General features: G+C 43.4%; 1 protein-coding gene across 2 annotated transcripts; it reads right to left on the reverse strand.

The window, feature by feature from the left end:
- Positions 1-2,115: 2,115 nt before the first annotated feature.
- On the reverse strand, positions 2,116-230,686 carry ACAN (aggrecan). Of its 2 annotated transcripts, XM_085644462.1 has the most exons (18): positions 230,351-230,686; positions 119,471-119,547; positions 115,861-116,244; positions 114,110-114,284; positions 110,964-111,091; positions 107,537-107,830; positions 96,034-96,438; positions 94,310-94,484; positions 88,220-88,347; positions 86,926-87,219; positions 70,400-70,582; positions 65,756-68,089; positions 51,760-51,873; positions 48,528-48,686; positions 45,880-45,962; positions 42,066-42,210; positions 10,517-10,699; positions 2,116-7,225 (listed from the first exon to the last, which is right to left on the reverse strand). In XM_085644462.1, the coding sequence occupies exons 2-18, from the start codon at positions 119,538-119,540 to the stop codon at positions 7,137-7,139; spliced, it is 5,343 nt and encodes a 1,780-aa protein (XP_085500588.1). In that variant the 5' UTR covers positions 119,541-119,547; positions 230,351-230,686; the 3' UTR covers positions 2,116-7,136. The 2 variants fall into 2 exon arrangements, with proteins under 2 accessions (XP_085500588.1, XP_085500589.1); XM_085644463.1 differs by lacking the exon at positions 51,760-51,873 and having other exon boundaries at positions 230,351-230,685.
- Between the last annotated feature and the right edge of the window lie 57,672 nt (positions 230,687-288,358).

Below are 288,358 nucleotides of genomic sequence, written 5' to 3' on the forward strand. Positions count from 1 at the left end.
TACCTTTTAATATATTGGGCTGACTCCCCCTCCTCCATGTTGTATAACTCCCCGCTGAATAAAGGTGAAAGGTTAGGTGATGTCCCTCATCGGGATTCCCTTGTGATCCAATTACGTCCTCCGATTCTGGAGGTTCATATCGATTGACGTTCTCCACTGGGGTTCGTCATTACCTACCATAGGTCCTGAAGAAGTGTTGCTCGAGTTTGGAGCCTCTATGACACGAAACATGTTGACCTGATACACTCCACTTGCCACCTAGGTACCTTAAACCCTGTTGTTGGCATCACTGTTTTTACTTAGACCCAGTTCTAGCACTGAATAAAGAATTTCTATAGACCTGGAGCCTATTTTAAAATCACTCACTCACGTTATTACACACATAGCACTGACTGCCCATAAACACCCTTCACATACGGCGGCTACAGATCAAAAGAACTCCGCCAAAGTAGCCACCAGGCCAGTTGGACATTGCAGCGCCGGTTCGACGAGGAGCGCCCTATGATGAAGCATGACACCCCTAAAAAGGTGCATTTTTAAATACACTGAGAAAGATATTTACATACAATTCATGCAATTCAGTGCAGCAAGGCAAGTTGCTAAGCTGCGTCGTATAAATGGGAGACAGCTGAAAATCACCATAACAAGTAAGGGATAATTTCCTGCACAAAAACAATCCTTACAGGAATTTTCCTCTTTTCAGAATGCTGAATGCAGCACACATAGAAAGTGAAAGTAACGAGGAAAATAAATATATTTCTTCTCGTTATACCTGGTTCAGGGAGGCTTAGCATTTTAACGCATTTCTAAATTTACAAGTCTTTGTAAATCTGTAAATGCACCAAAATTCATGGGTGGATGCATGGGAACACTAATGCTCCACCAATGGAGCACCTCTCTAATGCAAAGTCATGCATGGCAGTGAGCATTACAATTTTTGGGAAAAATCCCACGTGAAACCACGCAAATCAGATTTGTGTGGCTTTGTAACTCAGAAATAACATTTTGTGTGGTGGCTGTGCCAAAAAAATGGCGCATCAACCACACAAACATATGGGAAATGTACCCCTCAGTGTTACCCTGACTGAGATATTTTCTATTGCCAGCCTCAAGCAAGCTATCTGCACATTTCTGTTTTGGCACATTCAGTTTGCACAACAACATATTCTTGTTTGATTATCTGCAGGATCTTTTTCATTCCTTTCTACTTTTGTCAAAGTTTTTTTGTCTTTCTCTTACTTGTTTTTTCCTTTATGTGTGTTTTTCACTCACTTCCAATGGATCAAGGCCTGTTGAGAAAAAATAAGTGCTGGTCCCCAAAAAACAAGTAATGGTAGCCCGACCTGCATCTACCAGCTCAAATTAAGTACTGCTTGACACCTCTCTTGAAGGCTCATGCACTGTGCTTACACCTACAGAAGTGCATGAATGTAAACAGAGCTTAGAGTCTTGGAGAAAGAAGAACCAATGAGAGGGGCCAAAGACGCAGGATCTGGTCAAGAATATAGGTCAGCTGGTGATGACTTTGTCATATTTTATCTCTGAGGCAGGAAGACATGTATGTTCCTATATAAAAACAGTGGGGCTTCTTTATGAGCTCCTTGTGAGACTTTTGCACCGCCGTTCTGTCATTTTTCATGACACAACCGTAGCGCAAACAATGCGCCATGTTGCGCCATATTTACAAGGTGACACATCTGTACAGATGTGCCGCCTTGTAAAGCCCTGCGCCTCATTATACCCGCAGCAGGTATAATGTATGCAGAGTGGGTGTTCCCCCGCTTCAAAGCCTCCTAGAAGTGGCACATTGAAATCAATAAGATTCCTGACGTATCTGTCTTTCCATGCGACATAGAGTGCTGTACAATAAATATGGAGCATCTATCATGTTACAAGGAAGGCGCAGTGAAAACTGTTGCATTGCTGTTTTGTCGCAGCAATGCAACAGTTTTCATAAATAAGTCCCTCAGTATTTGGGGATGAACCTCTTTGCCCTTCTAAAAAACGACAAATTACACCAGATATTCTGGTCACCGAGAACAGAAATTCTTGTATACACATTTGCAGGCATGTTAACAGACACACAACATGCAATGAAAAATCAAAACAAATACAACTGGTTCACGTTTTATTTTACACATTTCACAATGGTTTTGTTGTCAGAAACAATTGTTTTCTCTGTCATATTTCTATTCAGAAGATTGATAAAATGTTTTGCTTGCTTTTTACAAAAAAAATACACATTTGTACCAGCTGTGGGTGTAGGAAAACGTTGTACATCACATCACACACAGAGGATTCTTCACACATCCGGGAGGCTATTGCAATCTCATTTAAATAAAAAGAAAACAAATTTAGTACGCCATGTTTTTAAAATTAATAATACTCTCTTAAAATATAAATAGGTGCTCGGAAACATCATGCACTGCACGGTCCCGAAGAGCGGCTCTGAGGGGAAGCTCACTCTTCCGCTTCGATAAAAGGTGACAACTTGAAACTCCAGAGAGATGACGCTGCAAACGTAGGACAAATAGAAATTGCCCTGATGTCGTCCACATCTCCCATACGCTTCAACCCTGTCCCAATAGGTCAGCAGGAATTTTCATCAGCCTCTAGGTCCCCTCACATTGTGGCAATAGGTAATCTCACATTGTGCCAATAGGTCCTCTCACATTGTGCCAGTAGTTCTTCCCACATTGTGGCAACATCAAAATTGTTTTATGCTACTCCCGGCATTAGTCCCCAAAACAATAAATCTACCTTACCCAAACGGTTACTGTCAGACATAATCTCATGAACAGAGATAAAGACGCATCAGGAAGTTATCATCCTTTGCTGAGATTCAATGTCAAGCACAAATGCGACGTCTGTTGGGTACCACCATCTCTGCAGCTCGAGACGCATAACACTTTAATTAGGATATTGGCCATGCTAAACTCACGCATATGAGTTTTATTTAGTGAACGTGGTACAAGAAATAAACAAACGCACATGACACTGCTGTGGTACCCTGCACCAATATTGTGACAACTTTTCTGTGTCAATAGGGTGACAGGATCTTGCTAGCCTCAGTTTATATTACATTTTTATTACTCATGAATGTTGGTGCTTTACTTTTAAAGTTAAAATCATTTTGGCTTACTAAAAAATGTGACCCTTCCTCCTCACTTATTTATTCTTCTGTACATTTTTATAATGTCATTGAATCTTGTCAAAGACAAATGGTATCTTATTTCGTTATTGGGTTTTTTCTAATCCATTTCCGTGTGTAGGTTTGGTGGGACGAAGAATCAATGCTCTTGCAGCCCCGATAGTCCATGAAGCCATGCCCTGTTACATGCCCTGTTAGCCCACTTTGCTTTCCTGTTGTCACCAGGCCACGAGCAGACCGCCATGGAAAGCCGTGACTGGGGCTATGGCTTCTCCAAGGCAAAGGTGCATTGAAGTATGGTATTGTTTACTGACATCCCATTCACTTGCTGACAGGTGAGTCTGAAGGTGGTATCATCATGACAACTATTAACAGTAAAAGGAAAAAGGAAAAGGAACTGAACATAGAGAGTGGGTGAGGAGTTTGATAGAAATATTTGCCACATTGCTTCAATCAATCACAACCATGTTTATGGTTTCCAGCTCAATCTTTAGAATTTTGCTATATTTTATGATGTTAAGCACCAACCTGTAGGCTATGAAGTCTCTTTCTTATACGTGAACTAACAGTAATTTGGGATATTTTGACCACATGTGTAATTGGGAGTGAGCTGGGGTGATAAGATCAAGATACCACCAGTAATAATTGTCTATATGAATGACTCAAAAGGCTGACCTTACCTATACTGCATAACTGTGAAATATGTGGTAGGATGAGAAGACCAACCAACATTTTGGACTTGGTCTGTGTGATACACAAATGTTACTTAAAATCTTTAACTACACTTTGACTACTGGGGACTAGAGAGGGAGTGTTCGCCTTGATGGGTGAGCCGGCATCCATCTGGATATAATTCATTGAGATCAATTAGGGTGCTCTACTTACACTTTGCACTCCTCTTTGATTTTGATGCAAACTTTATGTGGCAGGGAGACTACATTAAATATGGTATAAATGAGAATGTAATGGGTTGGGCATTCTAGGGCTGTGCCCAATTTTCATTTTATAAGTGGGTAGTCCATAGACGTGTCAGTTATGGTTGGAGAGAATTATGTAGCTTGTTCCCTTAATTTTCTCGATGCTTGGTTCCAGATCATCTCTAACACTTATTCCAAGTTTTGAGTTGGATATGTAAAACTGTTGTTTGCCATACACATTGAACATCAGAACATAAGTGCACCTCCTATTCTCTGAAATATATATATATTTTATTATTTAGTAAATTTTCTGGTTCAAGAATAAAACATGTTCTTTTAAGTTATTAATACGTTCTTAAAATCTAAATAGATACACAGAAACGCCATGCACTGCAAGGACCTGGAAGAGCGGATCTGAGAGGGAAGTTTCACTCCTTCTCTTTGATGAAAGGTGACAACTTGAAAGCCCAGAGAGATGATGTAAAGGCTGGATATGTAGGACACATAGAAAGTGCCCTAATCTAATTTCCGGTGCTTATATAGTTCTTATATGCAAAATGTCCAGAGAACCAGTACTGGCTCACCCACTGGTTCTAGTGTCATTAGTATATAAATATACCATTTATATTGATAATAATGTCACTCATTACAGGACTACCTTAGCGAAATTCAATTAACGTTGTGTGAAATGTAGAAACACAATTTTATCACCTGATTACATAAAGGCAGGTATAGGCTGAATTATTTCATTACACTCTGGTCCCTTTCAACAGGCAGTTTTGAAATATTGTGTATAAAACATACAGGGGGATGTACCTGAATCCCCACACTACGGTGGTCACAAAGCGTAAGGAGTGTTCACCTGTTCATCTAGTTTGTGTGTGCTATGGCTGAATCTCACCTGACACTGCACAATGCTGCCACATAAAATGAGGGCAGGGCTAAGGCCTATATGCTTGACAAATAGGAAATGGCCTGAACAGCGCGGACAGAGCCCCAGCGTGCCATTCCCACTCAAGCGCAGCCACGCTTGCCATAACCACACATATGACTTAATGGCACATATGCGTGGTTAAGGCATATGCACAGTTTAGATGTGAGATGAGCAGGAACAAGAAGGATTAGGAGAGGATGAGATGAGGTAAGTGGGGCTGGGGCTGGGTTTTGGAGGGTTGAGGGGAGTTTTTAAGGGTTTGGGGTGTTTTTTAGGGCTCAGGGTTAGGGGGTTGGGGTTGTTTTGTGGACTGGGGTGGGTTTGCTTTTAGGGCTGGGGGTTAAGATTGCTTTTAGGGCACAGGGGGTCAGGTAGTTTTTAGGGCTCAGGGGGGTTAGGATAGTTTTTAGGACTCAGGGTGGGGTTAGGTTAGTTTTTAAGGCTCAGGGTGAGGTCTGGGTACTTTTTAGGGCTGGAGGGTTGGAGTAGTTGTTAGGGTTTAGGACGATTCAGGGTAGTTTATAGTTCTCAGGCGGGGTCGAAGACGTTTTTTGGGCTGGGGTTTGTGTTCATTTTTAGGGCTCAGGGTGGGGTCGGGGTACTTTTTAGGACTTAGCGGGAATCGGGGTAATTGTTAGGGCTTGGGAGAGCTGGGTAGTTTATAGGGCTTGGGGGGGTCGGAGATGTTTTTAGGACTATGGAGGGGGTCAGGTTAGTTTTTAGCACTCAGGGTGGGGTCCTTGTACTGTTTAGGGATTGGGGGGGGGGGGGTTGGGGTAGTTGTTAGGGCTTAGGGCAGGTGGCATAAGGTGGGATTTTGTACCCACATCCCTATACCAATCATGTATTTACCACAAAAATGCATGGTAAAGACATGCGTGGTAAAGGCATACGTGGTAATGGATTGCGTGGTTCAGACGCATTCGTAGTTCAGGCTCTGTGGTAGAGGCATATCTGGTTTAGCCATGCGTGCTTCTGTCATAAAACCTTGACAAATGTATACAAGCCTTTTCAACTGAGGCTTGGTTTACAAAACCCACAACTTTCAAATTAAAGCACCAAAATAAACGATAGAAAAATTACCCAGGAAGGTATTACAGCTCACCAAAATCTACCTACATACGGGTTATGTGGGCTTCTACGGAAGTGTTAAGGAGATAATTGCAGTTACATCTTGTGACTGGTATCATTTTAAACCAGTATTTTATTGCCAGTAGATTTTCGCCTCGTTTTGCTTCTGGTTATTTGTTCTCCAGTGTACAAAACCCCAGTTGCAGCCAAAACATGCCGTAAAAACATTTAAGACTGGTCAAAAGGAATTTGGAGTACAATAAGGAAAATCAATTTTTTGGAGAACTCAACTCTATGATTTAATGATGCAGAATGGTTCAACTCCGAGCATCTTAGTATTATGTTGAATTCACTTTACAGATTAAGTGACGAACCTTACAGAATATTCCGTGACTAGCACCCCCTTACACTTCACATTTTAAATAGAACGGAACTATTGTTACCCACAGCTGCAGCTTCTTGGCATAGTCTCACTACTGGATGCTGGTGATGCCCTTCTACTGCCTTTGTAGACTAAACCTGTGACCACAACTTTTCTAACAGTTTGATGGAATCAAAGAAGTAGAAAAGCAGAAGTGAGGACAGGGCCTGCTCTTTTTCCCACCACCGTCTCCTCCTCTTCTGAGATACATTCACAGCCACATTTCGCAACTCATAGTCTAGTGTCCTTGACGTGCAATGTGCCATTTACTTGTGTTAAGTTGTTAGCATTCTTTTGTTGACTGTTTGGCCAGTTCTGAGATTAAATAAAAGCCATCACATTGTTCTTGTCTAATATGAAAGACAAATTAATCTTCATTTTGTTCCCGTAGTTTTCTTCTTTCTTTCCAGGTTCATATCCCCTCCCCTCTTGGTAAAGGTTGCACATGAGGTTGCACAAAGGCATATTTTCCACGGCAGTAAAAAATGCTGAAACCTAATTTGCTTTGGTGCATTCTTGTGTTCTTATATATATACAAATTGGGTTTTCTTTAACATAAACTCCTTAAATGCCAAAAACAAAACAAAAACAAATTGACTTTGTTAATATAAATGTTCTTTACAATATAAATTTATGTTTACTCTAATGGCCATGTTTCTGTGAAGCTGGGACTATGTTTCTCGACCGACTCCTGGAACTTCTCTTGTGTAGTCTGCGCCTGTATGTGGAAGCTGTGGACATGAGAAGAATGGAGAAAGACATTATCATTTTCATATACCATAATGGGGTCAGTGGTTGAAGACATTATTGGCTTTTGCATGATGAGATGCTTCTACCCTTCTGTAGACAATGATCTCTGAAGTTGTTATAACTCTCCAGCAAATAAAGAATTTTTGTAAAAAGAGATCCCTAGCATTTCATAAACTATGATAGAACCATGGATCACTTATAAAATAACTCAATGTCCCTCCAAATATTTACAAACTCATTTTGAACCTACAGCAACCATGTGGGTCGTCCAATATATTTTACTAATCTAACAGAAGGACGCGATATAATTCCTGGATTTATGGTTCTCATATGTTCTCTGGTTTTGTGAACAGCTTCCTGTGTTCTAAGTCTAAGGATCCAACCAGACAGGATGATGCAATAATGAGAAGCACAAGTAACCAGAAATTATTCTTTTTACACATTCATTTTTTGTTAAAGAACACATTTTTGCAAATTGCATTCAAATTGTTGTTAATGACCCTCCATAATTACAAAATTAATATAAAGCATGACCTTTACATCAAGCAGTATTGACTCACTTTTGCATTAATCTTTTGTAGCCACCGGTCGTAACTTAATAAACATTACCACTTGCCTCCACACAATTAAAAAGAGCATTGATCAGAGAATTCTTAAGCTTAACGATGGCAAGATTAAAATTATGAGCTGCAGTCTGCACCATATACTCCATTTATACAATCACATGATTGCACTCCCTTCTCCCTCACATCATATGTCAAGAACTGGTTCCATCTAGAAAGCGGCCTCAGCAAATCCACCCAAATGAGTGAAGTGGCCAACACCATTGCTTATATGAATTTAATTCTACACATACCTCTCTGTGGCTCAATGATCGAATCAAAATGACAATATGGCTACTCTGTCCACCCTAATAAACAACTGGGCCATGCCGAAAGGTCCAAAATACAGCATTTAAGCTAAACATTGGGCTTAGAAAATGAACATTCCAGCTGAAAATGCTCTGACTAAACCACATATGCCTGACAGACACTCGCCCAGCCTACCTCTGTGAAGACATCTCCAGGTATTCTCTGTTTTTAGCAGGATGGCCTTTCACCTCCTCCTTCTCAAACATATGCCAAATCCATCAGAAGAGGCAATGGGAACTTCTTCACTTAGTCTTCCAAACTATGGAAAGTCTCCCTCCTTCAATGAGTTGCTCCAGCATACTTTTTCACAACACATGAAAAGCCTACCATTCCCCCAACTTCTTCCCTTTTTCAGTATAGGACTACTTCCAACATCGGCTCGCACTTGTGATAATTTGCCTAGAACTATATTTACATTGCTCCCTAAAGCCAAATCATATTGCAAGCAAAATACTCATTAAACCACTCCCTGAATTGTGCATCAAATGGCCTTAAAAACAGTCACCATGGTTACTTAGAACGTACACGAGATTGCTTTCAGAGTACACTTCTGTTTATACCCAAAACATATATCTAAAATGTCCCAACAATGTGCACCACATACAACAAATTGCCCACAATTTGGTTTGTCGTGAAAATCTCTAACTGATTGACCTCCAATCAGAATGCCTATTTGACAGTATCTGCAATATCTACAGGTTGCCTTGTAATAAAACCTCAGATCAGATGGTCCAAAAACATTTTTCTAATTGCTCTGAAAATCTGCGTCTGGTTGTGCACAAAACATCCACCTGCGTGTCCGTGAACTAAATAGAAAAAATTTACATTGGATTGACCCATATAGTGAAAGAATGACCTGACTGTCAACTTCTTCATATGGTCTGTTAATTATCGTAAACTGTAGTGGCTTGCCATACAGGTGACTGGAGGGTGGAGAGTGGACTGAAGCAAATAGGTAAGAACGACAGGTGAAACTGAATGAGAGAGAGCCTATACCTTTTTTGCACTTAGTTGGTAGAGGGATCTTCATTCTCCAGTTACATCTTGTTTGAGGACATCAAGGTTTAGGATAATTTCCAGACAATAGAATGAAGCTGACAAGTTGGTCATTATTTCACTGTTCCTATACCAGTTAGCTGAGTCTTTTAGGATACAGCATGGATCAGAGAAAGGTACCATAGGTCCTGAATAAGGCCTAGTGATGTAGTCACACCTTGGCTAGGATAGAAATATGTTTACTTGGGTATGAGAGGCGAAGGAGGTACCATAATCAATAATCTGTACGCCTCTCTATATAAATGCTCTGTACCCCACTCTATGTTTTCAATCTTGTATAAAACAGGTTAACAACCAGCACTCAATACAAGTTCCAAGTTTGTCCCTTTCTTAACATAATTTTCATCTTTTAAGACACTTCTCCCATCCAAAACATTGCTCTGGATTAAGAGCAATGAACCTGCGTAGCAGCAGCTGCTGCGGGCGAAGAATCACCCTTATGATGACCCATTCCACTTAGGGTTGGTGAGGGCTTTAAGAATACTTCCTAAAGACCAGTCCATTTATTTTTATTGAATTCATGATTTGTAAAGCACTCAGCTACCCAACAGGGTTTCCCGGCGCTGACAGTGGTGCAAGCAGGAGAGAGATTCAGTTGGCTTTAGACTTGGTTAAAAAGAAAAGTCTTGAGCTTTTTGCCGAAGGCAACAAGGGATTGACAGTTCCTGTGTTCAAGCGGGAGCGAATTCCACAATTTAGGTCCCAGGAAGGAAAATGAACGGCCACCCATATGGGCCAGCCCCACTCTAGGAACTGAAAAGAGGGAAAGATTAGCAGATCGTAAATTGCGAGAACATTGAGTATAAATGCAGGGGCAAGTCCATCTACTGTTAAAGCCAGGAAGAGGGACATAAACAACTCAATGAAGTAAAGAATTAGGTTTCTTTACTAGGGCCTGTCAGGCTATTTTAGATGCATTTATTTGTGAACAGGGAAGTCGTGCTGACATTGGCTCTATAACGCCTATCCATCCCCCTTGTGTTCAGATGCAATTTTACCTGGACATCTCTTAGCCAAAACATCACCGACCTCTTGCTTAGAAAAATATCTCCAAGCGAGATATATCCAGTTAAGTAATCTATGCCACAACCTTAAGCAGTTCAGACTGTCGGGTTTGTATTTAAAGGTCCTGGAGGTCACATGGCACCATCCATTTTCCAACAGCACTCTTTTATAATCTTTTATCTAGTATTTATTCCGGTTTAATTTCAATTGTGATTAGAATTTGTAAATACATATTAGTAAAAATGCATGTTTGAGCTACAGAAATAGAGTTAGACAGAAAAGAATGAAATGGTTACATACGATTTATGCAGGCTATCCTGGGCTCCTCCCAGTCTCCGCTTGCTTGACACCGGATTGTTGGGAGGTGGCGCTGTAAGTAACCTTGGTGACACTCGTACCGCACCAGCGAGTTTATTTCATAACGATCCTTCTTCTTCCCATACATCCTGGCGTTGTCTACACTGGGTGGGTCACCACAGGCAACTGGCAGCCATGCGAGTAAAGAAGAATTGGATAAAACACGTTAACATATGTAATGAAAAGCAATGTGGAGGCTTTACAAGAAGTACATTTGATTCATGGTGAGCAGCTCTGAGTCTGGAAATGAGTGTCCAGCGTTTCACTTAGGAGGCAGCTTCCCACTTTCAATACTGGTGCTACCCACATCCACCACTGACGACGCGCACTTCTACAACGGGCATCGCCCACTGCCTACCTGTACATCACCAGAAGCTGCTAGGGCTTTCATGAGTAGGGGAACATGTGAGAGCCTGAGTTTAAAGCTGTCTCTGATATGAGGGCTACACATTAACTAACATTCACGGTTTGACAGCCAGGAACAACAATTGTGAGTGACACCATAGTGTGGGCAGAACATAATGTTTTACATAAATATTAAGGTACTGCTAAAGTTATTCATACGCAAATTCACATATAGCTATTTTTTGTTGTTTTTTGTTTTATATAGCGCGAACTAGACCGAAAGATATTGGGTATCAGAGCGCTTTACATAGCACCAGTTTCGTTACATGAGGACACATTCATTTTTGTTAGGCACGGGGAGATTAAGTCATTTGCCCAGAATCACAGGATGTTGAGCGTCGTTGCCAGCACTCGAACCCGGGTTCCCCAGCTTCAACGTCGATCGCTCTAACCGTAATACATCCTCTCCCTGAAAGGATGTAGTGCATTTCACGAAGATTAATTTAATGATGGCGAATCATGTACTTTATAATGCATACAGGCACTACTTTCAACCCTTCATAGAGACAGATTTATCAACAGTAGGTGCTGGTTGTTGTGTCGCGTGCCGGCACAGTGACAAGGCCAGCGTGGACACACGAGGGGTTGGCAGTGGAGATTGGCTTGTGCAATATTTACAAGGGAGCCAGTGGTTGGTGTGTACAGTTCTCGCCACCGTAGCCCTACTGGCGTATGGGCGTGTGCGACCACTTTATTAAACTAAGGTCACATGACCTTTACGTCGTACGCCTGTTGCTTCACAGGCGCAACATAACATTCCTCCCCAACAAACATCAAAACAACCATAGCAGGTAACTCTCCTGTTTGACTCCTAGTTTGTCAAATTAACTAACAAAAAGTTCGGCAAATACAAAATAAGAACAGTCTTATGTAAAGTAGTCCTTCAGGCGGCAGGAAGGCGCTGGGTTACCCCACAGTTGATGCTGAGACAGGCCCCGACTCTGGGTATCCCGGTCTCTGGCTTCAGGTGTAGCTTCACTGGGCCGGATCTCTGGATGATGGTAACTATTCTCCAACGCCTCACCCGCTGCACCTCCGCACTGAGTTGACGCGGGGCCAAGTGACTCCCGACCATCTTCTGTGACGGACATGTCTGCCACCCCGCTTGAGCTAATAACATCCTCCGCCGACGTGATGTTGGGACTAATCTCAAGCTGTGTTGGTGAGGACCCTGACTCCTCTGACTGGTATTTCTTGAAATGTGACACATTTCGGGTTACAGTCTCTCTCCCTCGAGTGGCAATGATTCGGGTTCCTTTGACAATGACCACTGACCTTTTCGTATGGCAACCGAAATTTGCCACTGGTAACGCAATTCTTGAGTAATCATCCCCTCTTTTAAGATGAGGCGCTTTGGCCCTTTGCCGGTGACTGACTTAGGCGTGTGCCTTGCGGCGTCTGGCGTCGATTTGGTTATCATAGGGTGTCTCCGGCTGCCACTTGGGGTGGTGAGGGATCGAGTCTGTGACTACTCGTCCCATGAGAAGATGTGCTGGGGCTATGCCCGTGGTGGTGTGGGGTGTTTGGCGGTAGCTTCTTAGAAAAGTGAAGATGGCTAGCTCTATGGACTGTCCCTTTTCGTGAGCAATCCGGATCACCTTATTTAGGGTCCGCATGAATCTCTCCACTTCGCTGTTCGCTTGTGGCCACGTAGGTGTGATTCTTCGATGATGGATGCCAAGAGAGCTCAGATAAGAGGCAAGTTCCTGACCCTGGAAAGGAGGTCCATTGTCTGTCCTCAGCTCCTGTTTGAGCCCGTGAGTAGCCATGATCTTTTCGAGTTTTGGAATCACCTCTGTGGCACTAGGCACTGGTATGATTTTGACCTTCGGGTATTTGGAGTGATCATCGATAGCCACAAACGTGTGGCGGCCGTCAGGAAGGCTATCAAAGTCTAAACTAACACAGGAGGACCACGGAGCTTTCGGCCTTGGTTCCACAACAATCCGAGCGGGTCGGGGTGTCTCCCCCGTCACCTGGCAGGCAGCACATAACCGGACAGTGGCCTCGACGAGTTCGTCCATCAGCGGGAACAAACACCTTGGTTCGGAGTCGTGACTTGGTCTTGAACATGACTTGATGCCCGATGTGTGCTAGCTGAAAAACCTGCATGGTTAGCGATGTCGGAATCACCAGCCGGTGTCCTCTTAGTAGGCATCCCGTGGCATCTTCAGTGAGCTTGTCTCTAACATGGTATAGGCTGTCCATGATGCACTGCGCGTTGGTCGTTAGGATCCTCCATTCTTCCTTAGCCTTGTGCTAGTTGCCACTTTGTAGGGCCGCCTTGGCCCGTTGTAGACAATCGTCTTTGCTCGTAGCTTCTCTGAGACTCTCTATGGAGAGGGGAAGGGGGCAGGAGCGAGCGGTGATGCACCTGACATACTCTTCAGTATCGGCCGCGTCTTCCATCTCTTGGACCGTAGCTGCTCAGGGATGTTGAGACAGTTAGTCGGCCGGATTCCGAGATCCGGGCTGATATTCCACTTTGCAATTATAAGTCTGGAGTTGCAACATCCACTTCTCGATCCGAGGCGGTGGCTTGGTTGATGTCCCCGAGAATAGGGCTACGAGAGGCTTATGGTCGGTCGCTACCACGAAGGGCTTACCATAGACGTACAGGTGAAAATGGCGGCACCCCCAGTGGATGGCAATGGCTTCTTTCTCGATTTGGGAGTATCGCTGCTCCGTTTCAGTGAGAGACCGGCTGGCAAATGCCACAGGGGCCCAATCCTCATCCTGGTTTCGTCTTTGCAACAGCACGGCCCCAAGTCCCATGGGACCAGCATCCACCGCGACCAGTGTCAGCTTTCTTGGATCGAAGAAGGCAAGCGTGGTTGCCTCTGAAAGGGCTTCTTTGATTTCCATAAGGGCTTTGGCTTGGTCCGGGCCCCACTTCCAGGGGGGTGGAGTCTTTGGTGAGCTCCCTCAATGGTAGAGTCAAGTTGATAAGATCTCAAATGAACCTCCCGCAATAGTTCACCATACCGAGAAAGCTGCGGACTTCGGTAACATTAGTGGGGGCGACGGCATCTTTTATATCTCTGACCTTCTCAGGGTCCGGATTAATTCCTTCTGTGGAGAACGTGTAGCCGAAGAACTGTAACTTCCTTTTCAAGAATTCACATTTCTCCCGATGAAGGGTGAGTCCTGCCTCTCGCAGTCGACGAAGCACTTGAGTGAGGCGAGTGTTGTGTTCCGGGATGGTCTTTGCATGTATCATGATGTCGTCACTAACGTTGATAACGCCAGGGATGTCCGTGATTAGTTCCTGTATGATGTTCTGAAAGACTTCAGCCGCACTGGTTACCCCGAAGCTCAATCGGGTATACCTCCGGAGCCCCACGTGAGTTGAGAATGTTGTGATATTGCGGGACGCCTCATCTAGCACCCGCTGATGGTAGCCGAACCTCAGATCTAGCTTGGAAAACCAGCAGGCTCCGGCCATCTCCACAATGAGGTCGTCTATTGTGGGGGTAATGAGGCGCTCTCTCTTAATGGCGGCATTGGGCAGCCTCTTGTCCACACAGATCCTCACCGTGCCAGGCAGTTTGGGCTTTCGGGTGACCACAATCGGGGAGACCCACGGGGTGGGACCGGTCACTTTCTTGATTATGCCAGCGGCCTCCAACTTCTTCAGCTCTTCCTCTACCAGTGGGTGCAGGTGAAAAGCTATTCGCCGATGCCGGAAAGCCACTGGTTGGACGGTGGGGTCAATGTGGAGATGTACCTCTTTACCCTTAAACCTTCCAATTCCTTGGAAGACTTCCGAGAGATCGGTTAGAAGATGCTGGATGGACTCCTGGTGTACCCTGAAGGCAAACGTCACCACGCCTAGGTCTTCGGCAGCTCGGCACCCCAATAGCATGCCTTGGCCGTCTTTGGTGACACAGACATTGGTGGTAATGGAGTGGGCACCATGTGATGTGGACGTTCTGAATCGGCCTCGTATCTTCAGGGGTGTGTCTTGACCATATGCGAATACTGTGATTGCCGAGGAGTAGAGCACTGGCATTGGATTCATAGGTTCCGTGGAGGGCAGATGCCATGATGTTGATGGTAGCATCGGTGTCATCTACTGCCATAACGTCTTGGGAGCCCACGCGAATGCTGCACTGGGGCAGACGTCGCGCTTTCCGTGTTGTGGTGCCGATCATGTGTACTTTATGTACAACCCGCTCTTCCGCCTCATTGTCACCATGTCACTTGGCCCTCTCTCTCCTTCTGGCAGGGCATTAACCACTTGGCGGGCTTGCGATATCTCTTGGACCTGCAGACTTTCTCAAAGTGGTTGAACCGTCTGCAACCTGAGCATCTCTTGCCTTTGGCGGGGCACTCAGACGCCTGATGGGGTGATCCTCCGCAATATCCACAGGACTTAGTTTGTCCTGAGGTCGATGTTCTGGGTCCCTTCTTGACCCACCTCGTCGTGGGTTTGGTCGTCACGGCGTTCACTGGTTCGGCCTTAACGGGCACCTGGAGGGCTGCCTCCATGTGTGCGGCCCGTGCTTTTGACAATTCCTTGGTCCACCCCAGGATCAATATGTCAGCGAGGGACTTTCCGGACTCTTCGAGTATCCGTTCAGGGAGCTTGGCTTACTTGTCCCCTAATCTCCTCCGTTTCGTCGGGGAACCTGCACGTGGACGCCAGATTTTTGAGTCTGGCGTGATAGGTGTCCAGCGATTCTTCGGGTAGTTGACGCGCTTGCCTGAATATGAACCTTTCGTAGTCTTGATTGGCCATTGGTTCAAAATGTCCATTGAGGGCATTTATCAGCGTGTGGTGACTCTTGGGCGTGGCCTCTACCAGTGTCTTGGCGATGTTATGGATGTCCTTACCCCCCACATGCAGTAGCATAGCTCTTTTCTGGTCCTCGTGGACCTTAGTGGCCTCGAAGAAAATGAGTAGACGGTCCACCCAGTCCTTCCACTTGGGTGCCAGTGCTGAGGGTGACCCCTCCACTATGAAAGGCTCTATGGGGGTATTGTGGACATGGTCAGCGTCTTGACCGGTGTTTCTGCTGTCTTCTATGGCTCCCACGCAGGCTCGCTGTCCCTCCTCTTGCAGCTGCACTTGGGTGTGTGCTTGTGCCAGTGCTTTGTAGCCTCTCCACTTGCCAGGACCCACAGCTCTCCGGTTCACCAGCTGCATAAAAACCCTTCACTTCTCTAAGGGGCAGGGGCTTGCTTTCTCCATGGTGATCTCCACCACTCACACCAATGGCTCCTCTCCAGCAGGCCTGTGATGTAGGCCTCCCTCTTCTCCCCGTCCGTGTGCTGCAGGGGAGCTTCAGACCTGGCAGGGTGCACCTCAGCCCTCTATTTAGCCTGGGCCGGGGGGGGGTGTAGATGGTAAAACCCTTTTAGAGCCCCTACAGCAAGCTGAGTCCACAGCAAGGAGTCGTGCACCCACACGGGGCATGGACCACATGGCCGGCTGGCCAAGGCCACACGTGCAGCAGGCAATGCAGTGGGGGGGGGGGCCAGCCTCATGCCTTCTCACCTCTGTGGTCCCACGATGGTAGTTCTGTGCCGCCACTCCCGTCGCGCCTGGTTCCAGGCGCTCAGATTGGCTGTCTGATTCCAGGGGCGCAACGCGCCACACACCGGGGCATGAGCGCTGCAAGCCGATGGCAGCGCTCACGGCCACCACTCCGATGGTCTGATTACGGCGAGGGCACACCCGCCCTCATCGCCAGTTGTTCTGTCGCGTGCCGGCACAATGACAAGGCCAGCGCGGACACACGAGGGATGGGCAGTGGAGATTGGCTTGTGCAAAAATTACAAGGGAGCCAGTGGTTGGTGTGTACTGGTCTCGCTGCCGTAGCCCTACTGGCGTACGTGCGTGCGCAACCAATTTATTAAACTAAGGTAACATGACCTTTACATCGTACGCCTGTTGCATCACAGGCGCAACATAACAGGTGAGAGGACCCAAAAGTTATGCAAACCAGGGTGAAAGATTGATAAAGTATTTACTTTACAGCACAAACCGTTTTTTAACAGGGAGCATTATTTTTATTTTTTATGATTTTTCGCAAATTGCATATGAGCTGCACTGTATTGCACCCCTACAATGCAGGAAGCGTTTCAAAGTATGTCTCAGCAGAGTATTTTGCACTGAAAGGATATGCTTGCAGTGCAAAACCAATGCCTGCTATCCACAGCCAGTTTGTTGGGACATGCCATGGGTGATATGAAGGGCTTAGGGGTATTTTTCAAGTAGGAGACGACAACAATTACTATTTGGGTGACATGTACAGAACGCATGTGGGTGAGCAGGTGGGCAGACAGACATAAACCCGCTCAAATGCTCATGGCCTGCTCATGGCCTGCTCACTTCATTAGCCAATGGCAGGCGAGTTGGTTGCGGGATGGCAGTGCCATGTATGTAGTTGCAGTTTCTGGCAGTTGCAGTCAGCTGAACCCCTGTTCTCAATGTGACAGTCCTCTCAATTCAGTGTGAATTAATGAATTGTGTCCATACCTACCCTTCACATTCAAGATAAGATATTTCAACAAATCCCTCCCATGTAGGCATGGAGTAATCCTCATTACACCGTGAACACCACGGAGCACTACATCACAATGCAATAACCATTCATAGGCCAGCTTCCTCTATTACTTTATGCCTGTCTTTGACTAGGTACAGAGTTCCCCTGCTTTTTGGCTACGTTTGCGCTACAGAAATACCACAAACATACATACATGCATACATATATATACATACATTTCTCTTGCTGTTCTATCCTCATTTTCTGTCCCCGTTAACTCATGTGTTGTTACTTACTTGTAATCCTCATTACCCCAATTAAGTCCTCCTCGTCCCAGTCATTACATACATTAGTGAGGCGGTCCCGCCTCCCAAAAGGCACCTAACATGCTAGTCTGCTTTTTATTTGTTTTATATAAGACCCTCCCATCCGCCTCCATGCCTGCTAGTAACAAGACCAGACACAACAACAGGGAGGGGGAGGGAGGGGATATGACTGGGACGAGGACGATCTTAATCGGTGTAATGAAGATTACCGGTAAGTAAGAAAACATCACCCCCTCATAGGACTTCACACAAGAAAGAAGCTTGACACCAAAAACTCATGAAACAACATCATGTTTTTTTAAATCAAGATTAAGACACAGTTGCCTTCATAACACCAACCACAAAATTATCCATTGAAGCATGCAACACATCTAGCTGATAATGCTTGATAAAAGTGTGATGCGACTGCCAGGTTGCCGCCTGACAAATTTACGGGATAGAAACACCCACAGCCTCAGCCCAGGAGAGGACTTAGTGGAACGGCCTTGAACCTGAGCTGGAGGAGCCAACTCCGAAGAATTATATGGCTGACAAATAGCCATGAGCACCCACCTAATAAAAGTGGAAATAGACACCTTCTTCACCTTAGCCATCCCACCAGAGGACACAAACAGAGCAGGTGAAAGGCAAAACCCCTGAGTGCGCTGCAGATAAATCTGAAGAGCCCTAAAAACATCCAACACAGAAGGAACCTGATCATCCTCCACCCCAGGGAAAATCAGGAAAAATAATATTCCACTGATTCTGTTTCTCTCAATCTCACTCTGACTGGGCCAAACCTGGTTACTGTATCCGACCTATGGTCACTCACACTCACTCAGTCTTACTCGGTCCGACTTATTCTCACTCATCTGACTCACTCAATCTCACTTACTCACACTCAGTCTCATTTACTTGCACTCGGTCTAACTGATTCACTCAGTACCACTCATTCTGATTCACTCAGTATCACTCAGTATCACTCTGACTCACACGTAGTCACTCAATCTCAATCATTCCATCATTCTCCTTTATTTTGACTCCTCACAATGCAACTTAAAAAACCTTTGGCACTTAGTAAATTCCCTGACAAGACCATCTAATGCACTGATAAACTCCAACATACCTAAAGCTACATGGGTCTTGTACCTGTTTACAGAATTTACCAGAGAAGTGACACTGACTTAAATACTGACTTTGGCCCAGCTGTCTCCTAAGGTTCCAATCCTACAACAGTGATCGGAAGCAGCACACAAGCAGAGGATATTGGTCATAGTTATAGTATATTTGAACAACCAAAATGTTTTTCACAAGCAAGGTGGGGTGCTGCCCCAGGATCATATGGAATTCCACCCACATTATTTAAAGAAAACCCTCCTTTTTGGGGTGGGAATGTTTTATCACTGTTTAATTGTACGTTTGTCACCTAGACAGGGACCCCCTACTAATATAATTTTAGGTCTGGGACAAGGGGGAAACAAAGTCAAAATGCAACAATTATGTCTCACTTGACCTGTATTTCTTCCTCTATGCCTGGAGGGTGCTTATGGTTCTGACCCAGAAATCTCTACACAAAATACATACTCATTTATCACAATTTTTTTAATCATTTATAATTTTCTTAATTACTTCATATTACCAGTAAATACATCTATCACATATCGACAATGGTTTCACATTATTTATCAAATTGTTTTCATGAGCAACTTTAATAGGACATATTGAAATAAACTCCTGTACAAATAAAAATGTTTAAACCCCCATCCTAAAATCCACTCACTCTTGCATTGATCAAAAACACCACCTATCCATCCATAGCAAGACCCAGCCACTCCACACATACACAAAACAGAGTCCAGTGGGGAAATATGTTAGATTTCAACAGTTGTAATGTTGTGAGCTGGAATCACTTCTCAAAACGGCTGAACACATTTCGGTGTGGAAAATAATTGTATCCAAACACCTTCTTCAGGACCCCACAAAAAATTAGACTACTTCAAGGGGTGGCCAAAGGGGGATAATACTACCATCCAGATCTGTAAGCACAGATATCAGTGTATAATTACACTTTCCTTGTTCCACATCTGCTCTATGACTCCGATGGAGCACTTCTAATTGTCAGAAATGTTTCAAAAGAATCCATGAATTTTCTTCCCCCTTTATAAATTGAACAGTCCCAACAACTTTTATGTCTCCTTGTAATTGCTTCAATTACTTTCGCATCTACAGATGAGGCATCTGAAAAATCATCCTTCTGGGATGACAAGTAAGAAAGTGGCTTCTAGTATACCTGTAAGGATTGAATGCCTCGTTAATGTAATCCTGGATTTCTAACAGGGTCAATACCAAATGGCTGGCGCGGGTCAATAATAAATCCGATCTTTAAAGGAGGTGATAGATTCAAGCTTAATAGCTCTTTTGGACGAGGAGGCTAAGTACCTTGTGTAGGGGACCAGTCGCTGCCATATGAGACCTTCAAAAGCACACTAGATGCAGGAGGCAATCTCTAATTGAGGACAAGTTAGCACTTACAAAACGAGCCCATGGGTGGATGCTAGTCAATGGCTATAAGCAGCTTAAACTGGCTTTATACTTCTGCCAAACATAGGTAGCACACATTAAGCAAATATTTCTTATTCTGTACCATGATGTTTTTTCCTCTTTGGCGTTTCAACCAGCATGGAAAGCAAAAAGAACTTTATTGAGAACAGCACTTATCTCAAGAGGGATAAGAGCCCGCAGACAGGGATTCATTTCTTGCCTAAACCCAGATGATCCCTTCTTGATCTACAGATTCATCTGATTCATTGCTGGTTTTCAACAGATAGTGGCAGCAAGGTCTGGAGCAGAGTGTCTTGAATCAAGAGTCATGTTAAACTATCTTGGCACCTTTACTCGAGGCAACACTGACAGTTTATTATCTTAGTGCTCTTGTTTTATTTTCTGAGGGACACGGCCTCATAAGCAGCTTTGAAACCATCAAGGTGACTATTTACAAAGAAGTGGCAGTGAGGCACTAGCTGTCATGGCTTAACGCCTCATTCTGCCACTTCAGAAATGCAAGGCTGCACAATATTTACAAGGATATGGTGCAGCCTTGCATTTTCCCCTGCTCTGGAGCTATACTTAGTAGTGTGGCGCCATCGCAGGCACCTTTGCTCCATGGATATATGATTAAACAACTACTGCCTAAACAACAAATTCCTAAACCCCGAAGGCTAAACTACGAGTAATGCCAAACCACTACATTGTTAACAACGATTTCCTATACCACAAAAAATATTCAATTTGCTCATTACCCGATTACACCACTATTTTCTTTATAAAATGCACGTTTGAAACATGAAAAAAAAGAAATTAAATTATACATGAATTTTTAAATAAACAATTTTAAGTGATGGTTTAAACTAGGTCAGTCTGTGACTATAGGACGGATTCACAAAACGTATGGCAAAAGTATGGAATGAAGCTTGAAGAAAACTGACTTGCTGGCCTTGCACTTTATTAATGAAATTACCATTTATGTAAATATGGTATTTGTAACGTTTGCTCTTTGCTTAATGTGTATACTATATAGATGTTACTGGTCGAATTATAGCGCTAGAGATGAAGTCATTTAATAATGTTTATCATCCTTTTTGTAAGATGATTTGCAAAATTGAGGGAATCATTGTAAATGTTGTAATTAATCAATAAAGTCTGATTGTTTATTAGCGTTTGGGAACTTGGTTCGATATTAGCGATGTATTAAACCTCTTTAATACTTTCGCATTCATTTCACCAGCAGTAGGAGTTGCCAACTTTATCCGGCCTCTAAGAGGTAGGTGGGCGCCACGCTGCAAAGAGCTGAGAAGCTTTCCGGAGTGTGTGTGAGAATGTGGTCACGTGTTGGTTTCAAGTGGGCAGCAGGTCACACCCCTGCAGTGTTGGCAGACAGTGGTAATAAAAATGAGTGAGAAAACCTTCAACAAAAGCCTCATCTGCCAGGATCGGGACCCAGTCTGGAAAGGCTTGTCTTTGTTATTACAATAGTGCCATCTATTGGCCAGTCAGAATGTGGTGTTTTTTCATAGTCGTTGTTCGTGTAAGTCGTAGTTAAGGGTGTCATGGGCAACAGATTGGTCGTTGCTTGGGATTCGTTGTTCAGGTCAGTCGTTTTTCAAACTTTGTTATTATGGCTGTTTCCCTTGCACCATAGTGCAAGCATTTCTGCCTGAAGGGGAAGATTGTTTATGTACAGGAAGGTCCCCCTTCCTGCACATAAACAATCTTGAAATGCCATTTTGTTACATCTATGTGTGAAGCTTAATGCAGCACACATGGAAAAAAAAATCACGATTGTTTATCTGCAGGAAGGGTCACTTTCCTGAACATAAACAATCCAAGACATTTTTGCTTTTTCCATGTGTGTTGCACAAGGCAGCACACATGGAAAAAGCAAAAATGATGAGAAAAAAAAGCATTTCTAGGGCAGGACCGGAGGCGAGGATTATACTCTAATTTCTTTATTTCCAGAAACTCCAGCAGTATTTAACTTCAAGATAAAAAACGATCTTTTCCCATGAGAACCAGGGAAAGGTCAACAGTGAAGGTGAACCATTCCGCAGTCCCAAGCTCCCTGAAAGGCACTGGGCTTCTGGGATACTTCCTCTTTCTTTCCTGTTCTCTGGCAGTTAATTCATGCGTTCCTTGTTATTCTCTTTTATGGTTTATTGTTTGTTAATTGCCTCATTTGGTCTGATTTTTTATGCGACTTTTCGTCGCTGTAGACTGTTGTCTAATTGGGCTTATCTAGCGGTGTTGCAGTGTCGCAGGAGCGTCCTTCATCTCTCCTTTCGAGGCACTTGGTAAGTCTGAGGATTTGGTAGCGGCCGAAGACCACTAGAGGGTGTGCGAGAGCAGCACGAGCCGCGACTCGTTGCTCCGCGGGGGTCACGCATTTCCTGTCAGTTTCAGTAATTTGACAATGGTGCGCCCCCGTAGCCTCCTTTCTGAGCCAGAATGGAAAGGGGGGGCTCTTGGCCCCCCGCCTGCATGGCGGTGCGGCGACCTCCCCCGGACCTCTCGGTGGTGGGGGCGTGTCCACTGGGGCGCGCCCCACCACCGATTGGCTGTTTACATGACCCGGATGTCGCTAATCGACATCCGGGTCGGAGGGGAGGGGGGGCGGGCCACTGGGGTGGGATAAAGAGGTGGGGAGCGCCCAGGTGACCCCCTTGTTGCCTGGACGCTCCCACACACACCGGACGTGCCCCGGCGCTCAGGGCGCTTAATTTTCTCTCTTTTGTTTCCCCCCCTTGTAGGTGCGGCGATTCCGGTGAGGCTTTCTGATTTCCCGCGTGTGGAGGAAGGCAGCTGATCCGGCTCCTGCATTTGCATTCACCGGATTGCGGAGCGCGAACGTGGACGTCGCGGAGAGACGGCTTCTGGAGTCCATGGTTAGAAGCGGCGCCGGGTTTACACGAAGGTAGCAGGACGCGTGATGGCTTATTCCTGTAAGTACGCGTCGCGGTGCAGGACAGGCTGCCAGCGCCACCGGAGCGTTTACACTGAACAGGGGGTGTGTTCAGTACAGTAGGTGGCCTCGTGGTCGAGCGCGCGCGTGTGCGGCGCTTTGGACGGTAGAACGAGGGGCAATTAAGGGAACGAGGGAAGCGCGGGCATTTTATCTAAATAGTGAAGGCAGGCATTTTTGAAAGCAGGCATCAAAGCACAGGGGCGTGTTGTGAACACGGGTTGTGTGCACCTGGGGCTTGTTTTTGACTGTGGTGTTCAGGACAATTTTGAAAGCGTGAGTCACTGCCTGCTGAGTGTTTTAGCTTGTGATATTGCAGGTCCCCAGGAGGCAAAGGTTCTTTTCCCAGCAGTGCCTCACAACAGCCTGTGAATTTCCTTTGGTTAACCTTGTGCTACCAAAGTTGTGCTATAACCACGGTGGGGGGCACAGCTAAGGCCACGGGAGGGGTGGCTAAGGAAGGTCCAAGCTAGCTGTAGCCAATTGCCTGTGGGGTTGCTGTGGGAGGTAATTAAAGTTTAGGCTACATACCTTTGTTTGAACGTGGTGCAGTCCGTTTTCACCGGCTGGTTGTATTTAATACTAGCATGTATTAATGCATTTTCTATTTTAGGCACATTGACGCGGTATCCTATATCTCACGTAGCGAGCGGAGTGGCGGACGTCAGTGTGGTCGCGGGCGAAATTCCGCCTGGAAGTGCACCGGATCCTGAACGGTAAGAGGAGAGCGGGGGGCTCGCATTGCATTGCTTCTGGTAGCCGCCGGGTGGGTCTACGTTAGAGTTTACTCACCCCTGACAAACCGGATAAGCCGGGGCGTTGCGGTTACGGTTGCATGGTGCTTACAGCCCCCTGTATATCCTCCATCTGGTGAAGGTAATAAGCGTACTTACGCCTGTATTAGGGTATCAGTGCAGGGCGGTGCACCCAAGTCATGGCGGGGCCAATGGGTGGTGAAGGGGGGTCCAGGATGGAGGCTATGTTGCAGGCCATGATGCAGGAGATGAACAGCATCAATAGGAGATTGAGTAAGGTGGATGAATTGGAGGCCCGCATGAATGAAAGGTTTACTGACACCCCAGTTTCCTCTGGCAGGCCCGCGCGGCAGCGGAAGGCACCCTTGTCCAGAGGGGATTTTGTTAGCCCGCCCAAGACGTCCAAGGCTAAGAAGCGAAGGCGCAGTGCCCCAGCCCCAGTGGTACCGGTTTCGATCCCACCCGCGGTTTCGGTACCCCTTGTACCTGATCCGGTACCCCTTGTACCTGTCCCGGCACCCGTTACATCGGCTCCTGCCATGCCGCCGGCGCTACCTCCTGTGGGGCCTACTTCCCCGCCCGTGCTACCGCTCCCAGTGCCGGGTCTGCCGCCACCGGTCTCTCCTTTGCCTACTATGCCGGTGTCAGATCATGCAGCAGAAGCAGCACAGTTGGTAGAAAAGATTAAATCAGCAGCGGCAGCGGATAGAGCTGCGGTTCCCCCCTCTTCTTCACTTGCAGGTTCCAGCCCCGCCCTACCGAAGGCAGATGGTGGTCAACCGGCCGCGGCGCAGGAAAATGGTAAGGAGGTGGCACTGCCCCTCTTGGGCGATGGGTCATTGCCCTCTAGGAGTGAGAATTTGGCACAACACGTGTCCCAGGCAACGAAGGAATTGATTTGGGCGGGAAAATATGTTTACATTTTTTCATTGCTACTGGATCACAGGGAGATGGAACAGGCAAAGACACTAAAAGAGTGGATGCATCCAAGTGAGTGGAGGGCACAGTGTGCTAGATTTAGGGTAGAGGAATCTTTGCTCAATTGGGTTAGGGCTTTTGCAGTGTTCACGACCATAATGGCCGAACGGCCTCCTAATGTGCAGGCGCCATTGGCTTGCTACCAGAGTAGAATTGTGGGGTGGAGCGAGCAGTACCCGGGGGATGCCTGGAAGGAATATGATGTCAATTTCAGGAAAGCTAAGGAATTTGACGCATCATTGGCATGGGATAAGGTGGACTCTGTGTCATGGCATAGGCAGTTTTCAGGGAACTCTGCCCCACTTCAGTCCACCACTGCGGTCAGGGGGTACTCCACCAGACCTCAGCACCCCTTTCGGGCGGCTCAGGGGAGTGAGGTCCCGGGTAGGGGTAGGGGGGGGGGAGGGTTTGAGAGGAAAGGGGTGTGTTGGGACTTTAATAAGCGCACTTGCACGAGGGCCATGGGCACCTGTAAATTCAGGCATGCATGTTCGATCTGCGGTCATCCCTCCCACCCCGAGTCATCTTGCAGGTCCAAGCAGGGCAACCACAGTCAGAGGGGGAGGGGGAAGCCAGTGTAGTGCAGATATTCGGGATATCCCAACCCCTATAGACGTTTTGGCAATGATCCCTTGGTTGAACAGGTACCCGAATCACACAGCGGCCACTCTACTGCAGGAAGGTTTTTCTCAAGGTTTTAGGATCCCGGCGGGGGGCTACACAGGTAGCGCACATTGCAGGAACCAACTGTCGGTGCAACATAACCCCGCAGTGGTGGCTGCTAAAATTAGCAAGGAACTGTCCCTGGGTAGGATCGCTGGCCCTTTCCAGCAGGTGCCTGTCCCTGATTTTGTGTGTTCTCCACTAGGGGTAGTGCCCAAAAAAGAGAAAGGGGAGTTCAGATTGATCCACAACCTATCGGCACCTAGAGGTGCGTCACTGAATGATGCGATTGATGAGGGGATTTGTAGTGTAAAGTATGCTTCATTTGATCAGGCAGTGGACTTGTTGCGGGCACTGGGGCCAGGGGCGTTGATGGCAAAATCAGACATAGAATCTGCCTTCCGCCTCCTCCCAGTCCATCCTCTGGACCACCATCTCTTAGGTTTTACGTTCGATGGCAAGTTCTATATGGATAAATGTATGCCCATGGGCTGTTCCATCTCATGTGCTTACTTCGAGGCGTTTAGCTCATTTTTGGAATGGGTCATGAGAGAGGTCACGGGCCACCGGCAGGTGATGCATTATTTGGACGATTTCCTTTTCCTAGGCGCGGCGGGATCTCAGGAGTGTGCCTGGGCGTTGCAGGAATTTTGTGTGCTCATGCGGGCTTTTGGGGTCCCGCTAGCGCCGGGGAAGACGGTTGGCCCGTCCACCTGTTTGGAATTTCTTGGTATCGAAATTGATTCAGTGGAAGGATGCTTCAGGTTACCCATGGCTAAGGTATCTAGCTTTAGAGCAGCCCTACGACAGTGCTTACGCAAAGACAAGGTTACATTGCAACAGCTACAGGAGGTGGTGGGGCAATTGAATTTTGCGCTTCGGGTCATCCCAATGGCACGCCCTTTTTCACGCTCTATTGCCCAAGCTATGAAAGGGCTACGGGAGAAACATCACCGCACGAGGTTGTCATCTGAGGTTCGCCAGGATATGCTTATTTGGATGGCATTTCTGGAGGATTTTAATGGCAGAGTAGTGTGGCCGGGTCCTCCCTCCACATCGGCGGAATTGGGCTTATGGACGGACGCTGCTGGGGGTACCGGCTTTGGCGCCATTCTGGGTACCAGGTGGGTCGCCCAGCGGTGGCCAGCGGAATGGAGAACACAGGGACTGACTACAAATATTGGCTTTCTGGAGCTCTTTCCGATCTGGGTAGCATTGATGGTCTGGCCAGAACACTTACGCGACCAATCCGTGGTGTTCTGGTCGGATAACATGACGGTTGTGGAATGCATAAATCAGCAGGGGGCACGCTGTCCATTCATACTCCGTTTACTGAAGGAGATTGTCTTGCAATGCTTAAAATGGAATGTGGTTTTCAGAGCTAAGCATGTCCCTGGCGTCCTCAATAATGCAGCTGATGTCCTTTCTCGCTTTAAAATGCAGGTTTTCAGGGAACATCTTCCGGCGGCAGATCCCCAGCCGGCGCAATTCCCGGCAGTACTTTGGCAGATTGGTGCCCCAGATTACAGGACCTCGTGGTCGCTAGCTTAGCCCCCAGGACCAAGACAGCTTACGAAGGGGCGTTTTTGTCTTACCGGGCTTTTTTGGGGCAGGAATGGGAGGCTAGGTGGGCCCAGGAGGACAGCTTTGCAGCTTACCTAGAATCAATGCACAGGGAAGGGCGCACAGTAGCAACTGCGAACAGACATAGGGCAGCGGTCTCCTTCTTTGCGCAGGGTAAGGGTATGCGTGATCCCACTAACACCTTTCTGGTGCCCAAGGGCTTGAGGGGTTGGCGCCGTTTACAGGGTTATCGGAGCGATAGGAGAAGGCCCATTGGATTGGCACGGCTGACGGCCTTATTGGGGGCACTGCACAGTGTTTGTAGCTCCCAGTGGGAGGTTATCTTGTTCAAGGCGGAATTTTCCCTGGCCTTTTACGGGGCTTTGAGGGTTGGGGAATTAGTTGCTGGGTCAAAAGCAGACAGAGTGGGCGGTCTACGGTGGGCCGGGGTGGAGATCAGGGACGACGTTATGAGAATAACAATTCAGAGGTCGAAAACTGATCAGGACTCTCGGGGTCACACCATAGTGCTCCACCGGGCGCGGGCCAACCCATGCTGCCCGGTTTCTCACGTGGAGGCTTTCTGCAGGCAACGGGAGCACACAGCAGGGGACACGCTGCTGTGTCACGCCGATGGTACACCACTGACTAGGTACCAGTTTAGGCGAGTCTTGGAGTTAACGGTCAGTTTGGCAGGGTTCGATCCAAGGGAATTCGGCACCCATTCATTTAGGATTGGGGCAGCAACTGAGGCAATAGAGAGGGGTCTCTCAGTGGAGAATGTGAAGACATTGGGGAGATGGTCGTCGGAACGTTACAAAAGTTATGTACGAATTGACATGTTGTGACAGAATGGTGCTCACGCCGGTTATGTTTCTGGTTTTTTGCAGTTTCTCAAACCTGTCACGCAGGGGAGGAACTCGTCACCGGGCGCCAACGACCGACATCGGCACAACACGGAGGACACAAGAAATTGGTGACTTGGATTGTGGGCCACTCTTATGTTAGGCGGGCGGAACATGTTTTTCTTTCAGGAGACCGTAGGACGCGTGCACTCAAACAGGGGTTTGTTATATCATTTTTTGGGAGGGGGGGTTTATGCCTCAGCCAGTTTCGGGATTTTTTCCAGGGACTCTTAGCTCAGCAGCGCCCCCCCCCGTCAGTGGTGATACTTCACCTGGGGGAGAATGATTTGGCAAAATTGGGAAGGCGCGTGCTTATTGAGGAGATCATTTCCACTGCGGGTTGGGTGGCCAGGGCTTGCCCGGGTTCCACAGTAGTTTGGTCTCAACTTATCCCTCGATGGCAGTGGCGAGGGGGGGTCTCGGTCAGGGCGTTGAACCACTCGGTACAGAGGGTCAACACACAGTTGGACAAATTATTTCGGACCCCCCAGTTGCAGACAATTCCACATGGGTGTATCTGGGGCGAGCAATTCTACTTGAGGGACGGGGTGCACTTGACGGAGGCAGCGAACGTCTTGTGGTCTAATAACGTCTGGGCTTGGTTGGAGGGATTTGCAAATAAGCGCGCTCTTGGTTTAGGTCTAGGTAAAGGGGGAGGCCAGATCGTCGGTGAACAATGCTGGCCTGTGGCGGTAAGGTCATGACCGGTGAGCAACTATTTGAAGGTCTGAGGGGGCGGGCATCGTCCTACGGAGGTGCCCGCCCAGGGGGAGGGGCTATTTGCCCCTCCTAGAACTTCAGGGGCAAGGTAACTGGTGCTTCAAAGGGGCGCGGGTTGGGGAGTCACGCTTTCCTTAGGCTGGTAGCCACCCCGCGCGCGCATACTCATGACGTCACAGGATGGCGCAGAGTAAGGGCCCTCCTTTAGTGGGTAAATGAAGTTCACGGCGTGGACCGGGTAATTACCGGGCCCGGCTGCGCATGCGCACACCTTGTAGGGGAGGCGCAGCTAGTAGGACCTGACACCGGTTAGCGACCTTGCCATATGGCCAGAAATGTTAGTATACAAAAATGCAGAGGAGGATGTTAGACTCGGTTAGGAAACAATCTGTATTAGAGTCTCTGTTAAGGATAGTCACTTACACCTGTTGACAATGATGTATCTAATGTCCTGCTGAATTTTTGTATAACTGTTTATCATGCAAATTTAAAAATGTATTGTTTTTGTACTTAATAAATACGGCCGGGGGGTCTCGCGACCTCCCGCCTTCCAAAGATACCACGTCTATGTGCTGTGTCCGGGGGTGGTGCGGTTACAGGGGGAGGGTGGTAGCCAGTCACTGACCATGTGGAAAGGTGGGGCTCTTGGCCCCCCCGCCTGCATGGCGGTGCGGCGACCTCCCCCAGACCTCTCGGTGGTGGGGGCGTGTCCCCTGGGGCGCGCCCCACCACCGATTGGCTGTTTACATGACCCGGATGTCGCTAATCGACATCCGGGTCGGAGGGGAGGGTGGGCGGGCCACTGGGGTGGGATAAAGAGGTGGGGAGCGCCCAGGTGACCCCCTTGTTGCCTGGACGCTCCCACACACACCGGACGTGCCCCGGCGCTCAGGGCGCTTAATTTTCCCCACCCACCATCCCTGGAGTACGTGGTTGACGCATTGCTAGCCGACTAGCGGACACAGGGCGCAGAAAAATGTTAAGTAATGTCAGTTTCTGATGAGGTTTTCTTTTAGGACTTTTTCTCCCATTGTAGTGATCAATATTGTATTGTGAAGTTATGTTCTTGATTATGCTTTCTCGTAGGCCTTTTTCTCCCAAGGTAGTGAAGGATACTGTATTATGTGTAACTGGTGCAGTCGTGTTTAGGCCTTTTCTTTCCCTTGTAGCTTTATGGTGTTATACATGACGTGTGATTTTAGTCAGTGTAGTTGTTCTTTAGAATTTTCTCCCATAGGTCGTCGTATTTATTAGGTATGGGGCATGCGGTAAGGTCATGACCGGTGAGCAACTATTTGAAGGTCTGAGGGGGCGGGCATCATCCTACGGAGGTGCCCGCCCAGGGGGAGGGGCTATTTGCCCCTCCTAGAACTTCAGGGGCAAGGTAACTGGTGCTTCAAAGGGGCGCGGGTTGGGGAGTCACGCTTTCCTTAGGCTGGTAGCCACCCCGCGCGCGCATACTCATGACGTCACCGGATGGCGCAGAGTAAGGGCCCTCCTTTAGTGGGTAAATGAAGTTCACGGCTTGGACCGGGTAATTACCGGGCCCGGCTGCGCATGCGCACACCTTGTAGGGGAGGCGCAGCTAGTAGGACCTGACACCGGTTAGCGACCTTGCCATATGGCCAGAAATGTTAGTATACAAAAATGCAGAGGAGGATGTTAGACTCGGTTAGGAAACAATCTGTATTAGAGTCTCTGTTAAGGATAGTCACTTACACCTGTTGACAATGATGTATCTAATGTCCTGCTGAATTTTTGTATAACTGTTTATCATGCAAATTTAAAAATTTATTGTTTTTGTACTTACGGCCGGGGGGTCTCGCGACCTCCCGCCTTCCAAAGATACCACGTCTATGTGCTGTGTCCGGGGGTGGTGCGGTTACAGGGGGAGGGTGGTAGCCAGTCACTGACCATGCGCCCATATTAACGGGTCGGTATTGATTGAAGGCAGCCAACGCCCTCAGGAAGGGTCCATAGTTTTGGTATAATAGGAGCGTGAAGCTCCTTGCACGTGAGTGCTTGAATCAATTAGGCTGCCTGTGGGGCCTGGCCCAGGTGTACTGGATACCCTCTTAGGGTGAGTCTGCCTCAAGGGTACTTGAGAGCCCAACTTACTTCGCGCTTGAGCATCCAAAGTGCAGGCTTGCCCAGCTGCCAAATCATAAGAGCCTAGGGCTTGCTAAACTGTTGGGGGTAATAAGTACATTTTGTGAGGCCCACCTCGGTCATTTGAAGGCCCCCGCCCTTTTATTTCATGATGGACAGGGAGTATGTGGAGGAGGAGTCATTTCAAGTGCTCCCCCTAGATGATGAATTCTGTGAGGCAGTAGATGCCTCTATCCATTAGGCGGTCGCGGCGGCCATGGGCCCCTTCGAGTAGCGCCTTATGGAAATTGCATATGCCTACGCCGACAACCCCCCTCCAAGGGGCACGCTCCCTCCTTACATGTGCCCCCAAGCACAAATCAGAGTCAGCCATAGACCTTGGCGCCTTCGAACGCCTTAAAAAGGCCTTCCTCATGCACTCCTCCTTAGACCCCCCTAGGGCTTTTAAGCGAGGTTCCCCCCTTGTCCCCACAGGGCGGGGGGGAACGATGGCAATGACTCGCCCAGCCAGTCCTTGGATGAAGCGGGCCCCTCTTGACCCTGGCGTCGCCCGGCGTGTGGCGCAGACCCTCCCTCGGACATGTTGGTCCCGGAGGACCTCTTGCACCCCCGTTCCACCAAATGGACCGCTGGGGACGAGGTCACGTAATTCGTGGCCAGCCACCTAAGGAAACCCTTGGAAAAGGAGGTCAGAGCCTGTCTTAAGGCAGAGTGCCCGCATCCAGTCCTGGCAGCCAAGGTGGCGGTCATGCCTGAAATAGATTCAAGGATGGCCACTTTCCTACAAAAAGTACATTTGTGACCCTAAAAAGGGGATAGATAGGTCCTGAAGGGCGTGCCAAGATAAACTCCTGGACGCCTGTGGCCCACTTACTAAGATCCTGAATCTTGCCTATGAGGCTAAGGCCTACAACTCCCCCCTCTTTCTGGAGTCAGTGTCCGGCTGGGACCAGCGTGCCGTAGTATTTCTGGGCAACGCTAATTGCGCCCTCTCCATGGAGAGGCGTCGCTCCCTCCTGTTAAAGGTTGACCCCAAGCTTGGAGATCTTGCTTCCTCAGAGACTGGCACTGTGGCACAAGGAGGGCTCTTCGGGGAGCCGTTTGTCAAAGAGTTGAGTAAGTTTGTGGCCACGTTTACCACTCTGGACAAGGAGCAGGCCTCAATCAAGAAGGTTTTCCACCCAAAGGTTTTCGTTGGGGCTGGTCGTGGCAGAGGGCGCTCGGCTGGCCGCTTCTACACTCAAGCCCCTGGCAGAACCTTCAAGAAGGCGCAAGAGCAGCCCAAGCAGGGGTATTTCTTCCAATCCAGGAGGAACTTCAGAGGTCGAGGCTCCAGAGTCAACGCCAAAGGCCACATTCAGGCCCAAGCAGGTAAGGCTCTACCTCTCCCCCCCAATTGCGGGTAGGGGGTAGACTGGCACTTTTCGCTCACAACTGGAAATTTATCTCCTAAGATTCTTGGGTTCTCCAGACCATCCGGGGATTTCATATGGAATTCTACGGGCACCCGGTTCAGGAGGCTTGTCCTCGCCCTCTCGTCTTTCCTGAAACCCAAGCCACTCTGGTGGACAAAGAGGTCTCTGACCTACTACGCAATGCGGCGATAACCAGATCCTCCCTCCACCCTTGTGGTTTTTTAAGCAATATTTTCCTGGTGGACAAGACAGATGGGGGTCAACGCCCAGTCATAAACTTGGTCTACCGCTATTTCAAAATGGAGGGAATCCACTTGCTGCGTGACCTCCTGCTCCCAGACGATTGGATGGTGCATTTAGACCTGAAGGACGCGTACCTAGCGGTGCCGATTCCCCCCCACCGCCGGTTTCTTCAGTTCATGTGGAAGGGTCAGGTCTATGAGTTCGCTACTCTCCCTTTCAGACTTTCCACCGTGCCTTGGTGCTTCACCAAGGTGCTCAAGCCAGTGGTGGAGTACCTCTGCGCTCGGGGGTCCAGCCTTATCATCTACCTCGAGGACCTGCTCCTCCTAGCCCAGTCTCTGACGTTGCTGGCGGAGCAACTGCAGACAGCGGTGGCCTTGTTGCAAAGCCTTGGGTTCATCATCAACGGAAAGAAGTCCCTTCTTACACCAGCAAAGCAAACAACCTTTCTTGGTTTCATCGTAGATTCTGTCATCAAGACCTTTAGGTTACCTGCCAGAAAGATCTCTAAGATCCGACGAGAGCTCAGGATAACCCTCGCCAGGCCTACTACTTCTGTCTGACAGATTGTTAGATTAGTGGGGCTCCTGTCGTCCTCTATCCAGGCAACATTCCCGTGCCCACTACAGTACAGGGTTCTTCAATGCCTCAAAGCTTCCCACCTGCGAATGGGTCTTCAATACGCGGAGAAGGTTTCCCTCACAGAGGAGGTGAATATGGAAATGCGGTGGTGGTTAGACCACATGGAGGCTTGGAACAGGAGAGCCATTTTTGGCTCCACTCCAGATTTGGTTATAGAGTCGGATGCCAGCAAATCAGGCTGGGGGTCTTGCTGTGGGGACTCTCTTACAGAAGGAAAGTGGTCCACTGCCGAACAACTTCTCCAAATCAATTGCATGGAGCTGTTAGCAGGCTCCTTTGCCATCAAGTGCTGGACCAAGGACAGGGTCAGCTGCAATGTACTCCTCAAGATGGACAATATCTCAGCAGTCATGTATATCAACCACTTGGGTGGCACCAAGTCCAAGGCTCTCGCGGACATGGCCAAGGAATTTTGGACATTCTGCCTAGACCGCAATGTCTCGGTGTCAGTGGAGTACCTTCCCGGTGTGTCCAACGGGATCGCGGATTGGTGCTCCAGGGCATGGAAGGATATGAGCCTCTGGCAACTGGATCCGCAGGTCTTTCACAGACTGCATTTTCTGTGGGGCCTGTTCTCGGGGGACCTCTTTGTCTCTCGCCGGGACCATCAACTTCCCAAGTTCTTCAGCTGGAAACCGGACCCTTTGGTGGCAGCTACGGATGCCTTCCTCCAGGATTGGTCGAAGGAGGCAGGTTATGCCTTCCCAGCATTCGCCATGATTATGCGCCTGTCGGCACAAGCCATCAGGCACAAGTGAGAGTAGTGTTGATCACGCCCTTCTGGAGGTTGCAAGTATGATTTCCAGTTCTACTGGAACTTTCTTGGGTTTCTCCAATCCTTCTACCCCAAGATCAGAATATTCTCTGGGATCCCCAGGGAGGTCCCCATGCACTAATCCTCCAGAACCGGATGCCTCTCAAGGCCTGGCGGATTTCCGGCAACATTGGAGACTCCATGGCCTATTACGAGAGGCTCGAAGAATTTTGGCAGCGGCCTGGGCAGATGGCACCAACAAGCGCTACAGATCAGCCTGGTTTATGTGGGTGGGTTGGTGCCTTGGGAGAGATCAGGATCCCGTGGGGTGCGAAGTTGTCTATGTCTTAAATTTCGTCACCTCCCTGACCTCGGATGGCTTGGCTTAACGCACTATTAATTCTCACAGATCAGCAATTTCGGTGGGCCATGCCCTGGTTCAAGGGGAAGCCGTGGGTGAACATCTTTTTGTTTGGAAGCTCATGAGAAGTATCCGTCTGTCACTTCTGCCGCAACCCAGGTACTCTAAGCTATGGGACATCAACAAGGTGTTATCCCTCTTCAAGTCGTGGCAGGCGAATAAATACCTGTCAAGGAAGGAGCTGTCGGAAAAACTTGCCATGCTTTTGTACCTTGTTTCGTGCAGGGGAGAGTGTGATGTGAGGGCCTTAGACCTCTGGGGCCGGTGTTTTACGTACCCTGCTTTTGACAGACACCCCAAACTGTGCGTGGTACGCTGTCTGAAAGCTTACGAAAGTATGACAGATGAACATTGCGCCCATGGGGAGACCCAGTTATTGATTTCCCTTAGGATACCTTTCAAAGCGGTGTCTTCTCCCACCATAGCTAGATGGATCAGATGGGTCATGCAGGAGGCAGGCATTGACATTTCTCAATTTGGCACTCATTCTGTAAGAGGAGCGATTGCCTCTAAGGCGTTTTCACTGGGAGCCCTCCTTGAGGACATAATAAAGGCCCGGACTGGTCTTCAGATGCTACGTTTAAGAGATTCTATTTCAAACCAGTCGTGGACATGGCCTTCCTGGTGGTGGTCAAAATTTGAACGAGCATAATCCTTGTCTCCGGTCCCGCCATAAAATGAAATATTTCCTAGTACACATGATGGAAAGTTTCAATTCTATTAAGGACACGAAGGGGAGATTTATTCCCACCTGGAATTCCTGAGGTTATCAGTCATCTTCTTTTGCCCACCTAGTTTACGAGAAATATGGGTGACGGTGTTCCAGATCGACGTATAGGTTGAGTATGCTTTAAGTTGTCTTACAATGCTTAAATCAATGTAAAATTGCTAATGCAACACTGCGAGTAATTGTTATACCCTTTTTGGTGCTGTTTGAACTGTCTCGACTGTAGCTTAGGGGATTTCAGGAGTTGCAAGTTCAGGTCCATCTCTAGTTCTCCTCTGGCTTATTGAGGATCAGAACCGGCTAAAACGGAATAACGGAATTCGATGACGGACAGAAGGTCGCAGTCAAAAAAGAGGAACTATCCCAGAAGCCCAGTGCCTTTCAGGGAGCTTGGGACTGCCGATTTATTAACCTTCACTGTTGACCTTTCCCTGGTTCTCATAGGAATGATAGTTTTTTCTGTTAAAGTTGAATACTGCTGGAGTTTCTGGAAATAAAGAAATGAGAGCATAATCCTCGCCTCCGTGTCCTTAATAGAATTTAAACTTTCTGCCATGTGTACTAGAACATTTTTCATTCTCCTTGTTTCGCCCAGTTGAGACCAGGTTTTCACTGGTCTTAATTTTGGCACTGCCTCCTATTTACACTACCCTTGTAAATAGGGGGCAGTGTTAAAATCAGTGGGTGTTGCGGTGGATCACCCACTGCAACACCCACTGCCCACCCCTAAACGCTAAGCATGGGGTGAACAGGGGCCTTATTTACAAGGCAGCGTTAAGCCACGTTAAGTGGCTCAACTCTGCCTTGTAAATAAGGCAAAGCCCCTATTGCCACGGGAACGTCACAAAAGTGATGTTCCCATGGCGATAGGGGCTTATACATATGCCCGCAAGTTTATAGTCGCAATCTGAGGTGCCTGTGTATATTGGAAGGTCTTTCTATTTTAAGAATTGTTTTATTGTTATTTACTATCCTTCTTGCTATGTTTTTTATTAACTGATGCTGACTCAACACTCAATCTCACCCTGACTCACGCTGTCTCACTTAGACTCAGCCAGTCCAACTCAGTTACTCAGTCTCACTCATTCTCAATAGGTCTCACTCAGTCTCACTTAATTTCCCTCACTCAATCTCACTCTGACTCACCTCGTTTTACTCAGTCTCACTCATTTTCACTTACTCTTGCTCAATCAGTCTAATTTATTCTCACTCTGACTCACTATGTTTCACTCATTCTCTGATTTACTAAGACTCACTCACACTGGGATTCTTCCTATAACTTATTCTCACTTACTCTGATTGACTTCTTTACTAACTCTCTTACTTTCACTCACACACATATAAACACAGACATGCCTACACATACACACACTCTCTCACAGACACACACTCTCAAATTTAAAAGCTTTTTCTACTTTCCTGTTTAGATTCTTGCTGCTTATATCTGCTTCCAGCACTGCAGCATGAAACTGAAATTAGACTTGCTTAGCCACAGATTTGAGGTTTCAGTTGTTTCAGTTTCTTTTCTTTCACTCCACCCTTTCCCAACTCTGTGATGAGTTGGAAAAGGATGGGGTGACTGGTTGATTGGCATATAGTCACAGCCACAGCAGGGCTAACGCTTTTTGAGCCCAAGGCTACCTTTAGCTGTGACGCTTAAGCACATCACAGATTGGGGAGGCACTGAGGTGTGCCAGATCCCTGAAGCCAGGACTGGGATTTCACCAGCCCTGGATAATCTCTTTCATTACTGGTGCAGGCGCCTTTGTGTACCTGTGTCAGTCATCAGTGTCACTGAATGTCTCAGGATGTTGCTGGATGGAATTTTTGTATTATACCAAGAGTAAATAATAGGTTATGATTCACTGTTGGTATAATAAAAACAGTCCACAAAACAGGAAAGGTGCGGCACTGGAGCCTATAAGGGAGAGCCGCCACTACTTAACAGTACTATCAATGTCAGTGGAAAATAGAAGTGTGTTGGTCCTCTATGTTTACTTAGCCATTAAGTCTCAAGTTCCAATTTTTACATTAGGTGCAGTAAACGAGGAGAGTGAAGGATCACCACAGCACTGAAACCTCACTTAAAGGGTTTTACAACAGCATATTTCGATGCTGTTGTATGTGTTCCTGTAGCACTGTGCAGTGTTGGTGAGGAAATGGAGACTAAGTTGAAGGGCGATTAGCTGTTTGAATGCACTGGACCATCAGACTGCGTTTGAAAGAGGGAAAGTTATTCCCCTGCAGACACATGCAATGAGTGACTGTACCTGCCTGTAAGGGGATATCTGGGGTTTACACCCTTTCAAGGGGTACCCTGAGGCGCTGGGGGCACTGACTGTGTACCATCTCAATATGGTGCACCGTCATTGTGTCCCTGACAGATCTTTTGCCTGTGCGCTTGCTTCTGTAATACTACACAGGTGCAGAGGCAAAGCGTTTCCACATGTGCATGGGACTCTGCCCCTCTGCTACTTATGGCACACTCCCTTGACATCACACCAGTGCACAGGTGACACTTGCGTGATTGCTATTACAGAATGGGCTGCTCAAGGGATTGCGGCTTCTGCTGTTACATGAAAGCGCTCTGGAGGTGGGGAATGTTGGAACACATGTCTATTATGCCCCCAGGGCCTGTTATATGCCCCCAGGCTGCCAAGGAGAGTGCATCATATTCAGGAAAAAGTGACCAACATGTATTGCAGTTTTGTAAAGTTGTTTTTGCCGACCCTTCTCATCACAATATGTGCAAAGTGAATTTCGCTAGTGCTAAGGCATTGGACTATCATCACATAATGATGGCTGTGCGTATATCTTCTCTAGCCTTTTTTGGCTTTTTAAAGTAAACTGGAACAGGAGGTGAAAATGATAACGATTCTGAGACCTTAACAGAACATGGCTCTGCTAATGAATTCTAGAGAAAATAAAGCGCTTGTAATTACGTGTAAATGTCCCATAGTTCAATCTTCTGAGACATTTACTGATCCGGATATTAAAATTCTGAGGGCTGTTCTTTCCCAGCTAGGAAACTTAGCAACAATTTTTAAAAGGCGTTTCTTTGAGAAAACAGATTCTATTGAAATGTACAAAAGAGGAAAGAGTAGCTTTTGTTGTAAATAAGCTGTGTTCGAGCTCATGTGCCAGCAGGGGCAGGGCACAGTGGGGGTACGCACTGAATTTCAGAGTGTCAGGCTAACTCAAAATAGGTTCCTGGAACCCTCAGTGAATGGGAAAATGTTAACACATAACAGTAGATTAGGATATGCCAATGACAGCAGTTGGAAAGGAGGAATTTGTTTCCAGTGGGCAAGATTGCGGTGAAGTTCCCAACTGTTCGCCAGCTGGATGGTATCTGCCATGCCTTTGCTGGTCCATTGATGTCATGCTAATAACTCCACAGTGAATCCATTTGTAAGCCGGTCACATTCACAAGCATCCAACACTCTGCTAGGAAGTGGAAACAATGTTGTGCAAAATGCACATAAAACACAACCCACCACAATAGCATAACATAACGTAGCACAAGCTTAAAATGAGTAATACCTTGGGATTTGATTTTATTCTCATAGTAGCATGCTTTCACTAAAATCCAGTTACTTACAGCCGTAAGGTCTAAAGTCTGTTGCACAGAGTTCATGTCACTACCAGCACTTTTTTACGTCCTGACAGACCTGGTGTATTTTCTCGTGCAGAGACATGTGTCACCAGTCTCCTGACAAGTGCTCATTGTGTTTATGGCATGTTGCCCTCTAAGATAGAGTTAGGCCCAGTAAGGGTTTGAGGGACCAGTCAGAGTGTTACTCCTTTAAGCTTGTGAATTACTGTTCTCATACCAGGGCAATGCCATTACTATAGGTTAGTAGGAGTAGATTCTAGTAGTGGGAATCAGGCCCTTTATAGCTGGACCTTATTGAAGGGATTGCCTACTGTCTCTCATAAATTCATGTAGTATCAGCCCCTCATGTTCCCTGGGCATACGCCGTGCGTGTATCTGAGTGTATGGATGCATGCGAGCGTGATAGGCGGATGGTGGTGGTTACTGAGTGTGACTGAAGCCCCTAAATTTAGTGATTGTCAGAGACTGATGTACTCCATTTCCTTTTTGTTCTCAGAAACTTACAGTGCAGCTGGTCAAAGTGTGACCTGAGAGAGAGCAACCCTCGGAGGCAGACTTTGACCTGGTGGCTTGATCAGTTGGTGTGCACTTCATAGAAAATAATTGGTTATTGCCCAACCTCCGCACCCTGCATAGTGTGCTGAAGGCAGTAATTGTCTACCTGCAATACACGTGAGGCAAGGGGACAGTTCCCCAACAAATGGTTCCTGTGAAGTTGTATGTCAAAATATTGCATACTTCACTATCACCAGAAAACATACTATGTCCTAAATATAATTTCTAAAGGAGATTGTTCGTTGGGTATACAGTGTCTACTATTAACTCCAATAGGGCAATATCTTTATACAGAGTTTTTGACAGATATTTATGCCAGATGATATTCTAACTATGATATTTTGGTACCACATCTGCGATGAAGAAGTAGCTAGCTCATTGAAGAAATGAACTCTGCAAGAAACGATTCACCCTAAAGATCTGGGGTGCCAGAGACAGAATACATGGCTGACTGTCTTTAAAAGTTAGGAGAAAATTCCTAGGACTGCAGAGAAGACCTACACGGCTCAGCCCTGGTGAGAAAGAGGTAGACTGCCTTGTATGCCATACACCATCAGATGCTCAGACCGGCTCTGGAGATGACGGTTGAATAGCCAGTCTGACCCTTAGCTGAGCACACTAGTACTCCACTCTATGAAATACTGTAGGAAGGGCACTAATATGTGACCATGTGAGTACACTCTAGGAGGGGTTCCATCTCCATTGCGAGACCCTGCACTTTGTAAATGTGACGTTGATTTGAGACCCTGTGGAGGCACCCTGTGAGTTGGCCATGTTGTAAGCCCCAACAACCCACAGGTGTTCAGTTGATATGTGCCCCTGTGAGAGGGACACTGGGAGGTGGCCCATCACTGTTGTGAGCCTTTCCACACTACAGATCTGAGGGTCATGTGTGACAATGCAAGTGTCACCCGTGAAGGTGGCCTGTCAACACTGTGAGCACACTGTAGCCCAACCTGAGCTATACATGAGAGGCAGAAACCCAGATGTGATGTCCAAAAGCCACAAAAAAGACACTGTGTCGCCTTGCAGTCATGTGGCCATCACTGAGTCCACATGAATTCAGCTGCACTCTGCAACCACTATCAGCCATCACTTCCCCCTCAATAGGGGTGGGCAATAAATTCCACTCCACCTGCGAAGTTCGCAGAGTTTTGTCCACTCTGTGTTATACTCCAGCAAAACTCTGTAAAACCGCTGGGTGGTGGAGATTTGTCTTGTGTGTGGCTCGCCATTGTTCAGTTGCCGAGCACAAGTGAGAATTGGCACCACCTTGCAGTTTTCGGAGGCTAGGATGGCACCCGATGTGATGTTATCAACATGGGCGGTTGCGGACAGTTGCAACTGTTCATAGTGAGAAAGCTGCCGCTCGAGTAGAAAAACTACTTGACCAGCATCAAAGAAGCAATGCCCGATGGTGCGCCGTGTGGTGCCCTTCACGTTGCAGTACACAACAAGCTCTTGGCACTAAAAATCAGCGTAAAGTGGTGCTCCCACCCACTTGTGGAACATCCGCAAAATCTCATGGAGTTTTTATGTACATTTTTATGAGTTTGTATGTAGCAAGTTCTACCAACCCCTACTCCTCCTACAGCATGAAGGAGAGTGCTTATACTTGCAAAGGCTGACCCAACATCAATCAGCCTGAGTTGCTCACCATAAAACATCACACCACCAACTACAGCTCTCCTGCCTCTGCACTGACTGATGGGACTATCTCGCAGTGCTCTTGAACTCATCAACGAGCTTGAACGAGACCTTGAAAGACTAGGATATGTACACTTCAGTGCCGTGGATAAAAACATACTTTGACTTGGCTTGTTACTAGCTTAATTCTTGAATAAATGAAATAATGGTTTTCTATGGGAAACCTGCTGACCCTAAGACTTCTTGGAGTTAAGAACATGTTTGAGTAATATTAATAAACATTGCATTTCTTTTAATGAAAGGAATAACACTGCATGGGCAATGTATTTATTCCGTTTAATATCTGTACTGCCTAAAGTAGACTGTGTACCCCATACTAACTTCCAAATGCCAGCCTTGACTGTGTACTGCTGCCTGACAGTTACAGACTAAAGAGGAGAATGTTGGCATTTCATTTCAGCTGTGTCTAGTTTCTGCACTTTCTAGCAACTAGTATCTGCTGTCCGCATTTCCAGGGAGAGTGGCAATACTTCTTACAAGGATTGGTCATCAGCCTGTGAGTTTTACAGGCCCTGGGGAATTGGTGTCCAACAATGCTTGCAAATACAAAAAAACAGCATTGATGGGTAAAAACATACATGTGAGTCTCTGGAAGAATCTGCCTGCAGCTAAAATTCACAACCAGATGTCTAGGGTTGCACCATCAGATGTTTCCAGATAGTTTCAACATACAGAACATGTCAGTATGCAGTAGGCTTGGAGGCTGGTTAGCCATATGCCACTTTGACATAGTCAGCAAATCACTGGCCCTGGTCAACTGATATCTGGGGGTTTAACCAACATTATTTTTGTTTGATCAAAATATGACCAATGGACATTATAGGTTGTGAATACTGTTGCCCTGGCAGTGCACCCTAACATGCATTGGTCCTTACATGGTGCCAAATCATGTATCTTGAGGACTCCTTTTGAAAACTGTACAATATGGAAAGATGATGTGCCTATTAGAACAGCGGCCAACGCAGCCATGCAGCAGCTCTTTGGTTACATACTGGTGTCTTACCTGTTCCTTTCTTGCATGTGAATGGCAAGTGGTAGTTACATGGGACATCATTCCACTCTCCACGCTCGTGCCAGATCATCACAACGCAATCTTCTCCGTGAGCAAAGAAGTTATCTGGCTGGTTTGGCCTCCAGTTCTCATATTGCTTCAAGTAAGAATAAACATTGAAATAAGCATGGGAATAAACCTCAGCTGGACAAAAATTACTCAATGGTGATGTTTATCCACTGTCTCAGTTGCTAATACTTAATGCGTATGGTCAGCCCTGGATCAAATTCATGTTATCTGACCTCGATGCTTCAATCTATATTTTCTAAGCTGAAAAAATCTGAAAGATCTATTTGCAACATTTTACTCACCACGATTTTATGGAATGCTGCCTACGTGTATATGGTGAAGAAACCCTTCTAAAACAAACATTTGGCCTGCAACTGCCGAGAAAAACATGGCCTTGATTGACAGAAAAAAACACTTCTGCTTTGGAAGTTTGTTTCCACAAAAAAAACTCTGAAAAAGTTTGGTGAATGGCCGCCAAAACCGTTGGTGGCCGTCCACCAAACTTTCTGTACACTGAAAGGAACAACCATGATGGTAGTCCCTATCTATGTACAGAGATGACTGCTGGGCTGTCATCTCTACATTTTACAGATAGTACTCCATTACGGTGTTAAGGTAATATCCACTACCATCCTGAAGGACTGAATACTGTCCGTCAAACCTTAAATCTTGCCCATAGGTTCTTACGGGAATAATAGTTGATTTTGGACAAAATATTTTGTGTCTACAATATTTTGTGTCATCTTTTCCCAAAGTGAAATGCCATATTCACTATGAATTATGTGGGGTTTTACCTAGTACTGTACATGTGGGGTGCAAACATACCATGAGTAACATTTTATATGTTTATGACATTTCATATATAATTTATTTTTTATGTAAAATGTTTATATTGGGCAACCAAGACCAAGGTGCTGTATCTTAAATGCTTAAATGTAGATGCAAGTATACATTAACATAAGAGGGGGATCAGTAACAAAAGCTGACTTAGGAATGCATCAATGGATCATTAAGTTGAAGACATCCTTGAGAAATAATTGTGCAATTAGCAGGTCGGTGACCAACTCAATTGAGTCTGATGAGGGAAGACACCATTTGCATAAGGTTAGTATTGGGCAGAAATGGGTTTTAAACCATCTTCTAAACGCTCGGAGAGGTGTGAACTTTCCAAGGTCAATGGGAGACACTTCCATGTAGCAAATGCTGCCCTATAGAAACCTTATCTCCTAGCTAATGAAGATTTACACTTTCGAACTTCCAGCAGGGGAGAGTTCTTGCTACTCCGAGCTCTGGATAAACTGTTGTCAGTGGTTTAGTCATATCGGTGGTGATGCGTCATCAACCGCTAATTCCGCTCACTGCTCTGAAATGGTGCAACGGAGGCACTTGTAAGCTTCAGTGGAGGCCATACGTCATTTCTTCTAGCCTGGTCTTCCAACTACTCCTGGGGACCCTCACAACCCACCGCCAAGTACCATGCAGGTGACTATTTTTAGACCACTCGGGGAGGAGCCAAAGTTTGATATCGCCGTGCTTCTGTTATGTATTTCTCGTAATGGCACATGTGACAATATGCATGGAGTAAACGATGTTTTGCAGGGGACGTAGACAGTGAGCGCTGCTTATCATACAAAATGCACTAAATGCACCATTGCAACAGCAATGTGGTATTACGGAAAGGCCTTTGACACCCCTTCCATAGTATCGCATTGCCTTGACATTTTGGTCATTTCATTTATTGCGTTAGGAGTAATTCCGCTGAAATGCACCAGGTGCTTTCTGTGGTTTTTGAAATTCTTATCTGCCCCATTCCCCCCGCACTAGGTTAAAACGAAATATAAGAGATTGGAAGCTGGCTCCCTGGGCATGGAACATCACAATTAGCATGGGATTAATTACCCTCACTGGTATGTGTACATTTCCTTATCTATTAGTATGGTAGTAGAAAAGCGACACAATAATCAATATTTTAATTTCAGTTTCTTCTGAGGGTTTGTTTTTCATTTCAAAACACTGAGCAAATCTATATTTCACCATTGGCTGGTGAATTCTTATGATGGGTATGTGTGCACTCCAATAGAGGGAGCGGGTAGACCTTCCAGCTCGAGCTCTTTTTGAAAACTTACAGAGTCTTAATGTATTCTGTGAGTATGCGAGATAAGAGGATTCTGTTTGCCAAATAGATGCAACATTTGCTTTTAAGATTTGGATTTTAGGATCATATTCCTACACATATAAATAGAAGATTGGTTGAACAATATTTATGTTCCGTTTAAGTATGCAAGAGGTTCTTAAAACTTAAATACGTACTCATAGAAAAAATCCTCTCTTTTTATTTCAAGAAAATCTAAATGGTTTTGAATTAAGATTCGTCGTCTTCAAGTAGTTACTTGCTCCTAACAACATTGATTATGACAACAGGCAGAAGTGAGTACGAGTTTTTACACTCTAGCTGTTATTAGACTGTGGTTACTTCTCAAATGATTGAAGGTTTTCATTGGGACTGGGAGGGAGAGGCGGTAGTTTTGCAACATTTTGGAAATCCTGGCTATCAGTTAGCAACGGAATTTGTATAAGTCTCGGGGCATATTTATGCAGTGCAGCGCTACAAGCCATCTTGCTGCACTGAGCTGCGCCATTGGGAAAGTGCAGGGATGCGTCGTATTTGCAGCAATATGACACATCCCTGTGCTTTTCACTGCGCTTGTGCACAATTGGCTGCCTAGCACTAATGCAGGCACCCTTACACCATGGTGCAACGGTGCCTGGGGTGCAGAAAGGTGCCCATTGATGGCATTTTTCTCCTTCTATGTATGATGTAAAATGCAGCACACATAGAAAGAGCAAAAAACAAGAAGAAATAAAGGTATTTCTCCTTGTTGCGCCACTTTAACACCTCCCCTGGGGAGGAGTTAGGATCTGGCGCATTCCCAGGTTAACAAAACCGTGTAAATCTGGGAATGCGTCAGAATCCATGGGTGTTGCGTGGGAATACCCACAGCAACACCCATGAAATGCCCTTTTCACGCAGAGTAATGAGTGAAAGGGGGCTATATTTACAAGGCCATTAAAAGCCATGCCGGGTGGCTTTGCGTGACCTTGTAAATATGGTTCATCACTGTGCACCACCGGAGCATCAAAAAAAGTGACGCTCGGTGGTGCAGGGTCTTTGTGTATATGCCCCCTTGTGTCCTAAATTCCTCAAAGTTTTACATATTTCAGCCTCAACTACACCCAACTCTCTATATCGGGTTAGAGGAACAAATAGTAGGTCGAATTCGGGGTGGCAGCATTATCATATGTGTCCTGGAGTATATTAATAGAATTCATAAGAGTTCTGGGGAGGTGGACGGGGATGGTTGGGATGGGTTAGATTAGGTTGGTTTTTTTTGCTAACTTGATAGCCCTTAGCATCAGTGCTGCTGGAGGGCACATGAAACCTTACTAAGAAATGTTGTTAATATGCACTTTATTTGTCTACAAACTCCACTGGTCCTAGGAGGTAGACGTGAGGTACGTGTAAAGCTTTAATATCAAATAAACAAAGTTAACCCTAAACTAATAAATGTTTAGCCCAAAGTTTAGTCCTTCCCTTAAGTCCACAACTTCCTACTCCCCCTGTCACGTGTTTAGAAAGCTACTTTTCTTCTAAATGCAAAAAATTCTATTAGTAGATTGTCCACAGATTATTGACTTGAAAGGAGCTATGCATCGCACGAGCAAGAAATCTCTCTCTTCACTTCAGAAAATTTCTTACCAGAGGAAGCCCATCGGACCAGCGGAAATCATGCTGGATTGCCTTGTCGTTGAGCCCAATCCATTGATAATCTTGTGCATTGTCTATGAGGAGAGACAGGAAAAGATTATTCACAAAATACTGGTAGTGCCAGCTGTCCACTGATCCAGTATAAGGAACTATCAAAGGAACCCACCCATCTCAATGAAAAGTCAAACCAACCTTGGACATAGCACATCCTTCTAAAGACTCGACTGACATTTGATCAGAATTCACTATTGTTCACAAACTAAACCATCCACCGTGAAAGACTCTGCATTGTAGCTTGCTCAAATGAAGCAATATGCTGGATAGCCTGCTTTTTCTTTTGGTCAGGTACTATTTTGTAAGTTTCAGATTTTCCCCAAAAATAATGTTGAATACATGTGTCTAGAGTAGGTCTTTTTATAGAGATATGTTATCCACCAGTACCTGTACCAATGGTGTATTAATCTCTAAATATCCAGAATCCAGCTTTTGGGCCTGATTTAGAACTATTTTGCCAAGAGTAGGTGTGACATACTATTGGAGTACTCGCGGTTCACTCTTGAGTACCTGGAGTAGACAAGAGTACCCGTGGCCCACTCCTGAAAATCAGTATTAAGCCAGGAGTACTCCAAAGATAAGTCAAGTCTACTCGCAGAGTAGTCTTTGTGATCCAAGCTCAATATGTGAATGGGCTTGTGTTAATAACATACATTCATCACGCCTCTCTTCTTTCATTTATATATGCTGGGTTATTTAAAGGGGCTTTTCTAGAAAAGAGGGCATATAATCTGGGTATCACATTTTAATGTTAGACGTATGCATGATGATAATTGTTTCTTCCACTGGAAAAAGTACTGACAATTTGGAGTTGTGGTCATTGCGTTGGGTTTAATCGCTGAGAAAACGTCTCACCTCCCAGACTCACAATTACCAAATTGGAAATTGGGAGCACTGGTGGGATGAACGTTTTAGGTAATGCACTGCTGTATGAACCAAAACATAATCTGATGAGCTGCCTACTATTGTGTCCAAGGACAATGACCATCAAAAAGGAAATGAGATTTTAGTGTGATCCTGATACGATATGTAAAAACTGAAATGCAGTATTTTGCAGTGTGGCATCAAAAACATAGTCTGCACTTAAAATCTGAATATCTCCCACAATCGTATGTTCTTAAAATGTGATTTTATGTGACATGATTTTTCGAATTACACCTGTTCACTTATTGAGGCTCTTCTCAAATTACACAGATACCTAACGGTTATTTCAGATGCATCCAACAATCTGTTACAAATTGATATCGACCACAACAATTTTTTAAGGTATATTTCTAAATTGCTGCTATTTTAACTTCGGTAAAATTTACGAATCAAAACTCTTGACTTTGATTTTTATCCACATTGTTTTTGTAAGATTATTCGAGATTTTTTTTACTTATAATTGAATGCCCTCCATTTTGAAAAAATGCAAAACAAAATCGGAGGACAAGTCTTGTTCAGTGTTCAGGAAACCAACAGAAGTTAATCCAATAAAAGTAAATATTGTCATGTTTTATATTTATATTTATATCCGAGAAGGCATAGCAATGCATAGTGTTCATTGATAAAATGTATTCAAGTCAATAGCGAGGCTTGACACAGGGCAAGGAATGTGTGCCAATATTAAGTTAAAATTTGAAACTTGCAAGAGAGTTTCTTTGTATATGCCTTGAATTCACATTGTATCTCATCATTTGTGTCAGCCATTCAACACATTATAGAAACATCAGAGACTTCACTGATTTATCGACACGTGTTTAGTTTGCAGATTACATTTATTGTAAGATCAGAACATGTATGCATGCCCTACCAACAGTAAAATTGCTTTTAAAATTGTATTGTACACCGTTCTCACCTATTTGAAAGAATATATTAATTCTTTCTGGACTTCTGTTTATGCCACTGGACAGCAAGTGGCCACAGAATGTTTTGTCCATGTGGTGCTCTCAAAGCAGTAGAACATACTGTTCATGCTTATGGGCTAGAGAAAGAGTTTGTTACGAAACTACCAACTCTTGGTCTTGCCTTCATTCTCCTACCTGCTGGTGACCTCTAGTAGACTGGTTACCTAGTGTTAGTATGGACCTGTGTTGTGCTTATGTGTGTGTCGAGTAGAATGCAGAGTTTTACAATGAGAAGTCGGTTTTGGCCACTGTTGCTCTTCATATTTCTGACACAATTAGGAGAAGGTAATTTGTCTGAAAGAAGGGTGAGATGAGAAAGTGTAGAGAGAAGTCACTGTCTGTGCTTATTATTCTATGGGTTTGTCTCTCTTCGCCTTTAATCTGTGTCATCGAGGAAATAGATGTTGAGCCAGCAGGTGGAAACAGGGCTGGTCTTTCAATGTTATAAACATTTGAATGGATAGCCTTCTAGTTCAGTCTGCACCACCAGCACGGTTCATTACACATTATTCTAACATTAGTAATCTCAGAAATTTACAACAATGTTTAAAAAATACAAAATCTTTTCCCTATGAGTGGAAGACAGATCAATTCCTTCCCATGTATTCCAGAATTATTATGATAATAACATTTGTGCTGTCAATCCTTTCTTACATTTGTAACACAACCTCTTCAACACTTCATAAATGCTGGACTTACTGTTAACAAACTCCTGTTCTTCAGGGTTGTGGATGCTGGCCAAGTGGGACTGATGATTTCGACACAACGTTTCAGCATCCACCCACGTTTCTCTCTCTGGAAAGTGTTTGTAGCAGTTACCCTGGAATTTGGTCCACGCTTCCTCGCATATCTTCAGATCTGAAATGATTTGAAGGAGCATGAATCACACAAGACCATACACTAGTAACTGAATGGTTCCCAAAGTTAGACTGTCGGACTTGGATCCTAATACTCTTCTGTGGGAATTCAGAGACCTATTAAATGAAATATGATGGTTACCTTCATTGAAGTAGAAGCAACAGTAGCATTGAAGACTTCATAGATCCATGGGCATGGGGAAGTGTGGTAAAGAAAGGAAAAATGACAGTCATGTTCTTCCCACTTTTGACCACACATAGGAGAGGTGGAAAGTCAAGTCTCTTGCACATATAACTGTTCACCAAAAGATTTTTAAGCTTTCCTCTAACCTAAAACAATTTAAGGCGAGAAGATTGAAAAAATCATTTCTTTTGGTAGCTTTCATCTATATGATTTGGAAATTCCAGATATTTGCCTCTTACGTAATTACTTTTTAGTTCTCTGACTGATATCCATCCCAAAGGTAAATTGGTGATTGCTTTTTCTGTTAAGTCTATGATTGTATAGCTTTGACATGTGACTTCAAGTATATATTTCCTCTTACGTAATTGCTTTTTAGTTCTCTGACTGATATCCATCTCCAAGGTAAATTGGTGATTGCTTTTTATGTTAAATCTATATATATGTACAGCTTTGACATGTGACTTTAAGTATATATTTCTTTAGCAAAACCCATAGAAGTATTAATTAACCAGGAATGGATTTTAGAACTGAGTGATTTTTTGTAATGCCATGTTTAACAATCCAAGCTCCGATAGGCAATGGAAATTGGTTAGCAGAAGCCAAACATCTGAATTTATGTCTGAACATCAGTAAATACCTACTAGAAGCCAAACTTGGCACACAACCTCTTGTGCACCAGTTGCAGATTGGACTTTTAAATGGCAGCGAGTATTAGGAGAGGGATCTTCAATTTCCATAACTATTTGCTATGAGAAATTAAGCATTAGTGAGCGTTGGATAACCATATAAACAGGTATCTCTGATGATGTATCTACTAACTGTATCAGTTGTTGGTAATCTGATAATCAGGTATAAATACTGTTCACAGATTCGAGCTAGCACATTGTGTGCTTTAAACAGGGCTGAATGTATACTTACTTTCATAGGTGTGTATGCAGTCCGCTCTTATTGAATTTAAAATGACAAGAATTTTACTGCTTGAATTATCTGGTTTAGTATTGGTCTATATGCCCCTTATATTTTGATGCAGTTAACTTATATGGTCTCCTGTTACTTAATTGTTATGTGAAATATCTTTTTGTCGTGAATCTTGTGCAGTGTTTTATTGGATTTTGCAACTATCTCAACAAGGGAATCCCTTTACTTTTTAAACTGACTCAGTGAGACAACAGTATTCTGGAATGATGCTGCTCTGGCCATCTGCAGGATGGATGAACCCGACTTGCAAGACAGGCTTAAGCCACTCTAGAACATGGCATGAGATGGACGTTCACAATTCCTTTGCAAATTATTATTATTATAAAATTAAATTTACAAGGCGCACAGCTACCTGGAGGTTTCCCGGCGCCATCGGACACAATGCGAAACAAAGAGATAACATCTACTGGTTAAATAGCCATGTTTTTAGGCCCTTACGAAAGTTTTTATAACTGGTTGCAAACAGAAGAGAAGCATAGTGGAGTCTGTGATGGTGAATGTGGTCGGACGAACGCATGAGTACTGTTGTCTCAATAGTATTCAGGTATAATACCCCCATGAAGGATGGCATTTTCAGTGCTGGGTTAATGTCTGAAACCAGTTCTGGCGTTTTCTAGGAGCTTTATCTTCAGTGGTTAATGTTTCTCCATGATTTTCTACATGATGGAGGTTTGTCATGAGGAGTAGGTTTTATGGCCCTGAGGCTGCATGAATCCAGTGAGGAAAGTTTCTGCCTTTTTCGTGCAAAGAAAGGTGCCCAAAGACAGTGTAGCATTGCATATTGTTCTCCAGAGGGCGTGCAGATGGCTAGCAGCAGTTCATAACATGAGAACAAAATGTGTTCCAGCAAGGTAGCTGGTTAAGTCTGAGATGCCAGTTCTTTGGTTTCTGTTCCATTAGCATGATGGTGAATGTGCAGACGAAGCATATTTTAGGAAGACTTTATGACCCGTGTTCAGGTGGGGGCAGTTGTGTTAAATGTGATAATTATTTTAGGATGTCTTCTGCCACTCATTGCTTCTGCACTTGGAGAAAGGGTGGGAAATTGAATGAAGCATTTTAGTGGATTCTCATCATTTAGAATCTCATAGCCGATGCTATGGGACTTGTTTTTTGTATGTTTCAGGTATTTCAATGGTGACATACTTTTTTGGAGCCAGTATTCTGCCTCGTAAGATCTTTCACAGACTGAAACAGTGCTCTGGCTTGTGAGCTTAACTTTGACAATTTATGATGCCTGTAGAAACATTTCTGTCTTTATATTCCATGCCTACCATTGTCTTCTGCCTTTTTATCTCCCGATGTCAAGACAGAGGGTCATAATTTCATTCTTAAACCATCACAGCTCTTGAGTAGGATGAGATTTATTATAGTTCTAGGGACAAACCTATGCAGAGGAGATGATGCTGGTTGCAAGCTATCTGAAAAGTATTTTTATCAAGTATTGAACGAACGTTTTAAGTTTATTTATCAATTTTCTCAGCATCCACTAACAATCTGCGACTTCTTAGGCCATCAATACTTACTGAGGAGATTTAATCTTTATTAAGAAGCATGGATGTTCACCTCGAATCATTTTTGAACCTTTTATACACAGGACAAAAAGAATCGATGAAGAAAACTGAACGATAATATGTTTGGCGAAGAAGCCTTGTTTCTGAAAAAAAGCAAGCTGCAAATTAGCTCCTGCAAAGAAAAAAAATGCTGAAAAAGAAGAAAATCTTTAAGAATGCATGATTAATACATTGATGCACGAATGACACATGCTAACCATGCTATTCTACATCAACATGTTGTTGCCACCACACCAGCACCAGGTCATGGTTAGGGATTAGCCCACTGAACCTAGCATAGCCTTCCTCGGTTTGGATGCAGGTGTTAGTAAAGTTAGCTCAAGCCAGGTTGCTCGTACCGATCTCACAGAGGTCCCCTCCGTAGCTGGGAAGGCATAAGCATGTGAAAGAGTCGATGCCATCAACGCAGGTAGCTCCATTCAGACAGGGGCTTGAGAGGCACACATCAATGTCTGCAAGAAATCAAGGGTCTGCTGTTAGGACTCCTGGCAGCGAATGTAACAAAAAGGAGAACGTATGTGGTCACTTGTTCCAGGATAGTTTGAACTGATGCTGCTGTTGCTGGGAGTTTGCAATGCATAGTGCAGGCACATGTCTTTCATAGTGATGCCTTTCAAGATGGCGGCCCAAGAGACTGGAAGCTGTCATTTGGACCCCATTACTTAGGTATTCTTCAGAGGTCACTTGCCAAGGGTCAATAGGCATCCATTATACACCTCTGCATGTTCAGTTCAGAAAGAGAGGTTGATATCTATGGTGCATACTCTCAGCATATTTTTCCTATTTTATTTGTTTATTCCTTGTCCCTTTAAACATTACCTGGCGTTTCAAAACTATGGACTAGATCACACTCATTGCTTTCCAGGTATTTATATTAACTATTTTTGGTTATCATTACTAGATGAGAACATTGGCATCTTATAAGTGTAGTTTAATTAAAGGGGCCGGTAGAGGGGTGTAACTGTTTATGTATGCCCTAATGCCTGACAACTAAAACTCCTCCTCTGTCGCCCTCCAGTTCTATTGTAACTCGCTGCCCTTACTGGGGGGAATGGCCCCTAGGAGTTTACAGGTTTTGGACTCAGGACTGTCATTGCTTTAGATCTCATTGGTTAATTATGGTGCTATAACATAGGGTAATCAAAACTGAAAACGGAACTGCCAGGTAACAGATGAAAAAGCCACCATGTTACTAAGGGATTCATGTATTATTTTTTTCCAGTCTATGTGTCGAAAACTCATGCCACGTTTACCTGATGCAGAAGCTGGGCTAGTGGCAACTGCCAGAGCTCAATATTGCGATTGTGGCAGAACACCATTAAAATGTTTGAAGAAGCACATTTTTTTATTTGTGCTTGGTGCAATGCCTATTTATGTAATATTTTACTCATTTATGTTTTATTCCTAAAATCATCTCAAATTGGCTAGATTGTAATTCAGAGCATGATTTAGAGTTTTGTGGGCAGGATACTACATCAAAGGCGTGACATTATACCCGTCCGTTAAACCCTCAGTCCACCCGCCACATTTAGTGATGGGCAGACCTTAATGTTTCTGTCAAAAGAGCCCCCTCTGGCTAGATTGACTGAAAACTTCAGCCAACGACCTGGCAGAGTAAGGGCTGTTGGAGGAAGAACATTACTCTGTCCACCCTATTTAGGGTGGATGGCGTAACGTCTTTCTTTTCTGTTCATTACTGCAAGGAAAAACCTGGTGGTAAGGGACAGAAAAACACAATAATCACTCCAATGCCCTGGGGAAAATCTTACAGGGCACATGGTCATTAGTTTTTTGATTTTCAGAAAAAAACATACATGTTGCCAGTTCTTTTCCGAACAACAAAAACTTTGGAAAAAAGTTATGAACAGCCATCAAAACTGGCAGCGCCCGTCCAGCAAACGTTTTGTACATTGAAAGGAAGCACTGTGACAGCAGTTCTTTTCACTGTCCAGGAATGACCACTGACCCAGCGGTCTTCTCTAAATTTGATAGATGGTACTCTTCTAGGGTGGTGGAGGTAATGTCCTTTATCACCTTGATGGATGGAGTACTGTTTGCCTTTCCTTAAATCAGGCCCTATGTTTTTGACAAGCAATATAACAGTTTGGTTTGCTTTTTGACTAACAGTTTAGTAATTATGTGGCCTCCAGCTGTCAAATGCCTTAAGCCTTTGAATGACTTATTTGAGGTGATAGGCAAAAGTGCCACATTTCAGGCAACACAAATGACCTCACAATATTTAATAGATTGACTGCAAAGGTGAATAGATTTCCATTACGTGATGGGTGGCGTCACAAACTGTTGTTGCCTATTTCTGATGAATCAGACTATAGAGTCTATGTGTCACAAACATAAACCTCTCGTGTCCCTTCTGCGGCCCTGTACTCTGCCCAGAGTGGGCAGCTAGTATCTGACAGAGGACTCTATCCATAACAAAACCGCAGGAGTCATAGGTCATCTGTTCTATCAGTACTTAGATGCTTACTTCGTGTGCATCACTTAGACAGGGCTGTTGTGGACAATGGAGTGGTATATCAGACACCTCACAATACTAGTTTGGTCTCACGCCATTACATGAGGTCTAAAGGGCCATATTTGGTTGGTTTGCCTTCAGTGCTTTGGGAAGATAATAGAGTACCACATATTTTACTATTTATGGACTGCTGAGATATGGGCTACTGCTGCAGTGTTTTTTTAACGGAAATCGCTTCCAGACGGGTCATAGGACAGGTAGCTCCTATTTTAATATTGCAAAGGAAAATACATACTATAAAACTGCTTTTAGGATGCCATGTTTTCAGCAATGATTGACTTTGGCACATGCAAGCATCCTTTTTACACACATTCTAACCTGTGACTAATGTCTAACCATCCTTTAGGTGTTGAGAAGGGTGGCTGGAGGATGAGAAGCTTGCAGCCAGGTGATGTAAGCAGGGTTTTCCGCCTCTTGTCCCCGATACCCTTTCACTAAACCCTTTTTCCCAGCAACGTCTCATTCTACCTCAGACAGGAAATGTATTACTGATCTCTTCCGAAGCAGTGCCACTAAGTAGCAACCTGTGCTTGCAATGATCAGGTAAGACAAAGTCAGGAGTTTCAGGTTATTAACTTGTCTATTGGCATACTTTCCAGCTTCTTTAATAATTCATATTTAACATGTACTTTTCCGGTGCTATGCTGTCCAGGGTTCACATCCTAAGCCCTCAAGACGTTTAAAATGCATTGGAAGTACACACCTGCACGTTTTTTCAGTTAAATCAAAATGCGATTGTTTCTACTTTATTTTGCCCATGTTTCTATGCGTAATGAACCTTCCTCTCTCACACACATATGAAACATCCCCATCCCGGTATTATTGTCCATAACTCTGACTTTAATTAATGTCCTATGATGCAAGGGGCTCCTTCCTTGTCCTTAACCCACCATGAACCTGGCAATGGCTGATTCACGTGAATTGGGTGAGCTGACTGTGGTCATTGGGTGCACTGAGGCTGGTGCAGACCAATTCAGCTTTGAGCAGACACACAACGTCACCTCGTGCGTCAAGGTAGTGTATGCTATTCACTTTCTCGTTTTTTGTCTGCTTTTGGGGCTTGTACTGGCAAACCAACAAATGCTTTTTGTAGTGCATTAATTCATATTATCGTGCTACGCATATATTCACAAATGTTTTTTTACACCTGGCACTATGGTCTGATGTGTTTTCTTCATCAAGAAATCTGAGTGTGAACTCATAATGTTAATGATTTCAATTAGTTCCCCTACTGCAGTCCAGAGAAATGATCGCTAATCTTTTATTAAGGGAATATATGTTGGAGATGATGTTATGTGACCTAATTCCAACATGTACCTTTTACTTTTCAGCAGGCAGCAGCAACAGTAAACATCCACAATTCAAAATGGAAATCAAGCGAACAAGCAGAAGGGGGTTCTCCTTTTTCATTAGCAATAGCATCTATTAAGTTTAAGCTGGCTGTGGAAACCGAAATAAAGCATGTGGCGGAAGCAGGGTGAACAGCAAAGCATTGCGGCCTGTCTTTGGCAATGATGTCTGAGTGACAGCATTTGGCATTTCAAACAGCGTTGTACGTCAAGGGATGCACACATCTCGTGCACATGTCCTGAGTAAGCAAAGAAAAAGATCAAAACTACACAGAAACTGTGGCAAACGAGAACATTAATTAAACGCAGGTCCACGCTGGCGCGAGAGGAATCCCAGGCAACACATTGATGCCACTGTTCATTTGCTGGAGAAATGCACGTGGCTCTGAGTGGGCATTTAGTGAATGTGTGACCATGCGTGCATGTTAGCGTGTCCCAACTGTGCTTGTACAACATATTTTGCTACATGTACACATATGTATATGTACGGCTACGGGGATCGCGAGATCACAAGAAGAATGACTGCTCCTCAGTGTTCACCAGGTCAACATGTATTATTGTTCTTCTCATGCAACATCATCGGCCAGGTCCAGTGAAAAAGCGAAATCATCCCCGGTGTGTTAATTACTCATCATTCGCCCTTGTGTGATTTTACTCCATATACACACACGCAAAGAAAACTACAGTTAAAGATCAGTTATGGTTCAACGCTCTGAAATTCCCCAGTTATGGTGTGCAACAGACATTGCACTCCGAAATTCATACTGGCCCTGTTGGCTTTTGTACACAACCATTTTTTTTTTTACATGCCATTGACTTAGGAGTGTACTGAACATGACGGGGGGCCAGAATTATGGTATGCATTGTTTGCAGCACATCAGAATTGGTGAATTTCAGGGATTTTTCAGTTTTAGGTTTGCTGAATCAAAACTGACCGCAAACTGTGTTGTTTCATTCATTGTTTTCTTTTAATGAAATACCACATTCTCCTACCATGTAAAATTCTGTGCGTGCCCCTTGCCCAGGCTCTGTGAACAACTAGCATCAGCCTTGCACAGCAGAGACACCAAAATGTATTAGCAAATGAATACTTCTTTGACTCCTTCATGAAATCCACCACGTCCCCTTGGTGGACCTTCATGAAATTGAGAAAAACAAGAGTTGGCTAAACATGCAAAGCCTCTGCCAAATTCCTTGTAGATCTTTCAAATGGTGCCAAAGTTACTAGTAAATCATAAATGTTTATACCCACTCCTTTTACTCTCCCCTCTGCCCTCCAATTAGCTGTGTATGTAACCTGATATACCTGCACCGGGTGCAACTTGTTAACTGTATTCCAAATTTTGGCACAGATTCATCAAACAGCACAATAGTTATAAGCATATGTGCATTTAACTGCCCCCCCTATTTTAATGTTGCCCTCCTCTTGATCAATTTGCAAAAAACTAGATAAGCCAATAGAAAACCAATACTTCTAAGCCAAACTTTGTGCTGTGCCAATGTTATAAGCAAAAAACACTTTTTTGCCCCCCTTTTTATTGTTTCTCCTCCGATCAATCCAGTTAACCTTAAACATGTAAACATGCCAAGAGAAGGCTAAAGGGCTCTCATAAAGTTCATGTAGAAACATCTAATGATGCCAAAGCTAATATTAAAACAAACATTTTTTTACCATATTCTTTAAATAGGCCCTCTCCCCCACTGGATTATCAGAAAACTTGAAACAACCGGCACTGGGTGCTAACTTGCTAACAGCCTGCCACATTTGATGTAGATTTCTCAAACAGACCCACAGTATAAGCAATTTAATATTTTAGTGACCTCCCCCTTAACTCTACTTCCTTGATGGATTGACATAAAACATGACAAGCTAATAGAAAAATAATGGTTTCTAGCTTGTGCCAAATTTTTGCAGGTTCATCATACAGTGCCAAACTAATTAGCAAATGAACAGTCGTTTGCTCCCCTTTTCAACTGTGCCCCCTTTGATTTGTCAGCGAAAATTGTGAAAACAACAGGAGTATTCTCAACATGCTAAGAGTCTGTCAAATGTCAAGCATATTCAACAGTCAGTGCAGTTATAAGCAAATTAAGTTATACAAAAGTGTTAACTTTTTAAAATCCCCCCCACCCCGGCTCTATTTTCAAATGCTAATTTCTCAAGAACTACTTAGCCAACAAAAGCATACTTTCGGGGTAAAGTTCTATATTCAAACCAAGTTAGTTGTAAATCCTTTTAAAGCTTTAAGCTGTATGTGAAAGAAAAATATCATATGGGAGCTTTTGGTTAACCTTTTTAAAATATTTTTGGCCCTACGCAAAACTGTATGAAATTTAGCATGCCCGACTTTTGTTGACTAAACAAAGCGACTGCTAGATTCGGTGAAGATCCATCAATGGGGGCCAAATTTATATGAAGATCAATAAACGCCTTTCAATGGATAGTGTGCCTGAACCATAACTACATAGTAGTGACTGCCACTGTGTGTGTGTCTGTACACACACACTCTCTCTCTCTCTCTCTCTCTCTCTCTATATATATATATACATTACCTACTGGCGGTCGCCAGTAGGTAGTTATAGTTAGGACCCTGTTTCCATAGGAAAACCGCAACATTCTATTTTGAATAACATTGGCGCCGGTCGACGAATCCTCGCGAAATTTTCAAAATAGGTGGGGCGCTGCGCTCTGCTCCTACCCTGAAAGTCTCGGGGGGATTCGTCAAGCGGGGGCTGAGATAAAAGGAGGGTCCCAAAACGCGTTTTTCCCATGCACTTTTCCATAGGACCTTTAGACACAGCTACAGCCCGAACGGCTGAACAGAGTTCCTTGAAATTTGGCAGAGAGGTAGTCTACAGGTCAAGGAAGTGCCTTTTGTAGGTTTGGTGTAAATCTGTTCAGTAGATTCTGAGAAAATAGCCTTTAAATCAATATATATATCTGAGCCAGCTTACGGTGCGCTTACGGTGCGCTTACCGTACGCGTACGGTGACGTGCGCGAGCGCGATTCTGATTGGCTGTTCGATCTAAGTAAACATTCGAATCGGTCAAAACCAGGAAGCGGCGGCCGCCATTTTCTCTCTCGCACTCTGAGGGGGGCAGCATAAACAAAGTCAAAAAACATCTAAAGGGGTAGTATATTTAGTTCTTAACCACCCAGCATCGATATAGGTGTCCCCCAAAAACCCCCAAGGCCAAAAAAACAATTTTAATTTTTTTCGAAAAATCGCCGATTACGCTTACCGTACGCGTACGGTTAAAATTATTAAAAAAAAAAAAATTATCCACACTTTCCCCACCCCGTGTGCAAATGGTGCCCGAAGGGCACCATTTGTGCATTGCATATGTTTTTCAAGGAAACTAAAAATGAATACCTTTTACAACGAAGCACATAATATGTCCCCCATGTGCGCAGGGTGCGCGAAGCGCAACGTGCGTACATGGCCCATCCCGCGTAACGTAGGCACGCGGTGCGTGCAGCGCACCGCGTGACCACCGTGCGTGCACGGCACTAACTGCGTAAAATCGCCGATTACGCTTACCATACGCGTACGGTTAAAATTATTAAAAAAAAAAAATTAACCACACTTTCCCCAACCCGGTGTGCAAATGGTGCCCGAAGGGCACCATTTGTGCATGGCATATATTTTTCAAGGAAACTAAAAATGAATACCTTTCACAACGAAGCACATAATATGTCCCCCATGTGCGCACGGTGCGCGAAGCGCATCGTGCGTACATGGCCCATCCCGCGTAACGTGGGCACGCGGTGTGCGCAGCGCACCGCGTGACCACCGTGCGTGCACGGCACTAACTGCGTAAAGTGGGCGCGCGGTGCGCGAAGCGCACCGCGTGCTCACAGTGCGCGCACGGAACGAACTGCGTTAACTGGGCGCGCACGCCACGAATGGCGTAAAGTAACTTAGCATTTAAAAAACCGTACAAATTTACTGAAAAAACCCTAGGTTTCACACACGTTATAGTTAGGAATTAGCATTTAAAAAACCTTGCAAATTCACTGAAAAAACCATAGGTTTCACACAAGTTATAGTTAGCTGTACATTTCACTCGTAAAAAACCAATGAAATTCCCCCGTTATAGTTAGTGCAGGCAACTATAACTCACGCGACCGCAATCCTCTGCTGATGACATATGTGTCTTTATGAAAAAATAATATTTGTAATATATGTATAGCTAAAATTTAATGGAAGAAGACATGGGCAAATAAGTGTCTAAATACAGTATTAGCATCAGCAGAAGATTGCGGTCGCGTGAGTTATAGTTGCCTGCACTAACTATAACGGGGGAATTTCATTGGTTTTTTACGAGTGAAATGTACAGCTAACTATAACTTGTGTGAAACCTATGGTTTTTTCAGTGAATTTATATATATATATATTAATATCCAAACATCCAAAGTTGCTGATTATCCCGCCAATTACGACAGCGAGCTCTTGGCAGGATAGCAAACCCCTTCAGTATTCCCAATATTCACCTCTTCCCATACGCCGATTCCATGCAGAAAGAGACGAGCAGCAGCTCAATTCCTTAAGTGTGATTGTTTTATTCTTGACAGTGACCCGTGAGCAAAAAGCAGTCTGCTCCAAAACGCGTCGGGCATTTTCGCTGTCAAAAATAAAGCAATCACGCCTAAGGAAAAGGGGGTAAAAAAATATGTTTTTCCTTAGTTGAAGCTGCAGCCCAAAGCTCTGGACAGAATTACAACAAATTTGGCAGAAAGGAAGATTTGGTTACGCAGATCATGCTTTCAGGTATTTGTTGTGAATCTGTTTGGTAGTTGTTGAGATATTTAAGAAAACCAGTTAGTGATATCTGTGTCCGAGGGAAGTCCGTGAATAATAACAAGCTCATGCAGGGAAATGCAGAGGTCTGATTGGCTGCCAACACTTCAACCAGGAAGTGTTGGCAGCAATCTTGGGACTCGGCTTCTGCCTAGTCCCACATAAAAATATTAAAAAAATTAAAAGGGGGGCAGGGTAAGAATACCCTAATCCCATAAAGATGGCCCTGGGGTCCCACAAGGACCCTGACAAGCCAAATAATCATTTTAAAAAAACCCAAAATACTACGAAATCATAATATTTGAGGATTCGCTGAAAAAGTAAAAAAGAAAAAAAAAGCATGGGCTCTCTCCCTTGTTTTTAATTATCCCCGGGGTGTGCCAGGTCCCAGGGGCATCACTTAAAAATAGGAGGGGGGCACACGGTCCCCCCTCTTAGGACTTATCAATGCCCCAAGGACTGCCAGCTCCCTGAGACACTGCTTATAATGTATGCGGGTGGACCCACTGGGCCCCCCACACCTCAGGGACCATCACCTCCCTGGGGCAAAAGTAATAAAAAATGCGGGGGCCTGCACTGCCCTCCTGCAGCCCTGGGGTCCACTACCTCCCTGGGTACTGCTTATAATGTATTTGGGTGGACCCGCTGAGCCTGCCCCCACCCCAGGGACCCCCACCACCTTCCCAGGGCTGAAATGTCTAAAATGAATGCCGGGTGCCCGCACCACCCCCCACCACCTCCCAGGGGCTAAGTTCTAGAGAAGGCCATGCGGCCTCCCTCATGGAGACATTTACGGCCCTGGGGACCACTACCCCCCAGGGACAGCTCCCGTTGCCTTCTGTAGTGCCCACCCTTGGGAGGTAGCTGTTTGCTTTTGCTTGGTGGGAACTGACAGCTCCCACCAAGCAAAAGCAAACAGAACTTCGCTTTATGCAAGCTGGAACTGTCAAAAAGTTTTCATCTGTTTTTCTTCATGCAAATATATGTGCAGGTAAACAGGTGAAAACATTTCTCCTGCAAGCAGGAAGCTGCTATTTCAAGCAGCTCCCTGCTTGTGGGAGAAATGCCAGTGACCGTGGTGTCATTGAGGCTCTCCACATGGTCCCCAACAGTGCTCACTGGGTGCCCTGGGTGGGCTAAAGGGCATCCAAAAACACAAAAAAAGGCCAAATAAATGTAATTAACGAGCAGATAGAGGTAAAATAAAGGTACAAAATGAGCAGGAAGAGGCAGAATAAGGGTCAGCAATGGGCAGAAATAGGCAAAATAAAGGTCAGAAATGAGCCGAAAGAGACAATATAGAGTTCAGAAACCAGCAGCAAGAGGCAAAATAAAGGTCAGAACCGAACAGAAAGAGGAAAAATAAAAGTCAGGAGCGAGGAGAAAGAGGCAGAATAAAGGTCAGAAATAAGAAGAAAGAGGCAGAGTTACAGGCAGAAGTGTGCAGGAAGAGGCATATTCAAGGTCGGAAACGAGAAGAAACAGGTATAATAAAGGTCAGAAATGAGCAGAAAGAGGTAGAGTAAAGGTCAGAAGGGAGCAGGAACAGGCAAAATAAAGGTCAGAGCAGAAAGAGGCTAAATAAAGATCAGGAGCAAGAAGCCAGATGTCATAAACAAGCAGGAAGAGGCATAATGAAGGTCAGGAGAGAGTAAGAAGGGCCAAAATAACAGGCAAAATGAGCAGAAAAGGCAAACTAAAGGGGAGAATCAAAGAGAGAAGAGGCAGAGAAACAATCAAAAAATGAGCAAAGGACGCAGAAAAACTGAGGGCAACAGAGGGTAGCAGACTGCAGGCAAGGTGGACAGGAGGGCCATCACTGGGGGGAGCTGGCACAAGGACCTACTCCTGTGTGCCCCCTCCTTTTAACCATTCACCCACTGACAGACCCACTCATACACTCAAACACCCATTTACAGACCCACTCACACACCCACTTACAGACCCACTCAGAGACTCATGCACCCACAGACCGATACACTCAGACTCTCACAGATCCATTCAAGTTCTCATGCACCCACACACAGACACGCCGAGAGACACACACACCCACTTACACACTCATGCACGCACTCACAGACCCACTCAGAGATTCGCACCACTCACAGACCCACTCAGAAACTCATGCACCCACTCACAGATTCACTTGGACCCTCATGCACCGACTCACAGAGCAACTCAGAGACCAGCTCAGACATTTAGCCACCCACTCACAGACCTACTCAGACACTCATGTTTGCATTCACATACCCACTCAGAGACTCATGCACCCACTCACAAATCCACTGAGAGACTCATGCACCCACTAAGACACCCACTCAGATACTCACACACCAACTCACAGACTCACTCAAATACTCATGCACTGACTCACAGACTCATACAGCCACTACCAACAACAAAACCTCTCACACACCTAGTCACAGACTTATAAAGCAACTCACTCACCCTCTCCCTGACCTATACAGCTACTCATGCACACACACGGTCAAAGGTTACAGATTACAGTTAAGAAATAAAGCAAAAAGCCTTCAAAATTCACATAAAAACCCAAAGATTACAGAGACATTATAGTTAGGAAATAGAATAAAAAAACGTTGGAAATTCACAGAACAAAACAAAGGTTACAGGGAAATTATAGTTAGGAAAAAAATTTAAAAATACCTTAGAAATTCACTGAAAAAGCAAAGGTCACAGGGATGTTAGAGTTAGGCTCAAATTTCACTCATACAAAACTAGAGAAATTCAGCAGCTATAGTTACCTCAGCTAACTATACACACACATATGTATATATATATATATTTATATATATATATATATATATTTATACTTATCTATACATAGAAGTGTGTGTATATATATATCTCAAGGGCACGGAGGTGCTCGAAACACGTCGTAACGTCTTTGTTTGAAAAATAAAAACCTGTTTGCCACTTATTCTTGGAGTCCGGATCTCTCTCGTCGCCGGAAGGAAGTTGGGAGATCGAAAGCTGTTCATCTATTACCTACTGGCGGTCGCCAGTAGGTAGTTATAGTTAGGACCACGTTTCCATAGGAAATACGCAACATTCTATTTTGAATAACTTTGGCGCTGGTCGACGAATCCTCGCGAATGTTTCAAAATAGGTGGGGCGCTACGCTCCGCTCCTTCCCTGAAAGTCTCGGGGGGATTCGTCAAGCGGGGGCTGAGATAAAAGGGGGGTCCCAAAACGCGTTTTTCCCATGCATTTTTCCATAGGACCTTTAGACACAGCTACAGCCCGAACGGCTGAACAGAATTACTTGAAATTTGGCAGAGAGGTAGTCCTCAGGTCAAGGAAGTGCCTTTTGTAGATTTGGTGTAAATCTGTTCAGTAGATTCTGAGAAAATAGCCTTTAAATCAATATATATATCTGAGCCAGCGTACGGTGCGCTTACGGTGCGCTTACCGTACGCGTACGGTGGCGTGCGCGATTTTGATTGGCTGTTAGATCTTAGTAAACATTCGAATCGGTCGAAACCAGGAAGCGGCGGCCGCCATTTTCTCTCTCGCTCTCTGAGTTGGGCAGCAAAAACGATGCCAAAAAATGTCTAAAGAGGCAGTTTCTTGAGATCCTAACCACCCAGCATTGATATAGGGGTCCCCAAACAACCCCCAAGCCCAAATAAAAAAATATTTTTTTTTTCGGAAAATCGCCGATTACGCTTACCGTACGCGTACGGTAAAAAATTTATAAAAAAAAAAATTATCCACACCCTCCCCACCCCGTGTTCAAATGGTGCCCGAAGTGCACCATTTGTGCATGGCTTATTACTGGTAAGAAATAAACAAAGAATAAATTTCACAAAGATGCGCATAATATGTCCCCCATGTGCGCACGGTGCGCGAAGCGCATCGTGCGTACATGGCCCATCCCGCATAACGTGGGCACGCGGTGCGCGCAGCGCACCGCGTGACCACTGTGCGTGCACGGCACTAACTGCGTAAAGTGGGCGCGCGGTGCGCGAAGCGCACCGCGTGCTCACTGTGCACGCACGGTGCGCAAAGCGCACCGTGCGCGCACGGAACGAACTGCGTTAACTGGGCGCGCACGCCACGAATGGCGTAAAGTAACTTAGCATTTAAAAAACCGTACAAATTCACTGAAAAAACCATAGGTTTCACACACGTTATAGTTAGGAATTAGCATTTAAAAAACCTTGCAAATTCACTGAAAAAACCATAGGTTTCACACATGTTATAGGTAGCTGTACATTTCACTCGTAAAAAACCAATGAAATTCCCCCGTTATAGTTGGTGCAGGCAACTATAACTCACGCGACCGCAATCTTCTGCTGATGACATATGTGTCTTTATGAAAAAAAAATATTTGTAATATATGTATAGCTAAAATTTAATGGAAGAAGACATGGGCAAATAAGTGTCTAAATACAGTATTAGCATCAGCAGAGGATTGCGGTCGCGTGAGTTATAGTTGCCTGCACTAACTATAACGGGGGAATTTCATTGGTTTTTTACGAGTGAAATGTACAGCTAACTATAACATGTGTGAAACCTATGGTTTTTTCAGTGAATATATATATATATATATATATGCCATCTAGGAGGGGGGCAGTATTAAAACTGCCATTGATGATGCGGAAATGATAATAGCCCTGAGCTATGCACCTAAAAACAAAGTGGCAACCAAAATTATTCCCTGAATAATAATGCAATATCTATATAGTCTAGATACCACATCACTCGTAAAATGGCATTAATCGTCTCTACATGCGGATACATGAAGTAAAAGAATAATATGTCATTGTATATTATGTTCTGGAAAGATTAATGATGTGAATCGGTACCTGTGATTTTGTACACATTAGTGAAGTCATTGCCTGAAAAGCAATGATAACGTTTCACCAAGCACCCTGGAGTGTGGATGTATAATTCAAAGTTCAAATATTACCGCAAGGAATTAAAACAAAGATGGTGCCACAGTTTGGTCTGCACGCTAGGTACCTACACTTTAAAAGGTACTTTCATCAGTAACAATCGTCCGTGATCACGCAGAGCCAACATGACGCTAAGATACTGAAGCACTCATTCACCTTGAATCCAATAGGCTACAGAACAGTTTTACTGAAACAAACTGAACCCATGAAACACTATGTCTTTCCACTGAATTCATGGCATAAGTTTGTTCGCTTGATATTTTTCAGGTTTCATAACTTTGGGAAAGATGTTATTGTACACATGAAAAGCTAAACGCTTAGGGATTCATAGAATACTACTTGACGTAATATTTTATCATGCATGCGCTTGTTCCCTGTAATTTTGCCACTGACCGTCTTTCTCTTTGGAGATCTATTATAGTTCTTGATCTATTGTCAACTTCTCACACACTCAGGAATAATAGTTTTGAACATAACTGCAAAGCCAAAAGGTTCAAGTGAAAACACGATATTCACCAGCACTTTTCATTGCTATACTAACATCTAATTTTACCGTGCTTTAGTAATTTCTGCCAACCCCTAATTATAGTTGTTATGATCTGGCATTTCAGAAAAAATAACGCTGTAGATTTGGAACATACTGCAGTTCTCAAAGCGTGCAAAAGAGTTATCAAGGCACCACAGCAAATCACATTCACATTTCAGCACAGATAAAATAAATTAGATTTACCCTCTGCGTCAGTCATTTCTGGAGACACTTGAGGAGGAACGGCTGTTAATGTCGGTGGTGTGGTGTCCAGAACTGTAGTACTCTCTGCCCACTCTTCAGACAAAGGTAAGGCAGATGCTTCTATCTGAAGCTTAGCCTCTTCAGGGCCATCAGGATGCTGTGTTAGTTCAATTTCTGGAATGCTAGTGCTAATAACAATGTCCGGCACAGAGGTTTCCCCTGAAACATCCAGGATAGTGAAGTCGGAACTTCCAGAAACATCTCCACTCACTACTGTGCTCGCTTCAGTTGCCCCGGATGATTCTCCACTGATAAAAGGAATGCCTGATGACTCCCCACTAATTGCAGTCACTCCAGAAATGTCTCCACTGATTTCTCCAGATGCAGAAAGTCCAGCACTTGTTTCAAAAATGTAGGGGAATGTTAATCCGCCCATCTCCTGTGAAACTGTGGGTTTTGTTACTATCTCTGTTAACTCTGAAGAAATTAATGTAACTTCTAAGACCCCAGATGTTTCTCCACTGAGATCAGAGATGGCAGAGAGTTCGCCGCTGATGTCAACAAGTCCAGAAGGTTCTTCACTTATATCAGCAATGCCAGAGGATAGTCCACTAAAGTCTATTTTTCCTGATGATTCACCACTAATTTCTGAAACACCAGAAGTTTCCCCAGAACGTTCGCCTGAAAAAAATCCACTCAGTTCTATAACTCCAGATGGTCCTTCTCCTGCTTCTTGTTCAACAGGTGATTGTGTCTGCATTTCCACCAATGTGGAATCTATAATTGAGACAGTCGGAAAACCAGATGCCAGCCCACTGCCATCATATGCCCCAGATGGTAATCCACTGAAGTATTCAATTCCAGATGATTCCCCACTAAACGGGCCTTCTCCACTGGTAATCCCACTGGCCCCTATGTGCCCACTAGTGAATCCAGATATTTCGTCAAATCCAGAAATAAAACCACTGATATCGGTAAGACCAGAATATTGTCCACTGACACCAGAGATGTCTCCATCTCCAGAAATGATACCACTAAATTCCACAGACCCTTTCCCTTCCTCCTCTCTAATAGTAGGTGGTGTCAGTTCTACCAAACCACCATCAATAAAAGTAATGCCAGAAGATTCACCATTTTCATAATGGATACCGGAAATCATTCCACTTATGTCTGCATCCCCACTGAAAAGTTCTCCACTTATAGCGGATGATTCTCCACTAATATCCATGATGCCAGATTGTTCTCCACTTATTTCCAGTATACCTGATAGTTCCCCACTACTATCAATCATCCCAGAAAGATCTCCACTAACATCAATCACTCCTGACAGGTCTCCACTGATGTCACTTACTCCAGATGCTTCTCCACTAACGTCTTGGATGCCAGATGGTTCCCCACTGATATCAAATGGTGCAGATGAATCACCACTGATAAATATCCCAGATTGATCACCACTGATTTCAAACTGCCCAGAAACTTCACCACTGGTTTCAATTAATCCAGATTGTTCTCCACTGATCTCAAATCCTGAGGGTAACCCACTGATGTCCAAGTCACCAGATGGTAAGCCTGAGACAGCCCCAGCACCACTGACCTCAGTTATGCCTTGTCCTTCTGATTCTGTTCCAGGACCTTGTGTTACACCTTCTACCCAAGGAGTATCTATATGGATAATAGTTGGAAAACCTGAGGGGAGTCCACTAAGATCATCAACGCCAGATGGGAGTCCACTTACTAACTCGACACCCGATAGCTCTCCACTAATTTCTGATATTCCAGAAGGCATTCCGCTGACTTCAGGGGCACCACTGATTTCTAAGTCCCCTGAAGGTAGACCACTTAGGTCAGAAATCCCTGATATGTCTCCAGATATAATTTCCTCACCAGAGGGCAGCCCACTTACTTCAGGGATGCCAGATGAAATCCCACTAATGTCTATTTCTCCAGATGGCAGTCCACTTTCCACTTGCTCTCCAGAGGGTAGGCCACTGACATCAATGTCACCAGAAGGTAGGCCACTAACCTCAACCTCTCCAGAAGGTAAGCCACTGACTTCTGGTTCTCCAGATGGTAGGCCACTGACTTCCTCTCCGGAGATTCCAGATGGCATTCCACTTTGGCCAACCCCTGATGGTTCACCACTAATTTCTGCTCCAGAGATATCTCCACTGATGATAGGTTCCCCACTTGGAAGTCCAGATGCCTCTCCAGAAGGTTCTCCACTGACTGATGTTTCTCCAGATGGCTCCCCTGAAGGTACCCCGCTGGTCGACACAGATGACTCACCGCTGACAGGTTCAGGTATGGTGACAGGAGGAGCAGCCGAAGGAGTTGCTTTGAAGAAATAAAAGATTCACACATTACACAGGAGCGTATATTAATGCATACATTTGTTTAATCTATACCAAAGATATTTAAAGTTATTCACTAACTTACAGTTATGCATTACATATTGGTTGCCTGAAAAACTACTTAATAGTGGTTAGTGCACTTAAAGGTTGTGTCTTATGCCATCACGTTTTCAGAATGGGAGTTAATGGGGCTCCTTTAAATTATATATTTTGTATTTGAAGGGGTGACCTTCACTCGTGAGCTAGGGGGCAACCCCAAAACGCGTAGAGTATTGTCAAAACCTTGGTGAAATAAAGAGACCACTTTTGCAACAATTTGAGTCCATGGCATGCTGTTTCTGCAACGTTGGAACTAAGCATTGACTTGTTTATTGGGGGTTTCGCCGTCCCGCTGTGGAACGGCTCTGCTGTGGAATATATATATATATATTGCACACGAACACCCTCATACAACTCATGGTGAAGGATCGAGAACACTCTGGATCAGCGTATTCAATTGTTTTTAATACGGCAACGAACAACGCATTTTGACCAAATCGAGGTCTTGATCACATGACCTCAGGTCCAAATTTGTGCTTTTTTATCCATGTCATAGCCGACTGGACGACAGTTATCATAATGAAAAGACTCTCTGTTGGAAAACACACGTTGAAGGCAAATAAAATATAATCTAAATGCATCGTTTGGCTCCCAATTTCTGAAACATTTTGTCATTTAGTATTTACACCATTCTAAATGTGACATTGTAATCCACATTATATGAGAACCTTCTTCAAAACAAAAATAGAAAACATACTTTCCAGCATGAATCTTCACAGCTCTACATAGTCATTAACTATTTAAAATTAATAGAAACAGGTTGATATCTGTCAATGCCTATGATTTTACAAGTAGCCTATTACAAAAATACATTATAGACTAATAAGGCATTTTTAAATTACACCGTTAGGTATATATATATATATATATGTATATATATATATATATATATATATATGTGTCTTCACATGTTTTTCCCAGATACGAGGCTGCACTCCATTGCAGGTAGAAAACAATCCTTTATTTTCCAAAGGCAGACAGATTCTCATCCCTTCTTTCTGTCCCCCAGCCTGATGCGTTTCAGGGAATGCTTCCCCTTTCTTCAGAGGCCAAATTGAGCAGCTTAAGAAATACGTGACCGGCAGAGTCTCATTCGGGCTCACTGGAGAGCTGTTTGAATTGGTCCGTGAAAAAGGAACATGAGCACTTAAACCCATTGGAGGGTAAACCCACTGGAGGGTGATAAATGAATGAATTTACTGCAGGTCCCAGCATGCACCTCAAAAGGGGATAATTAACGTGCACACCGGAAGCAGCACACCGGAGGCAAACACTTGTTAAATTCTGTGCATGGGACAGTGCAGTGCACGCATTACAGTCTCAGTTTACCACCCTTCACAGAAGGGTGGTAAACCATTCGCAAAAGGGACCCTTTACCCTTTGTGAATGTATGAGAAAATATTTTTTAGAGGAGGTAGTGGTTCCACGGACCACTGACTACCCTTACAAAATGAAACAAAAATGTTTCATTTCTCTTTTTTTAAATGCATCCCGTGATAGCCATTTGCATAGAAACGTAAATATTCAGGCAAATGCTACGTTTTCTCAAAGCTCAATGTGTATCACACTAGGGTTATAGTGGCACTACCTTTAGCATCAAGACATTTTACGTCTATTTGAACTGATTCAATACAAAACAACAGGATGTGGTGCAGCTGTTCTTCCATACATTTGTATAACATTGTATTATAAGCATCTGAAGAAGAACAACATGTGAGATAGCCCAGGCTGACCAGAAACCATAGTTTTTCCCTGGTGCTCTTAGATTCACGCAACGCCCTGATGCCTTTGGGTTTTTGGCATTATGCAAAGATTTGATAAATTTTGCTTTTGATCTGCCTATAATTAGGAACAATTGATTAGGGATAGCTTAATAATTGTATACATATTTGATCAGAAAGAATTCTACTGGAGCAATGACTACTTACAGGGAAAGTCAAAGTGAGTTAGTTAACAAACACCACCACGTTGCTTGATGCACTTTGGAATGTTTCATATTGTAAGGTTTTAAGTTGTAATGTTTTCCACGTCACACTGACAGTTAATTTATTAACACAAATTCGTTTTATTTTGATGCAAGTAGTACTAAAGCCCAGAAACTCTCTAAATAAAAACAACCGTTGACCTCATTGGTACATTGACTGATACTTATGATGACTCTGTGGTAAGATTCAGGGTGCTCCAATGAACCTACCAGTCAGCATTGACACATCAGTGGGAAGGGTGGTGAAATCAGTGATCCAAAGATCTGTCTGATTCTCAACTTGAGTGGCAAGCTCCATATCCACAGTTGTCTCTTCCCCAGAAGGTATGTCAGTCACCACAAGCTCTTCGTCAATCCATGGGGTCACAACTTCCTCTTCCTCCGATGGTATGGCTATGAAACGAAACAAAGGATAGCATAATGGTAGAATGTTAGTTGTTAAGGTACACGTCTTAATATTATCTTAAACCCATTATATCGTATCAGTCAGATGCTAATTAGTACATCAGGTAGGGAGATGAATGAATGAATGAAAAGACATTTATAGAGCGCATGACTACCCAGGAGTGTCCCAGCGCTAAGAACCAACATGGGAGGGGGCGGAAGCTAAGGATATAGGTGAGCCTTGAGTTGTATACGAAAGTTCTGATGATTGGGAATCATGTGAAGGTGGGGTGGGAGGGAGTTCCAGAGTTTGGCGGCATTGTAGAAGAAAAGCCGTACCCCGCTTCTGGCCTTCTTTATTCTGGGGACCTCGGCTAGTCGCAATTCATCACACCGAAGTTTCCTGCTTGCTTTATAGTGGTGTATCAAGGCTGAGTTAATGGAGGGGCCTCTCCCTTGCATTGTTTTATGAGCAATACACAAGGCCTTGAATCTAATGCGTTCTTGCACTGGGAGCCAGTAGAGGGAGCGTATAGCCGGTTTTGCTGATTGTCTATTAGGTAGTCCTGTCAGAAGTCTGGCTGCGCTGTTTTGGACTAGCTGGAATTTAGAAATAACTGAAGAGGGAGAGCCCAGGTACAGTGTGTTCCCGTAGTCTAGCCTAGAAAGTATGAGGGATTGAATCAGAACCTTTTTTGCTAGAGGGGGGAGGAGTGGGAGGATTTTGCGGGCCATTTTCAGCAGGCCGAAGCAGGTCGCTGCTGTCATCCTGGCCTGTGTCCGGAAGTTCAGGTCTTGGTCCAGCCAAATGCCCAGGCTCTTGATCTCGGTCTTAGGGGCTGGGGGCAGACCCATGCCTGTTGGCCACATCAAGCTAGGGTCAAAGCTGAGGGGATTGACCAGCAACATTATCTCCGTTTTTCCCTTGAAATGCACTGGAAGCCAATCTCAGTACAAACATTGTCACCCACAATGGGTTATCACATGGCTAGGAGAAGGATGTAGGGGCAGGGTGTTCATGAAAAGCAGAGAACATTTCAGTAGAAAGCGCACATAACAGGCCATAATTGGGTCAAGCTTTGCACCTTATGCCACATTGTGTCAGGACCATTGTCACATCATATTGACGGGTAAAAATGAGAATCTGCGTGCATGGGCCCCCATCTCCACAGACGGATGTGAACCTACTCAAATCCAATATAACCAAAATGAAAGAATAAATCAAGAAGGTGCAATTCTTTGAAAGCATTACAAACATGTTCACTCTGTTCCTTAGTACATTGAGTGATAAGATATAAAAGTCCTAAGTACAGGAAATGCTATGAGGGCTAAAACATTACACAGTTTGTTTCTATACGTTATGAGATAAACGGTTACAATATTGCAGAAACATTCTGGTACTGAACGGGTACTGAGGCATTATGCTTTACACAATTTACTGCTGCATTCTTCCGAAGTGCTCCAAAATTGAGCAACATATGCATCTTGAGGAAATGTCTTGACTTGCATAATTACATTGACAGTAAAGGGTTGAATCGAAGCGCAAGTCAAAGAAATGTATATCTAGTGAACAAATACGCTGGTCATAAGGCAATGAGGCTTTATTATTTTGACCTTTAAATCAAGGGGTGGCTGCAATTTGAAGTAGCACATTAATGCAAAATATATTTCTACGTGGTGCACAATGCAATGGGAAACCAAATTGACAGGGAGAGATTTTTTGTTTTTTTCAGAGTATTATATAGCGCAAACTTGACCCAGAGCTTTTTTTCATGAGCACCAGTTGCATTACATAAGGACACAATCATTTTTGTTAGACGTGGGAAGATTAAGGGGCATATCATCAAGCACGGCGTTAACAACTGCCGCTAAAGAGGCGATAATGGGCTTGATAATATGCCGCAGAGAAATCCAATAGAAGCCCATGTTGACACCAGAACATGGGCTTCTATGGGAATTCTCAAGGGCATATTATCAAGCCCATTATCGCCGCTTTAGCGGCAGTTTTCTGTGGCTAAAGCGGCAATAATTTTAACGCCGTTTCTTGATAATATGCCCACAAGTGATTTGCCCAGAATCATAGGATGTTGAGTGTCATTGCCGAGACTCGAACCGAGTTTTCCAGATTTGAGGTCGACCGCCCTAGTTGTTAGGCCACATCCTCTCCCTAATATTACATATTATCTCCCCCATATTACAGTCAAAAATACATCTGGATTTTAATAATGCTGGTTTGATTTGATATGACCACATTATGGAAAACATATTAAACTATGCACCTTTGAAGATGAGAAGAAAATCTTAGTATGAAGTGCAGCAACACCATGGCACCAATGGTATTACAATTTAATGCACGGTGCACTACAATTATTCTGAAACACCTGCAAGCTATTTGTGGGCAGAATTATCATAATGCATCCCTTCTAGAAACATCCACCCCTTACAAACACCTGTTACAGTTCTCATTAGGTGGAACCTTTTCCTTTTTGAATCAATTAGAAGCTTTTAGGGAAAGCACATCAGAACTACTCTGAGTTACCACTGGTTAGACAATATCTTTGGGTGCATTATGCAAATGCATACTTATGTCAGTTTATTGTGAACATTACTCCTAAGGTGGTGCATGGTAACTTAGTCCAGCAGTATCGTAGTCCTGTTAGCATACCATATGTAGATCAGTGGTTCCCAAGCTTAATGTAACTAAAGCGTTGTGTGGTAGTGCTTTGCCATTTACAGACAGCATATTTTCCGTTGAAATGGGCACTAAATTTGTATAAACATACAGTTTTACTTAATAAAACTATATAAAACACAAATGAAAATGAGTGTAGATCAAGTGGGTTTCTGTGAATATTTATCATTTGTGCTTGTGTGTGTCTTGATGTGTTTTGATCCTATTAAAATCTCTGTTTCCAACACTCTTCAGAATTGAGAAACAAAGTGTTTTATTTTTGCTTTCCTAACTGTTGGATGTATACGGTTCATTTACATTTTGTTGTGTCTTGCTAAAAACATCATCTTACATTGTCACATAAATCACTTTAAAAACTCCTCTCACTTTGCAGTCGGAGAAAGAAAAGTAAGCACCAACCCCCATATTAAAATAATAAAATAGCCTGACATTTGACCTCTGTCTTTCAATCGAATGTGCGAATGTGACAACTTTAATACAGAATTTGAATGCATCTTTTTTTCTCTGGCTTTTGCGACCCCCCCAAAAAATCGGCTGGCTACCCACAGTCTGGGAAACACTGATATAGATGATTTACAGACTCATTTTTACTCACACACTGAATGTCTTACTCTCTCATTCACTCATTCTTGATTCTATTTCAGGACCGGAGGCGAGGATTATGCTATCCTTTCTTCACTTTATTGATAGCAGCCATTCAAAGTCAAAACAAACTACCATTCTCATGAACCATAGGGAATAAACATTACAATCATAGAGTGTCCACAGATAGGGTGTCCTCTTCAATGCACCAATCAGGAGTCCCCAGGGTATTGACAGTCCTCTGTTTGTGACTACCTTTCCTTTTTCTTCGCTGCTTGCAGCCAAGATAAGTCACCTTTTGCTTACTGTTTGCTTACTGATTGTGGTATAATCTTCTGTTTGCTTAGATGTGCGCTCATTACCTGGGTAAGCTGTTGTAGTGCGCCTGTTCAGTGCGCGAATTACTACGGTTTCCGTTTCCTTCACGGAGTGGTTGAGTAGAGTGCGCACGCCAATTCAACCGGCACGCTCTCCTCGTTGTTTTCGTTGTTTTACCTGTGGCTTTTCTGTGTTTGGTTTCGAGCGATCCGCCGCTACTTGGCGCTTCGCTTTAGCCGTGGGAGTCTCTAGCAACTCCCTAGCGGCTGTGGTTGGTGCGAGCTTGCGGTGGCTTCAAGACACCACTAGAGGGCACCTAACAAAATCCTCTGACGCGGCGGGCGTGCTTGGGATTCCGATCATTCCTGAAGCGTCGGAAACCCAGCGCTGCACCGCCGCTCGCGAGCCTTGTCTATTGTCTGCCTCACACTCCCCTGACAAGGGTCTGTACCTTGCCATTTGGCATTTCTTGAATGTTTAACGCCCCGTGAACGCCCGGTGGCTCGGGTCTGTACCTGCCATTAGGCAGCACTGCAGTGAGTATTTCTTCTTGGGGGTCAGTATATTTAGGCCAACAACGCTTTGTTCTATACAGAGTCAGTAACGCAGTTTTACTGCAAGGACCCTTTTTAGGCAGACTGCCCATAATAATACATTCTGCACCAGGGCTGTTTGGGTCCTAGGCTTCAAGCCTTTTCACTGCGAGCACTGCCCGCCCATATTTTGGCTGCTACCCAGCCACCCTTAGTAAGGATAGCCTCCTTTGCAAGTTTATTGGCCACTTGTTTCCCTTATACTAAGGAAACCTCGCACGACAACGCCGTCTATGAGGAGCAGTGGGAAGAGGATCCCCTGGGGGCTCTTCCCTAAGGAGACGATTTTTATGAGGCTGTTGATGAATCCATCCATAAAGCGGTGGAATTGGCCATGACTCCTTTGGAGGAGTGGTTATCACGTAAAATTGACCAAGCCTGTGAAAAACTGTCCAGGGCTGCGCAATCCTCAGCCTCAGGCTTTGCTCCCAATGACCCTGCCTCAGATGCTCATTCCCCTCTGCCTAAACAGGCTAGGGATGCGGGGGCGAGTTCCGACGCTTTTGCTCACCTTAAGCAGGCTTTCCTATCTAGTTGTGCTCCCCCTGCAATCCCCGCTTCTATACCTCCACCAATACCTTCTACCTCCTCGGGCGGGGATCCAGATGACCAAGGGGACGTGGATGCCTCTCCTGAGCAGTCCCGTCCGTGGCTCCCTTCCAAGCCTCCTGCGGCTGACACAAACTTGTGTGCTGACATGCTGGATCCAGATGATGTTTTACACCCGCGCTCCTTTGACTGGGCCCCCTCTGAGAAAGTCACCCAGTATGTGGCCAGCAGGATTCGCCGTCCGCTGGAACCTGCTACTCGGAATTGCATTAGGGCAGAGTGTCTCCGCCCTTCTTTAGAGGAGAAGGTAGCTGCTACTCCAGAAACTGACCCCAGAATGGCTACCTTCCTGCAAAATGTGTTAAGGACCCTAAAAAGGGTCTAGACAGGTCCTGGCGAGCCTGTCAAGATAAATTGTTGGATATCTTGGGGCCAATTTCCAAAATTTTGGATATGGCAGAGGAAGCCATGGTTTCGGGCTCGTTAATCTCTCCGGAGCATCTCTCCTCATGGGCCCAACGAGTGGTGGTGTTCCTTGGAAACGCCAACTGCGCACTTTCCACAGAAAGACGCAGGTCTCTTCTTATTAAAGTCGATCCCAAACGCGGGGACCTGGCGGACACTGAGGCAGGTCCTGTAGCTCAGGGTGGCCTTTTTGGCGAGCCCTTCATCAAGGAGCCAGGGAGGTTCATTGACACCTTCACCTCCCTAGATAGGGCTCAAATTTCCATCAGGAAAGTGTTTCGCCCTCTGGTTCTCAGGGGGGCCGGACGAGGTAGGGGCCGCTCATCCGGCCGTCCAATCCAGACCAGAGGACAAGGCTCCAACCAGGGACAATATCAAGATCAAGCCCACTTTGGAAACTTCTACCCCACCAGGGGCAGACGAGGCAAGAACAGAGGCGGCAGAGGAGGAGGCGGCTCCATTTCTTCCGGTGAGTGTTCTCCCTCCTTCCCTTCTAAAAGTGGGGGGCCGTCTGGTGCATTTTTTTCCCAATGTGGACTTCTATCACAGGGGACGCCTGGGTCCTACAGGCAGTAAGGGGTTTTCATATCGAGTTTCAAGGAACCCCAGTGCAGGTAGTGCCTCCCAGACCACTTTGTTTTTCAGAAGTAGACGCGAGTTCGATCGACCAGGAGGTCCATGCCCTTCTGTCCAAAGGTGCAATAGAAGAAACCATGTTGCATCCAAGAGGTTTTCTCAGCAACCTCTTTTTTGTAGACAAAGTGGAAGGAGATCAACGCCCGGTTATCAACTTGCGAGAGTTCAACGAGTGGCTGGTTTACCGCCACTTCAAGTTGGAGGGGATCCATCTCCTTCGAGACATCCTGCGTCCTGGAGACTGGTTGGCGCGCCTTGATCTCAAGGTCGCTTATTTAGCGGTGCCCGTCTTGCCTCCTCATCGCAGGTTCCCTCAGTTTCAGTGGCGCAGCAAAACCTACGAGTTCACCACCCTTCCTTTCGGTCTGTCCTCCGCTCCTTGGTGTTTTACCAAGGTCTTGAGGCAGGCAGTGGAGCGCCTGCAAGCGTCAGGCTTGAGACTCATTGTCTATTTAGACGACATTCTGCTGATGGCGCAGGATCCGAACACCCTGTCTCGACACCTGCAAACCGCTGTAGATCTTCTCCAGAATTTGGGGTTTGTGATAAACGAACACAAATCTACTCTGGTGCCCTCACAAAGGGTGGTTTTCCTCGGTTTTCTGATAGACTCGGTGGAGTTCACTCTCAGCCTTCCTGTGCGCAAACTGCCGAAGATTCGCCACAAACTTCGGAGAGCTTTAACGCTGGCTCGGATCTCCCTCCGACAATTGGCTTGGATTGTTGGGCTTCTGTCTGCCTCCGTTCAGGCCATCTTTCCCGGACCGCTCCATTACAGAGCTTTACAACGCCTCAAAGCGGAACATGTCCGCAAAGGTCGCCCATATTCATTCAAGGTGGACCTGACAACAGAAACCAAGGAGGAACTTCGATGGTGGCTCTCCCACATGGAAGCCTGGAATGGGCGGGCCATCTTCTGTTCCGTGCCCGATATCGTTATCGAGTCCGATGTGAGCAGATCCGGATGGGGCGCTCGGTGTGGCGACTTCACCACGGGGGTGTCTGGTCTCCTTCGGAACAGCAATTGCACATCAACTGTCGGGAGCTTTTGGCGGGTTCATTCGCCATCAAGTGTTGGACCAGAGAGTCGGTTCGTTCCTGCGTCCTTCTCAAAATGTACAATATCTCCGCAGTCCGGTATATAAAACATCTTGGGGGCACTCGCGAGCGAGCGCTTTCGGACCTGGCGGCAAACCTCTGGCAGTATTGCCTGGATCGTCAGATCTCAGTCACGGCAGAATATCTGCTCGGCCAGGACAACTAGGTGGCGGACTTTCACTCACGCCACTTTCACGATCTGAGTCTCTGGAAGCTACATCCAGGGGTGTTTGCAGATCTTCAGAGTCTTTGGGGTCCCTTCTCGATCAACCTCTTCACCTCCCGCCTGGATTACCAACTTCCCCGGTTTTACAGTTGGAGGCCGGACCCTCTAGAGGAACAGACGGACGCTTTCCTTCAGGACTGGAGGACCGAAGTGGGCTACGCCTTTCCCCCGTTTGCAATGATAACCCGGGTTTCGGCCCAGGTTCGCCGATAGAGAGCATCCACTGTTCTAATCTTGCCGATTTGGAGGTCTCAAGTCTGGTTTCGGGTTCTACTGGAACTTTCCTGGGATTTTCCGATCCCACTTCCCCAGTTTCCTGCTCTTCTTCTGAGTCCGGACGGACATCCTCACCCATTGATTGAACAGGGCTCCCTGACTCTAATGGTGTGGCGGATTACAGGGGACGATGGACGTCCCGGGCCTTTCGGGAGCGGCTGAGACTTTCCTCTCCAAGGCCTGGGCAGACAGCACTCTCAAGCGTTATCGCTCCACATGGAGACGGTGGTGTCGTTGGTGTCTGCGACGGAATTTCAATCCCATGACAGCGGATGTGACCGCCATCTTGAATTTTTTGGCCTCCCTAGCAGAGGATGGTCTCGCGTATAGGACCATCAACACCTTCAGGTCCGCCATTTCTGCTGGTCACGCTTTAGTTGATGGTACGCCTGTCGGGGAGCATCCCTTGGTTTGTCGACTCCTCAGGGGTATACGCCTGTCACTTCCCCCGGAACCTCGGTATTCCCAGTTATGGGATGTTAACAGAGTGTTGAACCTCTTTCAGTCTTGGCAACCGAATAGGTTCCTGTCCAGGAAAGAGCTTTCGGCTAAGATGGCAATGCTTCTGTGCCTGATTTCTTGCAGATGGGTCTCTGATGTCAGAGCTTTGGATGTGCCCGGTAGGATCTTTTCTCCCACTGGTGTCACGTTCACCATTCGTAGGTGCACCAAGTGTAGGATGACTACTGTCTCCTACCCTACTGTCTCCTACCCTGCTTTCCCTGACTCTCCCAAGCTCTGTGTAGTGGCCTGTCTCAAGGCCTACGAGGAGATGACAGAGGAGTTGAGACCCCCGGGGAACTCCAGTTGCTCATTGCGCTTAAGAAGCCTCATAAGGCGGTTTCTTCTCCCACGATTGAAGGTTGGGTTAGTTGGATTATGCAGTAAGCAGGTATAGATTTGCGAGCTTTTGGTGCTCATTCTACAAGAGGAGCTATGGTCTCCAAGGCCTTTACCCTGGGAGCTCGTCTGGAAGACATCCTCAATGCAGCGGATTGGTCTTCAGACTCAACCTTTAAGCGGTTTTATTTCAAACTGGTTATTGACATGGCTCATTTAGTTGTGAGCAAGCTTTAAACGAGCATAATCCTCGCCTCCGGTCCTGACATAGAATGAAAAATTTCCTAGCTAACATAACAGAAAGTTTCAATTCTATTAAGGACTCGGAGGCGAGGATTATCCCACCCAGGGTACAACTTGGTTGTCTTCCCTCCCTCGTATTGGGGTAAGTAAAATGTTTACATGACATTCTGGTATCCTGATCTTGTATATGCTTTGTTGCTTTTTTTCCTTATGGCTAAACCTTAGCCACTACTGTCGCTTACGCCTTCTTTTAATTTTCCAGGGGATTCGAGTAAACAAGACTCCTGATGTGAATTTGTTGGCTGACTGAGCGACGAAAGAGGAAGGGTAGTCACAAACAGAGGACTGTCAATACCCTGGGAACTCCTGATTGGTGCATTGAAGAGGACACTCTATCTGTGGACACTCTATGATTTTAATGTTTATTCCCTATGGTTCATGAGAATGGTAGTTTGTTTTGACTTTGAATGGCTGCTATCAATAAAGTGAAGAAAGGATAGCATAATCCTCACCTCCGAGTCCTTAATAGAATTGAAACTTTCCGTTACGTTAGCTAGGAAATTTTTCATTATGCTGAAGATAATTTCCTCCTTGCTATAAAATCCACCCTTTCTAGTGTTCAAGGGTTTATTTATTTTTGTCATACCCAACCAGACATGCATTTAGCCTCTACTCAAACAAGACATATTTTACCTTAACAGTGGAATACTAATTGAAATCTGGCTTTTGAATCTAATCAATAACAAGCTTCTCTGCTTTGCTCTGGTACACTGAAGATCTCACTAAGCTGACCTCTTTGCCACTAAATGCAAGTACTCACCCTGTCATTTGTGTCTTTAATGGGCAAAGGTAAGTTTCTCACTAGGAAATTCCCTATTTGTAAATTGGTCGGGACTTTTCATTTACTGCCTGAGGTTCACAGAAATCCGATTCTAGCAAATCAAATGTACAGTTATTTAACGGGAAAAATATCTGAATCGTTTCTCAAAAATCTTGTCATCTGTGTCAGATGTGAATAAATACTCATACCCACCCTTCCACCCACATTTGTATTGAACATTCAAGTTTGGTTGCTCAACATTTAAGTATTTAATCCTCCGACTGGAAAGATTGAAAGGCTCAGAGAAAGTAATTTAAATAACTATGGTGTTTTGTTTACAATTGTTCGTTACAGGTCAACATCTACTAAGTTGCCCTAATAACAATCAACACTTTGTGAAGTACTCTAAAACTAAGTTTTTAAGTTTACCTCTACGAGTTTCTTATCCACATTTTTTAATATCTTGAATATGCCCGAGAGTTTTTGTCAATTCCAGCAAACACAACTAACTTTGATGTTCCTGTGCTTCCTTCATTTCAAAGGCCACTTCAGATTCTTACCATGACCCGGAGATAATCATGCCAGCCTTCTCCATTATTGCTCACTCCACCAAGGGTAAATCAGTTCTCTGTGACCTGGATGTGACATTAGCTCTAACATTGGATTCTGACTATGCACGGAAGCTCAGCTTTATTTGTAAGGCCCTTATGGAGCAAGTGCATGAAGCAGGTAGATTCCCCTTGTCCCATGTGTTCATGTATCATGTCTCGTTTCACTAAATGTCATAATAATGCAGACATTTCCGATGAATGTATTTGCACACTTCACAAGGTTTAAGCAGTACCTCTGTCTTATTACTGAGATCTTGAATGTTAGCTTAGAATGACTAAATCAATGTGATTGAAAATGATGGCATGGGGTTGGCCTGTAGGGTGTTCCACACAAGGAAGGACTTGGATCTTGCTGCCATCTATCGTACCTAGTAATGGCAGTCTTGTGTATGGATCGTGGGCACTTCAAAATGACCATACGCATTGAGTGTGCGAGTCTGTGTCGTGCTGTATTTGAATGTAGGAAATTGTTCATAATATAGGGCCTAAAAGATCCAATACAGCCTTCCTTTCTTGTGTTTGTATTTCCCTATCTCTCTAATTCTCTCTCTGCTCCATTGAATGCAAGAAATGGTTAATGTGTCCAGGGCGCCCTTAATATGTATATACGTTAAGGGCAGCCAACAGTTCCGCTGGTGGCCATTTTTTTTGTTTGCCCTTGATGGGTGACGATCTTTTCCTGGTCCTAGGTATGGGTGGAGTTTGCCAGTGCTTGATCTTTTCTGGGCACTAACACACTCCTGAATGAGGCATCCCGGTGTTTTCTTCAGGGATGCCTCATTAATATGTGTGTGACATCACTGGTGGCATAACCCAGAAATTGGATGGGCCTGTGAGGGATTACATAGCTCCTTCCAGGTTCATTCAAGGATTGAGCGGGTGGGCGGGGCAATGGGAGGGGCTAAGACCAGCTATTACTTCCTCACGAGCTTGAGACACCTTTTGTTGGTGGGAGGGAAGGAAGAATAAGAGTTGGTGGGAAGAGCAGCCCGAATCTTTCCACCAATGTTGTGTTCAGCCTGTTCTGCTGGCTAGCCAATCAGAGCATTGGCATTCTGCCACCCAGCAACAGAAAACGTAGGGTGTGCAGATGTTCAAAACATAAGGTTGTGTTTCCATACAGCCCAGAGGAGATATCAGTAACCCAAAGAGTTGCTTGCAGCTGCTGTCCAAGTTTTCAAAACGCGCCATAACCAGTTTTTGCCTGTGGATAATCTGCACCCTTAAAAAATTATACATTGGGTACTCCCAAACTCAGGTGACCAGGAGGAACACAACATTTGGGGTTAAGCCTTGAAAGGGGTATGTTTCTGTACAAGGAAGACTGAAGGGAATTACCGTGTTTTAGGACAAAAAGTTAAACAATCTGACATATTTCATGTGATCTCACTGACAAACCACGGTGATAGAGATCCAGCACCCAGCAATAGAAACTTCAGGATGAGAAGCTGTAAAAAATATTTGATTGTGGTATGTGTCAGACCAGGGGTGATATCTGTGACCGAAGTTGAGGTAACCTAAACCAGTATTTCACTGGCAGCTTTCAAAATCATATACACCCAGTGTATTAATGGGAGAACCCTGAATCCATAGCAAAAAAAACATGCATGTCAGGTACCCGCATGCTCAGGAGACCCTGGAGAACCTTGGCAGTGACTTATTTAAGTGCGAGGGCGGACTGGTTTGGACTACCATGTTTTGGGGAAAATGTAAAAAATTTCACAAAAGTCATATTCAGTGTAATTGCACAACCAGCCAGTCAGGGTGAGTGAGGTGTGGCGCTCAGCTATAGAAACCATAGGATGCATAATTGTTAAAATATTTGGTTGTGACCTGTTTCCATACGGTCTAGTGATGATGTCTCTGACCAAAAGACAGGTATCCTAAGCTGGAATTTTGCTAGCAACTGCTTTCCCAAAGTCACGAATTCACTACATCTAGTTTATAGCCAGTGGGCACCTTTAACCAATAGAAAACCCACACATGCTGGTTACCCTACTCGAGAAACCCAGAGGAATGAAGAACAAAGTTGGGTGTCAAGTCTTGGCAAGGGATCTATGTGAGTGCAAGGGAGACTGGAGAGAACTACGATGTTTTGGGAAAAGAATTACTGAAAATCTGAGAAAGGTCCTGTTTTGAGTGCTCTACTGAATCAATAGATTCTGTAGGTCATATGGAATTAGTAAATATATTGTTTTTATACTTTCGTATAGTTATACAATTGATTGTGCAAATCAACACATATTTGGTATTGCCGAACTCCAGACTTTCAGGATGACATTTACTTGTTTAGTGTTCTGGAATCTGGTGCTCATAGAAGACTGGACGCATGCCGGTTCACTTTATCTACAGGCTTATCAGGGCTTTGTGATCAGTTGGTCTCCGTGACATTTCACGGTTGGCATCGACAGTACGTTTGTTTGGCTGTACTCAGGTGTACACTGTTTTCTACGAGATTTAAATATAACAGGTCTGGGATATACATTCTCACCAGGTGGTTACAGGACATGGTGTTCGCCAAATTTTATTCTGTGATGGACCTCTACATTACATTGTGAACACCTGCAGGTACGGTCATCTTTTGTTGGGGCCATAAGCCATAGACTACCTCAACGTTCGATCTTTACGCTGATTGCTTTTATCTGCAGGTACAGGTACTCGTTGTTGGAACGGTGGGCCACAGACTTATTTACTATTATTGGAGACTTTAACCTAATGCAATTTGTGTGATCCGACATATATTGTGAATGAACGCATGACTGTTTTTTCGAATTCGACATATGATTACATACACTCAGAATCTTCACTTACCACATTTACTACGGGTACGCTTTGCTATGCGGTGCCGTGTTTCTTTGCCTATACCTCCTAGCCTTGAAAAAGTCAGATGGATGAAACACGTGTCGGCTGCAAGTGTGTTTTTGTAGATGAATCTTTGAGAATGAAAGAATAAGAGAATAAAGAGAAAGGAATATTTTATGGACTCCCTGTGATTACTACGTTGGTTACTGCCTATACTACAATATGGACTTATTTGGTGTGCCTCGGCATATGCGCATGTCTTAAGATAAGAAAACATGCCTCTTTCAGAGAAACCCCCTTCCTTCATTTCATAATACTTAAACCACTGATGCAGTTTTTTGCGAATAGTCGCAATCTGCAAATCTGAACGCCTTTTTTCATTTAGGGTGCCGGTCCTATTTTTGTTCCCAATCCAATCCTTCTGATTTGTTGTGTCTCAGTCAGACTGAGTACATGCTCAGTGTACCTTTGTGGCATGCCAGTCGCCATCTACTACACCGCCCCCAAGAAGGGAGCCAGTGCTTTAATGAGAACTGTACACTGTTTGAATTTTTGAGACAGGAGATAGTATAAAGGGCACATTCTAAGTGTCTTAGCTTTTCCGGACCAGGAACTCTGCAGTTTGTATTATTCTTGAGATTATGTGAACATTTGATTCTCGAGACTGGCACTGTTAATGAATCCAGTATTTGTTTAGCAAGGGTCATTCCCAAACCTATCGTGCCCAGTGATTCCAGAACGATTTTAAGCTTAGTATCATCTCTAGAGTCAGTACCATGTAGTCACTGTTTGGAAAACGATGCACTGATTCAATTATATAGTTATCAGACATTATGTCGCTGGCATCCAACAATTCTATTCTTCCTTGCCCGAAGCCTGGCTCTATGAACATGTCTTCAGGAGCCAGAGTGCTTATAAGAGTTCTGATGATCCAACTGCAAACTGTTCAAGTCAGACAGTACTATTCTCTTGGACATTCTCCAAAATGATGAACTGTTGGCCCAAACTATTCTGCATGGCAGCTTTACTGCCTAGTCTATCATGACATCCGAGTTCTCTTGTGTAAGGGATCTCATCACAAGATTTAAGAAAATGAAAATACATGATGGCGAGCTAGATGAATTCACATAACTTAGACTCTCTCATAATTCCTCTTGGTCCTAATTTATTAAGCATCCTACTGGAAATGAGGAAAAGGAATGGAATGCGGGCCTGAGGCTGGCAGAGCAAGAGTCAGGGTAAAGACTGCATGTTAGAGATGCTGATAGATATTATACTGTTTTTGCATATCTTTTAATCTGGTTCTGACAATTGGGTAGAAGTATTTTCACAAAATATAAGACGCATGAGGTAATAATGCTAATAATACTCCTACTACTACTACTACTTCCACTACTAATAATAATAATATATAACGTTAAAAAATGTTTTTAATACCTAACTCAATGTATTTATTTGTATTAACTTTTCAGGAGGATGAAAGACTGAGGTAGCCATGAAAGTATTCAAGCATGTGAGCTGCAGGTCATACTATTCTCAGCAGCAGTTCTTTATCTCTGAGTTTTTTCACCTGCTGAGTATGGGTTGAGAGTATTGAAATTATAATGGCAATTATAGCAATTAATAAAGGTTGTGTACGCACGCAGTAACAATCATTCTGTGATAGCTAAGCGCGTGTTCGGCATAAGAAGTTGCCACTAAAAATTAAAGTATGCTGTTTAAACATTCTGAAAAAAAAACACCCACCTTTGTCTATAAACTAATGCCAAATTTAAACTAAATATTTTAACAAAGTACAAGATAACAGTATGAAAATACTGCAGGGGGTTTAAATAGTGTAGATGACTGTTGGTAAAGATTATACTGTTAATCACATGGTGACTGTGTTTTATTCTATTCTCTAATCTCATTTTATCTCTAAAAAATTAATCCCCTTCCAAGTTTGAAAAAAAAAACACTTTGGTACCAGCAATTACCCTTATACACTACCCACACATTAACCCAAATTACTCCTTACTACCCCTATACACTACCCACCATGAGCCCTAAAAAAATCATTATTTCCCCTGTACTCTACCCTCTCCTGAATGCTGTGAACTCTTTACAACTCCTATACAGTATCTCTTTAATCTTAAAACTCCTTACTACCCCTATACACTACCTAACACTGAACCGTAAAAACATCTTGCTACCCCTTACAACTAACTATCTCTAAACCCCAAAGCCCCCTACTTTCCCTTTGTTGAGTGACATAACACTACAATATATGCATATAGAAACACATGATAAATATATTTATATATATACACCTAACTTAAAATGATTTTAAAATGACTTACCTGCTTTGTATAGTGTCATAAATGTGCCCTCTGGGTGCTTACCTCCATGTTTAAGACTCATATGGTACGCACACGCGTGGTAATGACAAAGATGTAAAGGCTGCGTAAAATTTAATTAAGAGTAGTAAATCTATACTTCCCTGTATATGAGAACCTTGATTATCTGTTGGTTGTCCAAACTGTGTAATTGATATATGTGCAGGTCAGTATTCTTGACCTCAATATAGTGACATACTATCAAATAGAGCGTCATGGCTCAGTGGATCAATCCATTCAGGCAAAGAATCTCTGTTTGGTCCTGTGATCATATAAGTCAAATATCTGTAAGTTATTTCAACGTTTCATTTTTCAGTGAACATTGAAATGAGTATCTTTGAGTTGTGTTACAAAAAATAAATGTTATCTGCCAATACCAGCAAGAGACCTTTTTGGGGTGAACATTGCTGTTATGTTATGTTATCTTATCTTATGCAGATTTGTAGAGCACACTATCACCTGGGAAGGTATCCTGGTGCTTAGCAGGTGTGGGGCTAGGCACGCCTAGGACCTAGTGGGACTACTACAAAAGTTAGGATTTCCACCTTCTTGTGGAATTCAAGAAGTGAGGAAGAGGCTCTTATGTATAGATGCAGGTCATTTCATGCTTTAGATATGATGAAGGAGAAAATTTGACTGCCAGATCTGCTTTTCCGTATGTGTGGGATTTGGACAAGTAGGAGTCCAGACGAGCGGAGGTGTCTGGAAAGTTTGTAAAAGCAGATGCAATTGTTGAGGTAACCTAAGCCAGTGTTATGTAGTGCTTTGAAATTGTGTGCAAAGAGTTTGAATTATGCTCATGTATGAATGTGGAGCTCCTTAAACTGCTGTGTAGTCAATCGAATTTGAACACAGATGCTGTTGACATTTTATCCACTGGAAGGTGACACCAGCATGATAACACGGCAGATACGTTCCATTGAGTTTATAATTCATAGTCCAGGATAGGTTTTAGAAGTATCACTTTACCTAAGAAAGCATAACATAAAGCAACAAAATAATATATCATGTACATTTCCTCTTGGTAACACGTGTCTAAGCTCTTACTAAAAATGTATCATTCCTCTTGTTATTTTTATTTTCAGGGCCAGAGTCTGCAGGGCCGCAATGACTTTTAAGCAAACAACAGGCCTTATGTTTTCAAAAGATTTTTCCCATAGCCACACAATGGGAGAGAATCTTTGGAAAATCGGGTCGTACAGAAGGCCAGTACCTCTCAACAGTACCTCTAAAACAGTAGGCATCATGGCGGGACAGAGGATCCGGGTATCCAGTTTGATTGGCATGGACGTAGACGGTCCTGACTCCAGGTTTGTCTCCCCCACAGGCCGGGCGGGGAGTCACAATTGGGTAACGGATGCTGCCATCAGCCAGCCACCCGGCACGACATTTATCCATGCCCAGCTTCCAAGCAGCATACAACTGTCCAGTAGTGGCCAGAGTGGAGTTTTGGTTCTGACAGTATTCATGAGCTTCTTCAAAAGTGAAGTGACCTGGCTGGGTTGCAAAGAACACCTTCCCTGAAGACAAAAAATACAAGAGGCACAGGGAAAATCATGAGGAACAGCTGGGCATTGTTTTAAAGATAGGAATATGATACAGAAAACTTTTGACACTTTATTTAAATAAATGTTTTGGACAGGAAGGTCAAATAGGGCAGTTAACTCTTAGGACATATAAGTAAAGAGGGTACCTAAAACGTCCGGAAGCAAGGTAGGCAGAGCTTAAGAAACAGAAGGCAACAAGGTAGAATCATACATAAACATTAAGGGCAGCCAAGTACAGTGGGGTATCTCTTAATTGCGGTGTATATTTTGATCCATTAATTTGTATTGCTGATAATTTGTATCTATGTGTAATTTTGAACGAGCTGTGAGGAATGATGTACTGAATTAGAATTTTTCTTTTTGCTCATACCCATCAATTGCATGGTTTACACTTGAATACATTAAAGACATTTATATGGAAATTAATGGGTAACAGCGATTTTTTTACAGATGTGGATGGAAAAACAGTTAATAAGAATCGTGTGAATCCACCATTCGGTAGCTTGGAGGAATTGTGTACATCTAAGTAGAGAAACCGTTGGAAAACGTGGGAGACGAGGTACATAAATACCAACAATGGCTATACATTGAATTGAACTGCTGAGCAGGAAGAGGCTAGTCAATCCTTGAACAAGCACACGAAATGGGTCACATCAACAGACGGATAAATAGCATGGATTGGTGCAGAAACCTCTCACGACTCTTTAGAATCAGTACAGAGGCCACGTGACAGATGAGTAGCACATGAACAGCAGCTATCAGGTCTGAAGGGGTACAGGTACGGTCGGAAAACATGATAGATCGGCACGTGGGTAGAGTGCACAGAAAGCTTCGGAAAGGAAGCTAGAATGAAAACAAGGCGCTTTGGATAGCTGAGAGGAAATGGTACGGAAACAGACTGCTACATTTGTGCGATGTAGTTTATCTCGTCAGACTCTGCACATGACGTTAACGAAGAGTGTGGATGGCATACCTCCCAATCTATCAATGTAACAGTACACATCGAATGTCTCTGCTGGGTGAGCCACGCCGTAGTTGCGCACTCCGGGGAGGTCATTCTTATCTCCGAAGCAGTTTTTTCTTGGGGTCACAATTGGGTATCTGTGAAAGAGGGAACAGCAGTGAAACATATGGCTGCGACTTCTTTTATTTTATTATATTAACAGAAGTTTTTATATTTTTTGTAAATTTCACATTCAACACAACAGAAGGATGCTTCAAGGTGGGTGACAGCAACAATAAAGTCCAGTAATCATGACCCCCCCAAGAGAAACCCCGTGCTTCATACAACATGGTAAAAATAAAGAACTATTACTTTACAGAAGTAGAAAGTACTGCCAGAATAAACATCTGTTCAATAACACCAAAGACACAGACCGTCGCCAGCATAAAACCCCCTCCCACGATTCTGAAAAGCATGAGCAGCCTAGAGTAGGTATGGCATATGAGTATCTGGAACAGATCACATCTCATCTTCAGAATTTCAAAATATTCTCCTATCAAACCCCAAATGTCTTGTGGATGTGGCAAAAATGGCTTTAGAGTTGAGTATATGACAGTAATATCGTTACAGAATACAGTGTCTTTTAACCAATCGTATATCTTGGGCGGTCCTTTCCTCCACGTCATTAGGTATAAGGCATTGGTGCGAACATTGCACATTTGCGACATACCCAAGTAGCAGAACAGGAATGGCTTCAAAAACACTCAAGTAATCTTAAATATCACAATAATAACCTTTCCCCAAAAGTTCTGGCTATATGGACAATACGGTGCCTGATGAAGGAAATCCGGGTGTACATCTACCGAAATTAGGACTTACTGTCGGATCAAACTTTGTGTAAGTGAACTTAAAAGTAACGCATGTAGTGTAGTGATTTCAAATGTATAAACCTACGGAAATAGATCCTGTCAGGGCTTCACAGTACTGCCAGCATTCATCATCTATGGTCACTTCTAAATTGGCCTCCTGTAATCGATTTCCTGAAGGTTCAACACCCCTTAGGCATCAGTAAATATTTTATTCATTTATCACACTATTGACTGCATGATTATATCTAGATACCCATAGTGGCATATAAGAAGAAAATATCCTCTGACTGAGTTAGGGGAGCGAATTCCAGCGATTGAGCTGGAAAGGATAGGAAAGGGAACAGGCTGTATTTATAATCCTGAAGTATGCAAACATTCGAAGAGATGTGGAGTCCTGGTTTCCATGAAATTGATCTGCCTTTACAAACACTTAATCACTGTAGAGATGTAGTGGATGGGTGGGTTGATAAACAAGCATTTGCAATGTAATAGGTCTCGCATTTATAGGAGTTTGAGCTATTGGCATTGTAAATGACAATGCTTTTTATTTAAGTTTGGTTTTTTTAAAACATAAATAAAAGGCATTGCAAATACTTGTTCGAAGCGCTGCGAGATTTAAATGATATAGCGCTACATACCCCTGAATAGCGCCGAGAAGCGTGTGTTTTTGACTCCCTCTGGGGGGGCTACGAAAAAATTTCGGGGTGGCTGAAACTTTAAGCAATCGGTAGAGTGGAGCTGCCGGGGATCTTAGAAGGGGTGAAACAACAGCGAGGCCTCATTAATATGCAAATGGTCTTTTAAAGACCTGTGAAGTGCTCGGGTGCGGCTGTGTGTGTGCCCGGAAGCTGTCTCAGCCCGGGCTGCCACACACGACGGGGGGGGGCTGAAGCCCTGTGAGTCCAATGGGTGTTGCGCGCCTGAGTCGCCACTTCGCACATCCTGAAGGAAGCCCCCTGCGACAGCCCGTCCGAGGTGGTCTCCCAGCCGTCTCATTTATGCGGGAGCGTGGTCTCGCGGTCGTGGGGCGCTGGGGTCGTTCAGCAGCACACCCTTCATTTGTGCAAGAGCGGGGAGTTAGACTGGGGTAACTTGCAACAGTCTGGATGCGTCCTGCCTGCCCCTGCCTGCGCGCTGGGCTTCCAGGCAGGCCTCCGGGTTGCTATGGTGCTGCATACAATGCCATGAGAGAGCAGTGTTTCCCTCTCCCTGCACTAAGCAAACACGGCTACTCGTCCAGTCTGCCCGTGGCCCGCTCGTGTGATAAGCAGAGGCTCCTCGCGCATTGTGAATCATGATCAGCCGCCAGGGTTGTGTCGTAATGTGTGTACGCATGCACACCTGACGTTCACACCGTGTTCCTCCTAGCGGCCGAGGGAATTGTATACAGGAAACTGTAACGCAGTCTCTAGAGAGCCTGGAAATCACAGGCCCTCAATCATTTAAGACCTCTTCTGTCGCAAAGGGAAACATGATATTTTCAGCGATGGTTCTCAATCTGCACACTACTCAAATCAACGTTCACCGCTAAAAAAAACGGGGACAGGGCAAATAGCGTGTACACGCATGTTACATTGAAGCTGCCGTTCATTGGGATGAGGCGAGTTTAAATTCAATTTTAAATAAAAAGTTCGAATCGCTTAAACGCAATTTCTCATTCCACGTCCCCTCTGTTTGTGCCTCTCTGCGGTGTGGCAGGGTCGCAGGTCCGTGCAGCGCCGTGGCTTCACGCCTTCTCGTCTTTTGTGATGTCACAGCCATGCGTCATAAAACCATTCAGAGCTTCTGGACCGTAGCTCTAACAACAGCTCTTTCAGACCACCCTGCAGCCATCTGAGGGTGTCAAAGGAACATCTTTAGCGTAACAGTGCCAACCCCAGAGGTTCACCCAAGCTGTGAATAGAATTGTGGGCATGTATTTGTAGGGGGTCTGGTAACGGCCGCTTTGATGTCCTCAGTGGCCGCGCGGCTCACTGAGGACATCAAAGCGGCAGTGCCACCCCCAGAGGTTCACCCAAGCTGTGAATAGAATTGTGGGCATGTATTTGTAGGGGGTCTGGTAACGGCCGCTTTGATGTCCTCAGTGGCCGCATGGCTCACTGAGGACATCAAAGCTGCCGTGAAAGTGATCAGGCAGTGCTTTTCAGGTTGCCAAATGGTGCGCGCGTCCGGCGCACATGCACTGTATTTGGAGGCCTGAAAAGCACTCGTTTGAACTTCCAGATCCCCCTTTAACAAAAGCTCTCGCGAGAGCAGCGCTGAAGCGCTGTCTCAGGCGAGACCTAAAAAGGGCATGGCCCGCCATTTTAGATGTCTCTTGAAATGCCTGGTGAGAACACCTGTGTGAGTTGACGATCTTGTGAGCTTTTATGTCGACCCAGGGGCATATGCACAAGGGAAGTGGCGGAGTGAGGCGTTAAGCTAGGAATTCAACAGTTATATAGCTTTGTTAACCATAACCCCACCATGACTAGCGCCCCTGCCATGCACTTCTTATGACCTCACACATTACATCACTTATGACATATCCTATGACATCTTTTACGACATCACTGATGACATCACTGGTCACATCACCTAATTTTAATGTCACTAGATTGGCTATCTCTAAACGCCTGATCATTCCTAGGATCTGGTGTGCCAGGAAAGGTGGTTGTTCTATTTAGACCCTTGCTTCAAAACATTAGAATGCTCTTTCAGCTATTCTCTTCACTGTGCATTATTACAGCTCTTTAAAACGTTACTAAAAGCCCATCTTTTCTCACTTTAACTGATTAATTCATTCTCAACTGGGTTGGGTCTGAGCACCAGGGTATACCCTGAAGTGAGTAATAGTAGGTTGTATCACTGTATATTTATCCATTCATTCATACAGTTTCCATGGTTTGTTCAATATGAGAAGCCTGCTCCACCAGCACAGTATTATGATGTTATAACGCATTCTGCTGCAACGCATGCCTTTACCATGCAAGCGTTACAATGCGAATGCCATTACCACGTATAGCCCTTACCACAAATATGCCTTTATCACACATACCTTTTCAACAAATTTAGTTGTAAAAGCATGAAGGTTAAGGGCATATTCGTGGTAAAGGATTTCCCTAATCCATGCCAGAGTCCTTAAACCGGTCCCATGACCCCCCGTCCCCAACCCTTCTAACAAATGCCCTTTCCCTGAGCCCTATAAGCGGACCCCTGCATAACCCCCATCCCTTAAAACTACCCATTCCTACCATGAGCCCTAGAAGCGGAACCCTGAACGACCCCCATCCCTGATCCCAAGCCCTTCTAAAAAGGCCCCCTCCTTCCTGAGCCCTAACAGAGGAAAACTGTGCATCTCCCCTCTAAAAAAATACTTAATAAAATAATAAAAATATTAATAGAAATAAATAATAAAGCCAAATGAATATAAAATTCCCCTTACCCCTCCAAGACGTTACCTCTCCAGCTCTTCTGAGGCCCGGCACACATTGTAAAGAGGAAGCAGAAGGGTCTCTTAGTTTCCTCTAACAACACCGATAGCCTCCACCACCCTTACCACACACATTCCTTTACCACACATACCTTTAAAGGCTATGCATGGTAACAGTGCAGGCGTTGTAAAGCATGCATGGTTAAGGATATGTGTGGAAACAGCCCCCTTGTCATGGTTGTTTCCTCACCAGTACATCAGAATTTTTCTTATAGTTTTCAAAGCACTGTTGCTACCAGTCAATTTGCCTTGGCACCACCCCTCCCAGATTATCATGCTTTCCCACTCCAGTGGGATCCAGTGCCTGATCATATATTGTGTTGTAAATATGGAAACCTGAGCTGACCACACACCCTCTTCTCTCAGTCTATATTTTCACAGTATAGCCTCAAGGGTCTTTATTAATGTTTAGGTATTGTATATCTCATTCCAACCTAAGTGCATATCTACCGCTAGGCAGATGAATGGACTATTTGAGCTTTTTTCCTGACCTTCTGTAACCTCCAACTAGTTTAAGGAAAGCTCCAGAACCCAGTGTTCTTTGACTTCAATCCTCCAAAATGTTGAATTGCATCATTGAAATATTGATTTTCTGAGCCAGGATTATCCTGGTGAATAGGAAGTTCTGATATTTTTTAAAACATCCAAATTCCACAGAACAATGATGTGGACGATCTATAGGCATTAATGCAGCTCAGAAATCCAGATTCTGGAACAGTGAACGCAGACACTACTCTTTACCCAGTGAGCTAAAGCTCTTCGCAGTTCCCATACTAGGTGGGTCTTTGTGAACCCTGTAGTCAATCTTTTTGAAGGATTATCTATCGAGCCCCAACCTTACAGAAGTGTTTGGTTGCAAACTCACCTCTGTGCAGTTTGAGAAAGTGATCCAATGGGCACTACGAGGTTTCCAAAATCTAGGCTTAGTTATACAAATTTGTATTTTTACCTGCAGTATTAAAATAACATCAGATAGATACATTTGCCTCTCTTAGTTCTAAAGGAAAAGACGGCTCTGGTGTAGCTACAGGTCTAATAAAATGAAACAAGACTTGTTATCTCTGTCTTTTCCAAATAAAGGAAATCATATTTAAAAAGATGTGTTTCTCAATCGATACTGCAATTCAAAAATTGGTGACACAGACTGGATTGAGTCTGAGCTTTGAAAGGCAGCATTTTCAAAACTTCTAAGTAAAACATTAGCAAAGAGAAATCACTGGATCCGTCCAGAAAAAATCGGAAGTTTTGAGATATATAAATCAAAAAAGACTCCCTAGAGAACACAGAGTAAGATGAGAACGCATGGCATTGCCCTTTTTTAAATTGTTTTCTTCCTTTTCATTTCAGTTATGACCTGTTCCATTTCTATCGGTGTGGATGTAATTTTCATTCCATATCCTTTGTTGACGATCTCCATTGCCTCTGCAGCATCAACGTTTCTTAAAATATGTAAATAGTCAAATCCAAACTTCAACTGCAGAGAGTTACTGCTTTAGAAAGAAAAACTACAAATATTTCTGTACAACAAATCTGTTTTTAATTTCTCTGTCTCTATTGATCAATCAAGGCAAACTGGAGCTGACATTCAATTTTTTGTATTTAGTACAGCAATGCTTTTACCTTATCACTTAACAGAAATATGGTATTACTACAAAAAGTCCCAGATAATAATCCACAAACCAACTATGTATTCATTAGTATGTAAGAGTCTGAAAAGTAGTATACATCATGTTTACATGGATATGTTTCCTCCAGTTTTTTAAATCTACTTTCTCTTACCTCACAGTCTGGTCAGAAACCCAGCCCGCATCACATTGATCAAAGCCTTTCTCATAGGCTAACTGGAGTAATGCTGGACTTGCAATAATTGCATTGTTGTCTCTGCATGCTTGTTTAGCTTGGGCAAAGTTGAGAGAATACCTGCTGGCACCAGCACGATAGTGAAAGACAACACCTGTCCAAACAGATCATTAAAATAAAAGTCAATACTTGTGGAATCAGACATTGGTTTAGCATATAATTGAGTTCATGAGTCTTCCAAAACAAACATATTAAAAATGCATAAGAAATACACGACTGGAGTTCCCTTCTGAATCTTCTGCATGACACCCAACTATTCCCACATAGACCACACTACTCTAACTATGGACTATGAATGTGTTAGCCTCTTACCTGACCTCACAGAAAGTGCCTAGGGGACTCAACAGGGTCATACACTATACAGAGGATTTATACAACAGAAAAAGAAAGCTTTTTTCTGAATTCAATTTAACCACTTTTCATCTATTAAGCTTTTGGGAACAAAGTTGTAAATGCCAACAAATGTTGTAAAGCTTGATGAGCTCTTATCACTTTTTTGTGCAAATCATGTTGCAATAGAAATAAAATCTCTTTACAATTAGCTATTTTTGAAAAATTAGCTTGATTTGTCTTTTGTGGGACCCAATTTGCTTTAAAAAACACTCTACATTGCTGAAACCATTACAATATCAGCTCTCCATACATAATTTTATACAAACAAATTCTAAAACCACAGGAAATGCCAAAGATCAGAAACTAAGCCCAGCCTTGTTAATCTTCATATAGTAATGCAAAGTAACTACTAAGGTTTGATCTTTTTAAATTATTCTTTGCATGATCATCTCTAGCCCTTGATGGCCACATGATAATTTGTACTATGGCTTTGTAAAATAATCTTTCACGTTCTTCTGGCTGTGAATTCATTATAACTGAAAACCAAAGAACCTGATTTGAGATCCTTAGCTTTCCTTAAGAAATGTCATGTTTTTGTTTGAATTTGGACATCAGTATAAATGATAAAACTTTGCTTTGTAAGAAAGACTATCTTTGGTTGAAGTGGCTGAGGTCTGAGTGGGTCTGCCTCAGGATAGTAGGCTCCTTATTTTCTATAATAAATGAAAGTTAGTAGGGACCTACATGTTAGTAGGGACCAAGTAACTGGTATCCGTGTAGATGAACTAGAAGGTAAAATAGCTATCTTGAAAAGGTGCAGACTGTACCCTATAACGTTGCACCACCAGCTCATAGTTTTGTATTTAGCAAATGTGGCTGTTATTTTAAAGCTTTTTGCTTTCTCTTGGAAGTTAGCTTTTGATTGGGTCCATCAAGGCATCATAGTTGTCATTTTATATTTTATTAGACGCATGTATAGTACCTTTTTACATTTGGATGTCAATTACGTTTGTACACTATAAAGGCAAAACTATTACTTAGAGAACATGGGCACATACACCACTCTGGAGATCACTTTGGCGCCAAAGGCAAGCAATACATGTGAATTGTAAGGTGCATGAAAGATCATGAACCTTGGAGTCCTTTTTGAACTATATACACTTATTAGTTATGCAAATGTAGATTATGAAGTTATCAATAGCTGCCTTAATTAAGATTAGTGTACATATGTAAGAGATCACTGTAGTATGATTTTCCAAAGAAAACCAAAGTTAAGTGAGCTTGAAGTAGTGCGCCTCAATTTTGCTTACCAGTTGGAGAAAGAGGCTGCAAGTCCTCGGGAATGACTGTTGCTGGAATGATCACTTCATCTATGGTTGTGAGTTCTGGTCCTAAAGTAGCCTCCACTGTCATGCCAGAGATGCCATCGTCAGTTCTGTTCTCAGATGGTTCTTCTGTGAAGAGTGATTCTGTTATGGCACTTACATCTATTTCGGGGGTTGCAGTGAAAGGTTCCAGGGTATCATAGGGAGTAGGAGTTATATCCAGTGGTTCCAGGGTGGCAATGCTACCCCTTGCTTCTTCTTCTGTGACATTACTTGGGAAGATTATCTCCACATCAGGCTGTGTAACAGTCTGAACTGTGATAAATGAACCTGATTCCTCAGCATCTGTGAAGTTTTCTGGGATTAAAGTAACAGGCTCTTCAAGTTCACCTACGAAAAAAATGCAAAACTGTTTGTTTCAGATATGCTGAGCAAAAAAAGGTCTTAATAACAATATCTAAATAGATAATAGGTTTAGTAAACAGACATAATAGACCAAATAAATAGGCCCTGTACAGTATTTTATTAACCCTCTTCCACTGCATTATTGCCTAATCATTGTAAATGTATCTTAGTTGTGGTTTTTTGTAAAGTTATTATATTAATAATTTTAATGTTTTCCTTGTACTTACCTCATTTAGTGAGCCTGGTTTTGCTGACATCACAATTGTAGAACACCTTTACTCTCACTTTTCTGTTAAGGGCCCATTTAAACTGGCTGGTTAACAATACAGAGACAAGTGGAGTCCACAGTAGTGATTTACTGTCTGCCATATTACAAGTGCCATAGGATATAATGGACTTGCAATACGGTGGACGGGATATAAGTCACGTTTGTGATAGAGTAACACAGTCCCCCAAACTCTAAATGAGGCCCATAATCTTATTGGGCCCAGTGAAGGTTTCAGTAATTTAAACTAACCTCAACCCCTGGTAGCTATGGCACAGAGAAAACAGGCGTAACTTAATAAAAGTCTGACTCCATTTTATAAAATTAGAGAATATTTCATTAATAAAATGATGCCAAAACGACAAAAATCCACTGTAGATATAAATTGACTTTTTTTTTTAAACACAAAGGGGCATATGTAACAAGAAATTTTGCGTTCGCAAACAGGCCTATTCTCAGAATCGGCCCATTTGCAAACATGAAAAATGCTTTTTAATGTGTCAAACCCTATTTTGAGATTCGGTAACCTGTTACCGAATTGCAAAATGGGTTGGCTATTCGCTATTTGGAAGGGGTGTGTTTAGGATGTCCCTTCCAAATAGCGAATCCTAATGGTATCTATGAATGTTTTGTGACTGTGAATGTGGTCGCAAAACATTCTCACTTTACCACCTGCTTCAAGTAGGTGGTAACCCATTCGCAAATGGGAATGGCAGCGAAAACTTTTTTTCAGAGACGGTAGTGGTCTCACGGACCACTGCCTGCTCTTAGAAAATGAACAGAAAACTTTTAATTTTTCTTTTTTAAATGCAACCTGTTTACCTTTAAGGAAACAGGCAGCATTTAAAAAACAAAATGTTTGCTTTATTTAAAAAGCAATCCCAGACATGGTGGTCTTCTAACCCCAGCAGGCCACCATTCCTGTGATATTAGCGAATCCTAGGGGGTCGTTAATTGCGACCTACCTCATTAATATTCATGAGGTAAGTCATTTGCGACCCCCTAAGAATCGCAGAAAGTGCTCAACACACTTTCAAATATGCTGCTTTACGATTTCCTAATTGCGAATCACAAGGATTTGCAATTAGGTATTTGCAAAACGGTTCCTACAAACATCTGGCCCAAAGCACCAACTGAAGGCAACTTGTTGCACTAGACTTGCAAAAAGGTATGTTCTAAGGCCAACTGTGAAGGAGTGCCGGTCGAATTCAAGGATCAGGCTGGTCCCGGTCAAAGAATTACCTTCGGATTTAAAACATTTCTAGAGAAGAGGTAGTCATCAACGAGTCGTCGTTGGGGTCAGCTGGATCTGAGTCAGGGTTCGACAATGGTGGGATGCTGAGGAGCGGGCTAGACCAGCAAGTTGGATCCAACCAAAAAGTCAATGGCTTCAGCTCGAGGCAGTCTCGGTCTCCAACAGGTACTCCAGAGTAACAGTTGGAAAAAAATTCTAAATCTCAGTGTTTGCAGTTTTGGTAGAATGAGTGCACTCTAAAACCAGCCAATGGTTCCAGGACCTCAGGAACAATACTTGGAGATCTGACTCACTCCAACAAAAGCCATCCGCAGAGTCCATGGCAGATCCAGTTGAAAATGGTCAGCTGGACTCGTCAAGAAAGTGGGCTTCTTGCAGCTATTGTGTCCCTATAGTTTAACACAATGTCAGACAACTGAACCTTCCAGTACACTTCTTTGTCCTGTGTACAAGTGGGAGCCGGTCCAGCACTTGGGGCTCTCCTCACTGGTCACAACCATTGGTGCAGCCCTTCTTCTGTTTCCCACAAGTCCAGCAGTGCTCTGGGCCTTTGGGTTGCTCCTGGCTCCTCCTTGACAATAGGGAAAAAGTTGCCAGTGGGTATCCTACCCATGATTGCAGCACTCTTGTGTGCCCTACTGCAAGCAATCCCACAATGCTTTTATCTTCATAACACCAATATGGAATAAACTTTTGGCCCCTGTGCAGAGCCCCTGTGTCAACCCTACAGGTGTCGGCAGGGAAATGAGCAAACCCTCCCCTGCAGTCATTCAAAACTGGTTCTGGGAGCAGCTTATCTCTCACTGGAATTGATGCTCCGATTGCTAGTAGGACAATAGAGGGGCAGGTCCAGGTGTAAGCTACATCTGCCTGTGACAGGACAGGCTCCTTTGAAGGCAATTAAGTTCCTAGGCATAGTCCAGATGGTCATCCTGCCATGGGGCTAAAACACTTCCTCCTAACCGTACCCAAGGACTTTTTTCTCAGCTTTCGTGGCCAGTTCACAACTAATGAAAGCGATATTCAGCTCCTGGATGACAGTTGCAAGCTCAGGCAAATGGCTTCTAGAGGCTTTAGGCAGGCTAAAGGTGACTTTTTAAAAGTATACTTTGCAACATATTTATTACAAACCCGACTTTATCATGAATTGGGGTTGTAATAAATATTTTAAAAAGTCTAAGAATTAACTTTTTATCTGGTTCCTAATTTGTGATAATTTTATTAACTTTAATATAGTATCCCAATGCATCTCTATGGAATAGCTAACCCTGCTACAGTGAAAATAGCTTTTACGACATTTTCACTGGGAGGACGTTTATATTATGAAACGGCTACATGACCTTCTTTCAAATATCATGCACCATGCCTTACGGGCACTTGAGGCATACTTAGGGTGACATTAATATTTAAAAAGAGGGTTTAGATGTGTTAAAAGGATGCTATTTTGACAGGTCGAATTACTGGTAGAAGACCTGCAGTCATGTTTTGCATTATCAATTTAGTGGTGTCACACTATGTGACATTTAACTTATTGTCCCTGGGTACACTTGGTACTGTATGCTTGAGACTTATAGTTTAGTTAAATAGGCCAATTGGGAGTATAACCAAATTCAACATGTTTTAGGAGTCAGAGCACATGTGCTGGGGCCTGGTTAGCAGTGCCACAGTGCACAGAGTCAAAGTGTCAGCAGCATAAGTCCAGAGAAAATGAGGGTGACCATATAAGCAGTGCATGGATAAGATGTGTTCTACTCACGCCTTCTCCATGCACTGCTTATAACCTTTTATATCATATCCCTTATGCCATCAAAAATAATTGTATTTACAAGAACAGTTATAACATTGCAAATCAAATCTTTAGTGAGAACACAGTGCACGGTAGAGTGGCGAGTTATAGTTAATGTAGTGTGGCTACAGAGATGAATACATTGTGTATTGTGATGCACAAGTTATAATAATATGAAGGAGTAGCATAATTTAGAAATTAATGGTATAAGTATACATTTAGAAATTTACATTGTTGTGTAGATTAAGTTTGGTAGATAAAGAATTGAACACCATGAGGAGGACGCACATCTTGGCGAACCGCTACAGTTGAGGAGCACGACAAGGGAGAGGTGGTGGAGTATTGTAAAATCCCCTCGACCCGTGGATAACAAGTGACTGAGTCGGGAGCCGAGTGCATGTAAGGAACGCAGTACTAAGGTCATCGTAAACTTCTCCACGAGCCTAATTGGAGGTGTCTAGCAGATGCAACGGTGTGGGACATAGACAAATAACTTGTTTAAAGTGAGAGATAGATTGCAGTTTTAAATAGAAGCAGATCCAGATGACTGAGATATCGGGTATCTTTTAATGTGATGAAGTTTGATTGGACTTTATTCTTGCAAAAGGACATAGAAGTCAGGAACAACAACAGAGAAAAACTACGGTCTTGATAAAGATGGAATTACAATTCTAACCATCGAAACGCGTTGACGCATACTGATTAACATAATCCCAGGGGTAACTCGGTCCTGTACTTGCAAGATAAGGAGTGCACGCAGGTCGGGTGTTCAATAATTTTCCCAAATGATTTGTTCTTTTAATGACAGAGTACATTGTCTAAAAACTTCTTTTTCTCTTTAGTCCATGATGGTTTTTATTGTGATTGATGTCTTGTGTAAAACTGTGATTATTTTATAAATTGTTTTATATGAATTGTCTGAGATATGTGTATGAGATTTTAATCTGTTTTAGAGAAATGTTTTTTAGATTGTGATAACAACAATTAAATAAAACAAGTTTTTGTAATTTTTCAATTAAACAACTTAGTACATGATTTTGTTTTTTGGGGTGGGCTGGAAACAATATCAGTGTGGTTAGTCCAATAGGCCATAGATAGATTTCAATCTAGCAGAGGTTCAGGTAACTCTATTTATTGCACAAGGGATTATCTGTTTAACTTGTAGATAAAGAATAAATAAAGTTATATTAATTTAAAGGTGGTGTGTAAATTATAAGTTTAAGGCATAAATATAACTGAAGAATTTGTAATGTTTTAGTATTTTAAGTTTGCTCTGTATGGAAGTTTCATCGTTATTTTAAAGGTCTAACCTTCGGTTTCTCCATTGAAATTCAATAGTTTTTTATTCTTAAACAAAATTTGTTTCAAATTGTAGAGTTTACTGTCATCAAGATTAGTGTCATTAAGTGGAGTGTGTTACAGGAGAGTGCTGGAGAGTGTCATACAGTGCACTGTTGTGGAGTATAGTGTTGTGGAGTAGAGTGGAATGTGATATACTGGAGTGGCATACAATGGAATGATGTACAGTGGAGTGGCATAGAGTGGAGTGTTGTAGAGTGAAGTGTCGAAGAGTAGAGTGACGTAGAGTACAGTATACTGTTATATAGTATAGTGGCATGTTCTATAGTACAATGGTGTGGAGTGACCTAAGGTGGACAGGCGTAATGTAGAGTTGAGTAAATGGTTATTGTAGAAAGTTGGGTCTGTATATATTATACCAAAGTAAGGTATAGTGTGCACAGAGTCCAGGGAGTCCCCAGAGGTATAGCAGAGGCTAAATTAGGTAAGAACCAAGAACTCTCGTTGTGGTTGTGTGGGCGAGCAGTTAGGCTTATCTAAAGGGTTTGTTAAGCATTTATTGTATTCACTCAATCAAGACTGATGCACACACTCAGATACTGAATCCAGACCAATTAGGTAAATGTAAAAAAAGGTATACTTGTATTGTATTTCTAGAACCAAGCAGGACTCGGGACAGGTAGATAAAATATACTTGGAATGCAGGATTTCACAATGTAATGCAGGTATGATTGAAGTTTGCAATGATTACAGGTTGGTGATGATTCAGAAAGCAGTTTGCATTATACAATAATTGCTTTTAGAATACTTGTTAGTTACTTTTAGATTACTTTGAGTATCAATCAATCAGGGAATTTTTTAAGCGCGTTACTCACCTGTGAGTGTCTCAAGGCGCTGGGGGTGGGGGGAGCAGCTCCAGTCAGTCGTAGATCCTGGTCTTGAGGGTTTTCCTGAAGATGTGCAGGGGGGGTGCATCTGATCTTGATCGGGAGCTCGTTCCAGTTCTTGGCTGCAATGTAGGAGAAGGTTCTTACACCTGTTCTTGCTCTGCAGATGTGTGGGGGTTCAGCGAGGGCAAGGTAGGTTTCTCTTGGGTACGTGGAAGGAGATTCTATCGATGAGATATTGGGGACTGGTGTTGTTGAGGCATTTTTAGGTGTGGGTGAGTATCTTGAAGGTCACTCTTTTCTCAACGGGGAGCCAGTGGAGGCTACGCAGGTGTTGGGAGATGTGTTTGTGTCGAGGGATGCCGAGGACAAGTCTGGCTGCGGTGTTCTGTATGATCTGGAGTTTGCGGAGCAGAGACTTGTTGATTCCAGCGTAGAAGGCATTATTGTAGTCTAGTCTGCTGGTTATGAGTGCGTGGGTGACGGTCTTCCTTGATTCGGGGGGGATCCATTTGAAGGTCTTTCGGAGGATGTGGAGGGTGTTGAAGCAGGTGGAGGTGACCGCGTTGACCTGTCGGGTCATGGAGAGGGAGGAGTCGAGTAAGATGCCGAGGTTTCGGGTGTGGCCCGTGGGGGTGGAGGGACTGCTGAGGGCAGTGGGCCACCAGGTTTTGTCCCATGTAGAGGGTGAGGGTCCAAGGACAAGGATCTCCGTATTCCCCAAGTTGAGCTTCACACAGCTGCTGCTCATTCAGGATGCAACGTTCTTCATTCCTTCCTGAAAGTTGAGTCTGGTGGTGATGGGGTCCTTGGTTAGGGAGAGGATGAGCTGGGTGTCGTTGGCGTAGGATACTATACTGAGTCTGTGCTGTCTGACAATGGCAGCGAGGGGGGCCATGTAGATGTTGAAGAGCGTGGGGCTGAGTGACGATCCTTGGGGTACTCCACAGTTGATTTCCAGGAGTTCGGAGAAGAAGGGTCGCAGTCTGATTCTTTGGGTTCTGCCGGTGAGGAAGGAGCTGAGCCAGTTGAGGGCGGTTCCCTGTATGCCAGCTTCATGGATTCTGCGGTGAGAGATGGTGTCAAACGCTGGAGAGAGGTCAAGTAGGTTCAGGGCCGCGATGTGTCCTTGGTCGAGGAGGATGTGGTTGTCATCTGTGGCGGTGAGAAGGGTGGTCTTGGTGCAGTGGTCGCTGTGGAATAGGGATTGGGAGGGGTCGAGAATGGAGTTCTCTTCGATGAATTTTGTGAGTTGGGCATTGACGGTCTTCTCTGTGACTTTGACCGCGAAGGGGAGGAGGGAGATGGGTCTGTAGTTCTTGAGGTCCATGGGATCTGCTGATGGCTTCTTGAGTAGGGGTCTGACTACTGTGTGTTTTCAGTGGTCGGGAAAGACGCCGGTTTAGAAGGTGGTGTTGATGGTGCGTCGAAGTTCCGGATCAATGGCAGTGGTGGCAGGGGTCCGTGGGGGCTCCTGAGTGGATGCCTTTCATGGTTGATGCAATGTCTTCGGTGGTCACTGGGGTCCAGGAGGAGATAGTGGGCTGGCTGGTGTTGCTGGAGGAGGAGTGGTTTCAGTCAGAAGTCTGGTCATTGAAGTTGTCGTAGAGGCCCTTGATTTTCAGATGTAAGTAGGCACCGAGCTTGTTGCAGAGGTCCTGGGAGGGGGTGATCTCAGTGGTTTCTCTGGGGGGGTTTGGTGAATTCCTGGATGACGCTGAAGAGTTACTTGGAGATGCTGGAGTTGGCGAGGATCTTGTTCTGGATGAAGGTCCTTTTGGTGGATCTGATGCATTGGTGGTATTCCGTCATGGCGTTCTTGTAGGTGGTGCGAACTTCTAAGGTTTTGCTGTTTCTCAAGTTCATTTTGAGACGTCTGCAGGTGCATCTGGATTCTTGGAGGTCAGTGGGGAACCAGGTGGCCTTCCTGGTGCGCTGTCTGTCGGGGTTGCGTAGGGGTGCGAGCTCTTCTATGCTGTTGGTGATCTATCTGTGGAGTTCTTTGGCTGGAGGTTGGTGTCAGTCGAGGTAGTGGGGGCATCGCGGTTGAGGGTGGAGTTGAGCTGCTACTCATGACTTTGCTCCAGTTGCTTAGTGGAGGGCAGGGTGCGGGTTTGGGCGGGGTGGGTTCATTGCCGAGGAAGTGTACGCAGTGGTGGTCTGTTCATGGGGCTTGCGTGGTGTGGCTGAAGCGGATGTTGTTCCCACCTACGAAGATGGGGTCGAGGGTGTGCCCTGCCTTGTGGGCAGCAGTGGTGGTAAGCTGTTTCAGTCTGCTGTTGACAAGGTTGTCCAGGAGGGTGGCGGGGTTGTCGAGGTGGAAGTTCAGGTCTCTGATGAGAATGTAGTTCATAGAGGTGATGGAGTGGGGTGCGATGAGGTCAGCGATGGTAGTGGAGAATGAGGCATGAGGTCCAGGGAGTCTGTAGGCAGAGAGTGCCACAAAGTGTGGTTCTAGGACTGGTCTGGATCTGGAAGTGAAGGTGTTTGGTGGGGGAGAAGGAGTCGCTCATGGTGGAGGTGGAGAGTCAGAGGGAGCTCTTGTGTGCGATGATGAGTCCTCCTCCTGGGCAGGTGGGGCAGTCCTTCCTCTGGATCTTGTATCCATCAGGAATGGTGGTGGTGATGTCAGAATGCAGAGAAAAGCAGAATGCAGCCAAACTGCGCTGACAATGACATGGCTGTCTTTTACATTTGTAAACACAGGCATTAGCCAATCACCTACTGCCTTATCATTCACATGTACCGCGGTATAACACAAACTTACCATGGTATTCCCAGGCAAAATATATAACTATTTGAAAACGTATAACTTGAACACTACTTACACTATTCACACTATTCACACATACTGCCAAAGATTAACATTTACACCTAATAATGTATGTCCCTGCCACATTACATCTAAATTCATTGACACACTTTCACACACTTTCACGCTGTTTATTTCAATTACCACACCACATTCTATGCCACTCCACTCTATGCCACTCCATTCTACACTATAAGAATGTACGCCACCCCACTCTACCCCACTACTCTCTATGCCACTCCACTGTACACCACTACATTGTACGCTAGTCCACTGCATGCCACTTCATTTTACGACACTCCTGCGTATGCCACTCCACTGTATGCTCCACTGTATGCAACTCCTGTTCTCTAAATGCCACTCCACTCTAAGAAAATCCCCTGTACGCCATTACACTGTACATCACTCCATTCGTCGTCACTCCACTCCCCACTACCCTATTACACTCCATGCTATTCCACTGTACAACATTCCACTCTGCTCTGCGCTATTCCACTATATGCCACTCTACTCTACATCACTATACTGTATGCCTGTAACGCTCAATGGTATTCCACTCTACACTATACGCTACTCCACTTTATCTCACTCCACTAGACACCACTCCACTATATGCTATTGCACTGCATGCCACTCCACTCTACAACACTCCACTCTATGATATTCCACTCTAAAAAACTGCACTTCGTGCCACTACACTGTAAGCCACTCCACTCTATGCTACTCCCCTGTATGCCATTAGACTATACCTTACTCCACACTACACTGCTGCACTGCACATTAGTTCACTATACGCCAATCCACTGTACACTATTCCACTCTATGCCACTCCACTCTAAGCCGCTCCAGTGTGCACTACTACTGTATGGCGCACATGTGTACGTTACTTCACTCTATGCCACTCCAGTCAATGTTATTTCACTGTATGCCGCTACATTGTAACTCATTCCATTCTACCCCAGTCCACTCTTCACCACTCCACTGCAGGCTACTCCACTGTATGCCAATCCACTCTATGTTATTCCACTCTATGTCACTCCACTCTACCCCTCTCCAGTGTGCACTACTCCACTGTTTGGCACACCCTATGCCTCTCCACGCTATGCTATTTTACTTTATGCTACTACACTGTACCTCACTCCATTCTATGCCAGTTTAATCTACAATATTCCACTCAACACCACTCCACTCTATGCCACTCCACTCTACCCTATAAGAATGTACGCCACCCAACTCTACCCCAATAATCTCTATGCTACTCCACTGTACACCATTACACTCTACATCCCTTGATTTTATGACACTCCACTGTAAGTCACTCCACTGTATGCTCTTATGCTGTATGCCCTTCCACTGTCCGCAACTCCACTCCACTATATGCCACTCCACTCTAATAAAATCCACTGTACGCTATTACACTGTACAACACTCCATTCTGTGCCACTCAACTCCTTTCAACCCTATTACATTATTTGCTATTACATTCCACTCTATTCTGCATTTTTCCCCATCAGCTGCATGGTTATCATGGAAGCGAAAGGCTCCTTCAACCTCCCGTTGTAGCTTCTGCTCTGATTGACTGGCCGCAACATGAACAGAAATGCTGCTGCCCCCATTTCAGGACACGAAGATTCTTTCCCCGTGTCCTGAAAATTAGAAAAAAATAAGGTATTAGGGGGCAGGTTAGGGGTACCCTGATCCCCTGGAGCTTGTGGGGAGATCCCATATACCTTCCTCTGTGGTGCCAAATGTAAAATAAACTATATATTTTTGGGATTCTGTGATCCCGTTTGAACCAGTGCGGCCACCTGGACTCCCGCGAGAGTCCCACAAGAGTACTGGGGCCATGCTGCCTCTCACAAGAGTCTTGTAAGATCTTTTTTTTTTAAAGGGGGTAGGGCCAGAGTGTCTGTGCCACAAATAAGTGAAGGCCTTTGGCCGTGCGCAGCAGGGGTTTGGCTGCTGCATGCGAGGGGTTGGACACAGGACCTGGCCACCAATGAGAGTGTGCAGTGAGGGGTTGGCCCTGGGTATGGTAATAAAAGATAATTTTTTGTTTAAAAAAACCCTGGAAATTCACTGACAAAAACAAAGGTTAAAATGACTTTATAGTTAGGTATGGTAATAATATCACATGCATTAAAAAAAACTCCGAAAAGTGGTATTATAGTTAGGTGAAAATGTCAGTTTAAACTGAAAAATAACGCTGAAATTCAACAGTTATAGTTATTTCAAGTAACTATACCTCATGCCCTTGCCATGCACTGCTTATGACCTCACATATTAAAACACTTGTGACATGTTCCACAACATTATTGATAACATTATCGCAGACAACCGAACTGACATCATTGACAACAACACTGTCCATAGCGGGAAACAGTTATTCAAAAATAACTGTTGAATTTCTGTTGTTTTTTTAAATAGAGCATTATAAAATCTGGAACTTCAGTAGTATTTTTTTAAATAGAGCATTATATAATCTGGCATTTCAGTAGTATTTTTTTAAATAGAGCATTGTAAAATCTTCTGCTTTCATTTGCAGGAGAATCATCCATGTACCGAAACATGAATGAAAAATCTCCTCCAACATCTTCTCATTTACTAGACTAGAAGACCCTTCACTGATACATACAAGCCGTTGCGGCCAAACTGGCAGTACATATTGACAATCAAGTTAGTAATTACTGCCGTTATCAAAAGCTCGATTTTAGGACAGATAACTGTTGGGAGACAGGGAAGCAGAATTATAAAACTCTGTAAACAGAGCTGTACCCACCTTTGTAGCAGATGGCATCATAGCGGGATTCAGGGTCGGGATAGCCAGTCTGGTTGGGGTGAAGGTAAACGGTTCTCACACCAACTAAGTTTCCACCGCAGGTGGGACGTGGTTTGACAATTGGGTATCTTACACTGCGATCCGCCAGCCAGCCAGCACTGCACACATCCATACCACCCTTCCAGGCCAGATACAGCTGCCCGGTGGTGGCCATTTGAGCTCCCAGCTTCTGGCATTGTTCTTCTGCTTCTTTGAAGGTGAACTTGTTGGGAGATGTGGCATAAAACACTTCACCTACAAATCAATCATACAAATAACATGCTTAAGAAAAACAGACGTGTCTTCTTTCTGTTGGATATGTTTTGATCAGCAGTTTTTTGCTGTTACTTGTAGTGTAAACAGTCCTATGGCAGTGATCCTTCAGGTGAGAACAATAAAACAAAATCATTGAGATAAACTATAAGTGATTTTAATCACAATTGACATAAGGGCTCCATAAAAGATACATTTGATAATGTGTTCATTACGTGTATTATTTGTGACAATGACGCTCTTCCAAACTTTCTTTTTCCATAAAATGCATTACAATACTTAAATTCGCTATTAATGCCCTCATTAACATTTCATATGTGTCGCGGCTGTTCTTGCAAGATAAAATCTGCGCGCTGGGTTCCCAATGCACTGTTTGCTTGAACATTTTCTGTCTCTTCAGATTGCCTCTAAATATTCTGGCCTTTCTCTCCTGCACCAACAGTTTAACATCCTTATTTCATTAACTAAACATTTGCTACCTATGATGTAAGGTGAAGGCTTAGACGTCCCTCAATATATGTAATGGCAAATCCTTCATTTAGAAAACGCCTGCCACTTAGATTTAACCAATCTGACTGTTACATAGCATTTAAAAACAATATGTAATTGAGCACAATAGACGGAGCAGGTGAAGGAAGCATTTTCCTGGGAAAGGAGATTGGAAGATTCGCTGTCTCAATAAATAATTCTACCTAGAGTCTCAGAAGTCATATAAAACATATTGTTTCGTGGAAAAAGTCTGGGAACTTCTGGAAGAGGGCGCTACCAAGCATGGGAGGGATGCACAAGCAGTACATACAATCTGGTAGACTTGTGAAGGACAGATAGGGAAGGGATCGACTGGGTGTGCCTGGTAGGACCTGTCTACCTTTAACGTATGTAATTCTTGGTGGGCTTTATAAGCATAGAAGCTAATGTTTTATTATATATTTTTCTATAAAGTTTGGGTAGAACGATGTTAGCAATTCAATACATAGACACACGACATTAGAAACTAGATTTTGTTTGGCATTTTTATAGTGGGAATGGAAAATGCAGGCATTTTAGACTCTAGAATTCCTTTAACAGTTTAGAAACATAACAAATGTCACATAAGGATTGGCTAAGACGGGAACTTTTTTAAACTGTTCAATGGTAATACTTGAATCACCCTTACCAGTAGGCATTATTCTGGGTAGTATTTCATAATGGTGCTTTTTAGGTCTTCTGTTTATTTATGGACAGTGGCCAACCATGTAGAAATTAGCCTTTACAGCTCTCCAAGTGGACAGTCCATCAGAAACATCGAGACCAATTTCCTTCTGAATGAAAACACAAGCACTCCAAGCATGCTTGTGCCTTATTGATGCTCGTGGATGAAATGCATTTTGAGACCTGCTGGCAAAGTGTGTTTGAAGCCCAGATTTGGGCATATTCATGCCAGTCACGAGCTGTGTCCCGTCTGTTAATCTTCCTATTTATTCTGCTAATTAGAACGCATACAGTGCACAAAGTTCATCTTCCTTGTTCTTCAGGAAGGATTGCCTGGATTTGTCACTTCAGAGCCCTAACTAAAAGTGTTTGGCATCAATGTTAAGCAGAGCTTTAACTGTTAGGTGGAAAATGTATAGAGAGCTATAAATCAGTAGCTACCAATAATATGGTTGTTTTCGACTGAGGAGGTCAAAGAGGCATCAAAGATGGATCGTGTAACTTTTGGGTTGCCAATGATGTCAGTTAGAACCATGAGGTGAAAAAAACCTCCATCATTGATAGCTGGTCTTTCTACAAATATATTGTGAGCATAGCTCCACCTTGAATACACCCTATAAAATGATCTCGTAGACAAGCTTTGCAGGTAGAGAGTCAAGGGGGCAACATACGGTATATTTCTTTGTTATCTCTGCTTACTATGACAGACACCTCTGACACTGGAAAGTATGACACATGGTTGATGTCTTGGCACCTTTATTTTCCTTCTTCTTCCCTTCCCTTCTGAAGCACCAATAAAGTGATGCCCTGCCACTCCTAAACCTCCACCTGCCTTACCACTCCCTGCAACTCTTTCCATCCTTCCCTTCTTATTCCTTTCCAGAGAGCAGACAACATGCAGGTAGTGGCTCTGTGAGAGGTGCTGCAGAACACATAAGAGATCTATTATTTTTTGTAGATCTGCACTCACTCACTGAAAGCAAGAGAGATGATGGCTGGTGGAACCAATATATCACTCATCATTCTCTTGCCATTTCCTCACCTACTTTCGGTCTGTGGAGACCAAAGATTGGGGGTGAAGCATCTGTGAGATCAATTTCCATCATCTGCCATTCCGTCACCTTCTTCAAGTCTTTGCGGACCAAGGTGAGCTGATGGACCCGTAGCTGCCCTTCCACCATTTCCCACTGGAACCCAAATTACCTCAGAGTGAAAAAAAGTTTTTATTTTCATGACTGAGATATCACATGCGCAAATAACCTGATATTCACAAAGCAGCGTCTTATGGGTGCTTTGTACAGCATGTACATTATAGATGGTGATGGTAGTGTCACTCAAGCTGCAGTGATTTTTATATTGTATCTTCTCTTAAAAGACTGAGAAATTTGCTTTAAGCAAATCTTAGTGTTCTTATCTGGGATAAATTGTAAAATGTGGGGGTAGAACATTCTGGACTTCGGTGGTGGGTCAAATACGAATGTTTAAAGGAAAACAGTTCCACAATCAGCCATGTATGGAGAATGTTTTCTTTTATAGTAGTACAGGGATATTTTTCTTGAGCCCTATTATACAAATTCTTTAAACGTTTTTAATGATTTTACAGTCATGCTTGGACTTTTATGCACTTCTTTATTGCTTTCTTTTTTGTTTACTTCTATTTTACTTCTTTTCCAAATAGAAAAGTTAGGCAAATAAAATGATGTGGCACCGAAGTATGTCAAACTTTGCCTATTTGCCTTGTGCATATAATTATAAGTGAGGCAACCAAACATAGATTCTTATCGCGTTTTTGTGTGCGTTGTATGCAATTTTATATAAGGTTCCCTTGTAGTATAGAAAAGGAACTAAGTTGTCCGAGAAAAATATATTGTTTTCTTTCCTAAGAGTGGTATCCCAAAAGACGTTTTTTATATAAAGAAATCACCTTGCATTTGTTTTACATAACAATAAACATCATAGGTTTCGTCGGTTTCTCTAATTCCATATGTTCTGACACCAGGAAATTCATCTTTGTCACCATAGCAGCCTTCTCTGGGATGATGCATGGGATACCTGTAAGACATTTACAACAGTAGCTGAAGAGGAGTTTTCTACAGACCTGTCTAAAAATACTTTTTAGGGTGGTATGTTCAATAACTGCCAAGGCCTCTGTTATCTCAATATCTCAATTTAAGGTCTTTCAAGCACTAAGAGGCAAATCAACAACAACCGGCGATAATTATCGCTAAGTGCACTAGGCTAATTATCGCCAGCTAGCGTGGATTTTTATCGCTGAGATAGTGTGCTATTAGTAACGCTTATCTCAAAAGCGATAAAAATCCTCACGCTAACTGCCATACATGAGATTATCGCTGGAAACTCAGCGATAATCTCACGTTAGCTTGTTGATAGGGACTCACAAACTTAGCCATGATATCCACCTTCCATAGAATATCATGGCTAAGTCAGTCCTGAAGCAGGCGTAAGGAAAGTAGCGATAACAGGGGTTATCGCTACTTTTCCTGCCGCTATGCTTCATAGCGTGGGGCTTGATGATAGGAGAAATGTCGCTTAGCAACATTTCTCCAATCATGTCAGGTCCGGAACGCCCACTTTGCATATCATTAGAGATGCAAAGCTGGGCGTTAGGAATCACCACGCTAAAGCAGGGTTTCACGCGTTAGCGTGACCTTGCTAATTAGGCGATAAAATTATCGCCTCTTTTCGGCCGAAAACGGCCGCTAAAGCGGCGATAATTTATTATCGCCTCCTTGTAAATATGCCCCCAAATTCTTCATCCCGGCCAGTCATTGCATTTATCCATCCTTCCATATGATCCATGGATAACAATTAAATAATTCTATCCAATGCGCATTCTTCATCTACAGAGTTCTATGATCCTTAAAAATGCAACAGAATAGATCCAAGACCTCAACCAGGGTGAGAGAGGGACAGAGAGGTCCGAGATAGAAATTAGGTGAGTGTAAGTTCAATACTTTGCTTCTATAGATAGAGTGTTCTGCACCATACATTGATTTGTGGACTTGATTGGAAATTTACCAAATGTTATGGCACTTACCGGGAAACTGTTGAAAGGACTATGGGCTATTATTATGTGTTTAATATGTTAAAACACGTTTTGGAAGCACACACATAGACACGCTATTTGGACGAAGGTATTCATCCAAATCTGTTGCTTGATGTGTCGTCCTATGAAGGGCACATACATTGCTTGTGGGAAATGGTGGTATACAAGGTGCACCCCACTGACTCCACTGTACCAAAACACCAGAAAACAACAACTAAGAACAAGGCTCTAGCAGGATGAATCAATACAATTCAAATATGAATCAACTTATTATTTACCACCTCACTGGTGACAAAGTCACCCTTTGGAATTAGATCAATGCTATTCTAATACTCGATGTTCGATTTAGAATGGGGGCATTGCGGTGCTGCAGTAAAGGTAATCACCGGCAACAATAGTTATTTTCCCAACAGAATGTACTTATTTCAAATTTCATTTACATACTTAACAAAAAAGGAGGAAAAAGCGACAACTTATAGACAAATTATAAAGCATATCAACTGGTCTTAAAAAGGTTACTGATACTTTTAGAACACACACATGTGATGGAAAAGCAGTAGTATGACAGTAGACAGTGTATCCACAATGACAGACAATAAACCCGTGTTAATGGTGACCAAATAACAACCGTCTCCCAGTAGGAGCTCCTAATTGCAAGAGACCTGCAATAGACAGTGAACAACTTAATTGCATACAACTGTGATTATCACATTGGTCTATCACAACATTTGGATTCTGTGTTTCCTCTTCTTGTTAGGTGTTAGTCCTATGAGGGGCACATACATTTCTTGTGGAACTGGAGGTATACAAGGTGCGTCCCATTGACCCCACCGTACCAAAACAGTAGATCTGGATACTAATTGGGGCCCTGTGCTTCATTTTATTTTGATGTCAGCTAGTTGGACATTAACCCTGGAAAACCATGTGGGCTACCCTTTGAACCTTGGTTCAACACTACTGTCAAGTACAATGTGGAGGACCGCGTTGGTCTCCCCACACTTCACTGCATATTGGCTAACATGTGAGGGTTTGCTTCTTTGTTTGTTGTTCTCAGATTGGAAACAATACAATGGCTTGATTCACAATAAAAATGTACCATTCAATGACTGTCTGTGGTCATTGGGACTTTTCTCAAGGTGGAATTAATGCTATGTGTCCATCCATTTCTAAACGTTAGCAGTACACAACAATAACTTTCTCACTCGTCTGCCTATTGATGTACAAACTGTCTGTGTTGTCACTTTTTTTTTCGAGCTTTGAAAGTCCGTCACTCATAAAATCGCTTCTAATGAGTGAGGGTTTAAGGTATTGTGGAAGCATCACAGAAAGGCATAGGAGGAAGACCCCAAACAGTCTTATCTCATCCTCCATTAAATGCCAATGCAAAGTGTTTTCAATTCAGTGGCACTGAGGGTCGACCACTTCTTATTCTAGATTGTAGGACCTTCGATAAATGATACAAACCTTGCAGGACCGAGTGAATCACAGTCAAATGCACTTTTAGTTAATAACACTGCTTTGTTGACTTCACCAGGCCTTACATAAATTGAATGGTGTAGCAAGGGTGCCCTGAGACTTAAAGCAAGAAAGGAAACAAACTATCCCCACTTGGGAAATAAAAGACTGGGGTAACTGGGCTGAAGTGGGCCCTTCACATCCCTAGGGTCCGGTGCCACTTCACATGCTGCACCAATGATAGCTATACTGCTGGTGAAATAAAAACTAGCATCATTTGTCTGTGGATCATTGTCACGTTGGTTCTCTTGTGCACCGGCCATTTGGCAAATAAAAAAGCTTGGGCTGCATATACTGTAATAGGGCAGGATTTATGTTTCTTGAAGATGTATCTTTAATTTTAGCTGGGTTTTGCAGTCGTTCGTCCATTCACGTACTCACTCATTGACTCATCCATTTGTTCATTGATTCAACCAATTATTCATGCTGTAATTGAGCCAGCGGTCAATTCACGGATTCATTCATAATGCACGTGTATTTTACACTACCTGACGGTCTGGTCGGACAACCATCCGGCATCACACTGACTGTAGCCATCATCATAGGCGGCCTGCAGTTGCTCCGGGGTGGCGATGGCAGCACTGTTCTGAATGCATGCTTTCTGTGCCTTCATGAAGTCCAAGGTGTACCGGGTGGAGATTGCCCTGTAGTGGAAAACGATCCCTGAAAAGCACAACATCACAAAATGGTGAAATGTATTCAGACGTGTCTGATCTCTTATTTGGTCTGAGTCTGGGGCTTACTGAGTGTAAAAAATCCATAACAAGTTGGGAACAATACCTTTTGAAATTGATTATTTTCAATTTCTCCGTTTTGGCAAGATGTCGCCCATCATGCCCTTGATAAGGGAGGAACAATCTTTCATCCAACACTTCTGTGATAAAATGCTACACTGCATTGTCCAGTAGTTTTACCCAAAATATGAAGTAAATAGCACAGAAAATAAACCTTTCCTCTTTTTAGGAAATCACTCAGCCAGAGGCAGTGTTTTAGCAACAGGATGATTCAATACAAGTGATTCTTTTAGCTAAATTCAGTATAGCTGAAAGCTCTAACTACAAAAGAGGAGACCCAATTTTATATTGTGTGTGTACCAATATTTTCAATAAAAAGTCTGCTTATTGCAGTCCCGATACTTACTAGCAGCTATAATGATTTTGTTGTCTCTATAAAGCTCTATATATGCCTCTTGCACCTCACTTCATGCCGGTTAATTTAAAAGTAGGCCGCAGCTGCTTAATGCACATAGCACAGTGCATACTTAATGTGCCCACTGTGTTATACTGTGGACTATATATGCATTTTGTGTGGCAGGAACAGTCATCCAGGCATATACCCACCTCCTAGTGGTGAATCGTTCCATATTGGACCCCAAGCACACTGAGACAGCAGCAGTTCTCACTCATTATATAAAGGATCTACCACTGACTGTTGTGGATACGTGTTAGGGATAAGAGAGAGATCACAGATATATAAGAAAAGCAGCTGTTTCTGTGTGTCTACAAGAGTGTTTACCCATACTGTCTGACTGCAAATCTTGCACAAAAGGGAGCTTTCAGTATCCTGGAGCCCCTTCTGATCCCCTGGTGATCCCCTGGTGTTCCCCTTCCTAGTGTAACATGTGGCCACAAGAGGGCGGGTCCACAATTTACCACCACGCTACTGCTACGTAATACATTTTGTCTAGCCCCCTTTGCTCTACATAACACCCCTTAGAGTTCCTTTTCCCTACATGCATTTATCGACCCCCTGTTCTCTTGCATGGCATCTTGCAGAGTTCCCTTTCCTTCCACACTTCAGATTTCCCCTTTCAAGTAATCCCTCAGATGTCCTTTCCTTTATATGCCATTCTTCAGAACTCCTTTGCCCTTAAATGCCAAATGTCGGAGCTCCTGTCCCTTGTCTTCCTTGTCTTCTCCTTGTCATCCCTCAGTTTTTCTTCCACTTCCTTCCTCCTTCCACTTCCTTCTACTTCCAATCCACAAGGTTCCTTTCCCTCTAATTGTTGCACCTCTTCCCCCCCTTCTTTTTTTTTCCTCTCAATCTATATTCTCAGATTCCAAGGTCCCACACCCCATGAACAGTTACTACAACAAGCTTTTCTTCTGCAGTTCTCACATATAAGTAATTCATGCAAGGAGTAACCAATAAAGTGTCATACGGACCAAAAGAGCTCCTTTAGAGTTGAAACGTGGGTGAATGATAGATAGCAAGCAAAATGAAGTCTAAAAATGTTTACCTTTCACAATGACCTCTATGGTGTCCTGGGTGTCTTCAATGCCACGTATCACCTCACAGCGGTAGATTCCGGAATCACTGGTTCGCAGTCGTGTAATTTCCAAGGTGGCGTCCGTGGGGATGAGAGGATAGTTGGGCATGGAGATCAAACCTTTGTAGTCACTATTGATGCGAACCTGCCCGTCGATGGCCACCAAGAGGACAGTCTCCTTCCCATCGTGGAGTTTGCTCCATTTTATTCTTGGGGTGACTGGGGGAGTTGAGGGTGCAACAGTCACATCTTCCAAGGAGTCCATGAAATAGCAAGGAATAGTCAGGGAGTTTCCCAAGGTCGTGTTCAACGGAGACTGTTCAGGTATGCTCACACTCAGTCCATTAACATGGTCTGTCGATTTCAGTGCAGAAACGGAAAGAAACAAAGCACACAGCTGATTACAAAATAACTTGGAAACACTTTTTTCGTTAATGCTAAGACTTGCCTCAGTGTTTAACAGGCAAGAATAGATATCTGAGGACTTCCCACCTGGCCTAGCCTCATGGCGAACTCCACCCTCTCCATTACAAATCCTACATAGCACATAGCCGCATGACCTTTCTATGTGTAAGTTGTTGGTGCAAGGTCAGCTGCTTGTTTCCAACTTAACACTAAAGAGAGTGTGGGGCTGGATGAACGAGTGAATAAATATAGCTACTATAAAAATACAGGAATTGTGTGCTTTATTGCAGGTTATCAGTCAAGACCCATGCTGACCTGAGCACTCACTGAAATAGCAGTTCCTTCAATTGTTGCATAGTTTGTGAAGAAATTTACCACAAAATTGTTTTTACTTGGTATGTTTCATATCTGCTACTTGCATTTCACCTGATTTTTTGTTCTAAAACAATGTATACTTGGATCACCCTGTCCAGAGAGGTCTCTTCTGAATTTGCTCCAAAGTTACAGGTAGTTTCCTTTCAACATGAAGACATTAAATAGACTGGGGTGAAAGAAAACAAAAGGCACGATTGTGTTTAAGTAATGGAGTATATAATGGTGGCCACATTCTTTGCATGCAATTTTATTGTGATTACCAGTGAGGTGCGTCTTTGAAGATGGTTTCAACTATGGAAGTCAATTATGGTTCGCCGTTAATATCAACTGCTGCCTGTGGCACGCCCTTTGGTACCCCTGATATTGCCCAAGCTACTCCTAGTCTTAAGGGTCCTGACAGCAGCTGCAGAAACAGAAAGTAAACATGGCTTTTGAAGCCCTGTTTAGCTTTTGTGCATTCTGTTCATGTCTAGTCCTGCAGCTAGTAGGCGTTTGAGGGGCAAAGGGTGGAAATCGGGTCAATCTTTTGATGTCATGGCGACAAAGGATGCGTGATGTCACTTTCGCTAGCCCCTGGATTTTGCTGAGTCAAATCAAATTCAAATTCAAATAATCTTTATTCGGATATTAAAAAATAGCCATAAAAGATACATATAATACAATCGGGCCTTCATCTAATACAATATATTTCATACATTAATACAAAATTCATGATAAAACAGACATATTAAAAAACTATCCATCGATATCAATAAAAAAAATCTAGACCCTATAATGAGGGCAGCCTGGTTAGTCATCTCCCCTGGTCTTTCTTAATTTAACTGCCAAACGCAGAAAATGTACCATGCTAAATAGTGTAAAAGGATCAGAGGCGAGTTTGAGAAATAAAAGAGCCACTTTAGCCTGTCTTATATTGGCACGTTTTAGGATTGTTTTTAAAAACAGTGATCGTGGGTAGGCAAAAAAGGGACAAATTAGGACAAAATGAAGAGTGTCTTGCGGAGATCTAAGATCGCAGCCGCAGCACCCTTTTAAGCTCACATCATGTACAAAACCCGCTGGGACGGACAGGATATGGGGCAGCAAATCAAGCTAAATCTGGACATTAGGAATCTATCCTGTCTATTGTACATATTGGCAAGATAGAATTCCATGCCCGGTTTAACTTTAATGAGCTGGCATGACCTTACTGTGCTTTTAAGCCCTTCTCTTGCCTCTCTGGTCCTAACCAGATGCTGCCTACAATCTATCTTTATAACACCCTTGTCTCTGCTAACCAACGTGTGTGGTTCATAAAAAAAGTTTTCATGGCCCAGACTGGTCAGTACATCCCTTACATATTTAAGCCATGGTATTCGAGGCCACTTATCCCCTTTCATACAATCCTCTAAAATCAATCTGCTTAAGCTTGCCTCAGGGTTTGTCCAAATTTTTATCCAGCAGAAGATTGGGTTAAAGGCAGCCTTATCAGTGAGGTAATCTATACCTAACTCCTCATGTGCAATAAACGATGAAATGCATGTTGGCACTTGCAAAAGCCTTTTTAGGAATTTGTCTTCTTCACGTTGGATGTTCCCCACATCTGAGAAACCCCAGACCTCGCTCCCATATAGGATCTTTGGACAACATACCGAACTGTATAGTTGAGCGATTTCGTGCGGGGACCAGCGACCCAATCTTGTCGCATAATTCATAATAGACCCCGCGGCGCTGGGATGTTGGCTACATTTATGACTTACTAAGGGCTTAAAATTGAGACGTTGGTCAAAATCAATCCCCAGATAATTGAAAGTTTTTACTTTTTCGAGTATATGGGTTCCTATTGAGAAACTACAGTTCTTGGCTGGCTTTTTGCCCACTTCCATAATATATGATTTGGATAGGTTGGGCACTAGGTCTAAATCCGCAATGCACCTAACAAACCCATTAATAAGTGCCTGTAGGCTCCTTTCTGTACGGGCCAAGAGGACTGCATCATCTGCATATAGGAGGACTGGTATACTTCTCCTCCCTATGCAGGGGCAATCTGCCTCCAGAACTCCCAACGCCTTATCTAGCCCATTTATGTAAAGTGTAAACAGAAATGACGCTAGGATACAGCCTTGCCGCACCCCTCCCCGGCATTGAAAGTCGTCTGTGAGGTCACCGTCATCGGTGAATCTCACCTGTGCTGTGGTTTCGAGGTGAAGTGTCTGCAAGACTCGTATCAATCCTGGTTCAATGCCCATCTCTGCCAGCATTTCCCACAGCTTTCTTCTGTTAACACAGTCGAAAGCTGCTGAGAGATCCATAAACGCTAAGTACACAGTACCTTCCCTGGCCAGAGTGTATTTGGCCACTAGATGATAGAGATTAAGGCACTGGTCTGTGGTAGAGCGCCCATTTCGAAACCCATACTGGAGGTCGGTAATAATATTATGTTCTTCGGCCCAATCCGAGAGACGATTTAAAATGACTCTCCCCATGACTTTCGCCGTAACATCTATGAGGGATATTGGGCGATAGCATTGTGGGTCATTTCTATTTCCCTTTTTAAATATTGGGACGATGACAGCAGTAGACCATGCTGAGTCAACTTCCATGGGTTGAATACACAAGTAAACATTTACCAAATGACATTCTCTATGTCTTGGAAGGAGCCCTTTCTGTGGTGTATCACTACTAGACAATGAGAACAACCTCTCGAGTAAGTGAACGGGTTCGGTTCAAGTCTGTGCATTACTTGTTTCCCGAGTGATTGGCCCAATATAGTGAATTACATTCTGAACTGCAGGAACTAAGTAGACCTGAGGGTACGTACCTGAAACTTCCACGGATATTGTGGCAGTGATGACTCGCAGACACACAAACACTAGTAGTAAAGTGGTCATAGTTTACCTGAAAATGAAAACATAAAACAATCATTACCATTGTCATTTTGAGCACTGCTTGTATTGACCACTAGATCATGGGTGAACTTTCACTTTGAATAGGTAACATTGCTGAGATTATTTTCCATACCTGAAAACTAGGATAAGATTGGTGGTTTTTTAAAAGCGATTTTAAAACTTGCAGGAAAAGAATGCCGGTTTTAAATAAATGTGCAGAATTAATGTGCAAACTTCGATAAAAAATGATGTACTCGGAATGCATGCAACTGTAAGCTATTCTAGGTAATCGTACCAGGCCTCAAAATGACTAAAGCAGTGATGCTTGAATAGAAAACGCTGAATGCACATAAAAAGTTTGATTCTTGACCACTCCATGAACCTGTTTTCATAATATTTAATAAGAATGTTTTTACTTATACAAAGACCACTGTTACGCATAACTTATTGTTGACATTATCGAAGAGTTCATTCACTGAAATGCAGAGTTTAAAACATGAATTTGACTTTCTAACCCTATTCTTTTCATTAATACACGTTTAAACGTTTACATAGTTTCCTGGTAAGACAACTGTTATTAAAAAGTTAAAGATTTTGTACATATATGGGAAAGCAAGCATAAATGAGGCGGCCTTCTTGGGAATAGAATAGTTGATATCATTTTGGTTCAAACGTAACATTGCCGTCTGGGGACTATTGGATTTGGTTTAACCTCTTCAGTGCCCCGCCCTTTCCACGCCCTGTGCCGGGCGTTTCATTAGCGGGCGGGGTTCATGACGAGATGGTCTCGTCATGGGCACAGCGCAACTGCGGCCCATGACGAGACCATCTCGTCATGGGCACCGAAGGGGTTAAGAAGATGAAGAGTGATCCTGTTCCCAGGAGGGCATCTGACGAGGATTGGCTGACAGAGACGAGAAGAGCAACAGGCTGCAAAAGCTTCATGAAATCGAATGGATAAAACAGTGCCTGTTACTAGACGAGGTTATCCCACACACTTTTCCATTTTACCCAGACCCAGACTTTATGGCGCATTGCTTTGAGGCTCTACTGAGTTTCCTGAATATCTCTTCACTGGAAGTTCTTTGCTTTGATTATTTTGATCTTATGAGCTGATTTAAATGCTAAAGCCCTATGGTTTTCTCACTCTTTGTCGGACTGGAATTCTTTAATGATTCTCGTTAACTCCAATTTTCCCCTGATTCTTAGGCTTGGGATTCTTTCCTTTATATAATGCGCTTTAATGCATTTATTGATTGTTTGTTTGACCATTATTGATTTTATATTTCTGTCATATATTGACCATTGAGATTAATCTGAATTCAACTTGTGATTTGCAATAGAAATGATATAATAAAAGATTTGATTAATAAAATTTGTTAAACCTTTACCAACTCTCGTTATTGACTAAGAATTAGAATAGTTGTTGTGAATATTACTTGATGTATTGCGCAAATCCTCTTCTTCTCTAAAAAAATGGCAAAGATCTATTGCATTGAGAGTGAGTGGCAGGGTTTAGCCCTAATGCTGGTAAACTGTGTCTTTTAAACCCTGTTTTCTGCTTTAACACTTTGAAGTCATAACATTATCTGAAATCAGGTTTATTCGCTCTTACCTTTCTTTCATTTTCTCCTTTTTCCCAAGTCTTTAGTACTCATGTGCTACTTTTTGTTTAGCCAATCTATCCACCCTCTGTGCAAGTGTGGAAGTCTCTTACTTTCCTTAGTCATTGTAATTTAGCCTTACTTTGTCTTTTGTCCTTACTCTAAGGTAAGTAGATGATTCGGGACTGCACTATAACAAGACAAAGGGCAACACTACGTCAGCTATAGTTGCCTCCAGGGTGGGATTATACAAGGTTCTCTTACTGCATCATCAGGCTTAGAAAAATGGATTTACATTGCCTGTTTTGCCGCTCATTCTGGGAGTTCTGCTAGTGCCTCGAGACTATCGATAGTGCCTAGAAACCACTGAGTAAGCTATACATAGTTGGTGAATACTGGTAGTAATACTCATGAAAATTGCTTGAGGTATGCCAGTTGGCAGTCCCTGTCAGCTAGCTGGAGGACACACCAAGCCTGCCAATGCATGTAGGGGATTTGTCTGAGATGTGAAAGCCCATAGGGAATGTGAGCCAAGCCATCATCGACTTCTCTCCATACCATAGGGCGTTAAGGACTGTGAGTAGAGCTCAATAGCGCACCATGCAACGGGTCTTCTTTAAGTTCCCTTAGGTGGCATGCTCTAGCCTGCTCCATGCTAGCTTTATAGTCGAAAATTACTCACCAGAGGGAATTGAAGTGGCTTAGTTCCATAGGGCTATTCCTGTGCAATAAAACAAACCTGGTGTAAGGGCACACAAAACTAGTGTTTATCAGAGTTGTCCAGTAGCAACACATGGGCAGGTGGGCAGAGCCAGGTGTGGCCGCTGAACAACAAATATCAGTGTCCCTGTCCTCCAAAGCACTAGACACAGGTCCCACAGTGTGGAAATCCACATAAGCTTTTGGCACCAATCTGCAGAGTTAAGTTGTACACCAGGATATACCATAACAGTTGCATGGTAGCATTGCATTTGATAAAAACCCCATAGTACTCTATCTGAAACCGTGCTGCTCAGGTGAGCAGTGGTTAGATGTGGTTTTTAAACACACACTGTTGGATTCGCTGCCTACTTTGCAATAAATAATGCTTAGTTTAAAAGCTTATCCTCATTTTTTATTTGCTATCCTCAACAAAGCCTGCTAATTGATTTCCGATAGAGGGTTCGGTGATTTGATTAAATATATATTTTTACGGGGGCGTGGCCCCGACGCCGAGCAAGATGGCCGCCTGACGCGGGACCTCCGATGCACCGGAGCTTCTCTTCTTTGCCGGTTCTTCTCCGGAGAGGACTTTAACATCATGAACATCGGTTTTTGATGTGGGAATGCAGCGCGCTTCTGGTGAGCGCTTTTTGACACACTTTTAAGACCGGGCTGCCTCTTTTTTCACCGCGTCCGTTCTCTCCTCAGAGAGCGGCCGCCATTTTGTTTGTCTGAGGCGCGATGCTCGTCTTGCTGCTGGCTTGCCTCCATTTACTTCACACTGCCCTTTTTTAGGGTCCTGCACCTCCTGAATGCCGACTCATCCTCTTTTTTGGACACTGCCTTGCCATATGACTACCTTACTGCTTGTGCTGCTTCACGCTACTGGAATGAGGTAACCTCTGATGAGGACTTCCATACTATGTTTCTGCCTCTGATGGGAGCGTCCTTGGCCTGGTTGATTACTGACCCTGCACTCTTCATTTTTGCATAGTCCGGCATTGGCCTGTCTCTATCTGTTTATTCTGGACTGTCTCCCGGAACATTTCTTTATTCACTCCACAAGCTCTCCTATGGTTACTGCTTCATCTTATATGTGACTGCACACCTTCACTTTTTGGTCTTACCTTATAATCGCCCTCTTCCTTGCTGCTGGTCATTTCCGATTGGCTTCTATGGGCAAGTTACGTAACCCAAAATTTGTCTTTACTCCTTCGGGGAACTCTCCTGTGGTAACTTCTTCACCTCACTCAACGGCGGACTCTCCTCCCAAGGCAGCCCCAATGGCGGGAGTAGCTCTCCCTCGCTCCTCCTCAACACAGCCGCCTTTAAACAAATCCTCGCCTCCGTCAGCAACATCTTCTAAGCGTCTCAAACAAGATGCCTCTTCTTCAGAGAAGTCACCATCCCCTATTTCCATGGAGATGCTTTTTGAGGAGATTCGTGCCCTTCGGCCATTTGTGGAGGAGACCAACAGTAAGATGCAGTTTCTTGAGGAGAAATGGTCGTCCATGGACACCAGAGTTACATCTGTGGAGCAACAGATTTCGGATCTTCAATCTACTTCCCAGAGGGTCTCCTCCTTGGAAAAATCTGTTTTGGCGCTTCAACAGCATACGGAGGAATTGGAAAATAGAAACAGGAGGAATAACCTTCGTATTTATGGTTTACCGGAATCTTTAGAAGGGGATGATCCTGTGCTCTTTTTCTCCTCCTTTCTCCCGAAGCTTTTGGATATGCCGTCCACCACTTCCCTCAATATTCAGAGAGCACATAGACTTGGTCCTCGCTCGTCCACATCAACCAAGCCGAGGGGAGTCATTATCCTTTTTTTGAAGTTCACAGATCTTCTTTCTGTTCTCTCAGCGGCCAGGGCCAAGCGTCAGATCTCCTGGTTGGGTCAGAGAGTGTACCTCTCCCAAGATGTTTCAAATGCTACTGCCTCTCGTCGGAAGGAATTTTTGTCTCTACGAGCTCCTTTGAGGTCTCTTGGTGCTAGATATGGTCTATTCCACCCATGTACTTTCAAAGTTACGCACCAGAATCAGACTTGGACTTTCCAGGATCCTGCTGAACTCAAAAATTTCATTCATATCCGTTCTAATTCTGCTATGGAGACCTCTTCCTCTTCTTGTGGCTGATTGTTCAATTGTCTTTTACACTTTCAGATTACTTGAAAATGTCTAACTTTTGCTTCCCTTACAGGTAATCCATTTTTGTCCCTGTCTTTGTTTCTCTCCATTTATTAGTCTTTTCGTATTGAGTATAAATATACTTTCTTATTCCTTCGTATCTAATTTTCATCTCCCTCTATCCTTTGTTTAATAATTGTATCTTGTTACTGTCCTTCATCATTCCTTCTTGATTTCTTTGCTTCTTGCTTCCTCAGTTCTTTCCTCTATGTATCGCTCTTGGATTTTTACCCTTTGATTGTCATAGTGTCTTTTCTTATTCTCATATGTTACACATGTTTTATTCATTTATCTAGATGGACCGACTGCCTCTTCATCTGGCTCTTCGGTTATGTTCCTTGTTCCGGTGCGATCTGGTCTGGTCTCCCGTTTTGGGGGATCTGTCTCGTTGAGTGTCGCCATTTCCCCGTTGTCCTATTTCGTTCTCCCCTCAGGTATGTTTTCTTCAGTCATCCCTTTGGGATATGTGCTGTCTCTCCTTGTATTCGCTTTCCTTTCCCGCTTCCTTTCTCCTTTTCTCTCCCCTTTACTGGTTGATCAATTCCGATTCTTCTTTATTTCTTTTTATCCCTCTCCTTCCTTTTTCAACCTACCTTACCGATATTTCTCAAAGTTTTCTCTTTTTCGGCTTGTCTTTTGCGCATGCCCTCTCTTTTTCACTTTTTCTGTCCTATTTGATTCTATGTTATTTGTTAATTCAAAGTTGTTACTTGGAATGTAAAAGGTTTCATTAACCCTATTAAGCGGCAGAGAGTTCTGTCCCATTTGGCTTCCTATAACCCAGATATAGCTCTTTTGCAAGAAACCCACCTTAATGATGTTGAATCTCTGAAATTAAAAAGAAGTTGGGTGGGTACAGTTTTATTTTCACCCTCTGACAACAAAAAGAATGGAGTCGCTATCCTCTGTCACAAAAGACTTAAATGTACGGTTCTGTCCCAGGAGACGGACTCTGAAGGTCGTTGGATACTAGCCAGATTACTGCTGAACTCTATTCCTTTGACTGTTTTCAATGTCTATGGGCCTGTACAAGCAGATTGTTCTTTTTGGCCTTTAATTACAAAGAAATGTATTCAATATAAGGATGTATCATTTATTTTGGGTGGTGATTGCAACCAGATTGTTGACCCGTTCCTTGACCGTAAATCCACAGTCCGTTTCACACCGCACAAACCCCACAAACAATTTCTTAATACTATTTCACAATCACACCTGATTGACTCTTGGCGTCTTACACATCCTGACACATTGGACTATTCCTTTTTCTCTCCTCCTCACTCATCTTTTTCTCGCCTTGACTATATTTTCCTCTCTAATTCTTTATCTCAGAATGTTCTGTCTTCTTCCATTGAACCTATTGTTATCTCGGACCACGCTCCCATCGTAACAGATTTTGACTTACTCCCACCACATCCTAAACCCTCCCGATGGCGCTTTAATAGTGCACTTCTTACTGATCCCAACTTTTCTTCCTCTTTTCGCTCCTTTGTGGAAGAATTCTTTTCTCTTAATTCGGATCCTAGTATTTCTTCCCACTCTCTGTGGGATTCCTTTAAAGCCTCTGCGAGGGGGTTCATCATTGACTTTGTCTCCCGGAAGAAAAAACAGTTTACTCAAAAGCGGAAATCTTCCTTGGCCCATATAAAATTCCTGGAACATCAGTTCTACACATCTTCTGACAAATTTATGTCACCGGATCTCCTGCGAGCTAAATTGGAATTCAACAAATTAACTACTGATAATGCTTCTTCGGTTCTTCTCCGCAGTAGTGCAAGGTATTACGGAGGTCGCAATAAATCTGGTAAGCTCTTGGCCAATTATCTTAAATCCCGTAAGGAACGCACTCTTATAGACTCTATATATTCTTCTGTTGGCACTCTTCTCCACAAAGACAAAGAAATCCTTGAGCAGTTTCAACTGTTTTACCAGAACCTTTACACCCCAGAATGCCCTCCCACTCCTTCTCTTATTCAGAGCTATTTTGACAAGCTCCCTAAACCTTCTAATTCTCACCTTAATTTTCCGGATCTTGACCTCGATCTTTCACTACATGAACTCTCTGCAGCCTTGACATCCCTTACTAAAGGCAAAACCCCTGGCCCTGACGGCTTTCCTGTGGAATTTTATTTGCATTTTTCAGACATTTTACTGCCTAAACTTTTAACCCTCTTTCAATCATTTTGCTCATCCGGCAAGGCAGAAGGCACTTTTCAAGATGCCACCATTTGTCTGATTCCCAAAGAAGGTCGCGATCATCAATTTTGTAAAAATTACCGACCGATTTCGTTAGTCAATGTAGACTACAAAATCTTTGCCAAATTACTTGCAATGCGCCTAGACCCCCTTATGCCTCACCTCATTGGCAAAGAGCAATGTGGCTTCGTTAAAGGCAGGCTTACCTCGGACAACTCTCGCCTTTTTCTTAACGTCCTAAATAAGGCTCCCTCATTCTCAACCCCTCTTGCTGCTATCTCTGTTGACGCAGAGAAGGCCTTTGACAGGGTTGATTGGTCTTTTTTGTTTGCTTCATTGCGATGGCATGGCTTTGGTCCCAAATTTATATCCCTTATCTCTCTCCTATATTCTGCTCCCAAGGCTTCGGTACTTGTGAATGGACAACTTTCTCCATCTTTTAATCTTCAGAGGGGTGTTCGTCAAGGTTGTCCTCTTTCCCCACTCCTTTTTGTCTTATCTCTTGAGCCCTTTTTATCCTCCATTCGCAATAATACTTCCATTTCTGGTTTCCCATATGGTTCTAATCAATTGAAACTTTCTGCCTATGCGGACGATATCTTATTGTTTATTTCTGATCCTGAATCCTCCGTACCCCCCTTGCTGTCCGAGTTTAACTCTTTCTCTTTGGTTTCAGGTTATAAGATCAATTCGGACAAAACTGAAATTCTACCTCTCACCTCATCCTGTCTCCCCCATCTTTTCTCTGCTACTGGTTTCGCCTGGAGTAGCTCCAAGATTAAGTACCTTGGCATTTTGTTTTCCAACTCCATCTCATCCTCGGTTAAATTAAATATGTCGGCAGTTATTTCCAGGATTGATCAATCGCTCTCAGCCTGGAATCCCCTCTTTCTTTCCTGGTGGGGTCGATTGGATTCAATTAAAATGATGATTGCTCCTATTTTAATTTATACCTTTTCTATGTTACCGGTTCATATCCCTACATTTTACTTTAAAAAAATCGATTCTCTTCTTTCTCGATTTCTTTGGAAAAATAAGAAATCCAGAATTTCTCTTGCCACCCTCCGTAAGCCCAAATCGAATGGTGGAGTTAACTTTCCTGATTTCCGTCTTTATCATAGATCCTTTTCTTTACGTCAGGCTTCGAGATGGATCTCATCAACTCTTTCTCCTTTCTCGCCCCTTTGGCTGCTCATTGAACACTCTTTACTATTACCCTTATCCTTTGCTGAGGTGGTACGATTCTCTGCCAGGAATCCCTACTCTCTCTGTCCCCTATTCAAACCTACCTCCTCTCTTTTAAATCCTTTGGTTCTTCCCTCCGTGGTCACACGCTCGTCCTTTTTGAATTCTCCTATCTGGTATAACTCTCTTATTCTTCTAAAAAATAGACCCATTTTTTGGAGATCGTGGAGGGTAAAGGGCGTATTGTGGGTCAACCAACTTTTTGATGGCATATCCCCTTACTCTTTTCCCCAATTTCAACTTTTATTTCGATGCCCTCGTTCCTTTCTTCGGAAATTCACAACCCTCATGGCAATTATCCTAGATCGTTATTATTCTCTCCCCTCTACAGCATCACCGTCACCTCCCCCTCCCCTTCTAAGTATTCTTGCTACACTCCCTAAAGCATCTCTCATCTATAAATCTTTTATAGCTCCTAATCCTAATCGCGTCAAAACTAAAGTGGAGCTTTCTTGGGAAACAGATTTTTGTTGTACTTGGCCGATTGCTCTCTGGGATAAGCTGTGGTCCAGATCTTTAAAAATTTCTCGCTCTGCTTCTCTTACTCAATCCTTATTTTATCTGTATCACAGACTCTACCTCTCTCCCCTTTCTTTATCCCGTTTTTCCCCCTCCTCTGACTCTAAATGCTGGTCCTGTGGCTCTTCTGGTGCCGACCTTTTTCACATGTTTTTTCTGTGCCCAGTCGTTTCTACCTTCTGGGGGAAAGTGTGGTCATGCCTCTCCCGTATCTTCTCTCTCCCTTCCTCTTTCACAAACTCTTTTCTCTTTTTGGGTAGCCTCTCTGAACCTTTGAACCTACCCGCTCATCTACACGGTCTCTTTGATCTAGCGCTTGCTCTTGCCTTCCAACACATTTCTTCCAACTGGAAATCTCTAGCTTCTATTTCCCTACAAGGCTGGTGAAATTCTTTATGCCATTTTCACAGACTGGATGTCTCCTTTGCCTCCACTTGTAAACCTGTTCGTAACGTTGATCTTTTCTGGTTGCCTCTCACCACGTATCTGGACTGCTTGGCCCTAAAGAAACCCATACGTCTCAATGCAGAAAATTTTAGGCCCCCTTGAATGTCTTGAACTCTCTCCTTTTGTTATCCCGTATAGGTTTATTTAATACTATTGCTTGTTTATGATGGTAATTTTGCATCGCTGATTTATATAGTTTGAATATATGCCGTAAATATTAGATAATGAATGGTCTATATTATTTCTTTATATCTTCCCCTCTCCTTCCCCCTTTTTTTCCTCCCTTATCCTATCCCTTCTTTTGTCTCCCTCAATGTTAAAATTCTCTTAAAATGCTTTGTGGGTTTCTAACAGTGATATCAGCAGTATTAAGTTTTCTCATTGGATTCTGTATTATTGCAATGTTTGCTGATATCTTCCTTTTGTTGTCAATTCTTTAATAAAGCTTTCAAACATAAAAAATATATATTTTTACTTCTGCGATTTTCATGGCTTCAAGTCTCTCAATGAATAGTGTTAAAGGAACACTTTGTAACAGATGTATGGCCAGCCATCCCCTGCACCTGCTCTGCTGCTTACCTGCGGCAGATACCGATGCGATCTGACAGTCAGCCATAACAAGGAGGGTTTGTATGTTTTATTTGTATTCATTTTTTCAAAACAGTTGTAAAAAGACAAGAGACCGCTTCACAACATCTTAGCACAGCAACTGCAACTTGATAAAGCAAAGCAAGCACTGGCAAAGCCAATAGGCTTGGATTTCATGAGCTAAAATATGTACACAGCTTTTTTCACCTGCGTATTTGCACGTAGCTCACTAAAGCCAGACCTATTTACTTTGGTTGTAGTAATGGTGGTAAACATAATAGTAATCAGTGGTGGTAGCATAGATGGTGCTGGTGATAATCGGTTGTATGACGTTACACCGCATGCCATTACAACGCATGCCGTTACAACGCATACCTTTACCCCGACTTGCTGTCGGGGGTGCACTGGAAGTTGGAATAGTATAATTTACTATTCCAACTCCAGTGTGTGCAACAGTGGAGTTAACTGAAACACCTTCTACCCCCTGCAACAAGCCTTTTGTGTTGTAACGACATGCGTTGTAATGGCATGCGTTGTAATGCTTACGTTGTAAAGGCTGTTTCCCGTGATAATCATGGTGTGGTAACAGTGGCAATGGTAAGGGTGGTACTGTGGTGGTAGTGTTAATGATGATGGTAATAATGGTAGTGGTAACTGTGTTGGTAATGGTGGTAGTAATGATTATTGTAATAGCGGTACTGGTGGTTGTGGCAAGATGCCAAGGGCTGGAAGTTGTACTCACTACTCTCTGCTAAAATGCCTGAGGGAGAGTCAACCCTTTCCAGTAGCCACAGTGCCAGGACAGTCAGGTACGTCAAGGTAACCGGTGTCTTCTAGAATCCGTCTCAAATGGAGGAATAAGCTGCTAGACAGAATAAAAAACTTTCTAAGCACTCATGCCAGTCTTAATAGAAGGTGAAGATAGTTGCAAAGGAAGAGCAAAGAACCAAAGTTTCTCAAATTCTCGACACAGAATAAAGGCAGTGAAGGAATCTCGAATCCAGGAGTCCAATAAGAGATTAGCTGCAGAAAAAATGGAGCCAAAATTAAGAGCAAAAATAACAGCGAGGGGCAAAGAACCTGCTGAAAAATAAACTTTGAACGCATTGTAATGCATCTTCTTCTGGATCTTGCTTCCTAAGATATGATTCTAACAGGAAATTCATAACACTAACCAACTTAGATTTAGAAGTTTCAACACAGAACATAGAAGTAAAGGACATCTTAGGGGAAATATGAGACATGATCATTTCATATGCAGCCAGAAGAAGAAAGAGGCATTGGTCGAACTTCCTTGTTAGCATTGGCAAGTGGAAGATAATGGCAAGGTACCACTGCCATCTTCAGGAAGCTGTGTAGTTCGTGGCTGGGTCTTATGGCAGCTGCTGCAATTTGAGTGAGCCTGAGCAGGTCTAATAAACATGGATGCCTCCCCCACTAGTGGAATGTCACAGCGAGTTATCTAACAGCATGAAGACAGCAGTAGGTGCTGCCAATCTGAAGTGTGGGTGGCACCGTGGGAATAAAAAAAAAAATAGACTTACCTTTCACTGCCTGCCACTGTGATCTTCTGCCCCAGTGCTGCGCCTTGCTGCTCCTATGCTTCCGGCACTGCAATCTCCATGAGCACAGGCTCACAGACTCCCCAGGCAATCCCAGTGCTTCTATCATGATATTACACCCAGCATGAAAGAAGCGCTGGGATTGGGCGGAGTGGCATTTCATGCTTCAGCAGAGACTGGGAGCCTGTTTCCCTGAGCACTGCTGATATCTCCAGGGAACAGCCTGGAGATATCCAAGTGCGCATGTCTGTTTGGCCATCCTAAGAAGGCCAGCCAAACTAAGTTACACACTTTCAGTGCCTACTACTCCTCCTCCCCTTGATGCTGACAACGCCAAATTGTGTGAAATTGAATGAAGACCTGTGGCCGTGGTAAGTGTGGTGGTAGTGTTAATGATCCTGGTCATTGTGCTATGGTAATGGTGGCAATGATAAGGATCTAAAGAAAAGCAGGCTGTGTGAAAATGAAAGAAAAAACAGATGGCCGTCTAAACATCAGGTTCGACTCAAGAACTGGTACAAACATTTAAAAACCCTATTGTAGTAAAAATAAGATAAATAATTGAATGTTCAATGATTCAGTGCATTTATGAGATGGAAAATAGTTGCTTGTTCAATGCAATGCTAACCCAACACTGAAGGTGAAATAATACACAAAACAGTCAGTAGCAGGTCGTCAGAAGGCGATAATGCCTTTGGGTAGAGGCAAAACCCATTCTATGACTCTTTAAAAGAATTGACATGCAGCTTTGCACAGAACCGTGTTGTCAAGCCAAACCAAACAAGCATGAGTGAGTGCAATGGAAAGTCACATTTTGTCCTCCAAACCCTTCCCACTTCTATATAGTACATTACAATATCCTCAGCTTCATTGTGACAGAGTCCGACTGTCATTAGAAAGAAATTAGTTTTGAGAAAGTCTATGTCAAAATGAATAACGATGCATTCATGTATAAAAACGAATTTGCCCATTATGAACTCCAAGTCAACCCCGACTCAGAAATACGTAGTCAGACAGGTACTGAGAACAAGGCCTGAGGTCACTGACAAACGTGCAAACAGGAAATCCCATCTCAATTCCACAGATATGCACAGCGACACCACAATGGTCCAGGAAGATTGGCCCCAATAAAGCACACATGGCCGGAGGGACATGCACGTTCCCAATACACCATAATGTCAGATGTCACATGAAGTTAGCAACACATAGCCAATCAGCACACATCACACACAGTACTCACAGTGACACCGTGCTCTTCATGCCAGACATCTAGACATGTTACTCACTGGCCTCATTGTGTCTACACATGGTTTAGGCCCACCTGGCTTCATCATCGAATACATTAATTTATGGCTCCAAAGACAGCGGTTCACATTCCTTACCAAAAAGATTCACCAGGGGGGCGTTTCTGCACTAAGAAAATAATGCTAAATGCAGAATTACTCTTCTTGTGTAATTATGTGTAATGTCATGAAATTTGTAGATAATTCCGTCTGCATTTTTTTTACTTAGACTACTCAAGCTATTTGTTTTCTATGTGTTGATGCCTCTCTCTTGTATTGTCGTAAACCTTACTACAATGTAATTGTTAAGCGCTCTGATACCCTTTGGGTCATGTTTGTGCTGTATAAAACACTGAATAAATAAATAAATAAATAAGTACACCCTACACGATAATTATGCAAGTTACACCCACCCTTAGCTATTTGCTAGTTATTTTGAAATGAGCTCACATGTGGCTTTCCCATTACAGTGCCATTTAAACCCATCACTGTGCCAAAATAAAGTATCTGTGAAATCTATCTTTATTCAGCAGTTCTCTTCTACCTGTGCCTGTCAGATGATTACCCATTATTGGGATGATGTAAACTATTGAGGATTCTAGAAGCCATATATGTATTTTGTGCCACTTGGTTACTCGCAAATACAGCAAGATTTCAAAGCAGCTTTGGAATTGTCTATTATTGGCCAAAGTAATTTTACCAATTTCTCACCATTTCTTACGCAGGGGATGTGCAGAACAAATCAGACAACAATTTTCTACAGCAGTGGCATCCAGAGGCTCAAAGCAGGTCCATAACCAAATCTAGCCAGCCACTAGCCATTATAATCCATCTCCAAACCATATAATAGTCTACTACAAACGTACTACTGACTATCAAGATGGACTGAAAGCTAACCATTGGAAAGAAACTCATTTACAATATTAGCATATCCCTTTGACAAAGCAAGAATCCCAGAAAGGGAACCCAGATTCCTAAAGTGCTTTTGGGTAACGCAAATGTTGGGAATGAGGGGTCACTCTAGATAACTTAGCATATTGTGAAGTATAGTGTGAAGTCAGTATAATGACCATGACTTACAACAAGTTTAGCAAACAGAGCATCAGAAACTAATAAAGGAATTTAGTACGACAAAATAGTACTTCTGGTCAGGGATGTTAGGTGACTTTGTGCAATTTTTTTCATGAATTTAACAAAGACCAAATGACCTGACAGCGATTGAAATAAAGTATCCTGACATGGAACAGCTTGTTGTCAAGAAATCACATTAATAGTGTAACCAAAATGTTATGTACAAACATCTTCTATTTTCTCATTGCCCTCTATAACATTATAGCCCATGATCGCCAAGCTCGCTAGAGAATAGTTGAATTTGTTTGATACGAATCACCTCAAGGAATGGCTCGTTGAAATGGTTCACCCTTGCTGTGCCATTCAGCACAATTGATGTTAAAGTTTTTTGCACGTCTCATTTGCAGGACACAATACATTTGGGCATAAAAGGCAATTGTAGTCGTTAAAACATTGAAAAGCTTGAATTTAAAATAATGTTAAAAGATAGAAATAACAATAAAGATTAAGCATTCAATAAAAGATTTACGGACTCATAATGATTTCTAATCTGAATTGCTTTTCGAATAAAATTTAAAACTGAAAAACATATGTCTGCCGTGCTTAATCTTTGTAAGAATGCCATTGCTACCTGGAAATGGTTAATCTCTGTTTTACGAAGCAAAGGGATCTAAAAAGTGCTCCTTGGTCCTGAATATCAAGGGCAGAATAAAATACAATGGCGTGTGCTCTGATTTGTGACATTATTACAGTGACATGGTGGTAAAGGCCCGCTGCCACATGCATTGTGTAGGAAAGGCTACTTTAAAATGGATTAGGTTTAATCGAAAATATTTTAAAAGAAGATGATATTGTGCATTTTCAATCCAACCCAAATATGGTTCAATAAATGTAACAGTTGAAATTTGCAGGTAATGCTCAACTGTTTTCATGTTTGAGGCACCCCTTTAGCCTTTCATCCTATTGTTAAATCTCTGCATGGCGAGATTTAACAATAGACTTAGCATTAGACGGCATATTATATGGGGATGTGAACATCTCTTTTAGGCCCAATTTATATAAGACAGATTTTACATACATGAGCCAAGGTATCTTGATTGTGATATCCAGAGATGAGCAGTCTAACATGCATGCTCTCACAACACTTGCTTCCAGGTTTTGCCAACACTTAATCCATAATAGGAGTGGTGCAATTGTTATCTGGTCCCCTATGTCAGAAAGCCCAACACCTTGTGGCATATAAACATTTTTCGGGAACTACAAGAATCCTGTGTGTGAACGCATTTTCTATGCATTGGTGCATATCTGCTTTTTGGTAACCCCATACCTCCGCCCCCATACAGAGCTGCGGAGATGCATTTATCTTTATATAAAGCTGTCCTCCCCGCAAGGGGTTTATGTTTTAGATTCCTTGCAAAACAGAAAATGTCCTCCACATTCCTTCCCATTTGCTGTAGTTTTGAGGTTAGATGGGTTTTCCATTTTAATGATGAATTTAAAACGATTCCTAAATAGGTAAAATCATTTATTACATTTAAAAGTGTACCACCCATTCTAAAGTGCTTACTTTTCATCTGTCATGGCCCACAGGTTATAGTATACAATTTTGTGTAGTTCACATTTCCATGCCCTCCATGTAATCTGTGAAATGGTTTAACAACTTTTCTAATGGCTTTGGGGTGTGACCAACTAAAACCGCATCATCTGCATACAAAATATGGCCACAGAAAGATCACCCATCTTTGCGACATCCAGCCCTGACTGAAGTAAATGCGCCACAATGTCGTTCATATAAACCAAGAACAGGAAAGGAGCTAAAATACATCTCTGTCTTAGGCCTCTCTGGGACTCAATTTACCAGACTCATATACTATAGCAGACTAGCTCATCCTTAAAGAGAACACAACTAAAGCAAGGTCAAAGGGCACAAGTGCTCAGATGGATACTTTAAAGAAGAGTGAAGATTAGAAATCAAGAGCGTGAGTGTGCAGATTCCTTGGATACTTGGCATATGTATCAAAGAGTGTCAATAACATTAATGTAAACAAGAACAGCCAAAGCCATTAGGTGTGGTGTTGACTGTCAAAATGTTGGCATTGTCAGTGCTTGTTTTTGTTTTGTTATGGTTCTTTGTTAAATATTATTGTTGTAGGAGCTGCTGGGCCCTTGACAGTATAAACAAATAAATAACTAAAAACACAAATATTTTTTGGGTCTCAAAAGCATACATTGCCATAGTATTCCAGGTACTGAAAGGAGCTGCTTTGTGTGCAGATGTGTCCCTTACAAAAGAGCAGAGTGCTGTCACTCACAGTGAAGCTATGGCTGTAGTGGCCTGACCCATTGCCGTATGTGTATACTGTAGTGGATGGATGAAAAATAGTGAACAAAGTAACAATAGACAAATGGAAGAAGAGGACTGGCTGAAAGACACTACAAGTGTATTATATAAATATTGCTAGTAAAATCAAAAGGTCTTGGCTAACGCCAGCCCTAAAGAGGTCATTAAGAATCTTGAGTTAGGGTTCTTGATTTCAAACAGGAATGTATTCCATAGTTCTCAAAAGTATGCTTCAAAGTGACTTCCATCTGACTGAGATTTTGTAAATGAACATACTGATTAAGATACACACCACCGAACACTTTCAAAGCAATAAGAACCACAAGAAGCCAAACAATGGGTCGCCTGATGCCAGGCAGAGCCTGGAACTATGGAGGATGACACGCCCATGTTATTCAATGCTCGGATGCTTTGCATCCACCATTCTGCAGACGGAACACACACCAAGAGCGCATTTCCTTTTGAAGATTCACAGCCTTGAATGTGGCAATGGCTTTGCAAAAGTTGAACACCCACAAACTCGCAAGTAGCTTTACCCAATAGGATGTTTAAAAAAAACAAGAAGAGAAAGGGAAAGAAACGATATGGTAATTAAATGTACTTTATTTCTGTCTGTCATTTCTGTCCATTGCTTGAGTGCTTTGTTTACCAGATATTCAGCTCCGATGGGAGGAATTTCTTTTCTCCCGCTCTGCGCGCGGCTACCATCCTATTCAGGAAAATAAGGTCAGGAAATCAATCTCTCTCGGTATGGGAAGCACTACTGGAAGCTGGAAATTGCAATGTCCTCCTGCTAAACTCTTGTTCCAGAGCTGCTTTTAAGAACATTTCAAAGCACGCATCTTTTCTCCAGCAAAATACCAAATGTGTCCTCTTCGCCGGAGCTACTTCTCTATATGATAGCAGGGCACTTGAGAGGACTGCGCTCACCCCCATGCTGCGCCCTACAAATGGCTAGGAAAACGCAAAAGCACACACAAGCAAGAGACAGCATCTGAAATCAATAGATACATTATAGCCGAAATGTACTCTGCTGAGGTACCGTGTTATTCCAGCTGCTTGATAAACAAAATTAAAGAAAATGTTCCATGCTGTCCTAGCCCAAATCCCTTTAGAGAGTAACTCTTTATGCAGCATTTTCGAATTTTAGGTCTATCGGGCGCCAGAAAACATGTAGACGCCATTATGGAACAATAACGCCCTTTGATATTCCGAATGAAACGTGGCACTATCGAGCCCCCCGCTGCTTCTGTTTGCTTGTCTGTATTCCACTCTTTGCCCATGAGGAGCACAGGCAGACGTGACACAGCCCTCATATTCATTTTCCCCTCACTTGGCAGGTATTGCTTGACCTATGTTGGGATGAATGGGCGGATTATTGACTCACTGGCTGAATGAATAGGGGTTCTTGTAAAGTGGTAACCGACACGCCGCCCTCTGCTAAGGGCGAGGACATACCTGCTGCTCTTACACTTCATGTCCCTGCTCAGAGGAAGCATTGCTTGATTTCTCAGGGCTCCATGGACAGAGGAGCATTTGGAGGTGGGCTCTCACAGAAGCACAGGTTCTCAACCCTGCGGAGGGTGCCTTTTGGTTCTCGCTACTACACGTGACATATTAATTGATAGAAGTGGCACACGTATTTGTTCCAGGGCTCGATGTTTATGAATAGAAGCACAAGATGTGCACATCTTCCAATGGGAAGAGATCCGGTATAGTGGCTAATGATTTGGGCCACTCACGCGGTAGGGTTGGGAATTACAAGACATGGTTTCTTCTCAGCAAGTTTTGGAGCCAGAGGTCAATGCTGCTGTGACGTGTGGTGGTAAAGAGGATGGGCTAACAATAAAAATAAAAAAAAACAATGTGGTCGTCTTCTACATTGTTTTGTTATTGTCAAGCAAAGGTAGTGCATCATGCCAAAATCCCATAGTTGTTGGGCATGAAGATGGGATACAGATTAAAAAAGGAATGTGCTCTTATGCAATATTTAGTTCTTGTCATGTAAAGGTTATGTTGAATTTCAAATGAGATCGTTTTTGGTAAGTAGGACAATACTTTTATAGCTAATATCTCTTTGCATACTGCCTCCAGGAAAATGTAACACGACCACTACCGGAAGCAGGGGAATAGATATCATTAGTGCACCCGGTGCAGTGACACTGGGGTTCAGAGCTCCTCGACTACAGATGCCATTTATTACCCAATAGAGGATAGGAGGGCCGATTCTCCTTAATAGCATACAGACCCTTACCTGCCCTCAATGAGAGCGACCACTATACCTGCTAGGAGCCCTCTCCATCACCACCACAGTCCGTTCTTCATCATCTTTTGCTACCTCCTGGTAATCAGCAAGCGTCGTGTCGGGTACTTCGCTTTCTCTACCCCTCATTCTATAGGCAGAGAGCTTCATGCTCCTGGGTTTCAATCCAGTTTAGTGGCTAATGTTGCTATTATCGAATCAGTGGTGCTCGCAATGCGTGATATTAACATCAGGTTTGTAAGGGTTAACAGTGGACCGTTTTAAAGATTCCTTTTCGGGTAGCCGAGATAGAAGTAAATTAGTCTGAGGTGCAGCCTATAAATCCAAGCATTCTTTGCAAAGCAAACCTAGCATATATGTTTGTAAGTGTGCATCTAGTACTATTTCATCTGGGTGTGTCCGACCACTTAATTTAATCAGCCATTGGGCAACAAGTAACAAATGTCTTAAGGAAGGAGTCATATAGTGTAACATATGACTAGGATTATTGGTGGAGGAAGAGAATTGGCGTGTAGGCCAAGAGTGATTAGCTGTTTTAAGTTAATAGCTTTTGAAGAAATACGATTTTGGAGATCCAGTACAATTCTGTACACCTCTCCTTGCATTTTTGCCTTGTATACATTTCATGAACGTGTTTGTCAAGCCCTACATAACTGATCTGTTGTTTCTGTAAATGTCCGAGGAAGCAAACATTTTACCAATATGGCCTAAAGCCGAGGATTGGATGCATGTGTTTGAACGGCACTTGGGCCTCTGTCAATTTGTCCCACCCTGGGATTCATGTCACAGGGGGGTATATGCAGAGAGACAGAGAGAGAGAGAGAGAGAGACAGAGGAAGGACAGTGGGATAGAGGTGAGGGAAAGAGCGCAGAAGGAAAGAGAGGATGGACAGATGAAATATACAGAGTGAGGAGAGGAGAGAGACAGAGAATGATGAATAGAAACAGGTGAGGAGAGGAAGATAGCAGGACTGGTTGCAACATTTTTGCGAGGACTGTTTTTTGTTTCCCGGTCCAACCATGGCCTCATATTGACATTACTGACATATGAACAGAGCAACCCACTAGAACATCAATTACAGAGGCGAATATTACTTCTTGAAAGTCTTCTTGGGCTTTAAAGGTTTGTCATTGAAATGGATGACGTCGCGCTGGGCTTCCTGCAGAACGAAGGTTCTACACTCCTCCTCTCTTCTCTGGCCAATGAAACATAGGGTTACAATCAGCAGCGAGTTGACTGCCTTAACACTGTGTCATTTATAATGTATGTGTAAGTCAGCAGTCACAGAAGCTGTAAAACCTTTATGATCCCTAGAGAGAGATTCAAAATTAAGCATTATCGGTCCAAGTACTGATTGGCCAATGAATTAAGTATTTCTTTCAGAGGAAGTCATTTTAGGGATAATTTTGTCATCATGGTTTAGTGATTAAAGTGAGATCGTTCTTTAATTATGCAATGCCAATATAAACCTACTCCTGAGCTTAACAGGGGCTACATTTAGTATCAATATATAATGTGTCTCGTACAGAGGTTAAGCCACAATGGCCTCTATTTCTACCAGTGCCACTCCACAGATACCAATTTAGGAAACATACTGAACACTTTGCCTAATGAGAAGTTCAATTTAGGTTCATTTTCATACATTTCATATTTACTAGGATGTAGTCTGATTCTTATTAAGAGCTGAATATTTTCTACAAACATACAAATTGCAGAGAAAATGGGTGCATGACACACAGTAAGGTTGTCTGCTACAAACTCAATCAATGGTGAGGGCTGTTGACCCTCTGAAACCCTACACACCGAAGTGTAAGACTGAGAAAAGAGCGTAAGACTGAGAAGAGAAATGAGGGATAGCTGAGCAAAGATGCAATCCATCATAAGGTCATAATTTTTCTTTTTTTGTAAGTCGTTTTTATTAGCATTTCATTGTATAATACAGTACATTCAAAACAGTGATCTCATAAAGAAACATTATGCTACTTGTACACCATGACGTGCAATATAGCCTGTTCATATCATATAACCCATCCATCCTTTCATTAGGCAACATCACTGGTGTGAGAAGGTACATTGGTATAGAGCATGTGTCCATGAGAGTTAGTCTGTGGCCTGCACTAAAGCCCGGGCGTAGGCTCTCAATGCTAGCCCAGTAGGTGACCTGCATCTATGTTTGAAAATAACAATTTGAACTCCACTAAACTGGGAGGTAGAACAGGGGTACACTGTGACTATATTGGCGTTGCATAATATGAGCCAGCGGAATTAAGACATCTGAAGTAAGGATCTGGTTGCATGGTGCTGAGAGCGGGCAGGCAAGGGCATCAGACTAGGAGCACTATAATGTTTGTATGCCTCGGGCTGCCACCCGAGACCATCAGGTGCCTGATCTATGGGGAGAATGTAGTGGACAATCACGGTGCAAGCATTCGCTGCAGGGGCACGAGCGCTCTGGAACAGTGGCTCCTCCATCTCTTCCTGTTTAAAGGAGTGTAATAGGATAGCCCATGACATGGATATGGGATGCTTGCGGATAACCTTAAGCTCTTCAGAACGAAGCACCTCCTCTTCTGCGGCACCCCATTTGCTGACCGCCCCTGCCAGGCAGCTAGGAGGTCCCCCCCCGGCGCCCTCCAGTTCATTGCTACGCACCGTTTGGCCAGAAGCAACGCCAGAGACGCGAAATGCGTCTCTGCTTTTAGCGACGTACGGTGCTTGTGAATGCCTAACACGCATGCCTCCCATGTATGAATGTCAGTGAGCCCTTGACTGTGAGGAGGGCAGCGTGGACTCCGGCCCAGTAAGCATGCAGCGTTGGGCATTCCCAGAACATGTGGAGAAAGGATGCTGCAGGCATCGGACATATGCACGGTCCCACTCCTTGTCATGCAATGGCCTCTGGAATTCAGCTTCCCATTTCTTTCGAGGGGTGTGAGGATGATTGGCTTTAGAACCCGCACCACTTTGTAAATCCAGGTTACCAGATGTTGCCTCTGGCCCATCTGTAGTAACGTGAGTATCATCGGGTGTGTGGGGGGCTCGGTGTCTATCGTATGCCACATTCTATGGCCGTCTTCCAGCAGTTGTCGATGTAAGAGAAATTGCCTCCTGGGAATCCCCATATCCACTGCCAACTCCGCAAATGACTGCAATTGTCCGTTCAAGTAAAGAGTGCCTGCCTCCGTGACCTCGTGCGCCGTCCAGTCGCGGAGCATCCGTGCAGTATAATGTGCCCGGCCTCTTGGGAACCCCACCAGCGACTCGACGGGAGAGTACAGAGGCGCTACGCGATTTAGTCGGTGTATCCGTGCCTGATAGGTTCGTGCCACCGTCAACTGGAGGGGGCGGTCACGTAGGGGCATCACAAGATCATAATATAACAGAATCCAGTTGGATGCTGATTCTGTTGCTCTAAAAGAATGCTGTCTGGGTAAAGAAACAGCAGAAGTTCTTATTTCAGAAGTTGAATTGTGCTTTATGATATCTAATTTTCTTGAAGGATGTTTAAGAAAGAAGTTGATATTGTATGAGCTACACCTTTTAACAGATACTGAATCTTCAGTTGTTACATTATGGATCCTTGTTTAGTAGCATTGTTTTGAAGATGGATCATGTTATTCTCACTATGAAACATTTTGAGTTTGATTTGAATTAATGTTTTAAAAAATGAAATTATATCATGTTTTTTCCCCCCCCAGTGCATACAAAACTACATATGGGTTTTTTGAAGTGTAATGCCACTTACAGCACTCAGCTCGGGGACCATAATGGGCATACATTGTTATGACTTCACTGCACACACAATCTCTTTCTTTTGGGATTTTGATTTCCAAACTTCAGAATGCTTCATTGGGAAACATACCAACAATATGTTGAAATTGAAACTAGCTGAAGACTTCTTTTTGGATCTCAAGAGTGTTGTAACAAGTATCAAATTTGAAGCTACAATGTATCAGAAGCATACTGCTATTTGCATGATTCTCTGCTAAAGTGAGCACACCCAGGCAAGCAGATTAAGACAGTATTTATAGTGAATTCTTTGAGATTACTGCTTTTTGCAATGAAGATTCTGATTTGGTGTTCAAATATCCTATAAAGATTTTGAAAATGAAATATGCATAACACATTTAGACTAATTCATTAATGTTAGTCTCCAAAGAAAATAGAGGAGCGTGACTTAGGTGGAATTCTCCATGATTAAACAAGTTAAATCACGATCAGAGCGGCATACTCAACACATTTAGTTGAGAAACATGCCAAGAAAATATTGCCATTTGCTTACAGAATGTCCTCCTGCCAGTCCTTTGACAGCCTGATTCACAAAGGAGCAGTGAAAGAAGTTAGAAATTCCTTGGTGTTTGATTTTTCCTAAATTTGAAGCAGATATCTCACTTCAATGGGTTTCATGGATGATCCTTTGAATAATCAAGGAAATCTGCATACTAGGTTTACTTGGAACCCAAAGAATTAAGGCATATGGAATTGTAACCATGTGTACAATTCCATGCACATAAATAAAATATGAGCTTGCATTTGCACATTTAATCTTTTTATTTTGTTAGTTCAAGTGAAAAGTAAAACCCATTTACTACTGCCTTTAACAGGAGTACTGTTGGTGTGTATCAGGGATAAGACACAACCTGCAAAACAGTTATAAATATCCAAATGCGATATGTTTCTGGGTGCCCTCTGCATTTCGAAGGGGCATCCTGGAGCTGGGCCTGGTGGCTTAGTGGACCAATGCGTCCACTGTAGGGGCCTGTGTTTGACTTCATGGTCACAGGTTCCAATTCTGGCAGGTCCACTCAGCCTTTCATCCCTCTGAGGTCCACAAAATGAGTACCATTGAGTTGGCTAACAATACACATCTGTTATTCAGCACCAAGGTACACTTCTGGGTGAACAGGCACTTTACAAATGCATGTTATGTTAAGAGAATGTCCTCATTCTTGCCCTAACAATGAACTTGTAAAGGCAGGAATATTATGAGATTGAAAGTATTTCTCCATGTACAAGTGTATTTTATCAACTTAAAATTTGAACATCCATGATGCTGTTAATCAGAGTTCTAATTTTGTTGTAAGTTCCTGTTTTTGTTAACTCACTATGAACTTTTATCAGGGCCTGGCTGGAAAGAACAGAATCATTCTTAATGTTGTTATTATATTGAAATGCTTTTACTTCCTGTTTTGTAACATGCAATTGATAGCTGATATATATTACTATTTTTTTAGGTCTGACAATAATCATCTATGTTTTATAAGTTTTAACATGACATGAAGATATAAGGCCCAACTCCATTCCAAGTAGGCCACAACTGTATTTTTAAATAGGCCTCAACTCCAATTTCTGCATTTCTGCAAAATCATCAACATATCTGCTTTTGACTCAGATGTTGTCTATCCTTATCTTTCCAAGAACCATGAAAGTGTCTAGTCATTTAGATATAGACATAAATAAAACGGGGAACAACCTTTACAACGCAACTTTTACAACGCACTACCTTTACAACGCATTTTTTACAACGCATAATCCATTACAACGCATGACATTACAACGCATGACACTACAACGCATTTTTAAAAACTACCTTTACAACGCATTCCATTACAACGCATACTACCATTACAACGCATACCATTACAACGCATAATATTACACTACACTATCCAACACTTACCCTACTGTTGCACACCCTGGAGTTAGAATAGTAATTTTTACCCCTATACTATCCAACACTTACCCTACTGATGCACCCCCTGGAGTTAGAATAGTAATTTTTACCCCTATACTATCCAACACTTACCCTACTGATGCACCCCCTGGAGTTAGAATAGTAATTTTTACCCCTATACTATCCAACACTTACCCTACTGATGCACCCCCTGGAGTTAGAATAGTAATTTTTACCCCTATACTATCCAACACTTACCCTACTGATGCACCCCCTGGAGTTAGAATAGTAATTTTTACCCCTATACTATCCAACACTTACCCTACTGATGCACCCCCTGGAGTTAGAATAGTAATTTTTACCCCTATACTATCCAACACTTACCCTACTGTTGCACCCCCTGGAGTTAGAATAGTAATTTTTACCCCTATACTATCCAACACTTACCCTACTGTTGCACCCCCTGGAGTTAGAATAGTAATTTTTACCCCTATACTATCCAACACTTACCCTACTGTTGCACCCCCTGGAGTTAGAATAGTAATTTGTACCCCTATATTATCCAACACTTACCCTACTGTTGCACCCCCTGGAGTTAGAATAGTAATTTTTACCCCTATACTATCCAACACTTACCCTACTGTTGCACCCCCTGGAGTTAGAATAGTAATTTTTACCCCTATACTATCTAATACTTACCTTAAATGTAATTTAATATAATGCGTTGTAATGGTATGCGTTGTAAAGGTAGTATGCGTTGTAATGGCAATGCGTTGTAAAGGTATTTTTAAAAAATGCGTTGTAGTGTCATGCGTTGTAATGTCATGCGTTGTAATGGATTATGCGTTGTAAAAAATGCGTTGTAAGTGCATGCGTTGTAAAAGTGTGCGTTGTAACGTCATACATCCAAATAAAACACCTAATGCAACATCAGTCTGGAACAAGTGCCTGCTTATCTAAATTTCAAGGTCAAACAAAGAATAATAAACAAAACAGTGTAGTCTGAATTGTCATATTTTTACTTTATATGTATAAAGGAATGCATCCTAAACTAGAATCTTGTTGCTTATTGGGTACAGCGAACATTCTAAAGTTGACATTGAAAATTCCATCTCAGATAAGATACAGTATATAAGGACTGCCACTTGATCACCTTTCAGGAGAGGTCCTTCACCCCAAATTATTGTGAGCAAGACAGAAGACGATCCTGCCTGCCACAGATGCTAGAGCAATATTACACTTTCTACTGAAAGCTGATATTGAGCCTGAGCCCGGTAGAAGTTGACGCAGATGCTGAACACGTTTTTGCCTTTTGCAGAGAACACGTCCTTCCTGACTCCTAATAATCACAGTGTTATGCTGTAAATAGGTAAGAAGTACACTCATCCTCGCTAAGAAAGTCTAGTTACAAGTTACTCTACTTTCCATGCTCTCCTTGCATAGCGCATGGAAGTAGGTTTTAGGGTGTTGGATTTTTAAATGACATTTTAAACCATGTTAGAAATGTTCATTGTATTCTATGTCAGGACTGGAGGCGAGGATTATACCTTCTTTCTTCACTCTTTATTACAACAGCAGTCATGTAAAACTTCCCTAAAACGACTTTTCCCATGATACATCGGGAAACAACAGTAGTTTAAACAACCAATGAGAACACCAATGTCCACCAATCAGCATAGAGCCTGATCCATATAGTCCCTTCTCTCTGTGTCCTTGTCCTCTTTCTTCGCTGCTGCGCAGCCAAGATAAGTACTGTACTTGTTTTCTCACAGAAATTTGATTTCGAGTTAATGATTTATGCATGTGCTTATTTAAGGACAAGTTGTGCTTATGCCGCTCCTGTTTGTTGCACAGTGCCTGTGTGCTTAACTGTTTGCTGCTTTTGTGGCGCGGTATTCATAGTTTAAATATCTTTTGTGCTTTTCGCTATGTAGCGTGTATTGTGCGTGTTGTTTCATTCCGTGATTGTTTTTGGTGATTGAAAGCGCATGATGAGTTTTCCCAGACGCGACAGCGGTTCGCTTCGCTCTTATGCGTCCTTGTACCTGGAGAGCAGTGACCTCCCACCCCTAGGGGGCATGAGACGCGCGGTGGGACCGACGCATCTTTGAATTCCTTTCAGAGGAATTTCAACGTTCGCGCGCTTCCCGCTGTGTGGTACGTCGGTAAAGGGAGACACCCGTCTGGGTCCGTATATTATGAGAGCCGGACGGTTATTCCACTCGACCTGTGCTGGTGCCCACCAAAGGCAGTACGGTGTCTCTCACTGAATGCCTCTTGTGAGGTCTTGTAGTTGCCTGTGAAAGGCACATTTTGGGACACTTTCCCCCGGCTTATGTTTGTGTTACCAGCTGCGCATAAAGTTTCTGACTCCAGGTGGTGTCCCAGGGCTGTGACCCATTTTAAAACCTGCGTTTTACGCTTCTGCACTGGACTGACACCCAGTCCCCCATATTGAAAGACACTTGCTCAAGGGCTAACAGTCTGCCACCCAGACTTATTACTCTGTGGGGTCCCCACTGTTTAGCATTTTGTCTCCATTGCCTGTTTGTTTATTCAACATGGAGTATGAAGAGGATTCTCACGGGGGTGCAGACCCAATGGCTGATCTCCCATGCGATGACGATTTTTATGACGCAGTGGACGCCTCGATATATCCGGCAGTTCAGGAGGCTATGACTCCTCTAGAGGAGAGATTACCACGCCAAATTGCCCAGGCTTTTGACAAATTGGCTCCACCACCTGCATCAGGTCCCCCCCACTCCTATTTCGGTGGATCCATTGGGCCCTCCTGCAAAACATGTTTGTGAAGCAGGGGTGGATATGGACGCTTTTGATACACTACGCCAAGCTTTTATGACATCTCATCCCACTTTACCACCTGGGATTGACGGTGTTACCCCAATCACCCTCCCTTCTACCCCTAAGGGTTCAGGGAATGTAACTGATATTCCTGGTTCTTCTGGTCTTGCTGACCCAGCCCGGCCTCCTCCCCCTGACAATGATATTTCAGACATGCTGGACCCAGCAGATATAATAAACCCTTGATCCTCTGAGTGGGCTACGGCCGCTAAAGTCGCAAGCTATATGGCAAGTCATGTACGTACCCCACTGGAAAAGGAGGCACGGAACTGCTTACGTGTGGAATGTCCAAGACCCTCTTTGGAGGGCAAAGTAGCCTTGACCCCAGAAATTGATCCACCATGCAGAAATTTATAAAGGATCCCAAAAAACGGGTAGATCGTTCTTGGTGTTCATGCCAGGATAAACTCCTGGATGCTTTGGGACCCCTAGCCAAAATTCTTGACATGGCTGAGGAGGCCAAGACTTCTGGTGCACTAATTTCCCCTGAAACTCTGTCTAGGTGGGCCCAACGAGCTATAATATTTTTGGGTGATGCAAACTGTGCCCTTTCAACTGAGAGACGTCGATCTCTTCTCATAAAAGTGGACCCGAAGTTGGGGGATCTTGCGGACTCTGAGGCAGATGCTGTTGCCCAAGGGGGTCTCTTTGGAGAACCGTTTGTACAAGAACTTGGCAAGTTTGTGAACACTTTCACATCCTTGGATAAGGCGCAGTCAACCATTAAGAAAGTGTTTCCGCTGGTTTTATGCGGGGCCGTTCGAGGCAAGGGTCGCTCAGCCGGCCGAGGTGGCAACCACTACCAGCAGAAAGGTCAAGGCGCCCATCAGTATCAGGACTAGACAAGGTTTGGAAATTCCTACCCTATATGAGGACGACGTGGCAAGGGTAGATGATACAGAGGAGCGAATTCAACCTCAAACTCCGGTTAGTGTACTCCCTTCTTCCCAATTAAAGTTAGGGGGGTGATTTCCCAACCTGGACTTCCATCACAGGGGATGCATGGGTCCTTCAAACAATCCAGGGTTTTCATTTAGAGGTTTTGGGGAACCCAATTCAAAGAGGACATCCTTGTCCCCTCCAGTTTTCCCTTCAGGATACCATTCTAGTAGATCAAGAGGTAACTTCTTTGCTCGCCAAAGGCGTCATTCTGCCGACCGATCCTCATCCTACGGGTTTCATCAGCAATATTTTTCTCGTCGAAAAGGTAGATGGTGGCCCGCGTCCAGTGATAAATTTGAGCGAATTCAATCAGTGGGTGGTCTATCACCATTTCAAAATGGAAGGGATTCACCTTCTCTGAGATGTCCTGCGGCCTCTAGATTCAAGGACCTCAAGGATGTGTATCTGGTGGTTCCGATATTTCCTCCTCACAGGAAATTCCTACAATTCATCTGGAAGGACCAGACCTACAAGTTTGCATCCCTCCCGTTCGGTCTCTCATCCGCCCCATGGTGCTTTACGAAGGACCTCAAACCTGTAGTGGAGCACCTCAGGACTCAAGGAGTACGTCTTATGGTTTACTTAGATAATCTTCTCCTCATGGACTATTGTCCACAGAGACTACTTTAACACCTTCACATGGCAGTGAATCTCTTACAGAGCCTTGGTTTTATCATAAACAAGAGAAAGTCAGTCAGTAACGTTTTGGGGATTCATCATAGACTCCACCTCTGCCACCTTGAATCTTCCGTCCAGGAAAACGGCGAAGATTCATCACAAATTGAGGCAGACTCTGTCCAAACCTCAGGTGACTCTCAGACAAATTGCTTGTGTGGTCGGCCTGCTCTCTTCATCGATCCTGGCCATTTTCCCAGACCCCTTGCACTACAGAGCCCTTCAAAGTCTAAAGCTGTCCTATCTCCGCAGGGGTTGTTCATACTCTCACAGGGTGTCTCTCTCCATAGATGTTCGAGAAGAGCTCGATTGGTGGCTTTGTCACATGGAGGCCTGGAACGGCTGCGCGATTTTCGGTTTAACGCCAGATTTAGTTATAGAATCCGATGCCAGCAGGACAGGCTGGGGGGCAAGATGCAGAGCAGTGTCCACAGGCAGTTTATGGTCACCAGAAGAGCAAAACTTACACATAAATTGCCTGGGACTGTTAGCGGGTTCTTTTGCAGTGCGTTGTTGGACCAAAGATTCTATTCAGTCGTGTGTCCTCCTGAAGATGGACAACGTGTCGGCGGTCCGTTACATAAATCATCTAGGAGGCACTCGCTCAAAGGATCTTTCAGATCTAACAGCGACCTTTTGGCAGTATTGCCTAGAGCATCAGGTCTCAGTCACGGCAGAATACCTACCACCCTGCGACTACCAGGAAGCGAACGTTCAGTCTCGCAATCTCAGAGATGCCAGCCTTTGGAAGCTGGACACAGAGCTATTTGCAACCCTCAATTCGCACTGGGGTCCTTTTTCAATAGATATGTTTGCCTCTCGGCTAGATCATTAGCTGCCTCGCTTCTTCAGTTGGAGGCCGGACCCTCTGGCTTTGACAACGGCTGCATTCCTTCAAGACTGGAGTCTGGAGACAGGTTACGCGTTTTCCCCATTTGCGAAGATCACAAGAGTGACAGCTCAGGTCAGGAGACAGGAAGCAGACGTGGTCTTAGTGACCCCGCTTTGGAGGTCTCAAGTTTTGTTTCCAGTTCTTCTGGAACTTTTTTGCGATTCTCCAATCCTACTCCCCAGTTTCCAACTCTACTCAGGAGTTCAGAACAGGTTCCTCATCCTCTTCTTTAAGAGAATTCACTTTGGCTCATTGTGTGGCTGATTTCCGAACACTCTGGGAAATCCCAGGCCTTTTGCAGACAGCTGAGGGTCTTCTGGCCAGAGCACGGGTAGACAGTATGGTCAAGAGGTACAAGTCCACTTGGGGCAGATGGTCCAGTTGGTGTGTGCCAAGGAGTCTCAATCCCTTGGATGCAGATGTGGTCCATATTCTTAAGTTTTTGGCCCATTTGGCTCAGAGAGGAATGGCTTATAGGTCTATCAAAACCTTGCGATCAGCCATTTTGTTCGGCCATGTCCCAGTTACTGATGCTGCAGTGGGTGAACTTCCTCTCATCTGTATATTGCTTCGGGGTATCAGATTGTCTCTACTCACAGAACCTCATTATTCCTCTCTTTGGGATGTTAATCAGGTTCTTAACCTTTTTCTCTCCTGGCAACCTAACTGGTTCCTTTCCAGGAAAGAGCTGTCGGCCAAGTTGGCTATGTTACTTAGTCTAATTTCTTGTCGCCGTGTCTCTGATGTAAGGGCATTAGATGACACTGGTCGAATGTTTACACCAGATGGTGTCTCCTTCACTTTACACAGGAGAACAAAATGCCATACAAGGGTAATTTCTTATCAAGAGTTTTCAGAAGCCCCTAAACTATGTGTGGTATGATGCCTCAAGGCTTAAGAAGAGATGATGGAGGAACTCCGTCCCCCCGGTGAACGGCAACTTCTCATTGCTCTCCGGAAACCCTTTAAGACAGTCTCTTCTCCCACCATTGCGCGGTGGGTTAGATGGGTGATGCAGGAAGCCGGAATAGACCTCAGAATTTTTGAGGCTCATTCCACCAGAGGCGCTATGGCCTCTAAGGCTTTTGGCTTGGGCACCCGTTTGGAGGATATCCTAAACACGGAGGATTGGTCATCAGATTCCACCTTAAAAAGGTTTTATTTCAAACCGGTGCTTAACATGGCACAATTGGTGGTTGACAAGCTTTAAACTAGCATAATCCTCGCCTCCAATCCTGATATAGAATGAAAAATTTCCTAGCTAACATAACGGAAAGTTTCAATTCTATTAAGGACTCGGAGGCGAGGATTATCCCACCCTAGGGAGTTTCCGATGAACTTCGCCCTCCCCGTACTGAAGTCAGTAACCTATATATTTTCTGATGTTAAAGGTTTTGACATAAGGTCTGTACTTAACTCAAGATTTATATTTATCCACAGGTTGTGGATCAGTATCAAACCCTTTGTGGTGACAATTTTCCTTCTCATTGTAGGTGTTGATTCTAACAAACAAGATGCATGAAGAGGATCATTTGGCTGTGTTCGCGCTTCGAAAGAGGACAAGGACACAGAGAGAAGGAACTATATGGACCAGGCTCTATGCTGATTGTTGGACATTGGTGTTCTCATTGGTTGTTTAAACTACAGTTGTTTCCCGATGTATCATGGGAAACATATTTTTGTTGAAGTTTTACATGGCTGCTGTTGTAATAAAGAGTGAGGAAAGAAGGCATAATCCTCACCTCTAGTCTTGACATAGACTACAATGAACATTTCTAACATGGTTTGTCAAACATCCCTGTTCCAAAGCCATGCAAATCACCTTGGCTCCTGGTTTCTCTATTTTAAGGTATTTTGCCACCTTAGGGGAGTTACATTATGTACATCCCTCAAACCTTTTTCTAGCAACTATATAAAATATTTCTGGGTTATGGGGCTCCCCCACACCACGAACATGAAATGGTCCTGGCTCTGGGACTTCAGTCCCAAAGAGAGAGCAAAGGTCCCGAAAAGGAAATTATTGTTACCAAATTTGAGCACAATCACAGTTAAAATCCAAACAATAACTTTTCAAACTTCTAGCAATGACACGGATAACAGAGTTGGTATCTACAGTATGCAAAGTCACTGTGAACACACTGTTGAACTAAGGCTACTGGAATGGCTTCCAAGAGAATCCATCAGTCCCCAATAACCTGAGCAACAACGTAGGTGGCATTTCAGGCATGAGCAACCACGGGAAAATGGAAACAATAGGCATTTCATGATAGTTCAGAAATAAGATCAGCTGCTCTTACCTAGCTGCTGTGCCAGTGTATTTTGTATTAGTGCTATTTTTATTTAGATTTAATGTCAATGTGTTGGAATAACGTTTCATGGTTGTATTTTTATTCTGTTTTTGCAATGGTTAAACCTTGCATCAGCTGTACTTGTGAAGGACATCTAACCTGAGCTTCAATTGGAATTCCATAGAGCATATTATCAAGCCCATTATCGCCATTTTAGCAAGCGGCGATAATTTTATCACCTGTCTTGATAATATGCCCCTTGGTGCTGTAATGGTTCACGAATTGTTAGCACCCTCAATGAAGTCTAATCCCAATAAAACTGCTTCTTTAATTTGAAGCATTGTCACAGAGATAACACTTGCTCTTTACCTAGAAACAGGTATCGAAAATCACATAAAGCAATCAAAAGACTAGATCATGCATGCAGACATGGCTCTACAGCTAAAGTAACCATGACTCTCCAGCACATATAGTGAACAGTGATGAAAACAATTGGTTCATTAAAACATGTATTGATAAACCAAATTCTATGGCAGGACCAGAGGCTCGGATTATGCTTAGCTTTCTCCGCTTTATTTCACAACAGCCATTTAAACAGAACACCAACAAACTACAATTCCCATGAAAACTTGGGAATGTCTCAAAGAAACACAGTTAGTCCAATGGGGAACAGTCTCAGTCTCCAGCCAATCAAAGGGACCCGCATTCAGCATAGTCCATCATCCCTGTTCACCATTCCTCCTTCTTCGCTGCTCGCAGCCAAGATAAGTGGCATTTTTGCCTTCTCTTTGGGGCTTTTACTTTGTCATAGTGAATGGATTACTTGCTGCATGCCTTTTTGTGATAAATACTTGATTGTTTGACTGTACCTCGATTCACAAGTGATTTGTTTCCTCACGGCCGCAGGAACGTTTTGCGCTCCTTTGTGGCCGTTTCTGCTTTTGGTGCGGCTCTGCTGTGTGGTCCTCCCGCACCTAGGTGGCGCCTGAATGCATTGGCTGGGCGCAGCTCGCATTCCAAATTCCTGTCATACCAGAGGAACCGGAGCTGCATGCTGACGGTCCCAAGCATTTCCCCCGGACACTGACGCCCCCATGGGGGTATGTACAGGCTGTACGGCCGTGTAATTCATTATTTGTTGAGCATCCTGCTTGCAAGGTCCGTAGCTACTCTTGAGGTTATGCCGTCCCGCAGGAGGAGTCTGTATTCCGCTTAACAAGTCAGAGATCTGTGGGGACATGCTTCCAGGAGGGCCCCCATTGATTTGTGCAGGGGAGTGATGTGTCCCCGGGCGTAACCTGTGATAAGTGAGGCTTGCCGCACCATATCGAGCTTACACCTAGCCCGCCCTTGGACTTACATTCCCAGCGCTGTACCAGGCTAGGCTCAGCGCTCTGAACTAAGTAAAGCGCTTGCCACCCACATATCTGGGATTGTCCACTGCTCAGGGCTGTGGGAGAGAACCAGCTAGCCTTTTCTCCTTACGAGATGGAGCCCTGTGATGAGGACCAGGGGGAGGAGAACCTCCTGGCGGCCCTCCCTTGTGATGATGACTTCTATGATGCTGTGGATGCATCAATTTACAGGGCTGTTTCAGAGGCCATGGCACCCTTAATGGAACACCTTTCCCAGAAAATCGCCCAGACCTGTGCGCCAGGCCTGCCCCCAGACCTGGGGCCCCTCAGATGCCCCCTTAGCCCAGATGGGGTTCCGGCTAAATGCCCCCATGAAGCTGGTGTGGACCTCGATGCTTTTAAAAGGCTCAAACAGGCCTTCTTAGCCAGCAATACACCAGCTCCCCTCCTCCATCTTGGGACCCCTCTGTGTTGTTCCCCAAACCCCGTCCCCTCCCCCTAAACCGAGGGACTCCGACGGGGGATGGCCACAGTGATACTGATGATGAGGGCCCGGCTCTGGTTGCCCTCATCCAACCCACTCATATCTGCCCCAGGGGACCAGGGGTCCTGTTCTGACATGTTGGACCCCGACGACATCCTTCACCCGAGATCTTCCGAATGGGCCTTGGCGGAGAAGGTGGCAAATTATGGAGTGGGGCACATTTGAAAGCCTTTGGAGAATGCGTCGCGTAGAACGGACTACCCCCGCCCCTCCTTAGAAAGGAAAGCGGCCCTGACCCCAGAAATTGACCCATGGATGGCACCTGTCTGCAGAAGTTTGTGAAGGATCCCTCGAAAGGGCTTGATAGATCCTGGCGGGTGTGCCAGGATAAGCTTCTTGACACACTAGGCCCCTTACTAAGATATTGGACATGGCCGAGGAGGCCAAAGCATCAGGCTCAGTAATCTCACATGACACACTTTCAGCCTGGGCACAGAGGGCTGTCATCTTTTCAGGAAACGCAACCTGTGCCTTGTGTACGGAGCGCCGCCGCTCACTATTGATTAAGGTTGACCTCAAGCTTGGGGTCCTAGCTGACGCTGAGGCGGGGCCTGTAGCTCAAGTAGGACTCTTTGGGGAACCCTTTATCAAGGAGCTAGGGAAATTTGTTAATACCTTTACAACCTTTACATCCCTAAATAAGGCGCAAACCTCCATAAAGAGGGCTTTCCCTAACCGGGTTTTCCATGGGGCCGGCTGACGTAGGGGCCGCTCGTCCGGCCACCGCAACAATCAATACCGTTCCAGAGGACAAGGATCCTGCCAAGACCAGTTTCAGGACCAGGTCAGATTCGACAATTTTTACCCCACCAGAAGGGTGGCATGGCAGAGGAAGACGTGGCAGAAGCGCAGCTACTTCCAACAGCTCCGGTGAGTGTTCTCCCTTCTTTTCTAGTAAATGCTGGTTTGAAAAGAATTTCCCAGCCTGGACTTCCATCACAAATAATGCCTGGGTTCTGCAGATTTCAAATAGAGTTCTATGATTCCCCCTGGCTTGCCGTGGTCCTGCAGCCACTCAATGTTTCAGGGGCTGAGACGGCGTTGGTGGACGGGAGGTGCGCTCCCTCCTAGCCAAGGGGGCCATCTCTCAGGCAGTCATGCACCCACGGGGTATCATCAGCAATATCTTCTTGGTCGACAAGATTAATGGAGGCCCGTGACAGGTTATCAACCTCCGACAGTTTGAGTGGCTGGTCTACTGCCACTTCAAGATGAAGTGGATTCCCTTCTTGTGGGATGTTCTTTGTCCCCAGGATTGGATGGTGCGTCTGGACCTCAAGGACGTCTTCCTCTCGGTCCCAGTTTTTCCCCCTCAACAGCGGTTCCTGTAGTTCCGGTGGCAAGGCCAGACATACGAATTCACCACCCTGCCTTTCAGGCTCTCTTCTGCCCGTGGTGTTTCATGAAGGTTCTCAGACCGGTCATGGAACACCTGCGGGTGGAGGGACTCCGGCTTATCGTCTATCTTGACGACATCCTCATCATGGCACAATGTCCCCACAAGCTTTTGCAGCAATTACAGACTGCGGTGGGCCTTCTACAGAGCTTAGGCATTGTGTTCAACGATGCCAAGTCACTCCTAGCTCCTTCTCAGAAGGTGATTTTTCAGGGTTTCTTGATAGATTCGGTTGAGGCGACTCTCAGTCTCCTTTCTCGAAAGGTGGCAAAGATACAACAAGAGTTGCAAAGGACCTTGACCAGACAGCGGATCTCGCTGCGCCATCTAGTTCAATTGCTGGGCCTCCGTTCATCTTCAATTCAGGCCATTTTTCCCAGGCCTCTCCATTATCAGGCCCTGCAATGGTTGAAAATGATCACCACTGCAAGGGTCTTTCCTACTCTCAGATGGTAACCCTTTTGGGGGAAGCGCGAGCCAAGATCGTTTGGTGGTTGACCAACATGGAGGCCTGGAACAGACTAGCAATCTTCGGATCAGTTCTGGATATTGTCATAGAGTCAAACACCAGCAGATCAGATGCCGACAGCCAGTTGTGGTGAATATGCCACGGTAGGATCGTGGTCTCCTCACGAACAATGGTTCCATATACATTTTCTCGAACTGTTGGCGGGCTCCTTTGCCGTGAAGTGCTGGACCAAGAACTCAGTGCAGGCGTGTGTCCTTCTCAAGATGGACAATGTATCAGCAGTGCGATACATCAACCACTTGGGGGTACTTGGTCTAAGGCCCTCTCCGACCTGGCCATTAGCTTCTGGCGATATTGCATGGATCATCGGATTGCAGTTACGGCAGAGTACTTGCCAGGCCAAGCCAACCAGGTGGTGGATGTCCAGTCCTGTAACTTCAGGGATTTGAGTCTGTGGAAACCCCACCAAAAGTGTTTTCTTCCCTTCGTGAGAAATGGGGACTGTTCACCATCGACCTCTTTGTGTCCAGGCTGGACCATCAGTTGTCCAGGTTCTTCAGCTGGAATCCCTCTGGTGGGAGCCACGGACGCGGGCAGTGGCAGCTCCTCATCACATTGAGGAAACCTCATAGGGCTGTGTCCTCACCTATGATTGCTCGATGGGTCAGATAGGTGATGCAGGAGGCTGTTATTAACCGATTCGGCTCGCTGCGCAATGGCTTCCAAGGCCTTCATCCTGGGGGCCGGATCGGAGGATATCCTCAAAGCGGCAGATTGGTCCTCAGACTCGACCTTTAAGAGGTTCTATTTCAAGCCAGTCCTGAATATGGCTCGTTTGGTGGTAAGGAAGCTTTGAACTAGCATAATCCGAGCCTCCGGTCCTGACACAGAATAAAACATTTCCAGGCTATTGTAACTGAAAGTTTCAATTCTATTAGGCACTTGGAGGCAAGGATTATCCAACCCGGTGATTCCGGAATGGAATAGCCCCCCCGTGACTAGTAAATACTGACTCGTTATATTTCAATGCTATATTGACTATGTGACGATAACTGTTGCCATCAGTTTGAGGTTGATCTCATTGCAATGCTTTGTTCACAGGATAGCCAGGTGCTTTGATTAATCTGTGTCATTTGTTGTAGGAATCAATGTGAATTAACAAGAGTTGTGAAAAAGAGGAAGTGGCTCTGGCCGTTAAAAGAGGCATGGTGAACAGGGAGGATGGACTATGCTGACTGCGGGTCCCTCTGATTGGCTGAATACAGGGACTGTTCCCCATTGGACTAACTGTGTTTCCTTGAGCTATTCTCATGGTATGTTTTGTTTCTTCTAGGAAATGTTTGGTACTAGTTAGGCAACTTTGTGTGTGTGTGTGTGTATGTGTGCTCAAGCTGTTCTAGAAAGATAATCAAAGAATGGACACAGCTTCTTGACCTGCAACAACATGTATTCATGAGGTAGGACCCCTTTACTGAATAGATTGCATTATCAGAATTAAGCAGCACCTTCAAAGAATAATTTTATAATCATGGGTCAGAAGTTGAAGATTGTGTTGTAAGTGCTGAACTTACAAAGCATACACTGGAAAAATATCCATAGTAGATACTTTTGACAAAGAGTGAGTATGTTTTTTCATCTTTAATAAAGCCTATGTAGGCACGGCTATAATTTGCGATCAACAAAAGCTGGTAGCAAAGTAAATCAAATGAACATGCAAAGGTGATTAGTGAATGCTCTCTGTTTTTATAATAAAGTAAGACATATGAATAGGGCTGGAATGAGCTCTGTCCGCAGCCCTGGTAAATTCTGTCAGACCAGCCCCCATACGCTGCATACTTAGCACAGCGAGCAAGCCTGATCACTACAAGGGGCTTTGGATGGTTCTCCCCCAAGAAAATGCGGGGGAAAATGGTGCATTCTGCAACACATTTTTCACTATATATTCAATTGTATTAATTTTTAAAGCATAGTAAATGATGAATTTACAGTGCAGTAAACAGAAATCTTCATTGGAGCTCTTTAGTGATTCCCTCACTATCACTCTCCAACAGTGCCTCTCATTTCTCCATAGCCCCTCTCTAACATGCATTTTATTTGTTTTATAGAGCCTCTCATACCAGTGTAGGGTGACAGGGCATTTTACATCACCCGCAGATACAGAGACAATGAATTTTACATTTCTAAATCAATGTATGGAAAATATTACATAGGAAAAAGGGGACTACTAGATGTAAGATTCACATGTCATCTGTACTGGTAGGCATTTAAAAAAAACACACCCTTTGCCTATGGAAGCACAAACTCAGGATTCAGAACCTAACACAGGGGTTACGGTTGACTTTACTAATAAGAATTTATTTCTACTCAAATAGACACTTTTTAACAAAATTAGGATAATGAAAGACTGGAAAAAAACATAATGATTGTAATTAATGAACAGCACAGTGACAAAAGTATCTCTGTGACAAAAGCAGTAACCCACTGAGCTATGCACAGAAACAATTGTTTTGTGATCTGCATACTACACACTCTTTCGTAGATGAGTCAAAACTGCCACTAGACATAACTCCAATCCCTCTCCAGCAAGTACATCAATCACCAGAGCTAGTTTGGCACTTTTATTTTTGCCTTAAAGCTGTTGGATATACAAGGAACTCTGCAGTGTTTTTAAAACTGCTGCACTGCTACCACACTGGCCTCTGGCAACAAAACCAGCCCCCCACCTTTCCAACCTCCCAGGGAAACGCCCCATGCCCGGTATGGCTAGTATGACCTTGCATCCCATCAGCAAGCACTTCCTAAGCAAAGAAAGCCATAAACAAGCAATTAAAATGTTTCTGTGCCAGCAAAATAAATACATCAAAAAATACCAACTGGCAACAAAATGACTACTTGAGTCTCTCTCCGAAACATAATGGGAACAAAAATGGTACAATGTAATAATATACATAATTTCACTGCCTTGATGGACAGCCCATCAAGGAATGTCATACCATGAAAAACATATGACAACCATTGGCTGAAGGGGGCTGACTAAAGTCGTCCACTCTCCATCTCTGTACTTCTTATTGTAATTTATGGAGGAATTACACAATAACACAAATACATTACCTAAAAAAAACAATTTGCAATAGTCATCATCCTTGTCGCTAGTGCACAGCTCATTGAGGTCAGTGTGCTTATTGTGTAACAATGAATACATGAATTAAATTAATTAGCAAGTAATATGTGAGATAAAGAGATGATCAAGTTGAGGCCAGATTATAACTTGGAGGATGAAAATCTATTTTTCCCTGATTCTCACTGATTCATAAATCAAAACAATGTGCATTATATTCCTTCACTTTTGGTGAACGGCAAATGAATTTTCTGTTCTCTGATGCTCTGATTGAATAAACAGAATGTATAAAAAAATGTAAGTAAGTATGAGCCAAGCATAGTTATGCGGACGACATTAGAACCTTCAGAGGAATATCTGGTAATGACTTTAAGCCAGTTAAGACGTCTAATTATTGATTTAGTATAGAATTGCATACTGAAAGAATTATATTGCGTCTTGAACTCTGTTCCAGAAATGTGACAACATCACAATCAGGTCAGAGGTGATGGAGGTTTCAACTAACAAAAGATGCTAACTGAGGCAGCAGACATTAGACAGAAGGGAACAGGGAAGTTATGTTTTTAAATGTAGGGGGTTCACTATGTTTGGAAGAACATCGGTAGCTATGTTGTCCAGCCAATATTTAGCTTTTTTTCATTCTGTTTATGTTTTCATTTGGAAAAGATCCCGAATTTAAAAAGCCACCCTAACCCTAACTTCATTGTTTCCCGGAGAGACCCTTGGTGGTTCATGTAACAACAAATTACTCTGACTCTTGGCTTGTGGCAGTTCAATTTGATTTTTTGGAATGAGGAAAACAAAAAAAGATGGTTTGATTGTTTCAATTAATTTCAGCCATTGATACTTACTCTTGATGGCAATCCAGTCCATAATTTGTTTGCCAAACATACCACCTCATATATGAACCTGCCTTATGTAAATCAGCTTTGGTCGTGCTCAAATAGTTACAGTCCAGCTCACACTGCCAGGCCAGGTGCCCTTTGAACAGGCTCACAAGCAAACCCAGACTGGTTTTATTCTATTTCATCAGGCTTCGTCAGTGTGGTGCAGCTTGAGTCTTAAGGCATAGTGAGCAGGGGACCCATGACTGGGCACACCCGTCTCCCTTAAAGTATCAATCAGATTAAAACAATGAAGTGATGGGTGGTTTGTGTAGAAAGCTGGCTCTTTATATGAAATACCACTAAGTGGTTATATCATGCAAAGATATCAGAGATTCCCACAGAAGTGTACAGGGCTCAATGTAAACCCATAGTGCTCTATTTGTGGTTGTGTGATCAGGCAGACTTAGGCCAACAAAGAGGAGTGTAAAACATTTGTAATGCACACAGTGACTAATAAATGACACACAACTCAAAAAGGAGATCCACACCAATTTTAGAACAATAAGCTTCTTTCAAGACTTATTTAAAGAACAAAAAAATATATAAAAAGGGTAAGTATGTTTTTTCAAGAAAAATACTTTTCAGCAATTTTAACCTATGGGGGGAAAACAAGAATGCGGATTCGGATGTAACTGTACAACTTACAGTCTTGGTTTACAGAATGAAGAATAAGCACCAGGCAAGGTTCAGGTAAGTAGCAAATCTGTACCTCCAGCGGCACAGGGGCGGCTGAGTGCAGGGTTAAAATTCCGAATGTGGCTCCAATGTGATCCAATGGAGGAAGAGGGCAATCAAAGAGATGCTGCTCACAGGTGAGTAACACGGTTTGGTAACCCAGGTGCCAGGGCTTAAGGTAAGCACAGGGGAGGCCATAAGACAGCACCAAACTCACACCCTCAGCTGCACAGAGGCAGCTGGATGCAGAGTGACAACACAGTGCTGGGCGCACAATGCAAACCAATGGGGGAGGTCGGCTTTGAAGAAAGGCTCCTGGCTCAGATCTGGAGGCCGGACAAAAAAAGACCCACATATGCCCAGGTAAGTAGAAATGCTAGGGGAACCTCGACGCCGAGGTGCTTCGATGCAGGGGTGTCCTTAGGCATCAGAAAAGTCTTACCGGACAGGTGACGGTTGTGGGAGTCTTCGAGTTGAGACTGCAGGCATAGAGGTGGAGTCCGGCAGGGGTCAGCCCACAGTGGACTCTTGCTCAGAAGCACTGGGAAACCTTCACAGGACCAGTGGGCCACTTGGCCTTAGTCCGTGGACGTCGGGTGCAGAGGAGGGTCTGGCAGTGGTTTCGCTGTTCCTCAGGGCAGAGTTCTTTGTTTTTTTAAGTTGGTTTCTCCTTGACAGGTCCACTGTCTTTGGGAGATCTTGATCTTTGTCGAAGACAGGCAAACCTCCCAAGGCTTTGGAGGCCGCTGGGCTGCAGGACGGCTCTTCTTTTGGTGCAGGATTGTCGAGGGCTGAAGACAAGTCGGTAGGGCTGGGGCCAAGTCAATTTGTGTCTGCAGTTTTCTGTGCTGGTGCGATGCTGTAGTGTCCGGCTCATCTTAGGTCAGTAGGAATCTGCTTTCAGGTTTGGAGGACCACCTAAATGCTAGATTTAGGGGAGCTACAGGAGAGTGAAAGGTTGTGGCCAATGGGTCTCTTACCTGGTGTGACAACACCCACTATTAGCCACCCTCCTCTGGGAGGGGAGCATTGCCTTAACCCCAGATTGGATAAGTCCCACCATCTTCAAGATGGTTTACACTGAAAAATGTGCTTCGCTTTGCCTCCAGAACCTGCGGGGCGGTGTTGGCAAAGGGGGGCACACCTCCTGTTCTCACTTAGGTTTTTCCACTGGTACTCCTGTCAAAAGTGGGGTTTTGAACTGGGAGCTGCCATCTGCTGCTAGCAGCAGAAGCCAGGGTCGCATTACAAAGGTGGCAAGGCCTTTGAAGCTTCCCTCTCGAGCACTGTGCTTATCCTGGGGTAGAAGGTGTGATACCTCTGCCCAGGACGGGCTTTTTTCCTGACCTCAGAGAGCAGGGGATTTTGACCCAGGGGTTCAGAAACATGTCTGGTGGTGGCAGGCTGCCTAACGTCAGTCAGAGGCCACACCGGGGTTAGTAGGATTTCAGGGTGCACATTTGAGGTGCCTTATGAGTATATGTTTCAATAAATCCAACACTAGCATCAGTGTGGGTTTATTGAGAGGATCTGTTTGGTACCAAACACTCCTCGGTTCAGTGAAGCCATCATGGTGCGGGGGAACTCGAGATGTTGAGGTTCCAACCCATGTACTCTCTATGGCTTCACTGGCACTTACAATATTAGGAATAGACCTACTTATAGTAGGGTAGTAGGGGCAAATCTGCTCATGCAGCTATGCTCACACCTGAGATATAGTGCACCCTGTCTTAGGGCTTGTAAAGCTTGCTAAAGGGTTGACTTACCTATGCCTTAGGCTGTGGTGCTTGGTATGGCACCCAGGCAGTGTGCCATGTCAACTTTGTCATTGTTCTCTGCACCGAGGAAAGCAGCCTTCAGTAGTAGTTTGCATGGCCTTGGTGAGCGGTCCCTGAGACCATCTTCAGTCCCAATGCCCTAGGTACCAAGGAACCATTTTCTAGGGACTTGCTAGGGGGTCTGAAGTGTCAATTATGGTACAGTTTTAGGGAAGGAGGTCTGGCACAGGGGATCTGGTTGGCAGGGACCCTGTGCACTTCAATCGAAATCACATCATTTTCCAGGCAAAAAGTGGGGGCTAACCATGTCAAATGAGGTACTTTCTCACATATTGCTTGAATGAAATCTTGGAGAGAGCCCTGGAATCCCCGCCACACCACAAAGGGAAAGAAATGGAGAGAAATCCAGCCCTGACTGGCCTGACACCCAAAACTTGAACTGGTCATTGTGATCTAAATGGCCAAATAATGCTGCTTAACTGGATAAATATGTTACAACCCCAAATCTAGTCACTGAAAGACCTGCTTGGTGCTTTCTTAGGCATTGAAAATATGAGCTATATATTCACTAGTCTGGGCTGTTCTGCCCTGCACTCCTTCTGACCTATCTGTTTAGAGTGCCTAACAAGCCCCACTAATCCAGAGGAGCTGACCAAGAGACCCCTCAAGTGCATCAGAACTTGCAACAGAGATTTAGTGGGAATGTGAATGGATCAATCACAAAATGTATTTGAGCAACTCACAGGAGAGAACATGCTTCCCTGTATCATTGTTTACCTTTGTGAGTATTAAGAGGCTTTTTGCAGCTTTCCGGTACCGACTAGTCCCAAACTGGTCTAACTTGAGCATTAGCCAATCACCAGCCTCAGAATGAACCAACCTTAGGGGGTCCCCTGGTTCAGCCAGTCTTCACACTGTTCTAGTACCATGTTGGCTTCTACGTTTCTGGCACACGAAGCATGTGACTGACCATAAGCTCCTTTTGAAATAATTTCTCCACCCTGAACCATCCCAATGACTTGCGTTCAAGATCAGAACACACCCAGACCCATTCCAGCAGCACAAATAACTACTCCATTGTTCAAAACTATTGGCCCCATGTCACTATCATGAAGGGAGCCCAAATACTACATTTGTCGACCTCAGGAAATCCCTCACCCAGAACTCAAATTGGTCTGTGGCACACTAATCGAGGCCTGACAAAGATATCTGAGACTCATAACAGTGCAACAGTTAGAGCTAGACATGGTAAACAAATATCATTCTTTCCTATTGATATAGTTCAACAACTTTAAGTGACTATTTAACCATAATTCCTTTTTAGGAAAAAGGCTGTGGCTGGGTATTCCCCTTTGTTGTTTTAGTGATTGTGCTGTGCTATCTAGGCTTTATCCTCACACCATCTCCCCAGACCTAGGCCTTTCCTGCTTGTCCAAGCAAGCCTTGAGAGTGGGTGAGGCTGTGGTGGTCCAGCTTACATTTACTCACTCAGTACATATTATTCTGGTCAGCAGATAATACAAGCAATCATTCTTTTGATGATACTCCATAGTACCTGCAATATAAAACATCTGGGGCAACTCTGAATAATTCTTACTATCCAGGAAGGAATACCAGTAACACAGAGGTCAGGTAAAGATAAGAAAATGTTATTGTATCAGCAAATATACCCTCAATTGCACCGCTGTTTTTTGTGTGGAGCTGTGCAGACATCTAGGGGCAGATTTAGAGAGCAGAATATTGTCATATCTACTAAGATATGAATTGTTTTCCTCTTTCCCTATCCTGGCGCACTTTAGGTTTCCATGTGCCAATGAACACACCCTTGCACCATAGTGCAAGGGTGTGTGCATTCTGTCAAGCAAAGGTTTTATACTGGAAAGGGGCCATTCCAGTTTAAAAGGTTGGCTTTAGTATTTTCCCACTTTGTAGGTGTGAGGTACTGTGCAACATACATGCAGCATTAGAAAAATGTAGAGCATTTTAAAAGTTGCTCTACTGCCAAGCCTGTCTCAAGCAGGCAGAATTCTTTGGCACAAATGTCTGTCTACCCATGCTAGTAGATAGTGATTTGCGTCAAAGCCTTTGGGAAGATGCATGAGTATGCTCATGTACCACTCACTGTATGCCCCTTTGCCCCAACTTTCCAAGTCATTGGAAAATAAATCCATCCACACCACTTTGCGCCAGGTTCGCAAGCATGCTGCATAATATTAGTACATCTGGGGGCATATTATCAAGCCCAATTCCGCCTCTTTAGCGGCCGTTTTCGGCCGAAAAGCGGCTATTTATATATCGCGAAATTATCAAGGACACGCTAACGCGTGTTTCCTTGAGTTAGCAGCCCTTTTTACTCCACTTTGCATGTCAGCGATTATTATCACTAATGACATGCAAAGTGGGCATACCTTAGCAATACTAAATGGGAAACACTCGCTAACTCCACATCTCTATATAAACAAGGCTGCCCCGGACCCGCAATGTGAGAGGAAAAGGCGCGCTAAGCCCCCTTTATCGCAGGATTTAACTCCTGCAAACATTCTGACTTAACCATCTCTTCCATGGGAGGTGGATTGATGGGCTAAGTCCACCATGGCCTATTAGCAAGGATTTCACTATCGCTGAAGTTTTATTGCTGGATTTCCAGCGATATTCCTGCATTTCACCACTATTGTTGGATTTCATATCGCCAATGTGCAAAGAGTTGTTAATGCAGTGCTATATTGGCGATGAAATCCAGCGATAACCGGCGATAGAATAGAACGCGATAAGCGTGTTTAGTGATAATTATCGCTACTTGTTGTAAATATGCCCCCTGGAATTTAGTGATCAACTGGCAGGTGAATGGGTTCTGTTCCTCATGGCAGAGGTTTACCGCTGATGTTGGAAACTAGCATGCGGGTGTCATTATGGGAAACATACATTTGAAGGCCGTGGTAGGGTATGACAGTGAATAAAGACATAATGTATGTCTTTGAGAAAGCTACTCTGCGGATCTGGAAAGGACTTCACTTTCCAATGTCTTTGGTTACAGTTGCGGAAAGAAAACAATTAAACTTTCACTTATTGTGTGATACAACCTAAATAACACAACTGATAAGCCAGTTTAGAGCATGGGCCCAACCACCCATTTTAACATGAAATGGAAAAAATACCCTGCTCCTGGGAGCCTAGACTCCACACCGACTTCTTGGAGCCATTTATCAAGAGAGCTTAAACCATATTGTGTCACAGGTAAAAATTTAATTAACGTACTCACATTTTTAATCTACTTTATTTCAATCAAATGTAGGGACTGCCAACATTACTTAGTGGAAGACCGACATCTCTCAGATACACAGTAATCATAAACCTGTCTCAGCCTAGTTGTAGCATATGTGTGTGAAGAGGTTAAAATGATGTGTGAGGGAAAGAGCACCTTTCCCAGGGTGCCTTCTGCAGTGTCACCTAGGTCTAGAGATGCGAGTGGACTTCTGCACCCAATTATGGCCATGTTCCTTGCCTGCTTTAAGCCGCTACATAAAGGTCGATTGACTCAAATACTATACATCCTCAATGCCACTGTAAGTTAAAATATCTGAAAGCATTTATTTGAGTAATTAAGAACATTGACCAATCCCTCTACAAAGTGGACTGTATCGCCTAGTCATGTCAAGATATGCGCTTTTATGTGTGCGTGTTGAATGCAGTCCATAGTAAGACGCTGAACGGCGTGACTGCAATAAAGGCCGGTTGTGTTTACACTAGCAGGTTGTTCGTTTATTCAATCATGCCCTTGTTAGCCAGCACCCTCTGCTGACGTGACCTTCTTAGACAAGGTCAGCGTGAATGTATTTATTTAATGGTGATGGATAGAAAAAATGTGAGGCGCCGGTGAAAGGTCAAAAGCTCATTTCCATCCTTCTGTGAACGCTGACTGATTATTACATTTCAAAGGTTACCAGAGGGATGCCTTTTTGTGTTAAAAAGCAATCAGTGGGTAAAACAGCAGAGCGCTCTGCCCAGAAGCACTCTTTTTTTTTACATTTACCAAACTTTCTGAAAAATTCTCCTACATGAATTTACTTGTGCATTGTTTTTTCTTCTGGATTTATTCAGCAAAAATGCTAATCTAATCGAGTCAAATATTTCTGCAACAAATCTTTCTTGGGGTGCATGATAATTATCCATAAATCACCAAATGTGCAATAAATGCAATTAGGGCCTCATTTATGACTTTTTGTTGTAGGGCAGCGCTGCATGTTTTCTTGCTGTGCTGCCCTGCGTCAAGAGGAAAGGGTAGGAATGCACCGTTTTGTGAAATACAGCAAATTTCGATCGTTTAGTCGGTGCTGGAGCACAAATTGGTGCCTCGCGCCAATGCTTGCACCCTTGCACCAAGTTGCAAGGGTATCTGCATTGTTGGCAAGATTGTTTTTGTGCAGGAAGGGACGCCTTCCTTCACAAAAACAAACAATGTAGGCGTTCACCTCTAAAACGCCTCCATTGATTGTTTTTGTGCAGGATGCAGCACACATAGAAAGAGGAAAACACAAGAAATAAACACATTTCTTCACATTACACCTCCCCTGAGGAAGAGTACAGTTTTGCTGCATTCCCAGGTTTGCAGAACCTTGTAAATCTGAAAATGCGTCAAAACCCATGGGTGTTGCTTGGGAATACCAACAGCCTTGCCCATGGAACGCCTACCTGACGCAGTGTAAGGCAATACGTTGCCGTACGCCATATACACGAGGCCATGAGAAGCCACGCAAAGTTGCTTTGTGTGGCCTCATAGATATGGGTTTGCACTCTGTGCCGCCAAAGCATTAAAAAAATGACTCACTGGTGACGCAGGCTTTTTGTAAATGAGGACCTCAGATTTAAGTTTCCCAATGGGGAGGCAATTAAACACAGGGCAATGGGAAGCTTATCACTGATTTCGCCCTATTTATGTACAACAAAAAGTTTGCCACACCACCCCAGCACTTTGCTCTTCCCCAGATAGACTCTGGTCAATCATGCACATTAAAGGTCGAAGTCCTACTATAAAATGATGCAAAGCATTGGCTACTGCAGCGAGCACATTGAAATCCCCTTGTAAACCCTGCAATTTCCCATGCTTCCTGAGCGTAGGTTTCAATATTGCAGCAGGTTCTGTTGCATCAGGGCTTAGGGATCTGAGGGGCAGAGTGCACCGTACATATTGCGTTTTTCATTTACTACTAAGCCTGCAGACGCAGGTTCATTGTTCTTGCTTGCATTATGGTCTATGGCCCATGCTACACCCCTGCCATGATTCACAGGATTACAAGAGGTCTGTTGTAGCAGTGCAGCAGAGCAGTGTGCACAGCATGATTGAGCAGTGCTGTCTCAAGAAGGGTTGACTGGTTCAAATATAGGCCCAGGCACCAAAATAAAAGTGCCTCCATTAGCCAACCAAATAGCTAAAAAAGTGTCCCACATTTGCAAATCAGGTCGGTAAAGTCACGATGCATTGGTGTGTTTCATGGTATGGGAGACTGCAGGCACTGCTTGTGGTAATATTAGAGAAATCAACAGTAAAAACCAGCCCACCTAGCTATAAGACTGGCCCAAAAAACTGCTAAAATAACAGGGCCAGGCTCTAGTCTGTCAGACCACCCCATTGAGCACTGCCTGATTGTCCTGCGGGCCAGTCCGGCACTGCGCCCATGCCTCTTTTTCGCAGCATGCAATGGGCTTCTAATCCAGCTTCATTGCCCCCAGGAGGCTGGGGCAGGGTTCAGCTGTATAGAGTCATGCTTAAAGCACAGCGAGCACTGCCAGGCTGCTGCCATGGAATACTCTGTCCCATTAGAGTTGGCAGGTCTTCAATGCGTTATTGTGCTCTGCAAACGTTGTCTCCCAGAGATTCCTTAAAACCCTTGGTGCCTTCTATAAAATGCCCATCCATGGTACAGGAAAGAAAACGTCAAACACCACAATCATTTAGAGCATGGTCTGAAATTTGAACTTCCTTTAGTGGCAGCTTGCCCCGCTTCAAGTTCCATAATGAGAACGCAAGCCATTCTAAGCAGAAATACCCTCATTTTTATGGGAGTGTCCTATAAGAAGCAGGTCTTAAATCATTGAGAATGTGAGGTTACTGACAGGGAAGCTGTATATGGGGTATTACAGAAGGGTCCATGAAGTTCTTCTTTTACCATCAAACCAAAACCCCCAGCCTTGCTCTTGAAACAGAGGCCATTGCTCCTAGGGTGTAGTATTTGGTAATGCGACTCCAAAGGTACAACCACTGACCCTGTGTGCAGCAAGCATTGGATGAAGTGTTCTCAAATGAATACTTATTGGTGGCATTTTTGAAGTGGAAAGGCTGGCACTGCAGTCCATTGTACATACGTGATCTTGGCTCTGATTGCCATTGCTCTAGCTAGAGTTATGTGTGCATCAACTCAGTAAACACAGACTTCTGATTGTCCGTGGTGCATGATGCACAATAGAGATGTCACCAACATTAATAGCCTTATTTAGGGTATGGTGGGCTGTACTCCATTCTGCATTGAACGTGGAGGGGTGAACTCTGCTACCCTGGGGCAATATCCTATTTAGAGAATCAGTAAAAAATATGAACTCATTAAGAGATATCCACCAGGCAAACTGAGATCTCTGGGCCATTAGCAGAGTCACCATCGCCAGTGTTTAATGTGGCTACTCAGCAAAGTTTTTTGTTCTACAAATACAAATTCCAAAGCAGTGTGTGGTTTTTTCCCCCTTTCCTGTTCATAATCAATAGGCTTTCCCTGACGGTCCCAAACTGGAAACAGTAGGTTGAAATGTCTGCCCTAATAGGACGGATAGTCTGACATATTTTAACCAAAAGCCCATGTCCTTCATCAGAAACCAGGCTGTGGTAACTGTGTGCTAAACAGATTGGGGGAACTGGTGAGTTTTGTGAACTGGATATTTGGCAGAGCATCCTATCTCACAAACTCTAAATGACATCTTTCGAAGTAAAACCAAGTGACTCGTGGAATGTTCATTGCTGCATGCAAGCAAAGTGTATTTGCTGAAGTCCTTGTCAATCGTGTGAGTGTTCCTCCTTTGAAGCCATTATATTTACTGTCATGTCTTTGTCAAAGTTTACAGTTATTGTTTACTATCCCCATTTATTAACATATTCTTTCAATGATTAAAAATATCTCTGGAAATATATTGCAGGTCTATATATTTTACAACAAAAGCTATGAACACTTTGGGGACGATTACGAGTTTTATAGTGCAACGGCAGGACCACCGCCCTGCCACACTGCCAAACCCGTGTGAGAACCGCTCGCCGTATAACGACTTTCTTATGTCATTGGTTGGTGATTCCCTTGGCGTTCCCACGGCGGTGCCTATGAAATAGGCACCGCAATTGGAACGTCAAAAACGGTTGCTGCACGGCATAGACTGAAAAGTCCATGTCGTGCTGGAACGTCTGTACATGACCACAGGGCGGCACATGTTGTGCTCCCCTGTGTGCATCCACAGGGAGTGAGGCAAAAGGGGGCCTTTGTTTCCTCTATGCCTGGGTTTTCATGGAGGAAGAACCACCATGAAAACCCTGGCTGAGAGGAAACTCATCCTGGCAAGCGTATGGATGGCTCTGGGCCGCCGCGCCACAGCCAGGGAATGGCAGAGTCGGCGGTCCCAGGGCGGGACGACCACTATGATTCCAAATTAGGCCCTTAAAGAATAATGATGATAGGTGTTTTATATTGAAAATGGCTCCTGCATGTTGCACCTCGAGTTCCCAATTTACTGCACTTTTGAAGAATAAACAAATACAATTTCATAATTGTACCTTTATTGGGGAAAACCACCCTAATCGTCACTTTGACACTTATAACATATTGGAGTAGCACCATGGAGAGGGGCCTGAGCACCATTATTTACCAGCCTTGGGAAGGTGGGGCAGCGGAAGTATTCTAGGCATTCTTATGCCCTGTAATATTTTGAGGAGATATTTATCAGGCCTCTTGAATTATGGCATCATCTGTATGATTATGGATTTTCTGCTCTTTCTACGTAATTCTACTTTGGATTCATGAGAAACAGCCATTACAATGAAACTGGGACAATGCATCCCATCACAACGCAACTACCATCACATCGCAATGCCATTACAACGCATATGTCTTTACCACGCATGCCTTTACAACAAATTTCATTGTAAAGGCATATGTGTTTTACATGTAAGTATAAGGTAAGTATAGGATTTAGGGTGGGTTTGGGTTTTGGGGTGTCTGGGTAATTTTAGGGTTCAGGGTGGGTTTGGGTTTTGGTGTGTAGGAGTAATTTTAGGGTTCAGGGTGGGTTAGGGTTTTGGGGTGCCAAGGGTAATTTTAGGATTCAGGGGATATGGGTATTGGGGTGGTAAGGGTAATTTAAGAATTTTAGGGGGGTATGGTTATTGGGGTACTAAATGGTTATTGGGGTACTAAGGGTAAATTTGGGGTATGTATATATATATACATATATATGTATACATATTCACTGAAAAAACCATAGGTTTCACACACGTTATAGTTAGGAATTAGCATTTAAAAAACCTTGCAAATTCACTTAAAAAACCATAGGTTTGACACATGTTATAGTTAGCTGGACATTTCACTCGTGAAAAACCATTGAAATTCCCCTGTTATAGTTAGTGCAGGCAACTATAACTCACGCGACCGCAATCCTCTGCTGATGACGTCAGATATTACATCACTGTATTTAGACACTTATTTACCCATGTCTTCTTCCATTAATTTTTAGCTATACATATATTACAAATATTTTTTTTTCAGAAAGACACATATGTCATCAGTGATGTAATATCTGACGTCATCAGCAGAGGATTGGGGTCGCGTGAGTTATAGTTGCCTGCACTAACTATAACGGGGGAATTTCAATGGTTTTTCACGAAATGTCCAGCTAACTATAACATGTGTGAAACCTATGGTTTTTTAAGTGAATTTGCAAGGTTTTTTAAATGCTAATTCCTAACTATAACGTGTGTGAAATCTATGGTTTTTTCAGTGAATTTGTACGGTTTTTTAAATGCTAAGTTATGTATTTTTTTTTAAGGTTTTTCACCGTGCGCGTACCGTACGCGCACGTGCGCACGCTGTAGGCGCGCGGTGTGCTTCGCGCACCACGTGCCCACGTTACGCAGTTCGCGGAATTTTTCAATTTCTACCATACGCGCACGCTACGCGTACTCCGTGATTTTTCGCAAAAAAATTAAAGGACATTTTGGTCCTTGGGGGTCCTTCTGGGACCCCCTGACAAAGGCTAGGGGGTCAGGAGCTGTCCACCCTGCCCCCTTTTCACGTTCTCCACCTTTGTTTTTCACCCCCTCAGACTGCGAGAGACAAAATGGTGGCCGACACTTCGTGGTTTCGACCGATTCGAATGTTTACTAAGATCTAACAACCAAGCAGAATCGCGCTCGCGCACGGCAGCGTGCGCGTACGGTAAGTTTTACCGTACGCGCACGCTGCACGCTTATAGATATATATATGCTTTTAAATGATATTTTCTCAGGAAATACTGAACAGATTTACACCAGACCTGCAAAAGGCACATCCCTGACCTGAGGACTACCTCTCTGCCAAATTTCAAGTAATTCTGTTCAGCCGTTCAGGCTGTAGCTTGGACTAAAGGTCCTATGGAAAAATGCATGGGGAAAACGTGTTTTGGGACCCCCCTTTTTCTCAGCCCCCGCTTGACGAATCCCCACGAGACTTTCAGGGAAGGAGCGGAGCGGAGCGCCCCACCTATTTTGAAAGTTTCGCGAGGATTCGTCAATCGGCGCCAAAGTTATTCCAAATAGAATGTTGCGGATTTCCTATGGAAACACGATCCTAACTATAACTATCTACTAGCAACCGCCAGTAGATAATATATATATATATATATTCACTGAAAAAACCATAGGTTTCAGACATGTTATAGTTAGCGGAAATTTTACTGATAAAAAACCAATGAAATTCCCCCGTTATAGTTAGTGCAGGCAACTATAACTCACGCGACCGCAATCCTCTGCTGATGCTAATACTGTATTTAGACACTTATTTGCCCATGTCTTCTTCCATAAATTTTTAGCTATACATATATTAGAAATATTTTTTTTTCATAAAGACACATATGTCATCAGCAGAAGATTGCAGTCGCGTGAGTTATAGTTGCCTGCACTAACTATAACGGGGGAATTTCATTGGTTTTTTATCAGTAAAATTTCCGCTAACTATAACATGTCTGAAACCTATGGTTTTTTCAGTGAATTTGCAAGGTTTTTTAAATGCTAATTCCTAACTATAACGTGTGTGAAACCTATGGTTTTTTCAGTGAATTTGTACGGTTTTTTAAATGCTAACTTACTTTACGCCATTCGTGGCGTGCACGCCCACTTAACGCAGTTCGTTCCGTGCGCGCACGGTGCGCTTCGCGCACCGTGCGCGCACGGTGAGCACGCGGTGCGCTTCGCGCACCGCGCGCCCACTTTACGCAGTTAGTGCCGTACACGCAAGGTGGGCACGCAGTGCGCTACGCGCACCGCGTGCCCACGTTACGCACCGTGCGCACATGGAGGACATATTATGCGCTTCCTTGTGATAGGTAATCAGTTAAATTTAATTTGTAAGTGATGACAATAATATGCCATGCACAGAGAGTTTTTTTTTTTTTATTAAAATTTTTAGCGTAAGCGCACCGTACGCGTACGGTAAGCGTAATCGGCGAAATTTTCAAAAAATAAAAATTTACCGTTTTGTGGCCTTTGAGGACTCAACTAACATGGCTATGTGCATGGGCGCTGTCTAAACAGCCCCTTTATATGTTTTTTGCCTTTATTTACAGCCCCCCCCTCAGAGTGCGAGAGAGAAAATGGCGGCCGCCGCTTCCTGGTTTCGACCGATTCGAATGTTTACTTAGATGTAACAGCCAATCAGAATCGCGCTCGTGCACGCCACCGTACGCGTACGGTAAGCTTACGGTAAGCGTACCGTAAGCTGGCTCAGATATATATATTGATTTAAAGGCTATTTTCTCAGAATCTACTGAACAGATTTACACCAAACCTACAAAAGGCACTTCCTTGACCTGAGGACTACCTCTCTGCCAAATTTCTAGTAATTCTGTTCAGCCGTTCGGGCTGTAGCCCTGTCTAAAGGTCCTATGGAAAAATGCATGGGAAAAACGCGTTTTGGGACCCCCCTTTTATCTCAGCCCCCGCTTGACGAATCCCCCCGAGACTTTCAGGGTAGGAGAATGTTGCGGATTTCCTATGGAAAAGGGGTCCTAACTATAACTACCTACTGGCGACCGCCAGTAGGTAATAAATATATATATATATATATATATATATATATATATATATAATGAGGCCTCCTTTGTCTTTGTTTTTCCTTTAATAGTTTGTGTGGATTTGAATTTAAATCAAAGTGTTCCTAGGCAGCAAGTATCACAAAAATAAATAAAGTGTTTGGAAGAATCCCTAACATGTTGCACATCTTAATGAAGGTTTGATGCCTTGACGCTTACTAGCGAAACAATAATCACATTAATATAAAATGTACAATTGTGTTTAAAAAAGACGATTCTAGAGGCTCTGTGGCATGGACACACAGTCAACTTGAAAGTGAAAACATGTTTTAAAGTATAGATGTGATGTGCACAATAAAAGAAGTGCACCTTTAACTACATAAAGTACATGCATCTTACCTTGCCTTCTATTGCAGGCACATTTTTACAAGAATGGTTTTATTCTTGGATGTTGCAAAGACAATCATTCCAAAATGGCATTTATAATTTTCCTTGCAAGACAAAATCATTCATTATAGGTGAATAACATTTTGAATAGGATCCGCCTATTACTGATTATCTATTAGGGTCTTTATAAACCTTTGTATTTTCTGTTAAGTTAGGATCCTTTTGTATAATCAAGTGTTAACATGTCAAAATAATAATGGTAACTAAACACATTGTGCCTTATAATTAGACTGTAAATGAAATATAACGTACGCAAAGCAGCTGTTCTTAGCTGCGTATTTTTTATTTTCCTGCCATATATATTAGTAAATCCTCCTACATAATGTATTTCTCCATTCCTGTGTGTTCCAGGTGTTGCGATTGCATAGGAATATTTACATTTATTTGTTTATTCATTTGAGACATTGTTTTACAGCACATTTTAGGCCGGCTGCCATCAGAACACTTAACATAAAACAGTGTGTAAAGGTTTAATACCCCTGATAAGTCTGAGATGATGACTTACATTTCTAGCCTTGATGTTGATGTATTTGTGGAGATTAACAGGCTTATGTAGAGTTTGGCGATGGGGTACAAATGTGATAGATGTCCCGTCCACCCTGACCATGGCTTGACGCAGTATGCTATCCACCAAACTTTAAATAAGGCCCTCAGTCTCTTGTCAAGAATTAAGTCAAGTGATTTGGAACCTTCACTAATAGACCAAGTGCACTCAAATACTTCAGTGCAGTCTAGCATTGTTGAACCGAGGAAGATAGATATTCAATTTTCCTGGGTTTCAATTTGAGATGATGCGTCACCATCCAAGGCTGTGGGGCAGATTTACGAGCCCCTTGCGCCTCTTTTACGCCACCGTTGCGTCAGTTTTGTGACGCAGCGGCGGCGCAAAGCCAGCACCATGGTGCGGGGTACTTACAATGTGACGCATCTGGGAGATGCGTCACGTTGTAAAGCCCTGCGCCACATGTAGGCATTCTGGAGCAGGGTGGGGGGCGTTCCGGCGCAGGAACGCCTCCTAAAATTGGCTTAGTGAAATCTACAAGATTTCACTCAGCCACTTTTAAGGCCATGCTGCGTCAAAACCCTTCGCCTGCTTGAAGCAGGCGTACGGATTGACGTAGCATTTTAAGGATAGAGCACCCCGAGCCTTGCTGGAGCTGCTTCGCACTTGCGACGCAACTCCAGCAATGCGACGCCTTTACGGCAGCAGATGCGTCACGCATCTGTCCATTTTTACACCATGGTGCGCCGCATTATAAATGCAGCGCATCCATGGTGGCGGAGCCGTGATGCACAATAACTGGCGCATCCCTGCTGATATGCAGGGATGCGCCAGTTATTGTAAATCTGCCCCAAAATGTTTTCAAGAGTGAAAGATAATCATGAGATACCATCCTTGAGGGGACCTTAAATTTTATTGCATATACTGGTCTTCTAATTTGTCACATTCAACAAATGTCACTCCTTAGTCACCAGCTCAGTATGTACATTTTAAAATATGGGTAGACAGTTGGTGGGGTGTGGCTACAAGTAGCAGGGGATTCAAAACATTAGTTTTAAGTTAAAACGCATGTTGTTTTTTAAAATTATTTTTGCAAATGTACGTTTCTTCCAAGCATTTGTGAAATCATGTTGCTAACTGTAAACCTTGTAATGCCTTGGATTGCACTGCTTGGAGGCAACAAAACAGAACTTATCATTTTGTAAGAGTAGTTTTTGTCAACTAGATAATGGTATCTAATGGTCTGGTAAGACGATATTTTTGTCACTGCAGAGACATATCTACGAGGCCACGAAAAGCCACCCTGCGTGGCTTTTCATCGATTCGTAGATATGGTCTGAAGCAACACAGCGCAAGTCACGGCATTGCCTCACACTACGATAGCGAGGCGTACCATGGGCATTATGGTGGGGGTTCTCACGTAGCACCCATGGCATCTGGCTCAGTCCCAGATTTACAAAATGCTGTAAACTTGCGTCAAAACCCTATGCCTCCCCAGGTGTGGCGCAACCGTTGTTTTTGTGAAGAAAGGTGTCCCTTTCGACACAAAAACAACCTGATTTCAACTCAGGCACCCTTGCACCATGGTGCAAGGGAGCCTTCAATGGCGCTAGGCAGCCATTTGTGCACCAATGGAGTAAAAGAGGACAGGAATGTGCGATACGGCGCATTCCTGCCCTTTTCTTTTGACATACGGCAGTGCAGCAGGAAGGCTTGCGACGCTGCCCTACACCACAAATAAGTAAATGAGGCCCATAGCTTTTAACAAAATCTGTTAGAGAAGATTATGAAGAAGAGCTACTTAGTACACAATGAGTTTTGTAATCCACGTTTAAAACATTGCACATTGATTCTCATTTGAATATGCAACTCTAAGGGCATGATTATTTATTGGTTAATTTTGCCATTTCAAAGCAGGGTGCCCACCCAACACATGAATCCTTATTGGACGTCATATTATTCTGATGAATATGTCTCTTCACCCCGCATACTATTACCCCGCATGCTGTCACAATGCGATCGTAACAATGGCCACGTTGTGACAACGCATACCATTACCCCGCAAGTCGATACAACGACTTGCGGAGGGGGGGCGCTGGATGTTGGAATAGTAAAATTTACAATTCCAACTCCAGTCTGTGTGGACTGTAGGGAAGGTGTTGGATTTTAAATCCAACACCTTCTCCCCCCTCTGGAAGTCATTGTAAAGACTTGCGGGGTAATGGTATGCGTTGTCACAACACGGTCGTTGTTACGACCGCGTTGGGACAGCATGTGGGGTTACGGATGCGGGGTGAAGGTCGTTCACCTGGTCTGACTATTACTTACTTTAGGAACGGCTTGCTTAGAACTAAATTTTACTTTGTGATAGCACTGATATGGTGGAATACGTGCATAAACACGCACCCAATGCATAAAAGATTACAGGTCAGAAAGTGAAAGAAGGCACAGTGGGGAAAAACATACATTTTATGGTTGTGGCATAACAGATTACGTTCAGTTTACTTTAACAACAGTTGGCAACTTTAGGTTAATGCGTTTTATATCCTGCATGGAGAAAGCATAACAGGATTGATAGAGTTGGGTGAAGTGTATAGTTTTTAAAGTTGACATGAGATGCAAAGTTTGTAGAATTGTATACTGCAAAAGATTTCAGCCTATAGATTTACTAAGGCCCTGCACCAGTGCAAAGCAACACTAAGTGGCGTATGGTATGAACTATAGAGCGCAAAAGGCATTTTGGAATGCTGCCAAAAAACACTTTGCACTGCTTAGCATCACTTTGCATGAAGGGACATTTCTGGGGTGTTACTTGGGCAGGTCAGAGCAAACAGCCCTACCCTGATCTACTAGGATACCCAGACTAAACTTTGCGTACAAAAATAACACAACACCTTCTTGAAGCAGGTACCAACAGAAATTATTTATTTTCTCCCAAAAATCCATGCATTGCATGTGTGCCGAAGTGCACAGCACACATCAATGTAAGGGATCTTTCTAGGTTTGTCTATGCATAAGTGTTTGTACTGAAAGGTTATGCTTTTAGTACAAATCTTATTATGCCAAACAGCTCACACTGACCTCTGCAAGTTTATGCATCATGCAAGGCAGCCTTTTAGAGCACCAGAACAGAAAATCACAGCGGCAGCAGGCCAATTTTAGTGGATATGTCTCACTTTTTGTGCAGCACAGCAAATCTGGTGGTAGTGCGACTTAAATTAATTAATAAATCTGGGCCATCGCATGCTAGCTTTCCCTTCAAAACTTTTCAGGAGGCAAATATCCCTGAAAAATTTAGGAGGACAATTCTTATAGAAGGCCTTACCAGATTTTTTCATTCACTAATTAAAAAAATTATTTTCCTACCTTTGCGAATTTCACAACGCTTATAAGGCGAAATCAAATATTTCACTTGGTTTGATGAACAATAGACCCAAAGAAGGGTCGTTTCTGTGGCATGTCACCCAGTGAATGGGCTAGGCCGTAGTTTTATTCACCAGATACTTCTTTGATGGTGGATCGTAGTTAGATGGCAAGTTTTACATTTTGTTAATTTCTTCTTTTCTGCAGTTTGTTCAGCATTTCAACTATTGTTTACTGGGATCTCTGCTTTCTAAACCATGTCATGAATCAACAGACTTGTGAAACATGACTGAATTTAAAAATAATTTTTATGAGTCCCGTCATATTTTTGACATAGTCTAGACGCTAATAAAATCAAACGTTTACAACCAATTCATGTCTTGTAAGTTGTTTAAACATTTATTTTAGTAAATGAATAACGGGTGATCTTGTTTTGCGTTTATAGTTAATTGCATGCAGATAGGAGTATGTGTGCTTTACTGTGTGTCTGTGCACACAGGAGGGCCTGTGCTGCTTGAACCCTCCAAAAATTGAAACTGTATTCGTTTGAGAAGCACAAATGTGTTAACTGTAACCACATTTCCATTAAAAATGTGTTAGGAAGAAAGTCCTGCACTGTGAATAGCAGACGTTGGCCAGCAGAGCGAAGCCTACTTCTGTATAGAAGGTACCCAAAGTGCTCCCGTTTTTGAAGGTTGAATTTGTCACGTCTCATTTGGAGAGGATGCCTCCTTCTGGTGGAAGACCATAAACAGCTTTGAGCTATATTCTGGAAGCTACACACAACGGATGGAGCTTATTACCTACCAAATAAAATCCATGCAGTCAATCAAATAGGGTCCCTGTTTTATTTTGTGTGGTACTTTAAGAATGAATAAAGCATCCCCAAGTGTATTAGGGCAGCTCATCACTTTAGGGGACCTAGATATGATTTCCATGATGGTTCTCTGCACACAAGTCCTTCCCCGGAGCATCTGGAAACTGACAATGTTCAAGTAAAGAGAAATTCTTACTGTCTGTAAAGCATCCCACCAAGCCAGCTCACAAAAAGCTGCCCAGGACTTTGGTCATGAAAATGCACTGGCCCCAGAGTAGCAAGAGACCTTCAGATTCAAACATGTTACGTTCTCTTGGGACACTGAAAAGACTTCCAATGTATTGAGCTGGGTGATACTCACTTACCTCCTGTGCTACAGGACTTACCCAACCCTACCCTGTCTGACTATTTTACCATCATCATCAACATTAGATATATAATTCACCTTACTACTCCTTAAACTCCCAAGTCTGGAAACAAGAACTGTAAGCACCTGGGCAAAATGAAAGTCATGCCCAGCTAAGTATCAGGCTGACTTTCTTCCCAGGATTCATAGAGCTGCATCTGATCAAAGAACAGGTGTGAAAGATAGGTGAAAAGACCATTAAAAGTTCAGTACACAGCAACAAGTGCAGGAAAGCAAATACGTATTCACTCAGCCTTACAGACACGCCACACCATAACAACAACAACAAAGAGACTCTGAACTAGAGGGAGCACAGCAGCCTGATGGGTACATACCTGGGGAAATATCACCCGCACAACAGTTTCTGTGGGTTATGTGCCTCTCTGCACAAGCATACCTGCTAAGACACATCTTAGGCGACACAATAGAAGGCTACTCCCTTACAGAATTTATTTTGACCTGAATTGGTGGTGCATATCCCTCTGTCTGTGACCATGTTCCGCTGCCTCCCCTCACCATCATCACTTAGGCCAACTGCAGCCTGGCAATCCATTGCTCTGTGGATCTGGTATCCATTATCATATAACCATTGCACTACCAGGTTGCTGTCCTAAGACTTTTAACTTTCCAGTCACTGCAACTTCTTTTATTCAACTGCAACATCTACTCACGTGACTGTTATCATCTACAGCTATTCTCGTGACATAGTGCGGGACCTGACCATGTCACTGAGGACAAGGAACCCCTGAAGTCAAAGGCACCAATAAAACATGGATTGCAGATGTCAGAAACACAGACAACTGTCGTTTTCTTCCAGTATTACCTAATTTCAACCATAAGGTAGAAGACCTTTACTACCTGTTTATCCAGCATACCAAGTTGATGTACCAACCTACCAGGATGTATGACGTTACAACGCATGCTTTTACACCGCATGCCGTTACAACGCATTTTTTACACCGCAAGATCTGTTACAACGCCAGCCTTTACAACGCATGCTTTTACAACGACGTACACTAGATGGAGTGCTGACATTAGAAATGTATAATTTACTATTCTAACTCCAGTCCACGTTACAGTAGGGAAGGTGTTTGGATAGTAAAACTACACTATTTCTAATGTTAGCACGCCATCTAGTGCATTTCGTTGTAATAGCATGCGTTGTAATGGCATGCGTTGTAACAGATTTCGCGTTGTAATAGTTTCGTTGTAATGGTAGTGCGGTGTAAAAGTTGCGTTGTAAAGGTTGTTCACCACCTACCATCTTGCTGTACAACTGGAATAAAGGTACTTAAGAACTTACATGGCTACCAGCGTCTACTTTCTACTACAGAGTACAACAACCTTCTAAATGCCTTGCAGAGAACAGAATCCCCTTACTGTGACAGTTAAGAAACTGGAATGCTTTACCAAACCTTATGTCTAGCCATGAGCAAACTTAGACTCGGGTATCTGTGGATCACCAAGACAAATCCCATGCAATCATGAGGAATCAGGCTGTAAATTAAATTTAAAGTATGTTAGCTTACTTAATACAAAGGAGCATAAATAAATTAACCAAACGGGTCCTCAATCCTTACAGAACAACAGAAACTATATGTTCATGAAAACAAAGCCATCCCATATCATGTCATTGTAAATTCTTACCCCCAAGGACATCCACAGAGTGCTTGGTGGTGCTAAAACTCTAACATATAAAAATATAGACGTATAAGACAATGTGGGTTCTTTACTTTATTGGATTGGCCAAGCTATTGTAAAACGTTTTGAGTTCGGAGTGGGCCGTGAGTCAGCCTTCTTTACACCTTTGACGTAACTGCTTCGGTCCCCATCTGCAATTGGCATAAGACATTGTTCGCATCTTGAAACAACCCACAGAAATATTTTAGTCCCATTGTTATTCTTTTGGCTGTTTGGCCGTACAGGCCCACCTATGCTGAAGTTTACGTGGGACAATTTTACATACGAAAAGTATATCTAATCTTCTAATTTTTGATTATATTCAATTGTTTATTGCACACGTTCCTTCAGTAAACAAAGCAATCCATTTTTTTACACCACTATAGGGTTTTTAATTGTTTTTGTTAGAAATATTGTGTGAGCCCAACTCAACCATGGCTGCACACTCTTCTCGATAGACAAGGCAGAGCAACAGATCTGCACAACATGCCATTTGTGCCTACTCAGCTTGCTGATTCTGAGCTTACCACATTATGATTTGGAGTGCATGGTCAGCAGCTTTTTAGCCCCATCCCCTTCCCGTACTACCACCAATTTGTGACTTTAGCATGGTGAATGTTGGGAGAGTGATTTCTTACCCTCACCTCCTCAACTTTTGCTGAAGGACTGGTACTTTAGTACAGTGAGCACTTGGTGAGCAGTTCCTTGCCCCCACTCTCTACTCGTATGCTGCTGCTTGAATTCTCCTGTAAGATTGTCAGGACCTGGTGAACAGTTGCTCGACTCTGTCCCATCCCATCAGTTGATGCTGGCCGCTCCTATAGAATCGGGAGCACTTGACAAGGAGTTTCTCAACTTGACGCCTCGCCTTATCTTGCTGTTGACTGCTCCTTTAGCAAACTGAGCACCTAACAAGTAGTTCTATGTCCTTGCTACCTCCTTTTACCCCGCTGCTGGTATTCCATATGCCCAGAGACTCCCACCCGCTGCTAACAAACATTGCAAAGCCATAGGGGCAGGCTTATAAAACACAATGTGGACTCTGACTTAGTAACTTTGCCATTGTTTGTTATGTATGTGTCCGATTCAATAGATTATGAACACTCTATTGAATAATTTTGGCTCCATTCAATTTTGTGGAAGTGGTTTTCTTCTCAAAGTTTCAACACCTATTGGGGTCATGGCTACAGAGACACAACAAGCTGCAAATGGCCTTCTCCCTAAAGTGCCCAGCTGACCAGTGGCAACTGGACCTGGACTTGACTTTGCTGATGGCCTCTGCCTGACATTAGGCCTGGGCAAAATGTAAATTACGTCAGCATAATTCAGATAATTTTGGTAATTTTATGTTAGGTGAAATTCCGGAAACTACACCAGTTTGGCACTTAACGTAATTACGTGCTATTTGCTATAAAAATTTACTGGGAAAGCACATTTTGAAGTAAAACTTTACAGTGAATGCATGCAAACAACAGAATGTGAGCCACTGTTGTTCGCTTTGCTTTCTTTAAATACATTCTTGCACCAAAAATTGGCATTTTATGATAAAATATATAGCACAAAATGACAGATTCTCTTTTTACATAGTTTTGACAGAATTTCACATAATTACATGAACGCAAATTTCGCAAATTTTCCACATCCCTCCATAACACAGTGAGAGTATCTTCCTCTGAGGTCCAACGGACCCTAGAAATATGATTCTGTGGTTGTTTGGTCACCAGAAGAAAGTGTGGAATCTTTTGAAAACTTTTCCTCCAGAGCTTTAGTGGCATCCAGCGGAAAGGCATTTGCTCAGAGGACATCACACGTCTGAAAAACTGAGAAAGCCCCATTCTACATTGGGACATGGAAACATTTATGCTAAAAATCTCCAAACCTGTAAAATTCCAGTGGGACCAATCTGCTTCAGGTATCCAGCTTTTCGTCAACGGCAGCAGCTACAATTTCAGGATCTGCTGGCATGGGGGGATTTTTCTTCTCAAAAATGACAAAGTCCCATTCTGTATTGGGACTTAAAAGAAATGATAACGCTTTTGTTCCCAAAAGTGACAAAGTCCCATTCTGAAGTAAGACGTAGAAACATTCCTAGCTCTTACTTCAGACTTTCACCATGAACAATCCACGAGGTGCACCTGACCAGGGTTCCATCACGGCGAGCCTCAGATAGTGTTTAGGTGCATAACTTCCTTGGACTTTCATTGGTGCTTAGTACTTTTTGATGCTATTTCTACGTAAAAGTTTAAAAAACATGGTTCCTCTCACTAAATGTTAGTCATATTGGTGTAATTTTGTATATTAAATTTTACTCTATTATCTGATTCAGGTTGGAATTGATAGAAGTTAGGAGTATTAGAGGAGGGGAGTGAGGACCCACTTCAAATAAGTATCAACCTCCTTTTCAGGGCTAACCATAAAAGTCACTAAATGAACCTATGCTTAACCCTTTGGTAGCTTGGCACAAACCAGTTAGGCTTAACATAAAGGCACTGTGCAAAATATTTATACAGTACTAAAGCGGTAATGAAGTTGAAATGCAAAACAATACATTTTTCAAAATAAATTAGATAAAATAGAGTAATATTTAATAACAAAATGACAGCAAAATGACAAAAATCCAACTGAGGAACCTGAAATATGAATATTTACAGGTTTAGGCAAAAATAGTTCCAAGAAGCACAACATGTCTATGCTAGTCAATGGTCATGGTAGAACAGGACCTAGAGGCAATTTGACACTGACTGTGAGGGAGTGCAGGTTCGACACACTAACCAAGTTGTCCTGGCCAAAGGTTTTACCTTCTTACTTTAGTCCTTTGAGTCTTAAGCCACCACAGGAGTGCATTTCCAAACCCCCTAACACTTCAGGGTAGGCACTTAGAGACAGAAAGGGTGGCAGGTAGAGGCCACAGCATGGTCCAGTCCAGGTCAAGTTGCACCTGGCCAGATGGGCAGTTGCATGAAAAGGCCTCTTGCAGCTTGGTGTGTGCCTTTTGCTTTAGCGGGAGGTCTGCCTTATGACCTTTGAGGTCCACTTCTTTGTCCTGTGTACAGAAAGAGAGCAGGTCTAGTCTTCTCAAGTCACAGACAACAGAACAATCCTTCAGTTTTTGTAAGGAAGGTGTTGTCATGTGTCCCAGTTAGGTCTAGAAGGAAATGTTGCCATTTTACATGAACATGGATCTTTCCTGAAGTTGCCTTCACTTTTCACATCGACTTTTGACACATTTGCATTCATAACACTCTGTGTTAGTTTCCTAGAAACACTGACCTTGCTTACACTTATCAACTTCCCATGAACACTATTGTATTACCTTGGCAAAATGTAGAAGGTCAACATGTACATTGTGCAATTGTGTTTGTTATTTCCATCCATATGGCAACACAGCTATCCGTAGCATATAAACATTGAAAGCCAGATCGCATTCTCGGCCCAAGGCAAGAATGCCTTTTTCTATAAACATCTGTTGCCAGGTATAGTCAGAGGATGCACTTCTGCTGACTTAAAGAGAGTTCTCTACATGCTGATGCTTTTGCCCAGCAGCTAACTGACATCTCTGTGAGGGGTATCCAGCTCGTGACCAAGACAGGGTCCTACATTCTTACCCTCTATGTAAGGGGGTTGGGTCAGCCAGAAGGGGGAATCTTGGCTGAACATACACACACACCCTGGACACGTAGGTTAGGGTCTGCATAGAGGGAGTACGCCAGATTGTTTTGTTATTCTATATGCTTACAAATACATGTTGTTCCAGTGGGATGGTGGAACTTTATGTTCTGTTCACTGTGCTGACACTTACTATAACTTGTATCTACTTCTGTCTATTGATCATTGCAGCACACTTCTTCTATACGAGAATCACGCTGTTTCAATAAACATTGACAATGTATCTCTGTGTATGTTTTGCATATTTCTCTGAGCAAAAGAGAGCACAATTGTACGAGAGAAAGATTCTAGGTCTGTCACTATGGTTCTTGAGGGAACAGGGTTGTCATGTTCAGTGGTTGCCAGAACTGTTTGCTCCCTGTCTAGGTTTAGGGGGGGGCTTATGGTGGCACTGTGAGCCAGCTGGTCTAAGGGATAACATGCTGTGGGGAGGGCACAGAATCAGTCTGGTCCCATCCTAAAGTTTATGTTGTTAGCAAACGCGGAGTTCCTACTAACTAGTGGAAACCACACAACAGTCCAGAGAATGTTCTGAAGTGGGTGCCTGGCGGTGCCACATTTATGCCTGGCACAAGCTAGTAGGTGGGACTGATCCTAGCGGATGCTATAACCCAGGGCCAGACTTGCTAGTGGGCATTTCAAGGCTTGCATGGAGAGGTTTGGTTTCAGTGCTGTGCGGGCCGGGTTTTATTGCTGGTAACCTGTTGGACACATTCATACTCAAAGAGCTTCTATATAAACAATGCAAAATCAAATGTTTTTAAAGCATACTTCAGAGCCATTTGTTTTATTATTGTTCACTTAGAACAAAGCATCCGGAAGCCTGTGTGGCCCTGCCCTAACTAATGGGGTAAAGGTTCTCAGGGCTAACCCTACCCACTTTTGGCATTTTCAAGATGGTGGAAGCTTTTGGCCACGGTAAATTTAGGCTCTGTTGGCTGGGTGTGTGTGGGGACTGTACTATGGTAACCCTAGTGTCCTCCCACATCTAACACCAAAATCCAGTTTGAAACAGTCCTGTATCCCCAAGAAACTCAGAGGCAGAAGTCTAGTAGAACAAAAGCTAACCTTGTAGAATCCATAAAGTGAATATAGAAGTGTTGTGTTGGTATCCTGTCCTCGTCTCTTCGAAGTGCACCCCAACAGTTATAATTAAATCTCCAGCGGACCTGTCACTGTAATGACAAAAAGTGTCCCACTATTATTGGAGACTGTATGGCTAGCTGGACAAAGCAGGGGCAGGCCAAGGTGTTAGCTTCATCTGCCTGTGACAGGAAACTTTTGAAGTTAATCACATGATACGCACAGTTCCCAGGACATCATGCAAAAGGAGTGAAAACACCCCTCCCAACCAAGACCATTTGGCCACTGTCTGGGAGCACTACACAAAAACCCTGAATGCCTTGCTCGGTATGCCACTGGATTCCTTCTAACCTGGCTGATGAGGGGTGATACACCAAGACAGGTCCAAGGATGCTTGTCTCCGGTCCCGGGAGGACCTGGCTCGGCAGTTCAGGCTGCGACTGGTCCCATGAGGAGCAGGGTCAAGGCTGATTTGAATATGGCTGGGTCCAAACTGGGGTGGCATGGTGTGCAAAAGAACGGTGTATTGAACCCAAATCTCATGACTGGGGGTTAATGTTTGATTTGTTCAGCCTTCCATCCAACATTTGTTTCAGCTCGACTCCCCCCTTTCCATGACCCGACAGGTCAACGCTGTCACCTCCAACTGCTTCAACACCCTTCGCATCCTCGGAAAGACCTTCAAATGGATCCCCCCGAATCACCCACGCACTCATAACCAGTATACTGGACTACGTAAATACCCTCTATTCCTGGATCAACAAGTCTCTGCTTCCCAAACTCCAGACCATACAGAACACCGCAGCCAGACTCGTCCTCGGCATCCCTCGACATGAACACATCACCCAACACCTGCGTAACCTCTACAGGCTCCCTGTTGAAAAGAGAGTAACCTTCAAGATACTCACCCATGCCTACAAATGCCTACACAACACCGGACCCCAATATCTAAACAATAGAAGCTCCTTCCATGTACCCACGAGAAACCTCCGACCTGCCAACTGCACCCTCGCTGAACCGCCGCGCTTCTGCAGAGCAAGAACGGAAGGAAGAACCTTCTCCTACATCGCAGCCAAGACCTGGAACGAGCTCCTAATCGATATCAAACGTGTCCCCACCCTGCACATGTTCAGGAGGGTCTCAAGACTTGGCTCTTCGACTGACCGGAGCTGCTCCCCCCCACCAGTGCCTTGAGAGCCTCACGGGTTAGTAACACGCTTAAAACTACCTGATTGATTGACTGATTGATTGAGTGTTCCTAGGGGGCTCTCTCGCATCCACCCTTATGTATGTTTGTGCATCAATTTGTTGAACATGACAGAGCGCTGAACATTCACAGGAGCTCTGGGCTAGGATTCAGGATATTTTACAGAGAAGCAGGCTGCCTTGAAGGATTTTTGGTTGTTAATTTCTAAATCAATTTCATTGCTTTACTCTTGACAGTACTGTAGGGTCTGCCTTGCAGGTTTTGAGTTAGTAACAGAAGTAACACAAAGATAGCTGGCTGAAGAAAGGACCTTCCAGTGTAACAAATGCCAGTTTCATACAACAAAAATATTCTCTTTGGGAAGCATGGAGCGCTAGCAAATATTTACTCTAACAATAAAATACTGCCTGCAATTTACAAACGTAATGTCTATTGTGTGATACACAGTTTGCTAACTTTTCTAGAATGGGATAGGGGTGTGGCAAAAAGCAGGGAGGACAGATGAAGGGAGAAGCACGGCTGGAAAACAACACAACATGGGAGACAGAGGTAATTGTAAATTGCATTGATATAGCGCTTACTACTCCTGATGAGGTGTTGAAGTATTTTGAAGCAAGTAGCACACTACTCCGGGACTCAAAATTAGAGGATAGTAGAATCATTAATTTTATTTTATTTCCTTTCTGCATTAGTTGTGTTAGGTTTATGCTCATGATTTCTTGTGCATGAGGTTGAATTTGCTGGAGAAAACCCCTGTATATAAATACCCATGTGTGGATAGAATCAGTCATATTTACATGGTCTGATGTGCACAGTTATCTTGCGAAGAGGTATGCAAATATTTTCACAACATTTCTCAGAGTTTTAGTAGCAGACAGGGACTCTTTTATATATGCACCTATATGTGCATATAAACAGCAATTATGACATTTTCTGATATACACGTCTCTTCTGGTGTAACTCGTTATGTCCTTATATGAATGTATCTGCTTATAAGTTGAAGCATAGTTCAATTCACAATGACATATTACGCCTTTACAAACCTAATCGGAAAGCTCAGGGCCTGCAGTTATGTGTGCAATTATATGTCACTCTATCGAGCCCCATCAATGCCTGATCTTCTAACTTCTTAAATCAATAAGTTCTGTAAAGTGGTTGTTTGCAGTGCTATGAAATGACAAATCTGCAGCAACATGAGCTACATGCAACATATTACTGTTATTACAATAGCACTTGTATTATCTCTGAAAATGCTTAGAGTAAGAAACTGCATGCATATGATTAGAGTGATGTATATTTAGAGAGATGATAGGCTGTTCCAAATAAAGAAACCCCATAAATGTTACATCTGATTTTTCACTAAGCGTGCCACTGGGTTCTGAGAAGAGACACAGCCAGCCTGTGATTGAGTCAAAGGGAAATTTCTGAAATGGAGAGCAATGGATACATAGGACTTAAAGGATAGAAAAATAGCGAAGAGATGACACTATAGAGATTGAAGCGCTTGCATACCAAAGGGCTTTCATCTTCCAGAAGTGCCACAGCACACTCTGGCCATGCAGCTTATAGTCCTGGACTGTTAATGCAGGGATATCCTACAGCTTGCCCCAAATGAGGGAGGGGGAATAAACAAGAGAAGTTGCCATAGATTCCCTGCAATTCTGACAGTCTCACTTTCCTCATTTCAAACCTCTGCTCAACTTTTTGTTTTTAACTCATACTTTATATTTGAGCGACCTTGGAAGTTTTAAACAGAAAGCATAGGGGACAAAGACAGACGACAGAGACAAAGTCACCCTTTGTCTCTCTCGTCTGCCTGCAAAAAAACGCGAAGTAAGCTGAGCCCACATAACAAGAATAACAGGGAATACAACCAAGAAAGTAAACGAAACAGATGTTTGTAAAATATGTAAGCAGGAGCCGTGCTTAAAAATGAAGCGTGGCGCCCTTGTAGATAAAAGTTAAATGTGCGGCCGACATGGTGCATACTGGAGAGAAAGCACATTACCCTCACTTGATCGCTTCTTGCACTGAAATCACACCTTGCTTAAACAAGAAACAAAGCAAGAGGTGCGAGAAGGATGGCAGCAACAACAGGGAAAGGAAGGGGCAGGGTGGAAGATGCAATACATTATGGGCGCCGAAGCTGAATAGCACCCACAGTGTAACACGAGCAGGAAAGAATTGAAAAACTAGTCCACCAAACAACAAACAACCAAAGCATAAAGATACAATACTTGGTCCCTGAACCATGGAAGGAAACAAAGACAAAAAGGAGGGACGAAGAGGAAGCATTGACCATTAGCAAGCAAGGATTTTTAAAGGACACTGAAACAAACAAATGAAAAACAGTGGGCGGGCTTTAAGCCACAAAAAAGTACACACTTCAGTAAATACAAAGGGTCTCAAATGCTCGACCTAAAAAGAAAGGTTTAGACCTTGCAAATTGTTTATTTTCTCAAGTCGATTTGGCAGTATTAAAGAGCACACTTATGCTGCAATAGCAGGCCTGAGACATGTTTTATAGTGCTACTTCAGTGAGTGTTACAATGAGTGCTGCAGCCCAATGATAGTATTTAATTTACAGGCCAGGGATACCTGTAGTACCATGTACACTTTACTACACTTTGTTACTGGTTAGCAGGTTTAAAGTGCATAGAGTCTTATGGCTAACAAAAAATGGGTTCAGCAACAGAAGTCAAAATCTGGGGTGACCCATTAGAAAAGGCACATTTCCAGCAGGGATTTTTTTCCTCTGTGTTTTGACTTTATTACTGTTTTGGTTTTGCATACATACTTTACACATTGCCCTAAGTTAAGCCTATCTGCTCTTTGACACAGCTACCAGGAGGCTGAGCTCAAGTTAATTTAATGTCAGTCAGTCAGTCAAAAAGTCTTTATTCGGTTTAAGTGCAAACCATAAAAGCATGCTACAATAAATAGACTTAAAAATACAAATTTCATTATAAGTGATCACTACAGCTAAAAAACACATTGACACAAATTGGTTAAGCAGGGCAACGTGTCAAATTTAAAACATTAAAAAAGGGTACAGTTCATTTCCTCAAGGAGCGAATTACCACAGATAAAAAATTCGCAATTTTAAAAGTTTCCCAGACATCGTTTAACATCTGAAGGTATAGAAGAGCAGGTCTCACCTGAACAAAGCCTTTGTTTCTTAATGTAGGGAATAAAAAGCGTTTCCTAATATCAATAAAGTGCTCACAAAAGAAGAAAAAATGTGTCATATCCTGTAGGAAGAAATTATCATAGGAGCAAGGGCCAAGGTCCACAGCCCTTTTCCAACCTTTCTTATCTCCAAACAGGAGATGTAATTGATTTAATCTGAATCTAGTCAGAAGGAAACGGTGATTTACATTTGTGACAAATCCTAAATATGGTTCCATGGATGGTGTTGTTTTACAGAGCTGGTGGGCCCTAACGGTGCCCTTAACCAGCTCATTCCCTTCCCTATCCATGGTAGATATGTGCTTAAATGTTTCTTTACACCATTTAATGTCACCTTTTACCAGGGCCTCTGGAGACTGATATAATTCAGGTCTACCTAGCTTAATAGCCAGGTTCTGAATATATTTCAGCCAGGGTATACGCGCCCCATAATCTAGCAATGTACAATCTTTCAAAATTGTATGATTCAGCTGTAGATCCGGGTTAAGCCAAATGCTAATTCATTTCAATAATGGGGCCAGGGCAATACTATCTTCTAGAAAACCAATTCCAAGTTCCTGATGGACATTATAGTTAGCAGTTGAGATCGGGACTGAAAGGAGGTTTTTTAAGAACCTATCCTCAACAATCTGAATGCTTTTGGCATTTTTGATGCCCCATATCTCAGCTCCATACAATGCCAAGGAGAGACACTTGGCTTTATAAACCTGAATAAGGGCCCTCATTGGTCTGGCACCTAGCTTTCTGGCAAAACCCAGAACACCCACAGTTGCTCTTGAAAAAACAATCTTTTTTGCTATTATTTGGGTTACCCAAGAACCTTGGTCGTCAAAAAGAACGCCCAAATAGGGAAATGATGATACCCTGGATAATTGGTGACCCCCACATTTAAAGGTTTTAGATTTAGCGGATTTAGGGCCGATGACCATGACATGCGATTAGCAAAATTGACAGATAAATCCAAGGCCTTCATGAAGCCAGCAAATGAATCAAGCAGTAACTGAACGCCCACTCCCGTTCTTGCGACTAGGGCGGCGTCATCAGCATATAAAAGTGCAGGGATTAGACATTTCCCTGCACGAGGGATATCATTACATGAGGCGATTAGGGTATTGTCTAGTTCATTTATGTACAGTGTAAAAAGAAGAGGTGCCAAGATGCACCCTTGTCTAACCCCATTTGATATGGGTATATCTTTTGTACAATTACCCCTTTGGTCATAGCGAACTGTTGCCGATAACTCTCTATGTAGATCCGCTAAGAAGTAGACGATGTCTTTGTCTACTCCATGGGATAGGAGCAGGGACCATAGTTTTGACCTATTTACACGGTCAAAGGCCGATGACCAATCCATGAAGGCTACCAATAAGGTTCCCTTCTTGGCCACCGTGTATTTGCCAATTAATAGTTGTAAATTTAGACATTGATCTATGGTACCCATCCCTTTTCTGAATCCGTACTGGACCTTAGAGAGTGTTCCTGTTTCCTCTAGCCAACCGTTCAGTTGGGCAAGGATAACCCTCCCCAGTACTTTCACGGAAGAATCTATAAGGGAGATTGGACGGTAACAGCTCGGATGAAATACATTTGTGTCTGCAAGATGGGATCTTTGGTGAAGCAGTCCTGACAGCTTATGGTGAAATTTGCTCTCAGGTAAATAGTGATCCTAAAAAAGCACGTAAGGCCAAACCCACGAATGGGGAGAAATGGTTTGATCACAGCTGCTCATCAGCCCAACGGGAGCTAATGAGAGCTCTGAAAGCTGTCCCACCAGACAGAGCAGAAATCGCTGTATGCAGGAAAGCCTATAAAACGGCTCAGAATAAGCGCAAAAATGAAATTAGGGAAGAGGCATGGAATGAACTCCTATCCATCGATGTTATCAAAAACAGTGCCAAATTTTGGTCTATCGTAAACAAGCCTTTTTTTAATGGCAAAAGTAATAACGAGCTTGACTGCGGTATCCAAGAAGATAAGTGGTTTATCCATTTTAAACAGGTGTATGATGGAGATGGCCCGAGGGTGACGTCCTCATTTAACTTGGAGAGTTATACCCTGTCCTTCACAGAACTAGAGGTCACAAATGCCATTATGCAAATGACAAGTAACAAGGCGCCGGGACCTGATGGAGTCCCGGCAGATCTTTTTAAATCAGATATAAAAACATGGTCCAAAATTTTATTTAATGTCTTCGTAAATGCATGTCAACTGGGCCTACCATCGACTTGGGCGAAATCTGTCATCATCCCCATTTTTAAAAAGGGTGATAGAGGTAATTTAATGACATTGAGGATTCATCCTGACAGGAAGTAATTATTTTTCCATAAACTGGGCAGTCGCCGGCCCCATATAGAAATCCACTTCCTTACAATAGAATACTGTGAAACCATCTATATCTGACTTACAAAAACTGATCTACAACATTCCAGTAACACTCCACACTGGTCCCCAGTCATAAAAACAGCTGAACCTTAGGATTTATCTCAATAAGATCTTGTGGCCCTACAACCATTCTAGATGATTTAGATCTTCTACATGGTTGCAACTTTCATGTCAGCCAGCCAGATAAACAAGATCTGGAAAAAGATCCCTTTATGTCCAGGGATTTCCCATCTGGAGTTGTCACACCCTTAATTAAAAGCACAGAAACAAATTCTAAAAGATTCAGAAAACTGAAAATCCAGTTTTTGTGCACAATGTCTGACTAGATGACAACTTAGCTAGTTCATTCTCTTCTGTCTTTGGCACATCCATGCCACCTGTGATTGTTAACTTTCTTGAACATGTGGCCACCTTTTAGAGACCTGATGGGTAAGTTACTTACCTGTAATCCTAGTTCTCTTCCAGGGGTATCCTCATCAAAGTCATAAGCACTGAATATTCCCGCCCATGTGCGGGGACCCCGGAAATAATAAAATTATATATGTAAAAAACATACATATATACAGCTCTGTATATGTATAAACATATATCATTTTTTCCAAGCAAATGCAGCTCCCATAAAAGGCTAGGCAATGTAAATATACACATCCAATAACACATATATATATATATGTATATATAAAGGTATAACAATACACCTAAATCTCTTTTTTTTTTTTTTTTTTTTTTTTTTAATGAGGTAAACACTCATGAGAAAGCAAAAAATAAAGAGAACAAACTGTGGAAAAACACAGATGCACAACACATTGCCAGCCTGCAGGCTGCATTGCAATATAATACCATAGGGACTAAAAAGCCCTGTACAGGTAAAAACTGGCACCGTGCCTTTAAGGCAGCCCTGACTTCCATATCCCATCATGCCTCAGGGGTGACAGTTAGGTCAGTTGTTCTTTGCGGGACCGTAGTCCTAAACACAAAGATATATCCTTTCCATAATGAATAATACACTTCTTTTCATTTGCCTGGGGAGGTGGGTGGGTTGCTTATGACTTTGATGAGGATACCCCTGGAAGAGAACTAGGATTACAGGTAAGTAACTTACCCTTCTCTTCCAGGGGATCCTCATCAATAGTCATAAGCACTGAATAGAGTAGCAAGCTCCCCTTCCACCTGCAGGCAAATGAAACAAAGGTTGTACCACCCATGGAGAAAGAGAATCATGAAAATGATTATGCATGGAACAGATTCCTCAAGGAGGCTTGTCCTACTTGAGTGTCTGCTCTGGTGTCCGAATCCAGACAATAGTGCCTGGTAAACGTGTGGACAGATCTCCAAGTGGCTGCCTTGCAGATCTCGGAGAGTGGGACATTATTGAGAAAAGCCGCGGTAGCCGCTTTTCCTCTTGTCGAATGCGCTTTAGGGCGCGCCCCCAATGGTTTCTGAGCCAGTTGGTAGGCCAATGTAATACTTGAAACAATCCACCTAGCAATGGAACGTTTGGAAGCCGCAAAGCCCATACGGACAACCCCATAGTTCACAAACAATTGATCAGATTTCCTGACATTCTTAGTCCTATCTAGGTAGAATTTCAGGACCCTTTTGACATCTAGAGAATGCAACGCCCTCTCTGCTGGAGAGGAGGGGTTGGGAAAAAAAGTTGGTAAGGAGATGGTTTGGTTTACATGAAACTCCGATACCACCTTGGGTAGGAACGAAGGATGAGTTCTCATCACAACCCTATTCAGATGAAAAATAGTGTAGGGCTCTTTAGAACAGAGGGCCTGTATCTCACTGACCCTCCGTGCTGAAGTGATGGCTATTAAAAATGCTGTCTTCCATGTGAGGTGCTGTAGGGTAGCCTTATGAATAGGCTCAAAAGGAGAACCCATGAGCTTCGACAGAACCAAGTTTAGCTCCCAGGAAGGAGAGGGAGATCTAACAGGGGGATAGACTTTCTTGAGCCCTTGCAAGAAATCCTTCACTACCTGCACTTTAAAAAATGACTGCTGTGAAGGCGAACGCCTGTATGCTGTTATGGCTGCTAGGTGAACCTTTATGGATGAAAATTTCAACCCTGCCCTCGCTAAATGTAGAAGATATGTCAAAATTACATCCTCCTGGCATTTAGTGGGATCATAATGATGCTGAGCACACCATATATAAAACCTTTTCCACTTACAGAAGTAGGAGTGTCTTGTCGAAGGCCTCCTGGCTTCCTTCAGTATGGACATACACTCCTGGGGAAGGTTCAGATGGCCATACTGGAGGACTTCAGGAGCCATGCTGTTAAGCTCAGCGAGGGAAGGCTGGGATGGTAAATCTTCCCCCGCATCTTGGACAACAAGTCCGGCCTGCACGGCAGCCGCTTGTGGGGGCGGATCGACATGTGTAGGAGATCCGTGTACCACCACTGCCTCGGCCAGTCCGGTGCTATGAGGATCATCTTGGCAGATGAATTCTGCAACTTGGTCACCACCTTGGGGATTAGTGGGAGAGGCGGAAAAGCGTACACAAATGTCATTGACCAATTGATCAAAAGGGCATTCCCTAGGGATCCTGGTCGATGGTATCTTGAGGCGAAGCCTTGGCATTTTGTGTTTTGCTCGTCCGCGAAGAGGTCCACTTGCGGACGCCCCCATTCCCCAAAGATGTCTTCTAACACCTCGTCGTTGATTACCCAGTCCTCTGGCTCTTGAAAATGCCGACTGAGCAAGTCCGCTTGCACGTTGAGTTCTCCTGGTAGGTGCACCGCTTTCAATGAGATGTTCCTTGCTAGGATCCAGTGCCACAGGGACTGAGCTTCCAGCGAGAGCGTTCTGGATCGAGTACCCCCCTGCTTGTTCAGGTAGTACATTGTGGTGGTATTGTCCGTCTGCACTAGAATGGTACTCGTCGTTATCGCCGGTAGGAACGCTTTGAGGGCTAGGTGGACTGCCCTGAGCTCCAGCATGTTGATGTGGTACAACCGCTCGCTGCTGGACCACTGTCCCTGAGTTTGCAGGGACCCAAAATGCGCACCCCATCCCTGAAGGGATGCGTCGGTGATTAAGGTCTGAGTTGGAGGCTCCTGATGAAAGGGGATCCCCACTTGTAGATTCCTTAGCTTCAGCCACCACTTGACTGACTGTTTGGCTGCAGAGGAGAGACAAACCTTTTCTTCCCACAGGGAGTTCCTTTGATCCCATTTGTCCTCGAGATCTTGCTGGAGAGGACGCATCCTTAGCCTGGCATTGGGCACTAGGAAGATGCAGGATGCCATGGCCCCTAGCAGAGAAGAGATTTGCCTTGCCGACGACAGATTGTTGGATATAATCTGCCTGCCTTTTAGCATAATGGATGACTGTCTTTCCTCCGAAGGAAACACTTTTCCTACTACTGAGTCTATAGTTGCGCCCAGGTAGTGGATCCTCTGTGTTGGTGAAAAATTGGACTTTTTGGCATTCACTCTGAGACCCAACTTGCAACATAAGTTTAGGCATAGCGACAGCTGTGACCGCACATTCTGTGGTGATGAGCCCTTTATTAGCCAGTCGTCTAGGTAGGGATAGACGAAGACTCCTGCGCGCCTCAGAGCAGCCACTACTACTGCCACGCATTTTGTGAATACTCGAGGAGCTGACTTCAGGCCAAATGGGAGGACTTTGAACTGATAGTGAGAGTTGCCTACCACAAACCTGAGAAATTTTCGATGATTCCTTAGGATGGGAATATGGAAATATGCATCCTGAAGGTCCAGTGAACACATCCAATCGCCCATCCGGAGAAGAGGATATATTTGGTGGAGCGCCAGCATGCGAAACTTTTCCTTCCTTATGTATTTGTTCAGTATCCGTAGGTCTAAAATGGGTCTGAACTCTACCTTCACACTCCTCTTTTGAATGAGAAAGTATCTGGAGTAAACTCCTTTTCCCCTTTGGTTTATGGGTACTTTCTCTATTGCAGATTTGAGTAGAAGCGTAGCTACCTCTTCTCTGAGCTGCTTTAGATGCTGGGATGAATTGACAGGAGGAATCGATGGGGGGTGACTTCTGAAACGAAGCGAGTACCCATGACGCAGTATATTCAGTACCCACTTGTCCTTTGTGATGGACTGCCACTCTGGAAGATGATGTGCAACACTTCCTCCCACCGGAGCGGTGGACAGCATCGGAGGAAGCGGCTTCTCATTGCTTCCCCGGAGCTTTGTTTCCAGCATTAGACTGCCTGTTGTTACCCCGTCCCCTGGATGGCTTGCGGGACTGGTATTGCTGTTTCTTTTGACCTTGCTGGTCCTGGTTCTTTGGCCAATGAGGGGTTTGAACCCTCTGTTGGTAACTGCGCCTGTCATTTCCCTTGCAGCGTCGAAACTCTTTTCTCTTTTCAAGCCCGACAGCTTTCATGGTCTCCAGCTCTGCCTTCATACGGGCCATTTCTTCGTCTGCATGGGACCCAAAAAGAGAACTACCGGAGAAAGGCAGATTTAATATTCTTGCCTGCGCTTCCGGTTTCAAGGCCGTCAATCTAAGCCAGGATGATCTTCTGGCTGTGACTCCGTGTGCATATTCATGCGCTGCCAGTGTTGCCCCGTCCGCCGCTGCACTTATGATCTGGTTAGAAACCAGACTTCCCTCATGCAAGATTTCTTCAAAGTCCCGTCTGTCCTCTGATGGAACTTTGTCAATGAACCTCTGAAGAGAGTCCCATAATGACCTATCATAGCGCCCCAGAAGCGCCGAGGCACTGGCCACCTTTAAGCTTGAGGATGCTGAGCCGCAAACTTTTCTCCCCCAGGAGTCTTGTGTCTTACTGTCCTTATCTGGTGGCACCGTTGAAGACCCAGCTACTGCATGTGTCTTCCTGGCAGCGGCGGTGATGACAGAGTCCGGTGGAGGATCTGATTTTAGGAATAGAGGATCCTCCGGAGCTGGACGGTACTTTTTTAGAATTCTCGCCGGCGCCGTTTTGGTGGTTGCTGGTGTGAGAAAAATATCCATTACTGGTTGCAACAAACCAGGGACTAATGGCAATAACGGGCGTGACACTGTGCGTTCATGAAGAGTTTCGAAGATTATGGATGAAGTGGTCTCCTGAACCGGCATAGGGATATTTAATTTTGTAGCTCCTCTACACAACACTTCCTGAAACGTAGAAATATCATCTACCGGAGATACCCTAGAGGGTGGCGTCTCCGAGAGTGTCGGTGAATAATCCCTTTTGGATGATCTGGAAGAAGGGGAGGTAGAAGGGGTTCTACGGCGCCTTTTCTCTGATCTGGTCGACTGTCTTCTGCGGGAGGAAGACCTGGATCGCCTTCTTGGTGCTCGAGAGTGACCTCGGGATTCTCTTCCCCGAGATCTTGGTCTGATCGGTGTCGCTGGGAATTCCATGCCCCTTAATCTTGTTAGCGATGCCTTTATTGCGTTGGGCATAGCAGAGTCCTGAGGCATTTCCCTTACGGGACTTTGAGGTACCGCATTGTCCTCCTCCTGCGAACTTTCTCTTGCAGGTACTGGAGATTGATGCACCAACTCTGGCGATTCGGATCTTGAACCTGAGCCCTCTGATCCTGAAGGCGAGATCGATATGAGACGCGGTGACTCAGGAGTTGTATATATCAGTCTATGAGGAGATTTTCGCCTTGAGACTGGTCGAATCGTGAGGCGAACATGTGACACCTCCTGCGTACCCTCAGCAGAGGTCTGCCTCGACGGTGATAGGCCTATCACCGGAGATCTTTGACTCGAATCCTCGAGGCTCAGAGCTTCTTGTCTCGACGTCGAGATTATCTTCGACGGAGGCTTTATGTACCTCTCCAAAGCCTTGGAGACCTGTGAGGACGGAGGCACCTGCCTCGACGTCGACTCCGACGGAGGCACCTGCCTCGACGTCGACTCCGACGGAGGCCTCTGCCTCGACGTCGGTCTTGACGGAGGCGCTTGCCTCGACGTCGGCTCCGACGGAGGCTCCAGCCTCGACGTCGGCCTTGACGGAGGCGTCTGCCTCGACGTCGTTCTTGACGGAGACTTCTGTCTCGACGTCGAATGCTCCGACGACGTCGAAAGCCTCTTCGCCGACGAACGATGTTTCCTCGACGGCGATCTTGATCTTGACGGCGATCTTGGTCTCGACGTCGACTGTGGTGGAGATCGCCTACGTACTTCTTGCGACGTCGACTGATGTCTCGCCGACCTCGACGTCGAACGATGTCTTTCCTTCGACGACGAACGATATCTCTGTGCAGACGTCGATCGATCTTCTCTTGACGTCGACAGATGCTTTTTCGACGTTGAACTGTGGCGCCGAGTCCTCGACGCCGAGCCTTTAGACGCCGTCGACGTCGAACGCATCCGCTTCGACGCTGAATCTAAAGTCGACGATGATTTTCTCTTTGCAGCATGACTTCCCCTTGACTCCTCACCTCTCAGCGACGATCCCGCCGCTGGAGTCTTCGACGCCGAGCCCGACGTCGATGGGGAGCAAACAGGGACCAACTGCTTCGACGTCGACCGTTCTGCTAGGCCGCACAGCCTAATCCTCTCTCTCTCCTTTAAAGTCCTTTTGGAAAGGTCTTCACAATGTTGGCATGTTGCTGGAGAGTGAGAGTCCGGCAGACAGATAATACACACCTCATGTGTGTCTGAAGCAGCCTTCTTTTTTCCACAAGATGGACATGGAACAAATAAAGAAGGCATTTTTCTGACAAAATAGCAAAAAAATCAGTCAGAAAAACACAGGATACTAACTTCCTCTCAGATGTTATAAGAAGAAGTCCAAAAAATCTTAAAGTTGTAATAATTCTTGACTAAAGAGTCAAAAATGAAGAGAGCTGAATTCCAGGGTCCTGACTGAAGGAGCCGGAAAGAACAACTGACCTAACTGTCACCCCTGAGGCATGATGGGATATGGAAGTCAGGGCTGCCTTAAAGGCACGGTGCCAGTTTTTACCTGTACAGGGCTTTTTAGTCTCTATGGTATTATATTGCAATGCAGCCTGCAGGCTGGCAATGTGTTGTGCATCTGTGTTTTTCCACAGTTTGTTCTCTTTATTTTTTGCTTTCTCATGAGTGTTTACCTCATTAAAAAAAAAAAAAAAAAAAAAAGAGATTTAGGTGTATTGTTATACCTTTATATATACATATATATATATATGTGTTATTGGATGTGTATATTTACATTGCCTAGCCTTTTATGGGAGCTGCATTTGCTTGGAAAAAATGATATATGTTTATACATATACAGAGCTGTATATATGTATGTTTTTTACATATATAATTTTATTATTTCCGGGGTCCCCGCACATGGGCGGGAATATTCAGTGCTTATGACTATTGATGAGGATCCCCTGGAAGAGAAGGTCGGGTTTCTAGGACTGCCCCACAACACACGTTCAGGGAAGCTGGTTTACAGTCCTCATGGGTCTTCACAACATGATTTCCAACTCACATGTTCTGTTCAAGTAAATTCACAGATTAATTGATAACACAACACCCTGATTCCTCTGAGAATACTAGCGATGACTGTGTCCTAAAACCCGAAAAAAGTCCCCTAGTAGTCCCATCTGTCATTTGCAAGTTTGGTTTTGGCTACATGCAGTGCAATACAAGAAAAATAATAAATTATCATAACATGCAGATAGAATGGTCTCTCTCTTTGGACAGCCTGATAGATTAGAGGCAGAATTTTGAGTGTTGCCCTAGGAATTAGTTGGGTCCTACCAGAATTATCAGGGATACATGACTGGTAAAGAACGGGCCACTTCAACAATGCAGCAGCTTAAAATGTGCTCTGAGTTGATAATAAGCATTGCAACATGTCAACCTATTTCTTAACCATCCAGCGCATATTGATGCTCATGATTTTGCTGTTACCCAAGCATGGTTGCTGGTTCATCACAAAGGGTAATTTATTATTGACAAAGGGTCATTTATAGTTGATCATGCAGATGTATTCCTGGGATGATGCCTGAGCTCAGTTGCTTGCTTTCCCATCTGGACAGGACCCGGTCTGGTGGTTTGTCCTGGACTCTTCCTGTTGGAACAGGACTAATACTGATTTACATATGGCAGATTTCTGACTAGAGCAGCATAGTGGGCTAAAATAGATTGACTGGAATGTGCGCCAAACAATCACCAGTGACTGAGACTCATTCAAGCAATTCTTCCATCACATTGTTATTTGATGACTGGTGTAAAACACACCTAAAAATTAACTCGTTTTTAGGTCTCTAACACTAACTTGTACATGACATAAAACTCCTCACTGCTCTTGGTTAAATTTATTGACCCTCATAAAGTCTCTCCAAAAAAGCCAGGCCTTCTAGAGGGTAATTAAACCATGACACATCATTTAACCTACCAAAATTATGAGTCAATCAACACGGCCACATGCCATGCACCACGTTTCTTTAAAAGAATGTTGTTCTCTGCCCATCCAAAAAAAGACAAATATCACAAACTGAATGTGCTTCCACTTTCATTATTATGAACATAACAGTCCGGCTTCTGGCTTCTTTATTAGCTATTGTTTTAAACTTTGAACAAAGTACCACTGTAAGGCTAAAGGTTTGATTTAGAGTTTTATGGACACGATGGGATATCCGTCTCAAACATGACGGATATCCCGTCGCTCTTATTACAAGTACCATATGAGATAATGCACTTGTAAGAAGGCATGTGGGATATCCCATTTTTGTGAGGGAATAAACCTTCTGCCAAACTCTAAATTTGTCCCTAAAAGATCATTAGAAAATAGCTCAATGACAGTATATTGATAAAAAAATATTGTCTGACATAAATATCTTGGCCTAAATAGCATTTAGAAAAACATCACTGCTGGGTGTAAATTTAGTTTTTATTATTCCTGCGAACAGATATTTAGGGCACAGAACTTGTGTCAGACAATATTTAGACAACAATTGGTGCCATGCCTTACAACACATGTCAGTTTAGATCTGACAGAGGGAACCTATGTGAAATGCTGTAATAAATTAGATTCTCTTTGCACCTTTGGATCAATGATATGACCAAGGTCATGTACTTTGACCTCAGTTGTAAGACATCTGCATATGTTGTCTTTTCATCTGCATAAACCTGTGATTAAGTGTGAAAGACAGTAAGGACCATTTAAAAAAAATAGTAAGTTTACCATAGCCAAGTTTTGAGAAGTCAACAAAGGTCTTAAACTGTTCGGTCATATATTCTGCTGCTGAGAGACTTGTCAAATGAGCAGCAGCCATCAAAAAGAGGATCCACTCAGATGCAAGTTAAAAGTGAGTGTTTATTGTTAACACATCAATCACAGCCCTGGTAACTGTCACCAGACTTGACACACTCGCTTACATCAGTTGATTCTAGAACATGGAGAAGCCAGAATTCTAAGGTGATATTTAGTTCAACCACTTGTGACAGCTGTAGTAGATGCCACTATACTGTTATAAATTAGAGCACAAATCTTGCGTTTTTGTCAAATGAGACATGATTACATTGTTTTAATGTATCCTCTGTTTGCTCCGTCTTCCTTCTTGCTTCCTGCCGCGTCGGACTGCACACTGCAGCACTGCCATCGCCATGTAACGTTTTCACTGCATTAATTTCAGACCGAGTGCAAATACTGTGCTTGGACTTTATTGAATAGGGCTATTTTAATTCAAACTTTCTGGCGGGTAAAGAAAAAATACACATTTCCGGACCAGGAGCTCTGTTGGTTTTTAATTTCGCGACATTTAACTGTAGCAAATGTTGGGCTAGGACTAGGGCTTAGTTTTTGAGGAGTGTTAAGATGGAAGACACGCTCCAACAGGGTCGGCCTGTTTCATGGTCTGGCAGAACGGTTTTTATTGTTTATTTACATTACATTGCCACAAACACTACCTGTAGCAAGCACAAATCCCTTCAGTTACCCAAACTGTGCAAAACACATAAACAGCGTTTCTTTAGTTTACACGTTCAAAGCTTCCCCGAATTGCAAATGTGGTACACTGCTTTCGCTATCTAATTCGCTATTGGAGACCACATTTATTTTGCACAATTTTCTGTCCCAGTCCGAAACTGCATGCTAATCTTTGTGAGCCTTCTTATCTGGACCCCGCCTCTTCGGACCTTCTCCTCCTCCCCAAGGAGCTCTGTTAAACTCCTTATAATTGTACCTCCTTTCAGTCACAGCCTTGCTTATGTCACAGTGTTCTTTATTAGTAATCTGGTTTTATGAAGCTCTTAATGGGAGACATGCCTGTGTCCATTTACTGTAAAATAAAACTTCTTCAGGAGATCTACTTGATGAATGGATGAATTTAACGTTCCCATTGAACAATACAAGGCAAACTGCCAGTCTGAAACTGTATACCAATGTACGGTAGAAAAGTTAACCCCAATCACCAACAGTAATAGGAAGAAAATAGGAATCTACCATATCAAGGCACGAGGCAGGCAATGCAATCACGCCAACAGCTCAAAGATTTATTAATCACAACTCCATTTTCATGGTGGTCCATGGCTTCAGTGAAAAATAGTGGGTTCATTGCAGATCAGCAATTATAGATTCCTCTTTCTATTTTATAGGTCACAGAGGATGTACCTGTTTGCACGAGCTGCATCAGATATTACCACCTCCCACATCTCCTGTTGTAATCTATATAGAGAACACTACGTTTTCCAGTATTAATGACAAGACGGCACAAATGACATCAAGTAGATTATCCTCATGCATGAAACCAATGAAGGATAACAATGCGACCCATAGTGTATATCGATGCTCCAACCTCACAGATAACTTCTGTGAAAATAATTTTTTTATCTGTCTCCAAGTTAGAGCAAACCTAGGTTCTGCCCCACCAGCATTGTGGTTTCCTAATTTCCTGGATATACATTTAATAGGAAAAAGGACAATGTTTACACTGGTGGATTTGCAGTTGGTTCTGCTGGCATAAACTCTTGACCTAGCACACCGTCTGCCAGTGGGTTCCAAGTGTACAGTTAAAGTTACTTCGATCTACTTAGGGCGGGGTGACTCGTTTTCCCTACCAGGATAGGGAAAATGTACAGTCCCCTCACACAAAAGAAATGACCCTGCGCGTCAGGGTTATTGTTTTTTGTTTGTTGAAAACAAACTCTCACTTGGGAAATGATTATTACCTTCAATGGATGAGCTACAGTGGCAGCCTTACTGAGAGCTTAGAGGTGTTTGCTAAGCAGAGAGGGAAGTCTAAATTTATAAGGCCGTCCTTCCCAACAGGAGCAGATTCCATAAATATGTGGACAACATCAAAGTGTTAGATTGAAATACCTAAACTAATCTCATTCACTGGTTATTACTCTGGTAAACCTAACGCCATTGTTTATCAGTTGATCTGTGCGGTTACAGAAAAGGAAGAACCACATGCAAACTTGCGTTGGCCCTGATAGCAATAAAGCAGTCCAGCCCAAACTGCTATGTCACATTTCCGCTGAATAGCACCACAAACAACATCAGACACGCTTTAACCTTGTTAGTCGTTATATGTCAGATGCAGCTTGAGACCATATGGCACAGCAAGATTGAAGGCCACATCATAGCTGAGCTATGCTTCCTGTAGACTTTTGTCCAACCCAGTTCAGTAGGTAACTTAAAAGATACATACTAAGCTGCACCTCACTTATGAGGCCAAAAGCTGAACAAAATCTGTTGTTGCATGTCTTCACAGGAATGATGGGACATGTTCTAGCAGTTCATTTTGGATTGGGTATTTCAGAGTCAGCTAACTTGCATATGATTAACCTATGTTTGCAGAGGTAGAGTGAGCAAAGACTGTGGACAAGAAAGTAGCTTGTAGTAGTTATCAGAAGCTGAAGTGCATTGTGTTCTATGTATTCAAGTATAAATGGATCAAAATAGCAAGAGAAAACACACATAAGATTGGCACTGTTCAATTATGTTTGGTGTGTCTGGAAATAATTAGATTTGTTGCTGTAAGATTTGAACACTCTAGGCCTAGCCACAAAGCTTTTACCGTGAGGAGTTGTGTCTTACTCTTGACTTGGGAAGGGTTTACTTCTGAATTTCCAAGTGTAAGTTATAATTATTAATGGAAAACTTTTTGTGAATCTGGCCCGCTGACACTGGATTTCTGGATAGCATCTAAACATAGTCAATGCATGTGAAAGAGAAGAGTACTTAGTACCTACTATTTTCCAATGTATTGTAATTTTGAATTATGCTTTTAAATGACCTATTACCAAAGAAAAAAACTGGTCTCTAAGAAAGTCATGTAATCTTTGTATTGAATTTTCAATCTCAAATACACATATACACATGCGAGTTGATTATTAAATATGTCAGATTTAGCTACTTACTAATAAACTGCATGGCTCTCCCAGTTGTGTATCTCGTTTACTTATTTTACTCTTTACAGAACTGTTTTATAAGCACACTGATCTAAGAGGGTGGAACCTTCTCGATCTGGCGTATCCATTCATAAAAGCTGCATCACTTTTCTGCCCACTAATAACTAGGAAATCCAAACATTACACCTTGCAAATTATGAGGATTGTTTGCTTGACCTATAAATAAGTAATCATTTGAGTTCAAGTCTTTACCAAAATAAATGTTATAGCAGCTAGTTGGACCAAAAATCTCCCATTTAAATAAATGAAATAATATTCCAAAAAAGGTTACTAAAGAAGTAAGCAGAAAGATGTACCGATGGCACGCCTAAGGCAAGCCCGTCTGCGACCGTCCGCGTCCGGAACGCGGCCAGAGATGCTGCCGGTTTTCACCCAGTAATACAATACACCAGCAAAGACCTAATGGAGCTCAACAGACAGGCCAGCAACTGTAAAGTCCAGCTTCATACAGACGCTATGAAGGGCCCATTAACTTGCTGCACGTGTAGAACCACCCTGGGCAATTACAGTAGAAGTCCTGAGCAGGTCCCCATTGAAAAGCATAAAATCCATAATTAACGATTACACTGCGGTCTAATTAATGCAAGATCAATAACCAAGAATGCCCTACATATCTATGACCTTCTGAATACAATGGATTTAGATTGCCTATTCGTCACAGAAACATGGATGAATGAGTGCTCTAACCCAGACATTGTACAAGCACTCCCACAAGGATACACACTGGCAAGACATGATAGAATTGGGCAAAGGGGAGGGGGCCTAGCAATAATTTATAAGCAAGACTTGAAATTTACAACAATTAACACCATAGAACTTAAGGGAGCCGAGAGCTTCCCTTTCTGCTTCCAGTTTATCAGCAGCACTATGTTTGCTGGAGTACTGCTCTACAGACCCCCGGGCCCTATCCTTACATTTTTAGACAGGTTAGGGGAAAGCATCAGCTCCCTAGTGATTAGATATTCTAACTTCACCATCTTAGGAGATTTTAATATACACTTAGAAGCACAAATATACCCAATACAAGACATTTTTCTGAAATCATCAGTACCATGGGACTAAAACAATTGATAGAGGTCCCCACACATGACGCTGGACATACTTTAGATGGTATCTGCACACATATGACCAGCTTATCTGCAGAGCACCCTATAACAATCATCTGGTCAGATCATGAATATATTCCATTCAAAATTGATTTGAAAAAGACTCAAGTAGGGAATCCCCTGGGACAATACGGTCCCATAGAGAGTCACACGTGGAATAGTATGCTTAACGATCCCGAGCTTCTTACAATGGCCGATGCGTCAAACGCACCCTTACGGGCATCCCCTCGATTGATAACGACAGATTCAATGAGTGGAAGACATTCCTTGCAGACAGCTTAGCCCCAATTACTTGCCCCAGGAAAGGCCAGATTAACAAAAAACAGGCTTCTTGGTTTACCCCCCGCTTAAAGGAATTACAAGGACAATGTAGGAAACTGGAAAGAATCTGGAGACGGGGCTATGAATCAGTGGACCTTATTCCCTTTAAAGCAGCCCTCAGACTCTACCACCATCATATTAAGTTGGAAAAAATGTCATTCTACTCCAACCAAATCAATCAAGCAGGAGAAAATCAAAAAACAATTTTTAACATCGTACAAACCTATATAAAACCTAAAATAGTAGATCAGGAAATCATACCATCGCAAGGTTTATGCGATAAAATTGCTGAATATTTTGAGAATAAAATTACTGACTTTGGGAAAGATTTCACTGACACCATTCCCTTGCCCAATAAGCCTATATCCTTAGGGACTACAGGAGAATTCTCTTGCTTTCAAGAAATCATTCTGGAACAATCGAGACAAGCTATTCTTGCCTGTAAGTCTGGTTCACCCTTTGATCCCTGTCCTCTTAGAGTATTACATGCACTTGTGGACATTATTAATCCGACCATAAATCAAATAATGAATTCATCATTTGATTCCTCCAGTGTACCAGATAATTGGAAGATTGCTGCGGTAAAACTCCTTCAAAAAAAGAAAATTGCGGACCCTACCACCCTCTCCAATCTCAGGCCAATCTCACTGCTACCATGGCTGAGTAAATTAGTGGAGAAGATAGCCAACAAACAACTAAATGATTTTCTGCTGAAGGAAAACATCCTACATCCAAAACAATCGGGGTTCAGACCTGGCCATTCAACGGAATCAGTGCTGCTTCACACTATGGAAACGCTAAAGCTTGCCTTAGACCAGGGCAAGGATGCAGTACTGATTCTGTTGGATTTATCGCCGCGTTTGACACGGTCTCCCACGACATTTTGCGAGATAGACTTGCGACCTCTATATGTCTAATCTCTATATGACCCCACTGCTTGTCCTGATAGATTTTTTCGATGTTGAAGCAATTACATACGCAGATGACACACAGATCATCCTTATAATGGGCAAAAACTCCACCGCGGTCGAAGAAAAATTCTATCGCTGCCTAACGGTAGTCATGAACTGGTTGAAACTCAATCATCTGAAATGTAACAGCCAAAAAACTGAAATCATGCTGTCCGGGAAAGCCAATCTCTTCACGCCCAGTCAATGGTGGCCTGAAAACATGGTTCCACCTCCAAATACTGCAGACACAGTACGGAACCTAAGGATTAAGTTTGATCCCACTCTATCTTTCCACAGCCAAGCACTCACTGTGGCAGGCATGTGCTTTCATACCATAAAAATCTTGAGAACGTTCCTGGACCTACTCTCTATGAATGCTAGGAAGACAGTTACTGTAGCACTGGTTCTATCGTGTTTGGACTACTGTTACAGCCTGTATGCAGGAGTAAATAAGGCTGTTGAAGTTACAGGTGGTCCAGAATGCAGCAGCCACGTTGGTGCTTAGGCTACCCATAGGATCCCCTTCAATGATAGCACTCCAACGACTGTATTGGCTACCAATCGAATTTAGGATCCTGTTTAAAGTTTTAACAATCACCTATAAAGCAATAAAAGCATATCTCAGGTCCAGAATATGCCCCTATACGACACAAAGCCTTTGCGGTCATCTTCGGGTAACTATCTAGCAGTCCCTAGCTACCGTTTGAAAATGAAAGGAGGCAAAACCATAGCTGTTCTAGGAACAAGAGCCTGGAACATATTGCCGCTCCATTTGAGATTGGCTCAATCACAACGTCTCTTCAGGAAGCTATTGAAAACATGGATTTTCTCTGCTCCTGACAACGTCGTGTTCTCCCTCATAAATCACTCGTTATTAATGCAACTCCTCATAACTAACCTCTCGACTACTTTCTGCTGCTTTCTCGATTACTCTCTGCTAGCACCAATATGCTTCAGTGAATGCAGCGCTTTATAAATAATTTCATTCATTCATTCATTCATTCAAGAAGCAAGCAGAAAGCTGTAACCAGGATATTGTTTATTATAGAATTACTGTATTTCACAACCTCTTTGCTTGGTAGATATAATGTTGCATGTTTAAATAATCAGATACTCGCGTAGGTTCAAGATCCCACCTTATAGAATTGTAGAATTATGAAAGAAGGTATGAACATTGGTGTGCATATTTTATTTGTCAATCCAAGCATGGCTAAAATATGCTCTCTGCAAAACATTAACTGGCCATTTTGAACTTTGACAGTACATCCAGTTTTAGACCACATATACTACTTGCTAAATTTCTAGATAATGGGTGATGTTTATTGGTTTGCTTTTCAAACTCATTTCAGTGTGAAAACCATAAACTTTACATCAATGTTCTGTTCTAAAATATTTTCATTCTGTAATGAGAGCCTTTGGCAAGATTACTCATTCACTGTGATTGTCACACATTTACATTACTGTGCCTCTTACAAAGAACAAATAAAATCATAAAATCTCCTCAGTCGAAACTATATTTTGAAAATTTCCATATATTATCTAACAAGGAAAGTATTTGCTAAGTTAATTTCAGTTATTCTGTATTGGTAAACATTTTTCTCTTATCTATTAAAATAAAATGTGCTTTGCTTCCCGTAGCCATTTGTGCAAAAATTGCACGGTAAGAATAAAGTTACACTAACCAATGTTTGTTAATAACCTTCAAGTTTTCACAAACTAATACGCTGATCAATTTTAAGTACAGATTGAAAGATTGTTAACACTATTGCACATTCTTAAGGCTGAGAACAATAACGACTCTATAAACAGGTGCAACACTTTCCATCTCTGCAATAAATTGAAATGCTAATTGCTTCTCAATCAAGGATAGCTGACATTTCCATGAGCAAAGCGCATTTACATATATGTGCATTCTGCTTTTGTAGTGGAACACCAGAATAGGAACTCCGTCTTTTTTGGATGGTCTACCTGTATTTTTTGCTTTTTTTGCTGAACCTTGGGTTTGCTGGCAGTAGAACTCTATGCACTTTAGCCCTGCTACCCAGGAATAGAGTGTTTGTGCTTCCCCTTTAAATCTGATTAAATTGGCATATTTAGCTTATCCATAAGTCCCTCATATATGATATAAAGTGTATCCAAAGCCTGTAAGTTAAAGGTCACTAGTGGATTGTAACACCCGTTGTGCCAGCCACTACAGTGACTGCAGGCTTACCATTTGTGGACACGCTGTTGCAGTTTTAAAACTGCAAATTGAACCTGTCAAAATAACCCTCTTTGACAGGTCAAAACCTTTGTGTAAAATATTTATAAGTCACCACTAAGTAGGCCTTTTTGGCACTAAGGCAGACTACATTGTATATAACACGAAAAGGTTTAATGTTAAGCATTTCCTAACAGTGAAAAAGCACCAAAAGCTATTTTCACTGTAGCAAGGCTGACTGTTTTACAGGAAAACACTGGATTACATTGTTACAATTAATAATGCTAATTCCAGTTTGGGAGCAGATAAAATTATGATTAAAAACTCTTTTTAAATAGCTATTCCATATTGAATTCAATGATTAAATTGAATTTGTAATAACTACTAAGGAAAAGGTACTTTTAGAAAGTTGCCTTCTGGAGGCCAATTTTTACGAGTTCTAACTGTCACCTTGAAGCTGAATAGCCTCTTTGATGAGGTGTGAAACCTTCTATCAGAGCAAGACAAAGACCTTGGGTGAGATAGAGGTGTTGTTGTTCCCTTGAAAGAATGGACAGTGGCTGTGCTCAGGAACGTGAATAATTTGAAAGAGGTCTACCCTGTCAAACGCAAATGTTAGCTGACTCCTGGGCAAGCCCCTCGTTTGTCACTTCCAATCAGATAGACACCAATCGCAGTGTGGAAGGAGCTGCCCCAACAATTGGTATAGAGTGGCCACAGTGGAGAGTTTGCTCATTTCCACGGCCACACCTCCTGGGAGGACACACAAGCACTGCAATTGGGAAGAAAGGATCTGCCATCTTGGTTTGAGATAAGGCACACAGAAAATGCTGCAAATGTATGTAGGGATACCCTTGGGAATGTTTATCCTATTGGTTTGGAAGAAGGCAGAAATCTCCCCCACTCACACGCCTATCCCAGGAATAAATAGGGCATTCCCAGTAACCTCCTCAGAACACTATTATAAAATCAAAAGAGGACCTGAGAAGAGCTCAGAAGACTGTACCTGCTCTCCCTTTTGTACCCAGGACAAAGAAGTGGACTCCAACTATCACGAGGGTGACCTCCTATTCAAGCTACAGTGACACAACAAGCTACAAAAGGCCATTCCCTGAACTGCTCAGCTGGTAAGTTCCAGCTGGACCTGCCTTGGAACCTACTGGTGGCTTCTGTAGGAGTTAGTCTTGATCTCCAAGTGTTCTTCCTGGGGCCACAAAAAACTGGGCTATGTCAAAGTGTACTCCTTCTACCATCCTGAGAAACCTGAGATTTAGAAACGTTTTGGCTCCAAAGGCCTCCCGAGAACTGGGGTCAACCACCAAGCCAATCCAACAAAGGTACATTGCCACTGGCCTGAAGATTCAGGTTGCTTCAGCTCAGAGCTTTTCTGCAGCTTCTCTGGACGCAAAATCAAAATTTTGCCTCCTCTGAGCTTTCCCACTAAAAGTCAAAGGCTTCACAGAGAGCTTGTCTAGTGGCTATCTGACAGTGAGGAACCTTCCTCGGCCATAGCCTGCTGCCTTGCCCCACTGAGGATTTTTGACTTCCATTTAAGACATCAAATACGAAGGCAAAACTTCCGACCGTGTTGACCCTGGTTTATGTAGCTGGCCCCGGCTCCAATGCAATCAAACTCAAATTGTGCCTAAATACCGGTCTACCAGGACTAGATGGTGCTTAATAATTTTGTCATTTTGGCACCATTTTATTTATGAAACGGTACTCTATTTTTTTTATTGGTTTGGAGTTTTCTTGTGTAGTGCTTTGACTTTGTTTCTGTTTTTGTACTTCATAAATATTTTACCTATTGAATCTAAGTTAATCTATCTGTTCTGTGCCATAGCGATTAGGGGGGTTAGCTCAGGTTAATTTAGTGAAAGAACACTTTTAATTTTATGAATTGGGCCATTTAGACAAGAATGAGAGATTCTGTACCTGTAGGTTGGGTAAGTAAAAAGGAAATATAGACCTAGAATATCCACACTAGAGTTCTTTTTTTGGGAACACATAAGACACAGCCTAAAATGAAAAGTTCCCTTTATCACCTGAGATCACACATTTGCCTTGCTGCAACATCCCTTTTAATATGGCACATGTATCACAAACTTTTATCTAATTATCAAGTGTTGTTTCACAAAGAATATAATTTCCATTTATAACACAACCTAAGCAAATAGATTTCTTTATAGAATGAGTTGCACCCAAGTGGCTAAACCACTCACATTTCTAGCTAAGGAGTTGAGATCAAGCTAAATGTTCTCCTCTAGACCATATAGGGTTTACTGAGCTAATTGCTCTACTGTTCAAAGTCTCATTTGTTTCTGGTCTGTAAAAACTCAAAGGTTTATTTCGGGTTTGTTCTTTATTGTAATTTGCAATATAACATGACCAATCATGTCTCAGTATTCCATCTTAATATAGTGATTCCTCCTTGCTTTAGAAATAAATGCTTCATTCCATTGCCTTAGTAGATTTACAATACAAAATTTAGATATTTTGCACATGGTCTTGTATTTACTGAAGTAGCCTCTCCTTTTGGATAACGTGGTATACAATGAAAGGAAGAAGTGGTGAATATGGGGCCTGGAACTGTGAAGAGGGTCAACGTTATGCTTAATCCATAAACGGTTTTCTCATTAAGTGTTCTTTCACATTTTTATGTTAAGAGAAGTAGACTATTTTAATCAAGCTCTTCTGGATAAAAGCTAGTTAAATAACCTTTAAAACAAAATTCATGGCTGGCTTGTGGTTTTGGTTTTACGTTACACTTGGAAAAGCACACTGTCTCCGGTGGTTCATTATTTCGGTCTGCTGAGACTCTAATGCCCATTGTATATTAGTCAAAAGTGATGCACAGTGTAGGAAGGTAATGGTGAAAATTCCCATCCAGAAACACACTCTGCTTATCACCACCCGGAGATATGCGAGGTGGTGGAATTCATTTGCATTGAGTCTCACACCTAACAAGCACAGCAGTTTCTTTTGCAGTTACAGTGCCTGTGTGGGAAGATAGAAAGGTAGCCCGCCCATTTTTCTGACTCTGTCTCAGTGATTTTCCAGGTGACAGTTGGCGCTAGGGCATGAATTCACTTAATGTTGTCTTTTCCAGTGGAGAACTTGCTTACGCAGGCAGAAGAATAGACATATTGGCCAATTTACACACCTGAATGAAGGGTGATGGTTTTGGTTATTACCATACTGCCTGAATACTTGCTTTGGTTTTTCCCACACTGCCTGCATGCTCCTGACCACATGGAAAACGTACAGCCGGCTAAGGAAGGCAGTGAATTTTCTTTAAAGGAGGTCCACTATTTTTATACCCTCAACCACTGTTTATGTAGCTTATTTTCTCATTGAATTTTTTCATGAAATATCTGGATTTACAAATGAGACTCTGCAAAGAGCAGGGAATTTATGTTTTCAATGTATTTTCTGTGTTCTGAACTTTACATCACTGCATCAGAGGGATGGGATCGCTTTTCCAACTTGAACACAACATATCTATGTATGTGTTCATATATTATCTACCGGTGGTCGCCAGTAGATAGTTATAGTTAGGATCGTATTTCCATAGGAAATCCGCAACATTCTATTTGGAATAACTTTGGCGCCGATTGACGAATCCTCGCAAAATTTTTAAAATAGGTGGGGTGCTCCGCTCCGCTCCTTCCCTGAAAGTCTCGGGGGTATTTGTCAAGCGGGGGCTGAGAAAAAGGGGGGGGTCCCAAAACGCGTTTTCCCCATGCATTTTTCCATAGGACCTTTAGTCCAAGCTACAGCCCGAACGGCTGAACAGAATTACTTGAAATTTGGCAGAGAGGTAGTCCTCAGGTCAGGGATGTGCCTTTTGCAGGTCTGGTGTAAATCTGTTCAGTATTTCCTGAGAAAATAGCATTTAAAAGCATATATATATCTATAAGCGCGCACCGTGCGCGTACGGTAAAACTTACCGTACGCGCACGCTGCCGTGCGCGAGCGCGATTCTGATTGGTTGTTAGATCTTAGTAAACATTCAAATCGGTCGAATAAGGCTAGGGGGTCAGGAACTGTCCACCCTGCCCCCTTTTCACGTTCTCCACCTTTGTTTTTCACCCCCTCAGACTGTGAGAGACAAAATGGCGGCCGACACTTCCTGACCCCCTAGCCTTAGTCAGGGGGTCCCAGAAGGACCCCCAAGGGCCAAAATTTCCTTTAATTTTTTTGCGAAAAATCGCAGAGTACGCGTAGCGTGCGCGTACGATGGAAACGGAAAAATTCCGCGAACTGCGTAACATGGGCGCGCGGTGCGCGAAGCACACCGTGTGCCCACAGCGCGCGCACAGTGCGCAAAGCGCACCGTGCGCGTACGGTACGCGCACGGTGAAAAACCTTAAAAAAATAAATATAATAAATACATAACTTAGCATTTAAAAAACCGTACAGATTCACTGAAAAAAACGTAGGTTTCACACACGTTATAGTTAGGAATTAGCATTTAAAAAACCTTGCAAATTCACTTAAAAAACCATAGGTTTCACACATGTTATAGTTAGCTGGACATTTCACTCGTGAAAAACCATTGAAATTCCGTCGTTATAGTTAGTGCAGGCAACTATAACTCACGCGACCGCAATCCTCTGCTGATGATGTCAGATATTACATCACTGATGACATATGTGTCTTTCTGAAAAAAAAATATTTGTAATATATGTATAGCTAAAAATTAATGGAAGAAGACATGGGTAAATAAGTGTCTAAATACAGTGATGTAATATCTGACGTCATCAGCAGAGGATTGCGGTCGCGTGAGTTATAGTTGCCTGCACTAACTATAACGGGGGAATTTCAATGGTTTTTCACGAGTGAAATGTCCAGCTAACTATAACATGTGTGAAACCTATGGTTTGTTAAGTGTATATATATATACATTCACTGAAAAAGCCAAATGTTACACAGACGTTAAAGTTAGGAAATAGAATGAAAAAAACCTTAGAAATTCACTTAAAACCAAAGGTTACAGGGACATTATAATTAGGTTCAGATTTACCACACACAAAACCATGGACATTCAGCAGCTTTAGTTATCTCAAGTAATTATAACTCGTGCCCTAAGGTAACTACAATTCGAGCCCCACCATGAATAGATTCCTCATAAAGGTTTTTATAGCAAATGTTGCAGGGTTATTTTCAATGATATCACCAGGGATGTTATATGTGGGGAAATTAGCAGTGCATGGTGGGGGGGCGAGTTACTGTCCACTTTGTATTGCAGCCGGCTCCGGACGATGGGTTCCATACGGCCAAAGAGAGGGGGGCTGCATGCCCCCTCCCCCTTTTAATTGTGGCCAGGCCCTGGGGGATGGGGTCCCTGGGGATGAAATTGGCCTGGGGAGGAGGGCCACATGGACCACCCTCCCCTTCTCAATATTGGCCAGGCCCAGTAGAATGGGCCCCTGGGGTCAAAATCGGCCTGGGATAGGAGGCCTCCTGCATCCCACTTCCCTATAATGTAAACAATTCCTCCCAGGGACCCGGCCCAGTCAGGAGCCATGCTTGTTTTTTGGTTTTTTTAAACTGTTGTCACTGATCCGTGGATCCTCAGCAAATTCACAGCAATATTTATAAAAAATGTTTTGGCCCAGGGACACCAGAACCAGGCCTAGGTGGTCTGGGTATTCCTACCCTTCCCCCTTCTGTTTGTTTTTACATTTTTCTTGGGACTCAAGATGGCTGCCACCACTTCCTGGTTGAAATGGTGGCAGCCATTCAGATCTCAGCAGGAAATCTGTCAGATCTACTGACCCTCAGCATCCCTAAATATACATACATCTTTTATTTTTGCTTACTTAAAAACTACTGAATGGATTTACAACATGTTACAAAAAAGAGATCTTTCTGAACTAAGATCTAGCTTTCTGCCAAATTGTGTGCAATTCCATTCAGCGGTTCGGCCTGTGGTCATGTATAAAATCCCTATGGGAAATTGCATGGGGAAAACATGTTTTTGGCCCCTCTTTTTCTCGGCCCCCGCTTGACGACTCACCCGACACTTTCCAGACAATATCTGAAATGAGTGTCAAACTAGTTTAAAAAACTTTGTGAATATTTGTCAAACGGTGCCATAGTTATTAGCAAAACAACAAAAACTCCTATGGGAACTAGGTCCTAACTGCAACTACCTACCTGCGATCTCAAGTAGATAATTTTAAGTAACTATAACTCACGCCCTGCCATGCACAGTATCAATGGTGTCATTTCAAATGTCATCAGTGATGTTATTGTTGATGAAACAGAACATCAAGAGTGAAATATGAAAGGTGATAAGCAGTGCATGGTGATTGTTACTTAAAAGAACTTCAAGTAGTGAATTTCAGTTTTTTTTGTTTAAAATGTTACATTTAAACTGAGCTTTTCACATAAATATAACATCTCTTTAAACTTTTCTTTCAGTGAATTTCTTAATTTTTTTTATGTAACGTAAGATATTTTGACTATACCTAAATATAATATAATTTAAACCTTTGTTCTTTTCAGTGAATTTGTAGAGTTTTTTTTAACATAAAGTAATATCTTATTACCATATATAACTATGCCACCCCAGCTATGCACAGTTAGGGGGTTGGCCGCAGGGTGGGACCTGTGTGCAGACACTGTGCCCATCATCCCACAGGCTGCCAGCCCCTTGGCCATCCCCAACCCGAGATTGACTGCGGACACTGATGCCCCCCTTTTATAAAATATTTCTCTGATCCAGTGGGACACTTGCGGGAATCAGTTTGGCACCTGCTCTATCTATGGACTCTCACTGGAGCTCCGGGACCCATCTGGCTCTTGCAAGAGTCGAGCGGGATCATGCCAACCCCCCAATAAGCCTTTTTTAAATGTGGCCCTGGAGGGGTCCCTCTGTGAACCCTGACAATGTTTATGGTATCTGAGTACCCCTACCATGTACCCTTATATATATTTTTTATATTAAGGACAGAGACACCAAGTCTCTGTTTCCTGAAATGGTGGCCAAAGCATTTTTCCTCATTTTGCAGTCAGCAAATCAGAGTGTGAACTCCCATAGTACTTGCGGGAGTGTCACCACACCAGTGGGAGCAAGATGGCCAATGGGAAAAGAAGTCCCCTTGGACAATCAAAACTTCAAAAAATGTTGAACCTTAATTTCTCAAAAGCTACTGAAATGGATCTAAAGCAAATCACATTAATCACACTTTATGGGTAAAGAGCTAGCTTTCAGCTAAATTTGGTATAATTTTGCTCTGCTATTTGGGCTGTTCAGAAATTCCTATGGAAACTGCATGGAGAAATTGTGTTTTCAGACTCCATGTTGTTCTCAGCCCTGCTTGTCGAGCCACCGCAAAACGTTCAAGGAGGGAGCTTAGGTGGATGAACTTTTTTTGTAAAGTTTTGTGAAGATTCGTCAAATGTTGGCAAAGTTAATAGCAAACCAAAACACGCTCTTTCTTTGGTAACTTGGTCCTAACTATAACCACACAATGGCAACCGTCACTGTATAATACATTGTGAAATATATATATATATATATATGTATACATACATAATATATATAAAACCTACTGCCGGTTTCCAGTAGCTAGTTATATTTAGGACCATGTTTCCATAGGAGAAGTGGTTTTTAAATTGCCAATATCTTTGGAGCCAGTTGACGAATGTTCATGACATTTTTTTTTAAGTGCCCTAGTGATTCTTGTGGAAAGTTTTGGGGCGTTAAGTGGGGTCTGAGAAAAAGAGGAGGGGTAAAAAAAATGTGTTTCCCATGTTAATTCCCGTGGAGATTATTTTTCGTACTACAGCCCAAACCGCTGGATTGAATAACACAACGTTTGGAAGAAATGTAGGTCTTGGTCCTGAAAGAACCCTTTTTGTTATTTGGTGTAAATCCTTTCAGTCGTTTTTGAGAAATTAAAATAAAACAAATATGTATATATAAGAATGCAGATCCTCCAAGAGTCCGACAGTCCTCATACTGAAATGTGATTGGCTGCCAACACTTCATCCAGGAAGTGTTGGCAACCATCTTGGAACTCAGCTTCTCAAATGTTTAACCACTGGGTGGACCAGGTCCCTGGGGCATGCAGATTTTATAAAAGGAGGAGGGTGCACAGGGCTCCCCTCTTGGGACCACCACCTCTCCTGGATTTTTATACCATAATAGAGGGGGGCCGTGCAGAAGCCCCTCCATGGGCTCTTTTCAGCCCCGGGGACCACCACCTTCCCTGGGCTTTATTTTAAATTCGAAGGGGGAGGTACAGATCCCACTCATGGGGCAGGTTCAAGCACCACTGGAACCTCCACCTCCCCAAGGCTAAATTAAAAGCAATGGGGGCAACACAGACCTCACTGGCCCCGGGGACCATTACCTCCCCGGGGCCTATAATATAATTGAAGCGGGGAGGGAGCCATTAATGGCCCTGGGAACGCCCCCGCCCCAAGGCCAGCTCCTGTGATGTCCCAGGGTGCCCACCCCCTGGACATAGCTATTTGTCGTGGGTTGGTGGGTGCTTTGACAGCCTCTGCCAAGTCACAGCAAACACTCCCCTTCCAGCAAGCGAGAAGTGGGAAAAAGATCTAGCTTGCTGGAAAAAGAGGTTTTGTCTGTTTCCCTGCCTGCTGTCAATCAGGCAGGGAAATGGATGAAAGGATGGCTCCTGCATGGAGGGAGTTGCCTTTCAGCAGCTTCCTCCTTGTAGGAGCAATGCCGTCTCCTGCAAGACGTGGGGAGCTGGCAAGGACGGCTGGGGCCTTGAGACTCCACCATGGTCCCATTGCACATTGGGTGCTGTGTGGACACCCAGAAGAGGTGTCCGCGCCCCAGGGATGGGGTCTCCAGGCCACAAATCGGCCTAGGCAGGTAGGCACATGGCTTCGCTCCCCGACTCAAAAAAGGCCAGGCCATGGGGAATGGGGCTCCGGGGGCTGAAATTGACCCACGGAGGGGGCTGTGCAACCCCCTCCCCTTTTAATAATTGGACAGACTTCCCTGCCCACTTTAGTAGTATGCATATTTCTTTCTACCTTTTGTCAGGATGATGTACAGCTTACCAAGAGACCCCCTGTGCTTTTGTTGCTGAATTTGGTGCCACTTTCTTGATACTAAGGAAGATGAGGACCTCTCCACAAAACAAAGAAGCACTTATGTCATATAGATAAGAGGAAGGACCCTGGTTTGGTGGAGATTTACTTCTTTGCAGTGTCATTGGCCTCCTATAGGAGGATTCATGTCATCAAAGAATTCTGGAGAAAGACTCATGAGGAACAATCACATTACCAAAAGCACACAAGGTCGCTGGACACATTTCCCCATGGCCCATTATGCAGTTGTGGTGTAGAATGCACACTGGAAATGTACCCAACGGGGTAGCACTTACTAACTAACCAATAGAAAGTACTTCAGGTAGGTGGACATTTTGTGCAAAACTGTAGACTCTTGTAGGATAAAAGGGTAGGTATGGTTCCTTTGTGACCGAGTCACTCACACAGCTACTAATACACACACACACACAGACACTTAGACACCCACTCACACACCCAGGCATTCACATACCCACTCAGACACTCATGCACCCACTCACAGACCCATACAGACACTCACAAACCCATGTAGACATTCATGCACCCACTCACAGACCCACTTGGACAATCATGCACCCACTCACATACCCATACAGCCACTGACACACCCACTCATAGACCCACTCAGAGACTCAAACACCCACTCACAGACACACCTATAGACTGATGCACCCACTCACAGATCCACTCAGACACTCAAGCACTCACTCACTCACACTCACTCAAGCACTCACAGAGGCACTCAAAACCCTACTCAGGCACTCTCACACCCAATCACAGACCCACTGAGACACTCACTCAGACACTCATGCACCCACTCAGACACTCTCTCAGACACCCACACACCAAATCACAGACCCATGCAGACACTCACACAACCATTAAGACACTTAAGCAGTCACTCCCAGGACCACTGAGATACTCATGGACCCACAGAGATGCTCACACACTCACTCACACACCCACTCTCAAAGGTTACTGGTTACACTTAGAAAATGAATTAAAAAAACCTTAGAAATTCACTTAATAAAACAAAGGTTACAGGGACGTTTTAGTTAGGCTCACATTTCACTCGTACAAAACTACAGAAATTCAGCTGTTATCGTTACCTGAGCTAACTATAACTAATGCCCCCACAATGCATTGCTTATCACCTCACAAATTACATTACTCATCACATGATCAGTGACATTACTGATGATATCACTGATGCTATCTCAAATTACATCACTGATGATATTACTGATAACATTACCCACAGAAACACTATCACACCCACTCACACCCCGGTATGACCTCTCACCCACCCACTCGCACCTCCACACAATCAATAACATATTCATTGGCAGACCCCTACAAGTACCCATACAACCACTCACACACCCACTCAATCACCTATACAGGCACTCACACATACCCATTTACTCACTCAGCCACTCACACAACTGCTCACTCACCCATAAAACTACTCATACAACCAGCCACTCACCTACACAGCCACACACTCACTCATACAGCTACTCACACATCCACTTATTGACCTATACAGACACTCACACCCTCACTCACTGACCCATACAGCCTCTAAACATAGCCACTCACCCATACAAGCACTCACACAGACTCACTCACATACCCACACATTCACTTATATACCTATTCACACATCCATACAAGAACTCCCAAATCTGCTCACTCACCCATACAGCCATTCACACATTATCCAATACAGCTACTCACACCAACTGGCTTAACCAAACAGCTACTCACTCCCCCATACAACCACTTACACACCCAATCACTCACTCATACAGCCATTCAGATATCCCCTCACTCACCCATACAGTCACTCACACACCCACTCACCTACCTATACTGCCACTCACTCACCCATACTGCCACTGACATACCCACTCACTCACTATTACAGCCACTCATTCGCCCACACATCTACTTCCACACCCACTTATACACACATATAGTCACTCACACACTCACTGACGCACCTATGCAAGCACTCAGACACTCACTCATACACGGATACACAGTCACACAGCCGCCACTCACATACTGTATGTTAGAAATAGTATCACTCATTAGTTGCACACCTGGTACACTAATTTAACTTTTGTAGTAGCTTATTATATAAATGTAATATTCATAAACTCTTAGAAAAAATGTACACTCACTGAATTATGTTATCAGTGATGTAATTTGAGATGTCATCAGTGATGTCACTGACCATGTCATGAGTAATGTAATATGTGAGGTCATGGCAGTGCATTGTGGGGGTGTAAGTTAAGGTTAGCTCCGGTAACTCTAACTGCTGAACCTATCTGGTTTTGCATGAGAGAAATGTAAGCCTTTCTATAACATCCCTGTAAACCTTATTTTTAGTCAATATATTTATATATATTAAACGTAGAGCCTCTGATTGTAAAAGCATTTTTGTTCTTAATTATTTTGCCATCATTTGGCAAGCCTGGACAAAAAATTCCAAAAGCAGTACATCCAAGATGAAATCCTCAGTGCAGGTTTCATGCAGATACTTCAAGCGGAGGCTAAAAAGGGGTATCCCAACAGTGCCATTTGCCATTTTAACCTACATAGGATTCTTTGCACTTTGAGACAATAAAAAACTACTGGATGGAATTACACCAAATTCGGCATGTAAGAAGAACTTTACTTAAGGAAATGCCTGTGCTAGGTTTGGTGTAAATCCCTTTAGTAGTTGTTGAAAAATTTGCATTTAAGTAGTATTCTAGTCTTGACATGAAGATATGGGGACAGTTACTTTACAGCTTTTCCCCGGCTTCACAAATCTACGAATGATTCACATATCCAATAAAAATATTAGAGGCATACCATTGGATGAGGGAGCTTTTAATCCTATCATCTATTTTGGATTCGTAAATCTGCCAAGCTCTGATAGGCTTGTCATCCCAGAAAACATTCTGCTGCAGACACTAATATCTTGGATAAACCTGAACGGGGAGTGAGTGGGTGTGATAGTGTTTCTGTGGGTAATGTTATCAGTAATATCATCAGTGATGTAATTTGAGATAGCATCAGTGATATCATCAGTAATGTCACTGATCATGTGATGAGTGATGTAGGGGCCCCAGGGTTTCACAATTCACAAATCCAGCATAGGATTCACAAATCCTGTAAATGTAAACAATACTTCAGCCAACTACTGTTGCACTTGGCCGATAGTCACATATGGTGGTTGGCCGCAGGTGGTGAAATGGGAGCATGGCCAGGCTGCAGGCCAGGGTAGACTCTGTGGCTAGCCCTAGCTGCAAATGGCTGAAGGTTGTGCCCTGTGGGTTTGGCTGCTCGCAGCTGCTTGGTTGCAGGGCCTGGCAGTAGGCCAAGCTCTGCATCCAACCCCTTTTGTGCGTGCCTAAAGTTCACACAAAAAAAGGCGTTGGTTACCAGCAATGGGTGCTTGCAGCCAGCAATGGGTTGGCTCTGCCAGCAACCCCTGCTATGCAGGGTCAATGACCCATTGCCCAGCACAGGTTGACTGTATATGGCAGGTTGGATGTGGTGTTGGGACTAGGGCCTAACTGCAGAGCATGCCCTGTATCCATCCCTCACCGCACACACTAAAGATGTGGGTAGCGGGTGTTAGGTGCAATGAACAATTTCAAACTGAAGATTATATTTAAAAAAGCCCAAAAATGAATTTACTGGAAAGTGTGAAAGTAGACTTATGGTTAGCTTTGGTTATTGAGAAAATCACAGTTAAATTGCAACTATAGTTCAAAAATAAAACTTAAAAACCATTGAGATTTACCAGTTAGGGTTATGCAAACTAGCCATAACTGGTGCCAGCTCATTCAGTGTTTGATATTTCATATGACAGCACTCAGGACATTTTTTATGACATTATTGATAACAATGACTTCTCAAATGACATCATTAATGTCATTACAGATTACATCACCTCTGACAGAGTAGTTGGCATGTTGGCATTAGACAGCAAACACAAAAATAAATACAAGTGGGGAAAAAAGTGTCTACAGACATTTGCTGCAGGTATGGCTGTCTGCAGCCAAAAGCCCTCGTGCACGGCCTAGTGACCAAAGCCAAAGGGCCAGTGCACTGCAGGGGTTGGCCACGTGTGGTAGGTTGGCTGGAGGGTTGGACACAGGGCCTAACCATAGGCCAGGCCCGCATCCAACCCCACTGCTCACAGTCATGACATGTATGATATAAAAACAACCAAGAAATTCACTGAAAAAGTTTAGAAAACACAAAAACCACTGTTAAAATGCAGGTGTGGTTACACAATTAAACCTAAAAAACACTGAGTCGCCTGTACCAGCTATGTAAATTAACCATAACTCGTACCATGGCATGCACTGCTAATGAACTTACATATGACTTCACTCATAACATGTCAAATGACATAATTGAAGACATTGGCTAAGATCCACATCCCCAGACAGGCTTTTCTACCTATTTTTTTAAGAACCTTTTTTATCCAAAAAATTGATACCTAATTAATGAAATGGTCTCGTACTGTTTACTAATCTAAGTAAAACAAAATTAGCACTGATTTCTATGGTGACTTGAAGCTGTACAGTAATTGTGATGCTATCTATTTAAAGACAATTTTGATCAACTCTATACCTAAGCAACATTCAATGTATATAGGATTTATTCTGGGAATTCTTTCCCACTTAATATTATTATATTTTCTAAACTGCGTATTTGGATATGATTTTCTGACACAACAACCATGAAAGGGAAAGGACTATACTGTGATTTCAAATAAAATAAATAGTACATATCAAAACCACACCTGTACATACACACAAAATTAAGAATCGTGAGCTACTGTTCTCAAATACCTCGACCAATTCACACCATATAAAAGCATGGACATGTTTAACTTTAACATCTTATTGTCTCTGACATGCATGAAAAAATATTCAACATATTTGGCTTCCCTGTGCCAATATTTCAAACATCTCACTAATCCCTGTCAAACTTAGCATGCAGGAGGGAACTGAAATACAGGTCTGTTTGATAAAAAATGTTTCATGAAGAATAATTGAACTGCAGAAAAGTTAAATCTACCTAAATAAATACCTAGCATAGAAATACCTGTAAATCCTAGCTCCTCCTCCTAGTGAAGTCTATATGCATTGATGTAATTTTTATGTTACTGCTGATGCCCCATGTAATGCCTTTTGAGTAGTCATTGAAGAGTAATTTTGTGATATCCTATATGAATTTGTGTGATAGCATTTTGAGGGGCATTTGGTAATATCATGCACATGAAAATATGCATGGCAGTACCGGGAGAGCGTCAAAATTGTTTATAAATATTGCTGCCTAGTAACTAATTTCATGAAATTAGCAACAGCCCATAGGAACACAAATGTTCTAATGCATAAATCTCTTCCAAGATCCACTGTTAATTTCTTAAGACTGTGCTAGCATCGTACCCTAAAGGGTGAAAACAATATTATAGAGATGAAACACTAATGAATGCTACATTTGATACCCATGTTTTGATACTGATGAAGGAAGGTAGAAGGCCGTTACATGTCACTGCTCTACCTTTCTGACTCAGCAGCATAACTGAGGGAAATTGATGGTGTTGTGTGCTGATCCTGGCAATGGTCTTTGTAATAGTGTGTATTATTTAGTGATCAATAGCTGCTAATGTGGGATGGTGAATGTTCCTGGATTCTTCTGCTCAATTCTCAGTGCTGTATGAATTCATTCATACACGAATGTATGAATTAATGACTCCTTGCATTCCATATTCCACAACAGTCTGTATACCTGGGGCCTAGTCACAATTGTATTTTCTGTCACAAAGATTGGCTTACTGCCAAAATGATCTTCGGAGAATGATCTTCAATGCAATTATGTGTATATAATTTCTTGTAAGAGATTATTTTGGTAAAAGTGTAAATTCACATATGGGGACCTTGCAGGAATAAATGCATTTTTTACTATGAATATCCCTGCCACAAGGGCGTAGACATCTGCAGTAGTAAATTCATCTAATTGAGTGAAAAGTGGGCATTCCAAGATGCCCTATTCCTCGCAAAATTGGGAATGCTCAGAAATATGTACTTTTGTAGGTGATCCTAGAGTAGGTTCCGACTCCTTTCCACCCTGCAAACGGTTTGAACTTTCCTTCCGGTTTGTGAAGGGGAATGATTTACTAGGGGTGTAGGAGATGAGCTTTCAATAGAGGGAAAATTGTTTCCCCAAAGCGATTTTTTTTTTGTTTTTTCACAGGGGGCTCCATTTCCCCTGTTCAAACTTCTACACTATGTACAAATCTGCGGGGCTGAAATAGGAGCACTCTTAATTGTTACATGATAGATTCAAACTTATCTACAACTGAATTCTCATGCTGTAAACGATACCAAATGAAGAACATCAGAGGTTCTACTTCACTAATCAAACTCTCATGATGCTCACTATTGGTCCCAGCTGAAAGTGTGCAGACACTTTCAGCTGGGACCAATAGTGAGCATCATGAGAGTTTGATTAGTTTGATTGATGTGTACGAAGGTTCTGTTGAATACTGTGGCCATTATTGAGAATCACCTGGAGAAGACGACAGGGGCGTGCACCTATCCCACTGTTTGTGGTAGTACAGTCTATTGTGCAAGGGCAGTATATGTTTACTCCCCTTTGTTCACCCTGAGACCTATTGCGTCATAATATGCTGATCATATTCAAATGTTCAAAAGTTTGGATGGATTGATGAATGGGTTCGATTTCTCTATACTATCTGCCAGAAATTGGAATTCGGCAACATAGTATAGAGAGCTATAGGGACAATTTAAAATCCATTTGTTGCCTGTGTAGATTTACACAAGCACAATAATGTGTCTATTTTGCCAGGCATATTAGTATTTTAATCCTCTGTGATCTGCTGCTAAATGCAGCACCTTCTTGTCTCAGCCTTTATTCTTGTCCTCAAAGCATAATCCCAACGTCAAGAAACCCTGGGAGAACCAGCGCTTTCTATGTATTATTAACACAACATAATTTAACATTGTTTCAGCCTACAATACAGCACACTTGAAATAAGAAATCAGGAAGCGAAATATGTGAATAGAATGTATGTTCAAAGCTTCCAACATACACAGCAACAACCTAATGTATTCTTAGAGGCAAACTTGCATGTACCCCTGGAACTTGTGCTACAAGTATTTCATGTTTAGGGGTTCATGGAGGAGACGTGGGGCTGGGGGGGGGGGGGGGGGTCAGTCTAGCATTGACAAAGTGGCAGTGGTCTTTAACTCTTTGATCCTGACCTCACTTGCATTAAACACTGAAGACCAATGAGGGCGCTGAAGATGGGTTTGTGTATTTGTTCAGAGATAAGCACCTCTGCTCTCAAGTCGGGTGGAAGTTACAATTTAGTGAAATATTTCAACGAATCATTATAGGCTACCAGTCAGATGTTCTATCTGGGATTCAACTGAACATTGCCACATGATTTGGTAGAAGTGTTCGGGCAGAAAGTCTATTACCACACTTAATTTCGAGCGCATGTACTATGTGAAAAACATGTATTTTAATAATTACAGAGACTTCCATGGGGAAATATTAATAATCTGCCAATCTGGAATTACAATGTTATTTGTAGAAGTTGATTATCAGTAGGGAAACACTTACCTCTTATAGAAAATGGCATATTGAGCAGTTGAGGTTAGTTGATATTAACAAATACAGGTTTAAGATTGTTTTCCAAATATTAACAAGGAAGACAATATCACTTACAGCAAGGTATCATGTGGAAGCAAGTTTAAAATAGATCATATAGTTAATACACTACTCTTCCATACTTCACCCTATTATGCCTATTTTATGCCCTTGTGAACATGTAAGACAGCGACAAACAGGAAAACAGAGGAGGGGTACCTCGAATAGAGCGCTGTGCCTCGTTCAATGTGAGGGGACACAAGAGAAACTGTACTGTACATGTACAGCCCGCACCATTTTACAATATTTAAATGCAGGTTATACGTGAACAACAGGGGCCACATGCTGCTTTCCACATTCTTTGTCCATGCCAAACGTGTATTAGGTGCATTGCTGGTTGCTGCCCAATACAAAATGTCTTAAAAACTACTCTACATTATCGCCATCCATGTCTCCCAACTTTAAATTGTGAATAAGTAAAAGACAGCGTGAAGAGAATCACGGAACGTTTCGTGCTCCCCACGACTGAAATCCATCTATTCATGGGCTCAACAAAAAGCTTCTTTTAGCAGCACTGTGAGCCCATTCAGAGAGCTGATGGTAGCGAGGCACACACACTTTCTCTATCCTATGCATACACTGAGTGGCTGTTCTGCCTCGTACAAGTCCTCTCTGACTGTTTAAAAGTAAACTTTCAAGGTTTCCGTTGTTGCACTGGGCCCAGTTTTTTTCCTACTTTTATAACGGTTCCCTCTCTTGCTCCCTCCCCTTTCTCGCCCTCTCTCTTCTTTCACTCGCCCTCTCTCACTTTTAAACAGCCTTTAATTTTCTTGGCTGCCCTCGGTGGAGTGCTGGCAGTCTGTCTGTGGTCCAGTCCTGTCATGAACGCGGCTTTTGTTGCCGCTGGGAAGTTGGCTGTGAGCGGCACAGAGGCTGGTCTGTTTGGCACCGGGAGGGGAGGTGGCGACGGGAGCAGGCTTGGCGTCATCCTGCGGTGGCAGGGCCCTTCGCTCAAACACAGCACCCGAAAGGGACACACGAAGCGTGTGTTGGAGTGGGTCGGAGAGGGAAAAGCGAAGAGCGGGCGGACGTGCTCTCCCCTTCACTGCTACAGCCGCGAAGGACACATACACTGCCCCCGTGCTTCAGGAAAGCAGCGGACTCTTCTGAAGAGGTGCCTGCTGGGTAAAGGGCAAAGCACAAAAACCTCTGCACTCATATCTGGGAACCATTAGCCATGTTTTGTTTTAAAGTCCATTTGAGTGAAACGATTTTAGATAACCCGTAAGGCCATTACACTACCCACTTGGATAGCCATACCACAAGCCGAATTGCTTCTTGGCACTTTCACTAAAACCCAAATAAGGAATTATCTTCTTAAGTGAGCAAAAGCAAGGGAGAGTGCTATGGAAAATAATAAACGCAGTAAAAGATGGGTCAAAAAGGTACAATGCAGAGTGAGGGCTCCCATCACCCATACCGTATCTTTGCAGCAGGAACTCCAACCCAGTCGCCTATCTACTCTTACTTTACCTGGATTTCTGTAGCACCTGTCTACACCCTTGTTATTAAATTGCATTTGTATTACTGCCATTCCCTTTTCTTTACGCAGGGGGGGCATAGAGGTGAACATATCACAACTGGGACTCTGTCCACATTTAGCCTATAAGGGGCCCTGGTAGTTTTTGTCCCTTGTATTCTTTGGTTGGGCATTCAGAAAATGCTTCTGAACATATTTAATGTTACAATGCTATGTTTAAGCATGCCGCCCCCTACAGGACGGGAGTCACATTTATACCACACCTCTGCTTGCTATTCGTTTTCTTTCCTAGGAGTTCTAAGCTCATGCTGTTCCTGGGAGGCAACTTTCCATTCATGTTTCCTGTATTAACTTTTGCTCCTTTCCCTTGGTGATGAAGGCTCCCTTTCTTTCAACCTCTTCTGAGCGCCGCCCTTACACCTACCTACTGTACAGTGACTTCGGTTTTATGCTTCGCATAGGCCCTCCTTTATACTTAGGCATCCTAGAAGAGGAACATGCTGCTCTAGTGTGGTTAGCTACAGGAATCATTAAAATGGACAGATGGGGTCCTGCTAATGGCCGCTCATCGGTCTTGTGACCAATGATGGAGAAATGTTCTTCAATTGATTGAGCCTTGGTGTACCAACCTAAGCCAGTGTTTCACTGAAAGTTTGGTGGAACTATGCTCAAAATATGCCTTAACATTTGCAACACTTATGGGCCCTGCACTAAGACCAACAGCCATTCATTAGTGTTCTATTCCTATCCCCATAATGATTTAATGTCTGCCAAGAAGAGTTGTTATGGCCCCTTCTATGCTGGGCCCTTCTGGCAAGAGCCTTAGATGTGTTGATACATGCTGGCTCTGAGACTTAACTAGGTAAAGCTCTCCTTGAAGCACCTGGACCAGCTTCGAATGCTGGACAATGTGATGTAGCAGCTCATCTATCTAAGACCGTTTCAATGAAAAAAAAAACGGGTCGCCAAAATAGTTTTAAAAAAATGCGTTGCTTGACTGGCTTTAGTGCCCGGCAAAGCGTTTCATTCATTTTAAGCCAGTGTAGCAATATTTCCATTCTCCCTCAATATGAACATTTTGTCAAAAAAATCCAAATAAATAAATACAGGGTGAAGAGAGGTCACTGATCTCTTGGATGGACTGTTGCTAAGCGACATGGGACCACACCAACATGCATGGCACAAATAAGTTCAGACACTTATAGCTGTGTTTGGCTCGGAAGTTTGTGAAGTCTGTGATTGCATGTCTCTATATATTGTGATTGCACTTGTGAAAGTTACATTTATTAGTTAAAAATAATCACGAGTCTCTTAATAACAGCACTACTAAACATTTATCAATAGGAATTTGAAAAAAAAGACAAAATAAAAAAATTCGAATTTATTGTGAGGCTGCTGCCACTGTGAATTTCACCCTTGCTGTTCCCTAACTGTAGCGATGTCCCAGTGACCATGCTACGTGCAATACATTGCAAGTATTTATTTGCTGTGATTTCCAGCATCAGATGCCTTCTGTCATGACCAGAGCAAATCAACATTTTGTGCACCGCAGGACAAATAATATAATAAACTTTTTATAAAATTTCACAAACTATGTTGTTTCTTTGTCTGCTTTGTGTCCAGAAAATCTGGAAAAAGTGAGCAAAACTGTTCAACATTTGATCCATAGTGTAAAAAGCTGTAAAGAGGATACATTTTCCCCTGAACAGTGTCACAGTATGAGTCAGTGACCAAGACAGATGTGAACTGCCCTTTAAGCACGGCTGCCAATTCATACCCAGCTGTTGATTCTCAGAGTGGTCCAGCTAGAGTAGATTCAAGCACGTCAGGCTGTGGAAGATTTTGCTTTTCCTGACATGTGACTGACTCTTCCCCAGTCATCCCATCCGTTTGGGGGCATCATCCTGTTGGAATTCCCTGCAGAAAAGCCCACTTTAGGATCATGACACAGACTCACTACATGGTGAGAAAATGAACTCGTGACATGAGTTCTCATTGTATTGGACATACTACCTTGACAAATCTTACACTGCTGTGCGAGGGAGGGAGCTGCAGTTCAGTGCTACATATCACAGTCATTGACACTGCCTGGAAAACTGAGAAATTGGGCTGTTGAGCAGTGTGCTGACTACCAATCTCAAATAAAAAGAAACTATTATATTACTGTTTCAATAAGGGCTGAGCGCAAATGCGTCTTAGGCACACAAGTTTCTAAGATCACCAAATGTGGCCTTACAAGGTCCTAAAAAGCAACTACCGATGCAGCCTTAAAATGCACTTTCTGTTATTAACCGGAACTCACATGTTGCCCCATGTCTGACATGAGTGCTGGTCTTTAATTCTATTCCAGCACATGCAGTTTGGCTTTTGCCATTATTAACTTAGGGCTGTGTGTACTAGAACAGAAGGCACACCTTGGACTGAATGGGTTACTTACACCTTAACACCGCAAGTCTCTGCATTTTATCTCTGCGTGGAAAAACTTTTGGAAACTTAAATACAAAATCTTAAGGATGGAATTTGAATAACAATTGTCTGTATGTTTTTTTTTATATCGTTTCTAGTCCTGGGTTTCCATTTAGAAATCAATCATTTTAGTCTATTAAGTTCAATGGAAACTTTATGCTGCCTCTTAAAGCCAGTACTGGAAACATGGTGTCTCTCGTCGCACGGATTGAGCTGGCAAACCGAGTTATTTCTCATAAGAAGTATAATGTACACACATCGAACATGATGCAGGTAGTAAGCAGATAATCTACATGACAAAATTTACTAAAACAGGCATTCAGTCAGATAGACACAGTAAAATGTGTAGGAATGCTTCGCGTGCCTGGGTAACTTACTTAGGACTTAGAATGTCTTAGAGTTGGCGATGGACCACTGCAACCATCGCAGTTTAAAGGAAACTTAATTCTCTCCCCTCCACACCCCTTTACCCTTTGAATGGGTTACAAGTTCCAATCCACGCCACCAAACAGATGTACAGGTCCCCCGTATTGACCATGACAGACACTGTGTATAGGTTATCAGAGGTGGGCTACTGCCCATCACGATTTCCATGCTTCAATTAGCCAGTTGTGAATTCTGAGCCATTTATCTCCACAGAGCACACATGCTGAGTCCTGTGGGTCACTGCACAGGAGTATCAGAGCTTGTAAGCCACATAAGCTCTGACGTTTCTTCCATAGTGCCAGCTCAGATCCTCACTGGAACAGACTACAGGGGGGAATGTCAAGACAAAATAAACCCCACTAACGAAGATCCGATTGAGAACCAGTGGAGAGGTATTCGCACAAGTCCAAATTCAGCTCAATGCAGCCATATGGGCATCAGAGCACGCTTCAGTCCAGCTGTATAACAACATGTGGATCTTGGCTGTTCCTTTTATGGACACAGTGTGTTTCCTTTCCAAGTGAGCCACAAATCCGCACACTCAGTAGCAGCTCTACTGAGGCTATCACTGTGTAAAGTGTTTCACAGCATGTGCTAACAAATGGGAGAAGCGCCTCAGCTATCAATGAAGCAGTGTGCTTTGTTGGCAGCAGCAATTCGCAATCAGTGATTTGCCAACAACTGGGGCACAGCAATCAAAGCAAGCTTTTTGGTGTGCACTGTCTTTGCACAGAATGTTTATCGCACCTCAACATTTGAAATCATCATCTCCATGTTTGTACTATTAGACTTGCCACTTCTGGCCAGCACTTTAATGGCAGCAGAAAGTGCTGAAAGCTCAACACAAAACTTGCATTAACCTTATATACCTGTACATTGATGTACACAGTAATTTTACAGATGTTGTGTTGCTATAAAGTAAATGGTAGCACCTTGTCAACTTCTAATGCTCCCTTATTTCTGATAGACTGTAGCCCCTCACTAGCTATTGCGTAAATAGAGATAATGGACAGTTAGCAAAGAAAACGCAACTTCTTGAAAGTAAAATAAAGAAATTTACCTTTGACAGTTCAGTGTAGTGTTTCAGTAATGTATGTCCCATACACCTGGCAGAAAACTTAGATTGTCTTCTTTTTAAGAAAAGGGAAAAATATTGCACTTCTCTGCTGTATTCTATTTCTTCAGCACCTCCAGATGTTTTCCTGCATTCTTTTTCCTCCCCAAGTAGAAATCAAAATTCCCTGTGTGGTCGCGTCAGGCTCCTTGAAGGCATTGGCAGCAGCAGGATCAGCAGCAGCGGGGTCGAAGTGTTCAGTATGGATGTGTGAAGGAAAAAGAAGGTTTTTTTCAGAATCCCACCAAGGTTACTCCCTTGCCCGAGACTCCTCCTGTCAGTTTCTTTCCATTCCTCATGGAAATGCCTGCAGATTACTAAGTGCCCTGGGCCCTCCCGTAAAGGTAGTCAGGGAGCAGGGGCTACCACTCCAGGAGCAGGGGGTGGGAGAAAATAGGAGGGCCTGAGGACAGGCTAGTTACGCACTGCTTCTTCCGGGAGAGAGACAGCCAAGGATTAATAAAAAACAAGATGCTCGAAAACATAAACATACAAAGGAGACCCCCAGAAGCAAAGAGCATGAAGACCAAACGAGAGTGGAAACGGGGTTGCTGAAGAAAGGCAAGGCATTTAAAATGAGTTGAACTTAATAAGGCAGCTTCGCAGAAGGATTGTTAGAACAGCGCTTATAGTTCACTTTCAGTGTATACATTTGATGCTAATTCCGCAGAAAACTCCAAACGCTCTTGGCCTTGCACTTAAAGGTCCAAAGCTTTTGCAAAGGTTTGAAAACTTTAAACATGCTTTATCTACTCAAGAGGACGTACTAGAATCTGGGGGACTAACCGGAAGCGGAAAGATTCCATCACGTGCACACTGCCTCTTCAGTTCGTGTATTGAGCTTGTATTTACAGTGTAGAATCACGAAGATGTAGCTTAGGAACCGCAAGAACGGGCACCATCACCGCAGCTGGATGAACCCAGCGTTTGAACATCTGTATAGCCGGACCAATTACCATTGTAAAATCTCCACAGATGTGCCTGCTTCTGGTAGTGTTATTCAGAATAAGTGTTCAAGGGTTTAGAGGAGTGTTACAACACCCACGCGAGCAGGTATAATCTGACAACTAAACCTTTTACATGCGTATCACATTTTATATCCCACCTAATAAAACAACTAACTGAGAATAAGTTCTGCTTACAAGTGGACCTTATTCAGATGTTTAACACCCACACAAGTGGAACCCATGACTATGCCACCACTTTATATTTAGTACTGTTTCATAATTTTGTTTCTGTTGTCCTCTATTTTCTTAACATGTAATCTTCATCGAAAAGCATAGGAATGGCTGTAAAAAAAAGAAGTGCTAACAAGATGGTGCAAACCTAGGCAGATTATATATTAATATCTGCGTAGACAGAGCTCCTGGCAGTTAAAAGTCCTCCTGAACAGAAGGAATCTGAGCTCTGCAGATATGGATTAATTCAATGACGGTGGTACTTTCGGTAAAGGCACGCTTGCAAATAATTATACTGTTCAGTCTTAGGTAATGATGATCTCTGAAAATTAATACTCTTAAAACCCCCAAAACCAACGTTATTAATTCAATATTTGTAACATCACATTACTGTTGTAGCCTTAATTCATTTATGGAGAGGTCCATTGCTCTTTGTGTCACCTCATCATCTCTGTTTTGTTTTTGAGCCATTTATTTTCCATTGCTTATATGATTGCCAGGTAACAAATAATAGGGGAGGACTGGAAACAAAATCAGCCCTGCGGGAGACCATGACAAGAAGTGGGCCAAGGGGGTGTTGTGAGGACATGGCATCACACCCAGCTTTGAAAGCACCGCCTAGCTGGCAACTCACCAGGGATGTAGCAGGCTGCTTCATTATAAATAAGAAGGATGCTAACAAAGCAAAGCTCGGCGGCCAATAATGGACCAGATCCTCGCTCATCTCCCCACCTTGTCTACATGACCTGTGGGGTAAGTGTTCCATCTTAAGCAAGAAGTGAACTCACCTATGTGAAAGGCTCTGCCTTTCATATCGGAAGATGACAATTTTAAGAGTTATATTTAAAATTAGGTTGTGGATTTAAAAGACTAGAACTTCTAAAGAACTGTTTAAATAGTTCATTAGCCTTCTGAAACAATGCTTATTTATTTATTTGCAGTTTTACGTACCACCGACTAGACCCACCTGTCTATCAGAGATCTTTACATTTAAATTAAATATGATAAACATTTACACAGTGGGGTAGAACGATGTGAAATGCCATTAGAGGGGGAAAGGATTTTGTCCACTGTAAAGAAGTCTAAGGCCCTCATTCACCGGATTTTGACATAGGGCAGCGCAGCAAGGCACCTTGCTGCGCTGCCCTATGCCAAAGTGAAAGGGAAGGAATGTACCGTATTATTGCGATAAGGTGCATTTCTTTCCTTTTTCCCTGTGGCCTAGCACCGGCGTAAGTACCCTTACACCAGGGTGCAAAGGTGCCTCTGTTGCAGACAGGATTGTTTTTGTGCAGGAAGGTATCACTTCCTGCACTAAAAAATCCTATGAGGCGTTTTCCTCTGTCTATTTGTGCTGGAAAATCAAGGAGAAATAAAGATATTCCTCCTTGTTAAGCCTCACCTCGGGAGGCGTAAGGATTTGCAATTCCCCTGGTCTACAAGATGTTGTAAATCTGGGGCACTGCCAAAATCCATTGGTGTTGCGATGGGAAAACCCATTGCAACGCCTATGGATCGCCTCCTGGACGCAGAGTAAAGAGACGCAGTGATTTGCGCTGCGTTGCCTTACTCAAGATTTATGAGGCCACTCAAATCCAAGAAGGATGGCTTTGTGTGGCTTCATAAATCTGATTCAGAGTCCTGTGTCACGCATGTACCACTATATCTGGTGCAAAAGTGATGCAGGGCTCTTTTCTTTGATGCAATAGAAAAGTGGGACAGGTGAAACATAGGTAAAAGAGTCATATTAGATTGACAATAGCGGAAGCAGATAGTCTGGTGCCTCCTGAGTCCTGAATATCATTCTGATGTTTTCCATGAATTCTTCCTCAGCTTTGGTAGGCAACCAACTAAGGGGTGTATGAATAGAGGCAAATCAAGACAGGGACAAAAAAAGAAAAGAATGTTAGTTATTTCTTAAATATTGTGTGATAGAGATTAGTTCTTAGTTGTTACATCTGGTGGCATATGGTTCCAGATCCCAAGTGGTAGAAAGATTGATTCAATGTACAGGAGTTTTTGAGGAGAGGGGATTTGGAGATAAAGAGAGTCTATGCTTCTGAGTTCTCGGAATCCACCTGAAATTAATAGTTTGTGAGTAAGGTAGTATGGTATCTGTCTCTGTAGAGTCTTGTCTAAGCTAGTTTGAATTGGCTTCTGACTTTAATGGGGAACCTATAGAGGGTGATCAATACAGGTGAGATGTGATTATATTTCTGGAGCCTGATAACAGGCAGGTTGTAGAGCTGAGTGCTCCTCTTAGAGGTACTAGCTGCATTTTGGGAATGGTGGCCAGAAGGCTGTTACCTTAGATATATGTTTTGAGGCCTAGGGATTGAAGTTTAGTCTTGAAATCTTTGGCGGGAATTAAAGTCTGATTTTTCAGTGGATTTTTACTTGGTGTTGCACACTCCCTACTAGGCCTTTGATGTGTGCATAAAGATAGATTTAGGTTCTAGTCCGAACATGTGTAATGTGTCTAACCATAATTGTTTGTCAGTGATACTGTGATGAGGTGAGATCAGAAGGAATTCTGCTTTCACATGGTTCAGTTTAAAGTGATAATGGGTCATCCATAAATTTAATTCCCTCATCATATTTTCCAATAGAGCTATTTCATTGAGGTGAGATCTTTGTTTACAGTTGAGTGTTGTCATCAGTGATGTCACTCACCATGTCATGTAATATATAAGATTGCAGCGGCATGTCTTATTGTTGGCTCAGGTAACTATAACTGATGAATTTCTATGGTTTTATGTGTGAAATCTGAGCCTAACTATAACTTCCCGGTAACCTTTAGTTTTTTCAGTGAATTTCTATGTTTTTAAAAATTCTATTTCCTAACTATAACGTCCCTGTAACCTTTGTTTTTTTCAGTGAATTTCTAAGGTTTTTTAAATTCTATTTCCTAACTATCACGTCCCTGTAACCTTTGATTTTTTCAGTAAATTTTAAAGGATTTTCAAATTCTATTTCTATTGTTTTATGTCCTTGTAATGTTTAGTTTTTTGAGTTAATTTCTATTTTTTAATTTTTTTTAATACTAAGTATACTGCAATTTATTTTTGATTTTTAATTTATCATTTGTTTTTTAACTTCAAACATTATTAAGAAATACACTTTAAATATGTTTTAAAAGGTAAAAATGAGATACATAGTTAATGTAAAATATATAATGTTTTTGTAAATGTAATTATACAAGTTTATATATATTTTCAATTTTATTTGTGGTTCCGCTGAGCCTTTGCAGGTTCAAAAACATAGACGGGGGCCACAAGTTCTCCATGTTTTTTAATTCCAATCACGGGATAAATATGAATCCGGTTAGTCGGATCCATGGATTCACAGAAATTGTTTAAGATTGTTTCACACCTCTACATCCCTCTATTTTCATTAATGACTTCATTGTGAATATATTTACAAGCATATATCTGGCCAACTATATTTGTTTTTCAAGTAAGTTACTCATTTTACAAGTTACACGAACCCGCAAATCTATGGACTGAATTCTCTAAAAGACACACCCAAACCTTGCCTTTTGATTGGGTACATTAAGACCCCACCCATGTACCCGTAAAACCACACATAAAAACAGTTATTTCTCCAGTAAACTCTATAGAAAGAGGATTGGGATCCAGTGGTGCTCTGCTTTCATAGAATGGTTGAAGCTTTATCTTCTGTCCAGGATGAACATCCAGATCTTGTTGAGGAAAAGGACGAAGATACATCATCCTTAAGGAAGCAAAGTGATGTCTGGAAGTATTTTACAATACCTTTAGGGGAAAAGAAGGTTCAAATTCAATATGTGCAGTGTAGTGTTAGTGGTAAGCAGTTATCCAGGGGCACTGCCAAGAAGTTTTCACCTGGCACAAGTTCAATGTGGAAGCATTTAAAAATAATTAACAGAAGGGTCTACAACTTATTGATGCAGGAGAAAGCAGTGCAGCAGGACAGTCCACCTCTACAGCACCCTTGGGAGAACTGTCTTCATCTGTAGTCATTACCATAATAGCTGCTTGTGAGGAAATGAGTGAGATAGTCATCACTGTGTGAAATGCCACAGGCCATCTTCTGTGGGTGCATTCTTGGATATAGTGAAAAAGCATTGCTGTTAGTTAATTTTTGTTGCTTCCAGTTACCACAACAATTTTTTAACGACTGAAGCGAGTTGCTTCTTTGCATTTCCAAATCCTTACCCTTTTACTATCCTGTTTACTTTTTATAAAAAAAAACCAAAACATAAACAACACTTTCTGCAAAAAACTAGTTCTTTATAGAACCATAATCTGATCAAAAAAAGAGCTAACTTTGTGTTTTTAATATGTCAGAGGCTGTATCTGTGTGAGACTCAGTGTACCAGTGTCTGTATTGGTGTGTTACTTAGTGTGTAAGCAGTTGTATCGGTGTGTGTATGAGTGTATCAGTCTGTATTGGAGTGTGGCTGGGTGTGTCAGTAGCTGTATCAGTGTGTGCCTGGGTGTGTAAGTGGCTCTGCTGATATGTCAATGAATGTGTTGTTGGGTGTATGAGTGTGTGACTGGGTATGTCAGTGGCTGTATCAATGTGTGCCTAGGTGTGTTATTGTCTGTAACAATGTGTGCCTGTGTGTGCTAGCATCTGTATTAGTGTGTGGTTGTGTGTGTTAGTGGCTGTACCAATATGTGTTTGGGTGTTTGAGAGGCTGTACCAGTGCTTCACTGAAGGCCCAAGTGGCCATATTGATATGTGACTGGGTGTGTCATTGGCTGTATGAGTATGTGCCTGGGTGTGTCCGAAGCTCTATCAGAGTGTGATTGCGTGTGTCAGTAGTTGTATCAGTGTGGGACTGGTTCTGTCAGTGTCTATATTGGTGAGTGCCTTGGTGTGTAAGTGTCTGCATTGGTCTGCGCATGGATGTGTTAGTCTCTGAGTGGCTTTAACAGTGTATGGGTGGGTGAGTGAGAAGCTGTATTGGCGTGTGGATGTGTGATTGGGTGTATCAGCGTATGGCTGGGTGTATGAGTGGCTATATTGGTGTGTGGCTTTATATGTGAGTGGCTGTATGAGTGGGTGTGGGAATGACTATGGGTGTATGAATCTAGGTAAGTGTTTGCATGTGTACATGGGTGTATGACTTACTATGGCATTTTGAGTGGGTGTGTGAGTCTGTGTGGGTGTGTCACTACCCATGTGAATGACTGTATAGGTTTGTGAGTTCATGTATGAGTATCTGCATAGGTGTGTTTGTGACCCATAAGTTAACTTAGTAATCTACATTTTTGTAACTTAACAAATACATTTCATTAACACATTATAAAACAACACAGCTTATCTAACTATTTACAAATGCAATTGTACGCACAAGTACTCTAGATACATGCTCATATATCTTTAGACCAGCACAGATGAAACAAAGTGATGTCTGGAAGCAATGTGCAATACCTTCAGGGGAAAAGAAGCTTAGAGCTAAATATGTGCAGTGTAATATCTGCGGCAAAGCAGTTTTTCACTCTGCTGTGCGTTACTTTGCCATACAAGCCAACACAAATACCAATTTGCATTGGCTTGTTAATCCCCAAAAAGGTTTAGTGTCGGTGAGTGTTAGAAATTGGGGTCTCTAGGTGGCAGTGGCTGGTGCCAATGTCCAAACAGGGACCCTTTTTCCTAAATCAGGGCAAGTGGACTACCTCCTTTGACAACCCCTGCTTAACCCTGTGGTAACGTAGCACGAGCAGTTAGGCCTATCTCAGAGGCAGTGTGTGAAGCATTTATGACCATGCACAATAAGGCAGTAACGACACCACAAAAGGACACAACTCAGGTAGGTATAGAAAAATAATATCTTCATCTAAGGTTTAACTCAAGACTCTCAAAGCGTTTTAACAAACTACAATACACGTAAACCAGTAGGGACTCAAAAAGGCAATAACGTATTCACCAGACCGTGACACTGACTGAGTTCGAGGCCGGGGCCCCCGGGACCCGTTGCGCACCAGATACCTGCCGTTGAAAGGGGACACAGCACGCAGCTTCTTGAAGAAGCAGAGACGGTGACAGGCGGACTCCCAGTGACCACAAGTCTTGGCTGCAGGGGTCTGCAGCATGCACCCACAATGTTTCGGTCACTCGGGGACAGGTGGGCTCGCAGCAGCACGCGGCTGTGGCAGGCCGGGCTGGTGGTGGCGATGACTCGCGTCTTGCAGCTCTGTGGTGGGCTTACAGCGGCAGCAGCTCTCTCTTAGCCGCGGTGGCCCACGAGACGATAGTGACAATCCTCGACAATGGTGAACAAGATGCAGGCACACAGCGATGGCAGGTCTCCCTTAGCTGTGACAGCCCACAGGACAAAGAACGATGAGGCAACGTTGGCAAAGGTGCGGGCACTCAGCGGCAGCAGTTCTCTCTTTGCTGCGGCGGCCCACAGGACGAATCACGATGAAGCAAAGTGGCAAAGGTAGGGGTACTCAGTGGCAGCAGCTCTCTCTAAGCTGCGGCGGCCCACAGGACAGATCCCAATGATGCAAAGTTGGCAAAAGTGCGGGCACTCAGCGGCAGCAGCTCTCTCTTAACTGCGGCAGCCCACAGGATGAATCATGATGAAGCAAAGTGGCAAAGAGGCGGGCACTCAGCGGCAGCCGCTCTCTCTTAGCTGCGGTGGCCCGCAGGACGAATCACGATAATGCAAAGTTGGCAAAGGTGCGGGCACTCAGCGGCTACAAGTCTCTCTTAGCTGCAGCATCCCACACAGATTTAGCGAAGGTTCTGAAGGTTCAAATTCAGGTGGGCTCTCAGCGGCGGATGCTCTCTCTTGGCTGCGGCGGCCCGCACGAATTCAATGAAGGTTCCGGAGGTTCAAATTCAGGTGGGCTCTCAGCAGCGAAGGTTCTCAGTCCACATTCCTCACAGTAGAACTAGAGGCTCCAGATTGCTCGACGGAGGCCTCACCTGAAAGCAGAATTCCTCGCACAGGAATTCCAACGGCTGATGGGGTGAAGTCTAATGTCCCTGAGACTTCGGCAGGAGGCGCTCTCAATTCAGGCCCTCGGATAGTTTCTTCAGCAAGCTTGGTGAAAGTTTTAAAAGTCCTTTCCTCTGTTCACTCGGACAGAGTTTCGTCTTGACATCCAGAGGGAACACACTTGGACAAAGTTCTAGCTCAGCATTTTATACCTAAAAGTCTTTGTTCTCTAAAGCCACAAATCACTAGATCCAGTCAGAACCAGTGGGGGGTGGAGACATCATTCACCTTGCCAGGCACGGCCTTGCTCAGATCAAAGAGTCACCCCTCCCCATGCTCTGAATACCGATCTCTCTCTCCAGCCAGGTCTGACCCAGCTGGCCCTGCTGCTCCAAAACCAGAAGGCCAATACACATACTCGCAAAGCCTACAGGAAAGCTCAGGCAAGAAAATACAGCCATTTTCGAACATGGGATATATAAATGGTTCTTACTAAAAGGTGCATCTCAGTGTCCTGAGCATAAACATATCAAACTCGAAGTTCCTATCAGGTTCTGGGAGTCAGATAGGATTATAGAAGGGAATCGTCAGCCTGCCCATTCTGGCCTATGAGAATGGATAGCTTCACGATAGTAACAGTGAAATGGAGGGTAACTCGCTATTATAACATGCTACACAGACCTAGGCATTATGGTTATCCTAATTCATACAGTCATCTTTACACGAGGAGCATTCGCGCTATGGCACTGATTGGCAGTGGCACGGCGCCCAGAGCATCTAAATCCAGCCAACATAAAAGATAGGAAACGAAAAGAGGAAGGGAGACCCACGCCAATGATGCCAGGTCGTACAGTGAGCATTAAAAAAGTAATGCTAACCCGATGCTAGACCCTTGTGAATGTTGGCATATCTGTATGTAAGTAGGTGTTTGCATGTGAAAATGGGTGTGTGACTGACTGTATATGATTTTAAGTGGGTGTGTGAGTTTATGTGTGGGTGTGTCAGTACCTGTATGAAAGGCTCTATAGTTGTGTGAGTTCATGTATGAGTGATTGTCTGGGTGATTTTGTGACCCATAAGTTAAATTAGCAATATATATATTTATAACTTTACAAATACACTTTATGAACACATTACATACAATTCATACCAAACAATTAACAAATAAACATAACTTACTTAACTATTTACAAATACAGAAACACACCCAAACCCAAACTTTTGATTAACTACAATGCGCACCACACCCATGTACTTGCAGTGCTTCTGTATATTTACTTTACCTCTCAATATGTGTTAAATTATATGTCATAGCAATGTAGTACAAATGAGTACTGGTATCGCCGTCATGGGGAGCTGAAGTGCATGTTCCAAAATTTAGGAACACTAACTTGGTTTCTAACCCTCAGGTGTACAGAATATCCATGGGATGACTTACATGACTTTTTGAGAGAGGCAAAGTCTAACATTAAAGGCATCAATTTCAAGACATCAGGAGAACTTAAAGATAGCGTTGTGTATTTGCCAAATTTGTGCAGTGTAACATCTACGGCAAGCAATTATCAAGAGAGGCCGGTAAAAAGTATTCTTATGGGACATGTGAAAGCATGTTAAAACCATCGCTTCATGCGGAAGAGGACAACTAGAGGAGAAGCACACTCGCTAACTGTAGTAGTCTCCGGGGAACCTTCAAATGTTCAACAAATAACAGTACCAGCTTACTGCAAGAAGTCTTCTGAGATGGTACCATTATACGATTTAAACCAAACAATAAACAAATAAACATAACTTCTTTAACTATTTATAAATACACTTTTGCGCACAAGTACTTCAGATAGATGCAGGCAAGGACAACCTGGCTCTCTACTGCATCAGGCAGACATGCCACCTCCAAAAAAGGAGAGTAATGTTTGGAAATATTTCAGTATTCCTTCGGGAGAAAAAAAGGATAGTGCCAAGTTTGTCCATTTCAATGTCTGCAGCAAGCAATATTTGAGACACTCTGGGAAGAAGTACTCCCATGAGACAAGTTCCATGTGGACGTACATCAAAACTATCCATCAATGCATGTACCATCACATAATGCGGGAGAAGGCGGAAGTACAATCATTGTCTGCAGTAGCCTTAGGGGAATCATTGTCACTCGCTATCATAACTGTTCCAGCTGTCTCTGATAAGTTCTAGTAACTCACTGTAGAAAATGTCAAATGCCCGTGGCTCTAAAGATGTCAGTCATGGCTGCATACCTGGATACAGTGAATAATCACCATGGTTAATTATTTATTTGCTCCCCGTTGAACCTTCATGTTTTTACAGAGACTGAAACCTGTGGCTTCTTAACAGTTGCTTTCCATTACCCCTTTTAATACCTTGTTTATTTACTTCCTAAAAAGTGTGTAAAAAAATATAAAACTGTTAGTGCTGCAGGACTACTACTGGCATTTAATTTAGATGCTCTGGACGCATGTAGTGCACTATATGAGAAACTAACAGATACATTAAATAATCTAATTATGGTTAAGTCAAACAAGCCATGTTTAGGGGAGAAGCACATACACTTTACCAGTATCTAGCAGTGATAAACTGCTCACATTCCTGAGGCAAACTGGGTGTCTATGCATATAACTGGGTGTCTTAGTGACTGTTTGGATGTTCAAATGGGTATGTAAATGACTGTATGGATTGTTAACTGTCTGTGATTTTGGGTGTTTGGATGTGAAACTGTGTTTGCAAGCGGCTCTATTGGTAGTAAATACACAAGTACTGTGTGAGTGTGTGAGTGGATGTGTAGGTGATTCTGTCACTGCGTAGATGTGACAGTGGCTGCATGGTTTTCTAAATAGGTATGCTTGTAACTCTATAGGTGGGTGACTGGCTATATAACTAGGTGTATGCATCTGTAAGTTGTGTGTAAGTGACTGAAACTTTAAACTATGTCTTACCTATTAACTACAGAGCACCTTGCCCATTGGGCTACCTAGATAATACCTTAGGGGTGCCTTCTTTGTAAATAAAGGAGAGTTCAAACATTGGCAAGAAGTATAAAATGCCAAGTCAAAGTGGCAGTAAAGTGCACACGCAGGCTCAGCAGTGGCAGGCCTCAGTGAAGTTTAGAGGGGTACTTGAATGAATAAGTCAATTACTGCTACAGGCTCACTACTAGCATTTAATATACCAGTCCTGGGCATAGGTAGTGCACTCTACTAGGAACTTACAGATCAAGTAAATATACCAATTGTGGATAAGTCAATGAAACCATGTTTAGGTGACAAGCACATACACTTTACCACTATCTAGCAGTGGTAAACTGCTTAGATTCCTAGAGCAAACTGAGGGTCTCGGTATGTGACTGGGTGTGTCAGTGACTGTATGGGTATCTAAATGGACATATAAGTGGCTGAATGGAATAATAACTGGCTGTGTTAGTCAGTGTTTTTCTGTGTAACTCTGTGTGCAAGTGGACTGGATACATAAGTACTATGTGAGTGTATGAATGGATGTAAAAGTGATTTTGTCATTGACTGACTGGATGTGACTGTGGCTCAGTGGTTTTCTAAATAGTTATGTTTGTGGCTCTACAGGTGGGGGACTGACACTATAACTGGATGCATGGGTATGTGAGTGCATGTGTAAGTGACTGAAACTTAAAAGTACATGTCTCAATTTTAACTACATAGCACCCTGTCCATTGGGCTACCTATGCCGTGCCTCAGGGGTGATAATTATCAAAAAAGGAGATCGGTCTCGAGATGTTTAAAGGGTTACTTGTCTGGATTGGTGGCTTGGTAATGTCAGTTCTTCAGTACATATCTGAATGAGTATATCAGTCCCTCTGTGTGTGTGTGTGTCATTTGATATGTTTGTAACTAAGACTGGCTCTCTTAGTAACTCTATGGGTCTGTAATTGTATATGTAGGTGGCTAGATGGATTGCTTACTGGCTGTTGGGCTATGCCACAACTTTTCCCACACAAAAATGTGTGAAAAAGGTGATTTCTTCAGCTAAATTTTCGGTTTGCAGGGCATTCTGGGTAAGGAAACGTTGGGGGATCCATGCAAGCCATACCTCCCTGGAATCCCCCGGGTGTCTAGTTTTCAGAAATGTGTGGGTTTGGTAGGTTTCCCTAGTTGGCCGCCGAGCACCGGGCCAAAAACCAAAGTGACCCCCCTTGCAAAACCGGGTCATTTTGAGATAGGCAATTTTCATGTCGCCTCACTACGTTGTGGGCCCTTGCCTGTCGCGGGTACTTGGGCCTCCCACACGAGTGAGGCACTGTTTTTATCGGGAGACCCGGGGGAACGCTGGGTGGTAGGAAATTTGTGTCAGCCCGGTGATGCCACAACTTTCCCACTCAAAAATGTGTGAAAAAGGTGATTTTTTCAGCTAAATTTGAGGTTTGCAGGGCATTCTGGGTGAGGAAACGTTGGGGGATCCATGCTAGCCATACCTCCCTGGAATCCCCCGGGTGTCTAGTTTTCATAAATGTGTGGGTTTGGTAGGTTTCCCTAGGTGGCCGCCGAGCACCAGGCCAAAAACCCAAGTGACCCCCCTTGCAAAACCAGGAAGTTTTGTGATAGGCAATTTTCATGTTGCCTCACTATGTTGTGGGCCCTTGCCTGTCGCAGGTACTTGGGCCTCCCACACGAGTGAGGCACCGTTTTTATCGGAAGACCCAGGGGAACGCTAGGTGGTAGGAAATTTGTGTCAGCCCGGTGATGCCACAACTTTCCCACACAAAAATGTGTGAAAAAGGTGATTCTTTCAGCTAAATTTGAGGTTTGCAGGGCATTCTGGGTAAGGAAACGTTGGGGAATCCACGCAAGCCATACCTCCCTGGAATCCCCCGGGTGTCTAGCTTTCAGAAATGTGTGGGTTTAGTAGATTTCCCTAGGTGCCGGCAGAGCTAGGGTTCAAAAACTACAGCTAGGCACTTTGCCGAAAAAGGATCATTTACACTGCGAAATTGAAGTGTGTCCACGATGTGTTTTGCGCCGTTACCTGTCGCGGGTACTAGGCCGACCCACACAAGTGAGGTACCATTTTTCTTGGAAGACTTTTGGGAACACGGGGTGGGTGGAAATTTGTGGATCCACGCAGATTCCAGAACTTTCCACCAGAGAAATGTGGGGAAAATGTGTTTTGTTTGGCAATTTGTTAGGTTTGCAAGGGATTCTGGGTAACAGAACCTGGTGGGAGGCAGTCAAGTCACCCCATCCTGGATTCCCCTGGGTGTCTAGCTTTCAAAAAGGTATAGGTTTGCTAGGTTTCCCTAGGTGCCGGCAGAGCTATGGTTCAAAAACTACAGCTAGGCACTTTGCCAAAAAAGGGTCATTTTTCGCTGTGAAATTGAGGTGTGTCCACATTACGTTTCGCGCCTTTTCCTGTCACGGGCACTAGGCCGACCCACACAAGTGAGGTACCATTTTTCTGGGAAGACTTTGGGGAATGCGGTGTGGGCGGAAATCTGTGGATTCACGCAGATTCCAGAACTTTCCACCAGAGAAATGTGGGGAAAATGTGTTTTTTTGGGCAATTTTTTAGGTTTGCAAGGGATTCTGGGTAACACAACCTGGTGAAATGCAGTCAAGTCACCCAATCCTGGATTCCCCTGGGTGTCTAGTTTTCAAAAATTTATAGGTTTGCTAGGTTTCCCTAGGTGCCGGCAAAGCTAGGGTTAAAAAACTACAGCTAGGCACTTTGCTAAAAAAGGGTTATTTTGCATTGTGAAAATGTGGTGTGTTCTCGTTGGGTTTTGAGCCATTTCCTGTCGTGGGCACTATGCCTACCCATACAAGTGAGGTACCATTTTTATCGGGAGACTTAGGGTAATACAGATTTGTAAAGGAACTTTACCTATTGACTTTCGGTGCATTTCTGCCTTCCAAATGAAAGAGATTGTGTAAAAAAGAAGTCATTCTAAAAAATGACTGATAATTCTCATGCTAGTATGAGTATTCCCAATTTCGGAAATGTGCAAATATCTACTGTTTCTAAACTCTATATTTTGTTCCCATTTCAGAAATACATAGGTGTCTTTCATACCGATTTTTCCATGTACACATTTTACAGAATAATTACTATATACCCGGTACAAACTAAAAAACCATTGCAAGTTGCTGCTCAGTTTTTGGCTCTGGGTTCGTCGGGTTCTTGGTGAACCTACAAGTCCTATATATCCCAGCAACCAGTAATGTCCAGCGGATGTAACGGTATATTACTTTCAAAGAGCTGTCATAATTAGAAGAAGTTACAGGTGAAAACGTTGACACAAAAGGCTTTTTTTTTCAACAAATTTTCAATTTATCCTATATTTAACTGTTAGTTTCTATAAAGACACCTTGATGGATCTACACAAATGACCCCTTGTTGATTTCAGAATTTTGTCTACTTCTCCAAAATGTATAGCTTTCCAGGATCCATTTCTACTATTAACTGGAAGGAGGTCGAAAGCACAAAAAATAGCAAAAATAGGCTATGTACCTGAAAAATGCCAAAACTGTGTAAAAAATGTTGGGTTTCTGACAAAAGTCTGGTATCCCCTAAAAGCTGGGAAAATGATGATTTCAGCCCCACAAACCCTTTTTTGATAACATTTGCAGGGAAAAACCCAGATGCTTTCATTTGCAGCCAGTTTTTCCAATTTTTCCCAAAAAACCCTACATTTTGCTGTATTTTGGCTCATTTCTGTGACCCCTCCAGGGGAATCCACAAACCCTGAGTACCTTCAGAATCCCCATGATGTTGGAAGAAAAGGAAGCAAATTTGGCGTGGATACTTTATGTGGTCAAAAAGTTACAGGGGCCTCAGCGCGCACTACCCCAAATAGCCAAAAAAGGGTGTTGCACAGGAGGGGGAAAAGGCCTGGCAGCGAAGGGGTTAAAAATATTGTTGCCATCCCAATAGTCCTACTCACCCTGAATCCTAAAAATACTCTTGCCATCCAAATACCCTTACAAACACTAAACTGTAAAAACACCCTTGCCCTAACATGTATGTATACATATATACATGTATGTGTATATGTGTGTGTATATATATATTCACTTAAAAAACCATAGGTTTTACACACGTTATAGTTAGGAATTAGCATTTAAAAAACCTTGCAAATTCACTTAAAAAACCATAGGTTTCACACATGTTATAGTTAGCTGGACATTTCACTCGTAAAAAAACATTGAAATTCCCCCGTTATAGTTAGTTCAGATAACTATAACTCGCACGCCCGCAATCCACTGCTGATGACATCACATATTACATCACTCATGACATGGTCAGTGGCATCACTCATGACATCACTGATGACATCATCCTTGTGATAGAGTGGCGGTCGCGCGAGTTATAGTTATCAGAACTAACTATAATGGGGGAATTTCAATGGTTTTTTACAAGTGAAATGTCCAGCTAACTATAACATGTGTGAAACCTATGGTTTTTTAAGTGAATTTGCAAGGTTTTTTAAATGCTAATTCCTAACTATAACATGTGTGAAACCTATGGTTTTTTAAGTGAATTTGTAAGGTTTTTTAAATGCTAAGTTATGTATGTTTTATTATATTTTTATATATTTATTTTACAATAAGCTACCTATGTATATAGTTATAGATTGACTGTATCCTGTAATATGGAATGGCTCGTGTAAAATGTTTTTTTTTTTTCCAGGATTTTCACCGTGCGCACCCCGCGATTTTTTGAAAAAAAAAGAAAACATTTTTTTCACCGTTCGGAGTCCTTCAGGGACCCCCTGACAAAGGCTAGGGGGTCAGGAACTCTCTACCCTGCCCCCTTTTCACGTTCTCCACCTTTCTTTTTCACTGTCACACACAAAACACACAAAATGGCGGCCAACACTTCCTGATTTCGACTGATTCGAATGTTGACTGACATGAATCCACCGATCAGAATTACACTCGCGCACGGCACGGTGCGCGCACGGTGCGCGCCTATAGATATTTATGTGCTTTTAACTGCAATTTTCTCAGGAACTACTGAACAGATTGACACCATATATGCAATAGGCACATGCCTGAACTGAGGACTACCTCTTTGCCATATTTCAAGTAATTCTGTTCAGCCATTCGGGCTGTACCTTCGACTAAAGGTCCTATGGGAAAATGCATGGGGAAAACATGTTTTGGGACCCCCCTTTTTGCTCAGCCCCCGCTTGATGAATCACCCCGAGACTTTCAGGGTAGGAGCTGAGCGGAGCGCCCCATTAGTTTTGAAAATTTCGCGAGGATTCGTCAACCGGCGCCAAAGTTATTAAAAATAGAATTTTCAGATTTCCTATGGAAACACGGTCCTAACTATAACTATCTACTGGCGACCGCCAGTAGATAATATATATATATATATTCACTGAAAAAACCATAGGTTTCAGGGGTGTTATAGTTAGCTGGACATTTCCCTCGTACAAAACCCTAGAAATTCCCGTTAAAGTTAGTTCAGTTAACTATAACTCTCTCCCCGCAATGCACTGCTGATGACGTCACATATTACATCACTCATGACATGGTCAGTGACATCACTGATGACATCACTGATGACATCTCAAATGACATCACTGATGACATCATCCATGTGATAAATTACTGCATCTTCTCACACCCTAATTTAACCGTTGATACACCAACTAAAAATTTCAGACGTCCATTCTGAAAACCATAGATACTCCAATACCAATAACTACATACCCACTCATTAACTCTTAGGTCTACATACACCTCCACTCACTCACCTGTACAGTCACTCATACTTACAGTCACTCCGTACAAGACTATCATATGCATTTATACACCTACATAGACACTCACACACCACCAATCATCCATAGAGGTACTCTCACACCTAGTCAGTCATGCAAATAATTAATCACACTCCCATTTACTCACCTATGCAGTTATACACACTCAAGTTCACTTACTCATAAAAATAGTACCACATTCTTACGCTCTTATACAATCATTGATACAAGCACACACTCATCCATACAGCTACTCTCACAATCACACACTCTCACATATACCCACTTATATACTCTTACACGTATATATACTGCCTTTCACATATGTAGTTACTGACACATGTACAACTGAGATATACATTCAATCCCTAACACACCCATACATACACTCACTCAACCATACAGTTCATCACAGATGCACTCTTAAAACCATGCACCCATAGAATCACCCAGTCACACATCTATGCACAGAGTCATACACACCTTACCCACACAAACACTCAGGCACCCATACAGATACTCAGACAACCAATCAATAACCCATATAGACACTCATATAGCTATTCACAAAACCATGCAGCCACTTATACACCAACAGACAGACACATACAGACCTTCACACAGTTTAGTCACTAGTCTGCAGTAAGATACATTTAATGACTCACTTATAGAGTCAGTTACACACCTAGAAAATCATCCATTCACACACTTGTACACCCACTCATTCTTCCACAGGCCTTTCACTATAAATATATAAAACATATCTAAAATTTTCAGAAAAACACACAGTCACTGGATGACGTCATCAGTGATGTCATCAGTGTTGTCATTTGAGATGTCATCAGTGATGTCATTTGAGATGTCATCAGTGATGTCACTGACCATGTCATGAGTGATGTAATATGTGACGTCATCAGCAGTGCATTGCGGGGGCACGAATTATAGTTAGCTGAACTAACTATAACAGGAGAATTTCTAGGGTTTTGTATGAGGGAAATGTCCAGCTAACTATAACACCCCTGAAACCTATGGTTTTTCCGTAAATTTCTAAGGTTTTTTAAATGCCAATTCCTAACTATAACGTGCATGAAACCTATGTTTTTTTCAGTGAATTTCAAAGGTTTTTTAAATGCTAATTCCTATCTATAACTCATCTCTGAAGATATCATGTTTAATGATTTTCATTGGATTTGTATATTTTTCAAATTCAGTGTGTCAATTTCATTAATTACGTTTTTTTTAAAATACTTTTTTATCACCATTTTTTAAACTTATTTTTTCAATTAATTCTTTTAAAAATTAAAAAATATTATTTGAACTTAATGGGTTTTTCAAACATATTTTTTTAATTATATGTTCAAAACTTTATTTTATATATATTTTTTCAATTTTTTTGGATCCGCGCACCCTAAGCGCACCGTTCTCGATCCCTACATGATAGCATCCACGCATGGTAAGCGTTGGGTACGTGTTTAGTGCTCAATTGCAATGCGACCGGTACGCGACTCCCAGCCTGTACGCGACACGTTCGATGTACGTAACGCGACATTTACGCGCTTCCGCGATGCGTCATCTGCATCTATGACGCGATAGGTGCGCGGATCCCGCAAAATATTTAACATTTAAAAAAAACATATATATATGTATTTCATGTGAATATTAATTGAAGACAAACTCTAAACTAGTCTTAAAACTAACATATTTTCACATCTAAACCTATAATTTTTTTTAATTCAATTTCGCGGATGCGCGCTGGGTGCGTGCTGCGTAAGCGCAGGGTGCACGGATCCCATGTGACCTGCAAAAAAAGAGATTTGATTGGTTCATTACACTTCCTCTTCTAACTATTGAAAGACCCCACCCATTTCAATCATTCTTCTTTGACCTTCTTTAGAGCACCATCTCTTTGGAGAGAAGAAGATTTTTTAGACTAAGTTTACACTTAGCTCTAACTTTTTTCAACCAAAAATGGCTTCAGGGCAGCAGGCATCACCTGCATCACCTCATACTTCTGAGGATGAATTTTTGGCGGAGGCACCACCCCAAGAACGTTTTTCTTCAGTGGTGTGGAAATTTTGTACTTTTCCCGTGGGGCAGAATAAGACCAATGCCACCCTGGTCACGTGCAAGATTTGCAAAAGAGTCCTGTCGCAAGGGGATCCTAACAAGAAATACTCGTGCGGCACGGCAAGTATGATGAAGCACATGAGGACCCTTCATCCAAACAATCTTGCACAAGAAGAGTGCCGACGGATGAGAAACACTCCTGCTCCTGCGCCATCCACCTCATCGCAGCCGAGCACCTCAAGAGTGCATCCATCAGCCCAAACCTTGGACATCCATCCTCAATTTCAATTTTTAAAAGTGCTCTGCACTAAGTGCAATAAGACTTTGTGCTATGGTGAGCAGTCGATCGATCTGATCTGCCGCCGACAAGAAAGTCACATTTGCTAGGTTTTTTTTTGTTGTTTTTTTTATTGTTCCCTGAAGTTCATTGTTTGGTTTCTCCTGTTTTGTTGTTTGGTTTTTATTTGCAGAAAAAACAAAAAAATGTAAAAATTGTTCAGAAAACTCAAAAAAAATTATAAAAGAAGAAGAAAAAAAAAAGTTCTTGTAAGAACTAACTTTCCTGGTTTAAAAAAAGAGCTAAATTTCTTTGTTAGTGTTAGTTTAGATGAATGTATGTGTAGTACGTAATTGTCAGAATGAATGCATTAGTAGCGTATGGTGAATGTATAAGTGCAGAACTATGAGGAAGTGCTGCAGCATCACACAGGAACCTCTTTAACTGCAGTGTGCTGTAGTACTTCCGAAGCACAGGGATGCAACATATGTACATAAATATGTTGCAAATCTATGCTTCTGTCTGCACGGTTGCTTAAACTGCAGCCATGTGGTGACAAAGGCACCCTTGCACCATAGTGCAAGGATATCTGTGTCATGTGCTGTTTGTTTTTCTACAGGAAGACACACCTTCCTGCACAAAAACAATGAGAAAATGCATTTTTCTCCTTCAATGTATGCTGAACATTTCAGCATGCATTGAAGATATAAAAATGTGGAGAAATTAAAACAATTCTCCTTGTTGTGCTTTCCTACACCAATTTTAGAATGGTGCACCATTCACACACATATCGAGATTCATGATTTCTGATAAATCTAGACATGTGTCTTGTTCTATGAGTATTAAGTGCAATCATGCACAACAACACTTATAGAACACCCTTTCAACACAAAGTGGTCTGCATGATGAGGTTGTATTTACATGGAGTATAAAAAGTGCACAGAGTGCCTTTTCCTCTCTTTGTAAATATGAAAGGGTATCTTACACAATAACTATGTTACAAAAAGTGACATATTTTCATTTTTAAAATTCCTTGCGAATGATTAAAGGTAAGCACAGAGTTTTGTCTGCAAAGATGTTCAAAGAAGAATGATTGAAATACTTGCGGTCCTTCAATAGCTAAAATAGGAAATATTATGAACCCCTCAAATCTCTTTTTTTTGCAGGTCACATGATATCTGATTACGGTCAGATTTCAAAACTACCAAGGTATAAACAGAGTGTTTTATAGAAATATGTTTCAACTTTGTAGCTTCTTGCAGACCTCCTCATTCTGCATATTGAGACTTAGTAAAACTTACCTTCACAGTAATAGGAATAAAAAAATGGTACACATTTTTTTCACATCTTCATTCCAATCCAAATTCATAAAAATTGCTTATTTTAAAATTTGGATCTGTGAAAGAAAAGGAAAAAAAACTTATAACATGTAATAATAAATTTTTTACAACACAGCATAATTTCCACAAAGTAATTTTTTTGCCTTTTTTGCTGTTCTCAGAATATATTAAATTTCACTAAAAATAGTGATTTTATTCGTACTCATCGCTTAACAGCGGGCAAAAAAAAACAATCTCAAAGATTGTTGAAAAAAAACCAACATGCTATTCTCAAAAAAAAAACAAGATAAAATCACAGATATATAAAATGCATACAGCTAACAAAATTTTATAAGTTAAACTTACAAAAACTGTAAATGTTGTCACTTTAAAATATTCACTGAATCTAAGGATGAATTTTTGGAGGATGCACCACGCCCACGTTTTCCTTCAGTGATGTGGAAATTTTCGACTTTTCTCGAGAGGCAAACAAAGACCAATGCCACCTTCGTCATGCGCAAGATTTGCAAAAGAGTTCTGTTACGAGGGGATCCTAACAAAAAATACTCGTGCGGCACAGCAAGTATGATGAAACACCTAAGGACCCTTCATCCAAACAATCTTGCACGAGAAGAGTGCAAACAGATGAGAAACACTCCTGTTCTGTATCTGTAAAAAAGAATCACAAATAAATGTATATTTATAACTTTCAAATTTATACTATTCCATTACTGTACAAACACATTTTATATAAAAACTGACTAAGAAACTATAGCCCTGAACCACAAGTGTGACGATGGTTAAAACACTACATGCATAGTGCATACTACTTTGAAGCAGTTCATGCCCTAAAGCCTCCCTCACTAAAAGACTACATGCTAACTGACTAAATGATTACAGTACTATAAGGAGACATACTAGGTGAGTGACAGGGTGTTTGCTAGAAGTGTATGAATACTAACTAGGGAATTGAAGGTGTGAAAGACAACTGTGTAGGTGATTAGAGGACTGTATCCATCCTGCATAGGCATTTAAAGCAGTCCATGTGCTAAGGCCTGGCTCACTGCATGACTACTTGGGAACTGACTAGGGGTGGGCGGAATTTGCGAAATTAACTTTCGCAAATTATCGCAAAAATGTTTAAAATTATCGCAAACAAGCGGAAATATCGCGAAGATGCGGAAGTTTTTTTCCGGCATGTTCGCGAGATTTTCTGCATGGTTGCGGGTCGCCAACTTACCCATGTGGTTGCTTGCGGGCGTGGCCATTTTGTTTTGAGTTTTCTCGCGGTGCATGATCGCGAGAAGAAAGACGTGATCGCGCGACGCATGACGTCACTGCGGGCGCGAACTGTCGCGAGACAGCGCAAATGGCTAAAAACAATACAACATCTCATGGAGAACGCGACCGGATCAAGAAAACTTGTCGGCGAACGCAGGGATTCAGGTAAGGCGATCGCGCGCGCGCGAGAATGTATTATTTTATAGCGCGAGCAAGAAACAAATTATCGCCAAGCTGCGGAAACCGGAATTTTTGACATTTTCGCGCTCTCCGCGGAACGCGAAAATGTCAAATTATCGCAATTTCCGCGAACGGAACGAAATTTTCGCCCAGGCCTAGAACTGACTGAATGATTAGAGTACAGCAATGAGAGTGCCTAGGTGAATTTTTAAGTGGTAGGCTTTTCGCACAGGGAATGGATTAGTACTTGGTACTGAATGGGTCACTAGAGGAGTGCAAAGGGAGTGACAGGATGTTTACTGGACTGTATGGATACTGACTAGGGAATTGAAAGTGTGAAAGACAAGTGTCTAGGTGGCTAGAAGACTGCATACATAGTGGATAGGGGTTTGAAGCAGTCCATGTGCTAAGGCCTGGCTCAGTGCATGAATACTTAGGCACTGACTGAATGATTAGAGTACTCCAAAGATAGTATCTTGGTGAATTTATAAGTGTTTGGGTTTTGGCACAGTGAATGGATTAGTGCATGATGCTGAATGGGTCACTAGAGGTCTGCAAAGGGAGTTACAGGGTGTTTCCTGGAAGTGTATGCATACTGACTAGTGAATTGAAAATGTGAAAGACAAGTGTATAGTATGTTAGAAGACTGCATGCATACTACATAGACATTTGAAACAATCTATGTGGTAATGTATGGTTCACAACATGAGTACTTGGAAACTGACTAAATCATCCGACTACTGCTAGCTTAGTGCCTGGGTAAAACTTTTAAATTTTCAGTTCTGGCACAGTGAAGAGAATAGTACATGGTACTGCACTTTAGTGTCAAACCCTGACTCATTTTATCAATGCATAAGCAAAGAATAGCTTCTAAAGCTACTAAAACTTGACAACATGACCGATTTTAAAACAGTTATCTGTCATCAAATACATTATGTTACCAAATGCTTCTCTCACAATCCTTACCCAAATGTACACAGAATCACAGTGTGATTTTAGACAAGCAACACTATCCCTATCAGTTTACCAAAACTCATTCACTAGTCTAGAAGAGGTAATGGTACTGCACACAATCTACATATTTAAGTACAGCACATTAGTGTCAAAGCATGACTCATTTAATGAAAGCATAAGCAAAGACTGGCTTCTAATGCTACTAAAACTTGACAACATGACAGGTTTTAAAAGAGTTATCTGCTAAAAAATACACGATGTTACCAAATGCTTCTCTCACAGTGGTTCCCAAATGCACACAGACTCACAGTGTGATTCTAGACAACAACCATTATACCTAGGACTTTACCAAAACTCATTCACTACTGTGGAACTGATAAGGGAACTGCACGCAATCTACATATTTCAGGACTGCACTTTTCTGTCAAAGCCTGACTCATTTAATAAAAGCATAATCAAAAACTGGCTTCTAATTCTACTAAAACTTGACAACATGACAGGTTTTTAAAAAGTTATCTGTCAGAAAATACACGATGTTACCAAATGCTTCTCTCACAGTGGTTCCCAAATACACACTAACTCACAGTGTGATTCTAGACAAGCACCACTATCCCTAGGAGTTTACCAAAACTCATTCACTACAGTGCAAGTGGTAAGGGAACTGCACACAATCTACATATTTCAGGACTGCACTTTTGTGTCAAAGCCTGACTCATTTAATCAAAGCATAAGCAAAAACTGCCTTCTAATGCTACTAAAACTTGACAACAAACAGGTTTTAAAACAGTTATCTGTCAGCAAATACACGATATTACCACATACTTCTCTCACAGTGGTTCCCAAATGCACACAGACTCACAGTGTGATTCTAGACAAGCAACACTATCCCTAGCTGCTTACCAAAACTCATTCACTACTGTGTAAGGGGTAAGGAGACTACTCACAATCTACATTTTAAAGTACAGCACATAAGTCTCAAAGCATGACTTATTTTATCAATGCATAAGCAAACACTGGTTTCTAATGCTACTAAAACTTGACAACATGACAGGTTTTAACCCCTTCGATGCTGCGCAGATTCCGCCGCTGTGCTGACGGAATCTTGCGCGGGTGTGGTCATGACGGAATGGTTCCGTCATGAGCACAGCTCAACCGTGGGTCATGACGGAACCATTCCGTCATGAGCACCGAAGGGGTTAAAACAGTTATCTGTCAACAAATACACGATGTTACCAAATGCTTCTCTCACAGTGGTTCCCTAATGCACTCATACTCACTGTGTGATTCTAGACAAACAACACTATCCCTTGCACTATACCAAAACACATTTCTTCATCTAGAAGAAGTACTACATTTTAGTATAGATACATAACATAACTCATTTCACAAATTCATAAACAATGACTGGTTTCTAATTCTACCAAAATATAAAAACAGCAGAGTTATCTGTCTGCAAACACATGAAAAACACAAATGATTATCACAGAATGGTTTCTACATGCACACACACTGTCAATAAGATTGTAGAGAAAAAAAGTACTCCCTACACTTTAGCAGGAGAAATACATTAGTCTGATTAAATTCAAAATAGTCTACATACATCCCCTCACAATTAAATAACTCACCTTTCAAGTTGTTTTGTAGATTGTGAAGTATATCGGTCACTCACCATATTTTCTTTTACAAAATCTCTGCACTGTGCACCTCTCAGCAAAAACAAAGAATGGAAAAGTTTCCCTTTCATTTTCCACACATATACATGTAAACATCAAATCACAATCCTTCACACATAAACTCAAAAGCAAACACACATTTCTATTGGTTAAACATTTCAACCCTTTCCAACTGAAATACATTTCAACCCTTCCCCCAATCTTCCTTCTACCTGTTACCATAGAAACAGCTCATGGAACACTGCACTGAGCACACAGGTCACAAGTTCAGCACACAATGTTGCTAAACAAGACAGGAAGTGTGCTTGACTTTTCAACATATCAGCTTGTCATATATAATGTTCCTTACAATCTGTTTTTGCCAACCAATAAGAATCATACCTTTAAAAAACAGAAATATACACCCTACCTTTCAGTGTAGAAAGTAGTCATACAACCAATGATTCCTTGTCTTTTTTTAAAAAACAATTCTGTGGATCCGCGCACCCAACGCGAGAGAATCCGTGCACCCAACGCGGTAGGATGCGCGCACAGTGCGCGCATTCCGCCGTTTTTTTTTTTAAAAAAGGGGGACCCCAGGGGGTCCTTCTAGGACCCCCTAAGCACCTCTAGAGGGTCAGAGTATGCCCACTTTATATGTTTTACACACTTATTCCCCTTGCTTCTTCAGCCTTGCTTCTACCGAGGCAGAAAATGGCCGCCAACAGTTCCTGGTTTCGAATGTAGACAGACACTCGACAGCCAATTAGCATTCAGCGCACGATCAGGAGGGTGCGCGCTTGGTTCGGGGAGGGTGCGCTCACGGTGCGGGTAGGGTCCGCAGATCCTCCCCGGCCATAGATATTTATGTACTTTTAACTCTAATTTTCTCAGGAACTACTGAACGGATTCACACCATTAATGCAAAAGGCATGAGTCTGAACTGAGGACTACCTCTTTGCCAAATTTGGTGTCATTCCGTTCAGCGGTTCGGGCTGTAGGTGCGACAACAGATCCTATGGGAAATTGCATGGGGAAAACGCGTTTTGGGACCCTCCTTTTCCTCGGCCCCATCTTGACGAATCACCACGAAACCTTCAGGGTAGGAGCGGAGCGGAGCTGGCCAAAAGTTTGGAAAATTTCGCGAGGATTCGTCAACCGGCGCCAGACTTATTGGGAATAGAATGTTGCGGATTTCCTATGGAAAATAGGTCCTAACTATAACTACCTACTGGCGACCGCCAGTAGGTAATATAAATATATATATATATATATACACAAGAGCGTAGTAACAGAACTACATGCACTTTGCAATGTTTATTTTTCACAGTTTGCACTTTGAAATGATGGCATTTACTTTGTGTGACTTTTGGTGTTTGAATCACGCTATTAAAGCAAGATGAAATATTGCGCTATGCCACTTGCTGAAACACTAATTGTAGTGCATCCTGGGGCCTGTAGTCGAGCACTATGGGCCATGTGACCACTTGGATTATAAAGGACACTCACCTGTGACCAAGGCAAAAATGCTGAAACGCGTAAGGAGAAATGAGTGTTTTTCCTGTCTGCCACGCATTGACGAATAAAAGTCAGCTGTATTTCAGTCGGAGTTGGGCCCTTTTTGTTTTTCGTAGTGTCTCTACATCAGCAGGATTCTCCATTCCTGTTCGCTGGGCCCACCCTGCAGGGTCGGGGGCCCCCGGTAAAGTGGAGCCTTTGTGCAAACATTTAATGGAAGGGGGCATGACCCGCTCTTCTGACAAACCAGCCACTGGATTTCCGAGGCGATTTGGGGAATTGAACGTCAGCGAGAAAGGGAGATGAGAGAGTTAATTCTCTCTCTGGCAACACTGCATTCCAGCAATTACAAGAGCGTGGTAACAGAACTACATGCACTTTGCAACGTTTATTTTTCACAGTTTGCACTTTGAAATGATGGCATTTACTCTTTGTGACTTTTGGTGTTTGAATCACGCTATTAAAGCAAGATGAAATATTGCGCCATGCCACTTGCTGAAACACTAATTGTAGTGCATCCTGGGGCCTGTAGTCGAGCACTATGGGCATGTGACCACTTGGATTATAAAGGACACTCACCTGTGACCAAGGCAAAAATGCTGAAACGCGTAAGGAGAAATGAGTGTTTTTCCTGTCTGCCACGCATCGACGAATAAAAGTCAGCTGTATTTCAGTTGGAGTTGGGCCCTTTTTGTTTTTCGTAGTGTCTCTACATCAGCAGGATTCTCCATTCCTGTTCACTGGGCCCACCCTGCAGGGTCGGGGGCCCCCGGTAAAGTGGAGCCTTTGTGCAAACATATATATATATATATATGTATATATTACCTACTGGCGGTCGCCAGTAGGTAGTTATAGTTAGGACCCTGTTTCCATAGGAAATCCGCAACATTCTATTTGGAATAACTTTGGCGCCGGTCGACGAATCCTCGCGAAATTTTCAAAATAGGTGGGGCGCTACGCTCCGCTCCTACCCTGAAAGTCTAGGGGGGATTCGTCAAGCAGGGGCCGAGAAAAAAGGGGGGTCCCAAAACACGTTTTCCCCATGCATTTTTCCATAGGACCTTTAGACACAGCTACAGCCCGAACGGCTGAACAGAATTACTTGAAATTTGGCAGAGAGGTAGCCATAAGGTCAAGGAAGTGCCTTTTGCAGGTCTGGTGTAAATCTGTTCAGTATTTCCTGAGAAAATAGCATTTAAAAGCATATATATATGTGGGCGGAGCCTAACCACACATCTCATCCTGAGATCTGATTGGCTGTCAGCACTTCATCCAAGAAGTGTTGGCAGCCATCTTGGGACCAATATACATGATAGCACCTCATTAAAAAGCATTGCAGTTAATAGAAGGTTTTAAGACTTTAGTTACATTATAAATCATTTGTTGATGGTACCATACTCATTTTAGGAATTGTGGTATGTTCTAAGGTGATTTCACCATGTGAAAAAGCCTTCTGCTGGGATATCATGATTGAGAGAAAAATATTTTCTCATGCTTTTACCACAGAGGTTTGGAAGGTGATCTATAGGCTAAACTGAGAGCTTATTTTCTGTAAATTCACATTATCTTTCTCAGTCATGTGAGAATGAAGTCTGACATTCTCAGTAAAACATGTACATCCAACAAGGGCAGAGACTGTCAGTTGATTCCTTTGTGTTCTACTGCAGCTTCCCAGAGTGTTCCAAAGAACTACTAGAGCGCTAACAGTCCTACTTATGATAAACGTATGGCACACCTGAAGCCATCTTGCTTGGATTAAAGTGGTAACTCTTAAAACATTTAATTTAAAAAGGAACAAAATGAGGGGGTTCATTTTTCCATAAAAAGTATGATTAGTGCTGCAGAAAGAAAAATTAGGGCACATTTTGAGTGACTTCTCAAATCCTCTTCTATTTCATTAAAAAATTCTGACATGCAGACTGAAACATGCACTTTCAATACCAGCAGCAGTTTTCCCTGGTGAGCAGTAGCTTTACTACAGTGATCTAATGAGCAAAAAGAGTGCTAACATTCTGAATTTATGGCAAATGTGTGACACATCTGAATGCCTTCTTGATGGAATCAAAGTAAAAAACTGAAAGTATTTCCTACTGAGGAGACTGCAGTAAATGAGGAAATTAGGAAACTTCATAACAAATAAGTCTCCCAAGATGGCCACCAGAGACAAAAGAGCCCAAATGTAGCCCAAATATCACCCAGATGTAGCCCAAGTATAGCCCAATGACAGAATGTCCCAGAATGTTCTTAAAAACAACTAGAGCGCTTACTGTCTTCATTATGACAAAAGTATGGCACACCTGAAGCCATCTTGATTGGAATAAACTGGTAACACTTAAAACATTTAATTTAAAAAGGGACACAATGAGGAGGTTCATTTTGCCATAGAAATTATGATTAATGCTGAAGAAAGAAAATGAGGGCACATTTTGAGTGACTTCTCAAATCCTCTTCTATTTCATTAAAAAATTCTGACATGCAGACTGAAACATGCACTTTTAATACCAAGAGCAGACTTCCATGGTGCAGTAGTTTTACTACAGTGATCTAATGAGCAACTAGAGTGCTAACATTCAGAATTTATGGCAAATGTGTGACATATCTGAATACCTTCATGATGGAATCAAAGTAAAAAACTGAAAGCATTTCCTACTGAGGAGACTGCAGTACATGAGGAAATTAGGAAACTTCATAACAAATAAATCTCCCAAGATGGCCACCGGAGACAAAAGAGCCCAAATGTAGCCCAAAATCACCCAGATGTAGCCCAAATATAGCCCAATGACAGAAGTGTGCAAAACACTTATTATTTTGTGTTTTTGCAGTGTTATATAGTGCAGACTTGTCAGGTATTGGAGTGCTTTACATGAGCATTGGTTACATCACACAAGAACAAATTCATTTTGGTTGTAGACATGGGGAGACTAAGTGATTTGACCAGAATCACAGAATGTCGAGCTGAAGCAGAAACTGCAACCTGGTTCCCCAGTTGCAAAGTCTGCAGTTCTGGAAGTAACACCACATCCTCTCCCCTAAGTGCAACATTTAATCAAGTGGTCAACTGGATAAAAAAACATAAAGATAACAAATAATTTAAAAGTGCTTTGTCGCTATTTGAAAACTCAGAAAATATGTCCTTATTTTAGTCTTTTAGAGCACTAACCATAATTTTGATGCCAATAAGACCCTCTCATATATGTAATTTCTAAAGGAAATGCTCTAGGTATTACAGTTTTGATTACATCAAGATGATGTCAGGCGTTCCACACTTTTGTAATAAATATAGAATGTTAGCAATCTAGTTGTTCATTAGGATACTGTTGAGAGGCAGAGGCCAGGGGCACGGACTCTGAAAATTGAAGGCAGGTAGGAGGGTGCAAAGGCAACAATTTAACCACACTGAGCAGGCAGGAAGGGCCGTGGAAGCACAACAGACTATGGAGGGCAGTGGAAAGGGGGGCAGGGGCAACAAACCAACAATACAGGACTTGCAAGAGAGGCTGTTGGAGGGAAGATCTATTACGGGTCAAGGAAGCTAGGGGCGGTCCCCAGATCCCCGGGAGCCACCACAGAACTGAGCAGGAGAGTGAGTCAGGGACAAAAGGGGCACCTTAATTTGAGCCGGGGTGCCTAGGAACGCTTGCTCCAAAAATGAAGAAAACAGACATATGAGACATGGAATTGGAGGCAGAATACAATGGCAGTTTAATGAGAAGATGCAACTTCAAAGAAACCGCAGAATAGAGACATAAAGTACAAAATACAGAATCCAGATAATCATACAGCTGTCATAATATTCTCTGTATCTCAATTAATGTACTGACAGAGAGAGAGAGAAAACACATCTATAAATGCATCATGAGAAACAAGTTACACCAAGGAAAATGTTACCTAGGAACACTCACGTTTACTCTTAGAGCAAGCATTCCTGCAATTACAATACAAAATCTTTTAAATGCAAAAGTAAAGAGAACAATGGTTAAACATAACATGACATTTCATATAGGTAAAATAGAATAAGATACTTCAAGCAAAGCAGAGCAAGACATTTTAAGCAAAGGAAGACAAGAGCTCCCAGCTCTTGGGGAAAACCTGCACTGCCTGTTAACCTACATACAGACGGCGAGGTAGTCCGTCAATATCTGTGGGTGCTCCCTTTTTATATCATTTTGTGGGCTCCTTTGCACGCTACATCTACCTACGTATGCTACCCAAAAGCTTCGTCTGCAGATTTTACCAGACATTTCGTCATTTACCCACTTAATGCTGACAATGGACTGGGTGAAAAGGTCAGTCTCTCAGGCCAATCGCTTATCGTAAGTTCCATAGAGCAAGCAGAAAATAATGGGTATTGTACGGGAATTCAATATATTCATGTATAAAATCTCCTCAGTTCTCCTAACTTGACGCTCTGCGGTTGCCACTTCCTTAAAAGCGGGAAACCTGCCCAGGAAGCAAGTACCAGTCCAGGATGCAGCCTACTGTATGTCGACAGCTTCAGGGGGATGTTGAACTTTGATACCGAGCACGGAGCACTCGGGTAGGGTGGGGGCTACTAGTTTGGATCAGAAGGCCTCGCAGACCTGCCTTCAGACTGCTATACACTAAAATTGCAGAGCTATGGTCAATTTAACAAAGAGGCCTACATATTGAACAGAAGGGCCTACACAGGGGTTTTATGCTGGCTGAGTGGTAAGGATGTCTCAGGATAATTATATAGCAACACAGGACCCGCTGGTCAATTTAATACGGCCTGCAAATGCAGCTGGCAGGGCAAGGACAAGGGTCTCATACTTCAGGTGTGGACAGAACGGGCCAGGGGCCCCCTGTGATACAAAATCTACCCTCCTTCAAGGCTGTGGCAATGTAATAGACCATTGTGGGCAGAAGGAAGAGGCAATGGTAGTACAACCATACATGCCAACAGACCCGATTCAGCCAGGAAACGTCCAATGTTTTTAAGCTCAAATGGGCTTTATTTGATCTGTCTCCTGTCTACAATATCCTCTTTTTCAATGTAACTCAAAGGGGAAAATCAATACCCCAGTTTTTTTTCAAAATCTCCCTCTTACCAAGTTCAAAATGTTCGCAAGTATGGTACATTGGATCATGGAAGGAAATGGGAAAGGGACATGGACTTGGATAACAGAGGACAGGAGGGACATGGAGAGGTGCACCAAACTGACCCTGCAGGGCAGGCATCAGGGTTTGCAGCAGCACAATACACCACACAGGGCATGCAGGACGGGAGTGCAGCACAACAATCCATAGAAAGCAAGAGGGAGGGGACAGGACCATGCACATGGACAACAGAGAACAGAGGGGCAAGAGGCAATGGTAGCTAGCTGACCATAATGGACAGACAGGAGAGAAAGCTGCAGCATAACAGACCATAAAGGGCAGGAGGGACGGATCAGGGGCATTACAATGGAACAGACAAGCCAGGAGGGAGGGAGTAGGGCTGGGGGGAAGGGGGCAGGAGCAGCAAGATAGCCATGGAGGTCAGGCAGGATGGGCACTAGAAGCAAGACACACCATGAAGAGCAACAGTGAGACTGTGATGGCATACACACAGACCATGGAGGGAAGGTGGGAGGGGGTCAGGGGCAGCTAACTGACCACACAGGGAAGGTGGGAGGGGCCATGGCAGCACAGAAGACCATGCATGGCAAGTGGGAGGGTTAGTGGCAGCACAATGGCTATGATGGGCAAGAAGGAGGGTGGAGGGGCATGCACAAAGGACCATGGAGGATAGAAGGGAGGGTCAGGACCTGTGCACAGACAAGAAAGTTCAGGGGAAGGGACCTCACAACAGACCACACGGGGCAGGCAGGAGGAGCAGTTGCAGCACAACAGACCAGGGAGGGCAGAAGGGTGTGGCAGTACAATGGACCATGTAGGACAGGAGGAAGAGGATAGGGGCATGGCATGTGGACAGGCAGGGTGGAGGTGGCAGGGACAGGTTACAGTCATCTGACAATGCTAGGCAGGTGGGAGGGGAGTGGCAGCTCAACAGAACACTCAGAGTAGATAGGAGTGGCAGGTCCATGGGACATGGTGGGCAAAAAGGATGGAGCAGGGGCATGCACAAAGACATCGGAGGGCAGGGGGAAGGAGAATAGGGGCAGCAAGCTAAGCACAGAGTTTAAGCAGGAGGTCAATGATGGGGCATAGAATTGGGCAATGGAGGGCAGGAGGAGTGGACTGGTACATCATACTAAATTGAGGGCAGTGGCAGCACATCAGACCATGCATGGCAGGAGGGAGGAGGCTAGTCCATGGATTCACACAACAGAGGATAGGGAGGAAGGGGATGGGGCAGCAAGCTAACTGTTCAGAGAAGGCGGGTATTAGGAACTTTATTGTTTTTAAAACATTGTGTCTGTGCGAACTACTTAAAATATGAACAAGTATGCAGCATAATCTCACTTTTATTCAGGAAGAAGAGGACGTTTGTGACTGTGACTCAGGGCTCACTTGGCAGAAACACCCCCTGACCCTCCACCCCCTATCGCAAAATGTAATGCCCGTGAAAAGGGTAGGTGAACACAGTGTTATATAGAACATAGTCCTGAGAGCACGATTGAAAATGAAAACTAGATATAGTGTATGGTATAAACTATGCACCAAAAAGTGTGATATAAGATGAACCGGGCGTGAAATATAATATGCAATACATTGTGCGCAATGACAGATTCATTGGAGAGCGCGAGATAGCACAGGCACTAGCGCGTGCTATGCGATATGCGCCTTGGAGTGTAATATGCACAGGGCAGTGTTGTGTAACCTAACTAGTCTCTAAAGGTGTAATATAAAATATGTGCTGGGGAGTGTAACGTTGCATATGCACTGTGACAAAGATATGGATCCCAGATTGTAATATGTATGGCATAGCACTGTGCGTTATAACATAGGCATCGAGAAAGGCACGTTAGATGGGGCAATATAACCCGTGCGAAGACAAGTGTGGCATGACATATTCACGGGGTGGTGTTACAGTGCATATGGGCTAGAGAGTGTCATAGCATATGCACTAGCTAGTGGAATACAACACAGAGGTGTGTGGCACTCGGCAGGCAATGGTGGGTGTAACACAGCATTGGGCTCTGTCAGGAGCACGCTGTGACTCTCAAGTGATGTTCGTCCCCTTTCCAGAGAGTAAAATAAAAAGTATTACACATCCGGCAGTGGATGTGTGTTTTATTAACCGTGAGGGGGGTTTCTTGCATAGTTTTGGTCGAATTTCTGTCGAATCCCCTTTGAATGGCTTGGTGTGCATGTGTATTAAATGTGCCCGTCAATAGCTACCCATGTTTGTATAAATAAACGACAAGGGTGTCTACCAGGATTAGGCACGGTAGGGCATCAGACATGTCAGAGCTTCACTAGTGGTGTAAATACATTCCACGTGGATTCATTGCATGCATAGTCGCCTTTTAATGAATATCACGCAAATCGTCATGGTGATAGGTACGTACGGTTTGTCCAGCATGTCCTAGGTGTGTCTATGAATATATATTTTTTTAAAATAATAAAAAACAGTGGCCGGCCCTGGGGATTGGGGTCAAAAAAATATAATTAGGAGACTGGCCCTGGGGGATGGGGTCATCAGGGCCAATAAATTAGAATAAGAAGGAGAACCAAACAGCCCCCCTTCTTAAAAAACTAAAATAAATAAAAGACTGGCATCGTGCCGGAGGCCATGCCCCCTCCGTGCAGCACTCTGCAAACGCGCCCCCAACAGGCATCTCCAGTATGCGCCAGGGAGCTGCGCTGCAGCCAGGTGTTCTGAGGCCAAGCCCCTTTTTACACCTCTCTGCAACGCAGCTCTGTGGCGCTTACTGGAGGTACCTAGTGGTCTAGTTTGACCCTAGGGACCCTTAGGATTCAAGGGAACTTAATCTCTCAACTTAGAACAGCCACAGGGCGCGTTTACACAGTGGTGAAGGGAGGGGACGGGGCCTGAGGTGACGTGTGCAAACACGCACTATGGCACGTTTTAAATTGGGGATATAATTTCCCTTCAATACTGAGGGCCCCTGGGGGCTAACTAGCCCACCAAGTGCTTCCAGTAAGCGCCACTGAGCTGCATTGCAGAGAGGTGGTCCAGGCCGTGCCACTTTTTACACCTCTCTGCAACGCAGCTCTGTGGCACTTACTGGAGGTACCTAGTGGGCTAGTTGGACCCTAGGGACCCTCAGGATTCAAATGAACTTAATCTCCCAACTAAAAATGGACACAGGGCGTGTTTCCACAGTGGTGAATGGAGGGGACGGGGCCTGAGTTAACGTGTGCAAAAACGCCCTGTGGCCTGTTTTAAGAGGTAGTTTTAATCCCCATGCCCTATTATATACTAGGGGCTTACAGAGGAGGTCATGCTAATCACAGGGGGACCCCAATGCATAATGTTCCCTAGTGTATGTAGGTGTTTTCACTGTATTCTAAGTGTCTTTTAACATAGCACTGGCTCTAGGACTGGTTAGTCAGACTCAGTTACCACCAGTATCCGTCTGAAAAAGTTGAGGGTACAGGATGATTTTGCAACAAGGCTTCTTTCTGCTCTTCTTTTTGTTCTTTCTGCACGTTATCCTTCTTCCTGCACTTATCTTCGTATTTGAGGACTTCTGTTGCTTCTTTCTGCACTTCTTTTGTTTCTTTCTGTGCATTTTTTCTTCTTTCTTCACATGTCCTATCTCTGTAGGCATAGTTAGAAATTAGCATTTAAAAAACCTTTGAAATTCACAGAAAAAAACATAGGTTTCAGGCACGTTATAGTTAGGAATTAGCATTTAAAAAACCTCAGAAATTCACTGAAAAAACCATAGGTTTCAGGGGTGTTATAGTTAGCTGGACTTTTCACTTGTACAAAACCATTGAAATTCCCCCGTTATAGTTAGTTCAGCTAACTATAACTCGCGCGCCCGCAATGCACTGCTGATGACGTCACATATTACATCACTCATGACATGGTCAGTGACATCACTCATGACATCACTGATGACATCTCAAATGACATCACTGATGACATCACTGATGACATCATCCTCGTGATAGAGTGGCAGACCTCCTCTCACCCTAATATAACCTTTGATACACACATTCAAAAATAGAGACTAACATTTTCAAAACAATGGACATACCAATACCAGTTACAACAACCTCTTCAGTAATTCTAACATCCACATACACATCCACTCATTCACCAACAGTCCTATACAGTCACTCATACATGTACTCACTCATCATATGTACTCATACACCTATACATCCTGTTACACAATGCCACTCATCCATAGAGTTACTCACACACATAGTCACTCATGCTAATAAAGAATCAAACATACATTTACTTGCATATACAGTTATACACACACCACCATACTTACTTCTACGGAAACTTACACATACTTAGTCTTTTAAACAATCACTTATAGAAACACATACTTATTCATACAGGAACTCTTTCAATCTCTCACTCTCACATATACTCACATATATACACCAATAGTCACATAAACTAGTTTAAAACATATGTAGTTACTCATAAAGACACTATTGAGACAGTCATTCACTCACTAACACACCCATACACACACTCATCCACCCATACAGTCCTGCACACATGCTGTGTTCAACCCATACAAACAGTGAGTCACTCATTCATGCACCTATGCACTACGTAATACCCCCCACCGAACCATGCAGACACTCAGACTGATACTCAAAAAACCAACTAATAACCTATATAGACACCCATGTAGCTACTCACCAACCCATGCAGCCACTTATACACAAAGTGAGAGACTGATACAGATATTTACATATTTAAACATTACTCACTAAGCCATGTATTCACTATGATACACTTAATCAGTCAGTTACACAATCAATTTTTCAAAAACAAATCATCCATTTAGACACTTATATACCCATTTATTCTTCCATCGACCTTGAGATATACATATATAAAACATATTTAATTTTCAGAAAAACACACATTCACTGGATGATGTCATCAGTGATGTCATCAGTGATGTCATTTGAGATGTCATCAGTGATGTCATGAGTGATGTCACTGACCATGTCATGAGTGATGTAATATGTGACGTCATCAGCAGTGCATTGCGGGCGCACGAGTTATAGTTAGCTGAACTAACTATAACGGGGGAATTTCAATGGTTTTGTACAAGTGAAAAGTCCAGCTAACTATAACACCCCTGAAACCTATGGTTTTTTCAGTGAATTTCTGCGGTTTTTTAAATGCTAATTCCTAACTATAACGTGCCTGGAACCTATGGTTTTTTCTGTGAATTTCAAAGGTTTTTTAAATGCTAATTTCTAACTATGCCTACAGAGATAGGACATGTGAAGAAAGAAGAAAAAATGCACAGAAAGAAACAAAAGCAGTGCAGAAAGAAGCAACAGAAGTCCTCAAATACGAAGATAAGTGCAGGAAGAAGGATAACGTGCAGAAAGTACAAACAGAAGAGCAGAAAGAAGCCTTGTTGCAAAATCATCCTGTACCCTCAACTTTTTCAGACGGATACTGGTGGTAACTGAGTCTGACTAACCAGTCCTAGAGCCAGTGCTATGTTAAAAGACACTTAGAATACAGTGAAAACACCTACATACACTAGGGAACATTATGCGTTGGGGTCCCCCTGTGATTAGCATGACCTCCTCTGTAAGCCCCTAGTATATAATAGGGCATGGGGATTAAAACTACCTCTTAAAACAGGCCACAGGGCGTTTTTGCACACGTTGACTCAGGCCCCGTCCCCTCCATTCACCACTGTGGAAACACGCCCTGTGTCCATTTTTAGTTGGGAGATTAAGTTCATTTGAATCCTGAGGGTCCCTAGGGTCCAACTAGCCCACTAGGTACCTCCAGTAAGTGCCACAGAGCTGCGTTGCAGAGAGGTGTAAAAAGTGGCACGGCCTGGACCACCTCTCTGCAATGCAGCTCAGTGGCGCTTACTGGAAGCACTTGGTGGGCTAGTTAGCCCCCAGGGGCCCTCAGTATTGAAGGGAAATTATATCCCCAATTTAAAACGTGCCATAGTGCGTGTTTGCACACGTCACCTCAGGCCCCGTCCCCTCCCTTCACCACTGTGTAAACGCGCCCTGTGGCTGTTCTAAGTTGAGAGATTAAGTTCCCTTGAATCCTAAGGGTCCCTAGGGTCAAACTAGACCACTAGGTACCTCCAGTAAGCGCCACAGAGCTGCGTTGCAGAGAGGTGTAAAAAGGGGCTTGGCCTCAGAACACCTGGCTGCAGCGCAGCTCCCTGGCGCATACTGGAGATGCCTGTTGGGGGCGCGTTTGCAGAGTGCTGCACGGAGGGGGCATGGCCTCCGGCACGATGCCAGTCTTTTATTTATTTTAGTTTTTTAAGAAGGGGGGCTGTTTGGTTCTCCTTCTTATTCTAATTTATTGGCCCTGATGACCCCATCCCCCAGGGCCAGTCTCCTAATTATATTTTTTTGACCCCAATCCCCAGGGCCGGCCACTGTTTTTTATTATTTTAAAAAAATATATATTCATAGACACACCTAGGACATGCTGGACAAACCGTACGTACCTATCACCATGACGATTTGCGTGATATTCATTAAAAGGCGACTATGCATGCAATGAATCCACGTGGAATGTATTTACACCACTAGTGAAGCTCTGACATGTCTGATGCCCTACCGTGCCTAATCCTGGTAGACACCCTTGTCGTTTATTTATACAAACATGGGTAGCTATTGACGGGCACATTTAATACACATGCACACCAAGCCATTCAAAGGGGATTCGACAGAAATTCGACCAAAACTATGCAAGAAACCCCCCTCACGGTTAATAAAACACACATCCACTGCCGGATGTGTAATACTTTTTATTTTACTCTCTGGAAAGGGGACGAACATCACTTGAGAGTCACAGCGTGCTCCTGACAGAGCCCAATGCTGTGTTACACCCACCATTGCCTGCCGAGTGCCACACACCTCTGTGTTGTATTCCACTAGCTAGTGCATATGCTATGACACTCTCTAGCCCATGTGCACTGTAACACCACCCCGTGAATATGTCATGCCACACTTGTCTTCGCACGGGTTATATTGCCCCATCTAACGTGCCTTTCTCGATGCCTATGTTATAACGCACAGTGCTATGCCATACATATTACAATCTGGGATCCATATCTTTGTCACAGTGCATATGCAACGTTACACTCCCCAGCACATATTTTATATTACACCTTTAGAGACTAGTTAGGTTACACAACACTGCCCTGTGCATATTACACTCCAAGGCGCATATCGCATAGCACGCGCTAGTGCCTGTGCTATCTCGCGCTCTCCAATGAATCTGTCATTGCGCACAATGTATTGCATATTATATTTCACGCCCGGTTCATCTTATATCACACTTTTTGGTGCATAGTTTATACCATACACTATATCTAGTTTTCATTTTCAATCGTGCTCTCAGGACTATGTTCTATATAACACTGTGTTCACCTACCCTTTTCACGGGCATTACATTTTGCGATAGGGGGTGGAGGGTCAGGGGGTGTTTCTGCCAAGTGAGCCCTGAGTCACAGTCACAAACGTCCTCTTCTTCCTGAATAAAAGTGAGATTATGCTGCATACTTGTTCATATTTTAAGTAGTTCGCACAGACACAATGTTTTAAAAACAATAAAGTTCCTAATACCCGCCTTCTCTGAACAGTTAGCTTGCTGCCCCATCCCCTTCCTCCCTATCCTCTGTTGTGTGAATCCATGGACTAGCCTCCTCCCTCCTGCCATGCATGGTCTGATGTGCTGCCACTGCCCTCAATTTAGTATGATGTACCAGTCCACTCCTCCTGCCCTCCATTGCCCAATTCTATGCCCCATCATTGACCTCCTGCTTAAACTCTGTGCTTAGCTTGCTGCCCCTATTCTCCTTCCCCCTGCCCTCCGATGTCTTTGTGCATGCCCCTGCTCCATCCTTTTTGCCCACCATGTCCCATGGACCTGCCACTCCTATCTACTCTGAGTGTTCTGTTGAGCTGCCACTCCCCTCCCACCTGCCTAGCATTGTCAGATGACTGTAACCTGTCCCTGCCACCTCCACCCTGCCTGTCCACATGCCATGCCCCTATCCTCTTCCTCCTGTCCTACATGGTCCATTGTACTGCCACACCCTTCTGCCCTCCCTGGTCTGTTGTGCTGCAACTGCTCCTCCTGCCTGCCCCGTGTGGTCTGTTGTGAGGTCCCTTCCCCTGAACTTTCTTGTCTGTGCACAGGTCCTGACCCTCCCTTCTATCCTCCATGGTCCTTTGTGCATGCCCCTCCACCCTCCTTCTTGCCCATCATAGCCATTGTGCTGCCACTAACCCTCCCACTTGCCATGCATGGTCTTCTGTGCTGCCATGGCCCCTCCCACCTTCCCTGTGTGGTCAGTTAGCTGCCCCTGACCCCCTCCCACCTTCCCTCCATGGTCTGTGTGTATGCCATCACAGTCTCACTGTTGCTCTTCATGGTGTGTCTTGCTTCTAGTGCCCATCCTGCCTGACCTCCATGGCTATCTTGCTGCTCCTGCCCCCTTCCCCCCAGCCCTACTCCCTCCCTCCTGGCTTGTCTGTTCCATTGTAATGCCCCTGATCCGTCCCTCCTGCCCTTTATGGTCTGTTATGCTGCAGCTTTCTCTCCTGTCTGTCCATTATGGTCAGCTAGCTACCATTGCCTCTTGCCCCTCTGTTCTCTGTTGTCCATGTGCATGGTCCTGTCCCCTCCCTCTTGCTTTCTATGGATTGTTGTGCTGCACTCCCGTCCTGCATGCCCTGTGTGGTGTATTGTGCTGCTGCAAACCCTGATGCCTGCCCTGCAGGGTCAGTTTGGTGCACCTCTCCATGGCCCTCCTGTCCTCTGTTATCCAAGTCCATGTCCCTTTCCCATTTCCTTCCATGATCCAATGTACCATACTTGCGAACATTTTGAACTTGGTAAGAGGGAGATTTTGAAAAAAAACTGGGGTATTGATTTTCCCCTTTGAGTTACATTGAAAAAGAGGATATTGTAGACAGGAGACAGATCAAATAAAGCCCATTTGAGCTTAAAAACATTGGACGTTTCCTGGCTGAATCGGGTCTGTTGGCATGTATGGTTGTACTACCATTGCCTCTTCCTTCTGCCCACAATGGTCTATTACATTGCCACAGCCTTGAAGGAGGGTAGATTTTGTATCACAGGGGGCCCCTGGCCCGTTCTGTCCACACCTGAAGTATGAGACCCTTGTCCTTGCCCTGCCAGCTGCATTTGCAGGCCGTATTAAATTGACCAGCGGGTCCTGTGTTGCTATATAATTATCCTGAGACATCCTTACCACTCAGCCAGCATAAAACCCCTGTGTAGGCCCTTCTGTTCAATATGTAGGCCTCTTTGTTAAATTGACCATAGCTCTGCAATTTTAGTGTATAGCAGTCTGAAGGCAGGTCTGCGAGGCCTTCTGATCCAAACTAGTAGCCCCCACCCTACCCGAGTGCTCCGTGCTCGGTATCAAAGTTCAACATCCCCCTGAAGCTGTCGACATACAGTAGGCTGCATCCTGGACTGGTACTTGCTTCCTGGGCAGGTTTCCCGCTTTTAAGGAAGTGGCAACCGCAGAGCGTCAAGTTAGGAGAACTGAGGAGATTTTATACATGAATATATTGAATTCCCGTACAATACCCATTATTTTCTGCTTGCTCTATGGAACTTACGATAAGCGATTGGCCTGAGAGACTGACCTTTTCACCCAGTCCATTGTCAGCATTAAGTGGGTAAATGACGAAATGTCTGGTAAAATCTGCAGACGAAGCTTTTGGGTAGCATACGTAGGTAGATGTAGCGTGCAAAGGAGCCCACAAAATGATATAAAAAGGGAGCACCCACAGATATCGACGGACTACCTCGCCGTCTGTATGTTGGTTAACAGGCAGTGCAGGTTTTCCCCAAGAGCTGGGAGCTCTTGTCTTCCTTTGCTTAAAATGTCTTGCTCTGCTTTGCTTGAAGTATCTTATTCTATTTTACCTATATGAAATGTCATGTTATGTTTAACCATTGTTCTCTTTACTTTTGCATTTAAAAGATTTTGTATTGTAATTGCAGGAATGCTTGCTCTAAGAGTAAACGTGAGTGTTCCTAGGTAACATTTTCCTTGGTGTAACTTGTTTCTCATGATGCATTTATAGATGTGTTTTCTCTCTCTCTCTGTCAGTACATTAATTGAGATACAGAGAATATTATGACAGCTGTATGATTATCTGGATTCTGTATTTTGTACTTTATGTCTCTATTCTGCGGTTTCTTTGAAGTTGCATCTTCTCATTAAACTGCCATTGTATTCTGCCTCCAATTCCATGTCTCATATGTCTGTTTTCTTCATTTTTGGAGCAAGCGTTCCTAGGCACCCCGGCTCAAATTAAGGTGCCCCTTTTGTCCCTGACTCACTCTCCTGCTCAGTTCTGTGGTGGCTCCCGGGGATCTGGGGACCGCCCCTAGCTTCCTTGACCCGTAATAGATCTTCCCTCCAACAGCCTCTCTTGCAAGTCCTGTATTGTTGGTTTGTTGCCCCTGCCCCCCTTTCCACTGCCCTCCATAGTCTGTTGTGCTTCCACGGCCCTTCCTGCCTGCTCAGTGTGGTTAAATTGTTGCCTTTGCACCCTCCTACCTGCCTTCAATTTTCAGAGTCCGTGCCCCTGGCCTCTGCCTCTCAACAGTATCCTAATGAACAACTAGATTGCTAACATTCTATATTTATTACAAAAGTGTGGAACGCCTGACATCATCTTGATGTAATCAAAACTGTAATACCTAGAGCATTTCCTTTAGAAATTACATATATGAGAGGGTCTTATTGGCATCAAAATTATGGTTAGTGCTCTAAAAGACTAAAATAAGGACATATTTTCTGAGTTTTCAAATAGCGACAAAGCACTTTTAAATTATTTGTTATCTTTATGTTTTTTTATCCAGTTGACCACTTGATTAAATGTTGCACTTAGGGGAGAGGATGTGGTGTTACTTCCAGAACTGCAGACTTTGCAACTGGGGAACCAGGTTGCAGTTTCTGCTTCAGCTCGACATTCTGTGATTCTGGTCAAATCACTTAGTCTCCCCATGTCTACAACCAAAATGAATTTGTTCTTGTGTGATGTAACCAATGCTCATGTAAAGCACTCCAATACCTGACAAGTCTGCACTATATAACACTGCAAAAACACAAAATAATAAGTGTTTTGCACACTTCTGTCATTGGGCTATATTTGGGCTACATCTGGGTGATTTTGGGCTACATTTGGGCTCTTTTGTCTCCGGTGGCCATCTTGGGAGATTTATTTGTTATGAAGTTTCCTAATTTCCTCATGTACTGCAGTCTCCTCAGTAGGAAATGCTTTCAGTTTTTTACTTTGATTCCATCATGAAGGTATTCAGATATGTCACACATTTGCCATAAATTCTGAATGTTAGCACTCTAGTTGCTCATTAGATCACTGTAGTAAAACTACTGCACCATGGAAGTCTGCTCTTGGTATTAAAAGTGCATGTTTCAGTCTGCATGTCAGAATTTTTTAATGAAATAGAAGAGGATTTGAGAAGTCACTCAAAATGTGCCCTCATTTTCTTTCTTCAGCATTAATCATAATTTCTATGGCAAAATGAACCTCCTCATTGTGTCCCTTTTTAAATTAAATGTTTTAAGTGTTACCAGTTTATTCCAATCAAGATGGCTTCAGGTGTGCCATACTTTTGTCATAATGAAGACAGTAAGCGCTCTAGTTGTTTTTAAGAACATTCTGGGACATTCTGTCATTGGGCTATACTTGGGCTACATCTGGGTGATATTTGGGCTACATTTGGGCTCTTTTGTCTCTGGTGGCCATCTTGGGAGACTTATTTGTTATGAAGTTTCCTAATTTCCTCATTTACTGCAGTCTCCTCAGTAGGAAATACTTTCAGTTTTTTACTTTGATTCCATCAAGAAGGCATTCAGATGTGTCACACATTTGCCATAAATTCAGAATGTTAGCACTCTTTTTGCTCATTAGATCACTGTAGTAAAGCTACTGCTCACCAGGGAAAACTGCTGCTGGTATTGAAAGTGCATGTTTCAGTCTGCATGTCAGAATTTTTTAATGAAATAGAAGAGGATTTGAGAAGTCACTCAAAATGTGCCCTAATTTTTCTTTCTGCAGCACTAATCATACTTTTTATGGAAAAATGAACCCCCTCATTTTGTTCCTTTTTAAATTAAATGTTTTAAGAGTTACCACTTTAATCCAAGCAAGATGGCTTCAGGTGTGCCATACGTTTATCATAAGTAGGACTGTTAGCGCTCTAGTAGTTCTTTGGAACACTCTGGGAAGCTGCAGTAGAACACAAAGGAATCAACTGACAGTCTCTGCCCTTGTTGGATGTACATGTTTTACTGAGAATGTCAGACTTCATTCTCACATGACTGAGAAAGATAATGTGAATTTACAGAAAATAAGCTCTCAGTTTAGCCTATAGATCACCTTCCAAACCTCTGTGGTAAAAGCATGAGAAAATATTTTTCTCTCAATCATGATATCCCAGCAGAAGGCTTTTTCACATGGTGAAATCACCTTAGAACATACCACAATTCCTAAAATGAGTATGGTACCATCAACAAATGATTTATAATGTAACTAAAGTCTTAAAACCTTCTATTAACTGCAATGCTTTTTAATGAGGTGCTATCATGTATATTGGTCCCAAGATGGCTGCCAACACTTCTTGGATGAAGTGCTGACAGCCAATCAGATCTCAGGATGAGATGTGTGGTTAGGCTCCGCCCACATATATATATGCTTTTAAATGCTATTTTCTCAGGAAATACTGAACAGATTTACACCAGACCTGCAAAAGGCACTTCCTTGACCTTATGGCTACCTCTCTGCCAAATTTCAAGTAATTCTGTTCAGCCGTTCGGGCTGTAGCTGTGTCTAAAGGTCCTATGGAAAAATGCATGGGGAAAACGTGTTTTGGGACCCCCCTTTTTTCTCGGCCCCTGCTTGACAAATCCCCCCTAGACTTTCAGGGTAGGAGCGGAGCGTAGCGCCCCACCTATTTTGAAAATTTCGCGAGGATTCGTCGACCGGCGCCAAAGTTATTCCAAATAGAATGTTGCGGATTTCCTATGGAAACAGGGTCCTAACTATAACTACCTACTGGCGACCGCCAGTAGGTAATATATATATATATATATATATATATATATATATATTCACTTAAAAAACCATAGGTTTAACACACGTTATAGTTAGGAATTAGCATTTAACCCTTTCGATGCGTGTGACGGAACGGTTCCGTCATGCGCGTCGGTCGCGCTGTGCGGATGACGGAACCGCTCCGTCACGGCCCTGCCCGCGCACGAACCCTTCAGCACAGCACGGTAATCCGCGCCGCGCTGAATGGGTTAAAAAAACTTGCAAATTCACTTCAAAAACCATAGGTTTTACACATGTTGTAGTTAGCTGGACATTTTACTCGTAAAAAACCAATGAAATTCCCCCGTTATAGTTAGTATATACTATAACTCACACGACCGCAATCCACTGCTGATGACGTCAGATATTACATCACTGTATTTAGACACTTATTTACCCATTTATTCTTCCATTAACCTTTAGCTATACATATATAACAAATATTTATTTTACAGAAAGACACATATGTCATCAGTGATGTAATATCTAACATCATCAGCAGTGGATTGTGGTCGCGTGAGTTATAGTTACCTGAACTAACTATAACGGGGGAATTTCATTGGTTTTTTACGAGTGAAATGTCCAGCTAACTATAACATGTGTGAAACCTATGGTTTTTTAGTGAATATATATATATTCACTGAAAATACCATAGGGTTCAGGGGCGTTATAGTTAGTTGAACATTTCACTCGCACAATACCAGTGAAATTCCCCCGTTATAGTTAGTTCAGCTAACTGTAACTTGCGCACCCGCAATGCACTGCTGATGACGTCACATATTACATCACTCATGACATGGTCAGTGACATCACTCATGACATCACTGATGACATCTCAAATGACATCACTGATTACATCACTGATGACGTCATCCTTGTGATAGAGTGGCTGACCTCCTCTCACTCTAATATAACCTTTGATACATACACTCAAAAATAGAAATTAACATTTTCAAAACAATGGACAGACCAATACTAGTTACAACAACCTATTCATATACGTGTTCGACGCGTTAGGAGTCGCGCACCCAGCGCGTGCACACCAGGGAGCCACGCTGAGCGCAGCGCTGGGTGCGTGACTCCTAATTTGCCCGTAAACGTTTTTTAGCACCTATCACTAATTTCTATTCTTCCCGGGGACCCCATCCCCCGGGGCCTATATACAATGTTGGGGACCGTGGGGGAGCCCCAATGCCCCCTCAGTCCCAGCCAGCTCCCCTCGTCCTTCGGGAGCCGCATTGCTTTTCCACACGGGGAGCTGCTAACATGCAGCTCCCCGTGTGGAAAAGCAATATGGTTTGCCTTTTGAAAGAGAGAGCAGATTTCCCTGCTCTCTCTTTCAAAATCCATACCAAGTTTGCTATGACAGGGCGGGAGCCTCGGCTCGCACCCTGCCATAGCAAACAGCAGTGTCCTGGGGGTGGGCACCCCGAGACACTGCAGGAGCCGGCCCTGGGGGGTAGCGGTCCCCAGGGCCATCGATGGCTCCAGAAGGGGGGCCACGTGGCCCCCCTCCCACTATATAAAAAGCCCCGTGAGGTGGTGGTCCCCGGGGCTTGGGGGGGGCCTTTGAGCCGGTTGATGAATCTTCGCAAAACTTTCAAAACGTTGGTCTCGCTCCGGTCAGCTCCTATCCTGAAAGTTTCGGGGTGATTCGCCAAGCAGGGTCCGAGAAAAAAGAAGGGTCCCAAAACGCGTTTTCTCTATGTTATTTCCCATAGGAAACTTTAGACACGACTACAGCCCGAACTGCTGAACGGAATTACACCAAATTTTGCAAAAAAGTATCCCTTGGTTCAGAAAGAGAACTTTTTTTTAAATTGTGTGAATCCATTCAGTAGTTGCTGAGAAATTAAAAAAATAAGAATCAAAAAATCTATTTCCGATAGGAAACTTTATGCAAGGATACAGCCGAAACTGCTGAACGGATATACCCCAAATTTGGCAAAAAGATTAACCCTGGGCGTAGTTCGTGAAGTAGCACTACGCGAAGGTACGCAAAGTGCACTTCGCACTACGCGAGCTACGCGTAGCACTTCGCGAACTGCGTAGTACCCTGTTCGCACTGTGCAAGATGTTGTTTTCAATGATTGCACAGTGCGGACAAGCAACCGGCACTGTGCAATCATTGAAAACGGCATCTTGCACAGTGCGAGCTATAGTTTTCTGCCGCTCGAGTAGATTTTTACACGAGTGGCAGCTTTCTCAACGCGGAGTGGTAGTTTCTCATCGCGAGCGGTCGCGAGCATACGCGACCACTCGCAATGAGAAACCTGACCGCCTCGCGTTGAGAATCTCGCCGGGAGGTTTATTTTCCACGCTCACGATCTCCAACTTGATGTTGCTGATCGCAAACGAGGAAAAAGTCTCGCCGGGATGTCATTTTGCCTGCTCACGGTCGCCAACTTGACATTGAGGACCGCGAGCAAGCAAAAAATGACCGCTGCACTACGCAACACTACGCTACGCGTGTTTGCACTGTGCTACGTGCAATTCGCGTAGTGCGAAGTAGTGCAAACTTCGCAAACTACGCGAGCGTTGCGTAGTGCTTTGCCCAGGCTTAAAAAAGATACTGCTTGGCTCAGAAAGTGACCTGTTTAAAAATGGTGTAAATCTGTTCAGTAGTTGCTGAGAAAATCAAAAATAAAAGTTTTGATAAAGGTTCACGCAACCTCCCGACCACGAGGTTAATTCTAATTGGCTGTCAATATTACAAACCAGGAAGTGGTGGCAGCCATTTTGTGATTCGGTAGAACCAAGTCAGAAGAAAACAGGGAAACAAAGGTGACAAAGAAGAAAAGGGGGCAGGGTAGAAACACCCTGACCCCCTAGGCCTGTTCTTTGGGGTCCCACAAGGACCCCAGGGACCAAAAAAGCATTTTTGTTTAAAAAACAGTGAAATGTGCACCGGGTGTGCGGATCCGGAAGAAAAATAAAACAAAAATGATGTGTGGGCTCCCTTGCTTTGTTACTTTTAACCCCCCTGGTGGGCCAGGTCCCGGGGGGATTTACTGAATGAAAAGCAGGGGCCCGCAGAGGCCCCCGCAGCCCCGGGGACCACCTCCCGGGGCTATATTTTTTTAAATAAAAAAAAAAATGTGTAAGGGTGCTGCAGCCCCCCCACATGCCCCGGGACCACCACCTCCCCGGGAGTTTGGAATTGTTGGGAGTGGGGCCCTGGAGCCTGTGATGGCCCTGGGGACTGCCACCTCTCAGGGCCGGCTCCTACAGTGTCCCGGGGTGCCCACCCTATGGACACTGTTGTTTGCTACGGTAGGGTGGGAGCATGGTCTCCCGCCCTATTGTAGCAAACTCTGGTTTGGATTTTGGAAGAGAGAGCAGGGAAACCTGCTCTCTCTTCCAAAATCCAAAGTAGAATTGCTTTTCCACACGGGGAGCGGCATGTTGGCAGCTCCCCATGTGGAAAAGCAATGCCGGCTCTCGCAGGACGCGGGGAGCCGGCGGGACTGTAGGGGCATTGGGGCTCCACCCACGGTCCCCTATGAAGTGCATAGGCCCAGGGGGATGGGGTCCCCGGGGCGAATATAAATTACTAAATTACTGGTAGGAGCAGTTATTTTTTATCGAAAAATTTGGAGTCTCGACCCTAGTGCGGAGCTCAGCTCGGCCCCCTGGTGTGCACGCGAGGGGTGCACAACTCTCAGCGCAGCCCCCTAGTGTGAACGCGAGGGGTGTGAAACTCCCAGCGCGGACCCCTAGTGTGAACGCGAGGGGTGCGTGACTCCCAGCGTGACCCCCTGGTGTGAACGCGAGGAGTGCGCGACTCCCAGCATGGCCCCCTGGTGTGAATGTGAGGGGTGCGTGACTCTCAGCATGGCCCCCTAGTGTGAACGCGAGGGGTGCACGACTCCCAGCGCAACCCCTGGTGTGAACGCTGGGTGCACGACTCCTAATACCAAAAAATAAGAATTTTTTCATTAAAAAGATATATTATATGTTAGCATCTTGGGTGGCTCTAAAAAGAGCCCTTGTGTTTATTGGGAAATTTTTGTAGCTACATGTAAGTGCCGATGCAGAGTCTGAAGTTGTTGAGAAAGACTCTGTTTCCCTCTCTCCTGTATATGCCATCCATATTAAAACGCAGATTGTTGTTGTATATGGACCACATACTATGGTCTCTGAGATAAGCAGAAACAGCTTTATTGACATTTTTTCTAGCTTTCTCAATCTGAGGACAAAATTGATTGGACCTCTTCCATTTCTGTCTTTGGCATATGTTAGAGTAGACAGAGGCAATTTGGGGGAAAAGCAACATCAATTCTGCAAAGGTGTCCTTCATTAGCATTTCCAGACCTACCCCAGTCAATGTGCCTAGGTCATTGCCACCACAGTGCACAATCATGAGGTCAGGGGGTTGGAAGTGCATATAGGATTTAACCAATGGCATCAATTGGTGCCACTTCAATCCTCTCTGTCCAATCCATTTAATATCAACATTTTGTAAAGCTAGGTCTTTGTCAATACCTCTGCTTTCAGCATACCTTTTGCACCAGAAAACATAGCTGTGCCCAACATCCACACTGAAAGCATCTTGAAGGGATCTCTGTAGGTAATCAGAAGATGTCTGTACCTGAGGTAGGCAGGTGGTACAATGAAATCTATCTAAAAAGGTGGACAAGATGCTGTTTTTAAGAAAGTAGAGATTTGATTGGCTGTTTAAGAACACACTACATTCTAATATAGGGTGCATTTTACTTTGTTTAGAAAGCATGTTTCTTGTTGGTTATTTTGAAATTTTTGAAAGGTACAGCAGAAAGGATAAGGGCATGCTTTGCAAAGCCAACCACACCTGCTGTTGTCATTTGCAACATTGTGTGGTGAAACTTGTGACCTGGCAACTAAGTTGAATGTTGCATGACCTGTTGCTATGGAAACTAATATTAAGCACAAGGGGTGAAGATGTCAATTGAAAAGTATTATTCTCTGTGACCAATGGAAAATCGTTTTTCAATTTGAAAAACACTGGGAAGAAATGTCATTTGTGGGTTATGTGCATATGTATGGAAAATTAGAGGGAAAGTTTGCCATTACTGGTTTTACATTGGAGAGTGTGCTGATCTACATTCTCTGTGAATACAAGAAAATCCTGACTGAGTGTGTGAGATTTTTCATTCAACAGATTTATTTAAAAGGTGAGTTATATTTTAAAGAGATTTATGCAATATAAATTTGACATTTTTATGAAACTTTGCTTGTTAGATTAATATATTAAATGTACAGATATATATTGGGATAATTTTATTTTACTTAAAGTTTGTTTAAAAAATAGTATGTACACTAATATATATATTATTAAGTGTCTTGAAAGGTATAGTTGAATGATGCTTCTTATTTATTAATAATTGGTTTAATATGGATAAAGAATGTGTATTATCAAAAAAGTTTATATAAGGTGCAGTTTATTAGATATGTACATTGCTTCTCAGTAAAAAAGCTACAGTTTAATAAAATGGCAAAAATATAGATAGTTTGGTAAAATGAGGTAGAACTGTGCTGTTTGCAAGATGATCATATAAGGTATTAATGATTACAATTCTGTTATTAGTTTGTACATTTTGAGTGGTTTTAGAAATCCTCATAAAAAAGGTGTTGTTGATTCTTCTTCTTAATTAAGTCTGTTGAGAGGTACAGTTTGATGAAGTTGCATATTTCTAGATTTAATTGGTAATATGTATTTAAAAAGAAAACCACTACATTTTACTCTTTCTGGTATGTAGCAGTTGTCTCCTTACAGAGAATAGTATGTCATGAGTCATGTATTTGTCTACATGACATTTATATACTTGTAGCTATATTTACTGAATTGATGAGAGGTACCTGATAGATTACAGGAGTGCAAAGGTTGTGAATATGTGATTTTATAAGTGCATGAGAAGTGTTGTTGTGGTTTTATAATGTCTAATTTCATAGTTAGTATGTAGGTAAATGTGCACAAACTATGCAGTCCCATAACTCCCTGCAGCCTACTGATTTACTCCTGCAAAAGTTGAAGTAGTAGCCATGTAGTTCAGTAATCACAGTGTGAGTATCTGTCCACTCCTGCTATCATCCTGACAGAAGCATATCCTTATCTAATCGCTGTGTCAAAACACAAGCACGTATAAACTCAACCTGCTGTCAACTACCAGCACTCTATCTACCCAGTCACTGTGTATGCACTTGTACAATGACTCTGGCATTAAGAGATAGAGTGCTACAAACAAATGTGCACAATGTATGCTGGCCCATAACACCCTGTAGACTACTCATTAAGTCCTGCAATACTCCAGCTAGTACTCATGCAGTGCCTCAATCACACTGTCACTCTCTGTCATTTACCACCAACTAAAAGTTGGTGGTAAATGACGAATAGCTGGATAAAAGCATTTTTTTGCACTTTGAAGTGTGCAATGTGGCAGACATACATGCCCTTAGGGCATGTATGTGTGCCACATGTGCACACATGCAGGAATCAGGGGTGCAACAGGGTGTCACTGTGAAACCCTGCCACCCTTGATTGTGCTCCCCCCATTACCGAATCGGTATTTACCGATTTGGTAATGGTAACTGGCTTCCCATTGATTCCTATGGGCCTCCTGGCCCATAGGAATCAATGGGAAGCCAGTTACCATTACCGAATCGGTAAATATCGATTCTAAATTACCGACCCATTCCGAATCGGTAAATATTACCGATGGATTACCTACATATCATTTACCACTTCATAAATACCGAATCGGTAAAATTCGGTATTTATGAAGTGGTAAATGTTAGGCTACCTACATATGGCCCATAGTGCTACAGTCAAATGTGCACAATCTATGCAGACCCCTAACTCCCTGCTGACTACTGATTCAGTCCTGCAATACTCCAGATAGTAGTCATGCAGTGCTTCAATCACACTGTCACTCTCTGTCCACTCTTGCAATCATCCTGACAGAACCATGGCCTTATGTAATCTCTGTGCCAAAACACAAGCACTTATAAACTCACCCTGCTCTCAAATTCCAGCATTTTATCTACACAGTCACTGACTATGCACTTGTAGAATGAGTTAGGCATTAAGAGATACATTGCTACAGTCACATGTGCACAATCTATGCAGACCCCTAACTCCCTGCTGACTACTGATTCAGTCCTGAAATACTCCAGATAGTACTCATGCAGTGCTCCGATCACACTGACACTCTCTGTCCGCTCTTGAAATCATCCTGAAAGAACCATGTCCTTGCCTAATCTCTCAGCCAAAACACAAGCACTTATAAACAGATCATGCTTTCAACTAGCAGCACTCTATCTACCCAGTCACTGTGTATGCACTTGTCGAATGACTCTGGCAATAAGAGATGCAGTGCTACAGTCAAATGCGCACAATCTATGAAGGCCCATAACCCACTGCAGACTACTGATGCAGTCCTGCAACACTCCAGACCGTACTCATGCAGTGCCTCAATCACACTGTCACTCTCTGTCTCCTCTTGCAATCATCCTGACAGAACCATGTTCTTATCTAATCTCTCTGCCAAAAGAGAAGCACTTATAACCTCACCCTGCTCTCAAATACCACCACTCTATCTACCCAGTCACTGTGTATGCACTTGTAGAATGACTTAGGCATTAAGAGATATAGTGCTACAGACAAATGTGCACAATCTATGCAGGCCCATAACTCCCTGTAGACTACTGATTCAGTCCTGCAATACTCCAGATAGTAGTCATGCAGGGCTTCAATCACACTGTCACTCTCTGTCCACTCTTGCAATAATCCTGACAGAACCATGTCTTTTCGTAATCTCTGTGCCAAAACACAAGCACTTATAAACTCAACCTGCTCTCAAATTCCAGCACTGTATCTACCCAGTCACTGTCTATGCACTTGTAGAATGAGTCAGGCATTAAGAGATACATCGCTATAGTCAAATGTGCACAATCTATGCAGGCTCCTAACCCACTGTAGACTACTGATTCAGTCCTGCTATAATTCTGAAAGTTCTAATATAGTGCCCCAAGCAGAGTGTCACTCTCTGTCCACTCTTGCAATCATCCTTACAGAACCATGTCCTTATCTAATCTCTCTGCCGAAACACAAGCAGTTATAAACTCACCCTACTGTCAACTACCAGCACTCTATCTACCCAGTCACTGTCTATGCACTTGTAGAATGACTCACGCATTAACACACGTAGTGCTACAGTCAAATGTGCAAAATCTATGCAGGCCCTTAACCCAATATAGACTACTGATTCACTCCAGCAATAATACTGATAGTACTCATGCAGTTCCCCAATCACACTGTCACTCTATGTCCACTCTTGCAATCATCATGACAGAACCATGTCCTTATCTATTCTCTGTGCCAAAGCACAAGTAGTTATATACTCACCCTACTGTCAACTACCAGCACTCTATGTACCCAATCACTGTCTATGCACTTGTAGAATGACTTAGGCATTAAGAGATACAGTGCTACAGTCAAATGTGTACTATCTGTGCAGGCCCCTTATCCCCTGTAGACTACTGATTCAGTCCTGCTATAATCCTGATAGTACTCATTTAGTGCCCCATTCACACTGTCACTCTCTGTCTACTCTTGCAATCATCTTGACAGAACCATGTCCTTATCTAATCTCTGTGCTGGAACACAAGCACTTATAATCTCACCCTGCTCTCAAATACCAGCACCCTATCTACCCAGTTACTGTCTATGCACTTGTAGAATTACTCAGGCATTCAGAGATACAGTGCTACAGTTCCATGTGCACAATCTATGCAGTCCCTAAACCCCCTATAGACTACTGATTCACTTCTGTGATAATCTAGATAGTACTCATGCAGTGCCCCAATCACACTGTCACTCTCCTTTCACTGTTGCAATCATCCTTACAGAACCATGTCTTTATCTAATGTCTGTGCCGAAACACACACACTTCTAAACTCACCCTACTGTCAACTATCAGCAGTCTATCTAACCAGCATTACTCCGGTCAGAGAAAGAGACTGGCTGTTGCTTGTAGTTTTAAATCATTGCTGGTGAAATTGTTTTTAAATGTAGTATTTTTAACCATTGTTCATTGCCCTGACTGTTTGCACTTATTCTGCACTCTATTTGCACTTTGCACGTTTTAGATATCATAAGTGTTAATTGTAGGAAATCTAATTGCAAGCACTACAATTGTTGTTCAAAATCATTTTTCCCTACCTGTTCCAAGCTCTTGCCGCTAGAGTTGCGAGCCCGACCCCGTTCCGTCACGGCGTGTGCCGATTGTACGGAGGGTCAGAAGGGGCTCAACCACACTTCCTGCTTCCGGCGGAAGTCTAGGGACGCGTTCTAGCTGCTCTGGCCCATTGCCTACTTAATCTGGACGAGGGCGCGGACGCGCGCAGCATTACTCCGGTCAGAGAAAGAGACTGGCTGTTGCTTGTAGTTTTAAATCATTGCTGGTGAAATTGTTTTTAAATGTAGTATTTTTAACCATTGTTCATTGCCCTGACTGTTTGCACTTATTCTGCGCTCTATTTGCACTTTGCACGTTTTAGATATCATAAGTGTTAATTGTAGGAAATCTAATTGCAAGCACTACAATTGTTGTTCAAAATCATTTTTCCCTACCTGTTCCAAGCTCTTGCTGCTAGAGTTGCGAGCCCGACCCCGTTCCGTCACGGCGTGTGCCGATTGTACGGAGGGTCAGAAGGGGCTCGACCACACTTCCTGCTTCCGGCGGAAGTCTAGGGACGCGTTCTAGCTGCTCTGGCCCATTGCCTACTTAATCTGGACGAGGGCGCGGACGCGCGCAGTGGCGCGCCAAAGGCAAGCCCGTCTGCGCCCGTCCGCGACCGGTCACGTCCAGCGGCCATACCCCTTGTTCTACACAGGTCTGTCCTGGGATTTTGTGCTATTTGTCCCTTAGTTTTTCCCTCTTGCTACTATCTTGCCTTATTCTTCAAATGGTTTTAATCCAATATTCTAGTTCCCAGATAAAAAGCCTTAATATCCCACCTATCATATATTTGGGCCCTCATGAAACCGCCATGTCTAAGCATTCTGAGATCAGGCGTTCTCATGATCAGTCTACTCCTACCCCATCTATCAGACTTAAATTGCCCAATCAAAATAATGCTCCTTCTATTTATTTCATTAACTGCCATTTATGTCAACGCTCGTTCCAATTCTAAACATGCTTTGGATGTATGGGATCTTTTGACTCTCACTGACCCTGACATCTGTTTTATCACTGAAACCTGGCTACACGAGCATTCTGGACCTGATTTACATACGGCCCTTCCCCCTGATTATAAAATTCTTCGAGTGGATAGAAAGGAGAAAAGAGGGGGTGGCTTACTTATTATATATAAAGGAGCGTTCACTATAAGCATCCTGGATTCTGTATCCTGTAGCACTATAGAAATCTGCTCTTTTAAAATTGTTGGTCTTTCAAATGGCTCCTCGAGAGGTGCTTTGGTCTACCGCCCCCCTGGCTTAAAGGGCAATTTTTCTGACCAGCTAGTAGAAATCATCACCCCTCATGTTCTGGCCTCTGATAAATTCCTGCTCATCGGGGACTTTAACTATCACGCGGAGTTATCGGCCAACCCAGACACAGATAAACTACTCTCAGATCTGAATACTCTTGGACTAGGCCAGCGGGTAAATGGGCCTACTCACTGTGCGGGTCATACGCTGGATCTTTTGTTCACTAATGTATTGGACCTGACGGTGGAAATTCCAGTACCATTAATATGGACAGATCACTATCTCTTAAAGTTTGCCATTCCTTCCGCACCAAAAAAGAAATTCCATCAGGGTAATAAGTCTATTCTTTGCAGACCTTGGCATAAAGTCACTACTCCATTATTCAAAGAGAATTTTAGTTTTTATCCCTTAAATTATGAATCGAGTGTTGACCATGATGTATTTCAATTAAACAATGCTATTGGAACCACCATAGACCTAATTGCCCCGCTTCAAAACATTAGACCCAAGACTAGAAACTCTCCTTGGTTTACTGATTCACTCAAGGTCACTAAACGTCTGTGCCGTATTGCTGAAAAACTGTGGAGGAAAACCAGAAATCTTGTTAATCGCGAAAACTATAAAAAGATGCACAATGGTTATATGCTCGATATCAAACTAGCAAAGAAATCATATTTGGTTGACAGAATAAATAGGGCAGAGAACTCCTCTAAGGAGCTACATTATATCCTTAAAGAATTTACAACTACTACTAATGCATCTGCACCACCCGTCTCCCAAACATGGACGGACTCCCTCTCTGACTTTTTCGAGGACAAAATTATGAAAATTCATAGTACTTTTCCGCTGGCTCCTGCGCACACAGACAGAGACCTGGTAGTACCCTCACAGTCTACTCTGTTCTCAGACGATTACTTACGGAATTTTAAGGAATGTGACCTTAAGTCTGTCTCCGAGGCTATTACAAAAATCAAATCTGGCTCCCCTGATGACCCTTTTCCTCCTAAAATATTCCCTTCGCTGGCACCGACAGTCCTAACCAGACTAGTTGAAATCTTCAATAAGTCCTTAGCAAAAGCCGACTTTCCAATGTGTTGGAAAAAAGCCAGAATCAGGCCTATTCTAAAAAAAACTTCAGCGGACCCAGATATATTCTCGAATTATCGGCCAATTTCCTTGCTACCATACTTTGGAAAAATATTGGAGTCTCTAGTAAACAGGCAGCTTGTAAGTCATCTCGAGAGCCATGAGCTTTTAGATCCCTCTCAATCCGGGTTCCGTGCGGCTCACAGTACAGAGACAGCACTGATTGAGATCACGGACATTATTAGATTAGCCTTGGATAAGCAGCAGTCAGCCATCCTTGTTCTGCTTGATTTGTCGGCGGCCTTCGACACCATCTCCCATCACATACTTGAACATCGACTTTGGGAGATGGGGGTCAGAGGGTCAGCCCTAAACTGGTTTAGCTGCTATCTGAGAGATCGCAAAACCGTGGTCCAGAGGGGCAACATCACGTCTAGTGAGCGAACACTAAAGATGGGTGTCCCTCAGGGCTCTATACTGAGCCCCACCCTTTTTAATCTCTATATGACTCCACTGGCCGCTGTGATCAGACAATATGGCTTTGATGTCATATCTTACGCTGATGATACTCAGATTTTAATCACCTTGGGCCCTGATCCAGAGGAAACTAGACAGCGTTTTAAAAATTGGCTGATCCAAGTAGATGAATGGATGTCATCAAATCATCTCCAATTAAATGGAACCAAAACCGAGATCATGCTGTTCGGTAAAGCTGCAGACCATTGGACGCATGACTGGTGGCCGTCCAAGCTCGGGCCTTGCCCCGCATATAAGAACGTGGTCCGAAACTTGGGTTTTTACATTGACAATAATTTGTTCATGAGTGGCCAAGTAAAGCATGTGATCAGCACTTGCTATGGTGTTATGCGGAGCCTGCGTAAAGTGTTTAAGTGGCTTCCATTAGAGGCCCGTAGACCCTTGATACAAGGCCTTATCATGAACAGAGTAGATTATGGGAACTCACTTTTACATGCCATTAATTCAGATCTTTTAGCTAAACTCCAAATCCTTCAAAACACAGCCGCCAGGCTTGTCTTGGATTGCCCTTATAGGACCTCGGCCCGCCTCTGCTTAAACTCCCTTCATTGGCTCCCAATAAGGAAACAAACCCTGTTTAAAATACTATGCTTGACTCACAAGCAAATGTATGCTAACGGCCCCAAGTACTGGCTGCCAAAGCTCCGTTGGTACCATCCCTATAGAGCCCTGCGCTCCAGTGATGCTGCCCTGCTCACCCCTCGCAGGATTCACACTGCTAGGCAGGGAGGCCGTGCCTTTTCCTATTTAGCCCCTTTCTCATGGAACAAAATGCCCTATCATTTCCGTAACTTGCCTGATCACGGTTCCTTCCGAAAAAAGCTAAAGACCTGGCTTTTCGGTAATTAAATCTGTGGTCCTCCTTTCTATCCGGTGTATCTACAAGCGCCATGAGACTCTCTGAGTGATATGTGCGCGATATAAATATCTCTGACTTGACTTGACTTGACAGTCATTGTCAATGCACTTGTAGAATGACTCAGGCATTAACACACGCAGTGCTACAGTCAAATGTGCACAATCTATGCAGGCTCCTAACCCACTGTAGACTACTGATTCAGTCCTGCTATAATCCTGATAGTACTCATGTAGTGTCCCAATCCCACTGTCACTCTCTGTCCACTCTTGCAATCATCCTCACAGAACCATGTCCTTATCTAATCTCTCTGCCAAAAGAGAAGCACTTATAACCTCACCCTGCTCTCAAATACCACCACTCTATCTACCCAGTCACTGTGTATGCACTTGTAGAATGACTTAGGCATTAAGAGATATAGTGCTACAGACAAATGTGCACAATCTACGCAGGCCCATGACTCCCTGTAGACTACTGATTCAGTCCTGCAATACTCCAGATAGTAGTCATGCAGTGCTTCAATCACACTGTCACCCTCTGTCCACTCTTGCAATCATCCTGACAGAACCATGTACTTATGTAATCTCTGTGCCAAAACACAAGCACTTATAAACTCACACTGCTCTCAAATTCCAGCACTCTATCTACCCAGTCACTGTCT

Source organism: Triturus cristatus, chromosome 3_1 (genome assembly GCF_964204655.1).
Source record: "Triturus cristatus chromosome 3_1, aTriCri1.1, whole genome shotgun sequence".
Lineage (NCBI taxonomy): Eukaryota > Metazoa > Chordata > Amphibia > Caudata > Salamandridae > Triturus > Triturus cristatus.

Bases quoted from the DNA above. Each gene is read 5' to 3' on its own strand.
- ACAN (XM_085644462.1), bottom strand. From the start codon at position 119,540: ATGACCACTTTACTACTAGTGTTTGTGTGTCTGCGAGTCATCACTGCC. The intron at 88,348-94,309 runs GTAAGAGAAAGT...CCTCTTTCACAG, and splicing joins GTTTCTGACCAGACTGTGAG to ATACCCAATTGTGACCCCAA. The intron at 48,687-51,759 runs GTACGAGCAACC...AAATCATTTCAG, and splicing joins AGGGGACCTCTGTGAGATCG to ATCTGAAGATATGCGAGGAA.